General features: G+C 38.7%; 6 protein-coding genes across 12 annotated transcripts; 2 read left to right on the forward strand and 4 right to left on the reverse strand.

Annotated features, from left to right (window-relative positions):
* Window positions 1-1,069: 1,069 nt before the first annotated feature.
* Window positions 1,070-10,413, reverse strand: gpib (glucose-6-phosphate isomerase b). 2 transcript variants are annotated; one of them, XR_003595276.1, is made up of 19 exons: window positions 10,218-10,413; window positions 9,945-10,035; window positions 9,728-9,796; window positions 9,501-9,620; window positions 9,332-9,415; window positions 7,846-7,992; window positions 7,617-7,688; window positions 7,485-7,529; window positions 7,355-7,408; window positions 6,001-6,061; window positions 5,645-5,688; window positions 5,372-5,524; window positions 4,027-4,156; window positions 3,631-3,707; window positions 3,275-3,403; window positions 2,961-3,036; window positions 2,304-2,399; window positions 2,073-2,139; window positions 1,777-1,793 (listed from the first exon to the last, which is right to left on the reverse strand). XR_003595276.1 is itself a non-coding variant. In XM_028015728.1 (18 exons), the coding sequence occupies exons 1-18, from the start codon at window positions 10,334-10,336 to the stop codon at window positions 1,670-1,672; spliced, it is 1,662 nt and encodes a 553-aa protein (XP_027871529.1). In that variant the 5' UTR covers window positions 10,337-10,412; the 3' UTR covers window positions 1,070-1,669. The 2 variants fall into 2 exon arrangements, 1 of the variants encoding a protein (XP_027871529.1); XM_028015728.1 differs by lacking the exon at window positions 2,304-2,399 and having other exon boundaries at window positions 1,070-1,793; window positions 10,218-10,412.
* Window positions 10,414-12,638: 2,225 nt separating this feature from the next.
* Window positions 12,639-46,899, forward strand: garre1 (granule associated Rac and RHOG effector 1). 2 transcript variants are annotated; one of them, XM_028014279.1, is made up of 14 exons: window positions 12,639-12,710; window positions 24,094-25,469; window positions 34,777-34,989; window positions 35,644-35,784; window positions 36,455-36,550; window positions 36,655-36,816; window positions 37,728-37,886; window positions 39,289-39,386; window positions 40,121-40,246; window positions 40,323-41,398; window positions 42,831-42,996; window positions 44,531-44,668; window positions 44,862-44,937; window positions 45,042-46,899. In XM_028014279.1, the coding sequence occupies exons 2-14, from the start codon at window positions 24,981-24,983 to the stop codon at window positions 45,369-45,371; spliced, it is 3,270 nt and encodes a 1,089-aa protein (XP_027870080.1). In that variant the 5' UTR covers window positions 12,639-12,710; window positions 24,094-24,980; the 3' UTR covers window positions 45,372-46,899. The 2 variants fall into 2 exon arrangements, with proteins under 2 accessions (XP_027870080.1, XP_027870081.1); XM_028014280.1 differs by lacking the exon at window positions 12,639-12,710 and adding an exon at window positions 12,949-13,068.
* A 189-nt stretch (window positions 46,900-47,088) lies between these two features.
* ss18l2 (ss18, like 2) lies at window positions 47,089-49,195 on the reverse strand. Its single transcript, XM_028014281.1, has 4 exons — window positions 49,021-49,195; window positions 48,793-48,869; window positions 47,325-47,409; window positions 47,089-47,245 (listed from the first exon to the last, which is right to left on the reverse strand). Exons 1-4 carry the CDS (start codon window positions 49,087-49,089, stop codon window positions 47,189-47,191), a joined length of 288 nt encoding a protein of 95 aa, XP_027870082.1. The 5' UTR covers window positions 49,090-49,195; the 3' UTR covers window positions 47,089-47,188.
* Window positions 49,196-50,419: 1,224 nt separating this feature from the next.
* lsm14ab (LSM14A mRNA processing body assembly factor b) lies at window positions 50,420-57,959 on the reverse strand. The gene is made up of 10 exons (XM_028014987.1): window positions 57,614-57,959; window positions 56,438-56,601; window positions 55,730-55,868; window positions 55,133-55,324; window positions 54,726-54,806; window positions 54,389-54,565; window positions 53,937-54,093; window positions 53,741-53,767; window positions 52,330-52,570; window positions 50,420-52,148 (listed from the first exon to the last, which is right to left on the reverse strand). Exons 1-10 carry the CDS (start codon window positions 57,735-57,737, stop codon window positions 52,125-52,127), a joined length of 1,326 nt encoding a protein of 441 aa, XP_027870788.1. The 5' UTR covers window positions 57,738-57,959; the 3' UTR covers window positions 50,420-52,124.
* A 1,652-nt stretch (window positions 57,960-59,611) lies between these two features.
* LOC114143798 (transcription initiation factor TFIID subunit 4) lies at window positions 59,612-170,067 on the forward strand. 4 transcript variants are annotated; one of them, XM_028016125.1, is made up of 15 exons: window positions 59,612-61,069; window positions 65,868-66,022; window positions 78,714-78,860; window positions 79,777-79,929; window positions 81,641-81,763; window positions 82,158-82,247; window positions 82,663-82,872; window positions 91,225-91,300; window positions 92,213-92,327; window positions 101,531-101,700; window positions 106,859-106,989; window positions 110,983-111,108; window positions 118,976-119,032; window positions 137,352-137,474; window positions 141,527-142,125. In XM_028016125.1, exons 1-15 carry the CDS (start codon window positions 59,698-59,700, stop codon window positions 141,566-141,568), a joined length of 3,090 nt encoding a protein of 1,029 aa, XP_027871926.1. In that variant the 5' UTR covers window positions 59,612-59,697; the 3' UTR covers window positions 141,569-142,125. The 4 variants fall into 4 exon arrangements, with proteins under 4 accessions (XP_027871926.1, XP_027871924.1, XP_027871925.1 ...); XM_028016123.1 differs by lacking the exon at window positions 141,527-142,125 and adding an exon at window positions 166,768-170,067 and having other exon boundaries at window positions 59,616-61,069; XM_028016124.1 differs by lacking the exon at window positions 141,527-142,125 and adding an exon at window positions 166,768-170,067 and having other exon boundaries at window positions 59,616-61,069; window positions 78,717-78,860.
* A 1,647-nt stretch (window positions 170,068-171,714) lies between these two features.
* kctd15b (potassium channel tetramerization domain containing 15b) lies at window positions 171,715-203,949 on the reverse strand. Of its 2 annotated transcripts, none has more exons than XM_028016128.1 (5): window positions 203,089-203,949; window positions 200,634-200,809; window positions 192,657-192,801; window positions 185,826-186,131; window positions 171,715-175,219 (listed from the first exon to the last, which is right to left on the reverse strand). In XM_028016128.1, exons 1-5 carry the CDS (start codon window positions 203,095-203,097, stop codon window positions 175,061-175,063), a joined length of 795 nt encoding a protein of 264 aa, XP_027871929.1. In that variant the 5' UTR covers window positions 203,098-203,949; the 3' UTR covers window positions 171,715-175,060. The 2 variants fall into 2 exon arrangements, with proteins under 2 accessions (XP_027871929.1, XP_027871928.1); XM_028016127.1 differs by lacking the exon at window positions 203,089-203,949 and adding an exon at window positions 202,756-203,082.
* Window positions 203,950-219,779: the final 15,830 nt, after the last annotated feature.

Genomic DNA, 219,779 nt, shown 5'->3' on the forward strand with positions numbered 1-219,779 from the left:
CTTTGTTGGTATCAGTATAATATGAGACAGATCATCTCTGTTGCCTTCTCCCTGTGGTCCTGCTGTCAACTATGCACAGGTCTCAGAAACAACCAATCAGAACCAGAAGGAGGGCTTTCACTCTATCAATTATGCTTGTGTACATGCTACTCACACCCTTCCCCTCTGCTCTCTGCTACACAACAGCTGGTTCATCACAATGGAGCCTGCAATGAATGCTCAAGCTAGTTAGCATAGCCACCAATGACAATGGATAAAAAGTTTTTCTGGAATGGTAAGTTGTTTCTCTGCCATTACTACCTAATTTTGTAAATTCAGACTTATCTGAAACTCTGACCTGAACATGAAACTGTGGCTGTAAACTGCCAAATGTGCACTGGAGGCAGAGCAAAACCTCAAATAGGCAGACAGATGAATCTGAAGGAAATAAAAGTGCCTGACTACTAAGCCCAAGAAAGCATGAAGCAGGTTGTGAAGTTGATTAGATATGCACAGACACTGTACAACAAACATGTCAGGAACGCATGTGGAACGTTATCCATGCTTTCAGGCTGTAATTTGATTCCACTGGCCTTTTTGTTTCCTCATGCTGACTTACTTCCTGCTCGTTAAACTCAACCCCGCAGTCACCACTCAGACTCTGTGGCTACAGGTACAAACAGCAACACTTCCCTTTCTTGCTGATGCGCACTAACAATTCATTAAGGACGTATGGTTAGGGTATCCTTGGACTAACTCGGTTTCTTTCTGTATCTTGTTTCAGAGCTGGAGATGAAAAAGCACAAGTTCGACTTGAAGAAATGTAGCGTTGCCTGGCAACAGCAGTGAAAACCGGGCGGTGTCTGGGGGTCTGGGATTCTTTTTTAACTTTGTGTTTGTCCTCATACACGCTCTGTAATTGTACCCAGCAGAAGATTTCAAGAGACCGAGACGATGCAAAAATACACGTTGAGGGATGCTGGTGTCGTGCATCTCAGCTAATGATATGTTCTCTATATGAACATCTTTTCTCCTGGTTTTGACATGGGGTCATATGTTTTGGTGAGAGATTCACAGGAAGTTTGGCATGTGTTTTCAAACCATTTACTTTAATGATGTTTAGATGAAGTACCAATGAAGAGTGGATTGTGATCCAGATGCTGTTTGTTTTTCCTCTCTAAATGGATGCTGTGGAGTCTGGGGACCTGCGGGGAGGAGGAAAGCACCACGAACGAAATGAACTTTGCACTTTTGTTCCAACAAATGGTAATTTCTGGGAGCCCGACTTGCTCTCAGGAAATAAACCAGGCTCTCTGGTGACATCTAGTGACGGCCTATTTTCTGACGCACTTTTGGTTCATTTGCTCATGCTGTAGGTAAATACTGAGCAACTCAGCCTTGAGAGTGCAACTGAGGATCAGATAAAGGACATTTATTTCAAAAACACAAATTCCTGCGGCAGTAGAGACAATGAGAGAATGATTCATTCTGCCTGCAGCAACAACTGACTACATTTTGTAACACAGCAAAGGCAGAATTGTAGACAGTCACAATATTCATAATGGGAGCACAAACACGGAGTGCTACAGCTCGGCTGCGTGGGAGTGACCAGCTGCCTCAGCGAGACTCTAGTCCAGGTAGATCCTGAACTGATCTGAAGGGTAATCATGTTCAAAGGAAAGATTCAAACTTAGGCAAAATTTTTCTTGAGGAAGTTGATGAGGCCGTTGGTGGATGAGTCATGGGAGTGAACCTCTGCGGTGTCTTTGAGTTCTGGCTCAATCTTCTTTGCAAGCTGCTTACCGAGTTCGACTCTGTCCGTGGAGTAATGAATGAGAAGAAAATAATTCATTAAGTGTGCTGGTGCGTTTTTCAGATCTCTTTAGCTACTGTTTAGTATTATGTACAGCCTTAAAGCTGAGCAGTACAGAAAATTACTAGGAGGGCCAGTGTTAACTGCACCATTATAATTTGCCTTTAATAAAAGTTTTAGTATTAGAAAAACATACCGACTCAGGTTCAAGAACATTTAACACCTGCCAGCAGCTTTGTGAGTTTTCCCTGTTTGACTGTGGGAAGAAAAAACAACTTACCCCCACTGATCAAAGCTGTTGATCTCCCACATTACACCCTGGATAAAGATCTTGTGCTCATACATGGCTGCAACACAACACAGAATAAATAATGTAAGTTGAGTAAGAAAGAAATGTATTAGTCTGCTCATTGCTAACTGGGGATTTTTGGTTGTAGCAGAGTAGAGCAGATGATAATAGAACATAATATGCTTTCTTAATTTGGCAGTCTAGTTTCAGGCTGACTGTTACCATGCAACAGCGTGCTGTGTCCTCACTGAACCTCCTCAGGATATTGCAGCAGCTTGGTACCATGGCAGTTGTTGCTTTTGCATGTCTATCAACCATCTTTGCATAAGAGTTGAGAACGTTTACAAAATTGACAAAAAATGTAACAGTTATGTCTTCATTTTGTTTTAAAGCATTCTTCTCCTATGAAGCTTTTCCCACAGAGTCAAATTACAACACAAACCTTCTGTGGATTTTATTGCTATTTGAGAAGCACCAAAATAAATGTAAAAAAATATCCTTTAGAATTTTCTTTTTTGAGAAAGTTGATGGCAATATGGACTTTTTAATATTTTTGTTCCTTTTATATTATCTTTTGCATCTGTGTCGGTGGCAAATTTCAGATTTGGTGAATTTAAAGAAGAAATACTCAATAGACTGTTTATACTTGGTCAGGAAGTGCAAGTGTTAACATTTTACAAGAATTCAACTATTCATCCAGCTTTAGACGAGTTCATGGATAAGAGTCTAAAATCATTAAAGACAGAAAGGTATTAATCATAAAATAATAAAAATAAAATCAATTTGAGAAAAAAGACATATAGAAAATGACACAAATAATCATACGATCATTCAACTGTTTTTATATGAAAAAAAGCCTTTGTTATCAGTAAATCTCACCTATTAGTGCTCCTAGTGTATAGGGTGTAAGTTTCTTGAAGATGATGGAGTTGGTTGGTCGGTTTCCTTGGAAAACCTGGGTTGATCACAGGGAATAATTTATGATTAACTTAATCTATTTTCTTCTTTTTACATAAATGCTGCTGGGTGACCCTGATTGACAGCCTCTTGGGGGAACTGTTTCGTATGTTCTCCTGGCTTTGCACACACTGTTATGTGGTCAGCTGCTTGAACGTCCGAGTAGTAAAGCATTTTGTATAAATATCACCATCTTCTTCCTAAATTAAAGGTGCAGTTTTCTTCATTTAACTTACCTTGTGAGGTAAAATTTTCTCCAAAGCCTCTCCACTCAGGCCGCTTGCCTCCAGCTCCTTCCTGGCCTCCTCGGTGGTCTTACCCTTCATCATTGCTTCTGTCTGCGCCAGAAAGTTGGCCAACAAAATCTAAAGACACATCAACAACTATTTTAATTTTTCTCACAATTTGTCGTGATTTCCTCATGAATAATTGCAGATGCAAAGTACTCTTCAGTACCTTTCAGTACTCTGTATAAACACAATCTCTTTCATCAAAGTTCCTTAAAGAATATATGCATAAAAGTCTGCATAAAAACCGCAAAAATGAAACCTCGACATGAATGAATCGCTGCTTTGAACAGCTTCTGTGGTACCTTGTGATGCAGGTTGTCTCTGATGGGATGCTGAGTCTGAGCTGGGATCAGGAAGTCAGCTGGGACCATTCGTGTTCCTGCAATGCACCATGTTACAGTCAAGCAATATCAATATTTTCCCATAAAAGAAAAGCTTGTTGGAATGCCCTAACTCTCTGTCAAGGATCTGCTTCAGAGTTTCACTTTGTAATAATCCACTTACTTGATATGTTATCATTTATATTTGTTTATATTCCAAAGAAAAACTGTCTCATTTTCATGTAAATTACAATGAATTGAGTTGAGTTGATCCTAGCCTAATTGTTGTCGAGCATCTACCAGTGCAGGTAGAATACAATCTGCACACTTATCTAATCAGACTGAGTATGATGTAGCTGGAACAGTGTCTGTTTTTACCTTGGTGGATGAGCTGGTAGAAGGCGTGCTGTCCATTTGTTCCCGGCTCCCCCCACACTATGGGTCCTGTGTGGTAATTGACTCGAGCTCCATGGTTGGTGATGTACTTTCCATTTGATTCCATGTCTCCCTAAATATTGAACACTCGTTTTTAATGCTAGCACATGCTTCAAAATGTTCTTGATAATTGTAGGCTTTGATATAGAAACTGCTTGTGCTGCTTGTCCTATAATGCAAAGATTTGTCAGGCTCTCTGGATGTTATTTACATTTTTGTTTTCTGATCTTGTTGTTTTGTGGTTAGACTTGTGGTTTCTTTGTTTATATTTTTATGTCCTTTTCTTATTTTCTCTACTGTTTTACTGTCAGCTATATATGATTAATCCCTTTCAGAGTGTATTGTAATCTTTATTTTCTTCTAAGCAAATTATTTGCCTTTAAATGTTGTATTTGGTGTATTCTGCCAAGCTCTGTAGCTGTAGGTGCACCAATCAATCTGAGAGACATTATAATCAGCATATGTTGAGCTAATCATCTCTGACAGTCAGTCTACACTTAACACAATTTAAAAACTGGTGTGTAGTTTAAAATGTGCACTTTAAGCACAAGTTGAAAGTGAGACTGGGGGAGGCGGAGTCTTGTCACTAAGTCGCAGCAAATCAGACATGTAACAAAGACACATTTATGTGTCCATAAACTCCAGAGGGGTAATTACATAAAAGAAAAATTCTATTTTTGTTTTTCTATTTCTTACACACTGAGGGCTGTCACCATTTTTAGCCTTTAAGTGTATCAAACTTTAGGGACCCTTGCTTCATTTGATTCCTTTATTTTATTTTGGATTCAGAACTGCTGCTTCTATCATATAATTTTATTTTCTGTAGTTTTTTTTTTTTTTTGCTAGTCTTTGGCATTGGCCATAAAAACTCTGTGCATTTCTACTTTTTGTTTATGTCTTGTTTATGTATTTTACGTATTTATGTATGTATGCATCCACCATTCATGACAAATTAAAGAAGGAAAAACAATCCTCTATTCAATTTTGAGTGGAATTTGAGAGGATCTCCAACTTTTCTTTCACAAAATCAACAAAAAAAAAAGCTCATTAGCAAGAGGGTCTTATCATGAGTTGGCAATTATTAGTTATTTTTATGAATTTATTTTCTGTTTATATTTTGTCCACCTTTTGTGTTATCTGCCCTAAAATATACAGATGAAAATTCACCAGTGGCTACAACTGTTGCAGTTCACCTTCTCTTTTGATGTTCCTTTTCACAGTCCAGAATAAATACATTAAATTTAAAGGAAACATTAAAAATTGTCTTTGATATATCCAAGAGACAGACCTGTTGGAAGTATGCAGTAAAACGGTGCATATACTGGTCGTAGGGCAGCATAGTGTGTGTCTCAGCGTGGAAGAAGTTGATGTACCAGATGCCCAGTAAAGCCAGTAACACGGGGGCGTTTTTATCCAGCGGAGCAGAACGGAAGTGTTTGTCCTGCAGCAAAGAGAAAGAAAAGCTATGTTACATTTTTTGCTCAGTAGCCCCCTCCATAAGGACTCCTAAGAATAGTTATTCTATATTTGAGAGGTGACAGGTTCATCATGGCGTACCTACCATCCAGTGGGCTCCTGACAAAAGTTTCTCAAAATTGTCAAAGCCTGATGAGAAAATGTAACAGAGAAGTTGGATAAATGGGGAAAATTCCTGCACATCAGCTGAATCTAGTCTGAGCAGAATGTTAAGCACAGGCGCAGTCTGGCCGACAGGGTTGGTTAATCCAGCACTGCAGCTGTACTGAATTATTTATGCTGAGATCAGAAAAATCCTATTATACATCTGTGCAGACGTTGTGTGTCCAGCAGAGTGAACCTAAAACACTGTATCAACCTGGAACCACCAACTATACCTGTATTTGATGTTGAGTTTTTGTCACAACATGAGACTATGGATTGTAATTATCTAGTACATACCAATGTGCAAAGCAATAGCCATTCCAATAGCAGACCACAAGGAGAAGCGACCTCCGACCCACTAGAAGAAAGAAAAAATAAATGAATGTAATCTCTTTCTGAGCTCTTTCAGAAGTCATGTTTGAATACATATTTCATCGCAATAAAACTGAATATAATGAAAATTTTTCTATTTCAGTAATTTCCTTAAAAAGAGAAACTCATGTGGACTCAATAAACACAAAGTGGTGTATCTCAAATTATTTTTATTTTTTGAAGACTTTCACAGCTAGTGAAGTTGTATTAATCATTACGAAAGAATTATGGCATAAAATAAGAATAATAAAATAATTTTTAATGTAGGAATGGTACTGCTGATTTGACTGTGTAAACAGGCTGCTCACAGAGTGCAGTGTCCAAGTATTTTTTTTTTCTTAAAGCTGAGTGGAAAGAAAAAGTGTGGATGGAAAAGTTGTGCAGGAAACAGGAGAAACCACAGTTGATGCAAAGGCCTGTAGGAGATTCATAAGGTGTGGACTGTGGCTTAGGGCCATAAGATCAGGGTTTGCTCAGTTCTTTTCAAATGAAAATGTTGCATTGCCTTTTGGAAATGAAGATTCAAAACTCTATCATAGTGGTGGAGAGGCGCAGAATGCAAAGTGCATCCTTGCTGCTTGATACCCTTTTCTAACACTTTTTTTTTGTTCCACTCAACTTTTCATGTTTGTGCTTGCATAAAGAAATTCTCAGATAATTTTTCAAACAATGAGCTATTGTGGCTTACTCTCCTTGAGGTGAATGTCATTGACAGTCTGTTGGAGAAATTATAAAATTGCAACCATAGAACAATTCTGTATTAAAATATTATTTTATTGGTCTAATGTAATATTCTAACTTTCAAAGAAACATTTTTTTTTGTTTTATATCGCTAAATTGCTTGAAATCATCCAAATATGCAATCTGTATGAGTTTCAATTTGTGCATTTAATTAACTAAACCAAATAAACTTTCAATGTTATGTTCATAAAGGTTCATATTTTACTCTTAATGGAAAGACTTATTGCATATCTGCACATTTTCTCTGAGTTTTAAAGGCCTCATTGAAGCTTCTTCCTTTCAAATACCGACAATGTAGCTCAAAGTAATTCTGACCTTTGATGTAACCTCTGCAAGAGGAAAGGTTACTACCAATAATAACTGAATCTAAAGAGAGGGGCTTCTGATTACCCAGCAGCTGCTCTCCAGAGTCTCTGTCCCACCTACTTCACAGGTCAAAAGTCTAGTTTATTTATAGCAGCCGCTCAAATCCCCCGTCACAGTGTTGGAAAGAAAAGGGGAGCTGCTACACACAGCGAGGGTGTTAAAGAGGACTCACATCCCAGAACTCGAACATGTTCTCCGTGTCGATGCCGAAGTCCTTCACTTTGGGCTGAAGAAAAGAAAACAGAACAGTTCAGACACAGATTTCAAAATGTGGAACACTGGCAAAGAAAGGAAAAACTCACAGCATTTGTGGAGAGAGCAACAAAGTGCTTAGCAACAGCAGCTTTCTGTTGACATAAAGCAAATATCTGATTAAAGAGGATATCAATGAATTAACACTAAATTGCACATTGAAGGCATTCTTATTCTCTCACATCTTTGGCATGTTCAAGAAACCAGGCTTTGGCTGACTCAGCATTGGTGATAGTTTCTTGAGTGGTGAACGTCTGTAAAAAGAGTCAGTGGCTTCTTATCAGTCAGTCACGTACATGCTTTGAAGGTTTATTACTATAAATGCAAATCAGAAAGTCAGCAACACTTTTTGATGTGAAAAGTTTGATGTTTCTCAGTTTCAGAGATCCTGACTCGAGGTGATCCAGCTACCTTGGATGCGATGATGAAGAGAGTTGTCTCAGCATTGAGCTGAGCCAGGGTTTTGGCAATGTGAGTCCCATCAATGTTGGACACAAACCACACTTGGGGACCCCCCTTTGAGTAAGGCTTCAGGGCTTCAGTCACCATCAGAGGGCCCTATGGTTCAAACCAGAGTTCAGAAACAGATTCAGATATTTGTGGTTCTTTGAAGAATAGTAAATTTATATGAGTTTCAGCAACAGTTATTTTCCCTTTGGGATCAACAAAGGATGTTTGACTTTGAATTGATTGATTTAACCAACACAATTTTGCACATAACTATGAAGTGAAATGAGTACAAGAGGAGAAGCTATAAGAAGTCCTATTTTTATATTGCCACAAACCATACAGGGGACAGAAAAAGAAAAATGGTGCTCTGCTATGCTGGTCTACTAGCAAAATGCTATGTGTAGAGGAGGACTAACACAGCACATCACCCTGAACACATCCTCCTTGTGTGAAACATGGCAGTGGCAACATCATGTTGTGGAGACACTTTCAGCAGGAAAACTGGTCAGAGTTGCAAAAACAAGTCTATGGTGAAAAAAACTGTTTTAAACAGGACAATGACCCTAAACATACAATCAGAAATGTAGAGAAGAATATTAATATGTTAGAATGGCCCAGTCAAAGTCCAGATATAAATCAAATTGAGATTTTGTGGCAAGACTTGAAAACTGATGTTCACAAAGTCTCACCTCTCAGACTGGATGGAGAACAAAATCATCTGGTGATGAGTGGAGACTATCTTTGTTGATAGTTTCTACTATCAACAAAGTTAGTGGACACATGATGTGTGAAAAGACTTGGATTTTTACTCTGATGGGCCAAGCACAAATGACCCATAAAGTCTTCAGATTTTTATTTGTAAATTTATTAATTTTTATGCCCTTTATTATTTTCTTCAGGATTAAGCACAACATTGTGTTGGTGTATCATGTAAAATTCACATAAATTACATAATAGTTTTGCTTGTAAGAGTTGAATAACACAAACTTTTAAACAATTTTATGCTAGCAATCACTCAAGAAGTAAAACAAAAATAATAAAATATTTCAGAGGTCTCACCCCGTGCTTTAAATAATCTTTGTTCCCAACAGTCCAGAAATTTGACCTTGAGATAATTTAATGCAGCCCAGAGTCCTTAAAACATGTGAAATTGCCCTTGAATTTTCAAATAGAAACCTCGAAATTACATATCAACTTCAGTGTCATCAGCCAGCTGCAACGCATGTCTGTAGTTTCTTATAGTGCTAGAACTGTGAACTAGAGATTGATTTGACATGCAAATGAGCAGTAGCAAAAACCTTTAAAACATAAAAAAATATCCTGTTCTTTCAAACTGTTAATGTTCCTCCCTGATGAAATGGCGCCCTGAGCAATGATCCACATGCCCAAAATCAAAAACCACACATAACCATTTTTGACGCTAGTCTGATTGATGTTATTCACTCACAAGGTCTGATCCTCCAATTCCGACATTTACAACGTCTGTGATGGCCTTTCCTGTGTAGCCCTTCCACTCCCCGCTACGAACCCTCTGGAACAAATACATTCAGTTACCACAAAAACCACCTGTGAAAAAAATCTTTGAAAATTCCTACCCGACTTCTGGTTGTACTCACATGACAAAAGCCTTTCATCTTCTCCAGAACCTTGTTGACTTCAGGCATTACATCCTTGCCATCAACCATGATTGGCGTGTTGGAACGGTTCCTCAGAGCAACATGAAGCACAGCGCGCCCCTGCAGGTGCAAGATCAATACACAATGACTTATTATCTACCCTTTGCAGCTGGTTTTATCAAAGCTTTAAAGTTCAGAAATGCTTGTTACTGATCACCAAAGTGCACCTCAGTGAAGTTGATCTTCTCTCCAGTAAACATCCTCTCTCTAGCAGCTTCAATCTCTCTTGACTTGGCCTAAAGAGAAAAATCAGTAACAGAAAATTAAAGGTGCAACTGATAAGAGTGTGGTTACATTTCAATTTCAAAATTATCTCAAAGTTTGCTGCTTGATGTTCAAATGATTATCAGGAAAACGAAAAGACAGAACTAGAATTCAAATTACCAGGTCAACCAACATTTTCATGACTTCTTCAGTGATGAGGTTCTTTGAGTAATCCAGAAGAATGTCTCCATCCTCAGTGTTGAGTGTGAGGCTGTGAGGACGCAGAGCAACAACTTACAAGTATTCAACATTCAAACAGCTTCATATTTTCTTCTTGATTTGGGCCGCTGTGTTGCATCTGATTTCTTTAAGGTGACAAAGTTATAATAGTTTATGACGTTACTTAACATCTATCAGCTGTGTTCTGTCTGAGTTTTATCAAATCAGACATACCTGAATTTATTGAATCTCTCTTTGTCAGCCTCAAACATGTGTCTCACATTGAGGTTCAGGGCGTGGGCAGTGTACCAGTCCTGCAGCTTCTGAAAGTTGGGGTCCTGAGTGAGTCCCATGTTGTCCTGAGAAGGGAGGCTTGCTGTGCTCGGCTGTGCTCAACTATCCTGGCTGAGTGGGAGCGAGCAGATCAAGGCGAAAGCTTTATGAAGATCACCCTGTCTAGATCCTCATTTGACCCGCCCATATGAGACACGACACACCAGCTGCTCACATGTTTAACACTTCCACACTAAGGTTAAAGGGCAGCAGTAGTCTGAAAATGCAATGGCTAGAATGCATATTTTTATTTCTTATTTCAGACCGCAAACCACGAAAACATGTTATTTACTCTATTTGGTATGTTGGTTTCAAAGCTGAAAATTATTTGGTTTTATTTTTTTTTAAAAGTACTGTTCATTTAATGAGGCAAATAAAATCATATCTTTCAGATCAGGTTTCATGCAAGGATTATGATTATCTGTGTGACAGTAATAATCTTTAATAATGAAAATAATATTTTTTTAACGTACTTTTCATATTTTCCACTGTGCGTAGATCCAAATGAATAAGAAGTCAAAACCATTAAACATGTGTAAAGTGGCCATTTGCATTGAGGGGCAAGTTCTTCCAGAGATACTCAGCATTTATGGCTAAGGGTCAGTCAGTTGACATTTTTCTGAACTTGCGCTAGTTTGCCACTAGGTGGCAGTGTATGAACTCATGCACTGGAGCTTGTATGCAAGAATGGCACCATCAGTCACACATACAGGGAAATAGTTCAAGCATTACTTTTTTCCTTTTTCTTCAGTTCACCACCATACATGAAACCATTTGTTTTGGAAATACTTTAGATTCTGTTGTTTTCGATGATTTAATTATTAGGAGACTTAAAAACTAACCTCCACATTGAGCTTTTCATAGATGTTTTTATTTAATATGTCATTTAAATAAAAACAAACACAAAAAAACAATGACAGTATAAATATTATCCCCATCTGTGTGCCTGGCAACAACACAAATATAGATCCCAGCCCAGCCTTGACTGTCACAGTTCTGATTCTCTTGAAATATTCAGCCCCTACTTCAGTTCATGAGCAAGTTTAGACAAGTACTAAATTTTTCTTTTGTCCTTTTCCGACTCACAAAAACCAACCCACACCAACTTCATTTAAATAGCATGTTCTCTTGCATTTTGGAGGACTTTTCAAAAATTGTTTTATCTCATATAGCAGGAAAATGAACATTTCAAATTGCTCAAATCACATTTATTTTACAGGAATTGCATGGACTGCCAATAATTGTAATTTTCTATTTAGAAACCCTGTATATATATATATCTATATATATATATATATATTACATTTTAAAGAGTTAATAAAAAGTTACTGAATTTAAGATTTTTATGTTGTGGTGACAACTGTACCTCTAAATTATTATTACATAAATCAACAAAAACATAAAAATAAAAATCACGACGGAACAGAAATTTCAGCGTAAAAAAAAAGTTTTACTGATAACCTGATACCTAAATCTAATTTGGGGCTTTCGCAGGACTACATCAAGCTGAAACCTCTTTGACAGATCTGGAGTAAGGGAAAAGGTAATGAAGTTATTTCTTATTTAGATTCTTAAGGGTGTGTAGACTGGAGTAGGAAAAATTGTTATTGTTATTATTATTAGTGTGACTATTATTATTTTGTGACACGACACGGTTGCTTCTCATGCTAAACTACGGTGGCAGACAGGAGAACCCCCCCAGCTCCTTTATGCTCCCAGGCGACTCTGCTCAAGCACAAAATTCAGTGTGGTATCAATTTTTGAACAATAGAGGGCGACAAAAGTTCGACTCTTTTTTATGACCCTTTGCTTCAACTCATATATCAATGAGATATATTTTAAATGTACCTGGAAAAAAAGTTGCATATTAATAAAATCACATGAATGACATATTTAAAAGCCTGCAAAGTGTTCGTAGTTTAAGGAAGTGAATTGTGGGAAAGTGTTACAAATTTCCGTTTATCACCACAAGCATTATAGAAATGCACAAACACAAGTAAACAAAATTCATATGAACACACCAAATCCTGTCTGAACAGCGCTTGTAAATTTTAACCCCCCAAAATAATTAGATAGATAGATAGATAGATAGATAGATAGATAGATAGATAGATAGATAGATAGATAGATAGATAGATAGATAGATAACAATAGCCTATAATTATTCTTGTCAATTAGAATTAAGTTACTTTGATTTTAAAAAAACTGTAGATATAAGGTAATTAAACGCAAATATACCTTACTAATTACTAACAGGAAACGCGGTTTATACAACAAAGATCGGTTTTATTTTTAAAAGCTCCACCGGAAGTGCTTATTCTTATTGACTCCCAATTGACTGCGGTCACACACAGACAGGGAATTCGCTGTCAAGAGGGTGGATGCCAAGAGCTGGTGAGCTATGCTTTGATTAAGTTAACATTTTTGGTGTGTTTTATGGAGGCTGTTAGGTTTCTTCACGATGAAAACGACAGACAATAAAGAAGTGCCCCCTGGCCGTCAGCATTTGCTCGTTTTTTTCTCTCGCAGCGCCTACATTCGTGTCGCAGAGGGTTAGCTGATTAGCTAACAGTTGCTGGCTTAGCTTCGTGGCTAGCCTGTTTAGTACCGATGCATTCCCGATGCGTCTATTATCGGACGCACCTCACTCAAGCAAGCGTACTTGCGATTTTGGCTACCATCACAAACTTACATTTCCACGGGGAATCGGGAAAGAATCTCCCGCATAATTTTGGATGTAGTTTAAGTTTCTGTGAGTATCCACGATCATTTCTTAGTACCCAAGACCCCACATGATGCCTGCTGATGAAGCGCCTCCGCGAAGGCTAGCGAAGGAGGAGCGGTTAGCGCTCTCGTTTATTTTTGTTGTCACTGGCACACACTGCCTCAGATTTCATCCACATCTTGATTACGTTTAGCCGAAGCAGGGCAGGAAATACGAGAGGATGTGTCCTCCTCGGCAAACGACCGAGAGTTAGTCGTTGTGTCCGATAACGGACCTGGGCGATCTCGGTCTGAAGTTATGTGTCGGCAATGACCAGTCGAGGAAAAAAAAAGAACGAGATGTAGGTTAACCTTATTCAAACGGGTGACAAAGACTGAAGGTTACGTCATGTCGCGGCACATTTTGTTGTCGTGCTGACAGTTCTAGTCGGCTGATGGTGGGGGACCGAATTCAGGTGATAATTGTTTTTCTATCAGATGCGGGTTGGAGGTTGTGTGTGTCCACCGGGAGAGTGTCAACGGACCCAGCCGTGGACGGACCGTGTGTGTAGGCCTCGGCGTTCCGCTGTCACTGCCTCTTCAAACGGTTGTCCCAATGATGCACTGATACCGCAGCAGCCTTCCCGGCGACACTGCATTTAGGGCGTTAAAATGCCTTATTAATAGCTGCGACATAGTCTTCCCATGACTGGTTCCATGTCATCCCAGAGAGTTTCGGTGAAACCGGCTTGGAGCGCTTGAGGGGATTCTCTCACATCGTCCTGCTAAATAGTGATGTTGCAAAAGAAACGTTGGAATTTGAACAAGTTTAACAAAATAGTTGGTCTTGTGCTTAGCTGAAGATTTAGGATTACACCGAAGCATTAGGTGGTGTTGTCGTGGGAGTGCCCTTGCTGGTTTAAGTCACATGTTTAAGTCACAGCAGTACCGTACAGGTGTTGAAATATGCGCCGATATTATAGATCGGTATCTGGAATGTGCCCCACAACGCTTAGGGACTTTTTTGGGGGCTGTTTTTCACATATCCCTACTGCGAAGAATAATGCAGAGCATATCTTAGAAATTTGAAAATAGTGTTAGTTCTGCATTTGAAGCAGTTGCATATGCGGATAAAATTATTTGTGGAGTTGTAGAATCTATTTTAGTTTTTCTTCACACCATGTGGGGTGTGGTTGAAGTGGAGTTATTGAAAATCCACCGGTTGTTACAGACTATGCATGGGCCAGTATCAAAGTATTCCAAGGTTTCAAAACTTAAAATTTTCTGTGGAACATTTTCTATGGCATAATAATAAATGCATTTAATGAGATGCCAAACTGACAGAAGTTTTTTCTCCAACTGTGTGGACTTTCTGATTAGTTGGCTGAAAAAATGAGAAAGTTTGTTGTTTTAAAATATTTCCAGTTGCAAAATAACACAGAGCCCCACCCATCACGTCTTATTTTTAGGGTAAAAGCCTTGGTTAGTGGACTGATTAACCATTTGGAGATTAGAGCTACTGTTTTAGTAACTTGTGATGCAGTCAATAGGACTTGTAAACTGGGTTCATGTGACAATTTGGAGTTAAATAATCTTCTCTGTATGAGGTGAGATTTCTCACTTGCAGAATTGAAAATGAATTCTGATTTGTGTGATTTCACTTTATATCTTATGTACTACTTAACTAACAAATGATTGCCGCCATCACCATTTTGTTTTTATGAAACTAATTTTCTTTGTACTTTTGGGTTTTTAGTAAGTTTTTTTTTCTTAGTTTTCACTTTAGTTTTGTATTTGCACTTTAAACATTGCATAATAGTTTGTTTTTGTATAACAAAAAGTCTACCAAAGTTGTACATGTATTGCTAGTAAAGTCTCTAGATGTTAAATGTTGGTTTTTGTACTTGTTGCCCTTTGAAGAGCAGAACTGAAAAAAGTGTAATATTCTGAGCAATAAGCTTATTAATTTCAAAACTGCTAAATTTAGAAAATATTTATTTGTTTTATCCAAGCTTTTGTATCAGTTAAAATAAACAAATGTCATTGATAACATTATCCTAAGCATAAACATGCTTGTTGTAGAAAGAATAATTGTCGCTTTTCTGCTTTAAATTAAAACAGCTATGTCCAGTTAACACATTTTTTATTTTAAACATTTGTTTCAATACAGTAAATTTTCTTTTAGAGGTAATTATAACACAAGAATCTTGTTTAAGCCAATACCTTAAATCTAGACCTAGGAGCTCTCTTGTGATTATACTGGTTGCAGATTTTTCTTTTTTAGTTGTTTTAAGGAAATGTTACTTATTTCAAGCAGCTATGATTTTCTAACAGATATTGAAGAATTGATTTAGTTAACATTTTTATAATTGAAAGAATATATTCATGCATGGAGAGAATAACGGCACACCGAAAGGTCCGGGCAGGGATCTGATTCCTGGACTTTCTTGCTGTAATTCGCCAGTGCTAAATGTGCCACCATGCAGATACTCCAGCTTCCTCCCACTGTCAAAAAGTAAATGACTGTGAGGTTGCCTGGTCAATCTAAGGCCTGTTATAACGTTTCTGCTTTTAGACTAAATTTAGTTTAATACTATATTAACCGTATCAGTTGTAGTTTTAATTGATGCCAAAAGGAAACACTTAGATTTAGCATGAGATAAAACTGTTAAAGATGGAGGCATTTCCTTGTTTTTGTTGGGTTTGGAAAGCTGGTGCACCTCCATAAAAGCCACGAGCGTACTGCTTGTGTTGACATCTGGCTTAGTTGTGTCGTCATGGAAGTTCGTGCTTGGCTCTGTAAAATTCCTGTCTCTGCTTAAGCTCAGTGTGTTTGGTGGCACAGTCATCTGAAAGGTTAGGCCAGCGTTAGCTATTGGAGTGCTGCTCAGCCTCATGTTTTTCCACCAGCATGTGATACGACTGGAAGTGACACTTTTCCTCAGTCTTATATTCAATCCGGATGCATGTGTGAGGAAGTCAACATAGAGTCACAAGATTACTGTTTGCGCTTGCCTCGGGTGGAGTTCCAGGGATGCTTCCTTAAACAAAGGAGCTTTCTAGTGTTATTGTTTGTGCACGGTTTAAGATTATACAGGTGACTTCTGCAGTGGGAGATGGAGTGGAGACGTGGGGTAAATCAGGTTATGTTGGTATTTTGAATTCCTTAGCAGTACTAAATCAAGTGTTGCCAATCTTTTTACCAACAGAAAATTACTTCTTCCAGAAAACACTGTTTTAAAGGAAGCATTGTTTTATTAAGACATCTCAGAAAATTTGAATATTGTGAAAAAGTTAAATACAGGAAACAGATGGTGTTACACCCTAATCAGGTAGCTAACTCCAGACATTTGCAAAGGTTTCCTGAGCCTCTAAATTGTCTCTCAGTCTGGGTCAGTAGGCTACACAACCATGGGGAAGACTGCTGATTAAGCAAATGTCCAGAAAATGGCCAATGCTACCTTCCACAAGGAGGGTAAGCCACAAAAAGTAATTGTTAAAAAAGCTGGTTGTTCAAAGAACATAAAAAGTTGATGGAAGAAAGTGTTGCAGGAATAGGAAAATTCAAGAATTTGGGGGAGCTTGTAAGGCGTGGACTGAGGTTGGAGTCTGTACATCAAGAACCACGACGAACAGACGAATCCCACACATCAGCTACTAAGGAAAGAAAAGAATTCGACTATTGGTTAGTGGTCCGTATTACTCTTTTAGGATGAAAATAAAGTTATTAGGAAGTCTTGAGAAAAAGTTCTTCCATGTTGCCTGTAGTTCAGTGTGAAATATCCACAGTCCGTGATGGTTTAGGGTGCCATGTCATCTGCTGTTGTTGATGACGTGGTGATGTGTTTTTCTTAAAGTCCACAATCACAGCAGACATCTACCAGGAAATATTACAGCACTTAATACTTCCTTCTGCTACAAGCTTTATGGATATGATTTCATTTTCTAGCAGGACTTTGCACCTGCCCACACAGTCAAAGGAACCAAAAGCTGGTTCAGCGGCCATGGTGTTGTTGACTGTGAGTCATTGGACAGTGAACTGGCCTGATCTGTCAAGAGGAAGATGAGACACGAGAACCAACGATGCAGATGATCCGAAGGTTGCTATCAAAGCAACCTGGGCGTCAATTACACCGAACCACAGACTGATCACCTCCATGTCACGCCGCATTGATACACTAATTCATGCAAAAGGAGCCTCAACCAAGTATTGAGTGCATAGAAATAAACATGCTATTCAGAAGCAGGAGGTCTGGAGTTTGACTGTGCTACTCTAGCATACAAATATGGTTTATTTTAAACCCTTCTATTGTAGCTTTGGCTGTATGTTTAGGATCTAAAGGGGCTTTAGTTTCACCTTAAACTGTAATTTGAAAGTTGGTATGGGGGTGAAGGTGTGTTCAGGGTGATGTGGAGTGTTGTCTTTCTCTGTGTTGTGCCCCATACATGGTTGGAATCATAAAAGCTGACCTGTGGAGTGCATGACTGAAGGTTGTCAAACCTGAGCCATAGCTCTCTGCAGTCCCTCCATGGGCCTTTTGGCTGCAGCTTTGGTTAATGCTCTCTATACCTCCCTACTCCTTCACATAACGAGCATTTTCCAAGGCATAAAGAAGACACTAGTCCACACAGTGAAGCAGCAAGAGGGTTTAAGATAAGGCGGTAGGGGGGGTGAAGGCTTGTGGCCTGGGAAATCTCCCTCTCATCTCCTGGGAGACCGATTCAGTGTTAGCTTGTGGTCGGCTATTTGCCCCGCAGTCAAATGTTCTCTGAGAAATGCGTGACTGCTCGTGCATCGGAGATGACCGAATACTGCAGAACAAAAATCAGGGCTGCTCTCAGAGAATGTGATGCTTATCTTTATTAACCCCTGCAGTAAACACTGCGGCGTTTATGCTTTTTCTTTAGCATATTTGAGTTCGGGCTCAGCAAAAGTCAATGGAGCTTATAAATTCCTTAGTCTTTAGTGATTCACTAGGCTTTTAAGAAAGTGTAAGAATACATCTGCAGTCTAGTTTTGTGCTGGTTAAAAATATAGCTCCCTGGTGGCTGGAATGCAACACGAATTGTAACTTCAGAATATAGCCTGCTCGATATAGGCTAAGGGAAGCATTTTCATCCCCATAGGCTACCACCAGACTTTCATGAATGGATTTGACGTCAGAGCCTTTCATCACAGCTCTCACTTGTTGAAATCCACTGGTTGAGCATGCTAAGCACACTCTATTGTACACCGCTATTTAGAGAGGATATCAGAGATTATTCTGTTTGCTCACTGGTGAATGCTGAAAGACGTTTATGCTTTATTCAAATATTCAGCTTGATTCAAATCTGATGAGACGTTATCAGGTGGTTTTCCTTTGTGCCCCTGTCAATTGTACTACGTACTATTCCTTGCTAGTCTATTGTTATTTACTAAATAAAAGCTGAATATGTTCAACAGATAGACTTGTTTTAGTATGTGCATTGGTCTTTTGCAGCACTACAAACAGTTTCACTCTTGATTTTGTCTGTAGTTTACCAAAAAAAAAGAAGATTGAGCTTCATTAAAAGCAAGTGGAACGGGTTTGGGATCAGAGAGCTTCAAGAAATATATTTTTAGTTCCAAACTGCAAGACAAATATCAGATAAAAGCAGAATTTGTTGTTTGAGTAAAACCAAATCTGGACAAGAAGCGTCAAAACCAAAATCCAGAATAAACACAACGCTGACTACAAAAAAATCAATTCTTGTTTAATATTTTATAGCAGCCAAGGCCTTTTCCTTCTTGTCTTCTCACAAAGTTGTGCAGCTGCATGTACAAGTCTGTTTTTTTTTTTTTCTATGTGCTGGTATGAGGAGACTGGACCTGCCACAATACACTCCTTGTGTTTTGTGGGCAAGAAGGAGCCTGGCTCCACTCCTGTCACACAGTTGCTCACGGCACTTGTCCTGTCATTTGGACTGACCCCCTTGACCTGTCTGCTGATTGTCAGACTTTACTGTGACCTTTTTTGTGCTCCGAATTCCTTCAGTAAAGCTTCTCCTGCCAAATATCCCCATCTTTCTGCCTTTTCTTTCCAAACCTAGTTACTACATTGATGCATATTTGTTCTGATGTTGATACTTTGCAGCAAGGTTTCACACTTAATGTTTCTTCTTCACTGCTTTTTTGTGTTTGTTTGAATCCACATGAAGAGGCTTCTGGGGAATTGCATTCCTTTGCTTCATTGACAACAGATGTAGAGGAGAACTTTTTTTAATTTTTTTTTTTACTTTGAACTGAACCTTTTGCAGCATCTAAAAACAGTGCAGTGTGGATTCTATGGCAGCTGTTTTGCCCGTGAAGGCCAAAATAGACTTCATGAGAGAGCTAATGTTGGGCCTGTGGTTAAATCATCTGAGGGCTTGTGTTTGCCTCACAGTGGCAGATGGATAAGAAGCTGTCAGCATTTGTAACAGCTGCCCCATCTCCACCTATGAGGCAGCCGTACATAAGCTTGGAGCTGAGGAGCATTTCTAGTCCTGGAAAAACTAGGTTAACAGGTCTCTGATGTCTTTAGGGGTCTCGATGAGTCATACCTGACAAGCAACTCTTAATAAGCAACTCAGCACCGTTTTTAAACCTCATTTAAAACAACAGGGTTTTAAAACCTACATTTCAACAAACAAGGGGTGCAGAAATTTAAGAACTATTGTGATACAATTTCATGGTGTTTAATAATCTGACAGGTTGCAGCTGACAAATTGATCTTTTACAGTTACGTTACAATATTTAACATATTTGGCTACTGTCCAGATTTAGACTCCTTGACTTTAGTTTTGTGCTGATTTCTATCCTTCATTAATGGAAACAATATTAGCGACTTCCGTCTTCATTAAATGGGAGAAACTTTTGACTCATCTTTAATATTAAGGACACAATGACTGATTGTATTAGATGGCACTTAAGCCTGTTGCAATTAATCAATTAAAATTAAAATGAGCTCAACTTCCATTGTGATTATTCATATCTTTGGAGATCAATTTTGTTTGCTGAGGCATTATAATCCATCTTACTTATGGTTTCGGTTGTGTGTGCTTTTTATTTGCATTATGTCATTATCAATATGTTACTTGAAGATGGTCTCAAAACAGCAATTTAACTTCTAGGGATATTTGTTGTCATAACAGGCCTAGAGATACTGAAATCAGTGTCTCTGTTCTCAGCATACGTACTAAAAGAGATGATGTAGTTCTCCGTGATCTGATCATCCCTGAGGAGCCCCTGATCATTGTTTGCTCAGATTTATAATCATTAGATAATAGAAAGTAGTCCCAATCGATGAGGAGAAAATTTGCAAATCATTTCTGATGAGTTAATTAGTGCACATCTAATTTTATCAGTTTTTGTCAGGCAGTCTTGGTTAGGACCAAGCCTTTCGGTGCCCTCAGACATTTTTGAAGCTTGTTGTTAGACTTGCACTACTTTAAGCAGACACCTATATGTTTAAGCAGGAGGAAATCATTCTTGGTACAGGGTTTACTACATATTTATATCCATATCCAGTGTCACTCTATGCTTGACGTTTTTGTTGGTGGCGACAGGGAGCTGGCTGAAGGAAACCTAACCCCCCTTCCTGTTGAAGTTGAGCAGCTGACATGTACGTTGGTGAGTGGGGGAAATAGTGCTAACATTAGCCCCAAGCAGGTCCAGTTCAAGGAGGGATGTTGAAGTGGGCTGGCAATGCTCCAGCGCATCCACAGAGACGCTGCCATCACACGTGTTTGTTTGGGTGTGAGCTCTGCAACAGGAGGCTGGCAGACAGCAGAGCAATTCTGAGAAGCCAAGAGGCTTCATTAATATTGATACCATGTCTTCTTGTTAAGGGATAACCTCGGCTAACGAGGTTTTGTATTAATGCCGGAAATGTAGACCACTGACACTCTCTAATAAGGTTACCTTATTAGAGGTTCCCTTCACAACAGAAATCTTGCTGCGTTCAAGCTTAATGGACTGTGGCTTAGATTGTTAAAGCTGTGAACCATGTAATAAAACTGAGTGTGTATTTTTATTTTTTTTTTTAAGATTAGCTAACATTGTTAGCTGAAGATTGTTTGCCACATGTTAGACTGGTTTGTGTGTCTGTGACAATGAAGGGGCTAGAACTCTGAACATTTCATGATTTGTTTTCCCCTTTTGAACAAACATGTGTCCCAGGGTTACCTGCTTTGATTAATCTTCAACAATGGCTCAGGTGACAGGTGCTTTAACAGCCTTTCAAATTTATGAGTTGTTGTTGTTGGGAATTGTTTTATTTATATTTTCTTACCATGTGTGTTGTGTGTTATCTCTCTGTGTTTGATGGCTTGAATTTTTTTATTTTTCATTGTAAGATTATCCTCTCATGGCGGAGGTGACACTACTGTATCGTCAAAACCATTTGTTAGATTAAACCAATCATATAAATGTACGTTAATGTTTGACAACAGGAATAACTTATCTTTTATTTATTATTTGCTTGATATTATTTTTTATCTGGGGAATGTGTAAAATATAGAGTTCATTGCTCTTGGCTCTCTCTGCTCTGGTTTACTGTTTACCTTGCGAAGGCTAATATCCTATTAACTATGTCAACCAGCAGGCATTGTGGGGCACCTTGCAGATTCTGGCTGTGCCTGTAATCCTAGGGATTAAGAGGCCTGCAGTCTTGCACCAGATAGCTGCCCTGAGTCTCAGAATAAACTTCTTAGTAATTGTACCTAAATTTCTAATCCTTTAAGTTGAATTGTCAACCACCTTAATAATTGCTGCTCATAATTTATTTTTTTTTGTACCCCTCCAGGGGGTCTTTTTGTGGGCTCTAGTGTCCCTTATATGATAGTAGGCTGACAGGAAACAGGGAAGGAGAGGGGGGAAGACATGTGGCAAATGTCGTCGGGTCCGGGAGTCGAACCCGCGACGGCGTCGAGGACTCAAAGCCTCCAAATACGGGTTGCGCTAACCGCTACGCCACCACGGCACGCCCTGCTCATTAATTTTTGTCAATGTCCTGGCAGGAAAATAAAAATCCAGATTTTGCAGCTACTGCAATCAGTTTTAAGTGTTTATTATGTAGATATGTTGGTTTTAATTATGTGAATGTTTTAAATCTTTTAGCTGTTTGTTTGTTTTATCTATAGAGTATCTTTCAGCTTTGTCAAAGCTGAAAGATACTTCCAGTAGAAATCTGGTGGTAATGTTCTCAGTTTTTTTTTAAAATAGTCAGAATTTTCTTCTGTTTGACACCTTGGTATGCCTTTACAGTATTATCCATCACACACTCCTGTCCTTGTTTGGATCATCAGTTTAAAGATGTCTAGTTTTAATAAATAATTTTAGGATATAATGAAAAGGATATTGCTGTAGTACAGCTGTAACATAGTTATATTGGAAAAGGTCCTCTGAATACATGAAAAACATCGTAACCTGAAGCATTGCATTCATTTGATATCTGATCTACGTTTTGTCAAAATATATAATGGCACTAATGTGACCTGTTGGATCAGCACATCCTGTGTATTTGGATAATGAATCACAGGCAGACCAAAACAACAATAATGCTGCTCGCATCAGGGTTAATTGTGTCTGTAACTGAGGTATCCTGAAAGGAACTTTCAAAAATAATAATTGGGATGCAAAGCAACACTTACGCAGTGTTACAATAAAAAACATGTTGTCCCGTCCATTCAAAAGGTCAGTGGTTTCCCTCGGCGCTGGTCCCAGACAGATAAGGGTGGCCTGATTTTTTTTTTTTTTTTTTGCCATAGCCCTTGTTTGTAAAAGGAAGTGAGGTTTAGAGGTCAGGAGCATTCTGGTGGAGATGTGTAATGGAAGCTGTTGCACATGTGGGACGACCACACAGCTGCTTAGCTCACAGTAACGGCACATTGGATGGTGTTATCAAATTGGGGTGGTGTTCTCTTTACGCACGTTGCTTTTTCTAACTTGTACCCAAACATGGGAGCTCCAAGCATGGCGTCTGAAGATAATGGTCTGTTTTCCACTGAGTGAGAAGCCCTGGTGTTCGGTGACTGGATGGTTTGCAGTTCCATTAACTAATATTTTAGTATGACTAAGAGTGAAATATCTGCACTATAGAGAAAAAGAACAGCATTGAAAAAAGCTTTTGGTTCAGAAAATCTTTCATCACTCATACAAACCTCAAATTTGCTACAAGTGGTTTTTTTGTTGTTAGATTTGAGTTACATTTCTTAAAAAAAGGATGGAGATTGAACTCCCTTTGGTATAGACAGTATAAAATAGTATATTTCTAATCAAGTGAAGAGGCCAGAGTGAGATGGATGAGTGAGAATGGGAGTATTGTGACTCCCACTATGTAAAACTCAAAGACCCCACAGTGATTTCCAACAATAGTGTCTTGCAGGAATGTCTCTGCTGCTGCTTTCTGCTAAATTAGACAGTGCTTGAAAGTTTTTTTTTTTCTTGCAGAGATGCAAAAAGATGTTAGTAATCGTCTAGAAATGCACAACATTAAAACCACAGCTGTAATAAGATATTACTGCAGAGCTCAGAGAATTAGGACTTAATCCGTTCTGCTGTATACCTCATTGTTTATTAAAGCAAAACTATAGAATTTACATTATATTGCAGTAGATTCGAATTATTTGTTGTGGTTCTCTATAGAAAGTTGTTATATTGTGAATTTAGATATAAAATGTTGAATGATTGGTGGCCAACAATGTGATGAAATATGAGAAGTGTGTTTTGTCTTACAGCAAAAAAAGGGAACAAAACTCTTGCAAAATAGATGAAAATGGATGACTGTATTGTCATTGAACTAAAGAGTTTCCATCCATGTCAGACATTTATCTCAGTTCTGTTTTTCTAAAAGTATTTTTTCATACAAGCTGTCCATAAATCATATTTACAAGTGTGTTTTCTGACTCATAATTGTGATTACATAATTAATATTTCTTATTACTTTGAAAATGACCTTTCGAGTGTATGAGGTTTTTTTAATGCACCAGTGAAGCAGATGAGATGAAGCTCATCCTTCCTCTCTTGACTTGATGCTAACCCTATCTTTTGTTGCTCTGCCTTTTCCTCCCTCAGGAGATGACCTAGAGGCCTTACAGATACATTTGTGCTTTCATCGCTCTAATCTGCATCCGCAGAAAACGGCAAGATCTGGAAGCACACTTGTTTCCTCCGTGGGTAATATCTACCTCAGCCAGCAGACGGGGAACACACCGGGACGCTTCTGGGAGACTTCAGACAGGCAGACAGAGCCAACAGCTGGCCGCGCGCTCACTGCCTGCAGCGTCCTGCTTCGTGAAAAGGATTTGAGACGGACTGGATCTGTCTGCCTTTTTGCTTCCCACTAAAAACAAAACAGTCCCATCTTCTGACTCCAGAATTTATTGGCTTTTTTAAGAATTGTCATTTTCCCCTTTGTGCTGTTGACCAGTGTGTCTTTTTCCATGAATGCATTTTTTGCTTTTGGCTTTTAAACGAGTTTTCTACTTTTACTAGTGTAAAGCTGGTATAAGATTATATATGTAAATACATATGTGAATGTTGTATACTGTATTAGAAATATTTTTCCCATTCTGAAGGAAAGTTAATGCACTTTAAAACTCTGCTGTGATACCTTTCCTTCTCTATTATGATAGTTGTTTTTTTTAAGCTGGAAACCGAGAGGCTGGGGTGTGTCTTGTTCTCTAAGCTAGGCATGAAGAATCTGCAGCAGGGCTGCATGTAAACATTTTACTCAGCCTGTCGGCTTTCAATCACACTTTTTTATTTTATTTTTTTTATTGCCACTTTACAAGGCACACTGAGATGAACCTCTGGCAGGTGGAATTCTTGAGCTGTCTTTCGACTTAACTTGACCAGTTGAAGGACTCTTGGACTCAGTGTTTTTGTGAGACTGGCCCAGACTGCTTTCTGTGGAAAACAGACGACGAAAGACAGGAGCTTCCGGTGCTGTTGCACCACCTATGTATTGTTGTAGTGCACAGGAAAGTAAAATGGACTACAAGCGTCGCTTTTTGCTTGGCGGGTCCAAGCAGAAAGTGCAGCAGCACCAGCAGTACCAGATGCCTGAGCTGAGCCGGACCCTGAGCGCCTCTCTGACTTCTTCACCCATGGGCACTGGGGTGGGCATTCCTGGCAGCTGCCACCCACCTGGCTCTGGCACCACGACCGCTGTTGCTGACATCCAGCAAGGCATCTCCAAATATCTGGATGCTCTCAACGTGTTCTGCAGGGCCAGCGCCTTCCTTACAGACCTGTTCAGCAGTGTGTTCAGGAACTCTCACTATTCCAAAGCAGCTATGCAACTGAAGGACGTGCAGGAACACGTCATGGAGGCGGCCAGCAGGCTGACTGCAGCAATAAAGCCTGAGATTGCCAAGATGCTGATGGAGCTGAGTGTCGGGGCCGCTAACTTTAAAGACCAGAACGACTTCAGCCTGCAGGATGTTGAGGTATGTGGGAATAGAGAATCAGAGCCTCAACACAACATTTTGTGCCATATTTTAATTTAATTTATTGATTTAAATGAGAGTGCAAATAAATGAACATAGTGAAATCCTTTAAACTTGTCAGACAGGTGGCTAGTATTACATTAAAAAATGTATTTAAAAAAACACATTAAACCCACACAGACTGAAGACAACAATGCCTAACAACACAGTAGTGTTAAATACACAAAGGTTTAATGCTCAGATAAGATGTTTCTTTGTATGTAATTTATAATGAGCCTTTAAAGATAGAATATAAACACCCTGAAAGCCCCTTTGCCAGTCCTAAAAAAAACTAAAACAAACTCTAAAATGGGTGGAGCAAGTCCTTATAAAAACTTATTTATATAGCAAACATATTAAAATGAGTGAAATTTTTAAAAGTTTTTCCAAAATGTTCAAAAGGTGCTATGACAAAGACTTTTAATTAACAGCTTTTAAAATCTTGAACGGATTTTATGTTATTTTATGATTAAATTGATTTCAGAATGACCAACCGGTTATACAATAATCAACATGTGGAAAAGTATAGAATAAAGATGCAACGCATCAGCATTACAATCTTATTGGGTGTAGAATTGAGGATGAAAAAGTTTGGCAGTCTGGAGCAACATGGGGACATTATGGTAAGAAAAGTGTCAGGAAAATGAATCAGTGGATATGATCATCACAATTCAGCAATACTGCCACAATAGCATATTCTTGGTTATAGTACAGCAAAAGTATTAAGTAAAAGACCATCCTGTATGTGATTTGGAGTCTATGTAACAATCAAAGATGTGTCTTGGACAGTTTTTATTAAAATCATTCTTTGGACATCAACATATCTGCAAATATATGACAAATACTTACTATAAAATGTGAACAAATGTGAACACCCAATATCAAGAACGGAGTCTTGTGGGACCCTATAGGGCAATCAACGGAGAAATATATGATTTCTCCATAACAAGTGAATTTCTTTCTGTTTGACATATAAAATTCAATCCAAAGAATAGAATAGCTTGTTCAGAAAATATAAAATATGTAGGATTAGATAAGAGAACACAGTGATTATATCTATTGCTTTTTGATGTTTCACAAACAATTATGCCAATTTGTGACTATTTTGAAACTGAAAAAAAGAGAACAGATTAGCACCATAAACATGATGTAACTCATTTATTTTTTATCTTCTAGATGTGGTGCAAAGATGCTTAGCCACCCACTGTCATAAGGCTGGTTCTATGAATCAGTGTTTCCTGGCTCAAACCAGGTTCTCACGCCCAGTGTCAATATCTCTGAGGGTGAGGTGTGAAAAACAAGAGGGATGTGAGAACAGAAGCCACGTTTTGCCAACCTAAAGACTGCACCATATTTCTGCAGTCTTTCTTTTGATGATGTGCAGACTGTGAAATATTGTATGAGGGTTACTCAATAGGAGAATAAATAACTTGTTATAACTATTCTAGTAAAATTTAAAAACAGAGATTCAAATATGATACACATATGTTTGTTTGTTTTTTACAATTTCTAACAGTATCTGTAAAAGTGATCCAAGTATAGATATAGTTTTACATTTTACTCTCTAAGCAGGGGCTGCTCTCAAATTAGGAGGAAATTCTCCTGGAAACCCCTGCTTGCGCTTTTGTTCTAGATCTCGGTTATGTTCAACCCACTTAAAGCTCAGGTCACTGGGTTCATGAAGTCAGGTTGGACAACTTATGTTGACACTGTCAAGCCTTGAGCATGGGGTCATTATAGTTTACAACATCAGTCATAGAGGGGCCCCAGCAAAACATCTGGACCAAATGATTGAAAAGCTTAAAGCATTTACCAAGTTTCTTATGCTTCAAGAAGTCAAATTTGAAGTTAACTTCTTGCTACTAATCCTTTTTTTTTAGTAATGGTTTAAAAAAGTATTTTACATAGAACCTGTTTAATAAAGTCTGTCTATTTTTATGTGGGCACCACACCTACGCTGCGTCTGGAATGATTCTTGGGAAGGATTGCTGTCTGTTGGTTTATCCTATGCTTAATGGAGATTTTAAGGCATGCTGGCGACCTGTGAGACTCTACTCAGTCTTACAGATTAAACTGTTGTGATGGAAATAGAGACTCCAAGTTAAGTGGATTCGCAGGGTGACCCAAGTCCGGAAGCCAGGAGAGATTTTATTTTAAACTAAGACGCCACTAAAAACAAGGAAAACTCTCCAAAAAACAAAATAGAATTCAATCTGAAGAATTTAATTCTTTGGATTGATGTATCTTAAGTTAAGGTACATAAATCTGGGCCGACTAACTTTACTTTCTATTTAAAACTCAAAAAACACCTGACTTTGATGAGGGCCATGAAATGTTTAAATAAGTATTGAAATTATTATATTTTTAGCACACTGTTCAAATTTGAACTGATTTGCACATTAAACAAATACATTAAAGTATTCGTCATATTTATTTCAAAGGGTATTTAAGTTATCATATAACTATTTAAGGATTTCTGTTTTAAATTGTGGTGCTTTTGGCTCTTTATGCGGCTACTGGCTGAGCCAAGGCTGTAGATCTGTAGTAATATTTCTTCATCTAGTCTGAAGAAGCCACAAAATGAGAACAGCACTAAGTCTGCATTACTAAAACAAAATAATACAGAACAAAATTATGAGGGATGTGTTGTAATTGTCTCCCTCATGAAGAAGGATCTTTAAACAAAACTATGACTTGGCAACCAACGTGTGGGCAGCAGCAGCCAAGACCGGTGAGGGACTGCAGAACGTCTGTGGATGTGGCTGAGCCCAAAACAGGAAACACTTCTGCACCGCAGTCAGTTAATCTGACTCTCTGTGGTCGTGAATATGCACAGATAAATATTAGAGGAAGGCCAAGTCTGTGAAAGTTTAGACCGCATGACTTGGAACTTGCACTTGGTGTCTGGACCCTGGCATTAATGGGACATTTGTTTCAGCATAGATGGATGGCTCTGCTATTAGTTATAAAAACCTTTGTGGAAACTACTCTGTACATACAATAATATTATGCTAGTAAATGTAAACTTTTTTTAAACATGTAAACAAGAACAGTGGATGGAAAGGTAGTTGGCATTTTTGATATAGCTCCAAAGAAAGAAGCTTGTCACAATGAAATTACTGAACTCTGTGGTTTTGTGACGAGTCATTTTCAACCAACAGTCACCGTTCAGTCTTTCGTCCAGTTTTTTGTTTTATAATAGCACGTACATGTTGAATAAAGTAGTTTATACATCATCTGCTACTAACTTAATGCAGGATATAATGCAAGTTTGTGCGTTGCTCATTTATGGAATGTGGTCTGGTAGCTGGATAGACTGTGAGGTCGTCTAAACGAACCAAATAGATTGTTGAGTTTGGGGAGTTGTGGTATGTGAAGCTTTTCCCTCTTTCTTTCCTTCTTTTGCTCATGTCTCCTTTCTTTCTTCTCTTTTTTTGCCTCCTTCTATTCCATAAAAAGAATGTGGCTCTCTGGCAGCTCAGAGGAATACTGCTGCCAAATATGCATGAAAAGGTCCTTCTTTTTCGGGTCTGTTTGAGAAACTTGTAAGTTTAAAGCACAGAAATAAAACCAAAGGCAAACACAATCAGAGAGGCATTATGACATCTAAAAAACATTCACTCATCCCCATGGGCAGACATATTAGTCTACAGCTTCTGACATCTTTTTTCACAATGTTACTGCTTTCACCTTAACGTGGTGTTCTTAATTTAAACATCAAATCTGTTTATAGAGAGAGACCCAGCAGGGTGTAATTTCCATTGACTAATACTGAAACATTTACTGAGGAACACATTCATAAATAAGTTGCTGTGTGCAACATTTTATAAACTGAAACAGGCCTTTAAATAAGTGCAAACATACTTGGTACACAAATTGGTGCCGTAGCATTTCTGAGCTTACTTGTTTACCCCATTGTAAACCAGGAAAAATAGAAGATTTTTCTACTTTCTTCAGGTTAAGTGGAAGCTGTTGGGTTTTACATTGCTGTTTTTTCCCATTGAAATACCAATGAATAGATTGGGAAGTTCAGAATCTTTCTAATTCTACAGTCATGGAGCTGCTGTTGCTGACTGCTTGTTCATTTAGAGCACAGTAAAAACAAAAAAACTATCTTATGTTGTACTCTAAAGCCATTGTAACTTTTCTGTCAAATAGAAGCTATGTGACTTGAAAACCCGGATGACTTGATATCAAAAACCAGATAGAGGCTCTTTGAACAACCTTTAGGTACTCCAGGGTAGTTTTATTTAGGCACATAAATGATGAATCTACCTAATGAAGTCTTGATGAAATCTGCATATGTATAATAACTTTCTGTTATGACCATGAAACTGGAGCTCAACTTTTTTCACCCTATTTTTCATCTTCTTGGAGAATCGTAGATTAACGAGGGACATCTCGCATACGTCTTCACTCAGAATATACCCCAAGGTATTCATATTTTATACTGTATTTTATTTTATTCTGGAGTAACCTCACAACATTGGAACCTCAAAACATTGTCCTGAGCCGTATGCAACGAAATTTCGTTCTGTATACACCCTGTGCATGCAAAATGACAATAAAGTCAGTCTAAGTCTAAGGTTTCGAAAATATTTGTCAGGTTTGACATCTATTAAAGACAAATTAAACAAACACAGAAAAGACAAGAGAGTTAGATTATTTTTGTCTCTCGAGGAGAACGGATAGAGATATGTTTCCAGTCACAAATCTCCAACCGCTCTGAAAACACATTTGTCCGCTCCCCTCTTTTTATTACTTTCGGAGTCCCTATCACAGAGAATACTGCAACTCTAAAGGGTGGGGGCAAAACACTTCATCACTTAGTTGCAGTGCTAATGACAATCACTAACTAAGACACATGGTATCTTGCACTAGATTATTCTGTCCCAGACACAGGGTAAAACAGAGCAAGTTGTACATCTTCACGGCGACGGTTTTATAGCTATCTAGCAAGTCAAGGATGCAGAGGTTTCTGCTGAGCGATAACCCTGTTGAAAACGGTTGTCTCTGCTCTTCCTCAGAGAGGCCTTCTGAGAAAGGAATCAAAGCAATTCAACAACACAGAAACATTCTTTATGCTAAGATGAAACAAAACAAATAAGGGCATATAAGACGAGAACATTATAAAGGCACATGAAACAACAAATATTTGATAATATACAATTTACCTAACAATATTGCATACACTAAAGGAGCAAGTGTTTCATTTCGTCTGGTGTCTGAACAAATGTTCTTTTGTTTTAGTTGAAGATTTTCAGGCGTCCTGTTTTTGATAATCTTAGCACTTTTATTTGGATTAAAAGAAAAAAAAAGCTATCAGATTTAAAGTTTATTGTAACGTATAAAAGTTCTAAAAATGTGCTGAGGAAACAGAAACAACAAGGGTCCCAAAACAGAACCTTGAGGGACACCTTATTGTGATGGACTTGATCAAGACCTGCAGATAAGGATCTGTCTGATTGCATTGATAGTTTCTAATACACAGACCCAGTACCTCAGCCTATCAGATCAGAGCAGCAGTTAACAACGCTTTTCTAATCTCTGCAGTAAATAGTAATTTGAAGATGGGTCTAAAGCTGCTAACATGAAATAAGAGCCAAAAAGGCAACAAAAAGCACAGCAGGACTGTTTACATTGACCAACTAAGGTAGAGAGCCTTTTTATTTCCTCCCCCAACAAATCAGACGGCAGTCAAAACCCCCCAAGCAAACATCTGGTTATTATAAAACTTCCTATCAGCAATCTGGATCTCAGGAACATTACCCCCTTAAATTTGGTGTTCTGATAGTGCAGGTGTGCTCAGAAAATGGAAGTCTTAAAGTGTTGGATTTATGAGTGGCCTTGTTTGGTTGCAGTAGGGGCCAACAGCGGCTTGGCTCTGCTGCACTCCTTATTTCTCATATTTTCCATGACTGTAAGATACTGCACAGCCAATAACATGTGTTATCCATTATCTGTGCTGAGGCCATGTCCTCATTTTTTTTTCTACTTGCTCGGTTATTGTAGGCTTTCACACTAGTTTTTGATCTGAGAGTGTGTGTTTGTGTATTTTTATCCTATTTTTATCTTATTTAGGATATGTTGGACTGTCTCATTGTCTTGAGTATGTCCTCTGGTGTGTGTGTATATATATATATATATATATATATATATATATATATATATATATATATATACACACAGTTCAGATTGATTTTCAACATTGTTGCTGTTTTTTTTTAATTTAAGGATCCTTCTATGTTTTGGGCAATCCTGTAAAATCTAAATCAATCGCTGCCAACAGTTATTATCCTCAGAGGATAAAATATAGAATCTTTTCAGTTCATGATGTGATCAAGTGCCATCTTCTGGCCAAAGATATATATTTTTAACATTTTTAAATGCTAAAAGCATAGAAATTCATGCAAGTAAGCTTGTACATGTTTCAAAACATTATGTTGTTCTATGTTGGTATGCCTCACCATTTGTTGCTTCAGATATTTTTTTTTGTTTTGTTTATGGCCTGACAATTTCCCGTAGAAATGATGGCTGATCAACCACTGAAATACTCTTGTTGGGATAAAGACAAAGCAAATGAGGCAGCGAATTCCACCGTCTGTAATGGATCCATAAGCGTGTTTTGTTACGATAACAATGAAACTTCCAACATGTGGAATTTTACGCCTCCCCTTATTTACACGGCACAGTGGTTCCCATGAAGTGTGGTGCTGAGGACCAAAAGTGGCTGTGTCCTGTTGTTTCTGCCCGCTGTCAGAACGCGACAGCATATTCCCGTCCTCACAACTCAGCAAATCTCTTGAGATATTTTCAGCAAGTACCTGAAAAAAGAAAACCCTGTGACCATGGTGGGCCCTGTGGTGTCCTGTTTCTCCCCCGCTAACCAGCAAACAAGGCAGAACTATTCTCTCCGCACACGAACGCGCAATTTGGGATTGGTAATAGCAGGATGATATAAAGCTAAAATTGAAAAAAGGAACTGTGAAGAGCACTGTGGGGAATTTTTAATGACACTGAAAAAGGCAGACAAGCTCAGTGAAAAACAACAGATCATCTTTCTTGCTTTAAAAATCTAAAAAAAAATATTCTATTCTGATGATTTGTGTGTTTTGCAGCTCGTGGTTGATCTCAAAGTTAAGTACAAAGACAGTCTTTTTGTCCAGGAAACCTTTTTTCTGAAAGCGTGTGTTTTAACTTGACCACATGGTCATGGCCTCAGATTGAAGGGGCTTTCCCAAAACCTTTGCCCCAGAGAAAAACATCCTAATGTCTTGCAGAAGTATTCACTCTTCTCAGTTTGTCACTTTACATCCACAAACTTCAATGTGCTTTATTGGGATTTACTGTATACCTCAACAAAAATTATATATACCTCACAAAAATGATTGCGAACTGGACGGAAATGCATAGATGGTTTTTCATATTTGTTCAGTTCCAAATACAAAAATGTGGGGTGCTTTTCTATTCAGCCCACCTGAGACAGTACTTGGTAGAGCTGTCTCTTCCAGCTTTTTATACTTGGATGCTAACATTTTTACTCACTCTTCTTTGCAAAATCCCTCAATCTGAGTCAAATTAGACGGGGAGTATCTTTGAACACCAGTTCATGCTTTATTTTCCAAGACTTTTTAAGTCAGAAAATAGTTCATTGTGAACTCTTTTGTTGTAGTTCTGGCTGATGCATTGTAGTTGATATGTTACAAGCTGTACTTTTGTCCCAGTCTTGATTTTATTATTTAATTTTTTTTTTGCTGCGCACACCAACAGCTTCCCTGACCCTGCTGATGAATATCATCCCTTACGTTTCCTATAAACATGATTTCTTATGGGTTTCTTCCAATGATGGCTTTCTTGTTGGAGCTCTTTTATAACTGTTAGATTTCTAAAGTGCAAAATTTGTAAATTTGCATCCCACCTGAACTCCCCCAGCTCCTCCAGATTTACCAAACCTCATGATCCTGGTAGGTTTGCATTTTCATATGATAGACTGAATAGTGTTTGAGATATTTAAAGCTTCTTGCTGCTTCAGACAAGTTAAACTTCTTTCTTCAAGTCCAAGCTGCTGTTCCGTTATTGTCATGATGCTGTTTTTTCACCTGTAGTCTATGAAACCTCTTATATCTTCATATTTTTATTCAGACTAAAGCAGGCTGAATAAAAGTCCCCATAACACTCTTTAGTTTTTTGTTTGGAAAATATGTTGGAAATTTGTTTGTCTACCATAATATCTCAAACCTTTTGACAAGTTTGCGCTTGTACCGTGATAAATCGTAAAGACAAGAGGTACGAAAACTTTTGCCAGGCATTGTATGGTAAGACAGTAAAAAAGCATCACTATCTCCTAAATAAACTTGAACTGATTAGTTTGTAAAAGGAAGACATGCTTCTGAATGATTCATAATCTTATCATTAAACAGATTAGCCACATGACAGTCTGCTGACAGTCATGTGGCTACAAATGTAGGCAAATGTGAGAGGTGATTCAGCAGTTTAATGGTGCCAAACTGTTGTAACACATGTTTCTAAATGTTACAAAAAGCAATCGGCTCACTATTGAGAATAAAAAACAGCTGTAGCCAAACTATAAAACTAAAACTGTTATTTACAATTATTGTTATATTCCATGAGTTACTAAATGGTCGGAAATAAGGCTGAGTTATTAATAGAATTACTTGTGATGTGTTAATTGTTGAAATAGTTGTGAATTAATTTAGAAATAGATTAGCTGGAGTGTACAGACTACAAAACTATACAAAATATACATCTTGCATTTAAGAAAATTTCATTGCGTAAAATGTTCTACCAAAAACTCCTTGAATGGAATAGTTTTAGCTTCACTTGTTTTTTTTTTAAATTATTTAATTAGTTCATTAATTGGTTAATTAAAAAAATTAATCAGTAGATCAACCCTACACTGTATTGATGATGATCAGGCGTTGTTGCATTTTAGGCAATAAAATATTTATTTTGTAATTTAAAAAATGAGTTGAATTTGCATCTGTAAGCTTAAGTGGTTAAATGGAAAAATTTGCAGAATATGCCAATTTTTCTTATCTGTTTACTTGCCAGAATATCCAATAGAATAATCAATTACCAAAGTAATCGTTAGTCGCAGGCCTGGTCTTTGGCTTCCCAACCATTCACTCTACTTAACAATTCTCCCAGTGATGTCCATGTTGTTGAATTTCAACAGCCCTGCCTGATTTTGTTAAATAGATTTTCCTGGTGATGTGCTGTAACAGAAATAGCTTCTGTGTCTGTCCAGGTGCTGGGTCGGTGCTTCGTCACAGTGATGCAGGTCCATTTCCAGTTTCTTTCACAAGCGTTGCAAAAGGTCCAGCCTGTGGCCCAGAACTGCCTGGCAGAGGCTCTTGCACAGGCTCAAGAGCGCTGCGTCAACTCCCGTTCCCAAAACTCCGACCTCGGGCCTCTAACGGAGCTGGAAGAAGCCTCTCGCTCATGGAAAGGTGCAGCTGAGGTATGCAGCCACTAGCCCCAGGAGTTTTTCCACGTCTGGACTGGGAAAAAAATATTGAGTTTGTCAGTGTGAAGTGAAAATTCAGCTTGTTATACATTCCTGATAAATGCTAACCTTGCGATTTCCAGCCACAATTTCCTATTTCCTATTTCCCGGGCTGCTGTGTGTGTGTGTGAACCTGTATTGCTTTGACTGCGCCCCTCTAATTCCAACCCGTGTAAGGGAGCCTGTTCTGTAAAAGGACCCAACTAATCCTCAGGCTAATCAGTCTATATGGCTCCCTTTTGGGTGTTGTATACAGGGAGGCAAAGAGGAGAGTAGTAGGTTGATTGATTTGTTAAATGCTGGCATGCAAAGTGCTGGCCCTAGAGGAAACAAGAGCTGCATATAGAGTGACAGTATATAAGCTAAAACTATTTTCTTTTTAAATTACTCTAAAAAAAATATTCTGCCTGTTTTTTAATGTTGTATCTGACAAGATTTAAACACTGAACTGAAAATATTTTTTTCAGTTCAGTATAAATTGCTTTATTGTTATAAAGCAATTTATAGCAAAAAAATATTTAATGATGTTCAAATTGACAATTAAACATACTTGAGCTCTTTTTTTTTTCTCTAGTGAGTTTGTTGAGTTGTTTGCTGTTATGTCTTCAGGTCACAGCGAGGCTGAGAGAACGGGGCCGGGATGGCTGCCTGGCTGGACTCCAGGTTCAGCAGCTTTTCTGCTCCAACAACACCACCATCCCCGAACACCAGCTGAAGGAGCTCAACATGAAGATTGACAGCGCATTACAAGTATGCTTTCAACATGTTCATCAAACCTAGCCTTACTTTTTAAAACAGCTGTTGTTAAACTGGCACATCATCCAAAAGTTCATTTATTTCAGTAAGAATGTGAAAATTGTGTTGTATGGACCTTTACAGAGTAATGTATTCCAAATATTTTTTTTGTTTAAATGATTCTTAGCTTCAGTTGGAAAAACAAAATTTTTCTTAGAGTTAATTTTGAGTTTCTGTGAAACTCAAAATTAAGTTTCACAGAAAATGCAAATATTGTACAAGAGTAGTAAGGATTTTTTTAAAAATTAATGGTAGCCTCTCAAGGCAGCAGTTATCCATCGTAGTTTTTTACTTTTTTGCACTACATTTTTTTACTTCTGCTTAACTTTCCATGAAGACGCTTGGTTATAGCACAGTTTGGAGTGGAGTATTTACTCCCAATGGGAGTAATGATTTTATGAAAAAATACTTTCATGTCTTATTTGTTGTAATATTCAAATCTTTTGTTAAGTAACAGTCATAAATACACAGTGATATAACTCCCAAAGAAGAAATTAATCTGTATTTTAAATAGTATCACTTATTGAATTGAATTACGGAAAGAAATAATCTCATACGTTTTCTAAGTTATTTGCTAAAAGTATTGCTGCATTTACTCTTCTACTTGTGTTTCCTGTCCATACAGGCTTACAAAGCAGCTTTAGAAAGCCTGGGTCATAGTGAATATGCACTGAAGGCAGGTTTTCATTTCAACCCCAAAGCTGTGGAGGCAGCCTTACAGGTGGGTTCAGTCTTTGCAAACGTATAATTAATAAAGTGTTTGAAGATATGGGTTCAGGTTTGCATGTGGAGTTCTGTTAACATGTTTGGGTTGTTTTTATGAAGGGCTGTTGCAGTGAGGCTGAGGCTCAGCAGGCAGGCAGGAGGCAGACCACCTCCCAGCCCATCCAGTGTGAACTTCCCACCATCCCTGTGCAGATTGGTTCTCACTTCCTTAAAGGGGTCTCCTTCAACGAATCAGCGGCGGAGAACCTCAAACTTAAAACGGTTTGTAAAATCTAAAATAGGAGTTTGACCTTTAAAAAGTGGGTTGTGCCTCTTTGTCACAGTCAACTATTTTTAGTTTTATGTGTCAATCTAGGTTTTAAGGAATGTTGTTTTCTGTGTTTAACAATGCACTTTCTATAGAGGTTCTCAAAGTTGTTACAACACATACCACCTCAGGAAAAAAAAATCTTGGTGATAGTTGTGGCCAAAAACAAAGATTATTCACACTTTTGACAAAGTATATGTTATTAAATACTAAAGACATAGTACTATACAGCCTCCTTTTGTTTTCATGTAGACACAGTATTCTTTTCACTATTAAAAGTATCCCTGCTACAAAAATGATAGCTACAATGAAGCTAACGTTTCAAGTAATAATGCTTGTGTTTTTTTCTGCAGTGTCATAACAGCATTAGGCTGCTCCTTTAGTTCACACAATAACATATTTTCATCCAACAGAAATATTTCTAAACACTTCAGTTTTTCTTTAGAAGTTAGGGAATAATATACTGTCCTTCTTTCAGCCTGCTGACTGGAAGTGCACAGCAACAGAGTATTTTGAAACATCTCTATAAAGGCTAATGAACTGATTCCTATTAGGTTTTTACTAAGCCTCGTCACTGATAATATTAGTAAGTAGATCTCAAACTTGGAGCTGGAATATCATTGTTTAAATATAGTCATTCACATATCTAACTTTGGACTTCTGAAGTAAACACTGCAAAATGAACCTTTCATTCATATTTACCAAACAAATACCACTTTTTTTTTTTAAAAGTTCTGCTAAAAGCAGACAAGGTGCCACAATTTAAGAATTTCTCTAGTTGATTTTTTTTTTACCATCTCTGGTGTACCATCATCAGAAGTTGAAAGCAGACATTAGTTGACATTAATCCATGTTTTGTCTGCAGCACACAATGCTTCAGCTCATTAAAGAGCTGCTGGGACAGAACGGAATGACCCCCAGGGACGAGTCTCCAGTCACAGAAGTCCTCAATCAGGTTTGCCCATCCAGTTGGAGGGGAGCCTGTAAGACGGCTGTCCAGCTGCTGTTTGCCCAAGCTGGTCTGGTGAGAAGCAAACATTTCTCATGCATGTCATGTTGCCTTTTAAGTCTCTGCTGTATTGTTCTCATGTGGAAAGTAAATGGGACGAATGTTTATTTTGAACAGGTCTCTGCAAATAGTTGCTGAATCCTTGTCTTTTTTTTTTTCTACGAGCTTTCCATCTTGCTCTTTGTTTTAATTTAAATTAATATCAGATTTCTGTAATGGCTTAGAGATGTAAACAAACACCAGAGACACACATAAGACAGAAAGCATTCCTTTATCATCTGAATGCAGGATAGGCTTGCCTGGACGAGTCTGCAAACAAAGCTTCTTTGCCCTTTGTCTTTTACCTTTTACTGTTAAAATACGGAGTCGAAATGAAGCTGGGTCATCATTGTGTTTATGTTCGACCACACAGGAAAAAAGCAGAGTGTTCCCATCAAGCCCTCCCACCTCAGTTAGAACTGTAAAACAGTTCTTAGATGATGAATGAGTGTCTTGCATTAGCCCCTAACCGGAGGCTATCGTCTCTAAGCTGAAAATAGACTACACCACTACATGCATGGACAAACACACACACACATAAAATACAGTCCCTGTTTTTTATAAAATGCCTGCATTTACTCATATACTTGTCAGTCCGTGCAGAGTAGTAGAGCTCCTTTTTTTGTTTTAACACTGTATTCCTTGAAACTTTTTACTCTTTTTTTTTTTTTTTTACATGAATATCAACGTATGACGTTGTTCAAAAAGTATATGAAGTTAAATATAAATGAATGGATAAAACGTAATAATAATGCTAAGTACTCAAAGATGCTTTACAGGAGTACAACAATGTAGAATCCAACAATGGAACATAACAGAAAAACGCACAAAAAGGGCAGATTTGACATTAAAACCAAATTTAACATGTCCTGTAATCTTTTGGATACAATATATATTCCCCTCCCTCTTTGTGATCTTGGATTTATTTGACATGCCATATTGACATTTGTTTATCTGTGTGGTTCTTTTTGGTAACAAAAAAAGAGAGAAAAACTCCAAGTGGGTTTTTTAAGGATACACCTGCTCTGACAAAAACAATGGAGTCATTTCCTGTAATCCAGGAAATGGACTCCTCCCTACTTCCCTCCCTCTCTGTGACCCAGCTTACATAGGTTTCGAGGAGCCAAGGCCACTCTCAGAGAACTTGTGGACAGACTTGCTCACACTAGCAGGAAGACATGCCGCTTTGGCGCTGTCTGATTAAAAAGCATTTGGCTTCCTCACCTTGACCTGCCTGTCGCTGCTTGCTGGTGAACGAATGCCGGACAAATCTAAAACGGGTTATATACTGTCCAGCTACTGCATAGTTAAGAGAAGTTGTTTTCATTTGCACACTGTTAGAAGCTGATTGAGGTGTTTTGGGTTTCTGCCTCAACAGGTGGTTGTTGATACGGCTCAGATAGAGAATAAGGAGGCTTACGCTCCCCACATCGCTCTGGAGGGATCCAAGGTGGTGGTCCAGGTTCCTTCAACATGGTGGGTCTACCAACACATTTTTCTAAAACTTTAGATTAAGGCAATGTTGATTAAAAACCACAGCAGTTGAGATCTTTAATATACATTTGGCTAAGAACACAATGTTTAAATGTCGTATCTATCCGAAAATGGTTTCTTTTGGGTTTGGATTAATTTAATGTCACTTTGAAATAGTTTTTCAGTGTCTGCTTATAGTCATCCGTGGGGAAGAAGGGACTGAAGCAGTATCAGTCAAAAGTATAAACATAATATAATAGAAAATACTGTATTCATCTTTAAACAACCAGGTTTACTACTTTCTCCTGCTAAATCTTTTAATAAATTTACTAAACTTGGCTAAATACAGGAAGCATTTTCAAGATAGAGTGACCTCAGTCCTGTTTTTGTTTCTTCAGAATAGACCGAATGTTTTTTCTTTTATCTTTTTTTGTTGTTGTTTTTTTTTGTAAAAAAAAAAAAAAAAAAAAGTACTGCAGCTTAGTTTATTGTTAAGAAGGAAAAAACACATTTTTTGGCTTGCAGGTTTTTATAACTTGACAAATTTTGTCCATGTGACAAAAAGTTTGGACACTCCTTGGCTAAAGTCTTTTATCATCAGTGATGGACACAAAGACGTAACTAAACATTGGTCAACACTGTTTGTTTCAGATAAGAACTGACCCCATGAGAAACAAAATTTGTGCAGTACTGTCTTGGATATCATGTTGAGTTAACATCATTTTGTTTCTGCTCAGGTGTCTGAAGGAGGACCCGGCCACTATGTCCCTGCTCCAGCGAAGCCTGGATCCAGAGAAGACCCTCGGACTGGTAGATGTACTTTACACAGCCGTGTTTGACATCACCAGATGGAAAGAGAGAAAGTAAGAGGATGTTGAACCAAGAGTTATTTTTCTTTCTTCTCATTTGTTGATAACACTTTGTGTTTCTCTGTAAAAGGGAGCAGGCCTTGCCGACCATTCAGATCCAGCTGCAGCGTGAAAGCCCAGAATACGGTTGCCAGGCGGACATGCCTACGGGTACCAGCTCCAAAACCTCCAGTGGTTTGCCAAAAACGATATCTAAACTGACTTCCAAATTTGCCAAGAAGGTCTCATCTAGCTCCAACAGCGGAGGCAGCTATTCCATCCCCAGCACTCCATCCCGCAGCATGCTTTCAACCAGTAGCTCCGACGACAAGGCCAAGGGCCTCGGGCACAACGATGGGAGGATACAGAGTATTCTACAGATGGGTGGCTTGTCCAGCATGCCTGACACCACTCAGCAAAACCTAATGGCTAATGGCTCGGTATCTGATGACCAGGGGAAGAACCTTCCCACTGACCAAGAGATGCAAGATGTCATCGACTTTCTCTCAGGATTCAACATGGGCAAATCCCAGCAGGCATCACCCCTGGTGAAGAGGAGGAACTCTGTGGCCTCTGCTAACCCTGCGGAGCTGAAGCCGCCCAGTGGCCATCCACCAGCTTCCCAGTCCATTTCCTACACTGCTCTACAGACGCCGTCTAACTCCCTAACTCAGCCACCTCCGTTGGTGCAGAAGCAACAGACTCAGCCTCAAACCCAGCCGCCCCCATCACAGCAGCAGCAGCCTCCTCCGCCTCAGCAGCCCTCCCCTCCTGCCCTGCAGTACTACCAGCACCTCCTGCAGCCCATCACCCAGCAGCAGGCTCCTCCTTCCCAGCTGCCGCCCCAGCAGACCCCACCACAGGTTCTACCACAGCACAGGGTGGCAAACAAGTGGCTTGGCACCTCAGGGCAACAGCCTGCAGGACAAGGCCCCCCAGCAGGACTGTCCCCCTTAGGTCCCATCAGCCAGTGGGGGTCCCCAGGGCTGCCTGACCTGAGTTCAGACCTGTACAGTCTGGGCCTGGACAGCACCTACATGGAGACAGTTATCTCAGCCATGCTGGGTCAGAAGCCACAGGGGCCCCGCAACAATACTTGGCCCAACAGGGACCAGAGTGAGGGGATGTTTGGAGTCCTGGGAGACACGATGCCCTTTGACCCAGCAGGTAAGGCCACGAGTTACCATCTACCGTCTGGAAGTTTGAGCATCACAAAAGTTTACGCAGGTTTTACATTTAGCATGTTTTTGCATTACCATTATGGTCTCTACTGCTTCTGAAAACAACCAAAGCTCTTAAAGAAAAAAAAAACACCTAACTGGTTTTTCTCAATAAGTTAATGGTTTTTGGTATCTGGAAAACAAGCAGTTTAAAAAACCTCCGAATGCAACGTCACAAATCAGCAAGCTCTGCCCTTCACCTAGCAACCCAAGCAGAGCCTGGCTCGTTGCCTAGCAACCCAAGCAAAGCCCCTTCACCTAACAAGCCTGGCCTGACAGTTGTACAGGAAACAGTCATGATATCCGTCCACCAGGAGTGTAAACTCCAAAATGTCTGTGCTAATCAGAGTGATTCCATGTTTAGTGGAAAGTCTAGTGGAAGGAGAAAGTATGGCAGAAAAAAGCTGCACAATCAACAAGAATAACCGCAGCCTTGATTGAAATGAGATTGAAATAAGAGTGTGACTGCAAAAGTTTCTACACTTTGTCCTTCCACTTAGCTTTCCATTAATTGGTCTGTATACCATAGTATTAAGGGATATTATCAAGTCTTTTATGAATAGTTCACCTTGAAATAAATAAAAAGTGAGTATTGATTTAGCTGTCTTCAGTTGACTGCTTTATGTTGCTCTAAATCACAAACATGTCCATATTTGGACTTTTCCACTAGAAAAAAAACATAGCTTTTGGTTCAGGCTTTATAATTGAACCAACTCACTTTTGATGCTAACATCAGTCCAGAGGACAAAGCCTGTTGATTGTGGCATAAAGATGGAGACAAATGAAATGTTTGGGGTCTGTTGCACCAGGAGAACAATGTTCAGAAGGTTTGTGGTCGCCTTGAGCTGAAACTCTTGAATGCTTGCTCTGGGTGTTTTACTAATCAGCTTAAAAAGTTTATCATCTGAAGTCTTTCTTGGCTCATAAAAGAAAATTAGTTTGCAGAGATCCAATTACATAAACAAAACAGGACAGGCAGACAGGAGAACATTGGGAACAAAAGGCAAGATAATCACAAACAAAAGCTGTTTAAAGCCATTTAGTAACCATGTCGTATGTAATTATGCACCATCCTAATTTGAATAATCTAGCCAAGCAACTGCCTCATCTGGATGAGATGATAAATTGAGGTTATGTGCTGAGGTGGGCTTGTCAGTTTCTATTTACAGCGCAGCAGACTCTTTTGATTGCAGTCGAAGCCTACTGTGCAGAGTTGACTTATGGCTATTGTGATTTTTCTGCCATCGTAGACAGTCTGGCTTAAATGGATTGAGCTCCGGGGTATGAAAGAGAAAAGCTGAGGGCGTCAGAAACTCTCATGTGTTTATTCCCCACACACACACACCCACCGTCCTCTCTCTCTCTCTCCCCCTGTGCAGTTGGCTCTGACCCAGAGTTTGCACGTTACGTTGCCGGCGTCAGTCAAGCCATGCAGCAGAAAAGGCAGGTGCAACACATCCGTCGCCCCAGCAACACGCGCAGCAACTGGCCGATGCCTGATGAGCAACACAGAACCTGGTCCCACCCAGAGTACTTCAGTGAGGGGTATGAATCTACAAAGCACATCTGCCATATTATTGACTTTCTGCTGGGGAAAAATTGTAAAAACTTGAAAGAGGAGCAGCAAAAGCAATTGAGTTGGGCAGCAGATGGTATCATCCAAGACATGTTACTGTGAAATATTGTCTCAGCCTGGACATCATAAGACTGTAATACAGCAACAGTCTTCAGTCAGAGGCCTCTTCAGATTCATTGCAGGACTGACTGCTGCCACAGCATCGCCATCCACAATGACCGTTTGAAGATACTTGGATCATATTTGTTACGAAAACATTTAATTACCATCCATCCATCCATCCATTTTCTGTTCACCCTTGTCCCTAATGGGGTCGGGAGGGTTGCTGGTGCCCATCTCCAGCTACGACATTTAATTACCTTTTGGGATAAATGAAATATTTTAAAATGAAACTAAATTTCAAAACTATTTAAATTCCATCATTCTATAGTGAGAAAAAGGATTAGCAAACATTTAAAACAGCTGCCAGTCCTCCCAGGAGTAAATGTCTCAGCAAATTTATCCTGAGCTCTGACTATGATGCTCATGGAAATTGCTAAAAGAAAACAACAACAATTAGTTTCTACTGTCACCGCTCAGTAGGTTAAAATACTACTTGCAAATTTACAACTGAATGAGCTGCAAAACCTTTGGATTAAAACCTGTTAAACAGATATGAGCTTTGCATTATGGGATGTTTGGCCATAATGCAAAGCGCCATGGTAATGAAAACGGAGAAGCACCTCATGCAGCGGAGTGGTGATGATGTGGGGACTTTGTAGAGTCAAATGTAAGGCCGTCAGTCCAATAGCTGAACATTAAACACAACAGCAAATCTGCAGCAGTGTCCTCTTTTCCCTCCTTTCTTGATCATGCATCCATTTCTTTCTTGTGTTTTTCCATCCGTCCGTTAGAAAATAGGTTTGAATGACTGAGAAGAAAATCGAGTCTGTAGAAATGCTGGATTTTTACATGAAAGCCTTAATTGATTAAAAGTGGATGGAAACAAGTCAGAATATTGACTCTGTGTGATTTAAATCTTAATTCACTGATAGGAAATCAAGAGAGAAATGTAAATACTGCTATAAATGTACAACACCAAGACTCTTATAAGCATTTAGGTGCAATGCAGGTCATGCTTCTGTACACAGCGTTACAGCACTGAAGCAGATGGAGTTATTTAAACCAGCGGTCCATTATCTTTCACAGTAATGTTTGTCAGTGTTTTTAATTAAATTCCTAATACAACTGACACCATGAGGCATTTGCCACATTAATCGTGGTTGTTGTCGTTTAATTCCACCTACAAGTGTGAGACGCCATCCTGCTTACACACTAATCCAGGAAAACAACCTAGAGTTAAATAACCGCTCTGTTGTCTTTACAGAAACTCATGCAGGAACGTCATTTATTAAATGATTGCATGACTCTTAAATATCTTTAACTTGGTTGTAGCAGGTCCTGTGTATCAAAGCTCCAAGTTATTATAAGCGCGTAATGAAAACACTGCTGCTGCTTTCTCAGGGAGGCCGTAAACAGCAGCTGGTCAGCCAATCAGGGAGATTCGGCCAGCTCCAGTGACGAGACTTCATCAGCCAATGGGGACAGCCTGTTCTCCATGTTTTCTGGGCCGGACCTCGTAGCAGCGGTTAAACAAAGGAGGTGAGATATTCACTGACAAAGAGACATAAAGCTCATAAGTAATACTGTCTCATGTGTCGGTCATATGTTGGATAAAACATTGTTCATCTCTGTGAGATGAGAATGGACAAACTGAACGTTACAAGATGAAAATTATGAATTTGAATGAAAAATCAATTTAATTTATGATGTCTTCTCCTCCGTCCTTATTTAGGAAACACAGCTGTGGTGAGCCAGAGGTGTGCACTCTGTCTTCACCTCCTCTCCATCACATTGGTGATGATAACCAGGTAACAAGCCGAGCATTTTTCTATTTCCAGTTTGAAAGTGACAAAAACCTTCATCCTGACCTCTCTTCTCGTATCGTGACTCATTTGTACTCTCTGCCCCGCAGGACAGCAAAACTAAAACCTGGCCCCCGAAAGCGCCATGGCAGCACACCACCCACACCCACACCATGCCCAATCCCAGCTCTTCCTTGTACCAGATGAACCTGCCTCCTTCCTCCCAGTGGAGCGACTCCATGCAGATGCTGCAGTCGCCCGTGTGGTCGACCGCCAGCGACTGCTCCGCCTCCACTGGGATCTCCTCTGGTTTTCCCTTCACCCAACAGCAGCAACAACAGCAACAGCAGCAGCAGCAACAACCCAAACCCATGACCAAGGGCTTCAAATCCTTCCCCCTCAAACACGAGCATCGGCCCTCCTACCTTCACCAGTACTGATCGAACGAGTCCAAAGTAACGTGCCGCTGAGGATCTGCAGCTCCCGTCATCACACTCCACACCCACTGAATTGGAAGATTTGTAAGCCTCAGAGGCGATGTTAAGTACACACACTGGCTCAACATTTTTGTATTTATATTTTTCCATGTCAAACATCTCCATATTAAAAGAAAAGAAAGACGTATTTTGATGTTTTCTGAACTGCCATCTTTTAAACTTTGAACGGTGCATGTGTCATTCTGGCAGCAGTTAGTCTAGTGGTTGTTTCTCTGTCCTCAGACAAGAGCTGGAGACGTGCACGGCCGTCACCCACTTGCTTCTGCAGCTGCGTGTGTGTATGTGTGTGTGCGTGTGTGTGCGTGCGTGAGAGACTAGAGGGGAGAGGATTACGAGAGGACAAGGGCTTGGAATGCTCTCATTTCTGCCCATAATAAGTATACTGTGTCTACATAGCTGTAACTGCCAAATCTCAAGCAAGATGACTCAGAGTACAGCTAGCATCTTACTGTTTCATAGCTTGTAAAATACTGAAGTTGAAATATAAATATTTAGTTCTTTTTATCAAGAGGCTTTGAGCAGGCTCAGCATAAATAAAGTAAGCCACTGCAGAGGTGGAATTTGAGAGAAATATACTACTTTTACATCAACTGACCAGAGTTCAGAGTTATAGCTGTATCTATGTGCCATGTTGGTATTGATAGCACTTGCAGATTATTTTCCAACCAAAGCGTTGTTCAGAGGACGAATGGTGCTGAGGAGACCTGCTTATTGACGAACATGAAGTTTATTTCCTCCTCTCTAATTGGCGTTTTTTTTTTTTCTTCCTTTTGCTCAGAAATTTAAAAAAATAAATAAATAAAACACTAACTCCCACAAACCTAATGTTTTCTTTGAGATATTTTTGTGTACAAGTATCGACAGTATTAATCTTATTTTTGTATTACATGTTATACCATAACTGTATGTTAGTATTTTTGACATTACATGATTATTTTCCACCTCCCTGTATGTGAAAAAGCACATTTCTTTCCTACAGTCAAAACTACACCATTGATCTACAAAGGTTACCAAATATACCATGCTAAACACTAAAACATTGTGTGAAAAGGGGTTTCGTTTTCTTTACAGCCCTTGTTCCCTTGGTTTTATGGCAGTGGGCTGCATTTAAAGGCCCAGAATGTTCTTTTTGTGATGTTTGCGGATGCCAATGTTGCCTGTATTTATGAAATGACACCATGTTTTCAGATAACTAACATACTTAACATGTTTACAGAGAATAGTTTGTTGTATATACATATAAATATATATATCTTTTTATAGTTAATGTGCTTTGCACAATCAACATATAGGGTTTGTTGCTTTTTGTCTGTGTTATCTCCCTAACTGTTGCAGCCTTTTTTTTTAAAAAGACATCCTTACAGACCTTGGACTGTAACTGTTAGCTTCTCAGCTGTGTACAAATGGTTTACTAGTGGCTTCTACAAAAAGATGGAGAAAAATAATAAAAACATGTTACCCTGAAAGATGAGATGAAGGGGGACTGCTTGGCTTATGTTGCTTATTGTTCTTTTGAGCTGGCAACTGATTTCTTTTTCCCACGGTGTACCAGCAATGCAAAAAACGAATAAAAAATTAGCAATTCGAAATGCAAAGCGTTGTTCTTTTAGGTTAAAAGTCAGCCAGTTATTCCACATTTAAATTCCCACACACCTGGAAACAACTTAAAATGGTATTTATTGTACATATACTGGAAATGAATAAAGTAAATTTTTATTTCACTATAAAAGTCCTCTGACATGAGAACTGTCCTCCCACAGTCACTGAGTCTCTTCGTGTCCATTAAGAGCAGGTGTTGACGCCTTGCTGGGTGAACACTGGGAACAAAGAGCAGAGTTGAGGATAATAAGCTCTCACTGCTTCACTCTTAATAAGCATTTAGTTTCTTCTCCTTACACTTGTGATGGGTGGAGTGTCATCAGGACTGGCGTCAGCTATGGTCGCCAGATAGACAATGTTGCGGTGCAGGATCTGTTGGTACCTGTTTCACATGCAGAACAAACTAGATTTACTGAAGGGCTATTTTCCTGTTTTTAATAACTACAATCTGCTGCAGCTGAAAATTAGATCTACTTGAAGGGATCAAGCGTAAGCTGATCATTTTATACCTGTTAAATCTTTAATATACAGTTACATTATTTAAAAAACATGAATATATATATATGCAAAGAAAACAGGGTCTGATGTAGAAAACCTTAAAGAGTTATTTTAAGACTTTTTTTTTAGACTAATACAAGGTCTGTCTTGCATGTAGCCTTAAAAATCGTATTTTTATGTCTGCACAAGTAGAGTAGACTGGAAGTCACATTCTGTATGTTACAGAACCACCAGGCTATAGTACATGCAGGGCTATCCCACTGCATGTACAAACTCGATTCAACCTTTGACCTGTCCTAGTTCTAATCTTACATACCTCAAGCTTCAACTGGATTGTTTTACACAAATTGTAAATACTACGTTGTTTTTGAAACTTTAATTCTATTTGTGGACACAGAAAAGCTCATTTTACAGCTTTTGGGGGGTATCAAACCGTCAAACATGGGATCCTTCTTAAAAAACGACATCACCTAGATAACCCAAAACTGGACAGAAATATTCTATAATAATAACAGATTATAATAAACACAGTTCTTGATCTGTGAAGAAATGCCAGGTTTTGTCAGTGCCCAGTCTGTGGAATAATAGACTGATTTACAACTACCGTAATCCAAAATAGTTTCATCTTAAGGTGGTCTGATATTCTCAAAGCCTTACAGTTGACCTTGTTTGTTTTAATAAATGTATTACAAATCCTAAACTACGTTTTTCAGAAGCTGAAATAAGTGTAGAATATCCCTGTAGTTTTTAAATAGGACCCCAAGAAAAGTGACATGATACCAACAAAATCTATATAAAAAAAAAAAAATTTCAATCACCATCTGTGTTCAATAGAATGTTTGGTTATAAACAGCGGTGGGTAACAACTAGTTACATTAACTTGAATAACCTTTTGGGTTGGGGTATCCTTTTAGGAGTTTTACTACACTATACGTTTGCAATATTGGTATGAAGTATCGCTACTTTTAACCTATCCACTCTGAGTAAATTTACTGAATGAAGAATAAATATATTTTAAACAAAATACGTAACAGAAACAGTCACACTTTATGTTAAAGTGAGACCTCTTGTTTCTAGACAAGCTTTGTTTGTCTATCTGCTGAGCCTGTTGGCACAAAGGTGTAAATGGCAAATAGAGCAGATTTTTATATATAACATGCATTAAATATAATCCGTTCAAGTATGTCAGTAATGAACTGGCATAGCGATAAAGTCCGGTGTGAATCAGTGTGGGTCAGAACATCATCAGCAGGCCGTTTTAACTTACTGCACACATTCCACAGCACGTCCTTTCTGCATGTACTCGGTAATGCATCTTATCAGCTGGTCGTTTTCATCCAGTAGCTACAGCAGAAAAAACACAAGACAGATAAAATAGTCACATTTACTGACCAAAATGTCGCTACATTAGCCATGAATCAGCTTTTCAGACTAAGCAGGAAGTTAAATGCATCCTTGCTGATGCTTTATCCGCTTCGTCAGCGTCGCTTCTTACCCTCTGTATTGTTTCTTGGTTGATTTTTGCCTTCCCTCGGAGCTTCTTAGGGACAAAAACAATCGACATGTCTGAACTGTCCTTGTTTACGTCTGATGGCCGCGCATTTTCTTCCGCACGTCTTCTTCGCCTCCAGAATTAAATGACCATGTTGCATCCGCGGGATTAGCGCCATCTGCTGGAAGGTTGACGGTCAAACGCAGCCTCTCATTTAAATGGTTCATTTATCAGCGGCGCCCACTAACAAAAGACCTACGAGTCGTATGCGAAAATATATCGTTAAAGCATTTATGCAAGTAAAAATTAATTTATTCTATTTACAAACACATTTCAATTAATCACCATCCAGTTTTTATTTGTAGCCAGCTAAATTTAAAAACAAAGAAAGGATAACATATGACAAATCTGATGGAAATAGATGATCTCTCAGTAAATGTTTCACCCTGAATCATTAAAAAAAATTCCTGACAAATATTAACATTTTAATTCAAAATTAAAAGAAAAATTTGGGAATGGAATATTCCTATGCAGATATGTAAGAACAACACTTTTGTTCAATTGCTAAACAATCCTCACAACATATGTTAAACAATTTTATATTAAAAATTGCTCATATTTTTCAAATGAAGAAAGCAAATGTTTGACAAAGTTATTAAAAGAAAAGAAAATCTTCCTGGTATGCGCAACCCATGATCCTGCAAGGGTAAGCAGGTATAATAGATAGGATTCAGAAATGAAACATAAATTTCAGATTGGAGATTTAGTAGATTTTCAGTTGTTTCATACTCTTCCTGATGATGGATTGAATGGTTTGAGATGTTCAAAAGTTGAGACATTTTATTACCCAAGTTTGCCTTAAACTTGCCCAAAATTCATCATCTGGTGTGTAGCCGATCTTTATGTTGCTGCTTATTCAACTTTCTCTAACAAACCTTTGAAACCTTCACAGAACAGATGGACCCTCCCATGTAACCTATTTTTTGAAGGGAGGTGGTTGCACTGGGTTCTATATAACGACAAATGCAAGCCACACATTTCAGATTTTTGTAAAAAGGTGGATTCAAATTAATTTTACTTGGTATTAAAGAATCAAGTAACATACATCCTTCAAATTACCCTAAGCAAATACTAATTTCCTAAATTAAGAACTTCCATTGATCAAGAAGGAAAGGAAAAAGCATAGTAGACCCTGGACAGGTCATCAGGAAAACACGTCAATCAAGAACACATCTACACCCAGGGGAACCTGTTAGAGTAACCTGTTAAAGACACAGGAGTTTAGATCCTTTGAAGAGGGAAAAGCAGGAAAACCGTGCATGAACATCAAGGCTTTGTACGAATAAAACAATGCAAAAAAAAGGGAAAATCAAACAAGAACAAAATAAACAAGGGCAACATGTAAATTGTACAACTCTTTATTTTTGTAAAAACTCAATTTTGATGATATCCCAAGAAAACAATTCCAGCGACTGGAAAGAGTAGCAAACATGAAAAATGTCAGTTATAACAATTTAGGCTCAAATCAAATCTCATTGGTTGTTGTTAAAGCCAATATAAAGAATTACCTCCACAGGCCATCGTGCATTTAGAAGTTGTTTGTGCAATAACCTTATCAGACATTTACTGCGCTGCCAACTTAACCATATTTGAAGAAAAAAAAAAAAAGGATCTATTCTCACCTTGTAGTGCCAGCGGTAGGCTACTTCAGTCACAATGTAACATTTAAGTTAATGGGAGAAATACGAGGGGAAGAAATCATACCACCATGCTCAAGGCACTCCCTACGAAGTTTGAGAACTGGATTTAAAAACAAACGAGAACCTTCTTAAAAGCCACATCCAGCCTTTTGTCCCTTTGTTCACGAGTCGGTAAAAAAATAAATTCACTCCTGAGAACAATCACATTGACGACGCAACAAATGGAGCTACAATTTATCAGCAATCCAGTTAAGAAAAAGCATCTGAATCCTCGTCACACGTTTCCCATGTCGAGTAAACAACTCCTGTAACACTACAAGTGCTTCATTTAGCTGTGTGACTTGCTGCCTGTTGACATAATGGGGGAAAAACACCAATGAGCACGACAACAAAAAGGGACGTCTTTACATTTAAAAAAACCAACAAAACAAAACAAGGATTTAAAGTACTGAAATTACAAGAACGTACATATAAATGACAAATTTTCCATTGAAGACTTTTTTTTTGGCAAAACAGCAAATTTAGGGAAATAGAACTTGCTTAAGTGTCTTTTTCCAAGACGTAAGATAATTAACATCTTTTCAACACAAATTAGAAAAAAAATTATCTTCTTGTATTTTTAACTATGTAAACACAGCCAAAATTAAATCCCTGTACAGCGGAAGCTTTGTGAAACATACTGAACAAAAGAACTTTAACGCCTGCATTTGAAAGCTCTCAGTACCTTTCAAACATCCAGCAGGAAAACAACTCATCTGACGCAGGAGGGCTGAGGGCCAACATAAGTCGAAAGGGGCAAAATCAGCTGGTTTGAACTAGTTTTACATTCATTCTTTACAAACTGTTCTGATTTATGATTCTGTAAGCCTCACTACTCCATAGAAAATCAAAGTAAAAAAAAAAAAAAATGAAGTAAAAACACTGAACACATGGCAACCTAACTGAGCAGAAAAACGCACGGTGCAACAGGCAGTGGTGACAGATTTGGTGCCGACAAATATCAAAAATTGAAAGAAAGAAAAAAAGAGTAAAGCTATTGATCACACGGGCTGCGATCTGCTCACAGTTTAAGAGCATACAGCTCCTAATATTGACAATATCAAAGACAACTTTAGTAAGAAAGGAATTCAACTGATGCAAAAGTACGCAATTACTCCAAAGCTTTGTATTTACATGTGATCTTCTAATTTTTCCAACAAAACTTCTGGAGAAAGAAACCAAAAAGTCTCAAGGTGGAGAGAGGGAGTGGGGCCGACACCCCCTGATGTCAGGCAGTCCACCGAGGTGCTGGTGTCCAAATAATGTCTTCATTCTTTCTGTCAAATGTAGAGACCACAGGAAATTTCTACAACGGGCATAATTTCATGACAAGTGGCTACAATTCTTGGTGGATCCATCATGGAAGTACTACGCAGCCACCTTGTTATCCTTCTGGAACAGATAAAGAAAAAACACCTGGAATCAGCAAAAAGCTGATTCGTCTTAGATTTTTCTTTATACTAGATTTCAGCTGAATAGATTTAAAGTAAAAAAAAAGACTTAAACATCCTGCAGTTTACTCAAAGCATGATACTATGATAATACAGTAATTAAGCGTTCTTGTTATATTTACCCTGTATTCAAAATCAGAGAAATCACGGCCTCCTCTTCCACCTCTGAATCCGCCCCTGAAGCCAGGCGGGGCCCCCCGCGGTGGGCCAAAAAACCCTCTGCTCGATGATCGGCCCCGACCTCCGCGGGGCCCCATGTACCCTCGCCCACGGAAACCGCCTCTTCCACGATGGTGTCGGAGAGGGATGCCGAAAGTCTCTGCGTTCATTCGTCTCTCCTCTGCCCAGGTTGGCCTGCGCTCCCTGACACAAACACAAAACACAAAGTCAGCTCACAGTTGTTAACTTGAAACAGCAAAAAACTGAAAAAAAAAACAACCTACACACACAAAATGTGGAGGCACCGCTTCAGCTGTGGAAGCTTTTGGTTCCAAATGTTCACATTTTGCTTTAAGTGATGGTAAGATGCAAAAGCAAAATAAGGATGTATTCACACCTGCCCAGAGTTTGTTTCCCTTCTTGGTTCTTTTGTCTTGGTGTGAATACACTCAAGCAAAATCCAGTGCTGACCAAACAACCGGACTGAGACCCATTTCTTGAGGTGGTCTCGCTTCCAGGCGAACTCTGCTGCAGTTCACTTCTGGTTTTAATACAGACCAGAAGCAAACATTCTGGTCTGTATGTTCGGCTGTAGTTAATCTGAACCAACAACAGGAATTACATGCCTTTTTGGACTTCACCAGACACCACTGCAGGTCATTATCGTAAAAACGCTGTAGCTAATGCTGTTACTGCATCTAATGACTGAACTGAAGTCGCATCTGATCTGTTTTCTGCTTAGCCATGCTGCTGCCAGCATGTTGTGGGTCCGACAATGCAGAGAATCTGGTCTCAATCGGCTTGAACCAGCATTTACTGACGCATTTATAAAATTAGAAATATTGCATTGTGAAACCTGCATTGTATGAGCTGATCTTAAAATTCAAAATGCTGTTTCAGTTGTAATAACAACAAGGACAAATGTGCGCCACAGAAAAGCAGCAGCAGAACTTCAAGAGTTTGTTTACTTCTTCGGTCTGTGTTCTGTCCCACCCCATCATTTTTGTCCAACGGGAGCAAAGATCGTCACCCGCATTGCTTTGTTTTCAAATTATAGTCCACAAAAAAATAAGAAATTAAAAAAAGCACAATTTGAAAGCAAATGGCACAAAATAATTAAATAAAGTCTGCTTTTGGTCCAGACCAAACAAGCAGACAGAAGGACTTCCCTTGAGTGAATACAACCTAAAACCCCCCCCCCCCCAAAAAAACAGCCATCATTTTATTTGTTTTAGCAAAACTAAAACAAATATAATGTGGTTATATTCATTTTACAGAGAAATTTTAACAAACAATGACTGAGATTTGACTCGGTTCACCAGTTAAAAATTTGGCGCTGCAGTAAAGGATGAAACTTGAGAATATTTGACTTACCTTGGAAATCCGCCATCACCCGATTTACTTGAAGAGACAAAAACAAAACGTCAGTTGCGGTTTCACATGATGAAATATATGAATTTCATGAACATAAAGTAAAACCAGTGATGATACAGTTAAATATCAAGTCTTTAATCAACCCCACACAGAGTCAGATGTATGTGAGCCGTATCTGCTGTGTGAGCTGTAGTACCTTGAATCATCACAGGACAGGTTATCAAAGAAGGACTTAGTCTTGTCATAGTAGCAGGTGTTTATCGTAGCCTCCTCTTCCTCAGTGGCGCCCTCGTTGGCTGGATGTTCTGAGTCAACAGTTTCTTCTCCGTTCAGAGCCTTTTCAGGTTTGTCATCTTTTTTTTGGAAAAAATTAGAAACAACACTTTTTTTTTTCTTTAGCAGAAAAAAAAAAAAAATATATGCTAAACTAAAACAAATTTTGTAATTATTTTTTAGCATTTTAGAGTCTGGATAATACAGAGGGACATTTGTATTATTTAAGTACACAGCTTTGCACTGAAAGATGTAAACCTGCTCCTGAGTCTAAGTAAGGTGATGGTGATAATGAGTTCCTAAAGCTGCGTTTAGGCATCATGTGGTGTAGCTAACAGCTGCTAAATCAAACATCATTCTGAGCTGAAATGTTACCTTTCAGTTTCAGCTTGTTCTGAAACTCCTTGTCAATCTCATCCTTGTGAAACTGGGCGTTGGCAGTTTCAAAGTCAAAGTCCTCATCAAATTTCATGGTGCCATCTTTACGCATGTTCACTCTGCCCCTGCTGCGGTTTCCTCTTCCCCGGCCGCGGCGGTTGGACTGAACACCAGCTAATACCGGGAAAACATTCACATTTAGAAAATAGAGCAAGTTTGACAAATATAACACTAAGCATGGTAGTACAGACTCTATCATATCTAAAATCTCTTGCTAACAATACTGTAGAAGGAGAAAACTGATTTCTGTAATATATGCTTAAGTTTATTTTACCAATTTGACGCCTGTTAGGATCCCGGTTCTCAACAGCACCCTGCTCATGATCAGGCTGGGAAGTCTTCTGAACATCAGGAGCTGAACAATAAACATTCAGATGCTCATCAGTGAAAACAGCCACCAAGCAAGAAGCATGAATGTGAGTGGGAAAAAAACAAAACACACAACTGTTGAATCTTTGCCCCAGTTTATACCCCCAAAAATTAACATCTTTGTGTACGCAAACTTTGACCTGGCTTAATGACGTCTTCCTCTCTGAGTGAGCTTTCAGACTAAGTCAGTAGAGAAACTTTTTCAACACATGATCGTAATAACTTTAGGGATTTACAATTTATACTCCAGGATGAACCAAATCAATAAATATCTGGCACTGACACAAACATATGAGCTTGTTAAAGCCTCACCTCTCTTCTGCTCGAGCAGATCAGGGGGTTTCTGGCTGCCAGCGGTGGAGCTGCTGGGTTTGGCCGTCACTCCTGGCTGACTCCTCTGACCAACGGCGGCAGGCTGACCAGGTGCAGCTGACGGGGGAGCCTGCACCGCCGGCTCCACTGGGGAACTTTTAGCCAAAGAGTCCCGCTGAGGACTAGTACGTCCTACACAGCAAAGGAAAAAGCAAATCTAAGTTAATGTTGGTGCAACTTTGTATTAGATCCCGTTGTTTTTGCCCAACACAGGAGCGCTGAGCACAAATAAATGCAGATAAACTGTAACGTTGAAAGGCTTTCATTCATTTGATTTGCTGCAATGATGTGAACAATGGAGGTGACTTTACTTTGAGTGTGCCATCTATCGTACAAATCTGCTTCACTAGTAAAAAATGCTTAAAATTGTAATTTATGATAAAATCACAGCCTCTTGTTATTTAATGACAACGTTTATACACATTCTCAACCACAAATAAACATTTATTCGGTTATAGTGCATCCTGGCAACATGATTTTAACTATAAGGAATGTTTTTTTTGTAGTTTTTTTTCTCTAATTGTGACAGCGACTGACCTCCAGTAGATACAAACTGCTGCGACCCGATAGGTGGAAACTGGTTGTAGGAAGGAGCTGGAGCCCTGCTGAATGCTGCATAGGAACTAGCTGACCGGAATGATGGTGCAGATGCTGAACTGGAGGATCCAATTGATGACTAAAATGTAAAGACAATTGTAAGAATACACATATGTTTTGAATAAATTGCTTAACAGTTAATAAAATAAATAAATGTGTTCAAGTCTAAAATGACCAATACACCACCTTGCATACACTACTTATAAACAATTTGATCAGTTCTAGTTGAAAAAAAAAATCATGGTCTCTCTTTTTTTTTTACAGCAGATTTATTTCATAATTCATATTTAATTCATATAAATACATCTTGTTCATTTTGGCCCATTTAACACATTGTTTATTATCTCCATTTTAGACACTTTGTTTTTTTGGGGGGGGGAAATATCCATTTTGTTGATCACCTTTTACATCCGTCTAATGTAAAGAGTTCATTGGTACATTTACAGTGAAAAGTGTAAAATATTAGTGTGTGACAACATGAATTTACTTTTAGAAGCAATATGATTTTGTTTTCAGTTCCTGAAAAATAGCATTTCTGGAGACATAAATTTCTTTTCTGATCAACATGGGTGAAGACAAAAGACGTTTAATACAGAAAACATGACCATCAGCATAATAAACAGTCTTTCTACACATAAATAAACTTACCTGCACTATGGCAGGGTCCTGAGGAAGAGAGCTAGTGGCTTTGGGTGGCTCGCAAACTGTTAGGTCTTTTATATCGCTTCCTCTAAAGATGATGTACTCGAACACTTCATCCCGAGGTGGTATAGGCCTTTCTGTGGGACGGTCTTCAGTGCCAAAAGAGCGAACTGTTTGGAAATAAAATGCAAAGTTACACAAATCAGCTGCTATAAGTGATTCTGTGGCTATTATTTGAGCTCTGATCGCTTGATTGGTAATTACGCTCCTGGCATTGATAACATACTTATAACACACAGAGAATCCATATTTGAGTATTTGCAGATACAGGGTACTCATAAAAGTGTCCAATTGGAACACTTAGAAAGATCACAAATGTGATTTTTTTGGACAAATAAATGACTATTAGAAGTTAAAACAATTTCAATCCAAGCATTGATTTTTTTTTCTAACTGTACATATTTGCTGATGAATGTAATTTGAGTCACAATGTTTCACAAGTTAAGAGAGAAAAAACACTACAGCTCTTTAAATTCTTATGCAGACCTAATATCTTGGTATCATTTCAAAGTTCTTTTGATGGTTGAAACATTACATCCTTTTGTTTTAACGTGAAACTCTTGCTTACATAACTACAACGATTCTTCCAATATTTTTCTACCACAGACCTAATCAATAACAACATTTTAAAAAAACAAACAATGGATGAGGCCAGCCTAGAACATTCTTAAAACTAAACACTGAATTAGACCGCTAAGATAAGGTTCACGTTCATAATCTGTTCATCGTCATATTTAAAAATATACAACGGGGAACCTGTTGAAAATTGTGTTCGTGATTAAACTTAATGAGCATTAAAAAGTGACTTGTATAACCCAATTATCTCATAAAACTGGGAATTCGGACTTAAATATAATTCAAGCTGGCAAAAAACGTTTTTTAGTATAAATATGCAAACTTCTGAAACCATTTCTCTCTCATCGGTGGATTATAGAAAAGGCCGAAATCAACGTAAACAAAAGAGACAACGTTACCACAGTTTAGCTAGCCTGTTAGCCAGCTAGCAAAATGCTAGCTAACTAAAACAACTGCGTTAAGAAGCACATTGATAAAACTACTGTTGGAAAACCCTAAATTTTACCCGAATGAGAGGTACAATCCTATTTGGGTGGGTCTTCTTACCTTTAGCAAGTGCTACTGTCGAGTTTTCAGTGTCGATGGTGTATAAAATTCCTTCATAGCGAATCTCGGCCTTAGAGATTAGGCTAATTTTGCTGCCAATGTACGGCGTCCCTCCTCCGCTCATTTTTATCCGCTGAGTTAACTAAAGCGCTTGCTATTGAATAATATGTTTATCTTCCGACGCAAAATCAAATGTTAAATATTCTGAAGCGATGTTTTAAAACTGCATAACATAAAACTAATGAGATGCTATCCCTGAACCACATTCGTCCCGTTCCTTGACTCCTTAACACGACATGGCCGACTTCATTTTTGCTTCCCCCGCCGCTAAGGATTCTGGGACAAAGATTGTCTCTCTAAAAATACGCTTCCTCTCTTTTGAGTAGCTGGTCAAGTAAAACTACACGATTTAGAGAATATTTTGGACTTCAGCAAATACATATAATCGAGTATCTTAACCAATTTAAATTATTCAATAAAAAAGATAATTCGTCAATAAAAGTCAACCTATCGCCAGCGGTTACTGGGCAAGAAGAGGGGTACACCATGGTCAGCAGTCCATTACCACATATCAGAGACACACAGCACCCAAACATTTTCATTTTGTAATATTTTGCAATATTTAAAAAATTATGTAATTAGATGGGCAATATTTCAAAAATACATAGGTGCAAATTCTGTTGTTTTAAAGAATAAAATGGAAACACACACACACACCAGAATAACACATTCAATTTCAAACAGAAGAAACACTTAATTTTTTTTTCCAAAATATGAAACATGTGTTACATATATGTATGTTAGAGCACGGTAAAGTACTAACTACTAAAGTATTAAGTGGCAATTTATGGTGTGTAGCACGTATTAATGTGACCGCCAAATACCACAAAAGATTCAGCAGATATATCAGAAGTATATTAAAAACATAATTTCTTTAGAACTTTTTTTTAATCTTTTGGAATATGTATGTTTCTTTTCATGTCAGAAACCATCAATTTGATTGATTAAAGAAAAACAATCCGAATCTCCTGAGGGTATTAAATAATGGTAACAATGGTATATTGAAAGAAAAATATCTTAAAGCAATAGAACATGAAATTGGAATAGGAAGGTTTCCATCACCAAGGTATGACATTGTATTAGGGCTGTCAAAGATAAAAAAATAAAAAAAATTCTGACAAAAAAATTAGCAATTTTATAGAAAAAAATAAGGAACTTTTCATTTTTTAAAAGTCATACATTTGCTAGAAAAAACTCAGAAATTATTGACTTTTGAAACTCACAAATATCCATGTTTTTTTGTAGAAAATTTCTGAGATTATTATTGAAATTTCTGAGTCTATTTTAAGCAATTTTTGTCCTTTCAAACAGAATTTTTTTAGTTGTTTCAAGAAAATGCCTGAAATTAATCTAAAATTTTTCGAGTTATTTTTGGAGGAAATGCACTTTTCCTTTTTTCTATCTACAATGGCCTTAATATGCAATTTTATCTGGGAATGAAAGACATTGAGATTTGTAGTGTTTAAAATAACATTCTGAATGCGAGTCAGTTTTTATGCACAGGCACAAAAAGTCAAAGGTCATATTTTTACTCTATTTAAGACAAATTGCTTATTGTTGGTTTTGTAAAATAATGGTCTAAGTCATATCATTGCCCAAACAGATTTAGCAAATAATAATAATAATAATAATAATAATAATAATAATAAAAATCAACTTTTTTCTTTTCAAAAGATATTTTATGCAAATAATAATAATAATAATAATAAAAATAACATCACTTTTGGCAAAAAAAGAAAATGACTTAAGCCATTATTTTGGGAAGGTGACAATAACAGATAACGTGGATAAATAAAATTCACACCCAAAAAGACAACCTGAACACATTCTATGCCATTTACCTCAATAATTTTTATATAAAAATGAAATTATAGCAACAACCAAAAAGAGTCAAGAGATCCAGGAGGGTTAAAAAATCTCCCGTAGAGCTCCCCCTCATCTGGTGACGTTAGGCTCATTCCCACAATGCCTAGTAACACGCATGCGCGGTGCGGCCGCTATAAAGCTGCTATCTGTGCTCAGAGATGGCGGGCGCCTCCGACCCCCTGGAAGATATGCTCTTTTCAGAGGTGGATGAGAAGGCCGTTAGCGACCTGGTGGGCTCTTTGGAGTCTCAGCTGTCTGGGCAGAGCAACTCCGCGGGGAAAGCAGACGAAAACGGAGGCGCTGGCTCTGTGGCCCCTGCTAACCATCACTTAGGAAAAACGCTCCCAGCTCCAGTGAGTACCACAACACTAGAACAACAACAACAACAACCTGGACGGTGGAATAAACCTGAGATGCGCCAGGAGGTGAACTCTAAGGACGCAAGCCCGGATAAAACTGTCACCTCTCCGTCGCTGAGCTGCTCCTCTTCTTTTGGCGAGCCTCCCAGCACTTCGGCTGGCTGTGTGAACGCCACTAGCAGCGGCATTCAATCACATGGAGCATCCATCACACCGCTGACTGCATCTGGCGTGTCAACTTTGGCATCCCCGCAGGACAGCATCAGCACCACATCCAGTCGGAGCGCCAGCGTGAGCCAGTGCACAGGTGAGGCGCCCGCGGAGGCCAGCGCTCCGAGGAAGCGCGTCGCGACGCCGAGAAGGAGCCCCTCCGCGCGGATCAAGAGTTTGAACGGCGCAGCGGTGACGACGAGACGGAGCAGCATCACAGCAGTGACCGACAGCAGCATCATCAGCTCCGTGGACCCGGGCGCAACTCCGCCAAACTCCACTCGATCCGCCATCAACACTTCCACGTTCACTCTGTCCAACGCAAACCTCCCCGTGGGTCAGTCGGCTATTGCTCTGGACCGGGGGACTCCCACCATTGCCTTGCACAGACTCCCGAGTCACATCGTAGCCAGTATTGCCCAGAACGGCAACGGGACCAGCGTTTCGGCGCTGGTCCAGCAGGGTGCTCGGATAGAGCCCGCCACATCCTCATCTCCCACGGGAGATCTCAGCAAGGCGGCCACGGACACCGGAGCTTCCAAAACAGACGACTGTCAGTCCAATATTGTAACGCAAAGCCAGGTTGGTAGTGTGAGCTCTGTAATAAACACTCTATTACCGTCTGCTTCCTGCGCTATCACACCAGCAACAACCACTACAGCAGCTCCTACCACCACCACAGTGACCCAGCCTCTGAGCTCCGCTACAACAGCTGTGTGTGCTACCGCCATTGCGACCACATCTGTCTGTGGAACTGTCCAGACCACAGCTGTGACCTCCACCATGAGCATAGTCAGGCCCACAGCTCCCTCTCCAACACCTGTAGTGGCCACCCCTACACTGTCTCAACCCCGTCCAGGGGTCCCAACGTCTCAGAGGATAGTAGCCCCCCAGCTGATTGTCAGACCTTCACAGCAGCAGACCACCATTCAGCTTCCCCCTGGCTTTACCATCCCACAGGGTAAGCTTTTATTTTGGAGGGTTGGAGAGAATGTGCTTTTTTTCTTGGTGTGCAATGTGTTTATGAAAACGTTATTAAGCGTTGTTCTCTACGATTAGTCTTCCCTTGTAAAGATGTACACTGTAAACTAATTGAAGGTGGTTTAATTTGAAAATGAAGGTCCACCTGCTGCCTTGAAAGTGCAAGTAAAGTCAACTATAGTGATCACATGTGAATCACATGTGCTCACATGTGAATCACATGTGATTTTACCACGAAATGTTCCAGAATGATGTGATTCACATCATTCACACATCATTCACATGTAAAAATTTGTATGAACCACATGTGATTTTCATGGGATTTTTTTGTAAGGGTAGAGCATTGTTTTGGTTTTAAAGTTCATCAAGTTGATTTAACAACAAAAGGCAAGTTGTCTAAATCATGGGTGAGCATTTATGGTATAGTTTATCATTTATTGCATAAAATTTCTTATAGTGATAAGAATTTTTATTTATCATTGTCATGATGAATTCCAAACTATTAATCTCTCTATTGTCAAGATTGCTGTTTAACTATTTCCTCCACTGTTTGTCCAAAAAGAGTCTCATAAAATCTAAATAAATTTGAAAATATGATTAAATGCAGTTACTTTGTGCAGTTTAGTGATAAATCACACTTCATTATGCGTTATCCAAAAGAAGTGTATTAGAAATATAGTTATGTGTTTCAAGAGCAGATCATTTGTGTTTATGGAGCCATGCAGTTAGCTACAAAAGAGGTAATCAATAGTCCTTGTCATCATTTTTATTGTTATTAAAACAGTGGCACAATATTTTGTGATAAAACTTTAAGTCCATATCGCCCACCCCTTGTCTAAACATTATTTTTTAAGACTTGATAACTCATTAACCGTCAATTGTTAGTAGTTATCGCTTAATACTTTAATTTACACCAAATAAATATTTCACATTATGTAAGGAATCTGCCTTCACCTACCTAAACAGGAACACTCTCCTGTTTTACGTTTACTCGCATTATAAATTTAAAATAACTACTTGTTTTTAGTCAGTTATTTAGAGTTAGAATTAACTTGGATGAACAAAATATCTGATCTGATAATGCAATTTGCCTAGAATCATTTTGAATTTAGCTCAATAATTTGGTTCAAGCAGAACCTTAGCAATGTAAGCAAAATATCATTAAAATTGCTAACTGACAGATACATTAAAATGAACAATGTCTTTAAATCACACACATACACACGGCATGTCAATGTAACACATTTCTATCTCACTCACGGTCCAACACAAGATAGAAAAACATGCCGCTAAGCATCTTGGGAAATGGCTCCCACTCCTGAGTTGAGTAAAAAAAAAAACTTTTACTCAACTCCTGGGGATATGACAACATTAATAAAAAGTCAACACAACTTACTAATGTGAGTTTATTTTTCATAAGCATACGCAGCATAAGCATTACAAATGTTGCCTTTCTGCCATGTTTTTCTATCACTTATTTGCACCCCACTCAGTGGGGAGTGAGCACATCTTAATGTTGTAGACTGTGAATACTAATACTGCAATAATTGCTAAAATTAAATATCTGTTTCAGTTTTTTCTGGGCTCCATTTGATCACATCTAGTCCAAAAATGAAAAAAAAAAAAAATACTTAGACTGGTTAAACCTGAATTGGATTATTCACTTTTTTAGACACGGTTTGAGATTTACGAGGCCTTTGGGCTATCCAGGGTTGAAGGAGAGTGGCTCCAAGACAAAGGATTGCCCAGGGTGCCATTAATGAAATGCCTCTGCACATAATACTTCACTATATCCAAAGTTTTGCCTTACTGACTTTTTCATTTGTTCTGTTTTGCCATAAAAACAGAAAAAGCATTCCTATCCATTTATACATGTTTATAGTAAAACAAAATAAGCAGGAAGGCGCCCTAAAGTCAGGAAACAAGATTTTCTTCCAACCCTGACCTCTACATCCAATTTGGCCGATCTGCATGTAAAATAAGGTGATAATTGCATTAATAAAGTTCATTTGTTCTTCTACAGTGTGTATCTCATTGACATTTTTTCAGCACACTAATACAGTTAGTAAAGATGTTACTTTAATGCTTAATGACATAGAATAAAGAGGTGTCATTTGTTATTAGCTTGTATTGCTAATTGTAATTAGCCTGTTCAATAGTTCAGACAGGAAATTTCAGATATAGAACTAGCCAGTATGGATAATATATAAAAAAATTATTTTTCTTTGAAAGGTTTAAGATTTGAAGCCTTTCAGATGCAAAGTTTTTATGATTGCATCTGTTTCAACACAAACATAGAGAACAAATTGAAATATTCAATAAAAATAACTAATGAAATATTTTTCAAAAATGTCATAAACTAGACAGTAGTCTGCCTCAAGAATTGCTGGACCTTCTGGATTAATAATAACTCCTTCTCAAGTAACAATATGTGGATGTACAATTCCCATTTTCTGAACTGCTAGAGAGTCTGGAGGGAGCTAAAGATTAGGGTGATGGCAAGGAGGTCTTCCAACCTCAGAGGCTTGGAGGTTGTTTACCAGATCAAATCATCAAAATACCTGAGGAAATATAAAGAGGATTTGATTAACACCAATAAGGATAAGTCTATTGAAAAATGGTAAATAGTTACCAATTTCTGTCTTTTTGTAGTTGGCAATGATCAAAGGACTTGATAATTTGCCTTTTAGTTGCTTTCCTAATGAATGATTTTCTTGCCTAGCATTTCTATTTAGTTGGGCCATTGTATTTGGGTAGGTTAGTTGTACTATACTCTTTACATTACTAGATGATGGAATGATCAGTGATCCATGAGATTTTCAAGTGCTGTATATGTTTTTTCTTAACCTAGTTCTGGTTTAAGCTTCTCCACAACCCATTCCTAACCTGTCTGCTGTGTTCCTTGGTTTTCATGACGCTGTTTGTTCACAAATTTTCACTGACAAACCTCTTGGACTGTATTTTTATTAAATACAGTCATATTTCAGTGAGTCAATCATACACTCATAGATTGACTCACTGTGTTTGCTAATTCAGGTACTACTCAGTGCTGTTGGCTGCACAGTGTTTTATTTCAGTGTATCAGAGTAAAATGATCTGAATATAAATACATACACAACTGTTGAAAAAGATGTATTATTTTAATTTGATTTAACAATTATCCACTATTTTCTGTTGGTTTATAAGTTAAAGTGTCTGAATTAGACTGGCATTTGGGGCTTTAGTGTGAAAAAAGTCAAAATAATTTTGCAAGGTACTGAATGTTAGATGCCTGTGAGACCAGTTTCACTGCCATCAACCAAATATCTTCCTTTCAACTACAAACTTAATTATGTTTACTTGACAGAATCATTTTGATAATCTCAAGGCATTTTATAAAAAGTAATTTTATTTCAGTCATACATACATTTCAATTGAACCCAGTTGTCAAACAATGCAGTCGAGTTCAGTTCATTATTCAAATTAGTCAAAAAGTTTTTCATCTAAGGAAACCCCGCAGTTTGCATTGAGTCACTGATTTGCTGCATTCACTTCTCCTGGACGAACATGTAGCGACAGTAGACAATCACGTGTCACTTTTACAGTACTCCCTCATACTGAGCATTCATGTATCAACATTAGAGAGAAAAAAACCCCCTCCCTTTTAACTGGAAGAAATCTCCACTAAAACCAGAACCTGGCTCAGTATACGAGCGACCATGTGCCAAGGCTGATGGGGTTTCAGAAGACATAACAGATACACAAGAAAGAAACAGAATGACTTTCTATTCTTATGAAAAGTAAAAAGTTAATGGAAAGAGATGGAGAACGTTTAGTTTTTGGCAACATTATTTTAGCCGATGACTCCAGATGTAGCTTCAATGGCACTAGCCCCGAATTTATCGGTTCAATCAGTCGCTCTGAGAGCAGAATGTACAACTATTCTGTATTCATTTTGTTCCAGTCTCACTTCCCATTGGTTTTAAATACTTTAAAGAAAATATTTATTTAAAACATTTCAAATATTCCACATTTATGGACATATGTTTTGCTTTTTGAACTGAGAATTTGATAGTTTTTCTAAATTCAAAGAATTCAGTGAACAGATGGACATAATTGAGCAGTTTTATTGATTGTGCTACTATTCTTACTTTACTTGTTCATGGTCAGTAGCCAGAAGGGTTTCTGTGCTGCCCTTCCTCTGAGTCATCTGACCGCAGAAAAAAATAATTTAGTCTAACAGTACCATAACAGGGTCAGAATATATGGTCAACTTTGTTATTTACAATAAACTTTGACAAATTGTCAATGCTATAAAAAGAAATGCATTAGTAAATCGACCAGAGGTCAGAATCAGACAATTTTACCTTAATTGGCTTTTATTGGTCAACGTGTACATGCATTAACTAACAGAAGGCATTTTCTTTGAGTTTGTTGAAAGCGGAAATAAATGTTTGATGCTTAAATCTTAATGATCATTTAGTTTCTTCATATTCTTTTGATTTCAAAGCTCGCTCTACCTCTACTGAAGTACCTGCCGTGCAGTTTTGGCTCCTTTATGTGTCATAGTTCCTATGTGAAATCTATTTAAAATCTTAATTGTTAGGTCAGACCTCACAGAAAAGCCTTAAATTCAGACATTGATCTCACCAGTGAATGGGAGGGAAACTGCATGAGACATGAGATACAACAACATAATTGAGGAATGGCCTTTGGCTGTTTCTTACTCATGGCTGTGTTGGTGTGATGAAACATTGATATGACTTAAGCGCTAATAGTCGTTCCTTGCTGCCTTGCAGGAATGGTGCTGGTGCGCACGGAATTGGGCCAGTTGGTGTTGGTTCCTCAGCAGGCTTTGGCCCAAGCCCAGGCTCAAGCCCAGGCCCAGAACAACATCTCCCCGAGACCTGCTGCTCCAACAACGGGAACGTCCTTCAGAGTAACAACTCCACAGGTGAGACTCGCCTCCAGAGCTCAGTGCTAGATACCATGATGCAATGACATCCCTTGTTCTGGTGTGTTATGTCTCTGTGGCATGGTCTGCTTTTACACTCACTATCATCTGATTGTTTATAGGTAAGGACAAAAACTGGAAGCATGCTGCTCTTTGGTAACTTTCATATACATTCATTCAAATTATTTTTTTAAAATCTCATTTTCATTTCTTTAGAAGACATTAGGTTTTTTGTATGGTTTTATAGTGGAAACGGAAACAGCATAGTTTTATTTGAGCTGAGAAACATATAGGTATTCAATATATAAAAAAAATGCAATAATGCAACTGTTGGAGCCTATTAAGAATTGGATTAATTTAAGGTTACAGATCTACATTTATATAAATAATATATCTATTGTAACTTGTTTATTTATTTGTTTTGTTTAGACCCTCCTCCTTATCAGGTGGCCTCCTGCTGTGATTAGGCAGCGGAAGCAGCTGCTGCAGGGCATCTGATTGTTTGGTTAAGGAGCGAGGGGTGAAATAGTTTTTCCACCGCACCAAATAAAGTTTAATTTTACATTTTTTGGAAAGTCAACTCGGAGAGTGTTTCTGTTATTTTTGTACATTGAGAAAGTCACCGTTTGCCACCAGAAAACTTTCCGCGAGTGCTTTGTTTTGGATGAGTCGGAAAACCCTCCTCCTAGAAACTACTCTGGCACCTTTTGATTTTTGATTTTTGTTAAAATCCAAGAGTAGCCGTAACAAGTGGAAAAACTTCACTGATGACTTGATGAAAGACGCAAAGTTGGGGGATCCAGCGGATCACTCGCAGACGAAAAAAGAAAGCAGCCAGCGGGTCGTGAGTAAAACCAGCTGATTAAGTTTATGAATGAAAGCGCCGCTGCGCTACAAAGAAACTATGGATCACTACCGAAAGCAAAGTTGTTGATTTTGAAAAAGGACTGTGGCAAAGAAGAATTCTTATTGATGAACTTATTTGACAGAGAAGGGATCTGTGTGATAATTAACGATGTCTGATCCTGAAACTCCTCCTGCGTCTGAGGACATGTTAAAGGTGCGCGTTCTTTCGCGCAGAGGCAGACTGGGTGCCTGTACTAGAAAGATTAATGAAATCAAGACTTTGATGTCGGATGCAGGAAATGTTGATGCAGTCAATGAATCAGTGCAAGCATTTAAGGAAGCTGTGGATGAGTTTAGAAATGCTCATAAGTTAGTTCAAGAGCTCTTATCAGAGGAAGAAAAAGAAAATGATTACGATGACTGGTTTGAGCCTCGAATAACTAACCTAAATTATTTTTTGAACGATGTCGAAACATGGAAAAAAGACATTGTACAATCAACAATCAGACCATCTGACAGCATATCCAATGTATCACAGAAATCAAAATCCTCTTCTTCCATAAGATCATCAGCATCCAGATCTTCCTCAGTCTCTGCAGAGTTAAAAAAGGCCAAAGCAGAACAGGCTGCTGCACTGGCACGAGTTGCTGCCTTGAAAGAGAAACATGCTTTGCAAATGGAGGAAGCAAAATTGAAGTTAAAGATGGAGCAAATTGAGCTAGAAGCTGATCTTGCAGCATCAACCGCTAAAATAAAGACCTTGCAAAGTGATGAGGTGGACCAGAAACCATCTTTAGGTGATGGTATGAATGAATATTATAGCTCTCATCAAGAACCAGAGTCGATAGAGGGCAATGTGGAATTTATGCAGCTAGGTGCTATACCAAAAACTCCACTTCAACGGACTATTTTTGAGAGATGTAAATCTTCTCCCAGGAGTTTAAGCACAGCAGAGAATAAACCTCAAAATAAGAAACCCACTGAAAGTGAAACTGAAGCTGCAACTTATGATCATAATGCATCTCAAACTGTACATGATTACCCAGATGTGGCTGTTACTGCTGCTAATGACAATTTTAGTGTTGTTATTCAAAGACAAAATGACATAGCAGAACTCATTGTCAGCCAGCAAAACCTGTCTATGTTACCTCCGAGAAATATTTCTGTGTTTGATGGTAACCCATTAAAATACCAGTCTTTTGTTCATGCATTTGAACAATTAATTGAAGACAGGACTAAAAATGATAAAGACAGACTGTATTATCTAGAACAATTTACATCTGGTTTGCCAAGAGATTTGGTTCGCAGCTGCTTACATATGGAAGGAAGTAAAGGCTACAGAGAAGCTAAACAACTATTAAAGGAGCAGTTTGGAAATGAAATTAAAGTTTCTGGAGCTTATTTGGATAAAGCCTTGAACTGGCCAGCAATTAAAGCTGAGGATGGAAAAATGTTGTATGCATATGCAATGTATTTGAGAGGATGTTGTAATGTAATGCAAGATTTACAGTACATAGAGGACCTTGAAATCCCATCAAACTTAAGGCTGCTAGCATCCAAACTACCTTATAAACTGCGAGAAAGATGGCGAACCACAGCTTATGAAATACAACAGAAAACTGGCAGGAGAGTCAGATTTAAACATCTTGTTGAGTTTGTGGAAAATCATGCTAACATGCTTTTGGATCCTTTGTTTGGAGACATTCAAGACCAAACAACAACCAAAAAAACATTCCCAAGAGGCAAAGGTGAACTAAAATCAATAAGAGGTAAAAACAGCAGCTTTGCAACATCAATAGTTACCGAGAATACAGGATGTGCTATAAAGCAATCAGTTTTGCCTCCACCACCTCCTGAAACCACACCCAGTCCCATTATCCCTCACTGTGGATTCTGCGAAGAAAAACACAACTTAACTGACTGTTTGCATTTTAAAACAGAGTCACGTGATAGTAAAGTTGAATTTTTGAGAAGTCACGGATATTGCTTTGGTTGCCTACGAAAAGGTCATTTAAGCAAAAATTGTAAGAGGAGACTAATGTGTCAAGTTTGTCAAATGAGACATCCAACAGTACTCCATATTAAAAGTGCAAAAGTGTCAAAGCAGGACAGTCAAACTGAGATTGAAGAAACTCCCATAGGCAGTGCTCTTGTTTCAGCAGGTGACTCAACCGGGGCCGGGAGAAAATGTGCACTTGCAATTGTTCCCGTCCGAGTTAAGGTGGCAAAAGGGGACAAATATATTCAGACCTATGCTTTCCTTGACCCGGGCAGCACTGCAACGTTTTGTACTGTAAGATTGATGAACCGACTAAATTTGAAAGGACGCAAAACAGAGATACTTCTGCGAACAATGGGACAGGAAAAGCCTGCAGAAACCTATGAGGTTAGAGGACTAGAGGTGGGAGATTTGAAGGGCTGTACATATTTGGACCTGCCGAAAGTTTACACACAGGATAGAATACCTGTCTCAAAAGAAAACATCATTACACAAGCTGATCTGGAGATGTGGCCTCATCTCAGGGGTGTCCATTTAAAGAAAATTGAGGCAGACATTGAACTCCTCATTGGAACTGACATTCCTCGAGCATTAGAGCCATGGAAAATAATAAATAGTCATGATAATGGACCATATGCAGTGGAAACTGTACTTGGATGGGTGGTAACTGGACCACTTGGTGTTGATAGTACCGCAGAATATGCTGGGCCTATTGCAGTGTCAAGTAACAGAATTTCTGTTACTGAATTGAAGGATCTGCTCATCAGACAATATAACCAGGATTTCTCTGAGAACTTATATGAGGAGAAAATTGAGATGTCTGTTGAGGATAAGTGTTTTATGGAGATTGCTTCTGGCTCATTGTATATTAAAGATGGACACTATCACCTACCACTTCCTTTCAGAAATAAAGACAAAGTTATGCCTGATAACTATAAAATGGTTAAGGAACGCACACAGCACCTTATGAAAAGGTTTAAGAAGGATAGGATGTATGCAGAAGAATACACATCATTTATGGAGGACATTTTGAAAAGGGGCTATGCAGAAAAGGTTCCATTTGAGCAGCTTTGCAGGGAGGATGGACATGTCTGGTACATTCCACATCATGGTGTCTACCATAAGCGAAAGCACAAACTGAGGGTGGTGTTTGACTGTACATCCTCATATCAAGGAACCTCTCTGAACAAGGAGCTCCTCCAAGGGCCTGATTTAACAAACACCCTTATTGGGGTACTGCTAAGGTTTCGCCAAGAACCAATCGCAGTAATGGCAGACATTGAGGCAATGTTTTATCAAGTCTATGTGGATGAGAAAGACAGAGATGTCCTGAGGTTTCTGTGGTGGCCAGAAGGGAACATTAACAAACCTCTGGAGGTTTACAGGATGAAAGTTCACCTCTTTGGCTCTATATCATCCCCAAGCATCGCTAATTTTGCTCTGCGTCAAACTGCTACTGACAACCAGAAGCATTATTCTGATGAGGTTATCGAAACCATTAAAAGTAACTTTTATGTGGATGATTGCCTCCGATCAGTGGCAACAGTAAATCAGGCAATGAAGCTTGTCACAGATCTCACCAAAATATGCAGTGAGGGAGGTTTCACATTAACAAAATGGGTCAGCAACAACCATGAAGTGCTGGCAAGCATCCCTGAACATCACAGAGCTGGAGCATTTAAGGAACTAGATCTGGACAAAGAAAAGCCGAAAGAACAAATAACAGTTGAGTCTGCACTTGGACTCCACTGGGACACTCTCAGTGACACCTTCAGCTTTAAAGTAACCATCAGGAGTCGACCTGCTACCAGAAGAGGTATACTCTCCACAGTGAGTTCAGTATATGACCCATTAGGATTTCTTTCTCCTTTCGTCCTGAAAGCCAAACAATTACTCCAAGAACTCTGCAAAACCAAATATGGATGGGATCATGTCATTCCCCAGGAATATGCAAAGCCTTGGCAAAGATGGCTCAAGGAGTTAAATCTGCTACATGACTTTCAAGTTGCAAGGTGCATAAAGCCTGAAAACTTTGATCCTGTGGAAACTGCTGAATTGCATCACTTTTGTGATGCAAGTGAGTCAGGCTATGGTACAGTAAGCTACCTCAGATTATCAAATCACCAAGGTCAAATCCATGTCTGCTTCATATTTGGAAAAGCTAGAGTGGCACCTCTAAAGCAGATGACCATACCCAGACTGGAACTCACAGCAGCAACATTGGCTGTAAAAGTGGATCGAATGCTAAAGAAAGAGCTGCAATTACCACTTACAGATTCAACTTTCTGGACAGATAGTACATCTGTGTTGAAATATATTCACAATCAAACGAAAAGATTTCACACTTTTGTATCCAACAGGATTGCAGTAATCCATGACCTCTCCCACACCAGCCAGTGGAGATACATAAGTTCAAAAGTCAACCCAGCCGACGACGCATCAAGAGGGCTTTATGTGGAATCTTTCGTAAGTTCAAAATGGCTGACCGGTCCGGAATATCTCAGCAGAGAAAAAAGAACATGGCCGAGGCACACAGAAGGTCTGGAAGAAATACCAGCAAACGATCCTGAGGTGAGAAAGGAGATCACAATCAACAGTGTGATAGTGGAGGATCAACATCCAGTATGCAAGCTAATCAAGTATCATTCAACATGGAACAAACTTCAGAAGTCGGTAGCCTGGATATTAAAAGTGAAAAGACATCTTCTACTGCTAAGCCAGCAAAGAAAAAGTCAAACTCACCTGTCTTCAGGAGTGATGAAAAAGCTGAAAAATCAACATGAAACCCAAAACCTGTCAGTGGAAGACATGCAAAATGCAGAGAAAGCTATAATTTGTTTTGAACAAAAACGCTACTTTGACTGTGAATTTACTTACTTGGAACAAGGCAAACCTCTTAGTTCAAGAAGTACCATCCTCAAACTGGATCCGATGCTTGATGGTAGCATTTTGAGAGTTGGCGGCAGGATAAATAAAAGTACAATGCCAATCCACCAGAAAAACCCGATCATTTTACCTAAAGGTTCACATATATCTAACCTCCTCTTACAACAAATTCATCACCAAGTTGGACATTCAGGAAGGAGCCACATGCTCTCCAAGCTAAGGCAGAAATTCTGGCTCCCACATGCAAACTCTTTAGCCAGAAAAATTATCAAGAGCTGTGTATTCTGTAGACGGATACAGGCAAAACCTGGTGAACAGAAGATGTTGGACCTTCCTGAGGACCGTTTATTTCCAGACCTACCTCCTTTTAGTCATGTTGGCATTGACTACTTTGGTCCTATTGAAGTAAAAAGAGGACGAGCTCAGGTGAAACGATGGGGAGTCATATTCACCTGTCTGGTGAGTCGAGCTGTCCACCTGGAGATGGCCAATTTTTTAACCACAGACTCGTGCATAAATGCTATACGCAGATTCATCTGCAGAAGAGGATCAATGATGAGCATCAGAACAGACTGCGGGACAAACTTTGTGGGAGCACAAAAGGAACTACAAGAAGCATTAAGAGAGCTAAATCATCAGAAAATCCAAAAGGCTCTTTTAGTAGAGGGAATAAAATGGATTTTTAACCCTCCTTACGGGGCTCACCACGGTGGAGTCTGGGAAAGACTAATACGTCTAATCAAAAAGACCCTCACATCTATTCTAAAGGAACAAACACTGGACGATGAAACCCTGTCAACAGCACTATGTGAAGTAGAAGCCATCCTAAATGACAGGCCAATAACTTCAGTGTCAAATGACCCCAATGACTTAGAACCACTAACACCAAACCATTTACTCCAGCTGAAAGGGAAAGCAACCATACCACCAGGAGTCTTTGACAAAACAGATCAATATTCAAGAAGAAGATGGAGACAAGCACAGTATCTTGCAGATCTTTTCTGGAGACGTTGGATAAGGGAGTATCTCCCACTCATGCAAGAACGAAGCAAGTGGAACAGCAAAAAGAGGAACTTCAGCCCTGGAGATCTGGTTGTTATTGTGGATAACTCGGCACCAAGGAGCGCATGGACAATGGGCCGTGTTATGAAGACTTTTCCAGATGCCAAAGGCTTTGTTAGAAGTGTTTTGGTTAAAACCAAAGCCAATGTTATCCAGCGACCAATAGATAAGCTCTGTCTTTTAATGGAGGCAGCAGGATGAAATAAAAGACTTTCTAATATTTACTATAGACTGCTTTAAGCATTAGAAATGTTGAGAGGCTCTAGATAACATTTATAGACAAAAGGATTATGAACATTGATTTTTAAAGATCATAATTAAATGTCTGTCATGTTTTTGCTAGATACTAGGCTCCTATGAATATTATTTTTGTAAATTGTTACTTTGCTAAGGCTAACAATTTGGGGCCGGGATGTTGGAGCCTATTAAGAATTGGATTAATTTAAGGTTACAGATCTACATTTATATAAATAATATATCTATTGTAACTTGTTTATTTATTTGTTTTGTTTAGACCCTCCTCCTTATCAGGTGGCCTCCTGCTGTGATTAGGCAGCGGAAGCAGCTGCTGCAGGGCATCTGATTGTTTGGTTAAGGAGCGAGGGGTGAAATAGTTTTTCCACCGCACCAAATAAAGTTTAATTTTACATTTTTTGGAAAGTCAACTCGGAGAGTGTTTCTGTTATTTTTGTACATTGAGAAAGTCACCGTTTGCCACCAGAAAACTTTCCGCGAGTGCTTTGTTTTGGATGAGTCGGAAAACCCTCCTCCTAGAAACTACTCTGGCACCTTTTGATTTTTGATTTTTGTTAAAATCCAAGAGTAGCCGTAACAGCAACTATTAATTGTAAAAAAAAAAATCAAAACATATTTAATTTGTTAGGCTTGTTGGTCTGTAAATGTAGCTACACTTAACCAAACATAACTTGATCTTCTTTTTAATCCAGATATTAACCTTGTTAAAGAAAGTGCTAATGACATGCCCAATATTCTCATTTAAGGAATTTATTGCTGTCAAGCATTGTCCAGATACAGTCTGAAAAGGTGGGCGTGTTTGATATATATTTTTTTACACTGATAGACATATTGGGACATCACAGTCAGGCCCCCCTTCATGCCAAATTATAACCACCTTATAATCTCCATTATCTCCTGATATTTGAACTTACTGGATCACAAAAAATTTAGGAAACATTGTTTCCCTGTTGAAGAATTTTGTAGCACTCTTTGCACTCAACATGTCGTTCCTCCTTTTTCCATAAGAAACATGTAGGAACCCAGTAAATCAATACAGCGCTGACCTGAATTGCTGCTAATTTGAGGTCTGCTAAGCTAACATCCAATGCAACAGACAACCATTGTAATGGTTAAATTCATTTCAACTTTACATTTATTTCTTGTAGCAGCTGCTTTGTGTGGAACAAAAAGTGAACTATGCAACACTTGTAAAGTGTAACCCACATATCTTCATTTCATTGCAGCTTAAGGTGCATTTTTATTTTATTATTTTATTTTTTTCTATTTGTTTTTTATCGCCCTGCAAGGGGTCTTTTTGTGGGCTATAGTGTCCCTTTTTCAAAGTAGGCTGACAGGAAAGGGGGAATTCGAGGGGAGAAGACATGCAGTAAACGTTGTCGGGTCCAGGAGTCGAACCCGTGACAGCCGCATCGAGGCCACGTTGCCTCTGAATGTGGGTCGCACTAACCACTCCGCCACCACGGCACGCCCAAGGTGCATTTTTATATTATATTAGGGCATAAAACCAATTTTAGCTCTTGAGAGCAAGGGTTACACAGCTAAGGTGTAACCCAATGTCTTTAGCTCTGCATAATCTGAGTTAATTGGTGGTTGGTGACTTTTGTGAAAACGAATTTGACTGATTGAATTTGATGAACATTGATCTTTTTTCACACTGTTGAGCCTGAACCCTGTGAATAAACGCACGGCTTAACTCTAGTTGTTAATTGCAGTGTGATTGATATCTTAAAACGCCTAATTAGAACAAATGGATATACTTGATTATTTTATCCATAAATTCAATTGAGATTCATTGGTGAATTAACATCTCAAGGCTTCATAATGACTCCACGGGGTCTTCTCATAAAAATTTTACGGGTTGCTGAATCATTAATAGGAATTTGATTCTTATCACCTGTGGATACATCATTCATTTGGAAGCTGGAACTTATGCTTCTGGGTGCACACCTTTGGAAAGTAATAGTGTTCAATTACAAGGTAGGTAAATGTTTAGGTCCTCTAAGTTCAGATTAGTTTTACTGACACAGAGCACCTGCCAGGTAAATAAATGTTTTTATGATTCAGAACAAACCATTTAGAATTTCATCAGTCATTTATTGTGTGTGTTTTTATTTTTATTTTCTAATAATAATGTTATTGGTCAAATCTTAAGCTTCCGTTATTACTATAAATGAAATATGAGGATCTGGAGTCCAGACATGTTTCCAAAAGTATTTATCTCTCAATAATTACAATCTAATTTCTTGGTTATTTGTTAATTTAGGCAATTGTATATCCCTTGATTTTTCACTGAGATGAAAATAGTTTCCATCCCTGTTCAGTATTGTGGGAGACATATAAATAATTAAAGTGTTATTATTGTTACTTGAGTTATTTCTGTGACTTACAGTTTTTCTGCTATTTGAAGAATATAAGCATCATGGATTGTATGTTATTTAAGCTTACAATTACAATGCTTTGTGACTGGTTGTTGAATAATTAGTTTAAAAAGGATGAAAAGCATTTTCTTTTTGTAGAAGCCTGACACCCCAAGAGTAAAACAGTTTTTTGACTATCACTTTCTATTTGTTTTTTGAATCTGTATGTTTCCCTTCAGTATGTCCAGTAAAGACACATACATACCAATTGGATTAAAGACCTCTTTTTTGGACAAAATATGTGGTGTACGAAGGAGCTTAAAGGGGCTAGACTAGCGAGAGCTTGCTGCTCTTACAGTATGATAAAACACAAAATAAAATCCAGGGTAACCACTTCTCTTCAGAAGTTAATACTTTTATTGTATGTCGGCCTTAGAATATTAATGAACAAGCTGCACTTTGGTGACCTAAGGACACAAAACAAAGATAAAGTGTCTGAGAGGTTTAAAACAGAGCTAGGGTCAAAACCAATGTCCCAAGCCGTAAAAACCTCTTTGGAGCGAATGTTGTGTTAAAACAGGAAACAGCCAAGATATTCATAGTAACTCTGGAGGAGTTGAAGAGATCCACATCTCAGGTGTGAGAATTGTAGTGGTTGAATAATAGCCATGAGCTTCAGAGATCTGACCTTTTTTTGAGGAGTAGCAAGAAATTAAACTATGTATTGTTTTCCTCCTGCTCCTCCTTCAGTTTAATCTTCAATCAATAAAAAACATTGAAGTTTGTAGTTGTGATGTTTTAAAGGTAACTGCAAAGACAAAACATTGACAGTAGAGGGCAGCATTTCATTACTTAATTTTTCCAGTTTGGTTCGTCCTGCATTTATTCTCTGACAATTACGATTATCTGTTCCTCCTAATTTCTGTGTATCCTCAAGATAAGACAATATTTTGATTTTATATCATTATGCTTTATTTCAAAAGTTAGTGAAAGCTAAAGCAGATTATATCTGGGGAATTAGAAGAAGGTGGTAGAACTGACATAAAATGTTCAAAAACACGTCCTCTGGTTGGGTTCATATGCAAAATGCCAAATATCAGGGTTTAAAATTCAGAAATGTAACATTCTGGTGCGTAATACAACCTTGCAGGTAATTCTGCTCCCTCAAAGAATAAACTGTTATGCTTTTTGGCACTGAGTGGTTGTTCTTATTAAATGTTTTCACCTAAATATTCATGAGAAAAACTGTTAAATGCTAGACAGTAAGTTGGTCAGGGTGTTGTGGATAGAAATCTGTACCAGTTCAGAGTAAAACTTTGCTTCTAGCCAGCCAACCTGCCTCCATCCTGACATGCTCCGCTCAAAAGAGACTTGCAGATTGTCATCGCCTCTCCCAGTCACTCTGTTGACAAATTAGTGGGCCGCGGCGTTGCCATCTCAACAGGAAACGCAGTAGCTGCGAAATGAAAGGGAATGGTGTTTATTCCCAGAGCTCAACCCCTCTGTCGGCCTGTCACTCTTCCTATGAGCCCGAGGGGAGAAACGGAAGGCATCCTGAGCTTCCTTCCTTCCATACCTGTTAAATCATTCATCATCCAACTGCCTGATTATTTTAAAAAGCTAACAAGGCTTTGGTTCTCCAGTGTGCTCATGTGGGAGTGAAAGTGAGCACGAGTGGGGCATAGCTGGGGGTGGGATGCACCCCGTGGCTCCTACCTCCCCCCCATTCATCCGTCATACACTGACTTCCCCCAACTCTTTAGCTCTACAAAACTTTTAGTGGAGGGGAAACTCCCTCCTCCTTTTCTTATCCTACTTCTGCACCGAAAAACTGCCCATGTTTTCACTGTGTGCATGAAACTGCAGTTTAAATGAGTGTAAAACTGCACAATGTATCGGATCACTATATCAATATTTGCTTGGATGAAATTGTCATTCTATTTGAAGGGTCATTCATACTATTAATGCCATTACTATGTTTAGCCAGTTGGATGCTCTCTGACTTCCCTTGATTCACATAATGTGTACATTTTTAAGTGGCTAAGTTGCCAAAATTCAAAGTAAACTGCACCACATTTCAATATTCATCAAAAGTATTGCAGTTACATGTTTGTAGCCCCGTTTGAGCCTAAATTTGGAAGCACGTGTGTTTGTGGAGGTATTTCTATGACTTCTTGGTCTTGTCTGGGTGACAGAGGTCAGAGCAGAAGGCCTCCTGGGTTGTCTTGGCAAGGAGGTGGGCTATATAGTAGCGTGGTGTCACACTTCCCCCACTTATTGTTTTCCCTGGCTTACAAGGAAAACAGATTCAGCTGAAAACAAAACAAAAAACCAAGTCTTTGTATCCAAACTAAAGGAGTGCCTCTCTGAACAGTTTTAAAACAAACTACAGCTAGCAGAACGTCTATTGTGTTGGCAACAAGAGCAAATAGCCCAACTAATTATTTTTCCAATATTAACTTGCACTAATTATGTTATTCTCTATTTATATTTTTACAAGATTATTTGTCAATGTCAAATGCACGATAAATGTTCTGGATAACACTTTCAGAGCAGTAATAATCACAATGTGTTTGTGTTAGCAACGGGAGGAATAAATGTGGTTTTTCTGTTTTTTAAATGAAAGCAGTTAGATCATGTTCTTTATTTCTATTAACATTTCTGCATGTAAATACCGTAAGTAAATACACAGTATGTAAATACTGTGAAGCAGTCATCTTATTCTAAATAATAAGCTGAAGTAAAAATACTGCTTCGCATGGCCAGAAAGTGTGTTTTCAAACAATTAGTCATTTACGTATAGTGAAATAGTCATAATTTCTCTTTCATGTCAGGGATTTTCTTCAAAGGACTATAAAGAAATTTAGATTCCCTGACTTAAAACAGAAAGATCAGAAGATTTGAACCGTCTTCCTGTGATGCAAGCTGTCAAACTGCTAGAATAGTGAATTGCTTTTCAGACTGGGGTCCCATCATCTAATAGAGACATTTTTTTATTTGAGCTTTGATGGAGGAAACAGATTACTTCACCCTGCTTTTAAGATTATTCCAGCTTTCCAGCACAACATGCTTTGTTCCACAATTTCCTTCCATTTACATACATAACATGATGGGAACAGCCAGTGCCTGCATGACATCCTGATTCTCTGCAACTTGGCTTTGTGTCAGTCTTTACTGCTGCCATCATGCTTACACCATCTTCTCTCCTCCATGTGACCTTTCTCTACGTGTCTGCGAGGCATGCTCCGGCTTTTTCTTATCCTGTTGCTCTTTTTCTTTCCAGCAGTCTCCTGCAACTTCTCAGACCACAAGGCCATGCCCTTTGACCCCTGCCAAGATGGCACCATCTCCCTCTCCCACACCTTCCAGCCCTGCCCTCCAGACCTCTTCCTCTTCTTCCTCCTCCTCCTCTTGTCCTGCACTCCGCCCTGTGAGCTAACACTCCTCGAATGATGAATTCATGTTTTATTCCTGCAGCCGTCCTGATAGCTCATGTCAAGAAACAATGTTAGGATGTGGCTTTGTTTTAGAGGTTTTGAGAGGATGTGTTGCATGAATTACTTCTTGGAGGTTTTTTTCTCTCTCTAAGAAAAATCATAATTTATTTATTATGCTTTCTAAATATCTTACCAATAAATTATTTTCTGGGTTATTTAACTGCTATCAGATGATATAGAAGTGTTAGCTTTTGGTTGCTGAGAGACCCTTCTAAACTGTTTTAGGCTCTGGTTAGTCTGCTTTATTTGAGCTCTAGTTCATTTGCCTAGAAAGTCTGGTTTGTTCGGGGAGGTGTGAAGCACAAACCTAAAATTTAGACCTGGCGCAGTTCTAGCGGGATTGCTAGGATGTGTTCTTTTACTCAAGACAAAAGAGAAATCTTACAACCACAAAAATCTGATGCCATTCTATTTTTGTTTGCATTTTGTGAAGAGGGACAGTGCGCTCATGTCTTCTTCAGAGGTTTTTGTGTCGTTTCCTTCAGAGCTTCTTGATGCAGCGCTGAGTATGCTTCAATATCTGCTTTTTCTTGTCAATCATTCATGCATTTATTATTAAATTTAAAAAAAACAACAACACTACAGCAGAGGCTGTAGTGTTGTGCCGGTAAGGTGGTGCCAGCCATGAGTGAGCATCAGGCATAGGTTTAATAGATAACTCTGTTTCCAAGCTTCTTGCTTGTCACTGCCTCCTCTCTCCTCCTCCTTTTCTGTTAAAAGATGTCCGCTGAAGTCAGGAGACCAGATGTGACAGGAGCGCCTTGGCGCCTGCCTCCTGTTCTCTGTGGCCTTGCTGCAAGCAAAGCGTCACGTCCTGTTTGTCTCTCTGTCTATTCCTTGCTCTTCCAGAAGGGCCCTGTGGCGCCGACCGTGGCAGTGACGGCTCCGCAGCAGACGCCCATGGTCATGACCCCCCAGGCCCAGGCCCAGCCTACCTCCCAGCCAGCGGCACAGACGCAGACGAGCGTCGCAGCGCCCCCCGGAGCTCCGGTCGTGTCCCAGGTCTGTTCTACGCCGTTTCCCAGGAGGCCAGCGTTGTTCCTGGCTGGTTCCTGGCATGGACAAGGAGTCTCACACATGCCCACAAACATTTGCACCCATGCATTCACACTAGTGCATACCCAAGGACATGCAGCCAACATGAACTCTTGCTTGTTTGTAAGGCTGAAACGATTAAGCGGATTAATAGTGATGAAATGGTTATTGAAACAATAGTCAACTAAATTAGTAATTGATTAATCTTTAACTGGAGCATTTAAAAAAAGGCCAATTGCTGAAAGAGCAATATTCTCAGTGGAATAATTAAGCCAAAACCATACCAAAGATGTATACATTTTGTATTTAAGATAAAAAAAAAAACCCAAGATTTGTCTGTAAATGGATTCTAGCTAAAACTTCTCAAGAGCCGTAGTCTTAGCTTCACCAGTTCAAATTCTGTAAAGCAAAGTCTCCTATTAAGGACCTTTTGCTATCCAATTGTTAATCGATAATAAAAAAAAAAATCAACAATTCAACCCTACACTGTATTGACTTTTTTTTATCTGCAGATCCATCCTTTGCTACTAATGATCAAGCATACACGAAGAAATGACATTGTTATTGTTATTGCATTATAAAATGTTGATTTTGATTTTCTTATTTACGAAAAGAATTGATGTATTTATAATGTGTCACAAAAACAGAAAAAACATGAAAAATCTTCAGAATGTGCCTTTTTTTTAGCTGACAGATTGTCAGAATAATCAATAGATTCCATCCATCCATCCATCCATCCATCTTCTTCCGCTTATCCGAGGTCGGGTCGCGGGGGTAGCAGCTTCAGAAGGGAGGCCCAGACTTCCCTCTCCCCAGCCACTTCTTCCAGCTCCTCCGGGGGAATCCCGAGGCGTTCCCAGGCCAGCCGAGAGACATAGTCCCTCCAGCGTGTCCTGGGTCTTCCTCGGGGCCTCCTCCCGGTGGGACGTGCCCGGAACACCTCACCAGGGAGGCGTCCAGGAGGCATCCTGACCAGATGCCCAAGCCACCTCAACTGGCTCCTCTCGATGTGAAGGAGCAGCGGCTCTACTCTGAGTCCCTCCCGGATGACTGAGCTTCTCACCCTATCTCTAAGGGAGAGCCCAGCCACCCTACGGAGAAAACCCATTTCGGCCGCTTGTATCCGCGATCTCGTTCTTTCGGTCATGACCCAAAGCTCATGACCATAGATGAGGGTGGGAACGTAGATCGACCGGTAAATCGAGAGCTTCGCTTTTTGGCTCAGCTCTCTCTTCACCACGACGGACCGGTACAGCGCCCGCTTGACAGCAGACGCTGCGCCAATCCGCCTGTCGATCTCCCGCTCCCTTCTTCCCCCATTCGTGAACAAGATCCCGAGATACTTAAACTCCTCCACTTGTCAGAATAATCAATAGATTATTCAATTACTAAAATAATCATTAGTTGCAGTTGTACCTTTAAGCAATCAGGAACGCATAGATCTACATAGACACATGAACTCAGGGAAAATTACTTTTAATTCAAAAAGATCCGCACTAGTGCATAAATATCCATGTGACCAGTAACATGATTGGAAACATTCAAAACATTCTATGAGCTTAGATAGAAATATCTATTCTATGTAAAGATAGATAGAATAGCTTGATCTTTATTTTCTAATTTAATTCATTTTCCCTTTTTTTTTAACATGGTAAAAAATATTCACTATGTTTCACAGGAGATGCAAGAAAATGTGAAGAAGTGTAAGAATTTCCTGGCTACACTTATCAAGCTGGCGTCTCACAACTCTCCATCTCCTGAGACTTCCAAGAACGTCAAAGCTCTGGTTCAGGATCTGCTGGTGGGTGTGAGAAACCAAACAAACTTTATTTTCTTCATTATTACATGAAGTGTATTACAGCTATTTTTAATATGGCAGATATTAATAAAATGGTATTTCTTGAACATCTGAATAACTTCAGGTGGTAAATAGCTTAATTGAACTAGTCAACTTTGACCTTTTGTGTGTTTTGTATTGAATATTTCCAACCTGTAGATGGCAGCATGAAACTTTTTCCAAAATCTACTTTTTGAGCTCATAAATTTTCAACCTTTGCTTTAGAATATACTTTAAGGTTTTAGGATGGGGATTTGAAAGGCTTATTGTCTTTGCAAGTGTTTGGGTTTCAACATATTATGCTTAAATCACAGTGTTAATCTGCCTGGTTCTTGTTTCTCTCCTTTCTACCTGACAGGATGCCAAGATTGAACCGGAAGAGTTCACCAGCAGGCTGCAGTCTGAGCTCAAGTCGTCTCCACAGCCTTACCTGGTGCCTTTTCTCAAGGTGGGGTTTTTGTTTTTGGGATATTTTTTTAATCTATTAATTAAAATTAAAAGGCTAAATAGATTTATTCTGGTATTAATAGCTGCAGCAGACATTTCTTTGAACTTTTTTACATTTTCTCACATTACGACCACAAAGTTTATTTTATTTGGAGTTTCTGTAACAGACCAACAACAAGTAGCTCACAATTATGAAGTAGAAGGAAGAGTGCACTTAGTTTTGAATTATTATCACAAGTAAATATCAAATGTGTATGGTATGTTTGATATGCATGCAGCACTTTTAGTCATAATTTAATAAATAACAATAAAACAACCAGTATACCCAGCTGGTGAACTTGTTGTTACAGCTGTATAAGCTGCTTTGTGTTTCTGCGTGACTGCAATCTTCATGACCTCCCTGTGTGCGTCAACAGAAGAGCCTCCCGGCCCTGAGGCTGTCTTTGCTGAATAGTCAGCAGTCCCTGACCCAGCCCCTGCAGCAGGGAGTCAAACCAGCAGCCGGCGGCACCCCTCCTGCCATGGTAGCTGGGCCAGCTGTCCGCATACGGCACCCTAACAGCGTCAGCACCACTGCGGGTGCCAGCGTGCTGCCCGCTGGGACCATCGGACATGCAGCTGCCATGGTACGTACAGAGCAGAACTGTGCTCCGGTGCAGACACAAACACGACAGCCATGTTTACGAGCACGGGTCCAATTTAAATTGAACTGAAGCCCTCAATGACTCATGAGAAGAAAACGCTTACAGTATTGTTTTCTTGACATCCTGAATTCATTAAGCGGGTATGAGGAAATCCTTTGGATCACTGTTATATCATTAGTTATTGGTTGATGGGTTTTTATATCAAGCTGTATTGTTTTGCTGGAGAATGTAGAATTCTGTGATTTAATTCATCACATCTAAGAGTGAGTCTGGTAATGACGCAATTCCCCTCAAAACTTCAGTGATTGGGAAAGAATAGATATGAATGCACTCAGATCTCTGAAAGTACCCCACCTTTGATAAATGGACCTCAATAAATTGCAGAAATACCAAATGCTTTCTATTCTAGCATCATTCTAGCTAGATATTTGACCACTCTTCTTATCAGAAGTGGTAAAGTTAATTTAAATTTATGGGTTTCCTGGCACAAATCCTGGGTTTTAAGCACAGTCTCTACATTTTTATTCATGCTGAGGTTAGGGTCATTCCACAATGCTAATATAATTCAAAAATCTCTTTTCTTGTGTTTTTGCATCATTGTCTGGCTGGAACACCCAGTTCTGTCCAAGTTTCAATATTCTGACCCAAACTTCTGCCCTCCGAGGAAAGAAAGTTGGTTACTTGATCTTGAGGAAGTCAAAATGCCTTCTGGAGAAAATGAGACATAAGTATGATTTGAGACAAAAGTTGAGTCATTTGATCCCATGACAAGAAATATGTTTGGAGGTGTCAAGATGAAAGTTTCAGTGGAAAAAACATGTCACCAGCTTCCAAGCATGATGATGGTAGCATCATTCTAAGTGTCGTAATGGTACTGATGCATTGCACGAAGTGGATAAAATATAAACCAAAGACTAAACCTCTAAATACTTGAGCTTCTTTCCAAATCAACAGTTGGATGATTAAAACTTGGATGATCCAACAGGACTATGATTACAAACACGTATCAGAACTTAATAGAGTTTAAATAAAGTTTCATTACATTTCACTGAATTTAAACATGACATAATAGATAGCTGGAAAACAGAAACCTTAATAATGGGTTTCAATCTTTTTTGCTGCTCTCAAAGCTTGAAATCTTTGTAAAATTCAAATCATGCAGGTATCAAATGGGTATCACTGTTTGGTGGTCTCCTTCTGCAACTACAGGATCTCCTTTAAGAGTCAAACTTTTTAATATATTTAATAACACAGAAAGACTGCTTCTTGTCAGCCATGTGACAAGAAGCAGTGGTGAAGGTCAGCCAAATCACTACTCCACCTGTCTCCAACAATCAGTGAGAATGTTTCCAGATTGAACAGAATTAGGTTGTAGTTTGAAGGCCCAAATCTGGCTGTTCCAAAGTTTAATATTTAGTGTTTGCATATGACATTTATACTGTGTGCACAATTATTAGACAAGAGAGGAATTTGATCATATTATCATTTTTATGCATACTATCCGCGCTGAATAAACATGGACGCTTATTGGGTTTAAGCTAATCAGGTGATGTGTATTTGTGTAATGAAGGAAGGTGTGGCCTAAGGACATCAACACCCTTTTATCAAGGTGTACATAATTATTAAGCAGCCTCTATTCCTCAAGGCTAATGGGACCAAAACAGATTTAACTCACTCAAAAAAAATAAAGAATTGTTAAGTCTTTCAGAGGGATCAGCACTCTTGAAATTTCCCAGATATTTGTGTGTGATCACAGAACCACCAAACCCTTTGCTGTAGATCGTCAAAAGTGTTGTAAAAAAAAATTGGCAGAAAAAGTTGGATGCTAACACAAAGAATTGGAGAGGAACTCATACTCCTCTTTGTGGTAATAATACTCTAACTTTTATCAAAAGTTCACCAATCAGAACTCTGTGGCTTATTTTTGACCCGCTGATGTCAATGTTGGCTTTTCTGCTGTGAGGTTTATTGTATTAGGAATGTTTATGATGTGAAAGAGAACAGTTCCCCTAAAATGCGGTTTTACTATTTTAAAAAGGCAGAGCTAGCATTACAAAAACAGCTGTCCCTTTGTGCATAATGTAGAAAATTTAGATCTGTACCCAAACTTCAAGATTTTCAGAGCGCTGCCAACATTACCATATTCATCATGTCCTGTGATAGAGGTTGAAAGCACAAAATAATAAAACGCTACTTTACTGTCCTCCATTCCCCCCTTCCTAGATAAGAAGTCACAGAGTCTTTCTGTCTCACTGTTTTGCAGCCTGAATAAACCATAGACATGTTAGTTTCCTGTTGAAGAACTTATCTACTTGTTCTCCTTTTCTTTTTAGTCAAAGATAGTCAAAATGATTAACTTGGACTCTCTTTCTCTCAGTAATGTGTCCACACTGTATACTCTATCTCTAGGTGTTGAGATAATGAGAGTAATGAACAGCAGAGCACACATCTAGAAACCAGTAGCCTCACCAAACAACTGTAATGCATTACAGATTGTTTATGAGATTGTTTAAGCTGAAGATATGCGGTCTTCTGCGGTAGGGCAGATGTTTTCACACAGTTCAAGTAAGGTCAAACTCAGATTAGCCTGGTTCAAGTGGAAGGTTTGGGCAAACTACAGGGTTCTCTCAACTCTCACTCTCATCTTCTGTTTCACCTTTGACCTGATTGCTTTCTTCTCTGTATTTTCCCTTATCTTCCTCCTTACTTTAACTCAATTGTTCTCATTCGTAACCATTGAAAGGCAAAGATTGAGAACAAATGACACTTGGGAACATTTTGTCAACCTTAAAATACATTTCGTATCACAGCTATGCAGATGATATTCAGTTGTGAACCTTATTTCACCCAAATGAAGTGTCTAAACTTCAGTTTTCCAAAGTGCCTAGATTCTATTTAACAGTGGATGGCAGACCGTTTTCTTCAATTAACAGAAGACAGAACTGCAATAATTATCTTTTTGAAGCAGGAAAATGCATGTCTTGGACAAAGGAAACACTTGGATCTCTTGGTTTTTGGGCAAAGCCACTGTTGGAAAGCTTTGTATAACCTTTGAATATACTTTTCCTTTGGATGCACGCGTCAAGTCTCATTTCTGTTTTTATCATCGGAAAAGTATTGCCAGACTAAGCTCCATTGTGTCATTTCCTGAGCTGAAAATAATAATTCATGCTTTTGTTTAATTTCAATTAGATTACTGCAAACCACCATAGACATGCCTTAGTAAAACCTCCCTAGATGATTGTAAATTCTTCAAAAACCTGCTGCCAGGGTTCTGACAAAATCCTCCCAAGTTTTCACATGCGGGTCCAATCTTGGTGCTGCTACATTGGCTTATGGTTTATTTTATAGTTCAATTAAAGACTCTTTTACTGACTTGGAGAGCTCTTTATGGACAGGCACCAGGTTATCTCAGAGGTCGGTGGACTCTGTGGCCGCTTTTAAAAGCCAGTTAAAGCATTATTATTAAAATCAGCTTTTTATTAAATTCTCTTGTTTTTTTATTCATTGCTGTGAAACACTGTGATTTTTATATCTTGAAAGGTGCAATATTAATAACGTTTTACTTTCTTGTTACATTTAATGTATGTGGAAACTTGCAAAAATGATATATAGTTTGCAAATAAAGACGTTTATAGTACAAATTACTTAACAATACATAAACACATTTACAGTTTTGCAGATGGTCCGAGCAAATTTATTGGTAATTTGAATTATAGAAAAAAATTTTAAAATGCTAAAATTATTATAATACTCGGGGTAAAATCACACTTGAAAAGATACATTATATGAAGTTAAGATTTGAGGAGATTAATTCATTATGCAGGTAGGAATGAAAAAGAAATGCATTTAATTCTCTTTTAAAATGTTCACACTTTAGGCTGGTCCTCACATAGTAAATTTCTGAGTGTGGACCATAATGATGACTGAGGCCTTGTTTAAGCCTGGTTTTGGAAGGACTGAACATTCTGGAGGATTCATAATATTAGAACAGTCCTGCTAAATAAGATGGATTTACACCATCTTATGAACAACTTTATAAACACGTGAAAGGGTCCTAAAAGTAATCCTTGAATCAAGAGGTTTCAAATTTACAGATTTTCAGTGTGATATGTGCTGTCCTTCTATTTTTTCCTAACAAATGTGCAACTAAATTTAGGAACAAATGTAATTTGTGCTGTATTCCTACAAACACCAGAAGGTAATAGATGTTATAATTTGAAAAATCTGCAAGAAATAAAAGCTTGCACTCGTGCATCTATGTTTGTTTGAGGGAAATGGTTGTACTCTGGCAATATTTAATTAATAAATATTCTGCACTAGATGAATAGCGGGATGTATAATTACTGGTCACTACTCTCAAATGAACCCACATTGTAGAAGAGATGTGTAGAGAACAGGATAAGTTTATTCTCCAACAGCCTGCAGAACCATATCACATCAGCACACTCTCACTTCAGTCAGGGTGATTTTTGATCCACACTTTTGCACAATTCTTCATCCAACTGAGACTTGTTTGTAGTTGGTAGCTGTTTATAAAGGAAAATATTTCACCACAACAAATAATTTTGTTAGAGGTCTGGACTTTAATTTGACTTTCGCATTACTGTGTTTTTTTTTTCAGCCGTAATGTTGCAGATATTTTGCAATGATTGCATATTTCAGCAGTTGGACAGATGGCCTCAGATTTTTCTACAGAATACTGTAGTCTGACAGGTTTGCTGTCTAAAACAACACTGGGAAATTCTTAACTTCACTGATCATCTTAGGGCTGCACAATCCTAATCAAAATGGGGATCATGATTATTTTTCTAAGTATTGAGATAATGTGGATTTATAAAAAACATCCATTCATTTTAATCCCTAAATGTCACATGAATACAGAATTTTTCCATATTTTTGTTGTACAATGTACACATCTTTGCTTCTAAATAAAATTGGTCTTTATTATTCAGCTAGATTTAGATACTTTTAATACCAAACAGCTTACAATGGCTTGCCAAAGAAGAATTAAACCTTTATACATTTTGTCAAATTATAACCACTAACATAAGGGTATTTTATTGTGCTATATAATAAATAGACCAACGCACAGCACTGCATATTTGTAAAGTGAAATGAAAAAGAATAGGTCTTCAAATTTGTTTTAAAAAACAATCTCCGTGTGTCATAAGTCTTTATTTGCAAACCCTTCTAACCCTTTAGTAAAATATTCAGATTCTAAAAACTGAAAGCCTGGACAAGGGAGATCATCTTTTTAGAAAAAAAGTACAAAAAGGTACTCTGATACTCTGGTGGCGCTGAAGAGAGCCGTATCTCACGTGTGAGAATCTGCTGACTATACTATTACTTATGCATCATCCTAAACATTTCTTGGCTTCTATGAAAGATGGTGGTGGCAGAATCATGCTGTGGGGATGCATTTCTGCAGCAGGGACAATCTGACTATGCTTGATCTTTTTTCAAAGAAAAATGGGCAAAAACTTCAGTCTCTAGACAAATAAAATCCCAACAAAACATATAAAACCTAAGAAAAAACACTGAAAATGTTGTTTTTACTGTGACAAAATTAATAAAAGTCTGGGTGTTTTGAATACTTTAAAAAGGGTATTCAAGTAAATGTATAAAATGTTTTTAGATATAAATTTTTATTCTATCTGATGAATATCCTTTTAATTAGATAAATTTTAATAAAAGGGGATTGATTGTGTGCTTTGGGATCATGTGAGTAGTCATCCCAGCATCAAAGAATTGGTTTAGTCGAGGTTCTGCTCTCAGAGCAAAATGAAAACAGCAGTTTTCACTTATCATCTGCCTTAAGCAGGACCTGTGGGTTAGACACCTGATATGCGTTAGTGTGGCGTTCCATTTGTGGTACAAAATCATAATTTTGTGAACAAAAATAGAATTTTATTAACTTTTGAACTGTGCATAACAGTACTTGGAAACTGGGATGATATACTGCATGTGCTTATGTTTGACAGGGTTTTTCAACAAACATGCTTGTGTCATAAGTCTAGAGGAAAAAATCTGAAAAAAAAATCTGTATTCTTAAATTATAAAGTTAAAACATAATGTTTGCCAAATAAAGATTATGTTTCATGGAGAGCTTGAGATTTTAATTAGAATTTTGATTATAAATATTGTAAATCATTGCCCAGTTATAATTGAGAGTATATATTTATCTTTTAGAATAACTGTGTGTAAAAGTACTGTCCAACTTTGTAGCAGTGATCGCCTCTGAAATCCAAAATGAAACTTACATTTATTGAACTTTAATTTAAAATGATTGCACTAACAAAAACAATTGTGTTTTATACATTAGTCATTATATTCATAAATCCAAGCTCAACATTTGGCTAAACATAATTTAAATGCAAACTTGGTACTGTAGTTTGCTGTTAACCCCTCTCTTTGTGATTTTTAAACTTCCTACCTTTTCTAGCTTTTATTTTTTCTTATTCTGTATTAACTGTGTCGCCAACTAGCCAGAGGTACTAGCTATCTCTGCCTATTATGAATGTATTTTTACCCTTCCCTCCCACTCCTGCAGACCCCTGCAGTGGATCTCTGGGAAAAATAGCCTCTGTCTTTTTTCAGTAGCTTGAACAGTAATATAGCATGTGTCAGGGAATGGAAAACAAGGCTAAAAAATATGCAGCAAGAAGCAAAATGGTAGGAATGGATGGCTGAGCCAGAGGGTCGGCCTGTAGCTGCTACCAAGGAAGGAAGTGACTCTAATAGCCCAGCATCAAGCACCCTTCACCCTCCCCCCCACTCTATCTGCTCCATCTTCTTTTTCTCCCTCTTTGTCTAAACTATTTCACTGAGGTCTTGACTTCATTTTGCCTTTTTATCTGGAAATACCAGCAAATATAGGTCACTCACAGAGCACCTTGCGAAATTATTGATACGCATGAACATTTTGCCACATTAGAACCATATACCACAATGTGTTTAATAGGATTATTATGTGACAGACAAACCCAAAGCCATCCAAAATCCTGAAGTCTAATGTAATAATGAATAGCTTTCATTCTTAAACAAATGAAAATATTACATTTGTGGCATACATATCATCTGCTCTCTTTACTCTGACACTCCAGTTCATTAGTCACATTTGTGTAATTTAATAGTTGTGTAAACAGTTGCTCTGTAAAGTCCTCAGAGCTTTGTTAGAGAACATTTGTGAACAAACAGCATCATAGAGGAACACAGCAGGCAGGTCAGGGATAAAGTTGTGAATAAGTTTTATGGCAGGGCTAGGAGATAAAACAACATCACACACTTTAAATACAGGCAGCGGTCTTCAGTCCATTATCTAAAAGCCCTACTGCTCACCTACCTAAAATATTACTGTTCAACCGAAATGACATGCTGTTCACAGATTCACAGGAAAGAGTGGAGAATCAGCTGACAGGTGTACATTATGTAAACCATTTGCATGTGATATCATGATGAGAAGGAAGTCATGAGAAGTCTTGTTTGTAGTCATTTTTATTGGAAACAGACTAACGTGGAAGAAGGTGATCTGACCAGATGAAACCAATGTTGAAAACTGTGGCCAAGATGCAAAACCTATTTGAGGAGGAAAACAAATACTGCACAATATTGGGGCTGAAATAAGTGCAGGCCACACTTTTTAGATCTTTATTTGTGAAAAAAATGTCCATTACAAGGAGTGTAGATGATTTTGTAATTCGTTTCAATCTGAACTAGACTAACTGGTAGTGTGAACCTCCACATATGGCTAAATGATCCAACTTCTTCAAATGAAGCAAAATTTGTGCTGCAAACATTTTTGTTTTGTTTTAATAAGTTTTAATAAGTGTTTCCAGAGGTCATCTAAGGTCAGCTAGCCCTGCCACATTAATAAAGTCAAACAAATTTGGTGTCAATCACCTGTGCTACAAAATGTTAGCTGCACAAACATGGCACAATTAATTTATATAAGTTTTTTTAGTTATATATAACAAACAAAGATTTTTGCTTCAAATGCAGCACATTTGATTGACACCATATTTTAAAATTTTAGAAGCACAAACAAAAAAAAAGTGCTGCACAAATGCTTGACACCCCTTTTGTTTTAATTCGAAGACAGTTCCTGCAGATAAATTTAAGTAGATAAAACACAAGCAGCTGTCGGTCAGTTTCTCATTCCTATTCTCTTGCAAAGGGTAAAAGCTGATTTTCTCTTGAAAGGGATAATCATTTGTAGAATGAAGGAGTGGTTAAAAAGTTGTGCCGTAATAAACGTTTGTAAATTTTCCTTCTTTTCCTCTTTCTGATTTTTATCTCTCTTTCAAAATTCTTTAATAAAGTTTTTCTCCTTAGGGCGTGAAGACAGGAGGGACTGTCAGTGGTCCGGTCCAGATGCCCATGGTGATCACACAGTCCATTAGACCGCAAGGTAAGATGCTTTCAGGGCATCTCCAACCTTATTGGACATCACTGAAGCATTCATGTGTCTCAGAAAAATAATAACAAAAGAAACTTTGCGATGGGAGGTGACATATTTTTTAGTCAGAGATACAGCAAAATAGATTGAAATTAAGGCTGCCATTAGTGAAACTGTAAATGTTCCCTCGGTAGGCTGGAAGATGTGTAAACAGACAGGAGCCGCAGAGAGAACAGGTGCTTTTTCCTGCTCGGTTATAGAGCCTCCTCAAACATTTGTGCTGCTGCTTACTCACACTGATTCACAAACACTCTTCCCACAGAAGCCCGCAAATATCGCCCCCAACGCCAACTGAGTGGAACGCTCCCCTAAGAGAGCCGCGTGCTCTCAAGTGGTGCGTGTGTGCGAATGAGTGTGTGTACCTGTTTTCGCTTGAGCATGTGTCTGTGTACGATCGGAGGTGCATACAAATTTGATCTACCCCTCTTCCGAAGATCGCCTGCAGTGAAAGATCTGTAGGTTGTTTTATGCCCGTAAATTGGAATGCGGGGATAGATCTAAAAATACTTCTCTGCGCCTCTTGGCTAGGAACATGCCTGTTAAAATCAAGTTTAAATTCACTCTGGCAGTCCTTGTGCCTCTCCGGAAAAACGTGTCTCGGAGCAGGATGCGTTTTAGGAGTGTAAGGAGAGCCGCTGAAGCACAGTGATATTGACAGAGCGACGCCAACCTGGGTTGGTTCATCTAAGCCCCCCACCTTCCCTTCACCCCCCCCGTGAGGAAGACAGAGACAGCTAAAGGTAGTCCTTAGACAGGAGGATATCTGATGCAAATAGAAGGGGACACTTCAGTGATAATATTACTTTTCTTTTTTATTTAGCTTTTCTTCCTTCTTTGTTTTTGTGTGTCCCCTCTCCTGAACAGGAATGATAGGGAAGGGAGCCATCATACAAGCAGGCAAAAGTCCCATGGGCCTGCCTGTTCAGATCTCTGGGAATCAGAAAAACAAGCTCAACGACCCCGGAGGAGGCTCTTTCAGGTACAGACTCTGTGTGAAACACATGTCATTCCCAGATACCACCACATGGGGGCAGCATTTTATCAAGCAGCTTTCTCCATGACTACAGGCGACTCTCTCAGCTAAGGCTATGAGTGTTTATTGGAGCTGCCTGCCTGGCCACCTGGCTGCCTGCCTGCCAGCCTGCCTGCCTGCCTGGCCGGCTGGATGATCGGTGGTCCTTTCTCTCTTCGTGCTCATCACATAGCAACACATTGCCAACCAATAGATCACCCTCACACTCGCCCTCTTTGTGTCAGTGTCACAAGTCATTGGCAGGACTGCAAATGAGCTAAATCTTAATTTAGAAAAAAGATAATTGTGTCCAGATGGTTGGAAATTCTGGATGCTGTACTGAAAATACCTTTTGGTTAAGTCAGACATGCGGTATTATGCCTGCAGCTTTGCTCTCTTTCTCTCTCACTCTCTGGTCTTGTCTCTGCTTCTGGTGGGCCTTTGTCTCCAAAGATAAAAGGTTCCTCGCCCACATGCTGGCCTTTGTGGTCTATGCTGTGCGTGTTTTTTCTGTTTGTGCAGCATTTCTGTGCTGGTTTGTACGTACATGTTTGCATTGCTTACATCATGTTTGTACTCCTGCTGACGTGCACTTTTAAGACTTCGAGAATATTTGCAGTTCAAGCTTGGACTCACACTCGAGTAGGAGCAGGAGGCTTAGGATGACCTCAGCATGACTGGGCCAGCACAAGAAGAGTCTGGGTCACATGGGCCAGCGGGTTCATGGTAATGGCCTCCGTCTCCTGAGGGGAAAGGCATTGCCCTCGGCTCTGATTGATAAACCAATAAATCTTTAGCTGCCTTGGTAATTAAGCTGTCAGGCTCGCTTGTTACTGACGACCTTTTCCCCCCTGCGGTGATCACAGTGGCCCACCACACATGAACGAGCTGGTTTCATCATGAACCCAATAACGCACACGGCACCACAGTCCCAGAGGAAACACGTCCTGACATCACGCACCATATTTTCCTTTAATAAAGGTCAGCTGATAAACACATTTTACACAGTATTTGGCTTCTTGCAAAGAGGGCTGGATGATATGGCTGAACGATATAAGCGGTTTATTTCTATCAGCCGATATCAATAATTATTGATTAGTGTTTTTTTTTTTGTTTTAAGTATGTGAAATACTGCCAAACTGGTGGTAAGACATTTCCTGTTTTATCCGCAGTTTTCCACATTGCTACTTATTTTTAAGCAGTTATAAGACACAGTGGCTAAACCTTAAACTGCTGCTGTGCAAGTTACTGAACAGGGTGTTGCTAGGTAACCAACGAGTAAGTGAGTTGCTAGGTAACCAAAGAGTGAGTGAGTTAGTTGATGCCTTTCATCTTGCCTAGTTGGCTGTGAGAGGTTGAGAGGCTAATCTATTCTGTGCCTACATCCCCCAGAATGCTGTACGGTTTTGGATCAGAGATTAGTGAAATAATTGAACATTCTATCAGACATTTTGTCTATTGATATTGATCACATGTCTGTTGCGATATATAATGTCAATAATTTATTTTCTAGCCCTACTTGCAGATTTCTTCTGTTTTTGAATTTTTGCCACTCAAATTTCAATATTGGACAAAAATACCCCTAGAAGGGGGTGTGCCGTGGTGGCGTAGCGGTTAGCTCGACCCGTATTTGGAGGCCTCGAGTCCTCGACGCGGCCATCGCGGGTTCGACTCCTGGACCCTACGACATTTGCCACATGTCTTCCCCCCTCTCCGTCCCCGTTTCCTGTCAGCCCACTGTCATATAAGGGACACTAGAGCCCACAAAAATACCCCTGGAGGGGTACAAAAAAAAATAAAAAATACCCCTAGAAAACAGAAAAAGCAGTTTTAAAATGAGGATTTTTCTAAGGGAGGGAAAAACATAATCTATCCAAAGCAACTTGGTCAGATGTGAGAAGAATAATTGCCCTCTAAACCCAATAATAGTTCTGCCAACCTTGGTGCCAGCGACTGCCATCATGTGATTGTGAGAAGAGGCAATGAGTTTTTTACTTTGCTATGGAGGAATTTTGCCTCTCTCCTTTGCAGATTTGTTCTAATACATCCACACCTGAGTGTTTTCAGCATGCTCTGTCTAAAGCCATGCCAGAGCACGTCAATCGGTATTGTCTCCGGGCTTTGACTTGGCCAATCCTAAACCTTTTTGTTTTTTTTAGCCATCCAGTGGTGGGCTTGTAGGTCCTCTACTGCAAAACCCAAGTGTGCTTAAGTTGTACATCACCAGACACTGATTGAACATTCTGCTTTAAGATTTTCCCCAAGTGAATTCCATTACCATCACCATGTTTGACTGTTGACATGACATTTTTTCCTGAATACACTCACCTTCCAAAATGTCACACTTTTGTCTCGTCAATTCATAGAGTATTTTCTCAAAGTCTTGGGGATCACTTTGGGCCTTTTTGTACGTTTAGGTCAACAGTGATTTTTGCATTGGAACTCTAGCATAGAAGTTCATTGCTGCCCAACAAGTGATTTAAGAGTATTTGTCACAATTTCATTCGACAAATCCATGATAGTCACAACTGGCTAGTGCTTGAGATAGAGCAGGATTTAACTGGAGATATTGTGATGTTTCAATATCTAATATTGATAGACCTCAATGACTATTTCTCATCTCATCTTGAATTTCTTCAAATTGGGACAAGAAGACTTGGAAGAGATTTTAATTAATATAAATTAATACTTGATTAAACAACTTGGAGGAGGTGATTACTTTTTCACTTTGTGACAGCTTGGTTGGGATGGTTTTTGCCATTGGCAAATGAGCTCATTCAAAGACTGATTTTGTGTTTTCTCATATTATTGTCGTCTGATATCAACATTAGTTTGATGCGGTGCTGAAAATCTAATAAAAAGCAAAGAAGAAAATGAATGTTTTGAAGCTCAAATATGTTTTCTCACCAGTTTTTTCATGTCTTATTTTTGTGTATATGTTTCTCAATACATAAAGATTTAGCTCTCATCAAACAAGCTTGCTGAACTTGGTTTGCATTTTGTTTTGTCACAGGCTTCGTTGTGCTCTATTACCTGCTGTATCAGAATGTTTTCATCGTTTCAGACATTTTCTAGTGAATGTGTGTGTTGTGGTTGTGCAATTAATATTTTTTTCCAATTACATTGGGTTCCAACAATTATGTGGACAATTTAATTGAGATGAAACAATTATTGGAGATGAAACAATTATTGGACTGCAGTCTGTTTCACAGTGATGCACTTCTTTTGTCCTGTGTTATAAATCTAATACAGCAGTGTGCCCTCAGCTCACCCTCAAAACGTAGACTAACTTAGACATAAGCCTCTCGTGCAAGGTTGGTCAAGTCATCTCAAAGAGTGATGGTGGTTTGTCAATACCTTTTTAAACGTTTTTTTACGTTTTTCTTGATGCTTCCAAATTATGATCATTTTCCCACAAAGGTTAGATTCATGAGCTGTCCTATGGACAACCACTAATCATTTCATTAGGTGGACAGTCATCTCTTGGTTTGCCGTTTTGCCTTACTTAAATCTGTGAAAGGTATCTAATGTTTGAGATGTTTACTAGCTAACCCTGCTTTACACTAATCTATAACTTTATGAATTATGGAGGAAACACTACTGGATTTCATTTAAAGGTATTATGGTCAACAGAACTAAATACAAATGCATAGCACACTTTTTATTGATAAAGAAACACTTTGAGAACCATGTATTATTTTTCTTTACTGTTCCAATTACACAACTATGTATAAAACCTATTAAATCTCAGTAAAATTTCAAGGAATACTTGCACAAGACACTGTAAAAAATATTATACTATATCCACTGTAAAAAAAAAAAAAATATATATATATATAATCGTTAGTGGCAGCCCTAGTTGACAAATTTCAAAAAGTATTTCATTTGCACTTTGATTTACTAAAAGTTTTAGCAATGTCAATGTTTGCAATCAAAATATACAGTTTTTAATATACTCAGGTCAAGTAAAATTTAATTCACGCAACTCAAAAATGGATCAACGCAAGAATACTGGACCTAAAATTTCTGAGTTACAAAGACGGGTTCATCCACAAAAATCTTTTGACTTATCAATAGCAATCAACAACAAATAGATGAAAATATACAACCACTACTTGGCTGTAAGAAAAATACATTGACAGCTGGCTTGGTCAGTTTGCACCCACCAGCCTCTCTTCCACCCAGCCTGAATCGTGTTCAGCTGCAGCCCGGCCCTGATGTGTATATGGCTGTCACTCTGAACCGCTGGTCCCAGCGGGCCAGCTGTAGCACAAACACACACATACTCACTGCAGGGCTTGTGGGGTTTCCAATGTAGCTACAGCCTTCTGTGTAAGTGCTTGTAGGGGTGTGTGCGTGTGTGTGTGGTTTACAGTGCAGAGTGAAAGCAGCTGTCTCCGTGCCCCCCCCCCCCCCCCCATCCCACCACCCTTCTCCCTCTGTAAACACTCAACATCCGCTGTAATCACTGGCGAGCCAGCCGAAGCCCTTAGCCCTTTGCCAAACGCCAAGCTCAGTTTCAGTCCCACAAATCCAACCTTGTTCTACAGGGTGTACATCCAGCTGTGTGTTTTCCAATAGAATATAAACATGGTACATGGCCCTGCAAAAGTATTCATGCCTCCTAAACTTTGTAAAGATTTTAAAATCACTGATTTTACTGGGATTTTATGTGATAGAATCCATTCATATATTTGCATTCATACCACTTTACAAACAGTCCATTGCAAACAATTGCATCCAGAAGCTGCCTATCTAGTAAACAGAGGCCAGATCTGTGAAAGCCTCAGAGGGCCATTATAGTAAGTTGAAGGGCTAAGCTTGGTTATCTTGTAAAACAATGTCTGTACCTACAAACCTACCCAGTCATGGTTAATTCAAATGCATACCCCATCTTTAAAATTCGTATTTGTAAAACAAATTGGAAATCCTGTATCCTTTTCCTTCCATTTTGTGTTGGTCTAGCATATAAAATACATTAAAGCCTTTGGTTGTAACATGGCTACATGTAAAAAATTCAAGCGGTATGAATACTTTATAAAGGTACCATACATGTGCTTAATATTTTTGACTTTTTTCAGTGAATTTGAAACACCATGCCTTTGTGGTTTTGCCTTTTGTTGACCTTTAAGCTGCTATGTGGTGTTCTTTTTACGTGAAGAAGAAACTTCATAAATAAAATGTGTCTGTTAAATTTTAAGGAATAGTTTAGATCAGGATTATGGGTAGCAACAATAATAATTATGTCCATATTTGCTTTTTTGGACAATTCTTTTAGGACCTCTAAGAATTTGAAATATAACAAATACAGGTAGGATGGTTTAGGACTCTCATCTCACCTCTGAGATTTTCTTTTACACCAAAATCTTTCCTATCCAGGTATTTTATGCAAACCAAGTGTGGGTGGTTTCCTGAATTCATTCCAGTAACTTCCTAAACATTGTGCTTGTTAGCTTGTTGCTGAGTTGTTTGGCCTCTCTTTAGCCATCGCTACTACTGAAACCATTCGGATCATGAGCACATTTTCAGTGAACTGCCCAGGGAACCTAGAGGTGCCTTAAGGAGAATACCTCACTCCAGTGGCTCATCTCTCTCAGCATAGATGCAACAGCATGCATGGCCTGGGTGTTAGTCACAGGGATCAATCAGGGGCCCCCTGCAAGGGCTCAGAGACCTTTATCCACAGGGACAGGGAGGGGGTGTTAGCAGGCATGAGGGACACAGAAGATCTGAACAGACCCCCATACACTCACACGCACACATATGTACACGCACTACTTTTAAATGGCAGGTTCAGTCCTCCCACCTATGGCATGCCCTGGCTGAGACACAGGCTTGATATGGAAACAGCATGCATATGTATTCATGTGACCCCCAGCTCCATGTCCCTGAGCCAAACCTGACCAATAACTGAGAGGTTGTCCTTTAGCTTCTGTGGAAGCTAACTACATCGCCTCTTTATTAGTTCAGGGGTATGATCTGGAATATTTAGAATTTAATATTTAGTTCCCTTCATTTAATGTAAGAGCTGTCATTGCCATTTTCATTTGATTTCAGCCAAAGTAATATCATTTGTAACCATGATACCAAACTGAGCATTCTGTAAATTTTTTTTGGAGAAGGTTCAAAATGAAGCAGCACATTTTGTTTGATTTCAGGTACAGTTGTAGTTGTACCAACATGCTGTAGAGATAAATCAACGCGCAATTGTGAAACCAAAGGAAAATGATCTGAAATACAGCAGGATTTGTTGAGGTCTTCTAGATAAACTACACAAAAATTTAAATTCCTTAACTCCTACCTAAAGGGCAGATTCATAGATTACATACGTAATAGTTGTTGTTTATTTCAATCGTTCCTGTTGTAGCGCCACCACAGGCGAGAGGGGGAACAGGTTTTTCAAAGGGTTTGATCTTTTGACACAGTTCAGTGTGAAAGCAAACCACACCTGCTAAAAATGCAACAAATGTTAAAATTTTTGTTCCCAATCAAACTGAGTTTATTGGACTCTCAGGTGTGAAAACACCCTCAGGATTATTTTTGTTAAATATTTTCAATGAGAACAGAGCTACATGGGTATAGCAGACTTTTACCAGCTTTTATTTGTAGTACTTTCCATATTAATCTTTTCTTAAGTGGTTGATTTGGCTGCCTCTCCTTTGACCTTGGAAAATATGGCCCCCAGCATCCTCAGGTATACTGTACGGCACAGTTCCATACATGTTGTGTAGATTATCTCTGACGGTTTAATTAGAATGTTGGAAAAAATCAAGAGAGGGAAGAGAGAGAAGGTACTAGTGTGTGGTGTTTTGGGAACTACTCTAATTGTCTTTGTCAACCTCCCGCCGTGGTGTCAGGTTTCATATCGGCTCTCTGCGGCAGTACCGAGAAGCAGTAGGGCATCGGCAGGATGGAGCTGGCTGATGGTTTGTGCCCACTCTCCAAGATGCCTGAATAAACTCTTGGACCCTGTAAACCTGTATACACATCACAGCAACACAAGCGCACACACCAACCTACAGGAGCGCCACGGACGTAAACGACCACTGAGTTGAGACAGTGAGTGGCGGGAGGCCACCCTGTGTGTGTTCTGTAGGTCTTTGTTCTCTCTGTCAAAGACACTCAGGAAATCTGCTGCTAGCTTTGGGCCAGTCCTGTAAACACAACATGTCACTGCTCTGCTAATTTAGGCCAGAATCACGATCCTTACTTGCCAAGTATAGTGATCGCAGGGGGATTTCAAATCACAAGGAAAATATACAGACAGGAAATGTTTCCGACGTCCCAACCTGCAAGTAAAACGACCATGGCACGAATTCCATATGTTTATTTTTTCCTGTCTTTGCTAAAATGAAATACCATCTAAACATTGCAAACATTACAACTGGAATGATCAGCGCATAAAGAAAATGCATAAGGAGGTGTTGCAGAGCGGTGTGTAAATAGAGCTTGTTGACTGTTGTTTATTGCCAATCCTCAGGAGCATCCTTACCCTGCAAACTCCTTCCGAACACTCTTCATCTCCCCGCCTTTCTAAGTGTTGACACTAATAGACCCTGGAATGAGAAGCCTGTGCCATTATGACCAAAGTATATCCTTGTCTAAAAAAAAGGAAAGAAAAACTAATGCATAATTTCTCCCAGGCAAATAATATTCATGAGAAAAAAACCGGATCCCTGAGATATTTTTTTCAAGGAGTAAATGTTAATAATGTTGTGACATGAATACTGATAGGGAAAGAGGATTTTAATGTTGAATATATGGTTTTTCACGCATCAATACAGCCTCTAACAACTATTAGTAATGTGAAGATATGGCATTGTTATGCCGTTCTTACCAGAGAGAGAAGTTACGTTCTTACCAGAGAGAGAAGTTACTTTACCGCTCTGTGTGTATTTGGTTGGCTAAAACAATTGCTGTCTCCCATAAATAGAGAATTCTCTATCTTATTTTGGTTTTCACAAGTTATAAACATCCACAAGTTTCTTAAGGAGATTAACTTTTTATTCCAACTTTACAACACTTCATGGCCAATATCAACCTTGTTGTAGCTTTGTTTGATGGTGTGTTTCTTCTTGCCACTCATTCATGTCTGTGAAGTAAATGACTAATATTTGTCACATGCTTCTGAAGTACCTGAATTTATCCAACTTATTTATCCTACCTTGTGTGTTTGTTGGTCCTTTAACAAACCTCTGAGGCTTTCACAACTGGATTTATACTGAGATTTAATTACACATTGGGAGACTCTGTCTGCTAGCATGGGATTTTATTTAGGGGATTAATAGTAAAATGGGCTGAATACAATAGGCATGCCAAAGTATACTAACCTTTGTTGGTAAACCCCCCCCCAAAACATTCATAACTTTTTTCTCCAATTACGCATTAGGCATGCCAAAGTATACTAACCTTTGTTGGTAAAACCCCCCCCCAAAACATTCATAACTTTTTTCTCCAATTACGCTCTACTTTTTGTTTGTCATAAATCCCAATAAATGAAATACACTGAAGTCTGAGGTTGTAGTGGGACAAATAAGTTTCAATTATATAAATGCTTTTGCAGAGCACTTTGTAACACATTTTTCTGGAGCATTTTTGTAACTCATACCTTTTGTTTTAAGTTGGTAAGATCAGAGCATGTAAATATTTATTTGTAATCCAATTTTTAAAATTGGAAAGATAAGAGAACATGCCATTCAAGTAAGAAAGATATGTGTTTAACTTCCTTGGTCAGAATATACAGTATCTTCACATAAGTAGCTACTCACCTGTACATATTCTGCAGTCAAAGTTATGATTTAAGGGTCGCAAACATTGGAGCTGTGACAAATGACGCTAAATGACGACCCTTGTTTTTTTTTTAGCCACCACATGGTTGGAGGTGTGGGGCAAAAAAAATCCCTAATCCTCACTGTTAGAGAACATCATCAAAGGATCCTGGAGTCACCAAAGCCCCATAACAGAATGATTTTTAAGGATTTTGTATACATTGTTGGGGGTGTCCGTATCAGAGGAGGGCGCTGTATTACCAGCTTAAATCCTGTAATTCTCTTAGTATTTAGCCTATTTCAGTGTCTTTTTGGTTTTTGTTCTCCTGGAATTATGTTTTACGTATACATCTGTAACTAACATAAATGCCTAAAGTTAAGTTTTAATCTAAAATTTTACAGAGACGATGATGACATCAATGATGTGGCCTCCATGGCCGGGGTTAATCTGAATGAGGAGAGCGCCAGAATACTTGCAACCAATTCTGAGCTGGTGGGAACGCAGATCCGGTCGTGTAAAGACGAGGCCTTTCTCCATCCGGGTTTGCTACATCGACGAATCCTGGAAACTGGTGAGAACTGTTCACATCATCCACTGATAAGGGTTGATCAAGATGAAATTCATCCAGGTTGATTTCTCAGAGCAACTCCAAATTCTTATAAATCAAAGGTTTCTGTTGGTTTTCCTAACATGTTGGTAAGATTCAAAATAATCTTCTGCAGCTTTTTTAGAACCTCTGTCTTTAGCCATTTTTTTCATGGGACAGATTGTATTTAGAATGTAATGACTAAAGACAGTGATGATTTTGACTCCCTCCGTAGCTGAGGCTGAATATTCTCTTGTTTGTACGTGGTTTGAATTTGCTGCACCTAACAATTCTTTCACCTCCTTTAATCAATTCTTCAGTGGCTGACTGAACTTACTGGACCTCGGGCACAGACATAAATACTTCATGGGTTTGTCTTTTGAAGAGTGACTCTCATACTGTCGCCCTGACTAAAAAAAGGTTGTTTTTAAAGGAATGAAACATAGTGGTGATGTTTTGATTTAGTCTGTTTTAGTGCAGTTTAATACCAATGGTACACAGTGTTTCAGTTGTTAAAGCTTAGTGATGTTTCTGTGTTGGAAAAAGCAGGACTTTATTGACTCTAATGACTCCACAGTCATAGCGGAGCCAAACTTAACAACAATGTTTCCAAGACTTTACTGAACAGAAGAGCTTAATTCACCAAGGCCTTTCTGGCAGATTGACGTTGCTCAGGGCAATAGTAGGAGTTTTGGTATTTTTTGAGTTTAACTGTAGGTAATTGTGACATACTGTAGCTAGTAAGTCATTTCATCACAAAAGACAGCTTATTGTGTACATTGCAGTAAAATGACCAATGAAACAAAATATCATCAACATAAAGATGATATATTCCTATCATCTTTCTGATGATGATATTCAGTTGTATATATTAAGATTTTTTAAACTGTCCTTCCTACAGGAAAAATGAATTAGATGAATAGAGTCTGTTCCAAACCTGAACCTACAGCCACCCAGCTTTCTGGCTAATGGATTCAGACATATACATCAATTGTTTCATAGTCTTGAGGCAAAAATGATTTTCAACAGAGATATATATTTAGGGGATAATCAGAAGTCAGCACTCTTCACATGTTTGCTTCCTTACCCAGATGATCTTGGCTGCATTATTTTTCTATGCTTCACCTCCATTGAATATATTCCTGGTAAAAGCAGTCAATCAGTTCCCTGTTTATAGTGATACACGGTGATGGGTGTCAAGAGGGTTTGGTAATGTACAGTGTTATCATCTATGATGGCTTACAGCTTGAGGGTTATACAAATTTGTTTTGTCAGAAAAAGGACAGTATGAAAAAAATTTACGCTTTTTAAAATAAGATGTTGGAAAAAATGATTTACGCTACTGGTTTATGTATAATACTTTCAATACTTCTAACTCCAAAACATGTTAAGCCGTTAAATATTCTTAGAATGCACACTAAAATGTATAAAAAGTTATATAGGGTGTTCCTACTCCAAATGAAACTTCGCCTAGTATCTTTCTCCTGTGCAACGGATCAAAAAACATACAACGTAATTCCACAAGACGGGGAGCCTGGCGCCCTCATTTTGTTTCATCTCAATTAAAGTATCTTTAGTGTAGCATGGGGGCCTGCAGGTCATGTTTCGTTACGTGGACTCTTGGCATGGTTGTTATCCCGTCACCTTGGGGTAGAGGGGTTGTTTTAAAATATAAATTTTTCCTCGGGGTAGCACACAGCATGATACGGGGCAGGAGGCTAGGGTGCCCCCTGCTGGGGAAGTGGCACTTATGCAGCTTTGTTGTGTCAGTGATTGGTCTCTGTGCGCTCACAGCTGACAGCAGTCCAAGGGAGGCTCCCCCAGCCTGCCAGCTCTACTCAATCAGAGAAGAGCCGCTGTTCCAGTCTGTTGTATAGCCCTGGTTTATTATAGTAGCATCCTACTAAAACTTCATTATGATTCGTTCCTTACTTCATAAAAACATTTTTCAGTATAAATATCCGGATTCCATATTTTTTTAATTCGGCAGAGGTGAAATATTATATCTTGCATCCATGTCCATAACATTTATAGTGTGTTTTTCTGTTTGTTCTCCACTCTTTAATTTATCCCTAGCAAAGAAACATTTATGCTAGTCATCTTTTATCAAACTTCTCTCTACCTCCCCTCTTTGCTCTCCAGGCTTGTCCAGCCACATGGGGAGGAGGGACCCAGATCACAGCTGGGGTTCTCTAGAAAAAACTCCTCAAAGTAACGATAGTCCTCTTCTGCCTTACAGGTCTCTGAGCACATGTAGGGGTACTTGAAAAATGTTTTCTGAAAATATGGTGTAAACAAGTTCTACTACATGAGAAGAAGTCAAATAAATTAATTTGATGACTTGTTTCTCTAAAAGAGTGTTGATACATGCCCTTTAGTGCGTTGTTGAGTTTTGTAGGAAGTGATTTTTAGCTTTGAATGCTAAACTAGACTTAACTCACTTTCAGATCCAAAACATATAAATTCAAGTTTGTTTTCAATATGAAAGTAAAACATTAAGCTTTTCATATCTCTTAAAGTTTTTCACATTTTTTCTTATTACAGTCACAAAGCTTAATGTATTTTATTGAGGTTTCATGTGATGGAGCAGCAAAAAGCAATGCATAATTGTGAAGTGGAAGAAAACAATAAATGCCTATTATTCTACCGTCAATAGAATGACTCTTTATTATAGTTAGTGTCTTGCGGTGCGCTAATCTGGTACAAGGTTGTACTAAGGTTGCACTAACCTGCAGAGCATGGCATTGCATTGCATTAACGTTAGCAAAAATATTAGCATTTCACTGCCAGCCACTGGTGCACTGCCTTGCGGAGCACGAGTTAGCATTAGCCTTTTCCCTATAATAACCATTTTAGCTTTTTTAAAATTGATTAACTATGTTTAGTATACTGTATGGAGTAAGACAACATGCATGTGATACCCCACATGTCAATGGCAGTATTTAGGCTTACATAAGCATTTTGGCTAATTTTAGTTTAAGCACTAATTTTAGCATACTGAATGGACTAAGTCCATGTTCGTCAACATGGTTATAATTCTCCAAATAGTAATGAGTACAAGTTAGCTAAGCTTAGCATTGTTTCTAATTTGTAGCATCAGAACACCTGATTTGGGTTCAACCAACAGGCAAACTTTGGCAGACCCTGTTTAAATTTTCTAGTAAAAGTGAAAAACATTTTCACTTTTCTGCAAAATCCACCAAATCCACGATTCTTGTTAAGTGGTAAGTAGTATAAGATAAGTAGTATTTCAAAAGATCAGAAGAAATCTTATATTTTTTCAACAATAATATTTGTTGTTAATCTGTTGCTAAGAGATGAGCACATTTTCTGGTAACAAAGTGCCACGAAGTATAAATAAGATATTTACTTTTGTGATGAATGTTTGTTTTATAATATATTTATCACCAATGAAAAAAAAACAAAAAACATTTTCACTTTTCTGCAAAATTCACCAACTGCATCCATCCGTCCATCCATTCATCCATTTTCTTTGGCTTATCTGGGGTCGGGTCGCAGGGGTAGCAGCTTCAGAAGGGAGGCCCTTCTGAAGCTGATACCTCCACTGTATGTATATATATATTGCAGAAAAGTGAATATTTTATATATATATATATATATAAATAAAATTTACCAACTGCACAATTCTTGTAAAGTAGTATAAGATATCACTAGTGTGATAACGTGTGTAGGGGTGCTCCCCACTGTGTGCTAAACATGGATTAGCTATGTTTTGTGTAGAGGTTCGACTGAAAGCTGGAATAAATATAGTTATGTAATATTTACCTAGCTCCAATTTTGTAAATTAATTCATTTACAATTCACTTTGTAAATGAATTTGCTAAAAATTCATTCAGCATAGCTGTACTAAACCTAGCTATGTTTAGCACACTGATTGGAGGAAGTCAATGTAAGACAACATGTTAGTCATACCTTACATGGCACTGGCAGCATTTAGGCTGACATTAGTATTTTGTCTTATTTTAGCTTATATACTAATTTTAACATACTGAATGAAGTAAGTCCATGTTACTCAACGTGCTTGTCAATCTCCACATGCTATTGAGTACATTGTAGCTTACTCTAGTGTTGATGCTAATTTCTAGCATCAGAACGCTGGGTTAAAACCGATAGGCACACTTTGGCAGGCCCCATTTAAATTTCTTCAGAAATGTTCTAGTTATCAAACTAACATGCACATTGTGCAGCAAAGCCTTGTGCCCCAACTATTATTGATTAATTATATTTTGTTAATTTATGATTTCAGTTTTAACATTTGTGATCGGTAGGCTAGAAATCGGAGTTGCCCAAGAAAACTGCAATCCTGTATTTCTAATTACTATGGTGCATAGTATTTCTAACATCTTTCCTGTTCCTCTAGTTGGAGTAAAACCCAAAGCACTAAGGCTTTGTTGATCATTAGTCTGTTCTTTTTCTAGATGAAGTGTTATAATTAGTGTGAGCTCCAGAAACTGTTTTTTACTCACAGAAATTTTCCTCTCGTTCTGTAGCTGAATCTCCTAAACCTTTTCTGAAATATTAATGTCCCAGAAAGATTGTATTCTTAGGGAGTGGAATCCTATTAGCAATTTCCCTGTGACCTCTTGGTATTGCCGCATGTGTTGCCACTGCAATTATAATAGCAAGAGGGCGTCTTCCATCTGTTCAAAGCTTGAGCAGTTGAAGAGTGTATGTATTGTTCGGCTGACTTAAATAATTGGTGTGGTTTACTTAAAAGGGAGCCAGAGAGAAAATTATGTTAATGGAATAATTTAAAAGGAGGTTGGAAACAGATACTAACCCTACCAAAGTCTGTCCTCCTCTCTTTTGTTATGTCTTCAGATGAATTTTGCTACAAGGAAACTAAATTATCCTTCTGCAGAAAGAGATGGTCAATGTCAGTTCCACACTGGTAGAAGCTCAGTTAATAAAACCACTCTAGAATTCACACTAAGGCTGTGAAACAAATTAACTTTTCCATGTGATTAGTCCTCCATCTGCAAGTTAATTGCCCTGGATAATCTGTAGTTATCCTCGTGTGTGGATGCTACGCAATAGATATGGACGTGTGTATGTTGTGGGTCTTTTGTGTTTATTTGAAGTGTTATATAGTAAATATACCATATTTAAATGTTTTTCACAGCTAAGAAGTTTGGAGTGACAGAGGTTCCCATGGAAGCCGTGACATTCATCTCACACGCTGCACAGTCTCGACTCCGAACTGTGGTACAAAAGGTTTCCATCATCGCACAGCATCGAATCGACTCCTGTAAGGTAAATGTCTTGACAAAGTTTAGTTGCAGCTTTAACTATACAGTCACAACACCCAATGTGTCTTATTGGGATTTTGTCTGACATAACAACATTACATAAAAGTACATAATTGTGAAGTAGGAGGGAAAATAATACACTTCTTTTGCTGTTTTCTTAAAAAAAAAAAAAAGGCTGAAAAGTGTGGCATGCATTTGTATTCAGCTCCTTTTACTATGATATTCCTTCATAAAATTCAGTGCAACCAACTTACTTCTCTATTTACTTTATAAGCAATTTGTGTTTTTATATTTATTAAAGTAGCAATTCGGCATGCCCTCGGTTACTCTGGAGGAGCTGCAGAGAGCCAAAGCTCACTTGGGAGAAAGTATTGACTTGACAACTATTAGTTGTGCACTAAAAATGAGCGTGCTGAGAATTGAGCCATTTTTGAATGAAAACCATAATAAGTCCCCTTTGCAGTTTGCCAAAGTGAAATCAAATTTATTTTTAAAGCAAATTTAAAAGCAGTTGTTGCATCAGAACAAAGCAGACATAAAACCGCAATTGATTAAAATTAAAAAGCTCTCAGAACAACTTAATCATAAACAAAGAAGTGGTGATAATCTCCTTCCATACAGTGTCTGTGTGAGAAACACAGTAGATAGGGTTGTTCAGGATGGTGATGGAGGCATTGCAGTTAATGAAGCTGTAAAGTTAACCTAAGTTAATGTTCCTCATTCCTGGAGGTATTAAGTTTGAATAATTATCATCTTAAATTTTAAATTTAATTTATCTATACCTGCAGGTATAGATAAATATTATCTATTATAGATAAATTAAATTTAAAATTTAAGATTATAATTATTCAAACTTAATATATAAATATTATTTATACCTGCAGATATAGATAATATTTGTGTTATCTAGATGAAAAGATGAAAAGTATGCATCTTTAACTCAAAACGACAGAGAAAAGTTTAAATTCTGATATTTTTTTTCCTCAAAATTCAAACTTTTTTACTCAGAATTCTGGCTTTTTCTTTGCAAAAAAATTTTATTTCTGAGATTAAAGTCAGTTCTTTTTTTCAATCTCCCTCTTTCATAGAATAAATATGCAAGTCATGTGTGATTTTTCTTTTGCTTTCCAATTATGTCTTACTTTGTTTTTGTCTGTTACATAAAATTTAAGGTTTTAACTTGCTTGGTTGCAACAAAATGTGAAAAAGTCCAACGGCACAATGTGTTTGCAGCTTCTGACCCACATTAGCAGAAGAAAATATTCAGAATAAATATGGTTTTACATACAACGGAGAAAGAAACTTCACTGAGCTTTTGCAGCATTTTCCTTTGCTATATCTGGCCATATCCACACATCACAAAACTAATTTTCATTTATTACTAATGCAAACATAAAATTTAGAAAGAGCATCTTAAATGTCCTCAAGTTATTACCAAGAGAGAGCTGCAAGTTTTTACTCAGTCACTGAAAACCTAAAAAAAAGTGCTCGCCTACGTACACCTGCATGCTTTTCTCATTAGGGGCGCCTGTGCCCCTCACATCTGATGAATGTAGTCATATAACAACATTTAATTGGTCTACATTAAAGCAAAATCTATCTCCACAATAAGGTAATGTCTTTGCATTGTGAGAAGAACTGGGGGGAAACTTTGAAAACATGTTTTTCTTGATGCCGAGGCAGCGGGAGGGAAAGCATTGGCACAGTTGTCCCCTTCTTGTTTTTGCGCCGCTTCTCTCCATTCGTTCTTCTTCTTTTTTGTGGTTTTCCAAATGAGGTGTGCTCGAGAGACAGGCACGGAGCTCTGTGAAGCCAGTCTGTTGACATCAGCGGAAAAAAAGAAAGAGAGAGGGAGCGATGGAGAAAGACCAAAAGACAAAGCGGCCTCTTAAAGAGCAGCTGGGCTTCAGCAGGAGCTACGGCAAGAGTGCAGGCTCAGCTCTGCAACAAAGAGCAGCGAGGCTGGATGAGAGAGACAGAAGAGTGGGGTGGAGGTGGGGGGTGCTGGTGAAAAGCCCCCTCTGATGTGTCTTTGTGTTCTGTGCCACTCAGCTCCTCTCATCCCCTTATGGAAACACACCCCTACACACAGGCGGAAGTCGAGAGGAGAGTGACATAGAAATAAAGCGCAACACGAGATAAGAGCTGCATCAGAGACGTGCAGTCACATAGGGAGAAATAAGCAATTATCCTATTAACTTTTGATGACCTAAAAAAGTTGTTTTTACGTTTGCCTTCCTATTTGCCACATGGGAGATGAAGCGAAGAGTCTGTAAATAGAAGAAGTTTGTGTGGCAATGTGTGGGGATGCGTGCAGACTGGTTGGGTTTGAGTTAAGTTATATTTTTGTTGCTGTTGTTAAACTAAATGTGTTCAGAGGTTTTCTCTTCTATTTATGAATTGAAACCAAAGATTTAATCATACAATATAAACGTGGTTTTTGGCTGTAAAACAGGGTTTCTTAAACTTCATATTCAAAAGTCATAATCTGATCTATGGATGAGCTCAAGCTCTACAACAACCAGTAATGATGAGATTACTTATGTTAGATTTACTTGCAGCTCAGCCCAAAATTAATTGTATAATATTTAATTTTTTTAGCTCTCAGTGGCTCTAATTTCACAAGAAAGTTTTGTTAATCAACGTAATACTTTTCAAGACTTAACTAGTAGCTTCTTTTAGATAAGACTAAAGAAAGTCAGAATAAAACTGAATACGGACTCATGAACATTAACAGAGATAAAAGTTACTGACACCCAGAGACAGTTATAACACAGGAACCAAGTGTTAAAAATTGTCCCAGCTGCCCACAGTGAGTTAACTAAACCCATAAAATTTGTTTTATTTTTTACCCACGTTCTGTTTTTATTTATTTGAATTCTATTCTTCAACACAAAAATAAAATCATATAGATAAATTAAGAATAAACTACATTTGTCCACATTTATTAGTGTTTTTTTTTGCAGCACCCTAATCCAGCCACTTATTATTGTGATAAAAATAGTGTTACAAAATTCACTAGAAAGTAAATAAATAAATACATTTTGGAAAATGAAAGCTTCTGAAAGGAGTAATAATTTTATTCTTTGTCACTGATGAATAAACTTTTTTCCCCACATGGTTGTCAGCATGAGGGAGATCTCAGCCTCAACTGAACGCGTGAAAGCAGGAAAACACATCAATAGTTGAAAAACCTCAGATTTATTCCATCAAATCCAAAGGTTTTGCAGTATTTCTCATTCTTACGTGTCCAAATCCACAATTTTGTTCTCCTTTTCTTCACTGGTGATCTAGACTGTTTTCTCCAGATTTTCTATATCAATCAATTCAGTCCAATCCTATAAAAAGATTCAAAGTTGTTTACATACATTCCAATTTGATCCAAGCTATTAAATAGTGCAGTCATGTTTAGTGTATGACATAAATTATTAAAAACCTTTCTATCTAAGAAAATCCAGATGACTGCATCAAGTCGCTGACTTTGCAGAAGTTACATCTAGGATATGACCATGTAGAAACAGATGTTTCTCAGCTTGTCTCATGTCAGTATGCTCATTAAGTGACAATAACAAATGTAAAAGTAATAAAATTACTTTCTAACTTTCACATCAAAGTGAATATTTTTATTATATGTCATGTTGAACAATAATGCTTTAAAGGCCAGCATTTGGAGTAATTCCTCAAGTTTTTGCATCAGAAGTGGATTTTCTTTTACATGAGCAGTGATGCAAGCTTTGACAAAACACAGAAAGCCAGTTGGACGATGAAATCTTCATCTTTCAAAGATGACAGTACTTCAGTAATGCCTACCAGAATATTTCTGTGACGTTTGGTTATATTCTGGAGGAATTTTTCCTCTGATTCAGAGATATTTTTATTAGCTACTGTCATCTGTTCTAAAGTTGACTAATAATCCAACCGGAGCCAAAGAAGTAGCTTCTCAATATGTCATTGTCGTAATGCTGCCGCTGCTGTAATCTCTCCGTCTGCTTGCCAGGACGACGAGTGCTACGAACAGTCTGCAGACGTTCGGTCGCAGCTCCGCTTCTTCGAGCAGCTGGAGAGGATCGAGAAGCAGAGGAAGGACGAGCAGGAGAGAGAGATCCTTCTGAAAGCCGCTAAAGTGAGTTACCATCACCTCCATCCCGCTTTGTGCGTACGTGTGACAACGGACATGTGCATGCATGTGTGTGCATGTTGCTCTCGTGTCGGCTCTGACAGATGAATTAGAGTGTGACTCCCATGGATGAGGTGACCCAGACTGATGGCCCCAGGCCTCCTCTGTCCTGGCGCTTCTTCCCTGGATGCAAGGAGGGAGGGCTGAGATTTATATGACATGAAACTCCCATCCAGCACACAAACCGGACTCTTATCAATCCAAATTGTGTTTCTGCACCAGTCAATTAGCCCGAGATCAGACATCAGTCAGCTCTGAAGGGTGATCTGCATTTCAACGCTGAAAAATTGGACTCTTCTTTCCTTTCATTAAATGCATTAAATGTAGATCCCAACATGTTCAACCTGTTCACATATCAACCAACATCATTTAAAAAAAATCTGTATTCTTTGAGGCACAAATTAGGAGAATCCTGTAATTCTTTGACTTTTTCTTCTTTTGTGGTACACGGAAAGAAGAATGGCCAGTATAAAGAACTGATTGATTCATCTCCAATAAAAGCTTTTATCAACAAATGCTCTACTCAGAAAGTCAGCCACATTACATTTCTAATAAAAAAACAAACAACACTCATTAATGATTAGCTAAGGCCAAATGAAAAAGTCATGCCTTCATGCATCGATTAATTACACAACACTAAGTCTTGATTATGAAAAATGTTGTAATAAGATGTCGATTAACAATTATGTTACAGATGACCCCTTAAAGAAATAAGAGTACTCAGAAAATATGAAGCATAAAAATCTGGAAGGTGCTCACAGGAGGTGTGAGGCAATTTGAAAGTCAATGAAAAAAATTCCACACACTGACTCCAAGCTAAAGTTTTTTGTTTTTTTTTCATAAAGGTCTTCCAGTAACAGCTTGAGCTTTCTGTGGTCAAAAACTGTATTTGACCTGTAGCTTGGAGTCATTGTGCAGGCGTTGGGGGGGAAAAAAGGATCGGTGAATCAACAGATGCTGCATTTGTATTAGTTTTAAAACTTGAGGATAAGAGTAGAATCCGTGGAACTTTATATTTAACTGACTTTTTTATTGCTTTTAAGAATTCCTATACACTTCTCCAACGTTGCATAGGCATCTGGTAACTTATAATTAATAACAATTTACTTGCAAACCACAACTGTGGTCTTCATTTATGTTTTATATGTCAGAAAGCCGCTAGGTGCATGTGAGTCAGTTAAAATATTATCAAGCATTCAATTCAAGTTTGTAATTTGAATCAAAAATTAAACATTGTGTAGACTTATTAGATGCAGAATGATAATGTTTAACCATTTATTTCATTTTGATAAATATGGCTTACAGGTCACAGGTAATAGCTGACAGTCACTGACACATGGAGGATGTTAAGCCATAAAAGCTAATTGTTAAAGAAGCCGGCTGTTCTGAGAGTGCTAAATATATTAAATATATATCTAAATATATTAATTGAAAGCTGAGTGGAAGAAAAAAAGTGTAGCAGGAAAGGATGCAAAAGTCACAGCACTGAGTGGATTGTAAAGAACTGCTAATTCTACAGTTTGCTTGAGATCCAGTATGAAGTTTCAAAAATTAGTGATGATTTTGGTGATGTCATTATGTAGGTACATGTGTTTCTTCAAGTTCAAAGTCACCATAACAATCTTGCATGGTGATGCTGATTTTATTTTCTGCCCATACTATCAAATGTACCAATAGCTGGCATAAGTAGCAACACCTACTAATTGGTGACCAATCGTTGTACTTAACTGGTCATCAAATTGATCTGACTTTAAACTTCAAAGACAAACTGTGGAGTATTGTAAGGAGGAAGACTGATCAGCTCCGTGCCACGCCGCATTGATGCAGGGATTTGTGCAAGAGGAGCCCCAGACATGTTTTTCAGTACACTGACATTTCTGTAGTACATTTTATTAGTCTTCTATAATATTCTTTTTTTTAATGTAATTTTAGTTGCAACTTGAATCATGACAATTAATGGAACTAAGCCCTTGATAAATACTACTCTATGAATTGAACTTATATATGATTTTCACAGTTTGGATTGCTAAAATAGTTTTCTATAATATCCAGATTTATTGAGAGACACTTGCAGTCTAATTATGTTTCTTACAGTCTCAGTTTATAGAAATACTTAAAAACTATCTACTTAAAAAAAATCTAAAACTATAGTCTGTCCTTTATTAGCTGTAATTGAAATGGATTTTAAGGAGTTTGTATATTTGGGACAAATTCTCTCTTTTCATTTATGGGGCTCTAGAAATACTAATAAAATAGGAAATAATAACCTTAACATATATTATTAATCATGAATGTATTTGCAGGACAAAATATTATAAGTGGCAATTATGAATGCTTTAAATTATTTTGTAGTGAAGGTATTATTTTAAATTTTTTATTTCAGTATCTTTCCAATTATCAATTATTATTTATGATAATAAAGATCTATTATAAAAATACATCTCTACACAAAAATCATACATAATATGAGTTCTGTATGCTTTAAGTAGCTGTAATACATGCCTGGTATCATTATTTGTCTCTTGTTGAGAAGCCATTTGTCTCTTTTCAAATTTAGAAAGTTCACCGCAGACCAAAAAAAAAATCAAATGAAAATGCCCTGCAGTGCAACATTAGTGGAAAGGTAGGTTAATTTAATTATTTCTGATGGGACTGGGGTCCCACAGTACAGATTCTCTTAAAAGCACACCTCACTTTCTTAATTGCATTATTATACTCCAGTCTTTCCATGCAGGGTATTAGAAAAATCCCCTCGTCGTTGAACTTTGACCAAATTACCTTAAGACCTGCTTGTTATCTTATGTGTTTTGGAAAAACCATAACATTCCTGCTGGTCGGTTTTGAAAAAAAGCCCTGGCATCAACACAAACTACAACTCCAAATTGCTTTGTTTTAAAAAGAATGGTGTAAAGAAAAAGCTTTTAGATTCCCTATGGCTCTGCATTATTAAACACTCCAATCTTCTACTTTTTTGTCTACTGAATCCTGTTTTGTTAACAGCAATTGCAAATAACTCCTCAAAATGAAACCTGGTCCTTCTTGGAGGAGCTACACTTGAGGCTGTTTGGTTTGCATGAGAGTCGCAGAGGAAAGTTTGACTTCACCCCACAGCTATATCTGTGGCTTTTTGGCTCCTGTTGCCATGGCGTTTTGGTTTAAGGAGAAGTTTGGAAAGCAGATCTTTGCGTAATGATTACACAACTTGTTCCACTTGCAGTTGCTGAGAAAATACCACAGCTTTGCACATGTGTGTTCAGGCTTTCTGTACATTAGTTGTGCATTATAAAGGGGCAAATATACGTAGTTATTACTGTTTCATTAGTAAACTGGCTTTTAACTCGGTGGGTAACATAACTGCTAATGGTCCAAAAAAAGGATTCAGCACCAAACTTACAGTTAAAGGGGCTGCAGAGCTAACCTAATTCTTTTTCTTAACCAACATATATCAAATACATATCTCTTGGAACTCAAATTTTGATGTATATTTCTCTCTAAAAATATTTCCATTCTTCTTCATTGTTGTTAGGTTCCAGGAGAATGCTAGCCTGTGACTTGTCTTATTTTTTATGGGTTTTCCTGCAGTACATTATAACAACACTGGTTCTACAGAGTTCTCAAGATTGTTGTGCAGAAAAGCTAAAATGATCTGACTCCATGTTTTTATTTTATTTTATGGTAAATCAAAATATATCAATTAGTTTTGACAGCATTCCCAGCATTAGTGCCTAAATTGAAGCCCTAAGTCATGACAAAAACGTCAATGGGATTTGATGCTGATAGTTGTCTCTGCAGTCATTTTTTAAAATCCTGATAAGAAAAACAATAGATTTTAAACAATGTACGTACTTTGTACTGTGGCGGACTATTTGTGTGGTGTCTTAAAAAGAATTGACACCTCTTTGAATGTTTTCACATTGCGTCTTGCTACGTGCAACCACAACACGTCTTTATATCTTAATGGAATTTTATGTGGTAGATTAACAACGCAGTGCACAACTGTGATGAGGAAGGAAAATGAATGGTTTTAAACAATTTTTAACAACAGTTCAGTGACTAGTTGTGAAATCCACAAATCTGGCCTTACTAGAGTATTAAGAAGACAAGTGAGCACAGACCACAAACATCCACCCAGAGCTGCAATAAAATGTTTAAATTTCAGGCGTCAAACTCCTGTCCTGCAAAGTTAGATGCCTCATCACACTTTAATCAAATAATTAGTCCAACAGAAGGACTGAACACATTTACTGCATGCTGAGGAGTTAATCTTACCATTTGTTTTGGATGCATTGGACACACCTGAAAGGTACATTGTCTTCAACCTTGGAGGACTGGAGTTTGATACCCTGTAAAAGGATATTCTGTCAAAATGACCTAGGTTCAGTCTGAAATTCAACTGACAATCTGTTGCAAGACTTGAAAATTATTGTTCATAGATGTTCTCCATCTAATGTGGCTAAGCCTGAGCTATTTTAAGCAGAAGAACTGGCAAACAGTCTCTAGATGTGCCGTGACTGTGGTGAACACTTTCAGGTTTTTTTTCTCCAAAAAAATGTAGATATCCATATATTCTCTCCTTCCACTTAACATTTTTATATTAACTGAATTCCCTTAGTTTAATGGGATTATTTTGATGTTAAAAATGTATTTTACATGAGGGTTCTGGTCAATACAGCAGCCGACTGTACTGGCCTCAGAAAAGGCAACAGATAGATGAAAAACTGAAAACAAAGTAACGTAACTGGGGTTAAAACGCCACCAAATGCATCGCACTATCACCGACTTATGAAAACATAAAAAACACTGCTAGTTTACACAACCATCCATTAAGTGAAGAGCAGTAAACCTCATCTGCATGTATAGCAGTATCCAGTCCTCATCTCTTCTCTTCTGTGGTCCCTGCTGTAAGCAGAGAAACCGGGGCAGCTGGCAGAGGAGACGCAGAGTGTGCCAGTGGCACCGCTGGTCTCTGTAAACAGTCCATCTGTACCGACCCCTCCTACTCCTCCCCCCACCCCGCTCGCCATGTCTCCTGCTTCAGCACCCGCTAATTTGGCTCCCAGAATTAGAAATCCATTGAAATAATCTCTTCCACTGTCGTCTCCCACCGTTCCTCCTTCACAGTAAGCCTTTCCCTCGACTGTGCCGGCCATTTAAAATATGACTCAGGACTTGAGGGATGCTCCGGCCCACTGGAGGGCAAACACATTAGTCTCAGTTGAGACACCGACCAATATGTGGACTGCCTGATATATGTAAAGTCAATTAGCAGGAAGGCTTAGGAGTTTTTCGTCTCCATCCATGTGATATAATAGATGGTCAGAAGAAAAAGAAAGGTGGTAGTAAGGAATAGCTATGGAAAATCTGGATTTTTGGTTAAATAGAAGAAAGTTACAAGAGAGTAATAGGGCCATACTAAGAATGAAATAAATAAATATAATTACAAGAATAAAGTCATCAAATTAAGAGAATAAAATGTACAAGAATAAAGTTGAAATGATACGAGAATAGGGTCATAATTATATCAGTATAAAGTCATAATATTAAGAGAATAAAGTCATACTAGAATAAAGCAGACCTAATACGAGAATAAAGTCCTAATAATGTGAGAATAAAGTCATAAAATTATGAGAATAAAGTTGTAATATTATGACATTCTTGTAATACTGCATCTATATTATTCTGACTGTATTTTTGTACGACTTTATTCTCATAATATTATGACTTTAATTCTTGTAATTTTGACTCGATTCTCATATTCTTTTTAATGTTCTTAGTACAGGCCTTAATACTCCATTGTTGAAAGCAGGCAAGGAATAAAGTTTTATGATCCCTTTGACACTGAAAATCTAATATATGAATAATTGCATATATCTTGTTTGCCAAACATAGTCCCTTCCAAAGTATTCATGAATCTTTAACTGTTTCATATTTTAACAAGTTACAACCACAAGCTTTAATATATTTTATTGGGTTTTATGTGATAAATATTAACCCAAAATAAATAAAATTCTTTTAAAATAAATTGATAAAAGTTAGGTATTCAGATCTCTCTCGAGTCAATACCTTTTACTTCCACCTTTGGCTATAATTACAACTTCAGGTCTTTTGGAATGTTTTTCTACCGGCTTCATCTGCAGGTTGAAATTTTTACCAACTTTGCAGCACAGCTTCATTTTGCATGGAGAGTCTGTTAATATTAAAGTCTAAGTCTTGCCACATGTTTCTTAATTGGATCTCTGGACTTTGACTGGGTCATTTTAACACATGATTCTACTTGGATCAAAGGCATGTAATTGTGGCTCGGTGTTTAGAATAACTGTCCTGGTTGAAGGTGACCCTCCAACCCAATCTCAAATATTTTTCAGGCATTTTTTTCTCTTCAAGAATTACCTTACAGTTTATTTGGGAAAATCCATATTCAAATCAACAATTGTCAGGTTTTCCTAATTGTGCTGAAAAAATAATCACCTCAGCATGATGTCACCACTTTGTGTGGCACTAACCTCAGTATTAGTTTATAGTGTTTTGCATGCAGGCCAAAATGCTACATTTTGGTTTCTTGTAACCACAGGACCTTCTTCCTCATGTCTGGTGTTTCCCTTCCACATCTTGTGACAAACTGCAAACAGAACTTCTTAAGAATTTCTTTCTGCAAGTCTTTCAGAATTTTATTTGCAAAATATTTTAAAAATATGGGTGCACCGACTCCAGTTTTCTGGCCCATTGCTGATTACAGATGTTTATAAAGCCCGACCTGCTGATTCCGATTTTGGTCGATGCCAAAAGTCAGTTGTCTGAAATGAAAATGCAAATGTGCAGATATGATCTGATGAGCCGTTCTATCAGTACAACCTTTCTCACAGGAGAGCATAAGAGGACAGTGGCTGATTTTTAGACCTTTGCAGATGTAGATAAGATTGGTGGACTAGATCGGCTTCACATGAGTATTGTCCAATTACCAATCTCCCAAAATTAAGGAAGTTTGCGCTGATAAATCAGCTGGCAGATAAATCGGCTGGCAGATAAATCAGTGCACCCCTATTTCAAAAGCATCTAATTTTGCATTAGTCCTAAAAAGACATTGCAATTTGTGATTGTTGCGTGACAGCATATAAAAACTGTCAAGGGTCGGCAGTACTCTTAAAAGACATTGTATCAGGAATATTATTAGAGCAGACTCTCGATAGTGCTGCTACATAAAAAGATCCACCTTATGCCTGCACTCACAAACAACCCTCAGTTAGTCCCTTGTGCCATGATGATCCTGTTTTGCCCGCAGTGGTCATCTGTACATGTGCATTTGGCTCTGTCGTGAAGGATTTCCAGGGACAAGTACATTCACCCAGATCATAGTGGCTGATTAAAATAGAAGTGCTGTGTTGTTACGCCAGGGACACACAGATAGCCACACTGCCACACACACAGTGACACACAGTCAGTCGTTGCCACTGACACTCACCAACATCTTCTCCCCTGCTTGTGTGTGTATGCATGTGTGTGCATCCTGGCTCCTGCAGACTTTTTAATAACCTCTTTTGATTAGAATCCCCCCGCAGCAGCTTATTTAGGGCTGGATTTGGAGCAGGTTTAAAGGCCACTGCCCCCCAGGGGGTGCTCCATTGCACTTCTCTGTATTCAGATATGATGTCCTTGACACCTCTGTATCCTGTTCCCATTTTGCACTATTTTTTGCTGCTACAGCAACAGATGAGTAGCAAAAGTGTGCGTGTGTATTGGGAAAGTGGGCTCCTTAAACCAGCTGTTAACCTGTGTCCCTTCCACCCATCCCCGTCCCTCCTTTTTTACTCCACAGAGTCGCTCCAGGCAAGAGGACCCAGAGCAAGCTCGACTGAAACAGAAAGCTAAGGAGGTAAGCTGCTGCGGAGATCATTACCCTTGACATTTCCCCGACACCAGTGCATAAATTTTTCATGCCTCACTACATATGTAATGCCATTTAAAGTCGGACTTAAAAAAAGTTTGAGGAATTATTCGCTCCGATTGATGCCAGTTTGTGGAAAATGATTCTCTGCACACCAAAGACATGCTCCACTTCCTCCACCCTTTTGCATTTTTTCCATCTATTAAGCCTCCTTGTTATTGAATTCTGTCTATAGGAGAAATACATAAACTCTCCATCAGGTTAAAAGCATTATTTCAGCGTTATATAGTCTAATTTTCACAATTTTGCACCTAATTTCTGCAAATGAAGTTAGTTTTATCTTACCTAACATTTTATTAATAAAATAAAATAAATAAAATTTATTTAAAAAAAATAAAGGTATTATTGAGATCATTTTTGTTTAAATATTTTTTTGACCTGTACATATTATACATTTAAAGTAAAGCAACATTATTTCAGGATATTATGATTATGACTTCACTTATTTATAACAATATTATTTTTACAATTTAAGTTTAAATTTAAATTTAAATTAAATTACTAGTGGCATACCAACTCAATTTATGTCTTGGTAGGCAACATTAGCAAATTGACAAATTCTAGCATGTAAGCTAGAATTTGTAGCAATTTGTAGTTGCTAATCTTAGCTAATGTTTGTGTTGGCAACAAAAATGACTGAACTACATAGGAAAAATGGGACTTTGAATGTCTTGCACAATATTAACACTAGGGCTGTTGTAAATGAATATTTTAGTAATCGAGTTATCTATCGATTATTCGTACGATTAATCGAGTATTCAGATAAAAAAAACAAAAAACATTGGCAAATCTAACATAACAGCAGTATTACTATCAGATCTCAACATCAGTCCAATTTTTCATATTTGAGCATCATTAAGAATAACTTTTCTGTAGTTTAGAAAATTAACCTGTAACAATAATAGCTCACTTTCTAAGTTAACCGTTATACAGAAACGTTATACAGAAATTCAATTTAATAGTAAAGAGGCAGGCTCACAAATGAGCTTATAAAAATGTCTACACTCCAGCTTTTCGTTTATGTATTCATCTTCAGTCAGTTTAACAGATGAACTCTCATCTTGCCCAGACATTTTCAGCTTTTGTGTCCACATTAGTGACGGGATTTGACACCTTTGTTCGTCACACACAGAAACACATCTATCAGCTATGTGCCGCCACCATGCGCTTTGACATCCATTTGTTGAGACCGGGATGATATGAAATTTATTTTCCGGTTCATCCGTAAAGCTACACTTACGTTAATTGTCTAATGTGCAGCCGCCCGCAGTGTTCATATCCGCTCACCTGTATAAACACACCTGCAGCGCTCTTCCCTGCCGTTCGCTCTGAACAACGGCCACCAGGCAGCAGCTCCGTGAGGAGAAAAGCTGCCGTACTCTAGGCATCCCACCAGTCATTTTAAGGATGCTTATTGGTCCCCCAAAAAACGACAAAGACCCAGACATTATCATGAATCAATAAAATCTTCCCAAGTCAAACTTGAAAACTGGATGTTATGCTGCTAACGCTTAGCTTTCGTCAACAACTCAGGCGGAAGTGAGATCGCTGGGTAACGCAAGTAATAACCCGGCCGGAACACGGTGCGCTAAATAATAAAACATAACTTGACGACGCTTCGAGGCAGATACATTTTCCTCGAGGAATTTTTATAATCGAGGTACTCGAATCACTCGAGGAATCGTTTCAACCCTAATTAACACATTGTCATGCACAACTCCCAAGAAAGAGGAGATTCAGAGCTGGAATTCATGTGATTATATTGCTTACAGCAAAATTTACATATGACCAATCCAAAAGTGAAGTAAAACTTAAATTAATTATAAATAAGTTACAGTTGCTAAAATTCAACTGAAAACCAATCAACAAGATAAGTTTTAAGTTTTGCTGCAACTTTTCAGCTTATATTCAGTATGTTTCATGTAGTGTTTTTTTCAGCACAATCTCTTGATATTTCTCCTAATTTCTACTCTACAAATACTCCTGCTTCAGGTCAGTTCTTTTGGCAGATCTGCTTACCCAACCATGCAGCATTCGCGCAGCATTTACTAAATGCTAAATTGCTTGCAAACAGGTAGACAGTTCTGTAAAACATGCTTGAATGAGGGTAACTAAAATATGCTTCGTATTAACTTTTTGCTGTAGAAAATAGTACAAAACTTCCCTCTATTCCCAGTGGGCCCAGGTATGACACCCACACTGGTGTTGTAAATTAACAACTCTTTCAGACTTCCTTTTTTGATAGGATAGTGATGTATCTTCTTTGTTTCAACTACAGGTTTTGAATTGAATGGATTCCCAGTGGAGCTCCAAAAAGTAGACTACACATCTTTTAGCGAATGGTTAATGTTGTTTACGCAAACAAGACGGCTCTTTCACACCACAAGTTTGCTTTCTTGTTTTCCTGGTGTGTTTACACCAGAATATCTTCACTTGGTGTTGTCAGTGCTCGCTAACAAGGATCAAGAGCACTCTGTGCTCTGTAGAGAAATTTGAGTAGGCAGAAGGATGAAACAAGCGAAACTCACCTGTTGTTGTTGATGTAGAAGTTAGGAAGCCAGCATGGTTTCTCCTAAGTAGTTTACTCTTAAAAGGAAAATGCTTCATTCATCCAGGGAAAGTATATTGGGAATGTATGCACTTTTCTAGCTGACATACTACTTTGGGCTAACACATTTCCAGACTTTTTCCACCTGACAGCCTCCCATTTAGTGTTGGCGTCTCCAACTCTATTTTGCGGCTTTTCTAATGTCCCTTACTGATCGGTTATTGAACTTGTGACCTTTGAATGACAAGTTGGCTTCTCTTACTGCACCTCCAGCACTCTTGTCTTTTTTCTTCATCTGTCCCAAACATTTCTTTCTAGCAACACTGAGCTCTGCTGCAGTTTTGAACATTCACACTAGATCTCAGGCTACCCATAAGCCCAACATATGCAAATGAAGTAGTGTAATAGGCATCATGATAGTTGCCCCCGGAGGGGGCCATGTGATCAAAGTGGATCTCCTCCCTGTTAAGTGGCAGTCCGCTCGTCATCTGGATACGGCCAAATTAGAGCGTCGTGAAGAGACGCCGTCTTCGTGTGGCACATTTTCATTTTCGTCAGGAATTTTAAGAAGGTTCATTGGAAATGGTTACTTTATGTAACTACCCACCCACCCATTTTACTGACACACACAAACACCCCCCACTCCTGCCTCCTCCAGCATCCCTCACCTCTTTCTGTTTTGCTTAATGGCCGTCGTTTCTCAGCCACCGCGCCTCTCCGGTTTTCATCACCTGACTGGCTCAAGGGGACAGAGCTGGCTGTTTGTGTCACCGCAGAGTCTGTCGGCAGCTCACACATCTGCGCAAATTTCATCAGGATAATGAGCCCGAGCTGCTCTTCCAGGCGACAGCCAGAGGAGCCAGCCTCTCTGTAAGCCCCTCTGCTCAAAGCAACCACTGCCTCCACCAAACTACCATCAAATCGTACAGACAGAATCACACTGTTATGTTCTTCAACCAAATGTTTGCTTCAGGTATGGGCCAACTTAATATAATATTCAACATTCAAAAATAAATTGTCGGCAGATTGCATAGAACTTGAAACATCATTATTTAAAAATATTACTGAAAATATGGTCAAACTATAGATGGACACACAGTACTCAACCAATCTTTTCTGAAAGACATATTCACTGCATCATTCTATATTGAATATTGAAATTACAACTCATATTTTCTTAAGAGAGCACCCCTCCTCCTAGAGTCCCCCACTCAGCTCCTTCAGACTAGCAGCAGCAGCAATTAGTAAACATGTGGGCCTGCACATTTTTACAACTCAAGATAACATGGTTACTTGGATTGTGCTATAAAATGGCTCTGCGTCCTTGTGAAATACATAGTTTTGCCCCTTTAACTCTTTTTTTTCTTTTCCTTTCTCAGTATCCCCACTACTGTTTCTGAGCACTGCCATCTTCACCACTAAATATATACATCCAGAGAGGGCATCAAGGGCAGTTTAGTCTATTCAATTGGCCAATATTGTTACTGGCATGCTGAATTTTCATTCATGCCAAGTGAAATAGAATATCTTAGTAAATATTGTGTACAAGCATTCCTCTGCAGTAGCAATATTGCACCCATTAATATATATCAAGAAGCTGTAGTATATTCCCAAGTAAAATGACAATGTACAAAATTGACCAGTTACCAAAAGTTTAGACCTCCATTTTGTTGTATTAAGATTTTTTTACATACAGTGCTGTGAAGGGGTGAACCATGCCTCTCACAGTGTCGACTTCTTTATTATGACTATATAAATACTTCCTCCTTTCCAAAGAGATGCAGCTACTCCTAAAACAGCACCACTGACAGAGCCACATGCAAAATTGTTCGCTGTTGCAACTACAGCAACACTCTTAAGGTAATCACTTTGCTGCGGATCTTTAGTAAACTGAGAGCACCAATACACAGCCAGCATCCCTATGTCTCAAAACCCACAGCTAACGACACAGTTACACCCACCTAGGCCACCCAGAGTTGCTTTTATTTGAACAAATCTCATGCAAACACACTGATCAGTTATCACTGCATAGCAGACCAAGGGAAAAGTCAGAAATTTGTAATATAAAGAACAAACTGAAGATGAGTCTTTAACAATAATGCAAAAACAACTAAAAGTGAAGGAGAACAACATGGAACAACCCAGTTTAATGAGACAATCTCTGCAGCAAAAATTTAACAAAGATGCACATTTAAAACTACATTCATAAATCTGTTAGTAAGTTCCAAAAATGTCATTGTGATTGTTGTCCTAAGATAACCTCCAGTGTTTTGCTGTTTCTTGCAGCTTTACTTTAGCAGTAAGATTCTCTAAGCTTTTCTTCTCCCACGGGTTGGAGTCTGCGAAGACATTTGTTCAAGTACCAGAACCTCCTGAACCAAACTTTGCCTCAGCCAGTGCTAACTGAAAAACAGCTATCAGCGACCTTCATATATTACAGAAACCTTTTTTACAATGTATATCTTTTTATCTTTTTAGCAATCCATTACCATTTTAAACCCCCCTATGGCCATTTTTGTGTCTCTAAATATGTTTCCAGTGCCAGTTTTGTTGTTTAGAAAATTGTCACCTTAAAAGTCCAGATGCCTAATTGCTGCAGTTTTTCTACACAAATGAGTATTTTATCTTATATTTCTGCAAACACCTAATTTAAATGCACAACAGTTTTTAATTTTAGACTTATAAAATACTGAACATATTTGCGGCGAAAATATTAGTGACACCTAGGATGGATTAACAAAGTGTAGGATGAAAGCTTAGCGTAACCAAGTGACATCCTAATATCTGAAGTGTTGTTTGCTCAGCTGTGAGTGATTAAAAGGAGGGTCTGTCAGATCCAGAGTCAGACTTAATTTATTGCAGAGAATTTAACAATGAAAAAATTTCACAAAATGCAGACTTCATATGTTGAAAGGTTGTGTGATCTTATGAAATTCAAGTGAATCCCTGTTCAAATAGGGAAAGATCAGAGGATCTGGCTGGCCATGGGGCATTTGCTTAATATGGCCACCCGCTTCATGCAAATCCACAATGTGCTCCCTATCAAACTTTAGCAAGAACCAGAAAAGCTGTGCAATCCAATGAAGAGACGCCTCCAATCACTGTTTTGACTGACACTTTGCAACGCCACACGACTGTCTTTGTGAATCTTGTACTTCAGACCAAACCCCCAGACTTAAGTAAACTTCAAAAATGGTAAAGCTATAGCTGCAAAGATTTATTTAGTTGTTTTTTTTTTCAGGAGTTTAAAGATTATTTTAGGCCTTAGGTTTGTCCTGGAACATTTTTTATGTATTTATGTAGCTATGCCTTGACTTTGGTTTGCAGATTTTCACCACTGAGTGAAAACAAAATTTTGTAACCAGCAGTCTTGTCACATAGCTGCTGCAGAGGTGTAGCGTGAGAGATAGTTTGTTTCCTCCATTCACTACCATTTGGCCAAAAGGTCAGATGGGCTATTTCAGAAAAGCCCCTAGTGAAAATCAATGGGCAAATTGTGGAGTTCAGTTCCTGTTTGTTGTTGTCTTGGGTCTCTGTGTTCTCACTCTCCCAGTGCTAAGGCAGAAGTAAGGGGGGGGGGGAAGGGAATCAGTACTCGAGCATTGAGACCAAGCGAAAAAGAGAGGGATGGACACAGAGAGACAAAGACAAAGAGATGGAAAGCAAACGGAGGCTGTGGGGTTCGGGGACCAGTTAAAAGATAGAGAGGGAGTTATGGCCAGTAGAGATACATCACAATGTCAGACACACAGACACACTGCAGCCATAAATTTATCATTGCAGCCACGTCTGCAGGCACAACTGGACACCAGGAAAGAGTGAGGTAAAGAGGAAGAGTGGAGAGAGGACAGGAGAAGAGCGACGACGGAAAAGGGAGAAGACAAATAGGCTTGCACAACTGACCAAAAACTGTCTGAAAGCTCCTGCTGGAGTCCACCAAAAACAAACTGTTTTCTAACATTGATATTTCTGCAGGATGTTCACATGAGCTGTTTAGCAGAGGGTTGCCCAAGCTGGGCGTTCCAGAGAAGTCACAGAGAATACAGTCAACTCACTTTGGGATGCAAATGATTCCTTTGTCCTAAAAATGATTTCAAATAGAAGAAAGCTTCTGACCATTTTCACAACTTTTCATTAGTGGAAGTTTTTGTATATGTCGTCACAATTGCTCAAAAGGTTTCTGTCATTTTCTAATTACTGATGGTCATAAACAATCTCATCAGTTTGGTAGTTATGATTTCTACTTAGTTGGTTGTGGAACACCTTGGGAAACATCATTTTGGATCTAGTGCTTCTTCATGTAGTTGATACTAGTAGACAGGTAAAAAGTACAAAAATATGTTCAACAACTGCCCTTCTCTGGACAGGATCCAAGGAAGTCTATATAAGTCTTGGTTACAGCGTTTATGAATTATCCTGTTTTATCTGAAACAATGTTACTCTTCACACTTATGCTTGCATCAGGTCTGCAGACAGAGCACATTATTTAGCAACAAATTACTAAAGATGAACATGCATGCAGAACCACCTTTTACCAGGGTGCTTGCCACACATTTAAGTTCCTTATTTAAAAAAACAAAACCTTTTTGCCCCGTGTCACAACTAATGTTTTATTTGTGTTTCTTGTTGTAGTGTGTCAAAATGTGAAAGAGTGTAATGGTTTAAGTAGCTTGGCAAGACTTTGCAAGCTACAGTGGATATGAAAATGGTTGACTCTGGTTCTTTCACTGACTGTCCAGTCATGTGTAAAGATCTTAAAAGAAGACATGGTGAGGGCTAAGCCTGTCACAATAAGCAATAAATCAATTAATCGCATGAAAAATTAAAATGACCTCAGTAATTTCCATTTGCGTGATTGTATTTCTTGTGTCACTCTTTCTAGCAAAGAGTGGATGATGTAAGTGTTCAGTCTGGCATTGGCCTCAACTAACCCTATCTTGAAGGACAATTTTCTTTACACATACTTCAGTATCTATTTTATTTATTGTTTTAATTTTGCTCACTTATTTTGGATATTAAAATGCATTCCAGTTCCAAAGTTAAATGTTTGTTAGAAACTAACGTTTACTAGTCTTTGAGAGAGCGCTCTTGTATTATTCTTGCCTTCACCATTAAATAACTTGAAAATGATCTCAAAGCAACAATATTATCATTTATCGCAATAAGTTCTGCGACAATTTATCGTCCAGCAAAATTACTTATTGTGACAGGCTTGGTGAGTGCTTCCCTGCTCTTTGTAGCACTTTTGTTTAGAATACATTTTCTGTATTGTAACATATGATGTAAAGTCTTAAAGTCTGGTATTGTTTTATGGCCAGTTTAATACTAAAGTGTTGCTCACATCTTGCCTGAACTCAACTATAAATCTTCCACGGTCCTACGCATATGTGACTTCTCATACTGCATAAACATGATATGTTAGATTATATGACTTTCTGTACACCATTCCTATCACTTAAATCTTTACCATTTGATCGAGAAGCATCCACCAGGCTTTAACACCAACATATGCGTCTTGATTAGCTTGGCCTCTTTCACAAGTGATCGGGTCATGGAGATCCTGGAATCCACCCACACTGTAATCCCTATCAGCTACAGCCTTATACGTTCTCTCTCCGCAAAAGAGAGATTCTTGTGTGTCAGAGGACAATGTAGCTACTTCGTAGTTTTCATTAGACCGGTTATATCTGGGACTTCATAGGCTCTCATCCTCTGGCCCTCTACAAACCGCTCTGCTCAAAGAGGCGCTCTCGCCCATCAGGTAGGCCTGAGGGCGAAAGCCTGCTGCCCTCCTCCACATTCTCTCTCTTTCTGTGCCGACTTTCAAACAGAATTCCTGCTGTTCTGTGTGTCCCGACTCATAGTTATGTTCTTGTCTTCTGGCCTTAAAGACACAGTGCAATAATTTCACCGGACTTGCAGCAACTCGCACAATAGACACACACAGATGCTCTGCTGAAGGGAAGCAAGCTTTTATCCCCCTTTATGTGTGAAATAATGATTGATTAGTTTAGTGTCTTTTGAGTTCGTATGATTTCTTTTATTTTTCTATTATTTTAATTGTGTACAAAACAATGACAAAGACAGATTAATTACCATATAAGAATGGCTTGTTTTGTCTTCCAGATATGCAGGCTACTACATAACACACTGTTACCCTATTTTTATTTGTTGCTTTGTTGTCTGAAGTCTCAACTTCAGTTTTTTTCTTAACCTCAAGACATATTACAAGGAAAAAAAAAACAGAAGTAGGCTTTAAAAGTACCTTTGGTGTTCCTGTGTGTTTTCGAATATTACAAAGTGCTGTAATGAGAAGGAAAACAACAAAAAAAAGGAGATTTTGCCTCACAGGGAGATAGCGACTCGTCTACTTGCTGCACAAGCCTGTAGGTTCACTTTTCTCTTTGTGCGCTGGAGCACTCCTTGGGACTCCAGCGACAGGGGAATTGGGCGGGCTGAGCTACGCTGGTGGCGAGGTGTCAGCCTCCTGTGCCGGGTATACGAGTAGGAGGGAGGCAGGACATGTTTCAATTAGGCAACAACCACCACGTGCATGTGGATAGAAGAGGAGGGAAGATTAGCTTACCTGTGCCTGCGAACTTTTCCCTGCTGACCTTTTCATAAAATACACCTCCTTGTTCCATTGTGCCCTACTTTGTTCTCCTGTGCGTTTGAATGTTAAGGTGTTGCTTTTGTCAAATTCTTACGGGGAGGACAGTAGCCGGGGTCTTCGTGAGGTGATGCTAAGTGTGCCAGCCTGGCCTGCATGTTTCCATTAGATTGTCATGTTGGCTAATTAGAGAGCGGCAGCATGATTCACCTTGTTAATTAGGAGGACTTGCACACCATGTGCCTGCAGGCAGTGTGGGGAAGAAGAGCCCAGCCCCAGAGCCTGTTAGTCGCCTGCTGCCTGTGAAGATTCCCCTTCTCATCTACCTTCACTCCTTTTTTTTTTTTTTTTGATTTGGAAATGAATAAATCATTGAGATCGTCCTCTCTCGAAGTGTGAATATCTGAGTTCTCATCTTTTCCTGGATGCAAATTAGTCGTGATCAATAGGAGGTGACGAGCGGAGAATCTTAAAAAAAGAAAGTGTGAGACAGGCAGAGAAGACTTCCAGATGAAGCATAGAATGAGACAAAGCGAGAACATTTAAAGCAGGAAATTTTCCCTTGGATAAGCAGTATTTTTAATGATCGCCACGCTCCCGCTGCCGATTCAGTACAACGCCATTAGAATTTGCTTAACAACGTTTTTTGACTTCTTTGTTAAACTCTTTTTTTTTTTTTTTTTTTTGGCAAATATGAATTACAAATGTTATTAATAGGAATAAAACTTACTTCAAAGTCAGAATTCAGTGTAATCCAATGTTTCACTCAAAATGCCTTTATGTCGTTCGGTTCCTATAAAGTAAGTTGCAGATGAAGAAAAACCGCCGGGTCATGATAGTGACACTCACATAATGACCTTCGCTTCGGGGACGACTGAGGGTTCTAAATAATTGGTCCTGGTCCCTGGAAGATCTTGGAGCTTCAGAACAAAAGGAACAGATTATGCCATGGCTGTTAGTTCATGCATGTATTTTGAATTCATCTCCATAAGTAAAATATTATAATTCCAGACAGGATAAGCAGAACCATTCACACAATACAAGGGTGGAGAGGGAGGGTTCAATGTTCTGGACAGCAAGGCATGTAAACAAAATGGTGCATCTCAGTCAATTAGAATATTGATGAAAAGTTAGTTTCTTCCAGTAATTCTGTTGAAATGTGAAACTCACATTGTATAGATTTGCTTTTTTATGTAGATTGGTATATTTCAACTGCTGATTTTGATGACGTAGACTTACAGCTAATGAAAATGTGAATATTACAAAAGATTAGTAGAAAACTTGTTTTTAATGCAGAAATACAAAATCGGACTGCTGACTTGACAGCTGTCTGACGGATAGTCTCAGGCAGCTTCGTCAAGGAGATTAGTCCACTGAAGGTCATTGCTAAAGAAACTGACTCCTCAGAGTTCTATGTAAAACAATATTAAGGTGTAGTTGAGTGGAAGAAAGACGTTTGGGGGAGATGCACAAAGCGTGGACTGTGGCTGGAGTCAGTGGCATCACACACAAACACATCCAGGACATGTTTCACAACATGAATCAGACACATTTTGAGAAGTGTCTTATCCGAACGAGGGAGAAAATTGGCTAATATTGCTCAGTGGTTTTGTTTTTCAGCAGGACTTACTCACAAAAAAAGTACACTTCAATCAGAAAGCCACCTGCACTACCTTAACTCCTTAGCAGCTTGTCATCTACATGAAGACTACATTAATGTAGCAATTCATGCAAAAGGAGCCACAACTATGAACCGAACATATGTACTGTACAATACTTGAACATAGTTTTCAGCAGGCTTACAAATCCTTTTCTGAGAAATATTAATTTTTCCCTTGCTGTAAGCAAAAAATAACAGAAATTGCGTGAGGCATATAAATTTGTGCAGTGAAGCTATATAATGAGTTTTGAATTGAATAACTGAATTAAATTTGTTTTTTCACAATGTTTTAATTTGTTGAAATGTCTATAAAATAAATTTTGAGGAACTCTCCTTTATATAATTATTGAGTAGATGTGATGAATTCATGCATGTTTCCATCTAGAACACATTTTTGGCCCTTTTGAGAGTAAGAGTGCAGATGGGAAAGGAAAACCTTATTGGGTGCTTCAAATGGCCTCTCTTCCCTGCAGCAAATTAACTGCCAGGCACTTTGCATGAAGAAACGCCTGAAGACGTAGCTCACAGATGTTCACGTAATGCTGCCCATGTGGGTGTCAGGTGAATGAGATGCATGTATTACCGACGCACATTAAACACATACATAAAGCGTCAACACACACTTGATAAGGGGTAGGAGGCTGGCACAAAGGAACGTGTGCAAGAATTTAATGTTGGCGTTGTTGAAATTAAAACAGCTTTACTAAAACACTATCTACTGAACACAGTACATGCTCTATTGATCTGACAAAGATGATCTAATTGTTATGGTCCTTGATGGGCAGAACAATGAAGATTTAACCGTGTACATATTCAGCATTTATATGCAACATTATTCAAATTGCTTAAGAGGAAAAAGGAAGTACAATAAAAAAATTGGTTATAAAGTGGCTTAAGGACAACAAAGTCAATGTTTTGGCATGGCCATCCAAAGCCACAATCTCAATCATATGGAGAAGTTGGGGGCAGATAATTTTAGTAAATCTCACTGACCTGAAATAAAAGAAATTTGGTCAGATTTAAATTCAGACACTGAGCGAAAAAAGGTTTTGGTGTCTTTTTATGCCGTGTGTGTGTACTTCCAGTTTAAACTGTATTTTGTGAAACTGTGTTCTGAATGCGGTTTAAAAATGTTACAGAAGGTGAAGCTGTCGTAAGGTCATAAGTTGTTTAAAAATAGCAGACATCCATGATGGAGAGACTACTCAATAACTGGGGTCTGTGTTGGCAGCAAGCACAATATTTCTTATTGTGGCATTATCGCTTTGTGTCATCAGCACATGTATGACAAGGGATGTCATACATGTGCTGTATGAGAGGCTCCCCCTGGTTCATGTTAAACATGAACCAGGGGAGCTTTTAGATTGTGAATAAATGTTGACTGAGAAAGGAACCTTGATGGACCTCACTTGTGATTTTCTATAATTCCAAATGACACAAAGTGTTATTCTGCTAGATTTTAATCAATTTCCTGTCAGTAAATTGGTTACAACAGACAGTAAGTTTGTTGTTATTACTTTTATCAAACACAACACTGAGATCCAGTTACACCAGGAAAGAAGATTTTGATATGTTAGTGCGTTTTCAGTACTTTGATATGTTCAGAAATTGGACTGGAGTTTGTGTTTAAAAAGCTAAACTTGTTGTTAAACCACCTTGTTCAATGATCCTTTCCGAATATGTTAGATATTATTGAGGCATTCAGATAAATCTCTAAAAGACGTTTAATCACCTTCAGCTTCCATAGCCTGAAAAAATTTAATCGGTCAAAGGAAGTCTCAACAGTGTTTTGCATTTTTGTAAAGCATTAAAGAAGTGCAATTAGACAGGCAGTGTTATCAGTACTGTTTGACAATCATCAGCATACCTGCAGCCTGACAGTGATATGGGTACATGAGAATATAGTGGGACTCTGATATCCTGTAAAAAATACCTATCAGATATTCTGCTTCTTTCAGCTAATATATTCAATTTACAGTAGACACAGCTTTAAGTTACAGTATATAAATAATAAAAACTTATTTCTATTTCCTGAGAACTGACACTCTCAGATAGTCTTTATACAATCTCCTGCAACTGTGCCTGAAGGCTACTGTGTTGTGTGTTGTAAAAGTTAAGAACTTGCTTCCCCACCTAACCTTGGTTAAACTACTCACTTTCTACCAATGGCCTTTATTAATAAACGCGTTCAACAAATGTAGCATATGTCAAGTCTGCATAATCATAAGGATCCTGCTGGTTGCTGTTCAACCACAGCTTTTCATGGGGGAGGGTTTGAAATATATCAATTTAAACCCTATGGTCTGCCTTACGTACTGTGGTCTTTGCAAGGCAGACAGCCATTTAGCTTCCTTCACAGCCCCACAGCCGCTTGTGACGTCAAGCTGAGCATGTTCTGCTCTACCAAGGACATCTGTCTGTAAGCGTCTGGAGGGCCGTAAGCAGCCCCCCAGGCCAGACAGAGGGGTGGGGAGGAAAGCCTTTGTTAGAAACAGCAGAAAAGGCGAACGGCAGGTTGGCCATAACTGCTCCTACAGCTCATCTCCCTCCCTGTGCCAGCCATATCCGAGAGGTTCTTGCTGTACTTTGGACATGTTTGCATCATAATGGAACATAATGCTCTGCTTTCTGTGAAGAAAGAAAAATCGTTTATTTCTTGTTTTTGTCTGGAAAGACTTTTTTTCTGAACCACTAAATGTACAAGTGCAGAGTAAGAATGAGTTTTAAATACACCAAGATGCATTAAACAATTGCTATATACATTTTATTTGCTATTTACTCTTTCCACTGTATATAAAAGAAAGAATTAAGAAATGAATTAAGAAATGATATTTAATATGTAAAAGATGTAGTTCCAAAATTTATTCATGAAGGGACTTAGTGGAAACCTTCATTCTAAATAATTAATTTCAAATAATATTATTATGAAACTGAGTGAACATGTCTTTCATTTCCAATGTTATGTATTAAACTTAGTAATGGAAATGTTTTTGCATATGCTAAAACTTTAATTTTTATTTCAACTCATATTAGTTTGTTTTTCACCAGCTCTTCTGATTTGACTGGTGCTGAATTTTCTGCAATTTACTAACACCTACAGCTCTTTGCAAATATTATCATACCTCTTGAAGCTTTTCACATTTTGTCATAACAACTGCAAACTATTTTTCACAAATCAAAACTGAAAAGAGCGCCTTACTTCTGAATGCAGCTGCCTTTACTCCTCTACCCTTTATTAAAATTCAGCGCAAGAAATTGTATTTATAAAAGAACAACAAAAAGAAAGGAATTGTTGAAAGAAATCTTATTTGCAGTTTGCTCCAACCCATGTAAGGGGACATGACAAAACATGTAAGAAGGTGTTCTGATCAGGTCAGAAAATATTTAACGGTCTGACCTGAAAGTTGTTGGTGGAAACTTGTACATATACATCAAACGTTGATTGTAATGCAAGAAAATTTTAATTTGTTTGAAGGGTATAAATTATTTTAGGGGCTACTATATGCTGCTGCTAAATTTTAATTTAATCTGTAAATATTAACTCAATGTCAATTTTAATAGGCACAGAAAGCACAAGAAAGACTTTTAGTGTCCTAATGTGTTAGTTGCTAATTAATGCTAATTGATACACACAACACATTATTTAAAATTATTTAGAAAATTGCATATTTTTACATGAGTACATTTTATTATGTGACCAAAATGTTGTCACATAACAGTGTGCTTTAGGTACAGAAAAATCCTGTTTCTGACAAAACCACAGATCAATTTTTCAGCATTTTTTGACCTTTGTTAATATAACTTTACAAGTCCTAGTTCCTTGCCTGCAAAGGGCACAGAGGCAGACTGGAACCATTGGTATTTAAGTGACTTCAGATCAGCAGGTGGTTATCTGGCATCATTAATAGGAGCTGGCAAATGTATGCATCCTGCCACATGATTATTCTTCCCGTCTGGTACTGCTCTTAGTAATGACCTTTTATTTAGTTACTGGCAGTGGTTGTACTTGTTGTTAAACATCGGTGACATGGTACTCCAAGAGAGCACAGAGAGAATATAAAACGGATTTCTCATTTATCACCACAAAATCCCAAAATATCTAAAAGCTGCTGTTGTTGGAATTTACAAAAAACTTAAAACTAATTTACATGGTAAATAAAAGCTCCTTGTGTTACTTCGCAGCATGAAAGGCAACATATTTCATGTTGGTTGTTAACCAAATGGTGGGTTCTGCTTCATGGCACCAGATTGAAATCAGAAATCAGTCTCCCAGTGTCATGGCGTCCTCTTCACTGACGGGAAATGCAGACTCGCAGATGGTGAAATGAAGTCTTCATTTATCATGCAGTCATAAATCCGAAATTGCAGGCAGTTGCTTTGGGCGCTGGGAGCCCATGCCTGGTGCCAACTGCCAGCCAGAGATGCCGGCATCCTGGTGCCGTTAGGGAGATAGCGAACCTCTCCTGCTGCGTGCGTTGCAGTAGGATTCTTTAAGGTCAGGCCCGAAAATATTTATCTGGTTCTTATGGCAAAGCTTGATAAAATCTGCACCAATAACATTAGGGACAAAGATTGATTGTCCAGCCACAACATCCGCATTGTAACTCATGTACTTCAATATGTAGTTACTGAAATTCACATCAGAAAGTTATCCATATTATTACTATTAGTTCATAAATATTCTCATGTATTCCCGATTTTTTGTACACGTCTATTGTAAAACGAATAAGTAAACAAGGCTTATTTATTCAGCTGCTATTAATTCCCCTTCTTTGTCAGCGTGTTTGAATCTTTCAGCAGTTCCGCTGTGCTAAATGTGAAGTGGCAACACCCTAAAGGGCATGCCTTGCCAGCAGGGTTTTAGGAAAAAATCAGAGGCAAGTGCATGCACATTTTAGATCAGATGGTGTACACCAAAGCAACCTTTTACAAAACGCCATCTGAAAGCAACATGAATTTTCTTTCCTCTGATCAGACAATATACATGCCTCGCACAAACACCAGTGCCCAGCGAACACATGCTGAGAGATAACATAAAAGAACATGAAAGACATCAAGGCGCACAATTGATTGTCCCTGTTCGCTCCAACCCAGGCCTCTCTCCCCCAGCAGGCAGGCACACAGGCAAGCTGGTGGGTAGGCATTCCCTGTGCTGCTGTGGCCAGGATTGATAGGCACGTGTATGTGTGTGCATGTGTGTGCTCTGGCACCCTCCGTGCCTTTGCCTCAGGCCATCACACCTCCACCCAATGGAAAGGGCAGCTCCTAGCGACGCTGGGTCCGCCCACAGCCCTGCAGCTAAACATGACATTACCTTGGGCACTGCCCCTCCCAACCACCCACTTAAACATCACAAACTGCAAAAATCAAAAAAGAGCAGGGCTATGTGACTGCACACACACACAATCTCTGTGTTCCGTTAATGGCTGACGACGGTCTTCCATTTTGTTCTGATCAGGCAAGCATTCTGCTCTCATGATACAAGAGAATAAGCAGAAACATTAGTCGCACGCGTTTGTTTCTATTTATTATTTGATTCTTGATCCACTTTAATATTCTTTCTCTCAGTAGTTGTGTTTACAAAACTTAGTTGCCTTTATTGGTCAGGAAGTTCAAAAATTTTATTAAAATAATTCAACATTTGTAATTCTTGTGTTAAATGTTTTAGTGAAAATACTAAAACACACTTTAGCCGCTTTTCCATGGTCGTGGCTTTAAACAGTTCTTTCATAGTCAGCCGTGGCCAGATCTGTCTATTTGCACATCATGTGCAGCTCCTCCCTGTTTTTCGTAACCACTTGAGGGGTGGTATAAGCTGGGAAAAACCATGCATTGCGCGGAAGCGATTTAATTGACAGCAGACTGCATTCGTTGACTGGGTTAGACTTTAATCTTAATTACTTGGTACTTTTGGCTGTTTGTCTTCAAGGGTGTTTTCACACCTGATAGTCCAGTAGACTTGGTTCAACTAGGGAGCAAAATTACAACATTTGCTAAATTTTCAGCTGCTGTGGTTCACTTTTACACTGCTTTGCGTTAAACAAACCAAACCCTTTGAAAAATCACATTCCCTCCCTCAACTGTGGTGGCTCTGCACCAAGAACCACCAAAGGAAACAGCATGAAACTTTCAAGAGAAGACAGGAGCTAAATTTATTTGTTACAAAATGTAAACAAAAATGCATTAGCCTCAGATTTCAGCAGTTGTTGGATTTCTCTTTTGACTTTGCTAAAAGACCACAAGCCATTTCTCCCGCTAGCATTAATTAGATTCTCATATTTGATCAGGTTGTACTTACCCAGAATGCCCTGCGCTATAGTTTGCTTTCTGCTTTTGGAGTGTTCTCCGGTCTGCTTGCATCCACATATGCATTTGAACCGCCTCAAAGTTCACTTCTACCAAACCGAGACGGGTTTTAGGAAGACTAGATTTTGCTTTCTTGGTCCACATCAGAGTTCAGTTATGGACTCTTATGGACACCTCCTGAATGAACCAGACTTTCTAGGAAAACTAGTCATATGCCAATTTTATTAGCTGTGCAGTATTTTTTTCTTATGCTCTTATCTTTTCTTATGTTTTTACCTTTGTGTGATTCTGTATGGTTCCATTTACCTTTAACTTGCTCTAAACATTGTGTCACAGTTGTCCCACAAAATATGTTAATGCAATATTTGACAGACTTGTGTAAAGTATCTCTTATGACACTAAACTTTGTACTTAGAGGTGTATTAGGAATGCACTTCTTCTTTAGACACTTTTACCAGTTGTTGAGGAAAGGTGAAAATTACCTGTAATTCCATCTACTGCTTAAATAGGAACTGCAGCACCTTAACTGTGCCTTTAGTCAAATGTATTAAAGCTAGATGGTTGCAGTGCTGTTGCACCACAGCGGTACAACCATGGCTTTGAAAGGCCTATCAGTTTAGGTGAATGGTAAAGTTTTGCAGATTGGCAGTTTTGGTTAACCATTTTCATATTATGGATTGAACTTTGCTTTAGGATATTCTTTTAAAACCTAACCCTGCTGTCAACTTCTCCACAGCCTTCACAGAGGAGTTGGGTTTATGACTCTATTTACTGATTAGGTCCCTTTTGAAGGTAATTGCAGTTGCACCAGATTATATATATATATATATAAACTGGTAGTCTGTCATTTGCACTTAAGACATTTCTAATTTTTATTTGTAAATGTTTTTCAAAACCAGGTATTCTTTTTCTTCTAATTCACAATCATGTTTCACTGTGTTGTAAAAATTTCAACTAAATGCATAAAACTTTGTTGTTGTAAAATACTAAAACATGAAAAAATTCAAGTAGTGTGACTACTCCTGGGATGGGGCGGGGTCTGCATTTATAAATAAATAGAAAATCTTGTGAGAAATGCAGGGCAAAACATGACTTTATAAAATGTGTGTTCTGCTTTCACTAGATGCAGCAACAAGAGCTGGCCCAGATGAGACAAAGAGATGCAAATCTGACAGCACTAGCTGCTATTGGACCTAGAAAAAAACGCAAACTGGACTCACCAGGGGCAACACCATCAGGGACTGAGGTAAGAACTGGAACGAATTAAGGGTTTTATGGTCTCTCTAGATGCTGCTACTAAATGGTTTCACAAGGTCCTTTGCCACAAGTGTTTCAATCTAAAGCAGCTGACTTTTTTCCTTTAATTTATAGTGTTGTCCTGCAGATAAAACTTTGAATGCACAAAATTGGTAAAGCTGGTAAAAGTGTTATTTTATGTTGTCATATTGTTCTGTAGACAATGAATCAATAATGAAGTAATATGGTATGGTGGTGTTACTGATTAGACAATTTTTGGCAGCCAGCAGTTGCGACTGCTTACTGCATAAAACACCTTTTTTCTGCTGTTTACTGATAATAATAATAATGTTTCAGTTTGCCTGCTACTATTTTCTGTTTCATTACATGATCAATAGCAAATTATGTTTTCTGATGCAGTATGGTATTGTTCAACAGCACATCTTGTCCCACCGACAACATTTAAAGCTGACTTTTGTCAATTTATGATTTAATTGCGTAATCACCTTTAATGTTGCTGGTAAAATCTCAGACCAAAGTCAGTAAAGTTTTTAGATTTCAGTTTATAGCATGTTGAATATTAATGGACTCAGACCTGAGGAATTTTATCAGTATTTACTGCATGTTGCACTTCTGATGCATTCCTTGACCTTTTAGCCATTTCACCTTCTCTGACTCCTGAAAATGATATTGTTTACTGATAAAAAAAAAGTTGCACATATTGTTTTAGGTTCAAACAGGAATCACTGCTAATCATTATGGTGTGGCTGGTATTGGTTTCACCTTGTAAGTCTTGTTTGTGTGTGTGTTACCATGGTAAAATGTGGTCTCGGTCACTCGACGCCAGCCATTACAAGAACCACATCAAAAGAAAAGGTATGAGTGTCATTAAAGAGAACAGGGCACCAAAACACCTTTGACTTTGATAAATTCTCCATTCCAATAAAATAAAGGTTAAACTATTTAGCCACAGTTTTCAAAATTATGAGTTTAAGTAACCAAGGAGTCAGACAACATAATGAGTGCATCATTTTGTAAGTGTGTTTTCCGGAAAAAGAACCAAGAGACAAGTTTGGATAAGCAAAAAATGGGTGCACAAAATGTCAAACAATCAAACTTTTTGCATGGTGCAGAGTCTCAAGCTTTAGCAGATACTTACTTTTCAACACAACAAAGACCTGAATCATAACCCCCTTTCAAAAAACACTTCCAGATGGGATTACGGCTCCTTTTTGCTATCAGAGTGTGTTTTGTAAAAGAACTAATGTAGTGAAGAGGGTAGAAATAAGCTGATTACACTCTATTCCACAGCCCCTCATCAGCTACCTTGTACAGAGTCAAGGTGGCTTCACATTTTGAGGTAGTGATGCAGTGACGATGTATGGTTTGTGCAACCAACCGGCCGCCAGATCTAAAATCTTAAACAAAAGATTTTAGAGTGTTACTCCAGCTTTTAGAAGGAGTAATACTGATGTTGATGATGCAGTGTTTTTAAAATCTCAAGTCCGTTTATATTACCGCCAGTCTCTGCTTGTAAAGAATAAATGGTAAAAGGGAGCTGAGGGGTAAGTTGCGTTTGTTGCAGGTTTATGATAGAAATATTGTGTAATAGAAAGATTTCACTTCCTACTCACCATTTAGCCCCACTTATGAATGACAGGCATTTAGAGATTAAATTATTTGTTTGTTTGCTGTATCAGCAAATACATAGCTGAAATATTATTAACTAGCATCTGTACTGAGAAGCAACCTTTTAATCAAGCTCTTAGTTCTTTTTTCCATTATGTAAAAAAAACAAAAAAACAAACTTATTTGGCTGTTTCTTCTACACTTTCAAAAGTTACTTTTCCAGTTGAACCAGCCACTCAAAACGGGTTAAACTTCAGCCACATTCACCTAATCACACTAACAAACATGCACACATTCATACATTGATATTCCCAAAGGTTTGACTGCACCACAAACTTCATAATTTAGTTGAACAAACGTGGACGTGATGACCGAATAACACACTTTGGGTATATTCACAATTCTTGAATGGTTTACACATCAAACCAAGCAAGAAGTTTCCTTGGAAAATTGACTGCAGGCTTAAAAGGAAATGTGAAAGATTTGTGAGATCATTTTTACAAAGACTTATTGCTACATAAGGTGCTGAAATGATTGAATCTTTATTTATTTATCATTAACTGGGAACCGGAGGGAAAGGTGCCAACGCACCAAAAGGTATAATAATTTTATGGTTAATTATCGGTTTTAACCTCAAACTATCTGTTCAAAGTGTTACCACAATAACGTACTGTGTGTTTAAAATTTTTATATTTACCATATCGACTTGTAGGTAATACATTTTCAAATTATTATTTTTTTTAGAAAATCTGACTTTCTAATAATAAAAAGATTCTAATCTTCTCACAATTTACTATATAGTGAAATATTTCAGTAAAACTTCAAACACTCCAACAGTAACAATTAGGTATTTACTAATCATTTTCAGTCTGTAAATGCATCAGTAACCATTGTACTCCTTTATGCTCTTTATTTTAGGTTTAGTTAAAAAAATATTAGGTTTGAGTGCATTATACGATTTTTACATATTCGAACACATTTTAACGAAGCCATGATAATCCTGATAACTAAATTGAATTTGCTCAAAGTAATTTTTTTCCCCACATCGTTACATCTAGTTTTGAGCTGTTTATCATCAGACACTTAAGACCTGCATTTAAATGCAAACAATACAAATTCCTAGTAACAATAAAGTGAAATGACTAACAGGAAGTACTTTTTTTAGAAGCAACACATTGACATACTTTAGTGTGACGCGTCAAGTCTGTTTGTAATTAAGCTGTTGTTTAAAAAAAAAACGTCTTCTGTTTGAAGCACCATAAGCAGTGACTGAAGTATCCCATTTCTCTAACACATGAGTTTACGTGAAGTTATGCACGGTTGCTGCAGCGAGTCACATTTACCTTTAGGCACCAGAAGAAACATTTAAATTCCACATATTTCGTCGTAAATATGATGAATGTAAAATAAGGCTGAATATTGAATGTCAATTGGTCATTTTAATAACCTGCTTATCGAGTTGCATCTTCGCATCCTTCGCTTAACAGCAGCATGCTGCAGAGGAGCATAGTAATGCACCCGGTAAAAAAGCATAAATAACAAAATAAAAACATTACTTCTGGTCCTTGAGTGCAGTGCCAACCTCTTTCAGAATGTTTTACCCTGATGGGTATTAGCCGGCGACCTTCTGCTGCATTTAAAGAAAGGAGGGAAAAAAAAGCTTTCTCAAACCTCTCGCCTAAACGCAGTTACAGAACATAAGCATTAATATACATTAAGGAGTTGTTTATTTATTTCTCTTTTTAATGTCCCATGCACGTTTAATTAGAAGGCATAATGAAGTGAAATCAGAGTGCCCCTCCTCTGGAGTTATTGCAGTGGGGGCGGAGGAGGAATCTTAACTTATTTTCACTTCGTTTTCACCTCCTCACATTTCTTCATTTCACATGGGCTGGAAGCCCCCGCGGCGTTCTCTTTCCCTTCTCCAGAGCAAAGTGAATGTGACTTTTCTAAGGGGGTCACAGGATGCCTGGAGGCCTGTGGGTGTTACTGGACTGTTGCCTGCTCTCAGCTTCACTGAGGGGCTTGTCATAGATTTCATCTCCACAGAAATGAGCCGGGGGCCCTGGCCAGGAGCACAAGCAGCCAACGTTATGAAGGGCCCACGCTGATTATTTCCCTCTGACATTGCATCCTGAGCTTTCCGCATTAATCCCAGACAAAGGCAGCCCTTCAGTGCTGTGCCAGAGCTCAAATTAGGAATCAGATAATGGTCTTGTTGAGATCCTGTTCTGTTCACTAAGAGGCAGAGCTCCTGTTGAAATCCTCCTTTTCACTATTCCTACCATTTGTTCATTATATTCACACCACTTCTTTTCGGTTTTTTTATGACTTCGAGGAAATTCAGGTGACAACATTTTACTCCATATGTTTTTCCCAACCACTCTACCCCCACTCTTTCCCCCTATGTTTAATTTGAGGGTGGTTCTGCAGGACTCGGGCCTGCGCCTGGATGTGGATGGCCATGGGCTGTGAAACTGATAGCCTGTCAAGACTGGAAAGTCCGTCTCCAGCCTGATCCAGTCTGCAGGAGGTAACAAAGGGGGTCTTACAGGACTCCGCAGGGCAGATTAGTTTCAAAGAGCCAATGGCCGAGGCTGCTGGAGGACCTGCTGTGGTCCCAGTGGTGGGTCACTGCACAGGTAGGGGGTCACATAGAGGTACGTGGTGAAACTCAGCTTAATCCCATTTACTTACATATTACCAGTTCACAACAAGTGACATTTTAGGGCAAATAGGAACCATTTTTCCAATAAAGAATATCTAATCAAATCAAGTAAATGCAATCCATAGATTCAAATTCATTTCCATAAAACCCACTTCCATCCCGATTGTAACATAATATGGTAAAATTGGTAGTTGACTTTGCTGCACTTGTTCTAATCCTTCATGTCTCACCCACCCAATTATTACCTTTAGTAAATAAACATATTCTAATTAGAATTAGATGGCGCCGGCGCAGCTGGCTGCCTGCAGACGCAGCTCCCATCGTGTGTGTTTGTCTGTGTATATTTGCTGTAACCGATTAAGGATCCGTGCTTGAAGAACTCATGGATCATCAGTTGGGCTTTCTACAATGGCTGGATGTGGTTCTGTCGATGTTCTCCGCGTTCTTCTGCTACTTTTTATACTCTTGGTTGCGGAGAACCTCGCCGAGCGGAGTAGCGGCATTGTTTGCTCGCGTGAACGGCTGATTGCGCTGTGTGGGCCTCTGCTGCTGCCCGGAGACGGGCCTGTGGTCCCGGAGGAGTTACGGAGGAGACGACGGGGCTGCGGGTCTGGAGTTAAACGGAGGTAGAAGAAGAGACGGCGCAGGCCAACGGTACCGGCGATCATTACGGGGAACGTGAGGTCTTTGAGAAATAGGACAGACGAACTCACGGCGCTGGTTAGGACCCAGAAGGAGTACTGGGAGTGCAGTATCTCTGCTTCACGGAAACCTGGCTGCACTCGCTTATTCCGGAATACAGCGTGGAGGTCCCTGGATTTTCCTTGGTGCGCGGGGACAGGGACTATTCCAAGAGTCGGAAGAAGAGGGGCGGCGGGATTGCACTTTATGTGAGTGAGAGGTGGTGTAATCCCGGTCATGTTAACGTGAAGGAACAGATTTGAAACTTCTGAACATTGAACTTCTGGCTGTGGGAATGCGGCCGTGTTATTTACCGAGGGAGTTTATGTCCGCCATTTTGATCGCTGTTTACATTTCCCCATCAGCTGATGCAGCGGTGGCCTGTGACGTCATCAGCTCTGCCACAGCCAAACTCCAGACTCAACACCCGGACGTTGTTATTGTGTCTTGTCTCTTGTCTTGTCTTGTCTCTATGCTGTAACTGCAAAGTAATTTCCCTGCTGGGATGAATAAAGTACTTCTATTCTATTCTATTACATTTCTACATTTTTATTTGGGGAATTCTCTGTTAAAAGTTTCATTTATATTCACTCTATTTTATATATTTTCTCAAGCATGACTCCGTCATTAAAGCAAGCATGGCATATTAAGAGTTTTTAAAAGCCTCTTTCCTAATTGCCAGCTTTCTAATTATTCACCAGTGTCTGGAACCCTACCATGACCCTCCATCCACAGTGCCTGTGAGCACAACCTCTTGTTGGTGTTCTCAAAACCACTTTATTAGGTAAACCCGTTCAACTGCTTGTTCACACAATAGTGTTAGTTTGGGCATCTACTTGTGGTGAAGATGATTTGTTGAAGTTGAACTGAGCATCAGAATGGAAAGAGAGGTGGACATGTCTCATTTTTCTAAAGAATGGGCCCACAGAAAATGCTGTGATGTCCTTGTTTCTTTTAGTTAGAAATTCAAGGAAGCTGTAGCTCACATAAACACCTATGACAACTGTGGTATCAAGAATACACAACACATTGTACTTTGAGACAGATTGGTTACAGCAGCAAAAAGTGACACTGGGTCACTGGCTGACTCCTGTCAGCTAAGAACAAAAAGCTGCTGATATAATTTGCTCAGACTCACCAAATTTGGTCCATTGAGTTTTATTTCACCTGCAACATTCAGATGATGGGGACAGAATTTGGTGGAAACAGCATGAATTGAATTTGCAACAATTGCTCAGGCTAGTGGTGCCAGTCAAGCAATGCTGAGTTTTGTGTCTGGCCATGTCCATCCCTTTTTGACCGCAGTGTACTCATCTGATGATGGCAACTTCCAGGAGAATATTGCATCATAACGCTCAAATCACATGGCTGATGAGGATGAGTTCGCTGAACTCCAGTTGCCTTCACAGTCACCAGATGTCAGTTCTGCAGCGCCCTGTTGGCATGTTGGGGGAAAAGGAGATTCACTTTGTGCATAAGCCACTAACAACATCAATGCAACTGGACAATGCTATCATGCTAAGAACCAGAAACTCTGAAGAAAATTTTAGAAACCATATTGCATCTGAAGGCAAAAGGGGCTCAAACCTGATATGTGTAGCCAGTCATAATAATAAAATGGGTTTTGAGTGAATGCTGTAAAACTACCTTTACATTTTCATATTTTGATCAAAAGAAAAGATTTACAGTTGAACTGATATTAAAAATAATGTCTTATGTATGATTATCACCACCAAGTGTTATGTTGTTCTCTGGAGCCCAGCTGTAAGTATCTGCTTATGGGATATCTGCTTTCTTACTATACTATGTGTTTGGCAAACCATAAAAACATTCGGTGGTGTGTTTGCCATATATCGTCAAATATTTTCCGGATGTGAGAAAGCTTGCCAAATACATCTGTACCCATAATGATTACTGTATCACACTCGCTAAATTCTGTCCTTTAACACATTTAACATGACTGGAACGCTGTACTGTTTCATTTCCCCCGTATCGATTTTCAGATCTTGTGATCTCCTCCTCTCCCATGTGGTGAATCTTATCTGAATTGTGTGGCTTGTATTTTGAGTGCTTGTAAGACAGATGGAAACTCCTCTCCGCATCTTAGGCAGCATTAAAGGTTCTGAGATGTAAAAATTACCCTGATGCACAATGTCCTGCAGTGTTTAACATGCCTACTGCTTTGAAATATCCTTGACACATTTATGAGCTTTGAGTTATCATCCAGGCACTTAGGCCATTTATCACATCAAAGGAAGAGCTTTGTTTGTTGACGTAAAAGCAACAATACCAGCTAAATTGCCCCAGTTTGTACAGCCACGTAAGCTTCCTCCTATCTGTCTCGACCAGGCGCAATGCTAGGGACAAAGGTAGGCGAGGGATTTAATAGTGAGCACAGTCTATTTTTCCATTTGAATTAATTTCACCTTCTTTCTTTGAGGCTGTAGATCAGAAAGAAGGAGTGAGGCAATAGAGTGAGAGGCATTGGGAGAACAGGGGGGAAAAGCACAAGGAAAACTGATGCCCTTTCCTCCAGCTAAATTAACAGGAATCACGTGGAAAACAATCTGAGTCTCCAATGAAGGAGGAAGGAGAAGGAGGGGAGGGGGGGCACCATTAAAATTAGCCCCAAGCTATGGACTGCACCCAATATCACTAAAGCTCCACTCACTACAGATGTGGAGGCTGGCTTACAGGCAAACTATGCTCTGTTCTATAGCTACAATTAAAATCAACCTCGCTGCCAAAAAATAGGAGGGGGAAAGAGGGGGTAGAAAGGCAGACATGGAACATCAAAGACAGATTGAAATGTGTAGTCAGTAATAAGAGTGGTCTCCATGCCCCGAGGTTCTCCACGGTCCCCTTGTTAATGAGAAATTTTGACCTCTGGTTTGTAAGTTAAACTTGTAATCTTGGTTAATGAAGTAAATCAATCCCAACTCGGGAGTGTTCAGTGTCTCTCCCTTTGCCTTCTCCCCGCCAACCTCCCCTCTGTCCTTCTGTCTTGTGCTTCTCTCCTTCGCCTGCCCCTCCTCCTTTGTCCCTCGCAATGTGCCGCTTGGGAGCAAAACGGCCAGGTCTTCAACCAGACAAACAGGAAACTCTGAGAGTACGACGGTTCCGGAGCTGGAGGGAGGGGGTTTGCGAGGACTCGGAGGACCAGGGCCAACCAGGCTGTTTGGTTAAGAAGGAAACACGCCAGCTGAGTGGTGGTAGAGGGAAAATCAGACTCCCCCTCTCCATCTTTTCTCTTCCATTCCATCGTTGTCCACTGCTCTGCCCTCAGTATTCTGGTTAGAACTTGGTTAAAAGTTGTAAAGAAACACTGATGTCCACTTTTATTTACCGTGCTTTGGGAACCTATTTGGTTCTGTTTGAGATGGAAAAGACAGCTAACTAAACTTTGTTTTTATGAAATGTGGAGCTCCACTGTTGCTGTTTTTCATTTGGAAGCCTCTGCTAATTTCCTTGGCTGCCTTGACATTTACTGTCTATTAGCTATAGCGTGGATGTATTTATTTACATAATTCAGGATAGAATGTGTAGCTATGACTTTAGCTTGACTTATATCAAACTTTAATAAAACATAAAGATTCCTGTGTGGGCTTTTCCACTGTATGTACTGCATAAATAAGATTAAAGAGGGCACATAGAGGCTGCTATGGGTTTCATCATGTCAAGATGTTTATAATGTTAGTTTGACTTCACATCTTAAGGCAATTGAGTATATCCACTGTGGGCACAAAGCAGACAGAATTGAGTGGTTAGAAAGCTTTTTGGGTCTCTTGGCCATATGCCATGTCTTCTTAGAGCTTTCACACAATGCACTTTGCCAATTTTTACTCCCCCTATTCAATGCAAAGCAAAGTGGTTCTCATGGCTGCTTTATGCTCGCTGCGCTGCAATTTAAAGCAATTAAAATTCAACCACATCACTCACACGAGAAGAGGAATATATTGGTTGAGTCTTCACTTGTGTGAACTACTTTTGTTTCCTCTTTACTTGACTAAATAATTTGGTCAAACTATATGAAGGGCTGTTACACATTTAAAAGAAAATCATTGTCATTTAATAAAGTTAGATAATGCAGTTACATTAAAGTTTAAGATCATAAATCAATCTCAAAATTTATTAAAACTCAGAAACAAAATAATTTGTTGACCCAGATGCTTGATTCCCACTAATAACACTAATTACTAATTCCCAAGAAACAACAAAACCATGTGTATTTTACATTGGATGAATGTTTATTATTATTATTATTATTATATATTTTTAAAACAAATCAAAAAAGAAGGTCAAGAGAGACCAGCTAACAACTTAGCTTAACCTAACTTAAGCCAAGCCAATGATTTTGCCGATAATTACATTTTTTATATAAAGGTAAAAGTGCAGATTGGAAGACATAATTCCTCACTAATTGTCATATTGGATATGGTGAAACAGATCAACTTTAGCTATTCATGCTTCAGTGGAAATTCTGATTCATGTATTAAAGGATTATAGCTCCACCTGGTTTCTTTCCAGAACTCCATACTGAATTCTCCACTTTTAAAGAACTTTTTCAGTAATATGGAGAGTTTCGGTTTGTAGTCAGTCCAAAAATCGAAATATATCTGTTATCCACAAATACTCAAATCCAAGCATTCATGTAAACTGATACCTTCTCCTAAAGAGTTAAAATAATGATGCAAAATTTAAGCATTTGTGCCACTCTCTTTAGAATGACTTTGAATTTAAATATATATATATATATATATGTGTGTGTGTGCGTAGGGTTGTGTGTGTGTCCTTTAACATAGGAGTATTAACACTAATTTTTTTTATTTAGATAAGAAAGTTTTATATGTTTATATTCACAGCAAAGTGGTGAACCCCCTCATTTTTGCCTGCAAAACTTTGCCCTAGAATAATGGTTAAATATACGATTCTGACAACAAAGTTGAGCCCCAGGCAATTAATAGATACTCATCTTAAAGAAATTAATTACCTCCCTTGTTAATCTTGATATAATTAAATTTCTGAGGAATGAAATTTGCTGCATTTTTTTCCCCTCTGCCTTGCTTCCGTGGAGGCGTACCAGTAATGGCTGGCTCTCTAGCTAGCCTGCTGGCCAGGGACGTGGGGACAGCCTAACATCATGGGCCCCTCACTATGCTATACCGCATGGGCCCCTCACTATGCTATACCGAGTCTCTGCTCATCCTACGCCTTCACTTTCTCATAGGAAAAAGCTCTGAAAACGCCTCAGTCGCTGCTTTGCCTTTCTTTAAGTACAGAAATATCCTCCATCTGGGAGGGATGCAAGCCCCCTCGCCTGCCACTTTCTGATTACGTCACGTTACCAAATGACTTTAAAATTTTGGAACACAAGAGCTGCTAATGAAGTTATCAACATGGAACCGCTGAAGGTTACACAGAGGTGCCCTAGAGAGACTGGAGGGTTTTTTCTGTTACAGCTTATTCAAGGAACTTCTTATATTAAACATGTTTTTTTAAGCTTTATACTTTATTCATCCTTCATTCTCTGTCTGGATTTATAAATGGAGAAAGAAATAAACACCTGGCAGAGATCTTTCATCTGTAAGGGGGTGAAGTGCCAAAGATGAGGGAGGAGCAAGGGTAATATGGAATAAAAAAAGTCACAACATAAAGAGTAGCTCCTCTTTTCTAAACTCTTGATTTATTATGTTTTTCAGTTTATCAGTCTTCACCCTAACTGAGCACTAACCTTAACTTTACTGTATCATAATTGACTCATTTCTGCATCTTCTGAATTTAAATTCTTTTTTTGAAGCAATTTTTATTGTTTTAATGAAGAGATCCTTATATATCCTACAAAAAGCTGTCCTTGCAAAGGACTTTGAGAAAATTCTCAGTAATTAGCTGCATGCTGCACAACCTTTATTTCATGCTAGCTCCGATACAGATATTTAACGTCTGCTGACTCCCACTCATCAGTGTAGCGGCATGGCAGATTGATGTTCAACTTCCCAGGGGGTCGTATAACAAACAAGCAGTTAAGGGGCTGACTCAGTCGTGAAGATAGAGCAGGTGTCTTCAAAGTCATCACTTGATGGTTATTCAGGTTTCATGTTATGCAGTAATGCAGCATTTTTAGAAAATGCGTAACTAATTTATTGTAAGTGAGTTGTACACATCCAAACATCTGACCAGCCGGATAGAGATCACAGTTGAAGAGGGTTATGTAAATTAGTATTTTGCTCCTTTTTCTGACATTTATTCATTCCTATTGCTTTGTTTCTGTCAAAGTATTGTAAAACAATACCCTGTTTTGTCTTTTAACAGGAAAACAGAGCATCTAAAATTAGTTTTAGAGAAAAAACAATGGAAAAGAACAAACAAAGCAATCCATTAGTGAGGATGGGTTATTGGCTGACTTGCCTCTTCTCATGGCGGCCCATTAAAAGTGGTAATGTCTGCCTGCAGCAGCGCCCGGGGAAGAAGAAGGAGGCCAAGGAAGGCATATTTCTCATGCATCAGACACTGGAATTAAATAGACCAATGTTCCCTAAAAAGACTGAAGTACATCTCTTTCTGATGTGCGTCCCGGGCAAAAATTCATTGATCTTAGAATGTCCCTTGGCAATTATAAAATATTAAATCCAAGTCGCACTTTTCGGCTCAGCTTAATTTTTTTCCCCCTCGCTTTCCATTTGACCAATTTAGAAAAAAAAAAAAGTTAGGAATGGATGGCCATGAAAAAGGAAAAAAAAAGAGACACTGATAATGACGACTGAGCCCACTTTTAGAAATCTTTTGTTATGTTTCTGTATTGTTTTTGTAGAATATCTCAGATCGTTAAATAAAATGAGGTCCCAGCCAAGCTGAGAGTGCAGGAAAGAGCTGTGTTACAGCTGGCTGCATGAGGCTGAAGCACACCAGGGATTGTTACCGTTCTGACATCTTGATTTTGAAACGCAACATCGTCTGATGCATTTTTCAGCACTCTGGGGATGACAAATATTTGTCAGCTGCTTTCCATTAGGTCTGTGGCCCCCGTATTTGCCTCCCTGGCCCCTTTTTGTCCCTCAGAGATTACACAGGGGGTATGCAGCTAATTGCCCAGATCATTAAATTTAACATATATTTCAATAAATATAATCATCCAGCTGTTTGACAAGGTACACAGTTCATTAAGCCTCTTTGCTTGTTTGTCCTTTCCCTAATTAAGATTTAGAATCGATCATTGAGTGTGTAATGTACAGTGGTAGCTCGGCTTGCACAGAGAGCCTTTCTTCTACAACTGGAAGGAGTGGCATCCGCCCGCTAAAGCTTTACCATTTAGTACACTGACTGCAATGGGAATTAGACATCCTGTGCTAATTAGGGAGGCCAATTAACTGTAAAATTCAGCCGTTTTTGACAAATAATCTCAGCAGAATTCAGATGCTTGAATATCATCAGATATGAACGAACAGATAAAGGCAAATCTTTTTAGCTTTATCAAATGCTCCACTGGTGTTTGTGCCGACTGGTATGCGGTGTTACCTAACCTCTCATTCTGATTTTGATTCATGATCACATGTATTTTTTAGACTGCATAAATTATGTAATTGTCAGACTAATGAACAGACTCCAGTGACAGAACTTTGGGGAAGTTGTGCATAGCTGGATGTGGCCACTTATTACTTGCCTGTCAATTTGGGTTGTTCCCAAAACTTGAGCAGATCATATTTTCATTGGGGTGGGCAGACCAGCCTAGTAAAAAAAATATAAGTGGCACAACTAAGAAGAAATCTGTCAGTCTGTCTGTCAAATAGACTAATGGCAATACAAAGTAAAAAAAGAAAAAAGTATCGACTTAATTATAAAACTAATCAATTAAATGGATAAAATTATGCAACAGATTCAACTTATATACAATAATTGTGACTCAACATGTTCGTCTTGGAGTAGCTTTATATATATATATATATATATATATATATATATATATATATATATATATATATATGTCTTGATTGAATAAGATGTCTTTGTATCAGTTGAACATGATTCTCTGGAGGGGTGTCCAACATTTTTCAAGGGGAAGGGGCAAGGCCCCACCTGGTCCTCCCTTGGAGGCATCACTGGATTGCCCAGAGTATTACATTATGTGTTTCTCCCCATCAAACAAGCCTCAGCACCCTTTATCACATGTTCAACTTATTCCGAATGCCTTGTTCCTCCACTAGAGAGTAACACATTTAGTCGCTCTTGTGTTGCCATTTTCTCTTCAGCTGAAACCTAATAGAAAGACGCCATTACACAGTGGAAGGTAATGGCTCTGTGCGAATGCTGGAGCTGTTTGGATACCAGGCAGGGCCCGCGGCCTGTTTGCAGGGCGCCGGTGGGCAACTCCTACGGCTGCCCGCCTCAGGTGGAGGAAGCATTCAGCACCTTCTTTTATGAGATGTGCAATTATTATGGCAGACAAGGGTGTGGATTTAAATCGAGTCAATATGTAGATAAGCGCTATACACACACAGACACAGCTGCTGAAAAAGGATGCTGTTGTATGCGAAATATTAAATCAGGTTGCCAAAATCCTCTGCAGGTAGGAAGGAAGCCTTGTGGGCCTGTGGAAGGAGAATCTGATGGGAGGAATGAAACCTTCAGGAAACTCATAATGGGAACAAATCTCACAATACAGCCTCCCATTTCACCCCCACAATCAACTGGATTTCTTATTAATGCTACCTTGAAGAGCTGCATTATATATAGAATGGCTGTCATCATTGCAATATCAGTGTACACAAAGGCGTTCACACTGGACCTTGAATGACTTCAATTCTGTTCTTCACTCATCTGTCAGAAACTGGAACTTTAATTAACAGATTAAAAATTTACTATAATCTAAAAAGAGGACATTGGACCACTGAGAAACAACCCTTTTGTTTTTCTATCCGTAGGCAAGTAAGATGCTTGTGTTTGTCTGGTTCAGGAGTGACTTGTAAAAAGTAATGTGGCTCTTGAAGCACTAACAACAGCCAATATCCATGCCTTTTCAATCTCCTCCAAGCTGTTGAATGTGATTTGCTGACCAATCCTCAAAATTCAAAGCTTTGGCTCTCCCTTATTGCTTCTGCATTTTTTTCCAACCCTAACATTTTTCTGCTGCTCAAGTTCCACTGAATAGTTTTTCAATAGAATAGTTTTAACAGCAATCTTCTCTAGCAATGGCTTTTTCTGTCTGTTCTTTATCTGTTCATAGCATAACTTTGTATTGAATTACTGAAAAAAAAGATTTTTTTAAAATAAAATTCTTAAGTGAGACGTGCATTAACGCTCTGCATGCAAACAGTAAATTTTACCATTTGGATGAACTCAGTGTGCCTAATTTAGGTGGCCAAAATCCTTAGGGTCATGGAAAGTGGTGGGGTAATCTTGATCATGGAAAACAAAGCTAAGAGGGGGAAATGTGGGTAATAATTTTCCATAACTTTCTCCAGCTGAACAGAAACAAAACTGAAGTTATCGTTTTTGGACCTAAGTAGGAATGATCAAGAGTCAGCATGCAGTCCAAAATCTGGATGTAGTGATGGACTCAGATCTGAATCTTAAGAGATACATAAAGACAATTACCACCTCTGCCCTCTCATGTTGTTTCTAGGTTTAAAGGACTAATGTCTCAGTAAATTCTGGAGCTACTCATCCAAGTGTTTATCTTTAGTCACATTGATTACTGCAACAGTTTCTTCACAGTTTCTAAAAAAATCAGACAACTCTGCTGCTCACGTTCTGATTAAAACCAGGAAGATAAAGCACATCACCCCAATTGTAATGTCCTTACTCGAGCTTCCTTGTAGCTCAGAGAATAGCCTTTAAAATACAGTTGTTAGTTTATAAATCACTGAACGGCTTAGCACCACGATGCATTAAAGATCTGTTGTTATTGATCTTCTGGTTCGGGTCTGCTCTGCATCCCCAGAACCAGAACCAGAACCAAACACAGAGCAGAAATCAGCTTCTTTGCATCACAAATCTGGAACAAACTTCCAGAAAACTGCAAAGATGCTGAAACACAAAGTTCCTTTAAATCAGTGTTTCTCAATAAGTTTCTGTCATCCCTAGGGATCATAATTGTTTTCGTGCCCTCCCTCCCCAGAATTTAAATACAATTGCAAATCTGTTCATATTTAATAAATTATTGTACAAACAACTGGCTCCAGCATTGTATGACCTTATTATCAAAACCGCAGTTTTATTGTTCTAAGCCTCAAAATAATTTCCAAAATCAGTTTGAGTGAATGAGTAGCATTTAATCAAGTCTACTCAGTTTGAAAGAGAATAAGTGCAAATGATTCACTGGCATGTGCGTTTTTAGACTTAATATAGTAAACCTTTTTACAACTATAAGCATTGGTTACTTATCAGCTTCTTAAGTTTAGTTTTTCACAAGATATATAGTTGACATTTATTGTGGAAAAATTTGCAGCAATATTGATTATATTCCAGCTTGTCAGATGAGAAGAGATGAAAAGTGCATAACATTTTGCATTAACAATAAAAAGATAGGTTTCTACTTCCTGTCCTTTTTCTGAGAGCTACAGTTACTGGCTTATGATGGAGTATAAGAGCTGGGCTCTGAGTTTTTGATTTGGGTTTTAAATACAAGTAAAGTTGGACGAGGAAAAAAGTGGTAATTTTATAACTTTTCACCATACTGCACTAAATTGCGGAATACTGAGGGTCTTGTAAGGTTATAGTTGGTACTTTTTTTAACAAATGAGTAAATTATGTGCTAAAACTAAATGTTTTAGCACATCAGAAGCAAATTTTCAGCCCCAGGACTTTGAAACGATTGTTTCAAACTTTTTATTTAATAGTAAGAACCAGACTTGCTGAGCGGGTCACGTTACATATCACAAAGCTTTTTAATTTAACGACTTTCTTCTTGCAATATTGCGTCTTTGTCCTGCCAATATTTAAGTTATTCTGCTAATACGACTTGGTCCTAGTAGTACATGATGACTGTATTTTTGTATTTGAAAATAAAAATTTCTTAGCCTGGCCATAAAACTCCGTCATACTTGCTTTACCTCTGCTGCCGTTTTTCTTTTCACCATCAAACTTCTCCATCGCTCCTCTATGATGGTAGATATTTCAAAACATCCATGCTTTTATCCTTTGCTCCGTTGTTTGTTTTGTTTTTTCTTCCTCTGCTTCGCTTACAACAGTTTTGTGTAGCTTCTTCTACTGGCTTGAAGAGGCAGCCTGATGATTAGTTTGAACACTGCTGCCACCTAGTGACCGGAGGCTTGTTTATCAGTTAACGTGATTAAAGTCAATCGTAAAGTCTTGCTTCTCGCGCCCCGACCCCCCAGGGGGGCGTGTGCCACTATTTGAGAAGTACTGCTTTAAATCCACCTGTTTAGAGTTGCCTGGTAATTGAAACATTGATTAATATATTTGATGTATAGATATTTGATGATTGTTGTGAGTTTGTCATCAATTGATACTGTACTATGTCTTTATGATATAAATGCTTGGACTGCCTTGTTGCTGAAATGTGCTCTACAGTTGAACTTCACTTGACTTAACTTGACTGTCATCATCATCGTGCTATTAAACAGTACATAAATGCATGTTTTCCTAATCTTGTAGAACCCTAAAACTATTTCAGTGTCATTGAACTACAAAATGTACCACTCTTTCTGCTTGCAAAGAAAAGTATTGGACAAGTAGGTCATTTGTATTAAATTTGCATTACTTTTATAAATACTCAGATTGTTAAAAGCATTCGTTTTAAGTGCGATAAAAAGAATGACACTGGGGGTCACAGTAGCTCTCAGTTACTCCGTTTTGTCTTTCTGGGACATTTTTATAAAACATGAAACTCTACCCTCTTCCCCAAAAGAGCTTGGATCTTAATTGGAACAGCCATTTTTCTGCAGCATGTAGTTTGCAGACGCCACACTGGGTGCACTGGGACCAATGTCAGCGGCACTGGTACTGAGTCTGGGATGGCTAAAAGATGTCAAAAATGGCCCCATTAACATCAATTTGAGATCAAGGGCCGGCGCATAGTGTGATCCCTCGCTATAAACGTGCTCTCTAATCCTTTTACTAGGGTGTCTGCTGTGGGCCCTTGGTGCGTTCTTTTTGTTGTTAAGTGAAATGTGTCACTGCTCATAGGAGGGTTCATGTGAAGAGTGACAGCTCAGAACGGAGCACATGTCTGCAGAGTGGAGGGATCCATCCTGTCTTTTGATGCTTTATCTCATTCTCAAGTTTAGTGTGTGTTACTACGCACAATCTCAGTGTCATACCACTTTGCCAGCCTACTATTCTCCCTAATTAGGCCATTTGCAGGAAGCATTCTCCTCATTGTGGTCATTTATGCTCAATACCACTCTGAACTGATAGGCTTTTGTTAACTGGTTGTTCCTACTTGCAAGCGTTTCGCAAAGACATCAAAGAGTGGACCATGAGGCTCATTTGGCAACTTCTCCCAGCTATCCATCGGCTGCAAAACACCCCGTTGCCTTGATTATTAACTCAGTCACAGTCACCGCCCTCTCATTCAACTTGAATTAAAAATTAAAAACCAGCTGAAATGACAGTGCCACACCATTGAAAGTAAAGTGCGGAAAACCAACATAGGCTCATTAGTGAGTAGTTCTGAAGACAAGCATTCTGACTAGAGACTCATTACACTTCTCCTATTTTAACTCTAATTGGGTTCATTTTATATATGAAACGCCTTGAATATTTAATGTTGCAAAAGTTCTACTTCTGATACTTTATGTAGTCAAAGATACTTGGCCTGTGTTAATTGACCAGGTTATCAGGCAAACTGAGAGGTTTCTCAGCTACTCGTATCCTTGCTGTGGATAGCACAAAGAAACATTTAGTAAAGCCTTTCTCTGATTGTTTACTGGATTATGGTCTTCATGCAAGTAGCAAATATTTATTAATACATGAATGTAAAAAATAAATTGTATTTAACAGTGTATTAAGCATTGTTTTGCATGTGCATTATTTTAATTGCAGATAGGTTTTCGATACAGATGTGTTAATACAAAAATTCTATCCCTACTGAAATGTGTGTCTCTGTTCTGTGCAGCATATTCACTCAGTACTTACAGCATTCAGTTTATCTGCTTGATTGTTGGGTCTGTTGTCTCATTGTCATCTTGAAAGTGCTCCATAGATGAACCTGGATATAAACTTTACAGTAACATAAACGGTTTTGACAATTTGATATCTTAAAGTGGTGAGAAAGATCTGAATACAGGTTTGTTTGTTGTTTTTTTTTTAAAAAGCTGCACAGCAGGAAGTCCTGCAGATGCTGTGAAGCCAATCCAAGATTAAAAACTTTGAAGAGGATCTATAAGAGAAAAAATAAATTTAGAGCGTAGGAGAGCAAAGTTGCAAACCAGTTAAAGAAAAGCAGAAAGTTGTCCCAACTCCTCGCACCTTGGCTTTACAATGGGAAATCAGAGAATCAACACAGACCCATAACACACCAACATGGAAAGAATAAGGAGATAACTTAAAACCCCAAAACATAACCTAACTCATGAGATAAAACAGTTATTTATACATCGTGACTGTAAAGCCTTTGTAGTACTTATAACAAGTCGATTAGCTCACCCTATTCAGTATATTTTAATTAAACAGATTAAACACAACTTTTTAGTTTTCTCCTATGGATTTCTTTGTTTCTCTCCGGTTGAAAAGAAAAAGAGTGGCGAAACAAAAGCGAGATTGTGTTTCCAGGCAGGAAAGTTTGAAGTTTCTTTGTTTGGAAGCAAGGTTCCGGGTGCAGCACGCTGTTTAGCTCGGTGACCCTGTGACTGTCTTCTGAGGAATTGTATGAGCAGCCCTGCAGAATTGCGCTCCAGGGCCGGCTTTCATCTTGGCAGTAACCTGTGGACTTTGAAACTCAGGGCGATGGAATTGCAGCTTTGTCAGTACACTACTAATTAGAAAATTCCTAACCTCGAGCAAGATGTTTTAATTATGTGTTGTGTCAACGAGTTTGCAGATTTAATCCACCGTTGATACACACTCAAGTGTGCAAACTATGTCGCACGTTGTAGTAGATCAAGTGGAAAGAAGCAGGAGCTTTCTTTTTTCTTCATCCTTTCCTTTCCCGTGTAACCTTGCGCCTCTCCTGAACCCTTCTTCGTTAACAGACATCACATGCTTAAGCGGACAAATTAGAAGTGGAGTTAATGTGTTAAAATGTGGTCTGATTTGCCTTAGTTTGGTGGAGGCTAAACAATGTGACAGCATTGTGCTGGGTGTGAGCTCTCTGTTGCAGTGAGTCAGTGTGAGGGAAGGCAGGAAGGGGTTAAACAGAAATTGAGCGGGGATGCTGGGGGCAGCAGTGCTGCAGAACATAGCAGTGTTCGTGCGAAGGCAAGTCATTTCCCGAAACACTGCAGACACATGGCCTGCGGCGCGCTAAAACCTTTGGAGACCAAAATGGCTTGCAGGAGTTAGAAGTAATAAGGTGTTTTTTTGCCTTCTTTCTCCTTGACTGAAATTCTGCACGGTTGCTATGCATTGCCATGGAGCTGTGTAGCTGTTTTTATGGTTTATGTGGGTATTAAGATACTCTACAACTGGCCATTTTTGAGATTTGTTGTTGTTTAGTTGTGAAGCAAATGGAAGTTGTTTGTTTTGAGAGTAATTCCCCCATTTTTTTTCCTTTTCCAATGATCAGAAAGCCAGACCTCACTCTTGTTCCTCTTTTATTTCCCTCTGTGTGCCCTTTATTTGTTTTTCTTTCCATCACAAAAAGACAAATTAGCGAAAGCATGTTTGAGAGAAGAAAAAACAGATGTAGCAAATGCACTTTACTTGCTTCCATTTTGGGGAAAGCAGTAAAAAAACGGCACTGATTTCTTAAGGGTTCTTGACCCGAAAGCTTGGTTTGTGAGGAACAAAGGCCACCTGTGTCATAGTGCTGAGACACAGCGCCTTGGTGTTAGAAGTGCTGATAACTATGTAGTAATTAATGGTATCCCCGATTCAATTCGGTATCGGTATTGGGCTAGATGCTAATGTGATTCTTGGATTGGATATCAGGGTTAGGCTGGTGTTAAAGCCACCAATCCAAAATTGGTGGTTATGTTTTGCAAATTGACTAATTTTGCTCTGAATCTTTAACCTTGCTGCTGAAAATATTGCTGTACACTTCAGTAAAATATACATAGTAATCTTAACCATTGTATTTAAATACATATTTTGAATAGTGTAGTAGATGAATGTTTTGCATCTGGCAGATTACTAAAAGTTTAAAGGGAAATATTTTGCAAAATTAACTTTTTGAGCTTCATATCATGTTATAATGTTATTCCCTCATCAAACTCATATCTTTCGTGGTAGCCATTTGGGAGTCCCAATACGCTTGCTCTTACAAAGTTCTGCCTATTCACCCAAAGCTCCTCCCTGGATCTACAGTCTCCAGCCAAACTTCCACCTTTCCCACTCAGGTCCTCCAGACTAGCGGCAGCAACAATTAGCAAACACCTGGAGGAGCTGTACGTTTGCTGAGCTTATCATACAGTCTCTTTCTTATTCAAAATCTGCTAGGAACGGTTGTGAACGGCATCATGGAGAAACATTGTTGTGGTGACAGGCTGAAGGGGGAGTGTCAGAAAGAGTAGGAGCATCTTAAAGAGACAGAGGCCCAATTTCAAGCCTTCATATACGGCTATCATGCTAAGTCAAATTTCTTTCAATCTATGTTCAATATAGGCAGCGTTTTTATAACCACTGAAGCTAACATAGTTACTTGGTTATTCTATAAAATGGCTCTATGTGGCTGGAAAATACATAATGTCATCCCTTTAAACATATGCATGAAGCATATTGGAGTCTGCAGCCAGTCAATACAGTTAGCATTTAGAATCAGCTTTTTCTGAGATAACTTACTGTTTCAAATGAGAAAATACAACAGTATGAGTTTTGTGCAAACATTTAGATTGGTGAGTTTGGTTGAATTGTTACAGTAATAACAGAAAACAGTGGATTCAATGTCATAATGGGACAGCCTGTTGGAAGACTTTGACACATTGAAGGAATGTTTACAATCAAGAAATTACTTGGAGAGACCACTGTTGCCTAAAAATGCTCTGGATCAACAGCATTGGTATCGGCAGATATCAACATTAAATTATCGGAATGGAACCAAAAAATCCTGGATCAGAGCATCTCTAGTGGTGATCAGTAGACTGAACCAAAGCCCTTTTCATCCAATGCTTGTTTCAGTAAATCTTGTCGGCCTTGTCTGCTTCAAAGAGAGGCTGTGGCGTATAATCTGGGTATGTACATCTGTGAATTATTATTCTAATTCTTTATACGTTTATTAGAGCTGAATAAACTCCACATCAAATACATCACTCGGGCAATGTCAGAAGGCCTGAGGCAAATCAGCCGACATCTGTTAACTCTTTCAAAATGGCCTCATCCAGCATGTCTGTGGGCGTAGAGGAGCGAGGAAAAAGGGAGAGGCAAGAGAGCCGGAGAGGGAGAGAGGAGAGCAAAAGTCTCTGTTGCTGATTAATGGCGGCCGTAGGAGAGGCGTTTTTAGGCCGAGAGTGGGGCTGCACTCCCACGGCTGGGCTACACACTGTAAACACAGCGAAGGGGACGAGGCAGCGTTCCTCGATTGAAATGCAGCATGCAGGAGAACATGTGGGAAAGCTTTACTTCTTGGCACAATCTCAGTCAACCAGGGAGTCAGTAAATGAGTCACTCAGTCAGGCTCCCAGCCAGTCACTCAATCAGCCACTTCTTCTGATAAAATTGTCAGTCAGCAAATCTGTCTTTCAGTCAGACAACTCGCATGCCGCTTGTCAGTCGCACAGGTTTGTAAAACAAGGAAGCTAAAGGCAACATTTGCAGCCAGGATAAGTCAAGAGTGACCGAGTTATTTGCCGTTATTAAATTCCTTGTAACTTTTTATTTGTCAGTAATCTGTGTCTGTGCAATATACTGTATGTCCTTCTTGCCTGAAGATTTTTCACCATCAAAGTAATAAGAGTGAAGTAGCATAGCATCATAAACATGGAGCCTGGCTTTAGCCACAGATGTGAATGCTGAGCAATGGTTTCTTCCCATGTCGCAGTTTTAGTTAACGCAGTATGTTGGCTGGTGTGTTCTCAGATACTGGCACAAACAGCGAGCGCACACACTTTCTCACCACACAGCCTCTATCAGTAACTTCTGCTGTGAGGAGGGGAGTGCTGAGGCAGCAGGTTGGACCGCACGGGGGCCGAGCGGCTCTGTGTGCCTGGCAAAGTGGGCCATTAACCCACCGCCCTGAGGTGTGACCTGGGCCAAATCCAATATTGGCTTCAGCATCAAGGCACAGGTGCCACTCAAGGTTCAAAGCCACAGATCAGCAAGAAGCCCCACTTCTCCTGCTGCCCTTCCGCACCAACCCTTTCCTTTTTTTTCGTTACAATAAAGGAGTGAATGAAAATTCAGACACATGCAAGCACAGCTGCTGCCAATTCACTACTGGAAACAAGGAGTCATAAGTAAAGGTAGTTAAACCAAGTATGGGTGAAAACATTACAAATAAACTGTCTGAATGCATTTAAACTTTTCCAAGGCTGAACGTAGATGGCCAGTGTTCCTCTGATAACATGAAATGGGATTTCGTTTATAGATTTGCTTATAAAGCTTTAAGTCACCAACAGCAATACCTTATTCATTCTCCTCTTTAGGATCTATAATATATGGAGGTGTAAGAGTGCATTCAAAATATAGACTGTTTTTATTAGGTGAAAAGGAGATATGGCATTGTGTAAGAGAGCAGTTGTAGAAAAACTTGCATTTCCTCATTTAAAACAAAAACTGATATTGTAAAATATCTTTAGCACCTTATAATTAAGCTATTAGTGCAGCCAGTGTTACAAAAATGTGAGTTTCTTTGTGTGTGCATTCTTGAGCATCTAGATCCCTTACTTTAACTCTGAGGTTTCCAAACTGCTCCCAACATTTCCAAGTCCAGCATCTTTCATAACAAATGTTGCAATTAACTTTGTTCAGCTTTCCTGTTACCTACTGAGTCTTGCTCTCTTGCACCAAATGCAGACATTTGTTGATATGTGATTGAAAATGTAATTTCTTTTAAAATAGCTTCTTCCATTTCAGTCCTTCCTTTAGTATAAAAACTCACAGATACTAAAAATGGCTTCATTTCTAAGGAGGATGCATTCGTTGGTAGAGCAAAAAATGGACAAGACTGTTCAATTTAAAACCATCTCATCCCAGTCACAAGTCTAATGTAGGCGGCTACAACTTATGCGAAAAATTAAAAACTCTTATTTATCTGCAACTTTTTCAAGATACTAATATTACCACACTACAGTGTTGCTAGGATATCACTAAATCGTATCCAAAATATCCAGATTTTACTGCACTGCACATTTATTAATCTACCTGTTCTGATTTTGTGAAAGTCAGATTATTGAATTATTTTGTACATGGATAAAACGGTAAAGAATATGTTTTATACCTGTATAGCCCAACTATACCGGTCTGAAGTAGGTAAGGGCCCCTGAGTTCATTAAACCCATTAAATTACAAATAATAACACTCTCTTGTTTAACCCTTTGTTAAGTTTCACTTTAGAGTAATAATACACCAGTACTTTTCTATTCTTTTCATCCAATAATATAGCTTTGAGCTAGAATAACATTCTCCAAATACTATTCTACAAGAAATCAAACACACACCTGTATGAGATTTTGAACATATATTGAACACAATAATAAATTCACAGAAATGGTAAATGTTTCAGTCTTTTGGTTCCACAAAACCTATGTTAATTAATGTGGGCCCACACTTCAATGTTCACCTAAGCCGGCAATAATTGACTGAAATATAATTCCCCCCAAAAAACCGTTGCAGACCTGATGTGATGACGAAGCGTGGAATTTGGTACCTTACTCCAAAGGAAAATCTTGAACCTTTTTGGAATTTCACCTGTCCTTAGTCCCAGTTGGCAAGATGTCTTCAGCTCCTTCACCAGTCCCTCGGTCCACAGGATTCAGGAAACAGCAGGAAAATCCAATGCAGACGCAAAACTCTCAGTGTAAGCTCATCTCTCTGCACTAAGCTCAACTCTGGAACGCTCCCACGACTGAAACCTTAGTTAAGTCTTCTGTTAGCTGAGTTAGCTCACAGTACTCAATGTCCATTCACTGTGCAAATGAATGCTACTGCATTAGGGAGCATTACATATGACTTTCCACCTACTGTACAGTGAATTCCGGTCTGAAATTATCACAGTAGCTGCAAACAGAAGTGTAGAGTCGATATCTATTAACAGACTGTCGAGTTGAAAGCCTAAATTGCTGAAGACTAAAAGCATTTATGAGGCCTTAACACAAAACAGGCTTTAAAGCTGTGCTTTCCTTAGGTTCTATCCTCTGTTTTTTCTCCATGTCCCCTCATGTGAACAAGTCAAACGTCTGAAGAGATGTATTGAAGTATCTCTGCACATTCTGTACGACGGATATGTCATATGACATATTGCCTTGCAGCAGCCATCACAGATAAAATGACAGATGCTGTTTTTTGCCTCATGGATCTTACTTGGCCAAGTTGATTTTGAGACATTGCTTTTTTGCTCTGCCCTGCTGTCTCAGTAATGCGTCTCTCCTGCATATTCTGTTCTCCTTGCCTTTCCTTTTCATCCATTGCGAAACTTACAAAGGCTGCCTGCTTTGTTCTCCACCAAATTTCAAACATGGTTGGTATGTAATTGTTAGCGACAAGGAGAGCGTGGTTGTTGATGTCTCACTTTCCTTTTTAACTGACACTCAGCCATCTGCTTTGTTTAGCTTCGATGTTTACCCCGCCCATCCGCTGTGCCTCCTCCACATTATTCCTTGCATGTACCGGTGAAAAGGCTGGTCTCCATAGATACACTAGGCCAACTTCTTAAAAGCCCTGATTTATTTTTTTGGTGTGGAGGACACATGAAGACAGAAGGAGAGGGTGACGATGCCGTTTTGTGAGAATTCCTGGACAAGCCCTGACCTTTCTGTCTGTGTTTCACTAAAATCTGCCCTTTTCCCTGAGGGAAATGAGGCATTCTGGGAGCTGCAGTGCACTACCTACCTTCGTCCACTTCAGTGGAAGCACCGACTGGCTGCCTGTGGCTACTTCTGCACATCTGTCCAGGTGGATGGATGGCTTTGATTGGAAAAAATCCCTGACCCTGTCGTCGGCCTGACTCCTGAGTGGCAGTAATTGGCATGGCAGTAGGCAGGCCCATCTTTCACTTGTGGTCAGCCATGATTGACCTGATTAGGCCTGGGTAACTCCCCAGAGTGAAGGGGTCTGGTGTGGCCCGGGGCAACGATGAGCTGGCTGTACCCACGTGCCCCTCGACCAGCAGCAGAAGATGATACATGTTGCTAAAGTAAGTTGGCAGCAACAGTGGCCTGACTAGCTTCACTTGTCAAGTCATATCCAGGGGTCAGAGAGTTTACCGAGGGGAAATCTGAGACACGGCATCGTCATACATATTGTACGCACCACCAAGCATTTGAGAGGGCGGGTGCTGGAGGGTTTTGGTTTGGTTCCTGTAAATTCAAACCCATCGTATGTTTGCAATTAAAGCTGGTGTGTACAGTGTGTTTACAGAGTGCTGCAATCAATGTAATTGGGTGAGGGTGTTCCTGACTGAAACGTCTGTCTTATTTCTCTCCACTTGGGTTCAAGTGGGCACTTGCTGGATTTGTCCCAAAGTAAATGCATCGTTTCACCTGTTTCACCTTCTCTATACACTTTCATTTTTACGTTATTCATATTTTTTCTGGATCATATACAAAGACCTACAACAGAGCTTTTGATTTCAGTGAAAACAAACCAAGAAAGTCATGGAAAAAGATAAAACGTTATGTAAAATAGCTTTATTTTCTTTTTTAATTTTAATTAAATCACTACTGACCACTGTATTGTTCTGGGTTTCTTCAAAACTCAAACTGTAAAATAAAGTTTAAAAAAAGTTTAATAAAATTTATTTTAAAAAATCGAGAACAAAAGATTGAAAAATAACATGCATGACGTAAATAAACACGAAAGGCAGAAATTGCATGATGTCATCATTTTCTTGCAGACCTTGTTTTAGCTCGTCTTACTGCCTGATCTAGACAGAATGTCTGGTCAGAACTGTTCTCATGTACTCTTGCATTATTGGTCATAAATGTGAAGTGTGTGTGTGGCTAATGTTGACAAGCAGCTGTAGTGTCTGTCCAACTTTTCTGCTGAACCTTCAAGAATTTTTGCATTTGAATTTCTTGTGAAGTATGAAATGTTTTTACCAGAATAAACTTTGTTCTGAACATTTTTTCTTGTGTCTTTCTGACCTGTGAGTATAGGTTGTGTGTTCAGTCAGCTTGTGAAGGAGTGTGTGGCTCAGCAGATACTGACCCTGATGAAAAGCACGCTTTAGATAGACACAATAGATTGAATTTATTTGAATGACCATGTAAGATAAAGCCGTCTTATACATTTTTTACCTGCTCTGTGGTTGCCTTTCATCTTTTTTATGGCTACTTCTCTTCACATTCAAACTTGTTTTACTTACAGCAAGAAGACAAATGCTTCACTTGGAGAACCCTGTAGGTTTTTTTGTCCTCATAAGCTAAAATCAGGTCCGGAAACGTCTGGAATTTGAATCAAGTATTTTTCAGATTTGGATAAGAGTATACATTTGTATTTCCAGATTTTGTTCCCTATTCCATTGTCTAAATGTTGTGCCCTTGCTTCCACCCTTCAGTTTATTTTTACTTTCTTTCTTGTGCTCTTTTTCTTTTTTTGTATTCTGTCCATTCGTCTTACATTTATTCTTCTTTTCTGATGTGTCATTGTGTCCTTTCTTTCCGTGATGTAGTTTTCCTAATTCTCTCCCTTCCTTCTTGTTTTCCTTTCTGTAAGTCTTTACATCATTCTGCTTCACCTTCCTTTCCCCCCCCTTTTTTCTTCTTTGGGTCTCGTGTCTTTTCTTCCTTTCTTTTTTTAAATTTGCAGATTTTTGTCCTTTTTTTCCTTATGTCTTTTATCCTAACTTGTCTTTTCTTTCTTTTAGCTTTACTTTCCCTCTCTGTTGTTCTTTGTCTTTTCCAAACTTGTATCCTTGTGTCATCCTCCCTTCATTCCCTCTTTGCTTCCTTGTGTCCTGTCTTCCTTTCTTTCTTCTGTTTTTCCAGAGTTTTTCCGATAAGTGAACATTTGCTGTCTGAAATGAGATGTTTTTATCTATGTCAGAAGCTTTGTTTGTTTGGATTGCAAATCTTTCTGTGTTCCAGGCATCATAAGGTGTCTTTTGACAATGGCTGTGGTTCCCTGGTTATTTCCCTTTGTTTGAAGAAAAGGTTTCAGCATGCACCTGAATATCTGGATGTTATTATGCCATCTTTTGATCTCATTCATGCTCTGCAAGAGGGGATACATTTTTTTCTAATTTGAAGTGTATACTTGTTTTGAGGCCACAACATTCTTAACTATTGATACTGTCAATGTGTTTGCCATTCAACAAAGATGATGTCATATCGTCAATTGGAAACACAACTACTTCTCCATTCCGCGCACTCCTACGGTTTATTTTCCCATATAAATAGTTTTTCCTTTAACCCCTGCATAGTAACAAAGACCTCCTTGAAAATAAGGATGAATTCCTCTGAACGCCCTGCGACTGAACGCGCCCTGTGATTTTTCTCACCAGGGCTAGAAAAATCTCACCAGAATAGTCTCAATGTCCTCGAGATAAACATTACAACTGGTAATGTTTTTAGTTTTCATAAAGAACTCATACCAGTAACATTAAATAAATATTTACCTCTAGAAAGTGTAGTCACAGAACTTGGGTTCTCTAAAGTGTTTTTTTATTTATGTCAAGAGCTATGAAGTACAGATAATTCTTCTGAATATAATTAATCAATTTTAAAAACCAGACTAAGGTGACGAAAATGCTGATTGATTAAATGGAAATTTTGACCACATTATTTACACCATTTCTTCAGTTCATGTTAGTGGATGTGTGCTTATTTTAAAGTTTCTAAAGGTCCCACCTCAACCTTTCAGGTCGGTTGATGTCTGACCTTTAACTAGACCGTTTAGCTTTAATCTGGTCAGACTGTTGCTGATTCGCTGCTTTGTTTGGGATAATTGTCTGCTGGTGATCCAGCTTTAACTGGGCCACGACTCTTGATTACTTTGGGATTCAGGAGAACTCATGATAGAGTCAAAGACTTCAACATACATAACCAAGCCCAAATGATCAGCCCTCCACCACCATGCAGTTAGTTTGAAATGTTTGTCTGGATTATGGCCAAACATATTTCTTTGTCTCTGTTTAAGATGCTTTGTTTCAGAAGTTTTAGATTCTTTGCGGTTTCACTGAACTCAGCACAGACTGATGCTGAGGAGAATTTACTGGGATGTGTAGCACAGCTCTCACTTTTTCCATGAGTAAATAATTCTGTTTTGGTACAAAATGTGTGTATCAACCTTAGAACAAAAGCTAATAGACCAATGTCCTGGCTCTGGGTGAATATTTATTGTATTGTTTGTCATTTATTTTGATAAAGTTTTTATCATAAAATCCTTTTCATTTATTGTTGTCACAGTAAATTCCAGTTAATGTTGTTTAAAAAAAACTAAAACTGTCCTTGTTCTTGGGACTGTTATTTTCACTATTTTTTTCAATGTGTGCATTTTAGTGAGGAAAATTGTACTTTTTTATGTTACTGGTGTCCTAAAGACTTTGTGGGGCTATGATTGCTGTGTGATAGAGTCATAGCCATACAGTTACCTAAAAAAAGTAATAAATAGTTCTGATTAGTTTTATCTTTTTCACAATTGCTGATTGGTCTGAATGGCCAATCAGCAAGGAAGAATCCATTACTCCAAAAACAGATAAAGTCTTGGACTGTAACTTTATTTATTTATTTTTTATTCTTGTGATCTAAAAAGTGTTGGGCCGTACTGACTATTGTTTATATTTGGAGGAAAATTTAACAGTTACCGTTTCAATAGTTAGATATCCATATCTCTGCAGTTTGCAATTTTCCTCTACTTTATCTTTAACTGTATCTCAAGGTAATTGATTGCACTGGATTTCATTTTGGGGTATCAAATTAAAGGGCAGGTGCATATATGCACCACACTTTTCAGAGTTGGTACTATTACCTCCCTCCACCTTACAATTATTCACCCCCTTGTGTATGTCTCACTTTGTGATTGTAATGTGGGAAAATGAGTAAAAGGTCAAATGGCATGAATTGTTATGCAAGGCCCTGTACATCCTCCTCCTCCTCACCGGAGAACTTCTTGTCTCCAGGTCTCCAGCAGCATGGCCGGCTCCCCAGGATGCTCCTCCACCCCGTCCACCTCATCTCGCCAGTATACTCGACAGCGCATCACCCGCGTCAACCTCAGGGACTTGATTTTCTACATGGAGCAAGAGAGAGAGACTGCCCACTCCCTTCTCCTTTACCGTGCACTGCTCAAGTAGCCTCTGCTCTGCTCAGCACCCACCTCAACCTCCACCTTCTCCACCTCCTCCTTCCCAGCCACGTGCCTTCAGATCAGGTCTAATATTTCTGCTCTGTGTCTCTATATGTACTGTAGTGATGTTCGACGTAGCTTTTAATACACAGAGGGTTAGTAAAAAAGCTAAATGTTGTTGTTCCTTGTGCTCTCCGTTTAGCTTCACAGTGTGTAGTTAGATCCTTCAATTTAAAGGCCATGTCATGTACTTTGTGTTGGATTTGGTAGATGAAGGATGTCCAAACCTATTCCATGTGTTCTCGGTTGCTTCTTATTAGTTCACACTGGTATCGGAACCTTCAGAAACCATACAAGTAGGAATTACAGACTCAGATGGTTACTTTCACACCTCAATGCAGACTCTAGTATTTTGTGTGAGCTATTTGTTGACGCAGTTCCATGAATGTAGTCTAACTGAGCTCAAACGTTGAGACTTTAAGGACTTTTACTCCAGAGAACAGATTCCAAATACTGATGCATCTTAATAAATCAAAAGGTGTTTGAACTGTTAGTTTACTTCTGAAAGATTCGATAGATTCAGTTTACACAATGTGATACATTTGAAGCACTTCTTTCTGTTAATTTAGACAATTATGGCTTACAGATAATTCAAATGTTGAATAATATCAACAAAAAAGTATTTTAAAGGGACTGTTACATATGCTCTCTGGGCACATTTTGCCATTTTATAGCACAATCAAGTAATTATATTACCTTCAGTAGTTATGAAAATGCTGTTTATGTCAAAAATAACTTAAGAGAAATGTAACTTTGCATCAGACGTTTCTGACACTTTTAAATCCGTATCTATCTCTTTATGAAGCTCCTACCCTTTTTGATGCTTCCCCTTCAGCACAGCAATGCTTCTTCATTATGCTGTTTATTAGCGTTCATAGTCGCAATGGATTGAGAAGTAGTTTGCGTGATAAAATTAGAAAACATGCAGTTCCATCTGGTGTTTGCTAATTGCTGCTGCCACTAGTCTGGAGAAGCTGAATGGGAGGGAAGCAAAAAAAGTGCTATTTTAATCTATTTTTGTGGCCATTAGATTAAACATTCTGTACTTTATTTGCATAATTTTCTACAAATGTCAACATCTTATAAGAGAAATAGTGTCCATCCTCTTTTGCAAATGTTTTATGTTTTTCTCTTTTAAAAAACTTAAAATAAAATGGTGGCTCTGTAAAAATGTCAAAAAATTCCCTATAGTATTAATTTCTAGAAAAACGTAAATACATTTTCAAAAGGTCTTGTTATATTTGTAGGTTAAATTAGTTTTATTATGCTGAATTCAGGGCAAGGATAGTTCTATGGATTATTGAGGTTGCAGATACGCCTAAGGCATTTACGTTTAGCAAAACTGCTGGCCAGCAATAACATGGTAACAAACCATTTTTTGACAGTGTGGATTTGCTTCACAACCCACATAAAGCTACACCAGTTTCTTTTTTATCTTCTGCAGTGTTTTCTTCCACTAAACCTTCCATTGATATAGTTGGATGCAGCACTCTGGGAACAACTGTCCTCTGTAGCAAGAACTTCTTGTAGCTTAGCGTAACATTTCTGAATTAGGAATTTGTCCTAATTTATTTGTCCATTAATAATAATAATGTAATATTTTAATTTTTTGACTTTTAAATTGAGTTTTTATTAGCTGTAAGCCATAATCATCAAAATTAACATACATATTTAAAATACATTCCTGTGTATAATGAATTGATATTAATACATGATCTGAATTGAATGAAAAACACTTTTCAAAGCCACTAAGATGCACCCGTAACATCGTTCTGTTACATTTCCTTGCTGTATATGTAAATAGTTCTTTTTGAATTATTTTACAGCATGTATATTTTTATCACAATTTCTGTGTGAATATTATAAAAGCTGATGTTTTGTAAAAGAACGTGCTTTCAGAGTATCGTTACATGACAAATCCCCCCAGTTCCTCATCCTCCTGCAGTTATCTGCAACGACCACTTAACAAATCCAGACAGTCTTTAATCAACCTTGCTGACTGGGTCAGTATCATCTTATAATGTGAAGTAAGCAGAAGGCAAGCAGACATTCCTGTGTCATGTCTCCCAACTTATCGTGTGTACATCATCTGATGTTTAAAAAACATATTTAACTGTTCTGTCCTTTCACCCGAGCTTTCACAGTGACTGAATGGTAAAAGGCAGGATATTTGTTATGGTGTGCAGCACTTGTATTTTCTGTATTTTTCACCCAAATGACAGCTGTAAGTTAAAGTAAAGTGGAAAAAATAGAAGGAAGCAGTTTTATGATTCCAGATTAGTTTTTCGTTTTCATTGGACTGATCTCTGTGACAGAAAATGTTTTACATACCATATTAAATATTTGCCTTTTTTATTTTTTATCCTTAAACAATCCTAATTGTATTATGTAATATTGTCCAGTATGTTTTTTTTATATATATTTAACTAGATTTCTTGGCCTCTATGCAGCTTTTCTTGCCAGATTGAAAATTTATTTAACTATGTGGGTCAGGGGGATATTTGAAGCAATTGTTGTGCATCATAAATTTAAGCAGCACTTTTTAAAATCTATTTTACCCGACAGCTCAAAGTTGTCAATGTATTATAGAAAATAGTAAGCACTATTGCTAGGTTCTGTCAGTTTTCACCATATGTTTTTTTGGGGTGGGGGAGGATTGGCTTTTATGTTTAACTCATGCATTTGAAGTCCAAAACATTTTAGAAACAAGCACAGCACTAACAATTTGTGGTTGGTTCGGTTACATTTTTTATTCAATGATTTGTATCGTTTCCGATGGCTTCACAAGAGGACATTTCTACTACTACTACAACAACAACTACTACTACTCCTACAGCTTTTTAGCCAAAATAAGAAGACAATAATTCTGATGTAAACAGCTCTTGGAAATAGCATTACATTGCAAGGATGATTTGTAAATATTGTTTACAAAACTGTATGTTTATTAGAACCACGTTATTTTTGGTAAGCTCTTGTACATATCTTGAAAATTTCCTGTTTGTGTGAGAAAAAACAAAACTTTCGTATTCGTACTTATTTTGTAAAGGAATAAAAAAGCTGTTTACTAAACTGAGCGATCTTGACTTTGTCTAAATGCTTCTTTACATTAAAAACAGGAAGGTGAGGGAAATGTGGGGTATGTAAAAATGCTCCAGGGTCGTTTGTTCTTTTACTTTGTTTAGTTTAATTTATTTGAGTTTTCTAGATTATTCACAGCTCTTTTCTGTACAGTCATTCTGTTGTTTCATGTTGTTGAAAAAAAAAACACCCCTGAATTGAAGCATATTTTTCTCTTCTCCTAAATCTATTTGCAGATGGATTCATTACATTTATTTATTACTTTCTGGGTTGTAAAACTACAAGTTCCCAGGATCTTTTGCAAATCCCAACTTGCCTGTCCCCCCCACCCCTTTTTTTTTTACATAAAACCTCTCAAAAAAATATTGCTCAACTGGAACATGCTTCACTTCTAACGCTTTTCTCTGCCTCTTTGTGAATTGTCACATCATGTTGGATCTCAGTCTAAATCTATTAGAGTTGAGTTTTAAAAAGCACAATGAAGATTTTGCTTAAACACTTTTGAAGTAAAGATACTTGGTAATAAAATGTCTACAGGTTGGCATAACATAAGATAGGTGCACTATATGAAATAAGATGTTGACGGTCATTATAGCTGATTGTGAATCTTTGGAAGAAATTTCCAAAAATAAATTTGAAGGAAAATGACAACTAATAACTCTGAAAACTGTGGAGTTCATTTGTATTCTGAACCATTCAAGCTGCCACCTCAAAAAATTCGGTGACGTTACCTAATTAGTAAATAGTCCCTTCTTGTTTCATTTAAATCTCAGTATAAGTGCAGATGTTTTATGAAGATCTCAGATGTTTGTCTGGCGTGGGATATCGGTATGGAGAAGTTCAAAGCACAGCAGGGTTATAATGCAATGTCCCCAGTTTCAAACATCTGACAGAGCATTTTTCAACCCATTGTGTAGCAATGGAAAGAGTATGGCAGCTAGAGAACCGTGTTATTTCTGGAGGAGAATTTTTAAATGTAATTACTGTTAGTCACTCAAAAATATTTATTGAAGAGTGAAACCAAATCTGTAAAAGTCCCATTTAAAGTTTGAAGAATCCCGTTGTGACCCATATACAAATCTTGAACATCATCCTGATCACATCATTTGATGCGTGGTGGTTGCAGCATCATCCTAGGGAGATGCTTTACTTTAGCAGCGGGAAGTGAAGCTGGTCAGCGTCGATGGGAAGACGAATTAAGTCTGTTGGACGCTTGAGACTGGGACAGAGGTAAACCAAAAATCTAAACATGAATCCAGAGCTACATTGTAAAGGCATATCCCTGTATTACATTGGTCTAGTCAAAGCTCAGACTTGAATATCTGGCAAATCTGTGAAACCTGGAGGTCAGACACCATCCAATATGACTGAACTTGAGTTGTTCTGAAAAGAAAAATGAAGAATTATATTTTGTAAGCTGGTAAAGAGCTTAAACGTTTTATAGCCATAATTGCAACAGAATGTGGTTCTACAAATATCTGTCAAATTTAATCTATTTTGTCTTCCATGCAAAATATACATTGGCGTTTGTGGTTGTAACTTTACAAAGTTCTATTTGTAAATACTTTTGCCGTAAACAGTGCAAGATGCTGGGAGCTGTTATAAAACCATCAACCTTTCTAAAAGAGTGAATGAGACAAAGTTAATTTATACAGTACATCCTTTTATTATCGCAAATATGCAAGAAAAGTCAAATGGAGACACTGTAAATGAACACATGCCCTTTAATACCACAGTCTAATTGTTTTAAACACTTTAAATAATATACATTTGCACCTTATTATATGCTTTGAAATGTTTTTATTTTTTTTATCCATATGTACACAATGTAATGTTCTGACTTTTCTTTTAACTCTTTACTGTGAAGTGGCTTTGAGATCTCTCAAAAGCATGAAGGTCCCATAAGGCCTACAAGTCCTGATAATTCAGTACACATTAACTGTACAAACTGAGCCGCCTTGGAGGAGCAGTGAATACTGACGAGTGCTTCATCTGAACAGGGCCGACAACAGGGAAGATGTTCTAAAAATTTCCAGTTGTTCCAAATGCGTCGAGATATCTAAAAGAGAGCATCTTTCTTTTTCAAAGTCGCAAATTTCAGCTCCTAAAAGGTAATACGAGGTGCCTTAAGTCTTACATTACTGAAGCACAAATTGGTTTTACCTTCAGCAGTAAAAACAACCAAAGTAAGTTGAGGTCAGCTGCAGAGTCGAGTTGCCTTGCATGTTGTGAGCCTGCTTGTGTTTTGACTCATCAGTTTGTTTGGTTTGTTGCGGTGTGGTCCGGCGTAGGAGGGCGTTCTGTAAATGGGGAGGCAGGAAGGGGCCGGGGGAGCTCCGCGAGAGAGCCCGACATGCCTCTCCACATGAAAAAAACAGCATGGTTGACCATTCCCTTTGAGGCAACTGGATCCAAAAGGAGAAAATCAGAACAAAGACGAGTTGCTTTGTGAGAAACTTCATCCACTCTCTGCTCCTGTTCAGACTGCAGAACCCAAGTTTAATGAAAAACTAAAGAAACAAACTCAGTTTAAATCAAGTAACTGCCAGCACCAACAAAGATCAGAGTTAAGCTGCTTTTTTTTGTTTCAACTCCGGCTTTTGGGATGGAAGAAACAGCATAGTTAAGTTATGCACAAATAAAAAGCGTAAAAACTTTCTTGCTTGTCTTTGATCGAAGACATGCTGAGTGTAAGAGCAAGAGAAGAAGAGAAGGAGCGACTAAAATGCCACCCACTCGCCTCTTTGTGAACAACAGATTGATGTTGGGAGAGCAGTTCAACTTTAGGTTCTGCCATATGTAATGTGTGAACAACCTCTGAAGTAATCTGGACTCAGAAGTGACAATATTCAAACAGAACTGTCAGGACTTGGAGGATCAAATGTTTGCATCCTTCATACGGTTTTAAATAATGCAGCGCGGCTCAAAGAACATCTTGATCTTTGTACAATCACCAAACTGGCACAGTTTGTTCTGTTGGATGCCTAATTTTCCTCCATGTTTTTCAGTACTTTAATCCCAACGTACACCTAAACGTAAAACAGCTTGACTTGTTGTTTGCTGGGCGGTAATGATTCCTCGGAAAGAGTGGGACCAGGCAGGTCTGTGGTAAACTTCGTCAAGTGCAAACAAACATTAAGCATTTAAAGTACATCTCCTGCTGATTCCAAGACACGCTAAATGTCAGCTCTAAAACTTGTGCTGAACAGGAGACAGTTTGATCAGACATTCCTCCAGATTTCTTCTCTTTTTAATTTTTTTGGTCATACTTAAATGCTTCAGATCAGCAAAGTAATTTTAACATTAGCAATGCTAAATGCAAAAATCTGTTTTTAAAATTATTATAATAATTGAGGGATAGAAATGATCAAAAACAACCTTGTTTTGAGTGAGTAGGTAATTACCCCAACAGTTTTTGTTTCTTTTTTAGCCAGGCTCTTTATTTTCGTTGAATCATGAATTTTCGTTTTCACTGATTCAAGTGAGGCCTGCAATGATTTGAATCTTTCCTAGCCTTCCCACGTAGCTCCACTTGACTCTCATTTCACTTCAATGCTCCACCTGGGATTTCTCCCATTGAATTTGATTTCTCAGGATGAATTTCATGGTTTGCTTGAGTCATAGAAACCTTTCAAGTGGCTTTGTAGCCCTTCCCAGAGTGACAGATGTGAATGATTTTGTTTCTCATTTGTTCTTGAATATCTTTAAATCGGGGTGTGATGTGCTGCTTTTATAAACCCTTTCAGCCTTCTTCATATTGTTGGACAGGTTCTCTTGATTCTACAGGTCTGGCTGTAATCAAGGCTAGATGTAGCTAATAAAACAAAACCAAAATGTGGTTAATCCCAGTTAAATGGTTGTTTTAGGTTGCTTTTCTCTTCTAATAAAAGAAATCATCATTTAAAAACTGTATTTTGCATTTACTCATGGTATTTTTTGTCTGATATTAAAAGTTCTTTAATTATCTGAAGCAGTACATTTTACACAAAAAAGGGGGGTAAAGATGTTTTCATGGTGCAGTCTATTTTATAGCAAATAAGCAGAAATTTTAGAGCAGCCTTCTTTTTTATGTGCACAACCCATTTGACTATAAACAATGTGGAAACATCGAGGTTTTCTTCCATTTCTGCTCGAACAATGGGACTTTTTCTGGCTCCGATTTCATTGCCAGTCAGATTGCTTTTGCCACATAGCCTGCAGACATCTGAGTTGCTGCAGCCATTGCCAAGAAACGCTCCCTCGCAAGCTCTCGAAGCCTAATGAATACAATGTTCGTACATCCTTCATTTTGGAGAAAGGGGGGTGGGGAGAGGGAGACATTAAAAATAATCCTATTAATAATAATTGTTTACACCATGTGATGATAAAAAACAGCAAAGCGGGCGAGGAAAACAGAAACATTTTAGCAAACAATGCTGAGTCCGCTGAGGTTTGACAGGGTCACAGGGGTTTGGGGCCTCACAAATTTATATGGTGTCCTGATCTTGTCATCCTTAAAAACATCCTGCCTGCTAAAGCTTCCCTGGGCCACAGTGGGCTCCTTGTGTCACCAGTCAGAGCGAATGCTGGTCCCACAGAAACAGGACTGGATGACAGAGGTGGTGCAGATTGCTGTACATTGTTTTCTTAAAGTAGCTGTGGGAAAATCAGTCGGTAAATCTGCGCTAAAAACAGAGAGCTGTGAGATGCCGAAGCACCCGACGGTCCAACAGATTCTTTGGGTATTTTTCAAACAGAATGAAAAACTTTTTGCCGCTGATGCTTTTCTCCTCTGTTTGGTCCTACATTCCCCATGGAGTTCAGCAGAGTCAGTGAGGTTAAAAGCCTCTGCTAATACTTAGTTATGTTCTTGGAGCGGAGGCTGTGGTCCATCTGGGGCAGAGAGGGGGGAGGTGGAGGTGAAATGGGGCGGTGTGAAAAGATGGAGGATGAGGAGGAGGAGAGGGTTTGTTGCCAGTCCTTCTCCACCTCCGAAAAAAAAAAAATCTCTAGTCCAGGGGTTCCTGTTTTATCCTGATAGGAGTGTTGATTGAGAGGCTCCGCCGGTCCTCACGACACAACACGTACTCGCTGAACTGGGACGAGTCCACTCCGCCTCCGCATGATGCCGCCACGCTGAAGCCCTTCTGGAAAAGACGCTCCAGAACCTGCACACAAGTCAAAAGATGATCAGGTGTTAAATACAAAAGCGTATTACTCATAACTTCTAAAATACTGATGTTTGTGTTAAACTCACAGTAAGCAACTTTGTGTAGAAAATGTATTAATTTTGAAGCTTTGGGTGTTGTTTGCTTAATTTTTGCAAAGTGAAATAAAACAAACTTCTTCAGAGCATTAATTATATCAGATCAGCATTAGAGAAAACATAAAATGATTGTTTAAATAAATAGTGTGACGCCAGACCTGTTATAAAAACAGAAATTAATTAAAATCACGCTTTTTCACGCTGATAATATCACATGTTAATTAATGTTACTTAGAGGTGTTGATATGGGACTAAACAGGTGGAAGAAAATTTATAGGCACCCCCTGGTAAAAAACCTGAAAATAAATTCATATTTCATTGCACCAGCAAAACCTCACATTGAAAATACACCCAAAGATAGGTGAGTTTGTTGACGAAAAGCTAATTTTTGGTCCAATCAAATCAAAGCACTTGACTTCAGTTAAAGTCCCAGTGGAGTTTAACAAAAACCCCGTTTTGCATTTGCGATGGCAGAACTTCAAGTGCTTTATGCAGGCATCCCTAACAACTCCTTGGTTTCTTTAAAGCTTTTTTTCTTTTTGCCAGTAATGTTGTGGCGCTAGTGACTTTTATTGACAGCAGTCAGATGTGAAATGGGCATACAGCACAAGGTCAAAAGGTCATGAATCGAACCCTGGGTGCCTGTGTTGAGGTTTACCCTTGCTGCCCTTCTTTAAAGCCCTATAAGCAACATTATTTGTTGTGATTCAGAAGTATAGGCTGGTTAATATTTGAGCTCAAGGGTCATTCTGGAAACGTAATTAAAGTTTAAAGCACAGAAACCTCCTCTGCAGCTTAATTTCTGCCTCACGCTGAAACTCTTTCAGTTAAATAACTCACACAGTGATCAGGGGAGTAAATTAAGCAAATAATGTCACATATTCTATATAAATGTTGCTGCTTTTTCTCTAATTTCTTCCCCAGATCTTAGCCATGTACTGTATAGACTCTGAAGGAGTAACCAATCAGTTATAGGAGATAAATTAATATTTAGAAAATAGATGTGAGAAGAGTGTTGAACTTCTTCAGATAGTCATCAGTTCCAACATGCAGCACATGCCATTAAACCTCTTCTCAATCCAATCACAGAAAGTGATAAAAACCAGAGGGCATTCCCAACATCACACCACCTCTGCAATATTTATGCGACTCGTGCCGGATCGGCCACTGAGCTGAGGGCAGGAGGAGCTCAAAGGGATGTGGAGAGCCCGAGTGTGTTAAGGGGCCTGACTGGAGCCCAGCGTGGTGATTACTGGAGCTCCTAATTTGAGTAATGAGGCTGGGGTGAGGGAAGAAGTGAAGGAAGGAGTGAGGTCCGTGAGCGAGAGAGGGAAAGGAAACGACGTGCGGCGAATGAGGATGAGGAAGGAGATGTGGCTGATCGGTGCGAGGACAAAGCGCTGGAGCTGCAAGGAGCGAGCAGGAGATGGGGATGCATGTTAGCCCTCCAGTCTGGACCCTGATACACACACACACACACACGCGCCCCCGCACGCACACCTACACACACCACTAAATAGAGATACACTGAGACACGTGAACTCCTGCATCACTTTTCTCTCCTCGTCTGCTGTAATTCGTGTGGGATGCAGCTTATTTTTTTATTTATTTATTTTTTGGAGAGAGTATATATCTAAATCCCAACGAGAGAAGTAGTGTGTATTTACTTATTCCCCCTTCCTTTTAACAGAGTGTGCAGTGCATGAAAATGAAAGGTCTCGCCAAGGGCAAACCCGTTCTGCCAGACACAGAGGCAGAGAGGTTCATCCAAACAGAAAGTTTTTCTCATAAAGCTTGCACACGCTGACACGCAGACTCACAGTGAAGGAAGACCTCTGTAATTACAGAATCGTGAGCCCCTTCCCTGGCTAAAGTGAGCTTTTTGGACCTCCAAGTCGAAGGCCTACAGCCTTGCGTAGAAATCACACATAAACACTTACAGAAACTTGTTGAGCAAACCACAAGCCCCCCCATCCGCTCATGCATGTCTTCATTAAACCCAAAATGCGGATCGATGTGCTGCTTGTAAGTTTAACGGACCACTCTGAAGAGTCCACCCCCTCCCCCATTTTCATCCTCTGGCCATCCGACGGTGACAAACTCAGTAATTTGTGAGACAGAAGGGGCGGCAGACAGCTGATGGTGAGGGTGGCTAATTAAGAGACCTGCCCAAGCATCAAACACTCCAGAATCCATGACAGGCGACGGAGGAGCCTAACGATTATGGAAATGATATTACATAGCCTTCTTTGATCATTGCATCACATTGCATTTTCTCCCAATCATCTCTTAACACATGTGGGACTCCATCGTGTTCAGCAGCGCAATTTGGTCACAGAGGAGAAGGGCCTGATCAATAAAGATAGTCTGAAAACACTTTTATGATTAACGCACCGCAGCACAAAAGACTTAAGGATATTATTATAGATGGTTGTAACTGATTTAAGGATACTGTAATGACTATAAGATGCCATAAAAAAAGTTCACGTTCAGTTTTGTCACAGTGAATTAGTGCCATAGGGGGATAAACAATACACAGAATAATTAGGCTATTTCCAAGCTGAGGCTTCTGATGTCCACAGGACAATGTCCTGAAATCAATCCCTGCTGACAAGAGAAAGGAATGCGCCGCGTTAAAAAGCACAAACATGTCTGGTTGCTCTGTTCTGCACTACGTTCTCGTGACCGCAGGCCTCCACATCCCAGCTTATGTTGTACTTATGCAGATTTCCCTGCTTACTTTCCTAGCTCACTTGAGCAAAACCATAACAAAGAAGTCAAATTGTAAGTTCTGCACAAGCAACCTGATTGGATAAAGACTCAGTCTGAGGACAACTATTTCCATGATATAGAAATAATGTTCATTAGCAGTTTTTCAAAAAAAAAAATTCTAGTTTGTCCATCAATGTGAACTCCCTAGTAGGCTGCAACAAAACATGCTTACAGTTCTTTGCAAATATATTCAACTTTTTCATATTTCTTACATTACAAGATCAAATTTCAGTGTATTTTAAAATGAAATTATGCTACAGACCTGCATTTGTCTGTAGCTACTTTTACTCTGTTAACCTTAAAAAACAAGATTTTGTACCACTGGTTTTTTCCCCCAAGAAGTCACCTAGAAAATAAATAGAATCCACCTGTGTATGATTTAATCTGAGGACTAAAAAACAGACTGAGGTCAGGTGTTAAGATCAAAGCAGGGTTTGATCATAAAACACAGTTGAAAACAAGGTAAAGTAAGGTAAGGCAATTTTATTTATATAGCACATTTTCAGCAACAAGGCAATACAAAGTGCTTCACAGGATTTAAAAGGAAATACAAACAAAATAACAAACCAAATGAAAGAAGAAAAAGCTAATAATGTTGACCCAAAGTAACTAAACTAGATACTCCTACTCAGGGTTGGTAGATAAGTATAAGTAAGTAACTTCTGGTCTAATTCCTTTTCTGGTTTGGAAGAATAGGAGTCTAAAAAGTAATTGCTAAGGTAGTTTTTCTGGGTTCCAAGTTCTAATCCCTGTTATGGGATGCTAAATAAGTGTAAGTAAGTATCTTCTGGACTTCCTAAGTGTCCTCTAAGTTTGTAAAAGTAATGAGTACTCCACAGTTTCTAAGTAATAATAAAGACTAAATGTTCCTGTTCTGGAAGAATTTTTTCTGGATTCTAAGTTTGTTCTAAAAAAGCATTCACCTTCCAAATGTGGCCAAATGAGACAAAAACAAATCTTTTTGACCTGCATGAAAAATAGCACTTGATGTGTAAAACTAGCACTTTTTTAACACCATTATGGAATTACATGGTGAAACATGGTGGTGGCACCATCATGATGTGGGATTGCATTCCTCAAGAGTGACAGGGAAGCTGGCCTTTCCAATTGGACAACCATAGTTTAGTTTAAAGCATATGCATCTTTAGTAACGGTCCAGTTAAAGTCTGGAATTGTCTGAGTTTGAGTTATCATCCAGAGGATACGCTGCACTTTTAGTTAATAGAGGTTCAATACAGTTTTGACACAAGGCTGCTCTATGCACCTCATTGTCACATCAGGACACAAACCTTTTTAAATATTTATTAGTTTTTATTTCCTTTCAGCTACTTTCTTTTTGAATATCATATAAAATCACAATACACGCATTCATAATTATATGTAATGTGACAAAATGTGATCACTTTTATAAAGCAGTGCAGAATATGAAAAATATTGTACTAAGTGCAGGAAATCAGGATCGAACTGCAGAGGATGTATGTAATAAGAACTAAATTAGCTCTTTGTTAGACTTCATTACTTCTGTCTGATTCTTTTCCTGCTAGTAAGACTGAAACTGATTAAAAGCGTCTTCCACTCTCCGTCCCAGGTGATTTGGAAACACGGCTCCTCCAAACAAATGCAAACGATTCCATATTTAACCACGTGAATGAGCTGCCACTCAGCCACTGTTGTGAAGAGAGGGGATAACATTGGCCCCTCCAAGGAATTTAGCAAAGAGGGTGAAGCGGGAATCAAAGCGGACGAGTCTTAGGACTGGAAAACGGGAGCAAGATGCAATATTAATGGCTGACGGAGCGCACAGACAAACTGAACACCTCTGAGGAGCGGGCGCTCCTTGTGGCCCAGGATTCAGAGCTGATTGACACGTGTGACACGCGCAGGATGAAGCTTTTGATGATTGCTGCACTCAGGAGGGGGTAGCGCTTTTGTTTAACAATGCACAAGCTCGACAAGGAACGTTAACTGCAGCCTAAGCATCTGGCATCAAGCAGCGGTGAAGCTCCAGCTCTTTGTAATTCTCCAAGCTGTGTGCCAGCTTTTTTTTTTTTTTACGACTCACCAGTGACAAAAGCACTTTGACTGTGGAGTATTTTCAGACAGAGCTTGGAGCAAATGAGCTGGGTTTATTATAGCAAATGGACGCTTTAAGATGTCCACAATCACCATGTTTTTGGAAATCCGAATTACCAGAGGACTTATTCAAGTTCTGACTAAACTAACAAACCACACCTGAGAAATTGATGGTTTCCATCCCTTTTCTAAAAGTTTACTGTCATTAGTTTTGTTCTTTAAAGCACTAGGTCAGTGTAAATGAAAAATGTAAAATTAACTCCATATCCCACTGCATAGAAGGATTGTGAAGCTGCTTTACATTTTATTCGTTTTAGATCTGAATTTAAAACTACTATAAACCATAAAAGCTACTTTCTCTGGAACAATATATCAACAGTAACTAAGCAATATGATTCTGTAATGTTCAGTGTTTCGTTTCTATTAAGAAAAAAAAATATTTTATTGGACTTTTCCAAAAAATGTGTAAAAGTTGAATTGCGTTTTTCTTTCAAATAAAACATTTAAGTACCTCCTTCACTGCTGATGTCTACATTTACAAATCCATAGAATTTTACATGAAGTTTGAAAATGTTTCATCAATTTGAACATTTTTTTCTCTTTAGATTTCAAATTTATAAAACTTTACTACTCTGTATAGAATCAGAGTCGAAGAAAGGTCAGGTTGGTTTTTCTATAGAAAGTTTTTAAGTGGGTGTCAAAATGAGTAGCCAGTAATAATACTGGGGTGGCATCATAAACCCAAGATGATAATGTGGAGAGTATTATTATAACGTGGTTATAATGAATAAACGACAATAAGATGCAAATGATTAAAAAAGTGTGGTGAAACAGTGTTTGCACCCCCACAAATTTAATCTGTTTTACTCTTTCTTTACGCATAAATCTTTTTCTTTACGCATAAATCTTTCACATCATCAACTACATTTTTAATTACATTAGACAAATATAAGATGAGTACAAAAAACAGTTTCCAAAAAATTCTTTTCAAGGGAAAAAAGCTATAAAAGCCAAACAAGATCTAGTGGAAAAAATAACAAATAGAACCTGTATGACAAGATGAAGTAGGCTAAAATATCTCAGAAATCAAGACGTCATAACCTGATCTGGAATTGTCTAAAGCTTTGGACTCTATAGTAAAAAAAAACAAAAAAGACTGTAAAAGCTAATATCTGTCAATGGAGAAATCAACCAAATTTCCTCCAAAACCACATCAACAACTCGTGGAGGAGGAGACAACAGAACCCAGAACAACATGAAATGCATTGCAGGTCTCACCCACCTCAATCAGCGTCAGTAAGAAAGAGACACCGCAAAAATGGGAGAGCTTCAAGTTGTGAGCAAAACAATCACAAAGGTCTATCTCACATTTGCTAAAAGACTTCCTGTGACTTTTAGGAAAATATTCTGTGGTATGACAATGGCAATAGTCAAACTTTTTGACAGGTAAGTGTCGCTTTACCTCAAATGTAAAATTAACCCAGCCATTCAGAAAATGAAGACAACAATAAAAGTCATACATGGTAGTAGTAGTATAATGGTTTGAAGCTGTTTTGATGCTTTTGATTCTTAACAACTTGCCATAACTGGCAAAATTGCAAATTTTTCAATAGAAACAGTGAGACTACAGCCAAATGGCTCATTAAAAAAACCTAAATGATGGTACTGAAGAGGCTGAATCATAAAACTGTTTGAGGGGCTGAGACGTGACCTTAAACAGCCAAAAACCCTCTGATGTGGCTGAGTGGGCCGTAATTCATTCCCAGTTATCACCAATGCTTTATTGTAGTTGTTGCCTTCGATTTAGGCACAATTAGGTTAAGATTTAGGGGAGAAAAACTTTTTCACATAGGACAAGGTTAGTTTAATATTTTTCCATTAATTACTGTTTTTTTATATTTACTCATGTTGTCTTTCTCTAGTGTTAAAAACTTTAGTGTGTGTGTGTGTGTAAGTGTGGAAACTCAGATATTTAAATATTAATATGAAGGCTGGCCTATTTAAGGGTCGGAGGAGTCAGAGGAATCTGATTTTTAACATCTCCACCTGTCAGAGCAATCAGCTTCCTGCTCAGCCTCACATTGCGTTGGACCCAAGGAGCCACAGAAAGGGAGCTAGAAACTGGAGCAGTATTACAGTTTGTCTCTGCCACTCAGGCCACCGAGGAGCGCTGCGGAGGTGTTTGTGTGGCCTTGTCTGCTCTGATGGGCTTTGCTCTCCCTACTCAGCCGACTCAGGATTGATGGAGTGGCAGAGTGACATGTGAGAGGGTGTTGCAGCATGTTGCGTACCCTGCCTCGGCAGTGGGAGGGGGGAACAGGCCCCTTATCCACTTCTGCCTCTGCTGTCACATTGATGAAGGACGGATTGGCTCTGGTGTGATCTGAGCGCTTCATCACGGTGATGTATGGAGCAGCAGCCGAGGTTCCAGAGCTGGGACGCGTCTTTGTACACCTCTGCGACTCTTAGGTTAAATGTTTTCCCTCCTTTCTTTCTGCTTCCCTGCGCTGGGTCTACACAGCAACACAGGTGGTTCGCATTATTCACAAAATTCCAGTCATGACTTCATGGAGAATCACGTGCCAAGGTGGAGTTGTTTGTTCGCACTCTCCCACATTTGGATGCAGAAGAACAAAAGGCAGGGCGAAAGTGACTCGATATTTAAATTTTATTCCAATTTTGTAACTTTTTAAATAAGCTCAACGAATGCATTCATGAAATCAGGATAAAACCCAGACCTCTGCAGATGATCTAAGATTTTTTTCACACTTTCTTTTTCCTCTCAAAACTCTCATCAAAAATGTTTACACTCCTGTATTAACAGGTTTTCTGATCCACATCCTTCTCACACTTTCACGCTGCAGGCAGGGTGGGGTGGTGAGCCTGTTTCCTCAGGGTTAACGCCTGGACTTGAAATCAGATCAGAGGCTCTTTGTCTTGCATTTAAGACGAGAAATATTTAGCAAACATTCTCATACCTGCAGTACATAATGAGCGAGTTGTTTAGAAAAATTTACCCGTACAACAAAACAAAACAGCAGCTCCATCTGCTCTTTACATCCTTATCTGCATAGACTCATTGAGCCAGGCCCTGCATCTGTTCTGATTAGGTTTTTTAATGAACCTATTCTGTATATGTGTGTATGCAACTGCCACTGCTTGGGCTGCACAGCATATTGTATCATAATTGTCACTGCAATATGAATGTGTGCAAAATCGCAGTCGCAGTGGGCTGCTTGGATGCTATATTTAGTAAGCAATTATATTTTTACAGACATACATTAATGCTCTGCATACAAATAATATAGTACTTATTACCCTAGCATTTTCAAACTTTGTGATATTACAACCAGAAACTTCAGTGTATTTTACTGAGATTTTATGTGATAGGTCTAAACAAAGTAGAGCATTATTATGAAGTGGAGGGAAATAATAGGGAATGCTTCTTTCAGCTTTGTACATCTGCAAAAAGATGTGTTTGCCCATTCCTCTTTGCTAATAGCTCAAGCTAATCAATATTGAACAAAGGACATCTGTGAAAACCAAGACATGTCAATATCCGACTGAAAGCCAAACGCCTGCCGTGATCTCAAGTCACCGTCTTCCAGACAAATGTAACCACCTTTCTTGTCCCTGCTAAAGAAAGGGATTTTCACAGTATAATGCTGCCACCACCGTGTTTCACTGCGAGGAAATGTTCAAGGTGATGCACAGTGTATATTTTCTGTCATGTATGTAAAACAAAAAGCTCAACTATGATCTGTTTGCTTCTCTGACAAACCTCTGAAACCTTCACAGAACAGCTGAACTAAAATTTAACTTTAACTAAACTAAAATTAAACCCGCTAGATAAGTGACTTCTGAATTGCAGGACAGTTTTCTGAATTTTTATTTGTGAAACAAGTTTAAAGCTATTTTGTTTGAATTTATGTGGACCTATTGCATTAAAACGCAATAAAAATATAACTGTTTGAGGTTGAGGATTGAAAAAGTTTAAGGGCTATTGTAATGCTAATCATATCAAACAACAATACCACAAAAACAGGTTTTCCTAATACCACACAGGAGTGTCTATACCTCTTTAACTGGGAGACGCTCCCAGTAAAACCTTGACAATCCAGCTCCACTTGCCATTAGCGCTTTTTTTTTCTGACAGGAGCATCTCAGCTCTCCTCACTTTCAGGAGCAACCTCATAATGGAAAAAACAAAGATCGGAAAAAACAAAGAAAACAAAATCTCCTCTCAAATTGCGTTAGTCAGATGAGCTCACATCCTATAACCAGTCTCCCTGGTAAACAGAGTGGGAGAATGTTGTGTTAGTTGATGCGGCCAATTAATTATATTGTAAGTCATTTAAAAATCTATAAAGGAAGTATAAACTGGTTTAGGCTGTTTGAGAAATTGTAAGTATGGTATTAAAAAATGCAATACGTGTATTTCAATTGCCCTAAGCGGTTTTATATTGGAGTCTTTTTAAAAAAGGAGCTGTGTCTTAAAAAGGAGTAAAGCGTAAATTATGCATATCATTTCCCCCCCTTTCCATTCCTCTTCTTCATTTTTTCTGCAGGAAAACATGGCCGCAGTCTACACATGCTTTGTCCCGCACGCTGCGCTCACCTCCCTGGAGGTGGTCTCTCACACCGACAGGGGGTATATGGTGAGGGGGGCGAGGTGGAGAGGTGTCAGAGCGCACCAGCTTGCCTCGGAGAGGCTCTCTCTGGCTGCTGCAGGGGTGAAGGCTCCTCTGTGTGTTAGTCTATTCGTGGCTGTGGGCTCCTAAGTGTGTTATATCGAGCCCGTGGTGTGAGACTGTTACTTTCCCCCTCGATCTTTCGCACTCAGATCTTAGTGGTTAACACAACTGTAAAAGTAGTTTTCTGAGGTAGTTTTTATAGCACCTCAACAACAGCATGAACTCTGCTTCAACAAAAGAGGCAAAAGACTCTACCAGCTGTCTACTTAAGGATAAAGAGTTGTGTGATTAAATTAATGCATATAAATATAGCCCGCACAGCAGTAAAAAACAAACAAAATATTCAAAAATCAACTGCATCAAGAGTCAATTCTACAAAAAACCCCAAAAACTCTCATTTTGAAGGAGACTGCGGTGGTTTCGCTGTTTTCTGTTACATTACTCTTGTGAATGCTCTGATGTTGTGTGCTAGAAAGAGAAACTGAGACAGAATAAGGATTTTTTGACAATTCCTAAAGAACCGAATAATTAAAACACACTTTGCATAATAATAATAATATGATGACATCAATGCAGGTGATATTAAGACGTTGCATATCTATTGCTATCTAACATTTTGTTTGCTTGCTTTCCTAAAATTCATCTTTACATTTTGTTTGTAGGTCCTTGCCAAATACTAAGATATATTCCATATTAAAGCTGAATCTCATTTTAGTGATGACTGTGTGCGCCCAAAGCTCATCTAGGCACATACATCCTCCTTCAAGCTGCTCAGAAATGTTTTCCTGTATTAATGAGAGCATGACGTAAACTGGGTGGGCGTTCTGGAACACCAACACTGTGGCTAATTAGTTAGATTTCAAGTTTTTTTTATTCCAAGAAATTTGATAAATGCGTGACTGTTAACTGCGGGTATGTATTTTTTAAAATATCTGTAATGTATCAAAAATACTCTCTTTGATGCCTTACCTGCACAGAGTTGAGCCTGCAGTAGCCGTTGAGAGGAAAGCGGATAACGTGTGTTGGGTCCTGGTTCCAGCCGGCGTTGACTGAGTTACACATAACATCTCCGGTCTCAGGGAAGATCTCCTCTATGAGGACCTTCTCCCCACTCAGGGCGATCCTCTCACCGAGGTCGGGCGTGACCCGGACCACGAGGCAGTCGCAGGGCTGTGCCATCCGCCGCTGTTCGCGCTCCTGCTTCCAGCGCTCCAGCTCCTTGATCATGGGCGTCAGCTGGTAGTAACGGGCCTCCTCGTACAGCAGGTGGAAGTCCTGCACAGACAAATGAACATCTAAGTTACAGCAGTGAGTTACAGTCCTTTTGGCTATATGTGTGACTAACACACCATCTTTCACTATATTACATCTCTTCACCAAGGTCACGCAGAAAACAATACAGTGATGTGCAATATTAAGCAATATTAAGAGGCTACACTGTATGTGTGTGTGTTTTTAAAGAGCATCGGTGGCCTTGTTGCCTCTCTTTCACAAAGTAATGATAAAGAATACTTAAGAAAGACTGTTCTACTTTCTGTACCTTTTTGTGTAGTACTTTCCAGTAGTAGTGAAAACCATAATAGCTCAATATCTTTGCAGGTTTTCTCCTGTTATGAGAGCAGTGTGGACTTGAGAGAACTTCTCAGATGGAAGTCATTTTGAGGAGATTATGGCTAGGTTCACACACAGCAGGTAAATACGACCCAATTCTGATCTTTTCACCACCTCAAAAAATCTGATCTGTGTCGCTTCCATATCCAGCACTAATTTGGATACATATCTGATTATTTTTGAAACATCTGCAGTCTTAACGGACATGATACATTTTATCCAGTTTTTATGTCATTGATGCGAGACATGCATCATAATTCTGCACCAGAAGAAACAAACAGTACATCAGGATGTAAACAGCAGCTGAAAACTATGACTGTGAACTTATCACAGAAGTCTGTGTACACATCTAAACAGACTTCTCTAAAGAAGCTGCAGTCAATGCTTCACAAAGGATCATTGCTATTAGTTACGCTTTCGTGTTATTAACTCGTTTTATGTTGTTATCGTCTTGTGACTTTCTGCTCTCATTGTTGAATAAACTTTAAAATTGATCCATAAACGGCTCTATCTATTATTTCCGTAAACAAAGCGCTGCTGTGTGATGTCAGAGTTCCTCTTCCGCACATGCATGTCGCTTTGGGAACGTAAACCTTTCACACAGGAGTTTCATTGCGCTGTGGTTTAATTAGTGGTATGAATCATCAAGCATAAAAAAATGGATTTCAGCAACAACCGGAAATGCAGCTCAAGATGTGCTGTGTAAACGTAGCCAAAATGTAAACTTAATTGCCTTCAGGAGTGACAACACATCCTCGGCAGAGAGAAACAATAAACTATGATCAGTGATGGCCTGCAACCAGCAGGACAACATTCTCAGTTAACAAAGCATAGCAGCTTTCCTCCACTGCGGCTCTTGGCAGAGCAGTGCTGGCCTTTAGCATGTTTTGGCTAGCTGACTCCAGAAAGGCCATCAGTGGTGCTCCAGCAAAGTGTGATGGTGCATTCTTGTGTGCAGACAGTCTGCAGCAGATTGCTTCCCTCTCACTCCTGGGCAGGGCTAGCTGGGGGCCATTTGCCCCAGTGCGCTTGCCTCTAATTTCCCACAAGACCAGATGGCACCATCACTCACCACTACCATAGAAAATACAGGGGAGGAGTAAGAAATGTGCAAGTGAACATGAGGACAGTCATCAGCCAAGGAGCCTTTTAATAGATTCCTCATATAGGGGGGTGGGAGGGTTGGGAATATCAGGGGTTATGTTAATAAGGTTCGTGTTGAGATGTTAAGCTCCTATTAGAACAAGATCTAATTAGGTTACACCTAAACCCTGCAAATCTTTTTGCTAAACAATCAGTAATTAATCCATCTCTGTTCTGATTAGTGTCTCTGAAGGAAAAAGAATGACAGCTTAATCCAGTCATTGTTTGTGAACTGTCATCCCTGACACGCAGATATTTTCTCTACATTATGCGCATGTTGCTGAGATCCACGCTGGAACCGTTGTCTGTTTATATTTATTAGCCAAACAAGAACATGAGGTACAACAGCATCCGAAAAACCTTTGAAAAGTAAGAATGCAAATTTTTGTATATGAATTGAATTGTATATGCTTCATCCAGTGAACGCAACTCATACAATGCTGCAGAAGTACTTTTGCTTTTTAGTCTAACTGATTCGACATATTGTTGAACTACTTTTCTTTAAAATCCACTACATGTTGTTAAGAGATTTGCACATCCAGAAACTGAGCCCATTTTTTCCGTCTCAGTGAAATCACATGAGACGGAAATCACGGGTGTCTCATCTGTGACATCTGACAGACATCGTAGAAGAGATATGATTAAACCTTGTTTCTGTCCACATTTAGGCCAAAAACGTTTGCTTTTAGACTCATCTGACCATGTCAGCTTCTTCCACATTTAGAAGTGTATTTTCATGGAGAATATTTGTCTTGTCAATAAATTATCCCACCTGACCTGTGGAACTATGCAGCTTTCCCACGGTTACCACAAACCTCTTGGTTGTTAGCTATGGTGAACAGCCATGTTTTGGTAGTTTTACAGCACTGCCATCTTCAAATGATTTTCAATCCATCATTGAAAATCTACAATTTTCAAATGATAAATTGAACAGTACATTATGAAATGTTCAACGCTCGGAAAATTGTTTTATAAACTAATTATGTGTTAAATTTTGTCCACAATTTCATCCCTGACCTGTTTGCTGCATCCTTTGGTCTTTGGGTTTGTTCACTAATGTTCTCTCACAAACCTCTGAGGCTTTCACAGGACAGCTGGGTTTATAATGAGATTAAGTAACATACAGGTGGACTCTATTCACTAATTAGGCGACTTCTTAAGTGTTTTATGTAGGGACTTTAAATACCTATGCACACCCTCCTCCTTTTTCAAATTTTGTTTGTAAAGCAATGTGGAAACAATGTGCCAACTTCAAAATACCTGGCACTGATTTTTGCTGGTCATTAAAGTTCAATAAAACATATTTAGGATTGTGGTGGTAGCTAAACAGGTATTAAACATTTTTAAAAGCACTGTAGTTGTGATAGTGTTTCATTTGTTTATCTTTACCTCTGTTGCCTCCTGCAGGACACACAAACAAAAGATGGCAGCAAACATAATTCTGTCACATCCTGTCACTCTTCACCCCTTCATCTGAATTGTGCCTTCATCTGAGACGTGGGAGCGACACCCAAACACAACTCCATCTGGTCTCAGAGTTGACGCAACACATCTTAAGCTCAAGTTCTAATATTTAGGATTTCAGATCGCGAACGAGGAATGGTGGGCCCATTTCTTCCCCTTTTTTCTCCTCCCTTTTCTCTCTTTTTTTCCCCCTTTCTGTCGGCCTTCTTGCTGCTGCTGACAAAACTCATAGCGAGACGCCTCCCTTCAGGCGGCTCTCTGTATCAAAGTGTAGCTCCTCATCCTTCACAGGTCTGAAGCCATGGATGGATATGTTTTTAACAGGGGTCTGTCTGCGAGGCACTTTAGTCATCCTGAGCAGCGTAGAAAACAACAGAGTAATCCTAAGTGCTGAGGTGAGGATGAGAGGGAGACAAGGCCAACAGCTCTGTCCTGGTTGCTGAAGCTGCTGTTAACGCTGCCAGCTCTACGAGACAATTCATCCCCCAATCCTGTGTCCAGACAGCCCGTTTGAGCTTCAAAATAATGATCCGACCTGATAGCCTTACGGCAAGGCAACATTTCAGGGAAGGACAGGGGGAGGGACAGATGGATAAAGACAAGAAGGAGAGAAAAATGATGGAGGATGTCACTATGAGGGAGTCTGACTAATAAAGACCTGCTGTGTCTCTTAAACTGAAAAAAGTGACTAAAACCACACAAGTAGAAGCTTGCAGGATGTTGATTAAACAAGCCGCTGTAAGTAAGATACAGCCAACTCCCATATAATGCAGATCAGTCGCAAGAATAACAACACTACACATAAAGAAAGAAGAAGTCGATTTAACTGAATAATCTGACATGAACACCACTAACTCGCTCCACTTTTAAACCATGCCCTCCCTGTGACTGAGCATTGCTTACACTCTCCTGATTAATTGTGGTTTGAATAATGAGTCCAGGGGAGGATATTAATAGGGAATATTTTGTTCCACTGATAGAAGCTGCAAAAAAAGTCTTTTCCTATTCTGCTCAGACTTTCACATTGATTTAGCAAAACACACTGCGCCGCGGCTGCCAGCAGCAGAAACAGACCCGGCCCTGCGGCGACGGCAAGCCTGATTGTGTTCAGATAAGGACATGCTCAATTCCGCCTCGCACTATTTGCATTTTTTTCTTCTGGCTTCACGCAAATTGAAAGGTATGCAGATCAACACAGGCTTATGCGAGTGGGTCGTAATGAGTCGAAACAATGAAGTCTAACGCATTCTGTGTAAACCGTGGTGCCTGATTGGACTGTCAAGACTTCACAGAAAGCAAGGGAAAGGGGGAGGGGAGGGTAGAGCAGCAAAGGGGAGAGTGGATGCAAAAGGAAAAAAGTAATCAGCTATGAGTCAGGCAATCCTCTGCCAAAATATGCGGGGCTTTCATGTCATGTTCTGTTGTCTGAGGTTTGGCTCTTGTTCCTACTATCCATGGGGCCCAGGGAGCAGGCCCCCGGCTCTGAGTGGCTTGGCCTCGCCTTGCTACCTTGTGGGGAAAGATGAACGAGTGAAAAGGTCACTTTAGGTTGCGCAACGGAAAGAAGTGTACACCTAGGAAACCGTAGCACCAAATAAAACCTTGAGAAGGATCCAGCTGTAGGCATAGTCATTAATGCAAAGCCATATACAGTATGCTATTGTGCATAAATGTTACTTTTTATATGCAGTGCATTTCAAAAGATGTGCTGTTGTACAGAAAAACATCACCAATAGGAAACTGACATGTGCAAAACATTATTTGATACACAACTAGATAGTGTGTGTTTGGTTGATACGGACATGTGCTTTGGATCGGCTAATACAGGCCAAGTGTGATAAGAAACTATAATTTATGGTGCCTGTTTCTACTTAGAATAAACTTCATCAATCAAGCTCTGAAACACAAACCCAGTGTGAGTTCTCAGTAAGGCTTAAGTGGATCTGGTGGTTCATAAAGTGTAAAGGAGCAGTGCACTGATGAATGCATTCACAGTTAAACTGAACAATATCAGTCAAGTTTTTCACAGTTTAGAAATGTTACAAAAACTACAACGTATTTTATTGGCATTTTATGTGATAGATCAACTAACTATAAAAAAGATCTGAGTGTGAGCAAATAAAGCCCACTAGTGTGTAATTTAAGAACAGCTGTTCCCTGAAGCCCTTGGAGGTTTGTTCGAGAACATTAGTGAGTAATCAGCAACATGAAGACCGAGGAAGTTGTGGAAAGGTTCCACTGATATCCACAGTGGAAGAATACGTCTGTATGAGAACTATTAGGTGTGCACTCTATAAATCTGGCCTCTTATGGAAGAGTGGAGAGAAAATCGAATTGTTGAACGAAGGCCACAAAAATCCAGTAACCTGTGGAAGAAGATGCTCCAGTCAGCTGAGAACCACATTAAACATCCATCCATCCATTTTCTAACATCCTTGTCCCTAGTGAGGGCGGGAGGTGCTGGTGCCTATCTCCAGCTAACGTTTCGGGCGAGAGGCGGGATACCCAGGACCTTCTTGCTGCAAGGCAACAGTGCTGCCAACTGTGCAGTCCCACATTAAACATTTTAGCTGAGAAACAAAACACTGTTTCACAGAAACATTGCATATGAATCCTGAACGCATCAGTAAAACATGGTAGTAACAGCACTTTGCTGAGGATGAATTTTTCAAAAGGAACCAAGAAGATGGTAAAGAGTTCATGTGAACATGGTGGAGGTTAAAAGAAGAAGTCCTAAAAGAAATCTTCTTCACTCTAATGGTTCACCTTCCTGCAGGACAATGAGCATGAAGCCAAACAATATAATGGTTAGAGCAAAGCATAGCAATGTATTAAAAGAGTGGCCTAGTTAAAGTTCAAACTTAAATACAATTAAGATTGTGTGATAAGACTTGAAAATTGTTGTTCATTGAAACTCTTCAGAAAACTGGATGATGTCTTATTGTGTAGATATACTGTAGATATTGAAGCTGGTGCCCAAAAAGATTGACTAAAAACTCTGTTTAGAGTTGCTTACGACATTTTGATGTGTAACGAAGGAACTTGACGAATTGTAATGTTTACTGGTTTACTGTGTGTTGTATTTTATGACTTTGCATTCTTGTGTTTTTTATGATGTAAAACACTTTGAACTGTCTTGTTGCTGAAATGTGCTAAACAAATAAACTTGATTGATTGATTGATTGTTTGACCTTGCATGGACCCAGAGGGGCAGAACATAATGCAAAACAGTTTTATTTCTCAAAACTATGTTCCTTCCACTTTATAATTAAAAAAAATATATTCTTCTTTGTGTTAGACAATTACACACATTTAAAAAGATACATTGAGGTTTGCAGCAGTAAAATAATAAAATGCTAAAAAGTTCAAATGTTATGGACAATTTTGCAGAGCATTGTAGTTTAATAGAATTTTTTTTTAAATCCCTTGAGAGGACAGAGAAGCATTAAAAAGCACAAATGTGAGTAAACCGAAGTGTGTCATTTTTGAAAATCTAAAATAATTCACTTTCCAATCACTTATGCCTTTAACTACTTCAGGTTTTCCAAGACAGACGGACAGAAACACACAATCCAGAAATACCTTGAAATCCTCTGGAAGCAGCAGTTTGCTGGTCCTCAGAAAACTGAGAATATAGCGGAATATCTCGCCGTCCCGATCTATGAAGTAGTGCTGCTTCAAGCTGTCCAACACGATGGGCTCGGTGCCATTGAACAGGCGACTGATTCTGAAAATTGAAACAAACACGCACACACACACGCCGAGAGACAGCCGCACACACAAACACAACCACATAATGGAATGAGCCAGCTCCCTTCAAATGCATGAAACAATTACCCTCCATTTATTTTTCAATTTTATTAGCACTAAGCTTGAAATGCATTAGCATCACAGGTTGAAACAAGGGGCTTAAGGCACAGTTCCCCCATTCCAGACTTGTTTGAAGTGTCCCTTCTGCAGAGAGATTAAAACAACACACACACGCACACACACGTCTGCTGCGTGTACTTACAGAAATTAATAGTATGAATGTAGCATTACAGCTCTATTATTCCATCTGTCAGAGGGGTGCAAATGAATCAGAGGCAGGAAATGGGGAAGGGCCACATGCTAAAATGAGGGAAGCATGCGGAAAAAAAATATATTTTACTGTTACAGTTTAACTTTCTTATGAATTTAAATAGAATTTAGTAGCAGCACTCTACTGTATGCAAAGCGGCCTGACTTGCAATTTGGAAAATGTTTAACAAATCTGCCACTGGAAGAGAGAGATGACCCTAAAGCAAAAAGCAAAACAACAAATAACTAAATATGTTGAAAATGCATATGTTGTTGTAAATGTTGTAGAGCAGACATGCACACCCAATAAAAAACCTCAACAAAGCTACATTTCAGTGAATGACACTGACATTGCTCATACTGCAGTTTTTTTACATATTATAAATCATGATAATTAACAAGAAAACATTAGTTAGATTCAGACTTTTAAGCATTCACCTAAATATAGCCAACTTTGTTTTAGTAATTAGACACTTGTTGCTGTTCAGTATCTTGATTCCCCCCCTCCGTCCTTCAGTGTACTGCATGATTAAGACCTTATTTGATGTTGGCTACAGGGGCTCATCAAGGCAAAGAGTAGAAATTGTTATTATCTTTAAACTTTCATCACACAGTGCTGGCCCACGCCTCCAGATACCCATGGACAGATATTTATCCCCACCCCCTTGCCTTCATGCCGGTGTCCTGCAGGTCCAACTCTCACTTTAATAATCTAATCTAAACACCTCCACTTTATCTGTTTGCTCATTTGTAGTTGCTACATATCCTTATTTAACCGTTAACTGTAACTGTCTGCTTGGCGTGAATAAACAATGTGGACAATCTGCAGCACCAAACCACTTTTACAAATTCACTACACATTTGCAGCTCACTGACAAAGAGGTCTTGGGAGGCCACTGCGTTGCAATCGTTATCTGTTTATTTTTTGGTTTTTTTGAAGTAATCAGGGTTTAAATCATATCAACAGATTCCAGGCTGGCTGACAAACCGGTGGTGACAAGAGAAATCATAAAAGAAATGTACAAATTGGCCAGCCGATGCTTCCTTCAGTCCTGGAGTTAATAAACTTAGTTGGAGACACTTAAAATTAAAGTTGTTCCAGTCAGTCAGCCAATTTTTCTCTAGATTGACTCTGACGATTGAAATGTTGAATGCTGAGAAATCCTACTTTTTACATTTTCAACATATTTGGTTTGTAACTTGCAGATTGTACTTTCATTTGACTTCTTTAGGTTTAGTAAATATCAGAATAAGATTATGGTCAAATATTTTGATGCATAAATTCTGTCTTATCGAAGGACAAGCAGTAGATGTTTCTTCAGGGAAGAAAACTGAATTGTTCAAAATTGGCAGCTCAGACCTCAAAGAAAAAGGTTGATAAGTGCACCTCCACTAAAAAAAGAGAAGGAATGTCAGGATACCAAAAGCAGTCGTGTTTCCAACCACAAATTCACTTTATTGAATTTACAACCAGCTTGTGTCTTATGAATTCTTTTAGCTTGAGTGATCAAGTCAAACTAGCCGCCTCTGTTTTCTGTGTGAGAAAGCAAAGACGCTTCTCCCTCCCCTCCTGCCATTCTTCATCTTTTTCACTCTCTGTCTCTCTTTCTTTCTTTTTCTCTTTCTTTCCTTCCTTCTTCTTTTCTCGCACCCCGTCTCCATCCTCTCCCTTGCTTGCTTTCTCTCTGGAAATCGATGCAAAATGCTTTATAAAAAACCAATACTCATCTCCCTGTTTGGCCCGAGGTGTTCCTTTCTCATATGGTCTTGCAATTCTTCCAGCTAGAATTTCACCATACCCCTCCAGGCTAACTCTGTTTTTCATCTCCACTTTTTTTTTTTTTTTTTAAAAAGCAATTAAAATGCTGCCTGTTTTTCTTTTTCTTTCCCTTTCCACCACTCCCTCTTGTCTGTTGGTTCATTTTTTCCCTTTTTGTTAAATCCCTGAGTTGGAGGTGTGAGTAGAGGGGGGATGAACGGAGGGGATGTTATTAACAGGTAGGTGGTGAGAAAAGGGTGAGGGAGTGGTTATGTAGAAAAATTAAGAGATGAGATAAACAACAAAAAAAGAGCAGACAGATGAGCAGGGAGGGGTGGGCTAAGAGAGAAAAACAGAGTAGAACAAAGATTAGGAATGAAGGAGTGGTGAACTGAGACAAAAATGTAAAACTTAAATAAAAACAGAGTCAGAGAGAAGGAAGAAGCTGGGTGTTTGAGTTTAGCACATGGAGGGAACGCTTAAATCTCAGACAGCAACTCTAAATGGCAAATCGACTGAACTGATATCATGCATTTCCTGTCTTATTGACCACTGTAAGGAGAGAGAGCAGATCACCCTCTGATGTTGGGCTAATAAGACCTTGCCCTCGTTTCTGTTATGCTATAAGGAAGCTAAACCTCGAACGGTCACCTAATGGAGATAACTCACTATGGAGGAGCACAAACACACGGACAGATCTCTGAAAGTCAAATCGCTCTGACATCTGAAGGTTTCTAAAAGATGGAAACTAGAGAGCAGGAAGTGAAGGTGGCCCTGCCTGATTCTGAGTCATTCAGTCATTAAGGGACGGTTCTTCAAAAACAAGAACTTGAAATCAGATTTTAAAAAGTAGCTTTACTTTTTTAAAGCAGAATGGTTTACCCCTCTTCTCCACTATCCATTAATTCAAGTAGTAGTTAAAACTTTTCATCAAAAAGCTGACCAATTAAGGTTTACTAACCTATTCCTACTGCATAACCATGATATGACTGTATGTGTTACATAAACAGTCATCAGTCCTAAAGGCGCTGTTTTTAAGTTACTAAAGGGGAAAATATTCCTACCAAATGCCCAAATTAAAAAACTAACCAAAACATATACTACACAAGAAAGCGTTGGTCCAAAATAGCAGATTTTAAGAATATAAACTCTAAAACGTCCTTGAAGCTTATTGACAAATACAATGATGCCAAGAATTACTAAATTTGTATTTTACCAGAAACAAAATGTATTGATCACAATGTAAAGCTAGATATGAAAATATGTTTGAAGAACTGAAATGTATTTCCAACAAAGTACCTCAGTATGGTTAAATCATCTCAATTAAAATATTTGTTTTATTATTTTGCAATAATTAATGGTCATATTAAACATAATCAAATCAGATATAAAAAGTTGAAGCTTCATTCAAAGTCTAAATGCTTTTCCATTTTAAACATCAGAACAATCAACACTGACAACGACACGTTTTCTATGGTTAAAATCAGCTGATTCCTAATTCGTCCTTCGTTCAAATCTGATATTTACGACAATTAATCTGATATTTATCACAATTAAACAATTAAGGATGCTGAGTCTAACTGAGGCTGGTGTGAATCTTAGCTGGTTTGGTTTTCCACAACCACAGAGGCAACTCCTAGCCACAGTGCTACATCAGTGTAAATACTTCATCCATTAAATATTTGATCCTCTGTCAGTTTTATATTGAATTATAGATAAGGATCACAGCAAAGAGAGGTGCTTTACAACAAAAATCATATTTTTACAATCAAATCTAAACATAAACAGCTGTTTCTACTTTAGTATTTAAGGTAAACACATCAAAACGCCGCTACAAATCATCCTATGTAGAGACCAGTAAAACACACAACTATATGATTAGAAAATCACATTTGTTTTTAATAGACATTTAATATTTACTGAATGACTCTGTTGCTTTTACCTGTTGCTGTTTTGTTTAATATCTGTTTATTTATATATTTCTCTTTGGATAATATAATTTATGTCTATATGTATTTATTTAAATTTAATAAAACTGACAGATAACACCTGTAGCACTTGTATCCTCCACCAGAAGGCATAACTCAAGTATAGTTTTTGATTCAGCTGATTTTTAAGTATGTACTAACTTTGTTAAAAAGGTACAGGTTTTGGGATTACAGCATATAAATGATATGTTTAAGTAATGCGTTACGATCTTAAGAATAGAGTTTGATTTTGCATTTATGGGATTAGCTTATAGACTGTAAGCACATTTTGATACCCTGACTTTGATATCAAAATCAACGTTCATTTTAAATTTTTGTTGAAGCTGTTGTTTCTCACTGTTTTTGACACTTTACTAAATGAAAAACAATAGCAGCATTGAAGTTTTAGACATTGCAATCTTTACATTTTGATTGGTTGTTGCTTCTTATAATTTCGCCTCCAGTTCTTTCCTCTGCTCCAGCCTACAATTGGAGCCAAGGTGGCATCACTTTTTCGGTGCCAGAAAAGAACAAAGAGTTGGAGCTAAGCACAAGAACCAGTTTATCACAAGTGTTGTTTAGGTGGGAAAACTTCCAGAGTGTTCCTTGGACAATTTTCTTTAATTGTGGTGCATTGAAACACCTGAATGTTGTTAGATAACATTTCAGAGTAGAATACAACAAAATTACTGTTTTTTTTGTTTTTTTTTGCTTAAGCTTACATCAGCTGAAGAATCTCACTGTTAGTCAGGTCAATTGGTAGAGACTACAAATGTTTTCTTGATGTCTCGCTTTTGCCCACTAAAAACTTTACAGGAAAATAAAAATGTCCAGAACAGTTTCCATGTCTCAGGAACATTTCCCCTAATTTCTTCAGCTTCTGTTCGAGTGACGCTGAGGCTGTCCTCTGTGAGAGCTACACAGAGTGCACATCAATGTTTCATGACCCCTGTCCCTTAATATGGCCCACACAGAAGAAGATGAATATCCGCACATTAGTTACTAGACTAACTTTCTCTTGGCACGCTGCATTATTTAGGGGCCAATCTATTAAAAGTAATCAGCGACTTCAAAAGTCTTTTAGCCCCGCTCTCACTCGGTTGTCACGTTTTCAGCGCTCCGCCCGTGGTGCCCTGCTCGACCAAACGCGGCTCAGCGCGGCACACATGCTCATGCCAGTGTAATTGTTTTGCTTTCTGCTGTCAGCCATTATCCTAATTCACACAAAAGGGGCCCCTCCTTCCTCTGGCTTCAGTGGAAAGTGGAGCCCTGAGGGCAACTGTACGCTGAGGAGGCTGGGAGAGGGAGCGAAACAATGAGTGTATGCATATGTGCGTGTGTTTGTGTGTGTGATCCAGAGTGAGAAAGAAACAGCAAGAGACAGATAGAGGGAGTGAGAGAAAAGAAGGAAAGGAGCATGTGTGCAAAGAAGAGGAAGAGGAAAGAGCGCTCCAACCAACTTCCACTGATATCTAGTCTTTACTCCCACTGTAAAAGCACAGTGTGGATGCTCCGACTGGCTTTGTGCTGACTTTGAACTGTGCATGCATGTGTGTATGTGTGTGTGTGTCACCGCTTTAGTAACTTCTTTGTATGGTGTAAATTTACACCAGTGGAGAAGCACAGCAGCATAAACAATAAACTACCCACTGCATGAACCTGAAGTACAGCTGAAAGTGTGCGCAGGAAATCATCTTGATGAGAAAAAACACAACATTAAACTGCTGCCTGGGCAGAGACGTTGTCTTTCATTCTTTTTTTAAACTCATGTTATGTTGCAGTGGGATAAAAGAATAAGCTGTCAGGGATTTTCTGTCAGTTGACTTACTGAATATCATAATTTTATTACCAAGGGATTACACGGATGGTTTTCTTGTAGCCAATTTGGCAAATCCTCTGGTGCTTGTTTACCTTGGTCCACTGGGGACTCAGCTGATGCACAACTGAAGGCACTACAATGCAACAAATGACACTGTGCATTAGACGTAAACGCTGTAAAACGTAAGGGGAGACATTTCGAATCAGTGGAGGCTCCAGAGTTAGTTTAGTTTGCTTTCAGAGCTATGGATTGTGGAGTAACCGTTTCAGGATGGAGCTAATAATGAGATGAAATAGATTATTTCAACTAGTTCTTTCAAATCTGAATCATCCCAGCTAAAACCGTGAAGAGCCAGTATCAAACTGCTTTATTGGCAGCTGTGCCTAAAGAAAGCTATGTCCAGATGTGGGCCACTATAAAAAGTGGAGTGGGACACTAAAACCAAAAGCTAGAACAGAAGGTAAGAAGTTTTATTTGCTATCCCAGAACCTGAAATTTAAGCCTTTAGTCATTTTAGGATAATAGTCTGTATATTCATATTTTCAAAAACAAAGATAACCTTTTTCAATAATATGTTTGAATATGTTTGCTTAGTTCCTGGGGTACAAATTGTACAGCATTTTTAAATTATTGTATCTCTCCTTATCTCAAGTAAATATGTGATAGCATTTAAAGGTGGGGTCAGGAATGAGTGACATTAAAAACTGGCCTCTATGATGTCATAAAAATAAAGAATATTTATGTTAATAAAATAAATTAATTTTGCAACTCATCAAACCTTGTCCTTTCCTTCTTCTCTTAAATTTATGCGTAAAATATTATTATTATTATGTATACGAGATTGTCTGGCGGAAAACTTGGAGTTCAAAAAGTAAAAGTTTTCCTGCTAAACTTAATCTGTCATTTAATCCTGTGTTGCAGAAAACAGAAAGTAAGACAGGAGTTGGAGCACAGGCTAAAACATTATTAACTAAATCACTCGACAGTATTAAATTGTCCTGAGGCCAAGTCAGTGTTAAAGTACAGATAATAACAATAATAAAACCGATCATAAATCAGCAAAAGGTCAATATGTAGCATCCTCACGAGCCTGAGTTTATATTGAAATAAATTAATAAATAAAAATTTCAAAGACCGATACGTCTGACCTCAGAAGGCAGTTTGTTATTATTCAATGGGTTCTTGACTGAGACATATTAAGTTTAATAACAGTAAAAATAACAAAACCAATCTAACAACCATGAAATTAAATGTTTAAAAGCTCAGATTAGAGAGGAATTAAAATGTCTATACATTGCTTCACAAGTTTTGAAACAGGAGTGCACTGCTCAATTGGTCAGAAATGGACCCATAAATCAGCAAATAAAACACAGCAAAAAAATTATTTATTCAATAAATGATTCAAGAAAAAAAAACATCCACAATGTTCTATCTTTAATTTGATCAGCAAAAATATTTTACTCAGGGGCTCTTTCTAAAGTTTCATTTAAAAAATACATAAGCAAATGATTTGATTTATAGTTATGATGTTCAATATAGTTTTTTCCCCGTCAAAACGTCCCCCACTATTAAACTATTTGTATGCTATAATCCTTATTATGAACCAGAACAAAAAAACTCAGAGAAAATTGGTATCGGTCAGGAAAAACCCGATCAGTGCATCTCTGCTGTTAAACTGACTTCACTGTAGAAGTTACACAGCAGCTGAGCGACAGTGACGCTGGTTAAATAATTTTATATCCGGTTCCTCAATTAAAGAAACAATACCATCAGTTTATTCGATTTTAAATAAGTGCGTGTTTTCCATTGTTTGATTGAATTAAATGGGTTTGATAATTAGTAATCACTTGTTCATTTGTCAGTAGTTGTTAATGAGTTGCTGTTTTTAAAAAACCTAATTCACTGAACTTAGTCAATCAGGTAAAAAAAAGGGATAATAAATGCACCCTTCTTACCTGGAGTCTGGGTACTTGGTGAGGGTCGCAAGGCTGCTGGTGTACATGTGTCCTCCGACGTCGATGTGCACGGGGGCGTTCGCCTTGGTCAGCTGAGCCGGCAGAGGGATCCCCTGAGCGGCCAGGGGAGAGACCGGGGACCGGGTCAGAGACAGCCGTGACATGCTTCTTCCCTCCTGAAAGCAAGTGTAGAGAAAAGCCATGGGAACAAAGGTAAAGGAGGGGCGAAAAACACTACACAGTGAGCCTGTACAGAGAAGAAGAGGGTATATCCTTTCTGAATGCTATCAGATCACTTCCATGTCTGTCTGGTCGCATATTTAGCTTGGAAATTATTGCCACCGCTCTAATTAAGTATGTTTGCATCTTTTCATGCAGCACCGCGGGCTAGGATAGGAGGATGCTTATTAGAGAAGAGGGCTGAGAGAGAGATAGACAGATAGGAAGAGTGAGAGAGAGAAAGAGAGAGAGAGAAAAGGAGGGGTGTGGGTGATGCTAGGTGTCAGCCTCCAGGGGGATAAAATAAACTGCTGCTGCAATATTCTAATTAAAGGTCGCCTTATGTGTTAGACGTGATGCGCCAAGACGCACCAAGCACCAATCTGAGACGGAAGGGAGTAAAAGCGGGAGGAGTGCAGGGAAGTTAGGGGGTGCAACTTTACCTTAGCTACACACACACCACACACACACTCACCCAATGCACAAAACTCCAAGGTGATCGCTTCTCACGTGACTGCATTTATAGGGACCAAGCGCGTAAAAACGCACCAGATCGCAACAAAACGCACGGACAAGACTGGCAATGATCAGTTAGTTGATATGCTGTGAGTAAAACTCCGGAGAGGATTACACAACAACACATTAAAGACCAAACAAAAAAACCCTGACAGAATTCTGAGACGCCTGGTGTTTGGGAGTTTATTGTGGCATGACTGGCCAGAACAGTGAGCTGAAACTGATTAACTGATTAAATGCTTTGAAAATATTTTCAACCACGGCGAGTTTTGATTCTGGTAGTGGTTGAAGAGGAACAGGAGAGGTTGGATGAGAGGGTCTAGTGTCCAACCTGCGCGCAAATGGTTCACCAACACACCACTACGTGGCCACAAAATCCGTCCCTGCTGTCTGGAAAGCCTCATCACGATTTGCAGCATTTTAGCAACGAGTTGTTAAGTCATAAAAGGATGAGAGTTCCTGGCACGGTTGACTGTGATTTTAAATAACACAAAAACTTTATAAATATCTAAAATACGAAAGAAAACTTCAAGTAAACGTACAGAACTGATCAGTTTGCAGCTGCGCAGGAATCCAAATGATCCCTACGGCTCAGAAAGAGGCGCCACGGGGGGACTGGGTTGCATTTCAAATTCAAGGTCAAAAAAGGGGAAGAAAAACAAATTGGAGAAACATTAAAGTTTTTGCTCCTGTCACATGGGCCTGTCCCATCACCGGTATTTCTCTCTCTCTCTTTCTCTCTCCCTCTCTCTCTCTCTCTCTCTCTCTCTCTCTCTCTCTCTCTCTCTCTCTCTCTCTCTCTCTCAAATCCACCGCACCAGTCCGGTCAGTAAACCTACATCACGCATAAAGATTTGCATAAAGAACAAATGGAAAATTAGACCCATAATTCACCTTCTTGCCTTGCTAATCACACTCAATCAGCAGTCTTTTTTTTTTTTTACTTAAACTGCTTCTTCTAACCTACCAGCAGTCAATATGTGGCAGATCGCTCCACAAAACCACAGCAACAACTTTCAAAACTCGGATGTCTCATAATTTAGACATATTTTCTTGTCAAAAATGCCACCAGGAGGCTGAAAACATAAAGAGCTCGATAGGCACGAACATCACAAGCCTACGCTCTGCCTTTAATCTCCGAAATGCTCAATATGGCGTCTCATTGCTGCCCCACAATTAAAAGCCGAATATACACGTGAAATGTCCTGCTGCATTTTAAAACTCACACTCGTTCAGACAACACAAACAACAACAAAAAAAGACAAAAAACGCAGCTGCTGGCTCCTCACTCCCAGCAGCAGCCCCCATGCAGCTCAGCGCAGTCGCAAAGCTCGCACTTTGACTAAAAAAAAAAGTCTTGGATTCCGTAATATAATAGTCACCCTACCGTTTCAAACATTGTAGGGAGTCCAGATGAAATCCGTGCCGGCGGTCAGTCCCAGCTGTTAAAACCCCCGCAATCTTTCCTCCAAAAACTACACACGCATCCAGCTCCCCGCACCGAAACTGAGCTAACACGAATCTTTTTTCTTTTTTAAAAACCAAAATCCCGCAAAATAGTTTGGGTTTTTTCTCCTATCAGAGACGTTCAGATGTGGCCGAAGTCGACTGCTCTCAGAGGGGGGGAGTCTCTGTGGCTTTAAAGACTCTATTTGCAAGGCTGTCTCGACCTGTCCGCATGGAGCTGCTTTGTACCAAAGCGCACAGGAAGCGTCCTTACCTTGAACATAGATGAGATGATCTCCTTCCCCCCTTCTCCGCTCTTATTCGGATACGCGTAAAAAATGTGCGCTCTTGTTGGAATCCTGCTCCCGGTTTTTTTTTCTCCTTTTCCTGTCTCTTGTCTGTCTTTTTTCTTTGCCTAAATGAAAACTGCCCCTGTGGTTTGTTATGAGAGGAAAGAAAGCCAATAATCCTTCTCTAAATAACAGAGCGGAGCTAAAAAAGAAAATTCTCGCTCCGGGCTGCCCGAGCGCCTCTGGGCCGGGGATTAGGCTACAATTAGCTCAACTCCACTCTCTCGCCTGGGCAATTTTCTCAAGGAAGAGAACGTGATACCCCACTATTCCTCAAATTATGACTTCACAGATAGAAAAACTCTCTTTTTTTTTGTTGACGGAAAAAGTGGAGCGGCGTGAAGTTGAGATTTAGAGTGGGGGCAGGAATCCAAACAGTGAAGTGTCAGATTCAGATTTAGATTTAGCAGATTTTAATCATTGTCATTTCGTCTGATGTAATAGGTCCTCAGGCAGTCCAGCTAAAAGGAATACAGTTCCATCTCCAGTCTGAATGGAAAGTTTTAAACCACGCAAGCAGCCATAGTCCTTCACTCAGACAGCATATAACTTGTTGATAAAGTCTCAGGTTAAAAAATGTAAAAATGAAGTGATATCCTTGAGCCAATATCTTTCAGTGTCCCTTCTCTTCCCCCATTCACTCCTTCCTCCTCTCTCCCTCTCCTGCCTTAATGTCTGGAGTTGTAACGCCAAATTTCCTGCAGGCCATTAAAATCAAATGACGTTCATGGACATGCATGCATGCTGCTGCAGAAAGCGCCCTCACAACCTGCCTGCAGCCAAATGCGCCATTTCAATTATAGCGCAGGGCTTAGATGGAGATATCTGCACAGAACCCCCCTCCTCTTCAACTCCCTCCTCCTCCTCTCTCCCAAGTGAAAAACCAGGCAGCCTCCAGACTTTTTTTTTCTTATTTTTGGGAAAAGAAGATAGAGGCTGATTATTGTATTTTACCCAGCAAAGAGTGACATAAAGCGAGCGCAGAAATGAAGAACGAGAAAGAGTGGGTGAAGCAGGTGTTCGCACCTTAGGAAAGGATTATTTATTTATTTGCGTGTTTGTTTATTTGTGGGTAAATAACTGTGAATAATTGATGCAGCATTGAGCCCAGTAATTACCCTGTACCAGCTTCGTTCCAGAGGTGTCACGTTGGTTTCTTGATATTTGGCGCCAACCAGTGTAGAAACTTGTTACTGGTCCACAGGATCTACGCGGAGCAGTCAGAGCTTTAGTCTCTTCTGACCCTGAACAGGATTTTAGCGAGGACTCTTCAAGGCAGTACCTTCCTTGGACTCTAGAGTTGTGAAAACAATGAAGTGTTACCCAAAAATCTTGCCAGTTATTATCACTGTGAGTTATTTAATTTGTTAGATTTTTATACCAGGCAACATTTACACACAGAACTGCTAAACATTTATTCCCCTTAATGACTCAATTGTTGTCACAATTGTTTTTATTTTCAATATGTCACACCTAAATGTTTCAGACCACCAAACAAATTGTAGTCACATGACGTCAGAGCTAGTGACGTGGTTTTTGGGTTAATCTTTGACCTCCTGGATGAGTTGTTAATCAATTTCTGGTAGAATCCATAGTTCCGTCATCATTCACAGGAAGTTGTCCAAGTCCTGAAGCAGCAAGGCGTTTGCTTGGTTGGATGGTTGCAGTTATTATTACAAAAGTATTTTTGTCAGCAGTAGTTTTCACCTTGCAATACTCCCCTGGTTGTTGTTTGTGCCCATGTCTTTCCTTGTATTGAATCATAAAAAATAAAAAAATGACTTCCTCCTCCTTTATGCAGAAGTCCCTGCACGAACCTTCCCTTTTTGAACTTTAACTTTTTTAAAAACATGTTTTACTTTTTTGGACATTAAATTAAACAAACTCTCATGCTGTTCAAGCTCGCTGGAAACAAAAAGTTGTAAAAAGTATAATAAGTGCACTTTAAACATAAATAAATAAACACTGCAACTTGTTCATGCAACATCCATTTCATTAGGATGTTGCATGAACATCCACATGTTTATGGGAGCCCCCCTCCCCCACTGAACGTTTGGGGATTTTGTCGCATTACAACCTGTCTTTTTGCAAAAGAAAAATAGCAATTAAATGATAAAAATAAGCGATATTGCTAGTGATGTATGACAGCCGTGGTGATAGGAGTGTGAGCATGTGTTTCTGCTAGAGGCGGGCCAACTTTTCGTATAATTAGAGGGACCTGAGCAGGCCTCGGAGCGTTCCCGCGTCGAGCCCTCTGGCTCAGATTTGTTGTTTCCAGAGGTAAAAAACTGTAGGGGGGAGAAACAGATTTTTTTTCTCTCATTAAAGGAAACAAGCCTGGAGTAAGTTCAATTACATGAAGTATGCAGGGATGTTGTAAATTTAAAGATTTAAATAGCTTACAAAGTGGCCCCAGGCCCCATCAGTTAATTTCCTTAATTTATGGATTTTATCAGTGTCTGAGAGGAGGAAGTAGGTCATCTTGAGTATTTGCATACAGCTCTGAGATTTCAGAAAAAAATCCAAAATATCTGCCCTCTTGACCATGACCTGAGGAGAGTAAAGGGTTAAACAGATGCCCCCTCCTTTAACAAGGAGAACGAAGAAAGAGCTGACGTTAATTTGGTCTAAGTAATGAGATTATTGATGTCTGGTCCCTAGGATGCAGGTGCAACTCTGTTAATGTTTTCATTAAAGGATTATCCCGCTGAATACACACGGGTTCAAATGCATTTCTAAGCCTAAAGTACAATTAACCCTTTACGACAACGGACCGCTACTTAAAAGCTTTTTCTTCTGCGCGAGGGTGGTACATTTGCATATTAGCTACCTTATTGGACTCTAGTGTGCTATTCTAGACACTGCCACCTACTGGTCAGTCATGCAAAAACATTCTTCAAACGCATAACCAATAGTCTGGCAGAAATGCATAGCACATTTGCAATATTTTCCCAGTTGCTCCAAAGTATTTGCCCTTTGCATGTCAAGTATAGGTACTGGTAAATCATTTATGAACAACATGCAGATGAACAAATGAACCATATTTAACCTGCACTTGCAATCACTACTGTAAAAATGTGGCTTATTTCAGCGGTAAGGAATGTTTTGCTAGTAAAAAAAATATTAGGATAGCACCTAGCCACATTTTAGTTTCATCTACATGTAAAAGTATGCTTAGTAATTTACCTTTCACATATATGTTAAAATGTAACAGGCAGGTCCTGTCTTCTTGTGTGTGCTTCTGAAAATAATTTCAAATATGTTTAAAAAGAAAATTAGTTGTCTACATCAAAAATGATTACAAACATAATAATATTGAATGAGGTAGTCATAATTCATGCATGAAAGGGCTGATATTGATTTCTCCATAATTATGAATTAAGATGTTTAATCTGCAGCAAGATGTTGCATAAATCCATCAAAATATCAAAGTCTCTTTCAGACTTCATATGCTAATGACATGGATGAATTAATGCATGACCCTATACCAGTAATAACTTTGCCTCTAGGTCCAAAAGCAGGTGCCATTAGTGGTGCCGGCTGCTTAAAGTGGCACAGAGGACATCACCATGTCTGTCTCTGCTTCCAGCGTTGTTCTTGCAGCAAAAGAAAGCTCTAGAGCTTTTCTACTTCCTATCAGGGAGTCTTTCTTATTTGCATCCTCAGTGCTGCCAATTGAAATCACTCTCTCACTACAAGAACATTTACAGACCACGGAATAATCTTTTGCTAGAAACAGAAATAACTTCAAGTTTTTTCTTGTAAAAAAACAAAACACTAGAGCAAATTTAGTAGCATGGAAGGGAACTCCAGAACATAGTACAGTTAGTGGTACTTTATTGTAATCTAGACAATTTGTAATCATGATGCAGCACTATTAGTCAACAAGTTTACAGTAGATGTAGAAAACTTTAAAAATTGTTCTCCCATAGTGTCCAGAGTCCGGTAATTCTTCCATTTATTTAATGTGTAGTTTTCACCCCATAACACCAGATGTATCTTTCCAGATACACATCTTTCTGAAATCCTGCTGTATTTGTTTTCATGTTTGTTTCATTCATTTGTTTTAATTTGTACTGTACATGCAAACGTAAAAGCTCCATACATTTATATCCTGACTTGAACTTGATTATCCTGAAGCAATGCATTCTGATTAAAATGAGACATTCATGTGTGTATTGTCGTCAGTGCATGTAAGAATATAATATATTTAGATATTTTGTCAAAAGCATCCAACAAACAGCTTCATTTCTAAGTGTATCATCTTCTCATGTTTTTCCCCTATGAGGCTCAAACCTTGAGGACATTTACCAGATATTATTTGATTCACCCAGACCAAGTGTCTCATATACTGTACATTTAGGTGAAAACAGTAGGTACATTACATTCAGCTAACCCCTTAAATGCGAGCATTTGCAAGAATGTCTTTCAAGTGTATCATATCCGATCAACACTTGTACTTTCCCCTCTGGCAGGTGGAGAAAGTTTGAAAAGAACATTCAGAACTCGCTTTAAGTCATCTGCATGCCTTGTGGATCCGGTTGCTGTCAATCGCTCGGTTCTTGGAGCCATTTGACATTCTGCTTGATGTTGGTGTGTGTCTGAGGTGCAGCAGCGACACTTATTGTTCATTATTTCAGAGAGAGAGAGAGAGCGGAAGAGAGAGAGAGAAAGAGATGGAGGATGAATGGGGGAGGGGGTAATAGGGTGTCAGTTTATTAATAGAACATGCGTTTTGTTGCACACAAACACCTAACAAGCACAATGCAGAATTCCCTCAAGTGCTTAAGGCCAGCAATTAAGTTTCCGAAAAAGCGGCAGCACAAAGAGAGTGTTTACTATCTGTATACTTCTGAGAGATGGTGTTATGAGTCAATTCTACTTTAACAGGCTGAACGGCAATGGCGCTAAGACAGTCAGGATTTCTCCTCAGTGCCTTGAGTATGCTCCTGTGATTGATTGAGACACTGAGTAAACATGAATTAACCGAGAAATGGAACGAACACAAAATTCTGCATGTTAGGCAGATTCCATATCACAACTTATACGTCGTCCTGTTGCACCACAAACTTCAATGTAATTCTTTTCACATCTACAGACGGAAACTTTGACCAATTTTTCTATGAGAAACAACTCAAGCTCAGTCAGATTTGATGGAGAGCTTCACCTTTAAAATCTCTGCTGGGGGATTCTTGATTAGATTTACATCTGGACTTTGACACCTTCCTATGAAATCTGACAATCTCCATTTCTAATAAAACATCTCACAAAACATGAAGCTGCCACCACTGTGTATCACTGTGGAGATAGTGGAACCAGAGAGAAGTGCAGCCTCATGCTGACCAAAAAGTTAAATCTTTTACAACAGATTTTTTCTCTAAGAGTTACAGGTGTAGCTCCTCCAAAGATACCACTGTCATATTGGCTACTTTTCTTATCAATGTTCTCTTTGCACAACCTATCAATGTAGGTAGACAGTCAAGTGCTACTTTGTGCTGGTATACAACATGAAACCCCAACTTAAGTTTGTAATTGTAAGTTTGAGATGTGTGAATTCTTTTTCAAAACCACTGTAAATACATAAGTACATCTTTCTTTCTATCGTGGTCTATTATACTTCTCTCACACCAGGACAAGTGTTGATTTAAGAGTCAATCACAATAATTTGCTGCTATTTTGTTTTAAACTAGAATTAGTTGAGCCTGAAAAATAAATTAAAACACAAGTAGTGTTTTTTTTAACTGTCAATGGCATCGATCTTCTCATTTGAAGGATGTTTTATATCTATCCTGTATTTTAGTTAAATAATCTCTTTTGCTGCCATCAAGTGGTCTAAAGCTCTAATCACAGAACCAATGTACAACCTTTGATGAACACCTGTAACCTGTTAATTCTGTGTGGTCAGGTAGCAAAGCGTTGATCATCATTTTTACATTTACACGCTTTTTTTTTTCAAATGCTAGAGTACGAATGCTACAAAAACACTGGCAGAAATGTTAAAAAGTTTGACATTTCCTCTTCATCCTCATGATGAGGCCAGCTCACTCTTCCTCGTCTGCTGCTGTTTTCATCACCGTCTCTATTTTTCCCCAAAACTGTAATCCTCTCTGAAGTTTTTTTTTTTGTAAATCTTGTGAAATGTGTTATTCTGCTTCTGGCTTCCAGAGAATCCAGCTTCATGCCTTGAATGTGTGAACAGAGGAAAAATGATCTTTTGCTTTGGTTGCTGCTACTATTTGGTTAGCAGTAACAACGTGAACAGTGTGATGTCTCCGATCACATCTGGTATGCATCACATACCATTCCTCCCCACTCTGTGTGCCTCGAGGGGAAGTCCCTGGCACTGCGGAGCACCCACAGTCCTCATTAGAGTGCATGTGTCATGATGGCATCAACCCACAGCCTTGACTTATGCTTTATATTTACAGTCATCCATCAGAACACTGTCATCACAACAGTCAAAAAACATGGGTTTTATCTTGAATGGTTGGAACTGATGTTTGGAAGTCCCACTACGTTCGGCCTCCTCCAGGGCCCTTCTTCTGTCTGCAGCCATGTTGCTGTGTCCCATAAAGGGCTGAGATTTGAACTGGAGTCCCTGTCCTTTTGTTGTTTGCGGAGCTCAGTAACAGCACAGAGGAGGGACAGGGTTTGATGTGTCTTCTGAAGGCCCGCTGCTTTGTCAACACTGAGGCCCCTGCACTGACACTATGGAAGCCAAGCGCCCTGAGGGTGACAGCGGAGGGGGTGGGTGTAGAAGGGAAGGGTGGGTCACTGCAAAAAAAAGGAGACAGACAGAGTAAGAGAGACTAGAGAGGCGAAGGGGGGGAAGGGTGCTTGCTAGTGTGGCCAGCGCCCAAGGCTAGTGCAGAGTGCTCTGTGCAGCAGACAGCCTGATAGGGACTGAGGCTGCTGGCTGATGACATTTTATGGTCACAACATGCAATCCCACCAACTTTAGCTGGTGAAAATCCAGTTTTCATACACGAAAGATGTGATATTTGTTCTTCTTTTGCTTTGTTGTTTCAATTTCATATAGAGTGATGCAGTTTTGCTTGTCTTTATGTTATTTCTTTTCCAATAAACAAAACAGTAGGGGGTAAAACAGTGTCTAAAAATCAAACCAAAAGTGATATGTCCGTAAGTATTCATATTTTCAAGTAATTGTGTGGCATAAATGTTTCTAAGACAAACCTGAAACCATTTGGCTGCCATTGATCTGAAGTTGTTTAATTAGCAAAAAAAACTTGTATATCACAGTTGTGACATAGAATAAAACTAAAAAATTAAAATGAATTCTTAAAAAGCACATTAGGAAGATACATTTTCTTTAAGTAAATTATATTATGAGCCATTTTCACCTGTTTATAAACAGTAGATAATTTTTTTCCCAAACAGTTGTTTAAATAATTGCTATTTTAACCATAGAAGTGCATTAACTTTATATCTGAACTCAGAAATTAGTTCAAACAAGATGAAAAAATATTTTGAATACGCTACATTTCTCTGTCGATATTATCTAAAACATGAACAAGTTGTAATTGTAGATGATGAGAACCAGTTAATGAATTACATTAATATTACTTTACGTAATTTCTCAATAAAGGAACATTATATCGTATCATAAAGGTTGTCCAAGGGCCAAAAGCAGTTTGACTTTTTTAAAGTGTTTTATAACCTTTAAATTCTACACATCAACTTTTTCATCTGAGATGTTGCTGGGTATCAGTTTCTTTTTACAGTCCGACTGATAACACGTCATCTCAAGGCACTTTGCCAAAAAAGAATCAATTCAATCTGATTATACATACATTCAAATTGATCCTAGTTATTATACAAAGCAGTAAAGTACAATTTATTATTAAAATTGGTTAAAGAAAACTTTGATTAAAGTAATGCCTACATATTGGATCAAGAATATGTACTTGCAGGAGGAGAGAAGGTTGGGTGAGGAGGGCAACAAAAGCATTATTTTGCAGAGGATAAACAATAAAAGCTAGATTAAAAACAGGAGGGCAGAAAAATGTGTGAGTTTATTGTAACTTAAATTGTAGATTATAATTCCTGTGAATCGGATCTTGGATCTTGGAAATGATTACAATTCACAATAAAGAGTTAAGAAAACAAATATTAATGGTACAAAATTGAGTGCAGAGAAACTATAACTCATAGTATAAGTATCTAACCTCCTGGTGTTTTTTACAGAGTTATACAAGGCCAGTCACTTGTGATGTTTTTGTTTTTTGCAGTGAATCAGTTCACTGAATATGTTCTCCATCCTTTGGGGATCCAGGCAGGAATGAGCCTGGAGCTAGCCGGAGGAACTTGTTGCTTCTGGGAGAGCCTGATGCAAGGTGAGAAAACAAGTCGCTCACTTTGTGATAAGTGGTCATAAGTACCATAAGTTTCCATTCTGCACCCAAAACTACTGCTGACGGTTTCGAACATTAGGTCTAACTCCTGTGTATAACCTCTGAGGTGAGTTGTCAGTTTGAGCCAGAAATCCTGTCAGTTTATTGCTCTACTATTTGACATCATCTCCTGCTGAAAAAGGAATAAAGTAGGTGACAGACAACAAGTTCTCCTGGAAAATAATTGTAAAGTAGACACATCTTTCAAGTTTTGTGACAGATTCTGGATTGTAACTAGGCCTGTCAAACACTCCAACACCTGAATATGATCTGATCTAAACCATTAGGGTTTAAGATCATGAATGTCCTTAAAGTGCCGGTTGTGTCAGAATGTGTTGATAAAACCACCTAATAACCAATTGTTTATATGTTTTGTTTCTTTACTTTCAGTGAGAACTTCTGAAAATGAAATAATTAAAGTATTTTCACACTGATGTAATCTTGAATTATTGGATTTGTGTCACATTTGCCTGCTATGTGAACATATGTCATTGAATACACCATTCATTTTATCGTTTATCAGACATTTCTTGAGAAAAATTAAATACCAATTGGAAAAAAAATGTAAGGTTAAGCAGAACTGGGTTCCACAGCATGACAATGGCCAAAATATACCAGTAAAACCACCAAGAACTGGCGGAAAATCAAGAAATGTAACGTCTAATTGAGATTATTGCCTGTTCATGAAGGAAACTCTTCAATTATGTCACAGCTGAAACTTAGGAGTGGAGCAATTTTTCTTTAAATTGATGCCAGAAACTGGTAGATACTCCCAAGTAATGTCTAAATGAAGTTATTTCAGCTAAAGAGTGTAATAGTGCCAATTTGGTTGAAGGGTGTTCTAACTTTTTTCAGTTAGAAAGCACAGTTTCGTTATGTCAAGTTTTGTTCCTCGAGTAAAATAACATTTATTTATGTTATTTAAGTGGATGCTTATTGTATCTAAAAATGAGATCAACCACTGAAATGTAAACATTTCTTAGTAAAGAACCAAATGCTTTCTTAAGTTGCTTTCTGAGATATTAAATACATTAAGGTCATGCAACAGCATTTCAATCTGAGATGTCAGACTTTGAATAGGCCACTTCAAAAGCATCATGGTTGAGTTTTTGTGATGTGCTTCAGATCATTTGTCCTGCCATAAATCCCCAATGAGATTCTGCTTAAGGTCACAAGGTGATGGCCGCACATTCTCCTTCTGAATTTTTTGGTGGACAGCAGAATTCCTCAAAAACCGCAAGTCATCCTGATCCTGAAGAAGCAAAGAAGCCCCTTACAATCACACAGAATATAAATCCATTTTAATGCCACATCATCAAAAATCTTACCTGAACATTAAACTTCTTCTTTCTTTTATTCATGGTTAGAACCTTTCTGTTTAGGCTTCCGCTTTGCTTTGCCTTGCCTTGCCTTGCCTTTTTTGCTCTGGAAGTTCTCCTCTTTGGAAACTTTGTCATTGTCTAATGAACACTACCACACTGTGCCCTGCTCATGAGCGAGCTGCTGTGAGTCGGCGTGGTGCACCTGCCGTCTGCCAGGCAGCCACAGCGCTGCAGCCAGCCTCCAGGCGCTCCTAGATAACTCCTGTCTGATTAGCTCCTTAGGAGGACATTGTTCCAAAAGCAATTCACTCGACTCCCAGTATTAATTTAGTCCCAAGAGAGAGGCCCATCCATCCTAGGTGGGACGGGCTGTGCTCTGGGCCTGCCCTTCGGCCTGCTAATAGCACGGCACCTCCTGGCCTGTCACTATAAGTGATAGTCTCTGCAAGTTTGTTCCCTCCTTGTGTGTTTCTCCCATCAGGCATGGCGCCCACTTCCCTCCACTTCCCTCGTTGTTTCTCGCCCCCTTTATCAGCTGTGGTTTAGGGCAGGTGTCTCTTCTGTCACTTTCATCACTCACGCTGCTTGAAGAAGGGAAGGCACAGCTCTGAACAAGATGGGAGAAGGAGGATGATTCATTAAAAGCTCCTTCTATCTTTAAAGGGAGCAGGAGAGGGTTAAAGCTGGTGAACCTTTGGATGTTTGTGGGAGATGAGAGTGAGAAAACCCACACATTTACTTTTTCACAATTTGATATTTGAAAAATAAACTTGTTTAATGGAAACACGCAAATTTTGAAATAACTTTTGTCTTTTGATCAAAAGTTTTGATGCTGGGATGAGGTCGCTTTTTGGCCGCACTAAAATTCGTTTAGTTCTCAAAACCGCAATGGAAATTTTTTTTTGGCAAACCATGATTCACATAATCAACAACCAGATTTTGCCACTGCAGAAAACCACAAAGAAGAAGATGACAGGAAGTAGTTGGAGGATCATAACGCAGGATGTTTTTTAATGACTTATCCTGTGAACAAACTTATGCACATGTGATTTTAATCACATTTCTTTTTAATAGAAACACTGCAATTGTGAAATTTGACATTAGCAGAATATTGAAAAGGCTTGTGCACATTAGTAATGGAAAGTCAGTTACTGATACTGAATGTTCAGGAATACAGATAAACTGTGCCTTTTAAAATTATTTTCCATTTTTTGATATTTTGTCACATTATACCCACAAACCTCAACATATTTTATTAGGGTTTTATCTTATAAACCCTAATAGGGTGCCCAAGTCCAGTCCTCCAGAGCCATAGTTCAACAATGTTTGGATGCATCTGTTCTCCAAAACACCTGAATAAAATGGATGAAATCCCTCATCAGCAGGTTATTCAGTTCAGCAGCAGCCTGGTAACAAGTCACTTATTTGATTCTGATGTATTTTCAAAGGGATGCAGCTAAAAATTGCAGAATAGTATCCCTCGAGAACTGGATGTAGGTAGTTCTTTATCTTTGGCATCCTCCTTCCTGAACTTGTTGTCTGATTTTAGTTGTTCAGTAAAGCCTTCCACCTCTTGGGCCTGGATTTTCTGAATGATTGAGGATGAAAGAATTTGCATTTTAACATCGCCTGAGTCATTCTAAATAGAGAAGGTTGATAGCTCGTTACATTTACTTGCTTTACATTTTATTTCTGATTATATGATCTTGAAATAACACTACTGTCACGTGTATACAGTTTCTGACAACTCAACCCACCTCTGATTACGTCATCAAAAAAAAGAATAAGTATGTTCAATCCATTCATCCATTGTCTTTACTTGCTTAACCATGGAGTGTTATTTTTAGTCATTTGTGATTTTATTCTTTAACATAACAAACTAACTTTATATTTATGTCTGTCTGATTACCTTTTTTCACAAATTAAATCTAATGTAATGATCAATGCTTGAGCAGCTTTATTATTTTTTTTTACTTTCATTCACTCATTTTCTGATCAATTCTGACCAGCTTATCGGTGAGAGATGAAGAAAAGTGCTAATGCAGGGGTCATAGCTGTCCTGTCAAAAAGATTTCAGAACAGAATTTTTCTTTTCCTTAACTTTATCCTTGACCTTTCTGACATTTCTCTCTGTCTCCATAATGTTCTCCTGTTGACTAATGCTCTCAAACAAACTGCTAAGGCCTTCACAGAACAGTGGGATTTCTTATTAAGTTAATTTAGATAACTTCTGTTAGAAACTGGTTACATCAGACTTTATTTAGGGGCATCAGATTAAAAGGGCCTATAAACAAATGTTGGTCTCACCAAATACCTTTCTCCTCAAAATCCACACAAAAGATAGCGAAAGATATAAGTTTTTATTTTTAATATTAAAAACTCTAGTTTTTCAAGACAAATTGGAGTCACTTGTTAAATTGTTTCTTCCTCACATTTCTAAGCACCCTAGATGCTGGTATGTGATGCCTTTTGCACAGCCAAGAGAGTTTGCATCACTGCATTCAATACTGGAACACCGTGCTCCTTTTAGGAAGGAACAGTCAGGAACAAGTGTTAAACACAGCAGCATAAAATCATCAGAAAAAAACTCACACACCTCTGTTCTGATGCCATAAAATGAAAGCATGCTAATTCATTCAGCATCCATGTCAGATGTCTTAACTGTGAAAATACGCAAGTTGGTTTGCAAGGGTCAAAGGTGAGTTTGAAATAATAACATGCGATGTGTAATCATTCTCTTCTAGCACTCTCATGACAGAGTCCTTCCTTCCTTCTCCTGTCCATCAACATCATCATCCAGATGTTCTCCTCAACTCTCGGTGTGTTTTCATATTAAAAATACATCTGCAATATGCTGTCATTAAACCTGAGGGGAGGCATGATGGTATAAATACGAGAAAGCAAAGCAATGCAGCATTTTATCAACTCAAATGTTTCAGGATTTCTTGACAGCTGTGTCAGCTTAGTAGCAAAACTGCCTCAAGGTTAAAGAAGCACTCAGCCCACAGTAGCTTATGTGACCTCATTATAAAACCTGTGTTTATTGATTCGACTTCATCAAAGCTGCTGCATAATTTATGTCTATTTCAGTGTGTAGCCTAATTAGAGGACTTTTGTGGATGTTTTAGTGTCAAGATAGCAGTCTGACAGATGCTGACGGCAAATTGGTTGAAAAAGTGCTCATTTCTATACTGTGCATACCTCCATGTCAAAGACTGAGCATCACTCTGGGAAACGCAGTAGCAGTGTTCGGCGTTTGTAGCATATCAGATGGAGCACTGCCATCATGTGGCTGTGCTTCATATGTCCTGGGAAAAATGAGAAAATACTGTTCAAGAATGTGTGGCGTTTACAACATGCATGATAATGAAATCTGCTTAAAAACAGATCTGACAACTGAAAAGGGGGAAAAAACACTGATTATTTATTTAGATTTAATACCTGAGAATAAAGACCTTTCAGTTACACTTTGCAGATAATATCCATGAACTAAATTGAGGTTTCAGATGAGACAAAAACAGACAAATTGCAGGGTGACATTTTTTTTTCAAAGTCTTCATTGTGACATTAGCATTGACTCTGTCCAGGAACTGGGGAAACAATTTGTTTTTTCAGTCTAAATATGCTCATAATAAAAGCTTTAACCTTTTATTTTATTTCATATATATATATATATATTTTTTTTTTTTTACCTAAATAAGATTATTGGGAAGTATACACATACTTCTTTCCTGATGGCTGTGATTTCTTTCAGCATTGAACTGTTTCTGTGAAAACAGTTCAATTGAATTCAGTCAAGTTTATTTATTCACAATAAATGTCATCTCAAGAAACTTTACCAAAAAATGTTTTCAAGTTCAGAAATGGTTTGAGATACCAATAAGATAAAATCTCAATCTAGCTGAGCACTAATGTGAACAAGAAACAAGAAAAGACAAGACAAAAAAAAACACAAAAGCATTTTTTTTGTTAAAGTATTCACATCGTTAATAGGAGGAATAAATTCTCCCCTTCCCTGGAGTAGTTTGAGCCATGACCTAGATTCAAAGATCTTAAATAAACCTGGGCTTTTTTATCAATTACCTTGACAGGAAGTCATGTTTGAAAAGTCAACACCTAAAGTTGAGCTGCTTCTGTCAGCAAGTTGGTGATTTTTTCAAAGGCGCTGATACTCATGAGGGTGTGAAAGCAGCTGACTGAGTGTCTCTTTTGTCTACAGTACACATGTGTGTCTGTGTTGTGTTTGTGTGATAGAGGGCTGTCGTCAGAGAATCAGTAGGAACCTGTCATCTGCCATGTTAATGCTGTCTTGAAGGCAAACATTTAGATTAACTGAGGAAGTCAGTACAATAATGCCTGAAAAATAGAGCAAAGTCAGTCCTGCCAACCGAGGGAAGGTTGATTATCACTTTGGGAAAATGTTTGGTTGCCTCTCTTGTATGTCTGCTCTGGGCCCTTAAGCTGATTTAGCAACACAAGCATGCTCTCTTCAAAGCATGTCAAGATTTTCCATGCACACTAATGAGGTAAATGGATGGCTTTTGTTTTCCATGCAGTTTTAGCTTCGCCCAAAGTGCTCTCACGACTTTGCACAATACTGCTGCCAAAATAAGCCTTGAGCATCTAATCAAATTTCTAACTCTACAGTCTGATCAATTTATGCTGCAATATTCATCTGCCACAGCAGCACACACATGATCTCATATTCATAGAAACAGCTCGACAAAGGAGAGAGCACCACTGTTTGTCTTATCAAAACAATGGCATCTTACAAGATGAAATGCTAGCGTGATTTAAAAATGCGGCTGCTGCCACAGAGAGAGTTGTTTCTGAACATGATTGTACATTCAGAGACCGTAAAGTACCGGCTCTGATCTAATCACAGAATGGAAATGAAACAAATCCTTTCCCTCAGAACCGACAAGCACCAGCAATGTGATGGAAGAATAAAGGCTGCAATTTGAAATGACTTGCATCTCAGAATAAAAAAGTTGCACTTGTAGACATTAAACATGCATTTGTGAGATGATGTGAGCACCTTCAGGGAATTTAATACAACTTTGATTTCTTTATGCCAAACAATCATTTAGAGCTGGTTTCAGCACCTCAGGCCTGTGCTGGAGTGAATATTTACCAGCAACAGAAAAATCTGATGGGGATCAGAGTTAGGGGAATTTATGGGCCAACAAAGATGTGGAACAACTTAAGAGTCGCAGACAGAAACCTTCAAATATGAGGATTTAATTTATGGATGCTCAAGATGGAAAGGTTGTTCTCAAAGTATCAAGTCTTTATTTGACTTGATACTTTGCTTTTACTCTTTGTACAAACAGCATCGGTTTTGTAAAATAATTCTAATTTCTCATTTTTAAGCAAAGTTTTATAAAAGGTTGTTTTTATTAAAAAAAAACCCTTTTCTGAATAAAAATGACAAAAGACTCCTTAGAAACACTTCGAAGGAGTTGTGTCATTATAGTCATAGTTGTGTCAGAATATGAACTGTTCCCAGACAGGATCTCAGTGAGTTAAAGCTGCATTATGTAGCTTTTGTAAAAATATGTATTTTTTCATATTTGCTAAAATTATCATTATGACAGTATAAGACAGATAATCTGTGAGAAAAATGAAGCTCCTCTGCCTGCTCCCAGAGCTCCCAGTACTACTTACATTAGTACAGCACTCAGTCAGAGACAACCAATCAGAGGCAGGAGGAGGGTTTTAGTGCTGTCAATCACTCTTGTGCTCACCCCCCTCCTGCTTGCTCTTTGCTAAGCTACAGACGCTTCACCACAACATAAGCTGCCACCAATGCTAGTTAGCATGGCCACTGACGATGAACGGTTTTCCTGTAATGGTAAGTTGTTTTGGTAAGGTGTTTTAATGGTAAGTTGAACAGAGTAGAGGAGGTTGATTGACATCAGTAAGACACGCCTCCTGGCTCTGATTGGTTGTTTCTGACTGGGACCAGTGCATTTTTGAAACCACAGTAGAAGGAGATGAAGGAGTTTAATTTTTTCAGAGTATCTGTCTCATATTATCACAACATGGCAGTTTCAATAAATACTTAAAAAATAATACAAAAAAACCCAATTTTTGTAAAGGTTATGTACTGCAGATTTAATAGGAGTACGCCTGGTTGTTAACTTCTCTGTCTAAGCATTTGTTTTGCAAATAACTGATTTTGTTGGTGTCATTAAACCGTGACTTTTAGTTTGCAAAGTAACAGTTCATAGTTGCTCTCCTAAATCTGAGCTTACGTATTTCTCTCTTTCCATTTTGGGCTCTGCCTCAATTGGAGGAAGTCAAACGTCTTGATGTCCATTCATAGAGTTTGAGAGAACAGAAAATTGGAGATGGGTAGGAGATATCTTGATTTACTGGTTTAAAAATGTTTCTAGCCTTACCTGTGGTCATGGGATTTGGATTAGGCTGAAATGATTCCTCGAATGATTCGAGTACCTCGATTATTAAAATTCCTCGAGGAAAATTTATCTCACTCGAAGCTTTATGAAATTATGTTTTATTATGTAGCGAACCGTGTTCCACCCTGATCATTATTTGTGGTGGGCAGCGCTCTTACTAACGCCTATGAGTTGTTGTGATGATGATGATGATGATGATGAATTGTGTGGTGTTTTGTCAGGACTTGAAGGCAAATAAGTGTTGTTGAATTGCGTGGCGCAATGGTTGGACAGCATTTCTGCTGATGGAACCGCGTCATCACGATCTGAACTGTGATGACGAGAGAGAGAAATCTGATTCCTCTATTAATTGTAAAAATATTCAATAGAGTACTCGATTACTAAAATATTCTTTAACAACAGCCCTAATTTGGATTATGACAGAACAGGATCCTGAAGACAAGCGTCTAAAATTATGGTG

Source organism: Xiphophorus couchianus, chromosome 4, assembly GCF_001444195.1.
Source record: "Xiphophorus couchianus chromosome 4, X_couchianus-1.0, whole genome shotgun sequence".
Lineage (NCBI taxonomy): Eukaryota > Metazoa > Chordata > Actinopteri > Cyprinodontiformes > Poeciliidae > Xiphophorus > Xiphophorus couchianus.

Excerpts from the sequence above, each read along its gene's own strand:
- gpib (XM_028015728.1), bottom strand. The coding sequence starts at position 10,336 with ATGGGACTCACTCAGGACCCCAACTTTCAGAAGCTGCAGGACTGGTAC. Across the intron at positions 9,797-9,944 it reads TGAAAATGTTGGTTGACCTG|GCCAAGTCAAGAGAGATTGA; the intron begins GTAATTTGAATT and ends TTTTCTCTTTAG. Across the intron at positions 5,689-6,000 it reads GGCTATTGCTTTGCACATTG|GCTTTGACAATTTTGAGAAA; the intron begins GTATGTACTAGA and ends TTTTCTCATCAG.
- garre1 (XM_028014279.1), top strand. The coding sequence starts at position 24,981 with ATGTATTGTTGTAGTGCACAGGAAAGTAAAATGGACTACAAGCGTCGC. Across the intron at positions 34,990-35,643 it reads CATGGAAAGGTGCAGCTGAG|GTCACAGCGAGGCTGAGAGA; the intron begins GTATGCAGCCAC and ends TTATGTCTTCAG. Across the intron at positions 39,387-40,120 it reads GTCCAGGTTCCTTCAACATG|GTGTCTGAAGGAGGACCCGG; the intron begins GTGGGTCTACCA and ends GTTTCTGCTCAG.
- ss18l2 (XM_028014281.1), bottom strand. The coding sequence starts at position 49,089 with ATGTCGATTGTTTTTGTCCCTAAGAAGCTCCGAGGGAAGGCAAAAATC. Across the intron at positions 48,870-49,020 it reads ACCAAGAAACAATACAGAGG|CTACTGGATGAAAACGACCA; the intron begins GTAAGAAGCGAC and ends TTTCTGCTGTAG. Across the intron at positions 47,246-47,324 it reads ACACTCCACCCATCACAAGT|TGTTCACCCAGCAAGGCGTC; the intron begins GTAAGGAGAAGA and ends CTTTGTTCCCAG.
- lsm14ab (XM_028014987.1), bottom strand. The coding sequence starts at position 57,737 with ATGAGCGGAGGAGGGACGCCGTACATTGGCAGCAAAATTAGCCTAATC. Across the intron at positions 55,869-56,437 it reads AGGACCCTGCCATAGTGCAG|TCATCAATTGGATCCTCCAG; the intron begins GTAAGTTTATTT and ends TTTACATTTTAG. Across the intron at positions 53,768-53,936 it reads CTGTCCTGTGATGATTCAAG|TAAATCGGGTGATGGCGGAT; the intron begins GTACTACAGCTC and ends TGTCTCTTCAAG.
- LOC114143798 (XM_028016123.1), top strand. The coding sequence starts at position 59,698 with ATGGCGGGCGCCTCCGACCCCCTGGAAGATATGCTCTTTTCAGAGGTG. Across the intron at positions 78,861-79,776 it reads CTTGTCCTGCACTCCGCCCT|AAGGGCCCTGTGGCGCCGAC; the intron begins GTGAGCTAACAC and ends TTGCTCTTCCAG. Across the intron at positions 119,033-137,351 it reads TGAAACAGAAAGCTAAGGAG|ATGCAGCAACAAGAGCTGGC; the intron begins GTAAGCTGCTGC and ends TGCTTTCACTAG.
- kctd15b (XM_028016127.1), bottom strand. Across the intron at positions 192,802-200,633 it reads ACCAAGTACCCAGACTCCAG|AATCAGTCGCCTGTTCAATG; the intron begins GTAAGAAGGGTG and ends TTCAATTTTCAG. Across the intron at positions 175,220-185,825 it reads GCAGGCTCAACTCTGTGCAG|GTTCTGGAGCGTCTTTTCCA; the intron begins GTAAGGCATCAA and ends ACTTGTGTGCAG.